The sequence below is a fragment of the Schistocerca gregaria genome, chromosome X, assembly GCF_023897955.1.
Source record: "Schistocerca gregaria isolate iqSchGreg1 chromosome X, iqSchGreg1.2, whole genome shotgun sequence".
In the NCBI taxonomy this organism is placed as follows: Eukaryota; Metazoa; Arthropoda; class Insecta; order Orthoptera; family Acrididae; genus Schistocerca; species Schistocerca gregaria.
In genome coordinates, this window is record NC_064931.1 from 814453248 (window position 1) to 814697040 (window position 243793).

A 243793-nucleotide genomic window follows, 5' to 3' on the forward strand; every position below is an offset into this window, starting at 1 on the left:
GTAACCGTGATAGCGTTACGGAGATGTTTAGCAAACTCAAGTGGCAGACTCTGCAAGAGAGACGCTCTGCATCACGGTGCAGCTTGCTCGCCAGGTTTCGAGAGGATGCGTTTCTGGATGAGGTATCGAATATATTGCTTCCCCCTACTTATTTATACCTCCAGAGGAGATCACGAATGTAAAATTAGAGAGATTCGAGCGCGCACGGAGGCTTTCAGACAGTCGTTCTTCCCGCGAACCATATACGACTGGAACAGAAAAGGGAGGTCATGACAGTGGCACGTAAAGTGCCCTCCGCCACATACCGTTGGGTGGCTTGCGGAGTATAAGTGTAGAAGTTGATGTTCCCACACTGCCCGCTACAGAGGCTGCCAAGTTCCAGGCGGCCACTGGTCATTTCATCAGCGATGTTAGGGTGTTCGAGACTCGTTATGAGACACTGACGTTGCCCACACATGCGGGCACTATTGGAATGGTAAACGTGCAAAATGGGGCCTGCGGATGATGCATCACCTTAGTGCTTCAGAGAAGGACACCCTCACCGGTAAACTGATTGAGGAGGTGGTGCCTCATTCCCTTCTGCCTCCGATTCCTGTTGGACGTATCGCGCAGCCACGACATCACATTCGCATCTATCTGTTCTACACGAGATATCTGTTGGATGATGTCGTGTAAATAGTTTCGCGTAGTCAGCGTGTACACAACTTTCTCACTAGATCGCGCCCCGCTAAGCACAACAGCACAGGCCCAGCACTCGTCTGTCTCCACACTACGAGATGGCGCTGCCATAGAGACAGACCAAATTCTGCTTAAGCTGATCCGCGTATTAATATGTAACGCAGCCAATGAGATTGCTGCTAATGTAGAACCTTTTCTCCTCGCGGATCACACTCGCACAGTGAGACATGAACGTGCGAGGTATTATAACGAGTGTACAGACCTCCGATTGGTCAGTCTGCATTTGTCTGCACCAGTCTGTACCAGTCTGCATTAGTCTGTACCAGTCTATAGTCAAGTTTCAGTCTGTGCCTAATAAGATTACCATATTCCTGTACATAGCCATGAAGATAAATGTATAGACACTTTTGTCAAGTATCAGAGATATATGTGAGAATAAGATGAACGTATTAATACCAAAGAAACTTCAGATTGTCAATTGTAAATAGCATCCAGAACCAAGTTAAGTAATTGCTATTATTTTAATAAATGTGTGTGAAAATTAATCTAGTTCTGTTTAAAGTTGGTCACCGTCAATCTGCTACTCTAAGCGTGCAACTGACATTTCTATCGTCTGACCTAACGGCAGAAGATAAACACGCCCTGATAAGACCACGAGACATATTGCTGACACTCGCCTACTTCGTTAGAGCGACAAGTCAAATAATATGATGGGTTGTGTACTGAAGGTCTTACAGTACGGACACCACAGATGTCCTACCGACCGCATGGGCGCCCAGAACCAAGGACCTCTACCGCTACTTTCAACGGACACCACCTGCTAATGTGATTGAACTCTGACATCCGACGGTTGGCTCGAAGCAGGTGTGGAGTAACATACACTCACCTTTCCTTACCACCGCGGTAAGGGAACTGTGATATGTGATAACGACTGAAAACTTCCACACCCTACAACTTTTATACACTATAAATCTTGCCGAGGACGCTCTCTGCCTCAGATACGCCGCTGTCGACACCGACGTGCACCGTTTCGTTTGTGATACGGCTGCCGAGTGTTGGCTCCTCACACGTCACATGTTGGTATTGTTGCTGCGACGGACCCCTCAGTCCGTGGAGCCCACCGAAGTGATCCATCACGACGCCACTTACTTCCATGCTACTCGACATAATGCCATGGTATGAGTTAAAAGTGCGGCATTGTCATATATTTTTAGTGAGGGCGCTGCACAATTGGTAGATTTTCGGTACTATTTAACAAGCATCTACCCTGTTTTATGGTGCAAGGCGTCATATGGCTCGCTCTTTGCTAATTACTTGAGGTCGTTGTTTGCGCACCCTCCAGAGGATTGGGGTGTATAGTTGCGGCGGCGCAGTCCCTTCTGTCCCTTTATGACGTACCTGCACCTACTTATGAACATTGTCTCAGCAGATCATCAGTAGGGAAGCCGAGTGAAACCTACTGTACTTCGACGTGAACCAGGCTGCAATTAAAGTCACTAATCTACGTTTCGGGAGAAAGTTTTCACACGAAATGAAAGGTTGGAAATTTTGTCCTTAATTAATATATTCTGAAACTTAGTTGAACAAGTATCCGTGCCAAGCCCGTGCTAGTCTCAACACAGTCACTCACGATCCCTTTCACTCAGGTTAGCAAGCTTATGGTGTTGCATTTACAGAAAACGTAATAGCTACAAAAATACGGATTGTTTTTGATTGAGAATGCTCGAAAAGTATTAAGTCTGTCGGTACCTAATGTAGTCACAGTTTTTAGCCACCGACCTGCTCAATACGCCACGCGGAATTTATGTCTTTTTTCGTCACAAAATTCACTTAAAAATCCGAAATTTCTACACATCCATCGGAATAATTATGCCGTCACTTTACAACACTTCCGATGTATGAAACACTGCTACATCCGGAAACTTAACGTTTCCATGGGAACTACTACTACACACGTCCGAACTGTTTCATGGGTAGGCTCCAACTCCTCTCTAGAACACCAAGTCTTCTCTACCAGCAGAGAAAGGCGCGCGAAGAATATTGCTTTACCATTGGTCAGTTTACTCAACAGCCAATAGCAAAACAACATTCTCCCGCGTCAGTCCGCACTTTTCATCAATAACCAATCGCAAAATAGCAAACCTAACGACTGCACTTTTTACCGACGTAATTATGTAACATGCTGAAGTTTTGTTTGGCCGGCCGCGGTGGCCTCGCGGTTCTAGGCGCGCAGTCCGGAACCGTGCGACTGCTATTGTCGCAGGTTCGAATCCTGCCTCGGGCATGCATGTGTGTGATGTCCTTAGGTTAGTGAGGTTTAAGTAGTTCTAAGTTCTAGGGAACTAATGACCACAGCAGTTGAGTCCCATAGTGCTCAGAGCCATTTGAACCATTTTTTGAGTTTTGTTTATGCATAAAGTTAGTTAAAAAATGTTTCAAATGGCTCTGAGCCTATGGGACTTAACTTATGAGGTCATCAATCCCCTAGAACTTAGATCTACTGAAACCTAACTAACCTAAGAACATCACACACATCCATGCCCGGGGCAGGATTCGAACCTGCAACCGTAGCGGTCGCGCGGTTCCAAACTGTAGCGCCTTTTTTTTTTAATCTCATTTTGTTCGATATCGTTCGTTGACTTTGTTCGTTACGGACGTCCGATGACACTTGTTCTGGTTGTTCGTTGATCCGTTCACTCAGTTTTTTTTTAATTACAGAAGGTAGTTAAACCTTCTGACCGAACACGCTGAGCTACCGTGTCGGCTATCGCCTAGAACCGCTCGGCCACCCCGACATGCATAAAGTTAGTTACTATTGTTATTTATACCTGAATTAACTTTCCCTTTACCATAAACTTACTTTACAAATCTATTCTACAAAAATCTCTTTTGTCCACATCCATAGTACTTCGAAATGTTCCCACGCTAAATCCCACTACATAACTCGTTAAACAATTATCTTCATACTAACCTTAAACCACACTCACGCACCATTCATACTGCTAAAACACATTTATAACATTTTACATACAGAAAAAGACATAATAATACTTTATGAAAATACTAGAACAGTTTATGAAAAACATTCTATTACTTTAGTGCACTCTAGTGGGCACAATCGAAACTGAATCACAGTCTCCTATCCAATGCTGTCCTCTATCGGCTGATACATAAACTACGTGCGCGTCCAGTCTCGCGTCACCATCTGTCACAATCCAGCTTTGAGACACATCTCCCACTTAACCGCCTCCAAGGCAGGATCGGTATACGGCACTACGCCTCATAGAGATTGAAAGTATAGCACAGGATGGATTTACGGGAGTCAGCGACGGTAATTATAGCGTGTTTAACCCTCGATAAACGAGAAGACGGCCTGGATACCCAACTGTGTGGCTGCTACGGACACGCCTCAGAAGAAGAAGACAAAAAAGATAAAATTAAACAAAAAATAAAAACCATTGCATTCTCTTCTTTCCTCCTTTCTAATTAAAAAAAATATATTTTTGCTCGTGGCCGGAGCACGAAGTGGTGGCAACAATCCGTCCTAGTTAGTTTTTTTGGGTGAAAGTGGTAGGTTGCATTAGACACCGGTTTTGTTTGTAGGTTAGATAGGTGGGGCAGAATGGGTGTTAGGAGCCAACGCCTAAAGTGGAAGAGTTATAGAGGGGAAAATAAGGGCCGTAATGCGCGTGGCGAAAAAAATAAATAAAAAAATAAAAAAGCTGTAAGCCGCCCTTCATCTGATTTGCAATGTCTCGCGGTCGAAACCGTTCGTTGCCTAAATTTGTACAGCGCCTTTCGTCTGAATGCTCCCGTCCTGAGTGTACTGGTAGAACAGCTCCAGTGTAGTTTACTTTATGACACACCGGAAATGACAGTTTCATCCAATAACATTTTTGTGAAAGATTTTTCGGTAGACTGTCTGCCTTGGAACGCCACATGGGCTACAGCTCCCCACGGTCGATTTGCTGGCATCCGGTAGCGATTTCCGCGCCACCGCAGCGCCCCCTTGCCCTTCGCTCTGGATAGTATAAAATGTTTTCCTGCTGTTGCATGATGCTCTACAAAAAATGTCTACGATTTTCATTTAACGCTCGATAGCAATGGAGGTAGGCGATCCGTTTTAATATGATGAATACTGCATTACACTTTTGCAAGACATGAATATCGCTCAAAATTAATTTTATAGTTTGTGATCTAGCTAGAAAACCACACTTCATTATTAATGTTATCAGTGACGCTTTATATCTCGTTTCTTTTCCTTTTGAAAGCGGTTATTCAAGCAATTTTTTGGTCAGGAATTCTTTTGTTTTCGTCAAGCCACAGTGAGTAACCGTGGTGTAATGCGTTTTACTGTCGTCCTGTGGTTTCTTACGGTAAATGTATGAGATAAACTGCGTGAATACCTTGCATCTATAGTCTATAGCAACGCAGGTACACCCCACAATTTGAGGCTCACGTAAGGATTCATGAAGAACTTAACGCTGATCGAAAGTGATGTTGCCGGCCGGGGTGACCGAGCGATTGTAGGCGCAACAGTCTGGAACCGCGCGACGCTACGGTCGCAGGTTCGAATCCTGCCTCGGGCATGGATATGTGTGATGTCCTTAGGTTAGTTAGGTTTAAGTAGTTCTAAGTTCTAGGGGACTGATGACCTTAGAAGTTAAGTCCCATAGTGCTTAGAGCCATTTGAACCATTTGAAAGTGATGTTGAGGTATTGACTTAGAGTTAGGCTAAACAAACCACCAATTTTTGAAGTTACCCTGAGTGGAAAGCAGTTTCTAACGACGGTGTTAACAAATTATTTACAGGGATTCCTAACTGCTATTACAAAGATTTAGCACGGAACTATGTTCACTTCACAGCTACTCCCCTGACGTATGGGTCCTATGTGACGAACAAACTCAAATTCTTATTGTTGACGGTCGAGTGGAAGCTCTTCAGAGACTTTTGTATAGTGAATAAGTTTCGTATATGCAAAGCACATACCTATGAGCATTAACTCATCTTACGAAGTCTAGCTTGTGAAAAGACTTGATGTGTAAAGGTTATGTTCAGATATCGTTAAAGAATTTCGTCTAGGGATCTGCAGTTTCATTACATAAAACGGAAAATAAGAAACTAAAATACAATGGCCCCTAGTGCGCATGTATCGCAAGACATGCGCGGAAAGACTTTTTTAGGGCCTTCTTCCTCCGACCCGCCTTGCTCTCGCCATGTGTGCCTTCTGGGCTCGACTTCATTGCCTTTAAAAACAATGAGAAATCTGAAGTTAAAAGAAAAATTGTTTTTTTCTGCATCAGAATAATAGTACTCCTCTTCTACTGCCAGTTTTTCCTTGGTTGCATAGGTAAAACTTAAAAATTCTTGAGAAGGTGTGACGCCGGAAATGCATCTCCTCCTATTTCCTTCTATTCTACTATACAATTTTTCCTTATTTTGTTACTTGAAGACGTTTCTCTGTCTTTATATTTTGTAATTGTTTTACAATATATATATATATATAATTTTGTTACTTGAAGACGTTTCTGTGTCTTTATATTTTGTAATTGTTTTACAATATATATATATATATATATATATATATATATATATATATATATATCGATGTATAATTGGTTTGTTTCGTAAATATTATTTGTACTTTTACGCTGGGTCTTGCCTAGGGAAAACTATGCTATCAACGATTACATCGATAGTCAGTGTCGTCCTAACCGCCGTCTGCTTCACGTCTGCTGTGCAGCGAGCTACCTTAATTTAAGTATTAACTGTATTTTTCTTACTTGTCACTTCTTCTTCCGTGTGTTTTTGCTTTTAGGAAGCTTTAATTGTCGAATGCTACTAATGGTGTTCCATAGATCTCGTGTTTGTTTTGAATACAGTCGGAGAGAGTCCCTTTAGTTAACCATAGTGCCAGTAGTGCTAGTGTTTGTTTTCAATATAGTCCAGAGACAGGTAGTGCTGTTTTCATTGTTTTCTACAAGGAGTGGCTAGCAATTACAGTTTAGTCAATAATTAGTCGCCTTTAGTGAATTAGCAGTCTAGTTAAAAGTTGATTAACTCTCTTCAGTAAATTGATTCCTTAGGATGGATAGGATGTGTGACTGCTGTGTACGGACGCAGGAGGAGCTGGCCACTCTTCGCGAACAGCTGAGGGTGTTGATGGCCGCAGTCAGCCGTCTTCAGGCTGCTGCCTCGGAGTGTAGCAGCAGTGGGGAGTCTGGTGCGTCGCAAGGTACACCCCAGGTGTTACATGCTTCACCCACTGTCCCTGCTGTCGAGACATCTTCGTGGGTACCGGGCGCGGTTGGGCCACCCTCTCCCGAAGGGGAGTGGCGGGTTCAGCGGCGTTCACGGCACACGAGGCGGAAGGTCAATGTGGAGGCTGGCCGTGTGGCATCGCCCGCTCTGCCTGTGAGTGGACATGTGGCTGCTCCTTCAGCAAGGTCCGAGCAGGCACACGGGGGGAGAGGTTTATTAGTTATTGGGAGCTCCAACGTTAGGCGGGTGATGGAGGCCCTTAGGGAAATAGCGGAAAGGTCGGGGACGAAGGCCAGTGTTCACTCTGTCTGCTTGCCGGGGGGTCTCATCCGAGATGTGGAGGAAGCCCTACCGACGGCGATAGAGAGCACTGGGTGCACCCGACTGCAAATTGTTGCTCATGTCGGCACCAATGACTCCTGCCGTCTGGGTTCAGAGGTCATCCTCAGTTCGTACAGGCGGTTGGCGGAATTGGTGAAGGCGGAAAGCCTCGCTCGCGGGGTGGAATATGTGCTAACTATTTGTAATATCGTTCCCAGAACCGATCGCGGTCCTCTGGTTTGGAGCCGAGTGGAAGGCTCAAAGCAGAGGCTCAGACGATTCTGCGGAGAGCTGGGGTGCAAATTTCTCGATCTCCGCTATCGGGTGGAAAAATGTAGGGTCCCCCTGAATAGGTCAGGCGTGCACTACACGCCGGAAGCGGCTACAAGGGTAGCGGAGTACGTGTGGAGTGCACATGGGGTTTTTTTAGGTTAGAGAATTCCCTCCCTAGGCCCGACAAGACGCCTCCTGAGACGCGGCAAGGTAGGAGTAGGCAAAATGCAACAGGGAATAACAGTATTAATGTGCTAATAGTAAACTGCTGGAGCGTCTATAGAAAGGTCCCAGAACTGCTCTAATTAATAAACGGTCACAACGCCCACTAGGGACAGAAAGTTGGGTGAAACCAGACGTAAACAGTAATGAAATCCTAAACTCAGATTGGAATGTATACTGCAGAGACAGGCTGGACAGTGTAGGGGGAGGCGTGTTTATAGCGATAAGAAGTGCAATAGCATCGAAGGAAATTGACGGAGATCCGAAATGTGAAACGATTTGGGTGAAGGTCACGGTTGAAGCACGCTCAGACATGGTAATTGGATGTCTCTATAGGCCCCCGTGCTCAGCAGCTGTTGTGGCTGAGCACCTGAAGAATAATTTGGAAAATATTTCGAGTAGATTTCCCCACCATGTTATAGTTCTGGGTGGAGATTTTAATTTGCCGGATATAGACTGGGAGACTCAAACGTTCATAACGGGTGGCAGGGACAAAGAATCCAGTAAAAATTTTTTAAGTGCTTTATCTGAAAACTACCCTGAGCAGTTAAACAGAGAACCGACTCGTGGCGATAACATATTACACCTTCTGGTGACAAACAGACCCAAACTATTTGAAACAGTTAATGCAGAACAGGGAATCAGCGATCATAAAGTGGTTACTGCATCGATGATTTCAGCCGTAAATAGAAATATTAAAAAAGGTAGGAAGATTTTTCTGTTTAGCAAAAGTAACAAAAAGCAGATTACAGAGTACCTGACGGCTCAACACAAAAGTTTTGTCTCAAGTACAGATAGTGTTGAGGATCAGTGGACAAAGTTCAAAACCATCGTACAATATGCGTTAGATGAGTATGTGCCAAGCAAGATCGTAAGAGATGGAAAAGAGCCACCGTGGTACAATAACCGAGTTAGAAAACTGCTGCGGAAGCAAAGGGAACTTCACAGCAAACATAAACATAGCCAAAGCCTTGCAGACAAACAAAAATTACGCGAAGCGAAATGTAGTGAGAGGAGGGCTATGCGAGAGGCGTTCAATGAATTCAAAAGTAAAGTTCTATGTACTGACTTGGCAGAAAATCTTAAGAAATTTTGGTCTTATGTCAAAGCGGTAGGTGCATCAAAACAAAATGTCCAGAAACTCTGTGACCAAAATGGTACTGAAACAGAGGATGACAGACTAAAGGCCGAAATACTAAATGTCTTTTTCCAAAGCTGTTTCACAGAGGAAGACTGCACTGTAGTTCCTTCTCTAGTCTGTCGCACAGATGATAAAATGGTAGATATCGAAATAGACGACAGAGGGATAGAGAAACAATTAAAATCGCTTAAAAGAGGAAAGGCCGCTGGACCTGATGGGATACCAGTTCGATTTTACACAGAGTACACGAAGGAACTTGCCCCCCCCCCCCCCTATTTTCTTGCAGCGGTGTACCGTAGGTCTCTAGAAGAGCGCAGCGTTCCGAAGGATTGGAAAAGGGCACAGGTCATCCCCGTTTTCAAGAAGGGACGTCGAACAGATGTGCAGAACTATAGACCTATATCTCTAACGTCGATCAGTTGTAGAATTTTGGAACACGTATTATGTTCGAGTATAAGGACTTTTCTGGAGACTAGAAATCTAGTCTGTAGGAATCAGAATGGGTCTCGTCCACGAGACTCAGAGGGCCATAGACACAGGTTCACAGGTAGACGCCTTGTTTCTTGACTTCCGCAAGGCGTTCGATACAGTTCCCCACAGTCGTTTAATGAACAAAGTAAGAGCATATGGACTATCAGACCAATTGTGTGATTGGATTGAGGAGTTCCTAGATAACAGAACGCAGCATGTCTTTCTCAATGGAGAGAAGTCTTCCGAAGTAAGAGTGATTTCAGGCGTGCCGCAGGAGAGTGTCATAGAACCGTTGCTATTCACAATATACATAAATGACCTGGTGGATGACATCGGAAGTTCACTGAGGGTTTTTGCAGATGATGCTGTGGTGTATCGAGAGGTTGTAACAATGGAAAATTGTACTGAAATGCAGGAGGATCTGCAGCGAATTGACACATGGTGCAGGGAATGGCAATTGAATCTCAATGTAGACAAGTGTAATATGGTGCGAATACATAGAAAGATAGTTCACTTAACATTTAGCTACAAAATAGCAGGTCAGCAACTGGAAGCAGTTAATTCCATAAATTGTCTGGGAGTACGCATTAGGAGTGATTTAAAATGGAATGATCATATAAAGTTGATCGTCGGTAAAGCAGATGCCAGACTGAGATTCATTGGAAGAATCCTAAGGAAATGCAATCAGAAAACAAAGGAAGTAGGTTACTGTACGCTTGTACGCCCACTGCTTGACTACTCCTCAGCAGTGTGGGATCCGTACCAGATAGGGTTGATAGAAGAGATAGAGAAGATCCAACGGAGAGCAGCGCGCTTCGTTACAGGATCATTTAGTAATCGCGAAAGCGTTACGGAGATGATAGATAAACTCCAGTGGAAGACTCTGCAGGAGAGACGCTCAGTAGCTCGGTACAGGCTTTTGTTAAAGTTTCGAGAACATACCTTCACCGAAGAGTCAAGCAGTATATTGCTCCCTCCTATGTATATCTCGCGAAGAGACCATGAGGATAAAATCAGATTAGAGTCCACACAGAATCATACCGACAATCCTTCTTTCCACGAACAATACGAGACTGGAATAGAAGGGAGAACCGATAGAGGTACTCAGGGTACCCTTCGCCACACACCATCAGTTGGCTTGCGGAGTATGGATGTAGATGTAGATGTAGATAGGTTGTGTGGAGAACCACAGTGTTTAGGATCTTGGGTAGTGTTAACTCTGCCGTGGAGCGAGGGCAGAGAAGTCTGGCTGGAGTAGGGCGGTGGAGCAGGTGTGTTGAGTGACGCTCCCGTGAGTTGCCGCGCTTTCGGGGTTTGGCAGCATGTAATTGTGCTCAACGTGCTATGATAGTTTCTGGCACAGTGTCGTAGACGGGAAACATTAGCTGCATATCAAGAGTCCCTTTCGCCTGGTGACTGTGTCGAGAGGGAGGTGCGTCAACATCCAGCTTCTGCAACAGCGACGGCCGACAATAAGTGATTGTCGCCACTTCCTTGATCGACGACTTCAAACCTTCAATCAACCAACAATGAAGACTGAAAGCACGTTAAGACTTAGAACTGTATGGCAGACTCAGCTTTTCAAACTGTTCCATTTGCATCACTAAAATACAGCAACTTAGCATGAACTATTGTTGCTCATTGTCCCAATGGCATTACCAAGCAGGGTCCCTTCCTTTTCCGAAATGAACCCGAGTGTCGTTGAAATTCAAACGCTAGCATTAAAGTAATATCATTCCATTTCACTGCTTTAATTTCAAAGGTCAGTTAAAGTATTCATAGCTGGCTACAATAAACAAACAGAACTATATTTAGATTAGAGAAGCACAAATTAAGAGTGCGAGTTTTGATACCCTATTTTAGCTTACCTGTGACTGCAGCTCAGCTTGCTACGCACTATATTTTACTATTTTTAATTGTTCAAATCAATTAATTCAAGTTCAAAGTTAAATCTCTTATTTCTAAATTGCGTAGATCAAGTTGCTTTTGAGATGATTGTTGAGGTAGTCCAAGACTAACCTTATTTTATTTAATTTCGTAGTGCTTCAGAAACAAAGTTCACTATTAATTTCAGTCACTAAAGCAGCTTTCAATTTTTCTGTTTTATTAATTCTTTTGCTAAATTATGTCAGAGTGTAGCGAAATTTATGACTTTTGACGAATATTCAGTTTTCACGTAACACATGTCAACCTTCAGTTGCCACGCTTTTAGTACTAATTATATGTGCATTTACCTTTCTTTTTCAGTTATTATATTAGTTGTCGATAGGACTGGCGACGGTAATTTTCCGCAAATCTCAAATATCTAATTAACTCTAGTTAATTGTTAACGTACCGATCGCACATTTACTTTCTTTATTAACTTAACCCCTTTTCAAAATTAATTTTGCATTTTTCCTTTCATTTATATGTAAACCTTCTTCCGTCTTTACCGACAGATTAACTTCGGTGACGATTGCTTTCTCCCAAATTTCCATTAGGTACATGCGGTTTAATTTTTCACTGTCATTAATGTCGATAAGTGAGGGGGAGGTTACAAAGGCACTGGAATTTCTTTCCTTCAGAAATGATCTTCCACCGTTATTGAAAAATAAATATTACTCTTTAATCTGACATTAGCATGGTAAAATGAAATTCAGTCAAATTTACTTCTTTAATTTGTAGAAAAAGTTCTCTTTTCTCTATCATTATAACGATAAGCTGAAATGAAATCCATCACGAGAACTGAAACTAAAAATTTCTTCTTCATAATTTATTTTTGTATTTATGTATTGTCCTACTCCTTCTGAGTACTCTCTTCAAGTTTCATTTATAAAATCTTTGCAGTAGCTACTTGACGCTTGTATGGGAGATAACGTATCAGAGTTACGTTGAGGCCTTCACGGCCACCAGAAACCCACCACGGTGCTTCGATCCCATCAGATGCCCCCCTACTTGTTGCAATCACCTCTACACTACTTCGCAGTAAAAATGTGGAGCTACATGTTTCTTATCCGACGCCCGTCTTTTGAAAAAGGATGTTCAGCATAGTCCCAAATTGTGCTTTATGAATTTTCAATGGACAGGCTCTATGAACTCTTTTCGGTGGACATCCGGTATTCCTCCAAGCTGTCATCACTTTCTTGTTAATGATACAGTTGACAAAAGTCCCGTGAAGGCGCACAATGGCGTTATTTTTCATGTATTGACATGCTACTTGATCACAAACCAACAATTCAGATAATACTGCATATTTACTACCAGTTCTTTTAATGAAAGCTACTTTTCTTTTGATCTCCTTCCAGATAACTAGATAAATTTCGCATGTGAATTTGCAGTTTTGACATAAGTTATGTTGCGTAAACCAACTGAATGTAGTCTGTCATTCCTATTTATAACGTTATTTAGCATTCTGTATCAGGAATCCTTTATTTCGCTTCACAAGAAATTTGTGAAAAGTTTTTCCAGACTACCTTCGAATTTTGTCTTGAAATTGATGTTCTACTTTGTATCGTTTCATATCCTGCATCATAGCTTACACGATCGAACGACTGTTTGCGTCTGACTGGTTTCTTTGCTTGACTCGGATGGAACTTAGTTCGATGCAAAATTGCTTTACATGTTTTGATGTAGAACTGATCGATGCAACATTTGTTGGTGGATTGAGGCTCTGTCGCTTTCAGCAATGTTGCGCTGACAGGCTCCGGGTGCTTTTCAGTGAACTCTAAACTTATCTTTAAATACAAAGCTGTTGTTTTTTGTGAATATCTATGAGACCTAGGCCTCCATCACCCATCTTTCGTGTTAAAACACGGGAAATGACACGGAATATGTGCGATTGTCATATATAACTACGTAGTTAAGTCATAATCGATTTCGCTATCCCTTTGGGGATTGGCAAGCATTGTCCTAAATACACTCCTGGAAATGGAAAAAAGAACACATTGACACCTGTGTGTCAGACCCACCATACTTGCTCCGGACACCGCGAGAGGGCTGTACAAACAATGATCACATGCACGGCACAGCGGACACACCAGGAACCGCGGTGTTGGCCGTCGAATGGCGCTAGCTGCGCAGCATTTGTGCACCGCCGCCGTCAGTGTCAGCCAGTTTGCCGTGGCATACGGAGCTCCATCGCAGTCTTTAACACTGGTAGCATGCCGCGACAGCGTGGACGTGAACCGTATGTGCAGTTGACGGACTTTGAGCGAGGGCGTATAATGGGCATGCGGGAGGCCGGGTGGACGTACCGCCGAATTGCTCAACACGTGGGGCGTGAGGTCTCCACACTACATCGATGTTGTCGCCAGTGGTCGGCGGAAGGTGCAGGTGCCCGTCGACCTGCGACCGGACCGCAGCAACGCACGGATGCACGCCAAGATTGTAGGATCCTACGCAGTGCCGTAGGGAACCGCACCCCACTTCCCAGCAAATTAGGGACACTGTTGCTCATGGGGTATCGGCGAGGACCATTCGCAACCGTCTCCATGAAGCTGGGCTACGGTCCCGCACACCGTTAGGCCGTCTTCCGCTCACGCCCCAACATCGTGCAGCCCGCCTCCAGTGGTGTCGCGACAGGCGTGAATGGAGGGACGAATGGAGACGTGTCGTCTTCAGCGATGAGAGTCGCTTCTGCCTTGGTGCCAATGATGGTCGTATGCGTGCTTGGCGCCGTGCAGGTGAGCGCCACAATCAGGACTGCATACGACTGAGGCACACAGGGCCAACACCCGGCATCATGGTGTGGGTAGCGATCTCCTACACTGGCCGTACACCTCTGGTGATCGTCGAGGGGACACTGAATAGTGCACAGTACATCCAAACCGTCATCGAACCCATCGTTCTACCATGCCTAGACCGGCAAGGGAACTTGCTGTTCCAACAGGACAATGCACGTCCTCATGTATCCCGTGCCACCCAACGTGCTCTAGAAGGTGTAAGTCAACTACCCTGGCCAGCAAGATCTCCGGATCTGTCCCCCATTGAGCATGTTTGGGACTGGATGAAGCGTCGTCTCACGCGGTCTGCACGTCCAGCACGAACGCTGGTCCAACTGAGGCGCCAGGTGGAAATGGCATGGCAAGCCGTTCCACAGGACTACATCCAGCGTCTCTACGATCGTCTCTGTGATCTCCACCAATCATCGCCATGCGGTGTGAGCTAACAAAAACCTTACGAACAGTTGCTGCGTGGCTTTTTTCTTTCCTTAGCAACATTCTACTGTATGTCTATTTAGATAAAAGTGACACATGGAAGTTGACCACTGTCTTTTATGTTTTCCTAAAAAAAAAAAAAACGCCATCTTCCTCTAAACTGACATGGATCTGCGTTAAACAATGATGCAAAGTGGATGGAGTGATCGGTTGAGAGGGGTTGTAGCGAGATATGATTTAATGGTAGACTGATGATGCATACTAGGGAAGGGGAGATGTTGCTGCATGACATTTATCCTGCATTTAACCATTTTTTCCGTTGTTCTTTCACAGTGTATCAGTTGCGTGGTATAACCTGCGATCGACTAGTATACAACTGCGTGCTCTGTACTAATGAGTTAGAACACTGTTTACCTGCAATCATTAACAGCAAACGTCTTCATATAACAGTCCGTGGGCTTCCAACATATGTGTGGTGATAAAACATATCCATCATTGGAAAACCTGTTTCGGCCCCCTCGGCTAGACGAATGTATGCGATTTATGCCATTTCTCTATCACATCTTGAACATACACTCCTGGAAATGGAAAAAAGAACACATTGAAACCGGTGTGTCAGACCCACCATACTTGCTCCGGACACTGCGAGAGGGCTGTACAAGCAATGATCACACGCACGGCACAGCGGACACACCAGGAACCGCGGTGTTGGCCGTCGAATGGCGCTAGCTGCGCAGCATTTGTGCACCGCCGCCGTCAGTGTCAGCCAGTTTGCCGTCGCATACGGAGCTTCATCGGAGTCTTTAACACTGGTAGCATGCCGCGACAGCGTGGACGTGAATCGTATGTGCAGTTGACGGACTTTGAGAGAGGGCGTATAGTGGGCATGCGGAGACCGGGTGGACGTAGCGCCGAATTGCTCAACACGTGGGGCGTGAGGTCTCCACAGTACATCGATGTTGTCGCCAGTGGTCGGCGGAAGGTGCACGTGCCCGTCGACCTGCGACCGGACCGCAGCAACGCACGGATGCACGCCAAGATCGTAGGATCCTACGCAGTGCTGTAGGGGACCGCACCGCCACTTCCCAGCAAATTAGGGACACTGTTGCTCCTGGGTTATCGGCGAGGACCATTCGCAACCGTCTCCATGAAGCTGGGCTACGGTCCCGCACACCGTTAGGCACACAGGGCCAATACCCGGCATCATAGTGTGGGGAGCGATCTCCTACACTGGCCGTACACCTCTGGTGATCGTCGAGGGGACACTGAATAGTGCACGGTACATCCAAACCGTCATCGAACCCATCGTTCTACCATTCCTAGACCGGCAAGGGAACTTGCTGTTCCAACAGGACAATGCACGTCCGCATGTATCCCGTGCCACCCAACGTGCTCTAGAAGGTGTAAGTCAACTACCCTGGCCAGCAAGATCTCCGGATCTGTCCCCCATTGAGCATGTTTGGGACTGGATGAAGCGTCGTCTCACGCGGTCTGCACGTCCAGCACGAACGCTGGTCCAACTGAGGCGCCAGGTGGAAATGGCATGGCAAGCCGTTCCACAGGACTACATCCAACATCTCTACGATCGTCTCCATGGGAGAATAGCAGCCTGCATTGCTGCGAAAGGTGGATATACATTGTACTAGTGCCGACATTGTGCATGCTCTGTTGCCTGTGTCTATGTGCCTGTGGTTCTGTCAGTGTGATCATGTGATGTATCTGACCCCAGGAATGTGTCAATAAAGTTTCCCCTTCCTGGGACAATGAATTCACGGTGTTCTTATTTCAATTTCCAGGAGTGTAAAAAGCCTTTGCTAGGATAGTAATATTAACCAACTGAACTTACAACAAAACGTTTATGTCTCTGCATCTGTTTTCTCTTGCTGCGGATCTAATATTACGCAACATTGTCTTCTAATTTACGCCATTCATTTTAAGCGGGGAGCTAAGGAAGACGATATCTAGGGTCTGTATTGCTTCGCAATTTTGTTTCGCTTTGTTTTATCCAGTTTAATTTCACCATTGCGAAACCTCGTAAGCTTATCAAAGAAGTTTTGGTCTCGCTGAGCGCGGCTCCTGAGGCCTATCACACCTAAGACGTCAGCATAGGCACTTCTAGCTTTTTAATACCCAAAGCGGTGCTGCCTTTCAAGTATCTTCTTATCAATTATTCTAACCTATCACAAACTGCAACATCGTCAGTGGGCTTCCTTATGTGATCCTTCTTTGAATGTTGATTTGTTTTGTACACTGGCCATTAATAACTATTTTCTTCGCCATCCCTTTCACCATGTTTCCAATTACCTGCAGGAATCTATTTGAAAAATCCATTTTAATCAAATGGTTCAAATGGCCTGAGCACTATGGAACTTAACTTCTGAGGTCATCAGTCCCCTAGAACTCAGAACTACTTAAACCTAACTAACCTAAGGACATCACACACATCCATGCCAGAGGCATGATTCGATCCCGCGACTGTAGCGGTCGCGCGGTTCCAGACTGTAGCGCCTAGAATCTCTCGGTCACCCAGGCCGGCCCATTTTAATCATTATTTTGAACAGGTATTTATGACTCATATAGCCAAACGCTTTTGCGAAATCGACAAAAAACTAGAACTCCTTTTAGCTTTATCGCAGAAATAATTCCGGTAACGTCTCCGTACTCGCTTACGGTTGCGACGATACTGCGACCTGGTAGGCAGGTTTGGTGGTTACTAATTATGCGCCTCAGAACTGTCGCTACACGTAATTTGGTGGCACGGGCTATCAGCTTCTAGTCGCTTATGAGCAGGCATTCTGGGCCTCTTGTATTGATATGTCTGATACCCTTTAAATTATTTGGGAATTGGCTCGCCATTTAATACTTCATTTACAATATATGTGAATTTACAGCCGATAATGTGCCAAAATTTTCTACAAAATTCTTCAGATAAACCATCCGGACAAGGTGTTTTCTTCGAAGCCGTATCAACTACCATTTACAATAGATCCTTACTACCGAAACGCGTCACGAGATCCGTGTTTTTTTTTTTCTGGTGAGACGCTCTCATTTATCCCTTCAAGCATTTCGTCCAAAGAGTGTTCATAGTAAGCAGTTTCAAATGGTTCAAATGGGTCTGAGCACTATGGGACTTAACATCCGAGGTCATCAGTCCCCCAGAACTTAGAACTACTTAAACCTAACTAACTTAAAGACTTCACACTCATCCATGCCCGAGGCAGGATTCGAACCTGCGACCGTAGCGGTCGCGCGGTTCCAGACTGAAGTGCCTAGAACCGCTCGGCCACAACGGCCAGATCCGTAAGCAGTTTCACTGTGCATTTTGGAGAAGAACTGATCCAACCAATTTGATGTTTCAACCCACTGATTATGTCGCATTGATCTTCCAGCCAAATAATGTTTCGAAACGCCATTTTGTCGGTGAAGGATTTCCTCTTGTTCCTTGCGAGCGTTAGCAGTTGGTATATTGATGTGTCGTTCTTGGTTTAGATCGTATTGTTAGACCATCAAACTGTTTCGTTTTAAATTTATTAGTTTCGCTTTGCTCTTTTTGATTTCCATTTTGACCGCAATGGAAACTGTAGGTTGTTTGTAGCGCTTCCTAAGACACTTATAGAAAAATTCTATGGTGTTTTTTTTGCCAAACAAGACGTCTCTTTCCCGCACTTTATCACTGTAGACCTTAACTTCTTCTTTGCAATCAATTTCCACCATTCGATATCAGATTTATACTTGGGACGTGCTCTAAAACACTTTCCTCAAATAATTTGTTCGCACTCTTGTAACTCGTCATTCAGCTTCCAGTGATCACGCGCCAGTACGTTTTCTGGTTGGCTAGTGCAATATAACATTTCACTGCACAATAATTTGCAAAGCTAGCTGGGATTACTTCAGCAGAAGAAACACTTCGTTACTTATTGCGTGCTATATATATTCTGTCCAGAGCGCTTGCTCACACGTTGGTAAATAACTTGAACTTGACAGTAGATGGATATATTACTTTCCAGACATCATTCATTTGCAGGTTTTTAAGTAAGTCAGAGAGTTCACGAGAAAAACTGTAATTGGGTTTCTGGCCCTTGTGAAAGGTGTGCGCATATAATTTTACAGGTAATTTTCTTAAATTAAATTTTCACTCTCCAGCGGAGTGTTCACTGCTGTGAAACATTCTGACAGATTAAAACTGTGGGCTGGACATGGTCGCGAACTCGAGACATTCGCCTTGGGCGAGCAAGGCTCTGCCGACCTTTTCTTTCAGATCATGCATCATACCAAATATTATTTTTTTTACATAACAGAGGAGGCAAAAAATAAATGATGTGTAATTAGCATCAATAACAAATAAAACATAAATGGAATTAAAGAAAACGCTCTCCTGCCAGAACAAACAAAATGACATCCACGTCCCGCGAACTTGTGGGTAGACGCACTCTGAATGCCAAGGCAGTGAGGCATGTTCCAGGCACCTCTTCGCGAAAAACATTCCATTTTGCCGGTACATTGGACCGAGTCCTGGTATTACACAATCACACTGAAATCACCTTCTCATACAGTACCTGGGACACCCCAGCTGCAGGGTGGATGGAAGAAGGCTCTACACTAAGAGCGGGCATACTACTGACGGTATCGCGGATGGTGCACGAGAAGAGAAAAGCGATCTTTCAAGAACGTCCAAAAATCAAGAACACTCTTATCACCTTCATGGAACAAATAAGAGATCGAGAGGCCTTTTATGTAGATTACAGCGTTGGTCTTCGTACGTGGGAAATAAGTCTCATCTGGGAACAGAAGTGATTTCGGTGTAATGGCATGGGGAGCCGTACGTAGAAGAAATGCAAGTATCTTCTGAATCAGCTGCCACACCTCTGCATAAGAACCACACATCAGTCGATGTTCGTCCGTATCAAGCGTGTGACAGCGAGGGCACAGAGGCGAATCAGTCATTTTTATGGCACGTGGACGAAGTTGTGTCATGTATTTTCTATTAACGACCAGATACCAGGTCGCATGAGCTCTCGTGTCGAGGGGGGCATGGTGCACAGAACGTCAAACCACTTTCCATGCGATCCTAGGAAATCGGCTTTCCACAACAATTCGAGTATGATTTCTCGTCATTAGGCGGTAAACACCGCGAGCCGTAGGGTTCCTAGTACTAGGCAAGTCGGCATGGACATAACTGTATTGGATGGAGAAGGTCCTGAAATGTGAGAGAGAAAGAATAATGGGGTACTGCAATGGGCGTCACTCGAGAGGGAGGGGCCAGTTCGTCAATCAGGCTTCCCGATAATCCGGTTCGCCGGCGGGTCCACGATTTAACCATCGTACTTACATAAAGGGCAGCTGCTCTCGCTTGGACGTTGACAAGACCGAGGCCGCTATCTCGAGGAGGTCAGCATGTAGTAGAGACTTTTACGATAAGACCCGCCCTTACAAAGTAACCGAACGCCGCCTACAGTCCGTGTGCCATTACCTTTGGTATCGTTAAAATCTGTTATGATGGGGTAGCCGAGACTACACGACTGTTAACAAAGTCCACCCGTTGTATCATGTCCAATGCACTCAGGAGGTTGCCACGAACGTTCGTGCAAATAGCTTGAAGCAAGCGTTTATGGTTAAATGAGATCGTGCGCTGTATATCACGCGTAGAGGTGATCTCCCAACATTTGAGCTTGTCCACTAATGGCAATTGAGCCACACTACCTGCTGGAAGACCTCTACCTACGAACATAGCACTGGATTTAGTCACGCTCACGGCTACCCACAGCAGTCCCGTACTGGTTGACCCATGCCAGTGTCTCTCGCATTCATCCTCCGATAGAACCAAGAACACCACGTCATCTGCATAGGCGTGGCAGAGGAAAGCATGCCCCTTCATTGTTATCCCTGTCAACCGGCTCCTCAAACCGTGTAACAGTGGCTCACGGGCGATGGCGAAAAGGAGGCATGGTGACGGACCGCACGATATTGATAGGGCCCGCCTCACGGCCACTGACCAGCACTTGCGACGTACACCTCGGAGGAGGCGCAAGACGATGTGTATTAATCTGTGGTGGATGGCCATCCGTCGGAGTACGTTTTCTAGAAAGGCATGACTCACTCTATCAAAGGCGTGGTCGAAGTCCACTGACACTAAGACACCGCGACTGCGGCAGGTCGTGGCCAGGGCTATGACGTCACGGAAATAGCTGAGTGCCGTCTGAATGTTAGTGTCACCACCAGAGCACGTTTGATCCAGAGTAATGACTTCGGGGATGAGGCGCCGAAGTCGAGCGCAAGAATCCTGGTAAAAAACTTGCCAGCCGCGGTGGTCTCGCGGTTCTAGTCGCTCAGTCCGGAACCGCGCGACTGCTACGGTCGCAGGTTCGAATCCTGCCTCGGGCATGGATGTGTGTGATGTCCTTAGGTTAGTTAGGTTTAAGTAGTTCTAAGTTCTAGAGGATTGATGACCACAGATGTTAAGTCCCATAGTGCTCAGAGCCATTTGAACCATTTTGTAAAAAGTCACAATTTAACATGGTCAACGCCCGATAATGTCCAATTCCCCGATCTCCCGATGGCTTGGGGATCAGGATAAGCAAGCCTTCTACGAATTCTGGTGGGAGGGGAAGGTCAGGGTTCATCAGTTCATACATCGCAGTCAGGGGGAAACTGTCGGGACCTAGGGCTTTGTTCGCCTCACCTTTACGAAGAGCATCAGCGACATCATCAGCCATAATTGTCGCTGTGAGAATCTCCGCAGCAGCCCCGTCAAGGGTACCTGTCAAGGAATGGAGGACATCAGTCGTTAAAGTCCTGTTCTGGTCCTCTGCTGTATAGAACTGTTTGTAGTGATCCACAAAGGCGTTTACGATATCATTCTGGGACGTCAACTGGCGACCATCTGGCATGTCGAGGGCACTGACCAGCTTTCTCCGACACGGCTGCTTCTCTCGGATAATATGATGCCTGTACGGGGGTTCTTCTAGTACACAATCGTGACATATTAAGCGTACTGTTGTGCCTTCAAGGCAGTGACGCATAAGAGAAATTATCGTCGCCTTCATCCGTTGAATTTCAACCTGTCGTTGAACAGAGGGGTCATGGTTGGAGAATTCACTAAGTACTGTGAAACAGGTTTCCATGGTGTGTCGTTGTCACAACATTTTGTCGCGAGCGTAATTCATCATCGAACGACGTAAAGCAGGTTTGGTGCCGTCGAGCCAGCACCAGGGTGTTCAAGAATACCCTGGAAGTTGTCTCTCATACTTGTTCCACGTCGTCTCTGCGACCTGCCTGCATTCCGGATCCTTGAGATGGGCGATATTCAGCTTCCATAGGCCTCGACCGCCCCACACCTTTTGCCTCTGGAGCGAAACAATGCACACGTAGACGATATGGTTGGAGAAGGCGGTAGGCCTTTATTCAGGGTCAAGCGTGGCAGTTACGATTCCTAGGGAAAATTAGACACTGTCAAGAAGACTTGCCGAATGGCTGGTGATATACGTCTATCCAGGTCGATCACCATGCACGTGGTCCCAAGTATCGGGGAGGTTCAATTCATGCACAAGCAGCTTGCGTTCCTGGCATGTAGTGAAATTTGGATATTGGTCCTCCTGGATGATACAGAAATGAAGTCGCCGCCAAGAATAATACGGTCGTAGGGGCCCACAAAAAACCGTTCCCGTCGCTTGGCCGTGCCCGAGGGAGCGTAAACATTGATGATTCGGACACCGTGGAAAGTCACAGCGAGACCCCTAGCCGATGGTAGGTAAATTATATCGTCTATCTCAATGCCTTCCTTTAAAAGATAGCCGTTTCATTGCTATTGTGAGCACACGGCGTGAGATAAGAAATATAGCCATAGAAATTGGGAAACATCGCTAGGCAAACTTCCTGCAGAAGGACAACATCGACGTCTGTCGCCCTCAGTATTCCACGGAGCAAGTGTAGTTTGACAGGGGTGCCAATGGTGTTGACACTGATGGAACCAATCCTGTAAGCTTGTCGCGGAGTTGGGACTACTGGGACGCTCATGCAGGCACGAAGAACAGCAGCGAACAGGAACGTTGTCCCAGCAGGCTGCACATCCCTATCCAGTAACCCTGTCGATTAGTACTCGTGGGTTTGAGCAGCAGCATTCGTTGCATTCACAACGGTGGGTGTTTCGACGTCTACATCGTGAGACCACTCAAAGGTGCGTGGAGGTGTGCGTCCAGTGGAGTACCTGTAGAGTCCGAAGGCGGCGTCACATCGGCGGTGGAAGAGTGGTGCTGGCTCAGCTGCTGTTCAACGTCCATAGATACAGCGCATGGCGCATGCGAAGATGGTTGTACCTCAGACGGGGGCATGCTTGTGCTTCCACCACGGAATCGTCCATCGGGGAACATCTTGAGAGTTGTGATCCTCATCGCCTTGAGACTGCGTCCTGCAAGTGTCAGAAGGGGCGTCTCTTCGGCGACCGATGCTTGCGCACGTGGCCTTCAGTGTCCGAAGACGCCTGGGGATACGGATGGTCAGGCACAAAAATATCGTTAAGCACAACCATGGAGTCGAGGTCCATCCGCTGCACTAGAGATTGCTCACCACTGCATATGACGGTGGGAGGAGGCATGGGCGTCGGTCCGTCCGCATATGGGCGGAATGCAGTTCAGATACACGGATCGTCCTCAGTCCAAGTTCCGCATGATCCACAGTTAGGTCACCGATGTGTCCATCAGAGTGACGGAACATAAGACCACTTCGAGTTGCACTTAGAATTTTGTCACATATGACTTCGTTAACCAACTTCACGTATACCACACTGCTCACTATAAACAGGTGGATGCCAACAAGATCGTTGCAATCAATCTTGACTTCATTTCTGATAAACTGTTCAAGTGGTTTTGGTCGGGCATATTCAGGTGAAAACCTAATCTTCATTTTCGATTTTCTGTCGGCATAAGCGATTCTCTTTCGACGGAAATATAGCGCGCTAAGAAGGCAGAATCACGTAAACAATTCCGCGAGCAAGCTGCACTGCGAGGTCGTAAACAATACGTCCGTGCCACTAGCGTGCCGAAAGGCGACTGCGAACCGAATGAGCTACCCAAGCACGACTCACAACCCCTCCTCACAACTTTACTTCTTTACTCCTACATTCCACAGTTTACAGAATCTCTCCTGCGAAACTTGCAAGTGTAACAGTCCTGGGGGAGAGGATACATGGCTTAGGCACAGCCTTAGGGATGCATCCAGAATGAAATTTTCACTCTGCATCGGAGTCTCGGTCCCGCACACATTTTTAATCGGCCAGGAAGATTCATTTCAGGTAATTTTCTTCTTTTGGATATCTTAGGACGCGCATCTAATATTTGCATCGTTTAGGCATGCTCTCGCAGCCTCATCAGAGACGCTACGCTGCCAGCAGACTAGTTAGGTTATCTTTGCTCTGTGAAAATGCGAGGGTGTGAAATGCTGGTTGCAAGGAGAAGAAATACGAAATCGTGGCGTGAGCTTGTACAGGATGGACGTAGAACATGGTGCTCTTGGGAACTATTTTATTGTTCTGATGGAAGAGATGATTATTACAAGAGGAATATTATCATTATAGCCTGAATGAGATGGATTTACTAATAAAGATAATATTTTAAGAAGATTGGAATTTAAGGTAACAAATTTTACATTACTGTGGCTACATTTAGCTAAACATTATGGTTCAACACCGACATTCAAAGGCGGCAGCAGTGGTCTCGCGGTTCTAGGCGCGCAGTCCGGAACCGTGCGACTGCTACGTTCGCAGGTTCGAATCGTGCCTCGGGCATGGATGTGTGTGATGTCGTTAGGTTAGTTAGGTTTAAGTAGTTCTAAGATCTAGGGGACTGATGACCACAGCAGTTGAGTGCCATAGCGCTGAGAGCCATTTTTTTCGACATTCAAATCAGGAATTTCTTTTTATTCTTATAAAGTTTTGTCACAGTCAATGTTAATGGATTTGAAATGACGAAAAAATTTCATTATTAGTATGAGGACTTTTGTGTTAGAATAAAATTTAATATTGAGTTACATTTTTGTGTGTCTCCAGTGTTGATCTTATGTAATTGTAATTTGTAATGAAATATTTTCTTATTGCCTCCTAAGCCTTCAATGGTGAAATTATGCAAATGGAATAGCGTCAAAAAATTTTATGAGATGAGTTTTTTGAGTAGTTTCCTGAAAAGAATTTTTGTCTACAGAGTACCTCAGATTATCCTACGTCATTATTTAGCTCCCATTTAGCTGAGGAACATTCTTTTTTATGAGAGATACTTTTTACGAGAACCGTGTTTCCGTTGTATGTATTTAAGAGATCACAATGCACTATTGTGATTGTCTGTAGTTAGTAGCAGCTCAGAAATTGAGATGTGCCTTTTCATCTTTTTCTAAGAGAGCAGGTGCACGGCGTTTTCCATTGCGACGCAGGCAACCCAAATACAGGAGATACGAGTTTTAATTTTCACAGGCTGAATTAACGGCGCCGAGTTTATTTTTTCTCAGTAATTCTCATTAAACTTTAAAGTTTTTGTTTTTTGTTCTTAACAGATATTGTTGTTTCAGACAGGGCACATTTCATTTACATTCTCGCAGCCGTTTTTAGTTCTTAAATGTAAACATGAAGTTAGCTTATGCTAATATATCTTTTCTACGATTGGAATGCTTTGGTATGCAGCATCTTACATTCATAAAAAGCCTATACATTCAGAAAAAGAGAGTCCAGAAGTAAAGCAAACAAGGGCAAAGTCACATAATCTTCTTTATCTTTTTCTAGGCGCGCAGTCCGGAACCGTGCGACTGCTACGGTCGCAGGTTCGAATCCTGCCTCGGGCATGGATGTGTGTGATGTCCTTAGGTTAGTTAGGTTTAAGTAGTTCTAAGTTCTAGGGGACTAATGACCACAGCAGTTGAGTCCCATAGTGCTCAGAGCCATTTGAACCATTTTTTTTTCTTTATCTTTCTTATTTGTTACGATAACTTTCAGATGGCACTAAGTGCATAGTTCCAATCACCACGTGTTATTATGTGTTCGATGTCATCATTTAGGAGGTGCAAAACCTCTTGTTTAAGAAACACAGCTTTTCGTATTTATAATTACTACCAGGTGGAGCACAAATATTAATAAAAGTCAAATGAATCGTCTTAAAACTAACCCCTCCCCGACTCTAAATATTTTACATTGACGACTGGTATGCATCTCTCACCATAAACTCTGTCCTGCATTAATTTCCGGTCGCCGTATTTAAAATCTTTTAATTGTTTCCTGTATTACTTTCCATGTTTAATAACTGTTGAAGTAGCCTTGTCAAGTGCTAATTCTATTTTATTTAATGGGGTTCGTTTATAAACGTTAACTGTTATGAAGTCACGGTTTTCCAGTTTGGTTAGAGTTTTCCCTGTTTGTTCCCTTTATATTTACTTATTGTTGATCTTTTTAACTTTTAAATTGCATTACCACCACCCTGTCAAAGATGCCATTTACTGTGTGTTTGTGCCTCAACCTAGATGTGTAACATCTTTCCCAATATTGTTTACAAACATTGTAACTTCCTTGGCGACTATAGTAAGTTAAAGTCTGATAATGGCCCTGCAAGGCGGAAACCGGTTAACGCAATAAATCGATGCTATAAAACATAAGTAATATAGTGCTTTTCATTTATTATAATGTTTTCCTCCCAAGAGTCAACTAAAGAATCACTTGACATTAAAATCTCTTGACACCCTAGAACGCCAAGATCCTTTTGATTGAGTCGTTGTAGCAGCGCCATATCTGCGTCTGATTCATATAAAAATTCCTTCAACGCACTTAAGTCCACCGGAGATTGCGTTCAATTGATAGTTAATATTGTTATACTATACGTTTGATCCAAAGGTGAAGAGGATCAAAGGGATAAATGATTCCAGTATCCATGAAAATATCCATCAAATTGTAACGGGTGCTTCAAGTTTATCATCAGGAAGTGAACAGTGAGCTGACATTCTCACCACCGAGTCAGACAGGCAGAACTGGAATCGTTTCTGAATTACCTTCAGATGGTCATCTTCTCCTCCGACGTCTTCTGACACCATTGCACTCGCCGTAATCTGCATTGGAGCTCGGTCTCTTTCAGTGTCATTTGCCCAGTCCATGATGTGATCTACCTCTTGACATTTAATTTTCCTCGTCACCCGTTTTGCTGGAGCCACGTTTTGTGAGACTGCCCCGTCGTTTTTTTTTCTTCCTCCTGTAACAGTAGCAGCACCAGAAGCATTGAAATTGACTGTAATCCTAGTGTGTTTTTAAATTTTGTTTTTGCCGCAATCATCTGTTATGGAACTCTGTTTTTTCTCGCTTTTTTAAAGCTCGTTTTGGGCGTCAACTTTTCTGCCGCAGGATGGGCTAAAGCCCCACAAATCTCAGTTGTTCTAATGTTGTTGTCAATGAGGGGTAGATTTTCTCGCGACTTCAAATTGACTTCATAGGCGGGGTTGTTACCTATAACCCATCAAAATATCAACTCTGTCTGATTATTAATTACAGAGAAATTTACAATTTATCTAAAACAAAGTTGAGCTGTTTTAACCCACAAAATAGGGTAAAGACCCACACGGCTGGCCTTTGCCCTATTTGAGGTAAAAACAGATAAAAATGGATGACTACATCATAAAAACAGTTGAAATAACCTTTTGTATCATTTTTGTATTGTAGCCAAGTTACCCAACACAATATTGATCAGAAATTTCTCGTAAATTTTAACTATGCTTAAAAATACTCGTACAAAATAATACTTCCTTTTCCTTGAAAGGAGGGTTAGTAGTGTAACCTGAAAGATTTCCACCAATGGAACTACGCCATCCACGTACCAAATAAATAAGTGCACTTTAATAGGTCCTCTGGTTCTTCCTTGAAGTCCCAGGCTCGTGTTCTTCTTCTTTGAATACTACCTCGTCAAATAATAAGTCCATATCTATATCTGTGCTTCTGTCGTGATGGGAGAAGTCTAAATCTGACTCTGAAGCATAATCAGCTGGTTGTTTGATCTGTTTTCTTCATTTTTCCGCACTGATGTAAGCAAATTTAGGTTACGTCGTTTTGTTTTTATATCATACACTTTTCTTTCTTTGGGAAATGTTTCATTTTCAGTATCAAGCTTTTGTTTTCGTATGCATCCTTCATAGACTCGTTCTTTATTGGGTGTCGAAGTTAGAAGCACAGATTTCAATGCTTTGCCAGAAAGTTTCACCTAAATCTTCGGGTGAGATAACCTCACGCAGAGTGTGTTGAATGACATCTTTTGCGCTGGTTATCACTGAATAATTGTCGTACATTGTTGGCGCTGCGGGAATTTACCCCACAATACCTGCGGGGATTTGTCCCATTTCGCCATTTTCTGACAAATGCGCAATTGTTGATTTTATATTGCAACTGGAACAAATATTTCCATGCGAAAGTGAAGCTTAAATGCAGTTATGTCAACTAGTAAACTAGTAATTCCATGATTTTTTTTCCAAACTCTACAATTATTCAGTATTCAAGTAAAACATCAGAAAAGTGACGTATAAGTAGTGAAAAACAGATTTACCTCATTTGCTCACCCCTGGAGCTATCTGCTGGGACGAACATTCGTGGGCCAATAAGTTACAATAAGAAAAATCTGTGACCTGGCGGTCAGCTCCTGAATCGATGGCACCCAGTTCAAAAACTCTACCGTGTGGAGTAGTGCAGTAGCCGTGTGGTTAGAGGCGCCATGTCATTGACTACGCGGCCCCTCCCGCCGGAGGTTCGAGTCCTCCCTCGGGCAAGGGTGTGTGTTGTTCTTAGCATAAGTTAGTTTAAGTAATGTGTAAGTCTAGGGACCGATGACATCAGCAGCTTAGTCCCTTAGGAATTCACACACCTTTGAACATTTTTTCAAAAACTCGGTGTAAGTTTTTACTCCGCAACTACCCAACGTTTTTTCTTCTTGTGTTATAATTTCGCATCCGAATCTTCAGACAACCCAGATTTATAGTCTACAATTGTGGCTGCCCCTTTAGACTTCTCTGCAATAGTTGGTCCCTGAGATTGGCAATTACTGCATCAGAGGCACCATCCGAAGTCGTTTATGTACGAGCCTCCACAAATGGGACATCCTAAGTGACTTTCGGAAGTGGGAGCTGTTTTTCGGCTTGCACTACGGATGGAACGGGTGTCGCATCTGTAAAGGTTCCCGTAAACGAGCAAACGTGTATGTCAAACGAGCCCTTGTCTATCCGCGGATTTGTCAAACAAGCTCGTAAACGTACAAACAAAGTTTGTCAGTTTAACCTCGAAGTAGACACTGTTTTTGTTCGTGAATATTTTGACAGTAGTGAGAGTGGCTACCAAATGCAGTCCTGGAACTGACTCTGGTTGTCTGTTTAAAGAAGATGTTGGAAACATGACACCGGTCCAGCGAATGGCTCAAAATGGGAGACAGATTTACCTATGAAAATCTGCTAAAGGAAATATTACTCTCAGAACCCAATGATTACAAGTATATTCGAATGGACAATGAAACTTTTAAAAACTTGTTAAGGTCCTCGTAAAAGATGAAACTAGTCCGTCAAATTCGATCTTATCTAGTCCCGAATGTGTCCAATAAGTCTGTACACGAACCGAGGAGGATTGTCAGTTTTGTTCAAAATGGTTCAAATGGCTCTGAGCAGTATGGGACTTAACATCTATGGTCATCAGTCCCCTGGAACTTAGAACTAATTAAACCTAACTAACCTAAGGACAGCACACAACACCCAGTCATCACGAGGCAGAGAAAATCCCCAACCGCGCCGGGAATCGAACCCGGGACCCCGGGCGTGGGAAGCGAGAACGCTTCCTCACGACCACGAGCTGCGGACATCAGTTTTGTCTTACATATGAAGCAGACTCTTTCGGGCATTATACAGGGTGGTCCATTGATAGTGAACGGGCCAAATATCTCACGAAATAAGCGTCAAACGAAAAAACTGCCAAGAACGAAACTTGTCTAGTTTGAAGGAGGGAACCAGATGGCGCTGTGGTTGGGCCGCTAGATGGCGCTACCATAGGTAAACGGATATCAACAGCGTTTTCTTAAAATAGGAACCAGCATTTTTCATTACATATTCGTGTAGTAAGTAAAGAAAGATTAATGTTTTAGTCGGGTCACTTTTTTCGCTTTGTGATAGATGGCGCTGTAATAGTCACAAACACATGGCTCACAATTTTCGACGAACAGTTGGTAACAGGTAGGTTTTTTAAATTAGAATACGGAACGTAGGTAAGTTTAAACATTTTATTTCGGTTGCTCCAATGTGATACATGTACCATTGTAAACTTATCATTTCTGAGAACACATGCTGTTACAGCGTGATTACCCGTAAATACCACATTAATGCAATAAGTGCTCAAAATGATGTCCGTCAACCTCAATGCATTTGACAATACGTGTAACGACATTCCTCTCAGTAGTTTGCCTTCCGTAATGTTCGCACATGCATTGACAATGCGCTGACGCATGTTGTCAGGCGTTGTCGGTGGATCACGATAGCAAATATCCTTCAACTTTCCCCACAGAAAAAAATCCGGGGACGTCACATCCGGTGAAGGTGCGGGCCATGGTATGGTGCTTCGACGACAAATCCACCTGTCATGAAATATGCTATTCAATACCGCTTCAACCGCACGCGAGCTATGTGCCGGACATCCATCATGTTGGAAGCACATCGCCATTCTGCTATGCAGTGAAACATCTTGTAGTAACATTGGTAGAACATTACGTAGGAAATCAGCATACATTGCACCATTTAGATTGCCACCGATAGAATGGGGGCCAATTATCCTTCCTCCCATAATTCCGCACCATACATTAACCCGCCAAGGTCGTTGATGTTCCACTTGTCGCAGCCACCGTGGATTTTCCGTTGCCCAATAGTGCATATAATGCCGGTTTATGTTACCGCTTTTGGTGAATGACGCTTCGTCGCTAAATAGAACGCGTGCAATAAATCTGTCATCGTCCCGTAATTTCTCTTGCGCCCACTGGCAGAACTGTACACGACGTTCAGAGTCGTCGCCACACAATTCCTGGTGCATAGAAATATGGTACGGGTGCAATCGATGTTTATGTAGCATTCTCAACTGCGACGTTTTTGAGATTCGCGATTCTCGCGCAGTTTGTCTGCTACTGATGTTCGGATTAGCTGCGACAGCAGATAAAACACTTACTTGGGCATCATCATTTGTTGCAGGTCGTGGTTGACGTTTCACATGTGGCTGAACACTTTCTGTTTCCTTAAATAACGTAACTATCCGGCTAACGGTCCGGACACTTGGATGATGTCGTCCAGGATACCGAGCAGGATACATAACACACGCCCGTTGGGCATTTTGATCACAATAGCCATACATCAACACGATATCGACCTTTTCCGCAATTGGTAAACGTTCCATTTTAACACGGGTAACGTAGCAGGAAACAAATACCGTCCTCACTGGCGGAATGTTACTTGACACCACGTACTTATACGTTTGTGACTATTACAGCGCCATCAGTCACAAAGAGAAGAAAGTGGTCCAACTAAAACATTCATATTTTTTTAGGTACTACACGAATATGTAATAAAAAAAAGGGGTTCCTATTTTTAAAAAACGCAGTTGATATCTGTTTGACCTATGGCAGCGCCACGTAGCGGGCCGACCATAGCGCCATCTGGTTTCCCCCTTCAAGCTAGACAAGTTTCGTTCTTTGTAGTTTTTTTTCGTATGACGCTTATTTCGTGAGATATTTGGCCCGGTCACGATCAGTGAACCACCCTGTATATTATTGCACTTGTGGGAATGGCTACAAATGCAGATAAGGCATTTTTAAGATTGATTCTGTCACTTTGAAGAAGAAAACAAGACACTGGTCCTGGGAATGATTTAACATGAGAGCAGAGTATACACAAAAACCTGTTAATGGAAATTTACACTCATAACCTGATGATCATATCAAATTTCTGCGGATGAAGAGTGAAACTTTTAATGACTTGTTTAGAGTTACTCCGCCGTCAACTTACAAAGAAGGTATATGTATGCGAACGTTTATTCTCTTCTACTTGCTCCTCTAATAACAGTTCATTAAAATGCCACAATGTAGGAACATACGGACCACATCTTCTGTGGGAGGACGAAAATTTCCATTTCTTTTATTTCATTGCACCCCCGATTTTGTGCCATGCTAAAATAGCGATTTTGTTCATGACCTATTCCTGGCTGGTAAAAGATGTGATACCTCTACAATTCTGGTAATTGTCGCTGCTATTTTGTTTTTATCCTTGATAGTAGTTCTCATAGTTGTGGGAATCTACGATACTGAGAGATAAATTGTAATAAAACAATTTTTCACTAAATATATGCGGCGAATCATCGACACAAGCAACGTCCGCTATCTTGTCAAACTTACCGTGAATCAAAATTTCTCGCAAAAAACGTCAAATACGCTCTATGTTTGACAAGCACGTCAAACAGCACCGTACATGGTCAAATATGTGGCAAACATAGTTTTCGACAAAACGTTTGCCCGTTTACGGGGCTTTTAAACAGGCCTCTCTGCTTGCATCGACTGGTCAGCTAGCGGCGAGACGAAAATGTAACTGCAGTCAACTCTTGGCATGTGACGGCCGCTGCCGATCTACTTGCGATGGCAGTTTCGTGTGTCGGGATTCTTGCACTGCAGCCGTTCAGACCACGGCTGAGTACCTCGGCAGCACGGTTACGGTGTGAGCGGTTAGGTGGGCCGCTTCGTCTCCGGGCGGCAATGGGCCACGCCGTGCACTCGGCACGTACGTGCTCCACAAAGTCGCAAACACCGCGCTTTATCAGCTGGCTGTCACGGATCACACGTGTTCTGTAGCCAGTCACAGCGATGAGAAACAGCTTGTGCTTAGTGAATTTAATTAAACCTTACGATTACAGTTAAGCCCAAGCAGTGGAAAACCGCTACCCCAATTCTTCTCAAAAACTGAAAACACACATCCACATGGACTAAACAACCAGGTAATATACTACTGGCCATTAAAAGTGCTACACCAAAGAGAAATGAGGATGATAACCGGGTATTCATTGGACAAATATATTATACTAGAACTGACATGTGACTAGATTTTCACGCAATTTGGGTGCATAGATCCTGAGAAATCAATACCCAGGATCACCACCTCTGGCCGTAATAACGGCCTTGATACGCCTCGGCATTGAATCAAACAGAGCTTGGATGGCGTGTACAGGTACATCTGCCCATGCAGCTTCAACACGATACCACAGTTCATCAAGAGTAGTGACTGGCGTATTGTGACGAGCCAGTTGCCCCGCTACCAGTGACCAGACGTTTTCAATTGGTGAGATATTTGGAGAATGTGCTGGCCAGGGCAGCAGTCGAACATTTTTTGTATCCAGAAAGGCCCGTACATGACCTGCAATATGCGGTCGTGCATTATCCTGTTGAAATGTAGGGCTTCGTAGGGATCGAATGAAGGGTAGAGCCACGGGTCGTAACACATCTGAAATGTGACGTCCACTGTTCAAAGTGCTGTCAATGCGAAGAAGAGGTGACCGAGACGTGTAACCAATGGCACCCCATACCATCACGCCGGGTGGTATACGAATACACGCTTCCAGTGTGGTTCACCGCGATGTCGCCAAACACGGATGCGACCATCATGATGCTGTAAACAGAACCTGGATTCATCCGATAAAATGACGTTTTGTCATTCGTGGACCCAGGTTCGATGTTGAGTACACCATCGCAGGCGCTCCTGTCTGTGATGCAGCGGCAAGGGTAACCGCAGCCATCGTCTCCGAGCTGATAGTCCATGCTGCTGCAAACGTCGTCGAACTATTCGTGCAGATGGTCGTTGTCTTAGAAACGTCCCGATCTGTTGACTCAGGGATTGGGACGTGGCTGCACGAGCCGTTACAACCATGCGGATAAGATGCCTGTCATCTCGACTTCTAATGATACGAGGCCGTTGGAATCCCGCACGGCGTTCCGTATTACCCTTCTGAACCCACCGATTCCAAATTCTGCTAACAGTCATTGGATCTCGACCAACGCGAGCAGCAATGTCGCAATACGATAAACCGCAATCGCGATAGGCTACAATCCGACCTTTATCAAAGTCGGAAACGTGATGGTACGCATTTCTCCTCCTTACATGAGGCATAAAAACAACGTTTCACCAGGCAACGCCGGTCAACTGCCGTTTGTATATAAGAAATCGGTTGGAAACTTTCCTCATGTCAGCACGTTGTAGGTGTGGTCACCTGCGCCAACCTTGTGTGAATGCTCTGAAAAGCTAATCATTTGCATATCATAGCATCTTCTTCCTGTCGGCCAAATTTCGCGTCTGTACCACGTCATCTTCGTGGTGTAACAATTTTAATGGCCAGTAGTGTATGTTCACGACTAACTGACTCAGTACGGAAAACCATCCATGCACGCGACCCTTTTACTTCTCTAATGTTCCCTTCCATTAGTGCGAACTTCAAGATACCTCCACAGTTTTCTGTAATTCAGTCATACAAGTAATTATCCGTTAATTTGATATAAGCTACAGCGGCAGTCTGGGACACTAGAATACCAATGATATGGCTTAAGGAGATTTCCACAGTTTAAGTGGCAAAGTGATGAATTTTGACCTACGTAGGATTACAACATTCACTACTGAACGATAACTTGATAGTGTCTCGTATCCTTCTTCAAAAACGATACACAGAAAGATCAGTCATTATCCTCCAGACGGCACTAAGTATCAGAAATCAAACAAAATACAACACTCACAGTATACAGCTAGAAACTGCAACTAGCGACGTAAGCAAGCTTGCCTCGCGAGGAACAGCCACAGAGAGCTCCGCTGAGCGACTACTCGCCACAACAGCTCGAGGCAGACTGAAGCTAAGAAGGCAGCAGCTCTCTCTCATTGTGGTCTCACAGTGCAACGTTGAAGATAAGAACTGTTGTTACGTATGGGAAGTGCGGCATTCAGGGAGCCCAAAATTTAAATTTTCTCTCTCATTGTCTCATCTTACATGTGGATTAATGCAGCGTTAAGTCATCGAAGTGGGAACGGGAATGCCAAGTGAATTTAGCGGGCAGATTCAGGACCACAGACGAAAGTAAATGCAGTATTAGAGTGTTACCAAATATTTGAAATTACATTACCAATTCTTATCCGTGCTATGTAGCGAAGTGTTTGTCATGCTCGTATTACAGGGGCACTCAGAGGAAAAGCACGAGGGCGTTTGGTTTTTATGCAACATTATCTGCTACGGTCGCAGCTCCGAATCATGCCTCGGGCATGGATGTGTGTGATGTCCTTAGGTTAGTTAGGTTTAAGTAGTTCTAAGTTCTAGGGGACTGATAACCTCAGAAGTTAAGTCCCATAGTGCTTAGAGCCATTTTGAACCAGCATTATCTCCTGATACTTTCTAATGTCTATTTAAGGCATTCAATTAGATTTAGTCAAGAATTCCTCATTTTTTTACTTTCCAGTGTGGAAGGGCTGTCTCTTCTCTCTCCACCACACTATAGTATATACACTACTGGCCATCAGAGCATTCACACAAGGTTGGCGCCGGTGGCGACACCTACAAAAGCTGACATGAGGGAAGTTTCCAACCGATTTCTTATACACAAACAGCAGTTGACCGGTGTTGCCTGGTGAAACGTTGTTGTGATGCCTCGTGTAAGGAGGAGAAATGCGTACCATCACGTTTCCGACCTTGATAAAGGTCGGATTGTAGCCTATCGCGATTGCGGTTTATCGTATCGCGACATTGCTGCTCGCGTTGGTCGATATCCAATGACTGTTAGCAGAATATGGAATCGTTGGGTTCAGGAGGGTAATACGGAAACGCCGTGCTGGATTCCAACGCCCTCGTATCACTAGCAGGCATCTTATCCGCATTGCTGTAACGGATCGTGCAGCCAGGTCTCGATCCCTGAGTCAACAGATGAATCCAGGTTCTGTTTACAGCATCATGATGGTCGCATCCGTGTTTGGCGACATCGCGGTGAACCACATTGGAAGCGTGTATTCGTCATCGCCATACTGGCGTATCACCCTGCGTGATGGTATGGGGTGCCATTGATTACACGTCTCGGCCACTTCTTGTTCGCATTGACGGCACTTTGAACAGTGGACGTTACATTTCAGATGTGTTACGACCTGTGGCTCTACCCTTCATTCGATCCCTGCGAAACCGTACATTTCAACAGGATAATGCACGACCGCATGTTGCAGGTCCTGTACGGGCCTTTCTGGAAACAGAAAATGTTCGACTGCTGCCCTGACCAGCACATTCTCCAAATATCTCACCAATTGGAAACGTCTGGTCAATGGTGGCCGAGCATCTGGCTCGTCACAATACGCCAGTCACTACTGTTGATGAACTGTGGTATCGTGTTGAAGCTGCATGGGCAAGCTGTACCTGTACACGCCATCGAAGCTCTGTTTTACGCAATGCCCAGGCGTATCAAGTACGTTATTGCGGCCAGAGATGGGTGTTCTGGGTACTGATTTCTCAGGATCTATGCATCCAAACTGCGTGAAAATGTAATCACATTTCAGTTGTTGGTTCGTTGATTTGGGGGGGGGGGGGGGGAGGAGACCAAACTGCGAGGTCATCGGTCTCGTTGGATTAGGGAAGGATGAGGAAAGAAGTCGGCCGTGCCCTTTCAAAGGAACCATCCCGACATTTGCCTGAAGCGATTTAGGGTAATCACGGAAAACCTAAATCAGGATGGCCGGACGCGGGATTGAACCGTCGTCCTCCCGAATGCGAGTCCAGTGTGTTAACCACATGTCAGTTGTAGTATAATATATTTGTCCAATGAATACCCGTTTATCATCTGCATTTCTTCTTGGTGTAGCAATTTTAATGGCCAGTAGTGTATGTAAATACGTTACAGTGACCTACACGCAACAGATACGCTGAAGACACAACTTTCACATACCACGAGGAGACGGGCCATTCAGTGTGGGAAAAACTTCCATATTAGGCTTCTAAAACTACCCCTCCGGGTCTGCCCGTCAACAATGTTATAGATCTCTTTGTTTCTTCGGATTACAATGTCATGTACAAAAGATTCACCATAAACTGTTGGCACTCAGCAGTGGCATCTGCAGCTTAACCTGTGTAGGTCAGTGACCGAGGCTAGATACTACAATTCTGGCAACGCATAGATTTCGACAGAAACGACAGTGCTGGGTTCGTTAGCGGAGCTAACTTCAACTAACCAGAAGTTTGAGAACATATCTAAGACAAGGAAAACTATTGCCGTGCGCTTCCGCCAAGTACATGGTAAGTACGAAGAGGATACTTAATGAGTCCCAATATTCACAAGCCCCAAGTAATGCAAGAGAGGACCCACTATGAGATGGAGTTACTAACTATGTTTCAATCTAATGTAACACATCAGCTTGCTGTAGCAGAACTTCCTGCAGAGTTTTCAACTGTGGCTGCTACGCTATACATTCGCACTGCACGCACGAGATAGTACAAAGTGGAATTCTAGATCAAACTACGAATAAGCTTTGCATAGCGTGGCACAAGTTGCTGAAGATGGCCAATACTATTTCGTCTAATGACGCAGCTGCGCGAGTGGCGTGTACAGCTACGAGACACTCACTCAAAAAACTGCTCAAATGTGTGTAAAGTCCTAAGAGACCAAACTGCTGAGGGCATCGGTCCCTAGTCTTACACACTACTTAAACTGACTTCTGCTAAGGACAACACACACACCCATGCCCGAGGGAGGACACGAACCTCCGGCAGGAGGGGCCCCGCAGTTCGTGAGACACTCACTCAGACTCACACTGTTGTGTATAGAGGGTGAAGTTTCAGTATTCGCGAGGATGATGCGCTTCATTTACTAAAAATCTTAATGTCGTATCTCTTTGTTGGCTGAGATATCGCACTGAGTGAGTTCCACCACCTTCCGGACAAGGTGTTCCACTAAGCAAATTGGCCCCTTTCGTTGAGGATATGTGCGTATATATTTGTGAAGTGCAGGTGCGTGTTATGCATGCGTGTATAGTGTAATGTTACGTTTGTGTTGAGTGATGATGGTGATGAGAGAAGGGTGAGAGTGAAACCTGGTGCCGACATATGGTCCACTCCTCTCGAATAGCACCAATGGGGCCCTCCAACGTCCCATTCGACGGACGGATCACCATCTATACTGTCACATGCCCTCACTTCATGAAACACTGCCGAGATGTTAGGAATTTAGCCCATTTCTTTCTTAGAGTTGCGTACACACGACACGAAGTTTTCAGTATTTTTTTTTATTCATGAAGTGTTAGACTAACTGTGAAATATAAAAAAAACACGACAGTTAATGCTTTTTAACACATAGATTATGAGTTTTGTGTAATAAGTTATTTCTGACTGTATTTAGTGAAGAAGAACATCGTATTGCGTGTCGTAACACTGGAAAGAAATGGGTTAATCGAGGACATTGTTGCGAAGACTGGTGATTTGGAACTTTGCCCTACCACATCCCCTTATCTTGGCAGCCAAATACTGGCAGTGAAAAATTCCTCCACCGCATGGATTCGACCTGGTTTACCTGCAAGAGGAGCGCCGCCACACAGGCGTGTGTAAGCGACCTCGTCTACGGAGGAGCGTGCTACCTGTGCTTCTCGCTACACTTCGCTCGACGATGTGACGTAGTGTAGCTAGCGACCGTGTTTCCTTAACCATGTGATAGGGCCATGCGCCTGTGACCGCACACAGGGCGTTGCTCAACAACATGAAGGCGACTCAGGGGCCGGATTTTGTGGCCGAGCGGTTCTAGGCGTTTCAGTCCGGAACCGCGCTGCTGCTGCGGTCGCAGGTTCGAATCCTGCCCCGGGCATGGATGTATGTGATGTCTTTAGGTTAGTTAGATTTAAGTAGTTCTAAGTCTAGGGGACTGATGACCTCAGATGTTAAGTCACATAGTGCGACTCGGGAAATTGTCTGAGCGGTGCTGAGTCGCAGGGAAAGACAGTGATGGTGAACGAGTACCGCTCACGTGGATTCTTTACGTAGATGTAGCGCTCTAGTTCAAACCATTCAGAGATGTACTCAGTGCTAGTATCACAGAAGTTCGTCGTAATATTGTTAAGCTGATCATAGTTACTAGGAAAAGCGTAGAGACGACGTAATTCATTTCAGTGATCTTCAAAGTAGGAGAGGCTGGTGATAAAGCGTCTATATTATGTTATCGAGAAGGGTCTCCCGTTCTGGTCCCCGATCAAGTTCACAAATGCGAGTCAAGAAATGTATCATAGTCAACTTTGTAGTGCAAATATCCAAACGATGTTAGAAGTAAAATTTGTAATGTAGGTGGCAGATTTATTATGTTTGACACTTGTTAAGCCTATTTCTGCTTAAACTGCAATATGTAGCGTATTGTACATTATAAGCAGAGAGTTGTAAATAAATCTAAAGTGACTAACTAAGTATGAGTAAAAGATAAAGTCCGTTTCACTAACCTGTGACCGAGCCATGGGACTGCCTGCAGATGGAGAACAAGCCTTTTCACACTGCAACAGCCCACTGGCCGTCTTTTTACCCTCGAGAATGTTCTCCCGTAGTCATTGTATTGCCGGTTGAATGGATCAATGGACTCCTGGTGAGATGAGAACTCACTTAAGCGAAAATCAGTTTTAGTGAACCACATTTTTAAATCGGACCAAAAAAGTATAAAATGATTTCCCAAAGCCTTATACAGATTCCAGGCCCTATACAGTTAGCCTTAAGAATGTGTGATTGAAAATTGTTGATAGTTATGAACATATTTGTAAGATTTAAAATTAAGCCAGCCGCGGTGGTCTCGCGGTTCAAGGCGCGCAGTCCGGAGCCGTACGACTGCTACGGTCGCAGGTTCGAATCCTGCCTCAGGCATGGATGTGTGTGATGTCCTTAGGTTAGTTAGGTTTAAGTAGTTCTAAGTTCCAGGGGACTAATGAGCACAGCAGTTGAGTCCCATAGTGCTCAGAGCCATTGAGCCATTTAAAATTAAAAACCTTGTGCATATACAAGAGAAAATACGAAGTGCGTTCAATAAGCAATGGGTCGCATTTTTTTTTTTTTTAAAGCAGGTCGGTTTTCTTCAGGAATCCAGTACACCATATTATTTCTCACTCTTTTGACTACAAAACCATATTTTTGGACATAGCCTTCATTCAATGCGACTGCGTTACGCCACCTTACTGGGGGGGGGGGGGGGGGGTCTGTATGCAACCATGGTACGACTCTACTGGTCGACGCCGGAGACAACGTCTTGCTGCATCGATAGCCTTCTCATCATCCATGCACTCCTTTCCGAGGAAAGCACCCTTCATTGGTGCAAACAGATAGAAGGCGGAAGGTTCTAGATCAGATCTGTAGGGCGGATGAGGAAGAACAGTTCAGTGAAGTTTTTTAGCTCCTTTCGGGTGCGCAGACTTGTGTGAGGCCTTGCGTTGTCATGGAGAAGAGGAAGTTCGTTTGCATTTTTGTGGCGGCAAAGTCGTTTCTTCAGTTTCCTGAGCCGGCCGGGGTGGCCAAGCGGTTCTAGGCGCTATAATCTGGAACCGCCCGACCGGCACGGTAACAGGTTCGAATCCTGCCTCGGGCATGGATGTGTGTGATGTCCTTAGGTTAATTAGGTTTAAGTAGTTCTAAGTTGTAGGGGACTGATGACCTCAGAAGTTAATTCCCATAGTGCTCAGAGCCATTTTAACCATCAGTTTCCTGAGAGTACCACAATACACTTCAGAGCTGATCGTTGCACCATGAAGGAGGGCGTAAAAACAGAATATCTCTTTCAGAATCACTGAAGACTATCGCCAAGAATTTACCGGCTGAGGGTATGGCTTTGAATTTTTTCTTCAGTGGAGAGGCGGTGTGGACCACTCCATGGATTGCCATTTTGTTTCGGTTCGAAGTAAAGAACCCATGTTCATCGCCTTGTGGGGCGGCGGGTGAAAAATAAATACTTATATTTTCTATTATTAGTATTACCGTTCTCAACACAGGCTCTCTAACTACAATGTTGGCAACCAGAAAATGATTAGCAAAAACGTGATGCCTGTAATTAGAGTTCACTGTGCCCACTCTGATGGAGAATTTAAGTTATTGATTATTGAAGTTCATTACTCTGAGGATTTAGGATGATGTCTGGGATTCATAAAAAATTCAGTTTACTGTAACAATTTTCACTATATTCTGAAAACGATAAAACGTGAAAATTCCAGACAAATGATTACCCATATCAGCTATTGTACTATCAGAGCTGTTCGGAGTGTATTACGCGGATCGTATTATCCCTAGATAGCGAAACTGTTCAATAACTGTCATCGATGTAAATGTTCAAAGTGAATGTTCGCCAAAATCTAATGTTAATACTAATCGAACGCCACGCTATTAATGGCAGAAAGTCTGTCCTGCGGCGACAAGTGAAAATACGACATACGCAAACATGAATAAATCACTGGAGTAGTTCTATAATTAACACTTTACCCCAATGCGAACTCATTGTTACGTGCATACCGAGTTACGTAATACGGCATCCAAGGCTGTTAATGGCAACTGCACAAACGCGACGCGGCTTCCGACAGGGAGTGCGCGCTGATACGAATTGAGAAGAGAACTCGGGCCGTACTCTAGCTCGCACGCTCTTATTTATGTAGCCGACAAAAGTTGCCTTACTGACTAGCCGCTGGGGCTAGCAGAACAGCACTTCAAGTTATTAAATAATTAAATGGTTCAAATGGCTCTGAGCACTATGGGACTTAATTTCTGTCATCAGTCCCCTAGAACTTAGAACTACTAAAACCTAACTAACCTAAGGACATCACACACAACCATGCTCGAGGCAGGGTTCGAACCTGCGACCGTAGCAGTCGCGCGGTTCCGGACTTAAGCGCCTAGAACCTCTCGGTCACAGCGGCCGGCTATTAAATAATTAAATAATAAATTAAGGCTAATGAAGCGCTCGATTTAATTGTGCAATCAGCACACAGGTAAGTATCTACAATAAAATTGTGGCTAGGTTAAATACTTTTGGCGAGAGAATTATTGTAGTTGAACTGCACGCAATAGATGAGCTCTGAACTTGCTCTTTGGAGAGACGCTACAGCTATAGTTTTATAGCTACCTTTTTGAAACTTATCACATCTTTGTGTATACCGTATCTCCATTCTACCTAAATCTAAACATCAAATGGTTCAAATGGCTCTGAGCACTATGGGACTTAACTTCTTTGGTCATCAGTCCCCTAGAACTTAGAACTACTTAAACCTAACTAACCTAAGGACATCACACACATCCATGCCCGAGGCAGGATTCGAACCTGCGACCGTAGCGGTCACGCGGTTCCAGACTGTAGCGCCTAGAACCACTCGGCGATTCCTAGCCTTATCTAATCACTTACTTAATCTATCTTGCTTCTGAACTTTTAGGACACAAAAACATAAAACCATGAATTTCAACCAAAATATTACTTTGTAAGATCCAGCGTAGTTTCCATTAAATCACAATGAAAAAGGAATCCGAATATAAATTTTGAAGTTTCTAGCTCCTTCCTGTTGCGCCAATGATTTTTACGTAAAACGTCCAAATTTCGAAAACTATTAAAGTTACTAAACTGAAACTTAACACATTATTATTTTAGCATCACTCCTGACATGCTATTAACTTTTCAGATTATTTACTCTATTTTAAGGTATTGCACAAAATTCTTCACGTCATAGCTAGTTACTGCGGACTAGGCTGGCACACAATGAAAAGCATATGAATTTATATGGCGTGAGTAGGCTGCTTCCCTACAGCCTGTGTCGACAAAAAATTGTCAAATTGTCACAATCAGCCTCGTAACTTGCAAATAATTTCGCACAGACGGTCCTTCGTTGTTCTTTATGACCTTCTGTTACGAGACGAAGAACTCCGCAGGCAAACACTTGTGAGTACCCCATCTGGCAGACGAGTGTGTTTGCACTACCAACAGATACGTCTAGTTGTTCAGCGTGGCTTTAGACTGTGATCCGTCGATCACCTCGAATGAGTGTCTGCACGTTCCAGCATTTCAGGAGTCACAGTTGTGTGCGGCCGGCAGCAGATGTGAGGAGGTTGCGTGACCTTGTTGACAGATGCCTCGCCCAACGACTCACTGTGCTTTTGCTCACTGCCAGGTGAGCACCTATGAATGTCTGCGATGACATGGTTTTCCGACAAAAGAAGTTCAGTGACAGACCTTTGCTGAAACGCACCTGCGTTACAGACGCCAATTTGAAGGCTACCTATAGTGCCGCCACCTATGGGAACTCCAGGGAACTGTAGGGGATGTAGCGTGATTATTTCACCATGACATACAACAAATTCCGCATATTTTCAGTCGAAACTGGTCCAGAAAAAAAGCGTTATATTACATATTGAACGTCCCTCACAATAAGGAGGTGAACTATTCACACATCAATTATGTATTGTATGTGGCAAACGTTTTTCGTTTTAAATCTTACAAGTATTTTTATAGCTGTTAAAATTCACACTCAACAATTTTTATAACTATCCGTATGGGATTAGGAATCTGCATGGGCTCGAAGAAATTATTATATACTTTTTAGTCCTATTTATAAACGTGGTTTATTTGAAACTGGTTTTTATGTAAATAATTTTCTGCCTTATCGTCTTGTGTGTGACAAATTCTTCTATTGATTCCAAATATTTTGATAAGATTACAATAGAGACATTCTGGTTCATCTCAGTTTCTCTTCACCTGAGTCAATCAATATTTTAGTTCTATCTACATATATCTCACGCAAAGACCGTGAAAGGTAAATATTAGAAAGATTCGAGCTCACTCGTTGGCTTACCAGCAACTGTTCTTCCCGCGAATCACTAGCGACTGGATTAGGAAAATGGGAAAAAGGCAGTGATACAAAGAGTACCATACACCACACACCAGATAAGAAAGCTAATTAAGATTACATTGTCATCCACTTGTGAGCTATGGTGAAAGCTCGGAAGTCTCTGGGTCATCGGGAAGTTAATTTAAAATCAGTTGCCAAATCTGTACCGAATTGAAAAACAGACAAACAAGAGAGCTTCTGTACGTGCTATGACGCAGTCTGCTAAGCACAGCCATCTTGCAGAAACCCCAGTTGGACAGAAGATGCTCTGCGTTATGTTTCGTCACCCCGTCTTTTCACCCCCACGGCTTTTTTCTTACAGGTAGTTCTGCTTACACCTACACTATTGCATTATCATCCAGTTCTGAGCTATGTTTAAAAATTCAGGTCTTTACCACATCGGTTGGTAGGGTATATTCTGAGGCATCAAGGGATCACCAATTTAGTATTGGAGGGCAGTGTGGAGGGTAAAAATCGTAGAGGGAGACCAAGAGATGAATACACTAAACAGATTCAGAAGGATGTAGTTTGCAGTAGGTACTGGGAGATGAAGAAGCGTGGACAGGATAGAGTAGCGTGGAGAGCTGCATCAAACTAGTCTCTGGACTGAAGACCACAACAACAAACAACCTCATCGGGAAGTTAGTTTAAAATTAATTGCAATACTTGTACCGAAGATGCAGAAAGACAAGAAAGCAACCTATTAAAAACGTGCTTAAAATCGTAGCCCCTATCTGCAACTTAATTGGGGAGTCGAGTAGCCCACCAACTAGACCACTACGGGCACAACTAAGTATAATCCACGGAAGCAATTGAATGGACGTCATACATGTTGCAATGATGTGTGACCGGTATAATGAGTTTGGACGTTCTATTGCGCAAATTATGTAACATGCACATTCAGGTATTTTTTACAGTTTGCAAATGAATGGATATCTCACAAATCTATACAGTATTTTCCGGAAGGAATTTGTACAGTTTTGAATATATGAAACCTCGAAAAACAGCGCATTTACATTAATGAAATCACATATACAGCATGATGGCGTTCTCTTCTCTGGATGCAGATGCATGACCGAGTAAGTCTTTCCACCACTGCAAAATGTTTCAAAGGATGGATAGATTTCTTGAGGTTCTGTATGATTTACATTGCTATTTATTACTGCGCTTCATATTGCTAAAACGTGAGTTTTATTACAAGTTATTTAATCTAGATTGGTTTATCCAACGAATGGTGAAGCAAAATCTGTGGCACAATCCTTCAACTGGGTATTGGCCTGGCTGTATGTACACAGCACTAGAAGGGGGCAGGTACCCAGCACAGCTCCCCAGCTACCTTTTGCGTCTGGGAAAGTTGCCCTGCATTCATTTGATAACATGCTCAGCCGACCTGGGGTGCCCTGGGAGGACTGGAACGTGGGCAGGGCCTAATTCTCTACCCGCTAGATCACTGCTTATTTCACACTACAGAAACTGCTAAGCGCCAGTGAAAAGAAGTGAGTGTATCATCATCTGCCATTTTCGGGCGTAAATACAAGTAAAAGGTAATAATCACGTCTGGGTTATCAGCCCGAAATACCAGTCATACTCAAGTTGCTTCTGGAAATACTGATAATCCTTTGTGTTTTGTTGCCGTCATCAATCGATGAAGTGAATATCTCACTAGAATACGCCGCTCTGTTATATTTAAACCATTTTGTTAGAGCTCATACTCACCTTTCTCCTCCGAATTTTGTTGATACCCATTTTTATAGACTGAAATTATCGTCATAATGACTCAGGGCCCGCACAGAAATATTTAGACTTTCATTTTTCCTACATGATATTCTATAGCAGAACTGTCAATAAATAGTCTGAAAGAATATGGACCTTTCGCCAAGCACTAGGATGTGAATTTCAGAATACTCATGTATATGCAGAAGCCGACATTTTCGATTTTATATACTCACAGAGCAGTTTGTCTCAGTGGCTATGTGGGTAAGTGTTGAGCTACTCACTCATAGGTCTGGGGCTCGAATTTTCGTCAATCCCATGATTGTCATCTGTCACCTATCAATTCTTTCACATATGGCGATATTTAATATGTGGAAAATTACGAGGTGCATAACTTGACTGGGCAATAATTTCAAATTAGGAGAAAGACCAGGACACACCATCTCCAATACGATCCTGGCTAATAAAACACCACGGTTGTTAAACGGACCTTAAGGTTGACAACAACATTGCTTTTTAACACTTTTTATTGGGTCGCTTTCTTGTCTGTCTGTGTCGCTGTTTATTCGGTACAAATTTTTCAGTTTGTTTTAAACTAACTTCCTGATGAACTGGGTACTTGAAATTTTGAACTTAACTCAGAACTGAATGGCAGTGCAATACTGTTACCTCCTGGGATAGTATCCCTGGCGCACACTAAAATTCCTCCGAAGTTCTACCTTTCCAGCTCCTGGAAGCCAAACCACCTGTGCCAGTGACCGTAGACTGCCAGCTAGGAGGCAATGGTGAGCCAGTTGTGGTAAACATGGAGGCTATCACAGCATGGGGGAATGACCGAGAGCCCAAGTCTCCCAGTGAAACATAATAACATCACAGAAGCCGAGAGATACCGTCATACTAGTGACCAAGCAGAGTTTCGTTAGGAAGGCTAGGGACAATGCAACAATAAGTACTCAGTTGTCGAGCCAGCAGAAAAGAGACTCTGAAAGGTGAAGTTGCGAAAGTCTAAAGTCACTAGGGGAGCTGAGTGCGAGAGAAAACCAGGACACATGATGTCATAGACATCCTCACCACCACAGGGCACATGGGAAGCCCCAACATAAATACCCCACTGTTCAGTCTGATTGCTGAGTGCTGATTACTGACAACTCAGTGGTGTCTCAGCCCTTGTGTCAGCTGTCCCATATGTGGGACCACGAGTCTGGCTGGAAGCGTGCTGCAGCTGCTAGTCGCACTGCCAGCTTCTGATGCGGTCGTGAAGGCCGCCATCACCCTGCAGACTTGCTGGAGGCTTGACATGCGTCGCCTGGATGCTGTCCATCATCTGCCTTCGAGAAGGGGGGCCACTACACCTGCTCATCCCATTCGTGAGACCAATACCAACACTGCTGTCTCCTGTGTCTAGAATGGGGGCTGAGAGCTAACCCCTACTTGGCAGTGAATATTTGAAGTGGACCTGCGATGTATGTCCTGAATGCAAACCTTCGACGTCAATGAAGGCAGTATGGTGGCCGATACACAGAGCTGGAGGCTGCCACGTGATGTACCAGCTGGCACACGATACTTCACTGTGCTGAAAATACTGCAACTCAAGTGCACGCTGGTCCCCCATTGCTGAGGAGGCACTGCTTTGCCTGCCCAGCTCAGGCATGGCACTTTGGAAGACAATCCTGGGTTACTAGGTAACAAATGTGTTATTGTTATGACAGATTTTGAGAGAATAAAAGAAAAACTGTAATGCTGTAATACTGGCCCATCCAGATATAACGAAAACATTCTACCTAGGCTGTGATGCATTGGGTCACGATCTCAAACTTATATCAAAAGGAAAAGGAAACTGGGAAAGAAGTGATAAAAACGATTGCCTTAGGTAATCGGTATTAAGTGCTCATTAGCAAAAGCACTCCATAACTGAGAGGCATGCATTAGCAGTAGTGTATGGATTTGTAAAGCTTAGGAACTTTGTGGCTAGCAAAAATCAGAGGTTGTAACAGATCGTAAGGCAATGTCTTTTATGTTAACATGTAGAATTCGGCACAGTAGACCGAGGAGGTGGATGTTTGCTCTGTAAGAATTTGGTTTTGATATTTATTACATGCCAAGCATGCGACAAATAGTGCCGGATGCACGATGACATTTCTCTTTACGACTGGAGAACGAATCAACGCCGCCTCAGCTGAGAGAAAATGGTATTTGTCTTATAAAAGGGATTTCACATGAAGGAGTAATACGAAGAATGATAGTGAACATCAGTAGAGAGCAAATTGAAGACTAAAAGCTAGTACTAGTCAAGAGGAAATGTAACACATTACCTGGTGTATGATGGCATGTTGTACCAAAGTAACAATGCAAACGAAGAGGAATAGAGAGTATGTATCCTAGAACAAGAGTAGTATATAAATGTGAGTTCTAGCGCAGAGAGGACATGTTTTAAAAATTTTTCGATTTAAAACCAAGATTGTAGTTGTCATTTCCACCCTTGTAAAAATTTATGTATCTGCAAACGAAACTATTATTTAAGTAAGAAATAAATTTATTCAATTAAAATTTAGTATTCAAGAAACTAAAATTAAGAAAACAAATATTTTAAAATTTATGCAAATACAATAACATGAATCCAACGATCTTTATTTTGTCTTTTACATCGATAAACAAATTTTAATCCATCAATTCTTTCTAATTTATCATCATCTTCTGAAAACATTTTTCTAAAACAATGTAGAAGAGAAATTTTGTATTTGTTGTCTTGTCTAAAAGTATAAACTTTTTTCCATACTTAGTTATCAAAATCTCAGCTATTGAATTCCTTTAAGGTTTAGTTTCTCTCAGCTCTGATAATTTAGTGAATTTTAAAATTAAGGTTTTCAAAAATTAATAAGTCTGGACAAACTCTTGAAAATTCAGGTTTTCGAAACTTAAAAAGTTTGAGTAAACGTTTTAATATTTAGAAAGTCTATATTTTCTAATTGTCTATTCAGTTATGCAAGTAAAACTTTGAATAAAATTGTATGGATTTACATTTATATCGTTATTTAATTGTGTTATTCTTTTAAAATCTGTGAATGCATCCCTCCCATCTTCTTCGGGCGTCTGTGTGTGTATTGTCTTTAGTTTTAAGTTAATTTAAGTAGTAGCTAAGTCTGGGGACTGATGACCTCAGCAATTCGGTCCCTTAGGAATTCACACACATTTGAACATTTTGTAAAAGCATCATAAGCTTTTAAAATCAAAGGGATCAAGGTTCCATAATTCTTGAAGGAAGACTTTATTCCTTCCATCTTTAACTAAATATTTGTAATTAACATGATCCAAAGAAGTAGAATTTTTTCACTTAGCTTCGAAAGCAACGAAAATAAAGTAAGGCATTTCAAATTCAGCACAACTATATATAATAATTAGTAATATCTAGCTCTAAATTTCTTTTCCCATTCAATAATTCTGGTGGCTATAGTTACAAGAAAGAAATTGGAATTTTTGGATTTTTTAGTCTTGCTTGTCCTAATTCAAGCGAACATCCTGTTTCATATTTAACAACAGGAACACAAATTTCCCTACATTCTACAAGAATTTTACCTACTTTTGGAAATGTACTAATATCATTACTAGTAGTTCATCGAAGAACAGAATCTTTTTGATCTTTTCTTGAACACAAAAAAATTTCTGTTAAATCTCCTTCCCATATTATTTCTTTTTAATCATTTTAAAGCCTCAAATCATTCTAATGGATAAAGTGCTTCATTTTGTTTTGTTTCCAATTTAATCATTGTTAAGAATATGTTAATTCATTTGATAGAGATGAAATTAATCAAATAATAGTTGATTAAGAGATAAATAGATGTTCTAGTCTAGATAAAATATTGTTTCCTTTTTTAATTGTAATAACATCAAACAACTTTAACAAATAATTATCAATTAGTTTAACATTCGATTTACCATTGTATGCTGAAAAATTCGCTCCATCCATGTGAATGACATCAAAGTTCATAGAAAGTGGTGTATTACTAGTGTGAATCCTACCATACTCAATATTAATATTAATTTCTGCTTCCTTGTACGGAAGGTTGAAGTTTTTATGTTTTCTCATTAACAGGACATGAGTAAACTGATAAATCTCAGATTTGTTCAGGAGTTATTAAGGAAAAAATTCATTTTTAAAAATACTGTTCCACAAGCACTATATAAGTAGTCAAATAATCATTTTCATCAGTGAGAGTAATTATTAAATTTTGAATAGTATCAAAAATTGAAATATTTATAGAATAATGTGGTTCATAACATTGTGTGTCCTCATATTAAGCACTTGGTTTAAATGAATAAATAATAACAGTTTGGCAGTTACAATTATCTATATGTTTAACAAGCATTCCATTGGCTACATTGTAATAATTTTTTAAAAATCAAATGGAATAATTTTAGGAATCTTATTAGCAATTGCCTTTTTATTAGATCCAATAATTTGATTATTAAGTCCAAAAATTTGAGTAATTCAACCTATTTATCTGTAGATGGCTTAATATTACTTTCAATAACAACTCTGTTTAAAACTTAATCCCCTTTAATGTGTGTAGCTTAGGTTTTTTCTATTGAATAAATTTTCCAAATTTTTCATGTTATGCTGACCAACAGGAAATTCTATCCTTTTTTCGTCATTGTAAATATTATTATTATTCATTCTAATATTTCGAGTATAAAAGTTGTATAAAACCAAACAGAGAAAAATTTTTGTAAGTTTTTTTATTGAAACAGTTTATCTTTTTTCAGAAAAGATCATTTATCACAGAATTGAAATATTGTACTCATTTATATTAAAAATTAGTTAATGACAAGATTGGGATTCAACAATAAGAATGCCTAAAAAATTGAAAAATAAACAAGATTTCCTTTTACCAATGCTATTTGATGTTCAATATTAGGTCCAAGTGACTGTGGAAAATCAGCATTATTCATTGATAATTATATTCTAGATACAGAACAGTTAAACTGGAAAAAATTAATCATTCTTATAGCAAAGATCAACCTTAATATCTAGATAAAAATTGAAAATTCAATTAATGAAAAAATTGATTCTTTTATGGAAAATAAAAATGAAATTATTACATTACATAAATTTACAGGAAAGTTAGTTATAGTTTTTGCTGACTTTAATCTTGAATATCATGATATAGTTAGAGAATATTCCACTAGAGTTAGACATAAAGGAATAGACTGTATTTCCTTACATCAAACATGTTCAAAAATATCAAAACAATTAGTGAGCGATAATCTTAATTATTTAATTTAAATCAAATATATCAATAATTTGTTGGTGATTTATAACATGAGGATATTAAGGAATTATGAAGCAGATGTTGGAATAAAAATTTATTTGGTATTACAACAATAGAATTGACAACAAAAGAAATAATGACAAATGCAGAGGAAAAATCAAGAATTTCTAAACAAAAAACATTAAACATAAAAACATTAACATAAGTGTTGACCATAAAAACAGTGAATGTAAACGTCAAACATAAAAACAGTAAATGGAAGCATTAAACAAGAAAATGTCGAATATAAATGTTCAAAATCGAAACGTGCAAGAAAAAAATGTTGACCATAAAATAAAAATATTCTGGTTTTTTACCATTAATAAACAATTTCAAAACATTATGCACAAGTTGTTAGAAAGCTTAACGATATAGAAAAGTAAAGGAACATTAGCAAGGAAAGTTTAAATAATGTGAAAAAACAACCAAGAACAGAATACAAAATATTTAAAAAAGAAGCTCAGCCAGTTACTGGTGCAACTGAGGAAGATAAACAAGGTATCGGAGGTTTAGGAAGTAATGTTCTGAAAACTCTTGAAGAAAACAGAGGAGCTGAAAAACAAATGATGCCCTATAATCATTATACAGATAAATTTGGAGATACTCCAGAAATTAAATATTATAAAATTCCACAATGTGATTACACATTAAGGCAATCAAAAATACAGGAAGCATTGGAGAAATGTCACGAAGAGTGTAAGAATAAAAACAAGACAATCACTTTTAAAAAGCAGTTGGTAGTGATGATAAAAAATAAATGTAGTGAAAGAATGTTTAAGTATATTATTTATAGTGAAGATAAAGTTTTTGTATTGAGACCCAAAGGGATATCTAAATATGTTGCTAAATTATCAGTTGAATTTAGTGTAGATAAATTAATTGTTCATGGAAAGGAATATGAAGGAACTGACACACTAATGAATCTTTTAACCGGAAAACAGATTACTATGGCTGATGTGAGTAAAACATTTGAAGGTGTTGATTTACCTAATAATGCAGATATATTACATAACACAAGAGCACTGTATTCTGAGAGTAACTGAAACAAAATAAAATCGACTAAAAGGCTAAATACAGACATTAGACAAAATAATTTTTGATGACTATTCCCCAAATTTAGGAAGACAAACTATAGATTTTTTAGTTTATTCAGAATTAAGTTCATCTGAGAAAAAGAGTGAAGGCTTAGTAAAGAAAAATAATCATGCAGTTAATAATTTACGAATTGAAATGAATTTACCTAGTTATAATTGTTGTGGCCCTGGGACCAAAGTAAATGAAAGACCAGCATGTTGTAATCCAGGAACAAATAAATTTCATCAAGCATGCACACTTCATAACAGCTCAATTCATTATCATAAAGATTTAGAATCTAGATATCGAGCTTATAAAGAACTTGAGTTAGCTGCAAAAGAAAGAGTGTATGCATCTAATGCTTAAGTAGGTGAAAAATTAACTGCATCTGAAGTTAGAGGAATAATGTATAGAGAACGAAAATTAGGATTTGGATTAATTGTTGCTGAAAGTGCAATGAGAATATAAAAATATACATCATTAATTTTTTGTCTATATAAATGAATAATATTTGTATTTATTGTACTAAACTTACAAATGGCAAAATAAAACTGAGCTCAATTACAATTGAATTAAATAGTGAAGAGTTATATTGCATTGGTAAATTATGAACTGATATACAAAAAAGAAAATGAGATAAATGTTTAGGGGAAACTTAATTATTACGTTAAGTATACATATTTTGCAAAAAAATGAATATTTAAAAAACAAGAAAACATTAAGTTCGATTTTCACGTTTATTATAAGCTGCATTATCTATTGACTCACTCACTGGTGGCTCTGAAGCAATTGCAAATGCAGCTATAAACAAGAAAGAAGGTGTTGAAGAATCAGAAGAAGAAAAAATATATAATTTAACAATGGAAAATAAAGGAAGCGTTCTTGGAAAAATATGTGAAGGAAATATTTAATATATTTAATATTCCTTTATTTAATTTCAACATTGAATGATCAGTTAAACAATTAAGAATTAAATATTTTCGTTGTGTTCTTGTGATTGATGAATCACCTGATAACCCAAAAGTTCAGAATGTGGAATAGTAAATTTAGGAATATCTGATTTTTTTGGTACTCATAGATTGGACATCATAAGCATAAAGATATAAAAATGGTTTTTGATTTCTTTAGTAGTTATATACCAGAAAAAACCAGTAAATGATTTAGGAAATAATAATTTCTAATATAACACCAAAAGGAGTCAAATTTTGATCAAGCAGTGTATGGTTATTTGTCTTTGTATCTATTAAAACTATTACATTTGAAGTCTATGTTAAATGATATTTTAAATTTCATTAATGGACATTTTTGGATATATTTTACATGTAAAACAGATTAACAATTTATAAAAGATAGATGATTTTTATCATTAGTACCAAAAATTAATTTTCAATTAATTAAATGTTTGAAGATTTTCAGACAAAAAAAATTATAAAAGAAAACTAAAAGTATTCAGTCAACAATAAATCCAAAAATTCAGGAAAAATGGAGTAATAATTTTATTAAAAAAAGTCATTGCAAATATCAGAGATAAATTTTAAGGATATTCAATCATCTGCAGACTCAAAATTAGACAATGCAATTAAACAATTTAATAAAATTAAAGTAACTAGTGGTTATATCATGTTTAAAGGAGGAAGAATTGTATGTAAAAATAGACAACTGATTTAAAGATGCAATGAACAACCAATACTTACATTAAGTTGTATATACAAGTATTTTCACTCACTTTAATAATTGTCACTAAAACGGATTTGATCAGTCTAATTGAAGTAATCTAATTACTTTACAAAAAAGGAAATAGAAAAAATTTTTCATAATATTTCTCAAAAACCTATTCAACTCTATACTTAAACAATGTAAGTATTATTAAAGATGAACTTTATAATAAACAAATATTTTAATATATTTTTATGGCTGGAGGCGAACAAAATATGTACAATTTAAATAAATAATCTTAAAAATTTTGTAGTTTTTGGTACGAATATGAATAGAGATTTAACAATTAATGATTTTCATCTTTACTTGAGCGCTTTGACAAACTCTACAAAATAATTCCTAAGATCCAATTAATAAAAGTAATGCACAAATCAAATTTTCCAACTATAAGATTAATAGAGTCCGTTAAATTGTTCCAGTTGATAGAACAGTTTGATAAATTGGGTAAAACTATTTAATTATTCTTTATTCTCTATAAATGGAGAATCAAAATTATGCCTACTGTTTGTAATATAAAAAGTTTACTCAAGCACATATCACCTTATAGCATAAACCTAAACATGAAAAACAAAGAATTGAAGGTCTTAGTTCAATTTGCAAAACAAAAAAAGGAAATTTGTAGGTAATGGATAAAATATTTGTGAAGAAATTGTTAATGAATTATAGAAACCAACGAGAAAAATTTAAAAGGAAGAAGTCAAATCTCTTTTAGGAATAGATAGTTTATATCAAGCTGACTTACTGGAAAATGACTCTTGAAAATTGAAAGGAATGACAAAAATAAATAAAGGATATAAATATTTTAACCGTTATAGATATTGTTCCACAATTTGCTTGGACTATGCTAGTTAAAGGCTCAACTTGGAAAAATAATATTTATTCTTTTGAAAAAATATTCAGTCAAGAAAACAAAAAAATATACAAACAAGTAATGGCTAAGAAAATATAAAAATATTAAGTATTAATGATTATTCAACATTTAGGGAATTAAAATCTTTTGTTGTTGAACAGTTTAACAGAACATTAAAGGAAATAATCTGGAAGTAACTTCATTTTCACATAAATTATATGTTTGGTTATGTATGGTTATGTTGGTCCATGAACCATGGACCTTGCCGTTGGTGGGGAGGCTTGCGTGCCTCAGCGATACAGATGGCCGTACCGTAGGTGCAACCACAACGGAGGGGTATCTGTTGAGAGGCCAGACAAACGTGTGGTTCCTGAAGAGGGGCAGCAGCCTTTTCAGTAGTTGCAGGGGCAACAGTCTGGATGATTGACTGATCTGGCCTTGCAACATTAACCAAAACGGCGTTGCTGTGCTGGTACTGCGAACGGCTGAAAGCAAGGGGAAACTACAGCCGTAATTTTTCCCGAGGACATGCAGCTTTACTGTATGATTAAATGATGATGGCATCCTCTTGGGTAAAATATTCCGGAGGTAAAATAGTCCCCCATTCGGATCTCCGGGCGGGGACTACTCAGGAGGATGTCGTTATCAGGAGAAAGAAAACTGGCGTTCTACGGATCGGAGCGTGGAATGTCAGATCCCTTAATCGGGCAGGTAGGTTAGAAAATTTAAAAAGGGAAATGGATAGGTTAAAGTTAGATATAGTCGGAATTAGTGAAGTTCGGTGGCAGGAGGAACGAGACTTCTGGTCAGGTGATTACAGGGTTATAAACACAAAATCAAATAGGGGTAATGCAGGAGTAGGTTTAATAATGAATAGGAAAATAGGAATGCGGGTAAGCTACTACAAACAGCATAGTGAACGCATTATTGTGGCCAAGATAGATACGAAGCCCACACCTACTACAGTAGTACAAGTTTATATGCCAACTAGCTCTGCAGATGACGAAGAAATTGAAGAAATGTACGATGAAATAAAAGAAATTATTCAGATAGTGAAGGGAGACGAAAATTTAATAGTAATGGGTGACTGGAATTCGAGTGTAGGAAAAGGGAGAGAAGGAAACATAGTAGGTGAATATGGATTGGGGCTAAGAAATGAAAGAGGAAGCCGCCTAGTAGAATTTTGTACAGAGCACAACTTAGTCATAGGTAACACTTGGTTTAAGAATCATGAAAGAAGGTTGTATACGTGGAAGAACCCTGGAGATACTAAAAGGTATCAGATAGATTATATAATGGTAAGACAGAGATTTAGAAACCAGGTTTTAAATTGTAAGACATTTCCAGGGGCAGATGTGGACTCTGACCACAATCTATTGGTTATGACCTGTAGATTAAAACTGAAGAAACTGCAAAAATGTGGGAAATTAAGGAGATGGGACCTGGATAAACTGAAAGAACCAGAGGTTGTACAGAGTTTCAGGGAGAGCATAAGGGAACAATTGACAGGAATAGGGGAAAGAAATACAGTAGAAGAAGAATGGGTAGCTCTGAGGGATGAAGTAGTGAAGGCAGCAGAGGATAAAGTAGGTAAAAAGATGAGGGCTGCTAGAAATCCTTGGGTAACAGAAGAAATATTGAATTTAATTGATGAAAGGAGAAAATATAAAAATGCAGTAAATGAAGCAGGCAAAAAGGAATACAAACGTCTCAAAAATGAGATCGAGAGGAAGTGCAAAATGGCTAAACAGGGATGGCTAGAGGATAAATGTAAGGATGTAGAGGCTTATCTCACTAGGGGTAAGATAGATACTGCCTACAGGAAAATTAAAGAGACCTTTGGAGAGAAGAGAACCACGTGTATGAATATCAAGAGCTCAGATGGCAACCCAGTTCTAAGCAAAGAAGGGAAGGCAGAAAGGTGGAAGGAGTATATAGAAGGTTTATACAAGGGTGATGTACTTGAGGACAATATTATGGAAATGGAAGAGGATGTAGATGAAGACGAAATGGGTGATACGATATTGCGTGAAGAGTTTGACAGAGCACTGAAAGACCTGAGTCGGAACAAGGCCCCCGGAGTAGACAACATTCCATTAGAACTACTGACGGCCTTGGGAGAGCCAGTCATGACAAAACTCTACCAGCTGGTGAGCAAGATGTATGAGACAGGCCAAATACCCTCAGACTTCAAGAAGAATATAATAATTCCAATCCCAAAGAAAGCAGGTGCTGACAGATGTGAAAATTACCGAACTATCAGTTTAATAAGTCACAGCTGCAAAATACTAACGCGAATTCTTTACAGACGAATGGAAAAACTGATAGATGCGGACCTCGGGGAGGATCAGTTTGGATTCCGTCGAAATGTTGGAACACGTGAGGCAATACTGACCTTACGACTTATCTTAGAAGAAAGATTAAGAAAAGGCAAACCTACGTTTCTAGCATTTGTAGACTTAGAGAAAGCTTTTGACAATGTTGACTGGAATACTCTTTTTCAAATTCTAAAGGTGGCAGGGGTAAAATACAGGGAGCGAAAGGCTATTTACAATTTGTACAGAAACCAGATGGCAGTCATAAGAGTCGAGGGGCATGAAAGGGAAGCAGTGGTTGGGAAAGGAGTGAGACAGGGTTGTAGCCTCTCCCCGATGTTATTCAATCTGTATATTGAGCAAGCAGTAAAGGAAACAAAAGAAAAATTTGGAGTAGGTATTAAAATTCATGGAGACGAAGTAAAAACTTTGAGGTTCGCCGATGACATTGTAATTCTGTCAGAGACGGCAAAGGACTTGGAAGAGCAGTTGAACGGAATGGACAGTGTCTTGAAAGGAGGATATAAGATGAACATTAACAAAAGCAAAACGAGGATAATGGAATGTAGTCCAATTAAATCGGGTGATGCTGAGGGAATTAGATTAGGAAATGAGACACTTAAAGTAGTAAAGGAGTTTTGCTATTTGGGGAGCAAAATAACTGATGATGGTCGAAGTAGAGAGGATATAAAATGTAGACTGGCAATGGCAAGGAAAGCGTTTCTGAAAAAGAGAAATTTGTTAACATCGAATATAGATTTAAGTGTCAGGAAGTTATTTCTGAAAATATTTGTTTGGAGTGTAGCCATGTATGGAAGTGAAACATGGACGATAACTAGTTTGGACAAGAAGAGAATAGAAGCTTTTGAAATGTGGTGCTACAGAAGAATACTGAAGATAAGGTGGATAGATCACGTAACTAATGAGGAGGTATTGAATAGGATTGGGGAGAAGAGAAGTTTGTGGCACAACTTGACTAGAAGAAGGGATCGGTTGGTAGGACATGTTTTGAGGCATCAAGGGATCACAAATTTAGCATTGGAGGGCAGTGTGGAGGGTAAAAATCGTAGAGGGAGACCGAGAGATGAGTACACTAAGCAGATTCAGAAGGATGTAGGTTGCAGTAGGTACTGGGAGATGAAGAAGCTTGCACAGGATAGAGTAGCATGGAGAGCTGCATCAAACCAGTCTCAGGACTGAAGACCACAACAACAACAACAACAACAATGTAGTTTCTAAACTAGTTTGTGAATATACCAACAAAAAACAGTCAACAATATGTTATAAAACAAAAACTTAAACAATGGTAATGTAAAAGATGTATTGAAATATACCAAATATACCAACAAAAAACAGTCAACAATATGTTATAAAACAAAAATTTAAACAATGGTAATGTAAAAGATGTAATGAAAACTGTCTATGTAACAAATACGTTAGTTACTAATTGAAAATATAAAATTGGTGATAAAGTAATAATAAGAAAATCAAAAGGAATTGTCGGACGAGATGAAACTGAACATGTTATTCATTCAAATCCAATCACATATAAATTGATAGATTTAAATGATGAAATGACAGGAACTAATGAGGAGGTATTTAATAGAGTTGGGGTGAAGAGGAGTTTGAGGCACAACTTGACTAGAAGAAGGGATCGGTTGGTAGGACATATTATGAGGTATCAAGGGATCACCAATTTAGTACTGGGGGGGGGGGGGGGGGAGGCAGCATAGAGAGTAAAAATTGTAGAGGTAGACCAAGACATGAATACACTAAGCAGATTCAGAAGGATGTAAGCTGCAGTACTGGGAGATGAAAGGGCTTGCACAGGATAGAGTAGCATGGAGAGCTGATTCAAACCAGTATCAAGACTGAAGACCACAACATCAACAACGAAAGGAACGTTTTATCAACAAGAATTGCTAATATGAATTTTCCAGATGTTTATCATGTTTCAAAACTTTTAAAATCGACAGATAATTAAGTATATTTTAAGAGGTTAGATTATGGAAATTCAAACAACAGTTAAGTAATTCAAAGTGATGTAATTTATAAAAATCTTACTAAAATTTTTGTATGTAAATGGAGTTAGTTATCGGAAATTTAAACATGTTTTGTATTGAATATATTTTCCTTATGTTTATTGTATTATTGCAGAAGATACATCATATTTTGATATTGAAATAAATGTTAATAAAAGTGACTTAATAAAGGAATCAATTGAAAATTTTAAATGTAAATCAATGGAAATGTATGGTTTTCATGAGTAATTTTATTACATGTATATAAAAGTCATTATGAAAGATTTGAAATAACTTCGATAGTGGTAATTCTTACAATTACTTTCGTTTGTTGACATAAATTAACTGAATTTGGTAAACAATAAGTTCTTACAAATGTTCACAATTTGGATGTCTGTTTTTAAAATTATCTATTTCTTTGTGGCTTTTTTTAAACAGTATGTGAATAATGTAGTAATGATAAAATTAATCATACAACCTTCGAATAGTAATAGTAGGTCATAAGTTTCGATAACTATTTTGCAATGACATGTGGTAATAAACTATGCATTTGCTCATTTCTTTCATGTAAAATGGTATTGTTAATATTATTCCAATCTATTAAATGACTTACTTGAACTTCAAAGAGCTGCTTTATTTTAATTTTTGTTTAATATTCTCTTATTTTCTTACTGAAAGTAACACAAGAGGTGTAACACTTTTTTAAATTCTTTTGCTTCCTTATTTATTTTAATACTAAACAGTATGATACAGTTTCATTAATAAACATTGTATGCTTTTTGTTATCAGTTAAACTCAAATTGGAGGGTCTTAAATTATTTACAGTTGTTTTGTCAACTCCCTCTATATGTTTAAAAGCTTTCGCTATTTTTTATAAGTGAAAATTGTACAAAAATTAGAAATCCTAAATGAATTAATAAGTGTGATTATACCAACTGAAAAAAGAAAATGGTTTCCATTATCAAAATCATATAGATAGAGTTTAACAGAGAGTTCAAACTTGTGTGGAAAATTTGTTTATAGAATGTATTTGATAACACATAAAAACCTGTCATATCATGAGAAAAAAATAAAAACTGGTTAATTTTTATTTCATTAATCATTTTTGATTAATCTTCTATAGAAGTGTTTACAACTGTTGTAATGAACAGAGCAACATATGTAGAAAAAACTTTAGACTTCTTCCAAACCAACCACATAACAGAGATACATAAAGATCCAACAGCCAGATTTCAAAAAGAGATTAAACACATCTCAAACAACATCAACTTTCTACTCACCATCCAAGAAGCAAGAAATATTGTAACAATGAGCCCACAAGCACCTTGCCTTCGGTCACAACCCAAGATACACAAAAATGGGACCCCCATAAGACCTATAGTGAACTGCAGGAACAGCCTAACATTCAAACTCAACAAAGTGCTCTTCAAAATTCTCAAAGAAGCATACACATTCAATAATGAGAGAACACTTAAAAACACAACATAATTCACACAACATGTCAAAGACATAGAAGTACCTGACGGAGCCACACTTGCCTCATTTGACATACAAAACCTTTATTCCTCTGTGCCAATAGATCCCACACTACAGATAATCAATGCCAACCTACAAAAACATAAAAAAAATCCCTTCAACTCACATTACTGAGCTAATGGACCTGCTCGAATTCACACTTTCACACAACTACTTTAAATTCAACCATAAAATCTACATAGAAACAGATGGCCTGGCAATGGGCTCGAATCTTTCTGGGTTGCTAGCTGAAATATTTATAAGTAACTTAGAAGACAAAATCCTGAATTCTGATCACCACCTCCTCAAAAATATCATCTACTACTACAGATATGTGGATGACACCATCATTTTAATCAAAGGCACTAAAGATGACATCAGTGAGTTGAACCAGTTATTCAACAGCTCCCATGAAAACATAAAATTCACAGTTGAACACCAAACAGATGACAGTATAAATTTCTTAGACCTTACAGTTAGAATAAGGAATAACAGACATGAATTTGAAATTTACCGGAAGCCTACCACAACACATACTACAATCCACAACTCCTCCTGTCACCCCACAGCCCACAAAATAGCAGCATTCCGGTACATGATCAATAGAGCTATCCAACTACCACTCTCTGAAGACAAAAGTGATCAAGAAATTCAAATAATAAAACAAACATTTATTGCAAATGGTTATAACAGCTCCATAATAGACACCCTAAAACACTCAATAATGGCAAAGAAATCACAACATAAAAACAAAAAGAAAATATCATCTTCCACACAATCCCCTTTCTAGGTAAGATTTCCTATCAGATAGCCAATGTCTTCAAACGAAAAGGCATAAGCATATCCTTCACAACAGACAACAGGATCGGACAGAAATTACCCCACAACATCAGCACACAAAACCCTCTGCATCACACAGGCGTATACAAAATTAAATGTTTAGACTGTGACTGCTTCTACATAGGCCAGACAGGGAGATCATTTGAGATTAGGTTCAAAGAACACATGGCAGCACTAAAAAACAAAAAATACCACACATCAGTTATTGCCACCCACCTGCATGAAACAAAACACCATGTTAACAACACAAGTATCAGCATCCTACACATCCAACGAAAAGGCAGAAAACTAGACATCCTTGAAACACTCCAAATATACAAACATCAAACTAAACAACCTGAATGCATCTTAAATGACAAAAATGACAATATTTACAGTAGTATCATCTCCGTTTTCAACAACTGCCTGCGTCATTAAAAATTGCTAAGCACACACACACACACAGACCCTAAGATTTACCACTAATATTTATTTATGTTACCATAACAGCCCTGAGTGTACAAGAGATTGACTTCATTTACAGATATATAATAACACCAACAGCTTGTACCCCTTGTCAGCTTGAAACTATGTATACAACTGCTGATACAAATGCACATCCATGTGCACTTTTTAAGCATTTACCAATGTATTACTACAACCTTTAGACAGTTAATACATGCAACAGATATAATCTTAAGATCCTTTGCCTTGTAAAGTTTGCTGTCATACAATCTCTCTCTCCACCCTCTCCCTCCCTCTCATGTTCTCTTTATATTCCTTCGCCCTCTGCCTCCAGCCTTTCATATCTACCTATGGACGACTATAGGAATTGTCAATTGTGTATTATTTTATTTTATTTTATCATTGTAGCCAATATGATTATGGTACTTAAAGTTTCTAACACCTCACCTGATTGTATAAATGAGTATGAACTTTATGCTATTTTAAGCTGTCAAAATCGTATTTACATACTGCCTGAAGTATTTACTCCAACAAATGTATTCAACACCTCCAAATCCTTCAAAAAAGTTTTCTGTAATAATGTTGTTAGGACGTATATTCTCTGGACTTTCTGAGAACGTTTTCTCTTTTGCTGTACGATCCATGCACCTAATAGATTACGACACCATATTTGTTTATACAATATGATAGTGTTCATGTGATGTGTTACGACTGTGAAAGGATCCTGTGACCACTGGAGGTACTTTATCTTACTTAATTTATGTTTACTGCTAGATACAAGTTCAATTTTTGTCAAAACACACCAAGTTCTGAAATACTGTTTTGTTTTCTCCACTAGACAGTGTCACAACTTCCTCCAAAGAAATCGTAACACAACACAAACACACAAATGCCATATTAACTGATGTATATCCACCTGATGATGGAGGTTTAAACCTTCGAAACGCGTCGTGGAAACAAATAAACAGTGACTGGTAACAGTAAACTTATTGTTTCGTTTAATGTCAATAACAGTCACGGTAAAGCCTAACCCAAAAATGTTCGCATTTAAAGTTAGGTAATTATGGTTATCAGCCCCCGACTTCTGAGTTCTGTTTGCCACTTTGTCGACCCTGCTTCTAACAAGTACAAATAATGACTGTTTGGTTTACTGCAGAGCATAAACAGCGTAGACGCACTTTTCGCTAAACCTCTGCTTTTCTGGCACGACTTCTTTCCTACATTCTGCAGCAGGTTCAAATGGCTCTGAGCACTATGGGACTTAACTTCTGAGGTCATCAGTCCCCTAGAACTTATAGAACTACTTAAACCTAACTAAACTAAGGACATCACACACATCCATGCCCGAGGCAGGATTCGATCCTGTGACCGTAGCGGTCGCGCGGTGCCAGACTGTAGCGCCTAGAACCACTCGACCACCCCGGCCGGCTCTGCAGCAGAACTGTGGGAGTGGAATAAGGAAAACACACACAATCTTGGAACGATAGGCACCTGTTTGGCAGGGCAAATTGTGATTGATCTAGCTCAGCAGTGTAGAAAATTCAGCATAGATAGTGAGCCATTTTGTTGTCTGTTGTGTGCCACCAACAGCATTTTGTGCACTTTTAATTGTTTAAATTTTTTAGGGGTTTCCACACCATGGGGTATTCATGAAGACTGTAACACTCAAAATTATAGTCCTTACACATTAATGGTGTTTGAATATGGATTTCGCTGATCTGGTGGCAGCAGTGTTGTGTTGATGTTAAAGGTCTGCGGACAGGGTGTAACATGGCTTCCTTATTTCTCTAGTCTTAATTTGTGCACCACTGATACTATCAGAAATGTTCCAGATTAATTGGTTTGTGGATTTGGGGGAGGGGACTAAACAGTGAGGTCATCAGTCCCATCGGAGTAGGGAAGGATAGGGAAGGAAGTTAGCTGTGTCTTTTCAAAGCAACAATCCTGGCATTTGACTGATGTGATTTAGGGAAATCACGGAAAACCTAAATAAGGATGGCCGGACGCGGGTTTGAACCATCGCCCTCCCGAAAGCGAGGCTAGTGTATTAACCACTGCGCCAGATCGCCCGGTAGGCTATAGATTAATTTTGCAGTCATTAATTGTCTATGTTGTTCAGGCACTAATTGAGTATGTCCAGGTCATGATTACTTGTGTCGAATGCATGAACGTGGGACATTGTCATTGTGGCCAAAGAACTCAGCTGACTTGCATTATTTTCAACGTCCTTTTCCAGACTGGTGAGGTGGATAGTCTGCAAGTTCTCTGTTTCCTGGTTGCCGTTCACATCCTCTTCTCCTTTTTCTACTTCCTTATTATATTTTGTAGGTCCTCAAGATCGGCTGTTGCGAAAACTATTTTCAAAAGTCGTCTGCCGCGTCCAAACACCCCATTTTTGGTCGGTCGAGAGGGACTGACTTCATACTCTGATGTAGCCATGCCTGTGATACGCTTCCTGAGTATAGCTAAACCTTGTTTGGCTATTTACCATGAGATGCAATTCGCCAAGCGTGTCTTCCAACCTCTGAATTTCGTTCTCTAGAGCGCAAATATTGCAGTCTAATGTTAGAGTCCACTGGTGATTTCAAAGTCAGTTTGTCGGATCGGACCTAGATCTAGACGAAGGGCGGGGGGGGGGGGGGGGGGGGGCAAATCGGACCGGGGTATTTGCCCCTGCCGGTAATTTCAGGGGGGGGGGGCAAATTCATATTACTGAAGAAGAAAAACATTGTTTCGCGCCTAGCTTCCTTCGCACGTTTGTGTGTAGATAGTTCGTATGATTCAACATTTTAACACATTCTTTAAGTTGACATCTGAAGGAACCATAAGTAGATTTTTGAATGAAAGTAAAGTGTACGTAATGTCTCTGCCAGGGAAATCTTCGTCGCATCTAGGAATAAAAAACTTTACCGCAGACAAAAGGGGACGGGGTAGTGCGAGCTGAGCCAAACAAAGCCGAACGGCTGAATGCCAATCGCTGTTTGTTTATGTGGTTGATTGGTTGTGCGAATGATATGCGTTTTTATAATTACTAGCGAAATCCATAGATTCAGATTACCACAGTGGAAATAAATGACTAACATGAATAACAGGTAACATTATTTTCTCGGTGTATCCAAGAAAAAGAAATTTTGACAGAAAATTTTTGCCAGACAGTTGCACTACTGAGGGCCAGTTTTACAGTCCCCAGTTAGCAGCCGCTTAATTCTGTTCTCGGAACAGCGGGAAAAACCCGTTGTACGAACACGTAATAACGCATAACCAGAGAATAAACGAGGCATAACTGAACCAGCGATTCTGGCAGGATTGGCGGAGTGAACAACAGAGGAAGTTTTGACAATGGCAGGAATGATTACAGAATTGGTGACGACAAGATTGTTTGCTACAAGAAGGGAGGAGAGGAAACGGGGACATCACACAAATTATATGGAAGAATATGACGATTCCAAATATAGACTCCTGGAAATGGAAAAAAGAACACATTGACACTGGTGTGTCAGACCCACCATACTTGCTCCGGACACTGCGAGAGGGCTGTACAAGCAATGATCACACGCACGGCACAGAAGACACACCAGGAACCGCAGTGTTGGCCGTCGAATGGCGCTAGCTGCGCAGCATTTGGGCACCGCCGCCGTCAGTGTCAGCCAGTTTGCCGTGGCATACGGAGCTCCATCGCAGTCTTTAACACTGGTAGCATGCCGCGACAGCGTGGACGTGAATCGTATGAGCAGTTGACGGACTTTGAGCGAGGGCGTATACTGGGCATGTGGGAGGCCGGGTGGACGTACCGCCGAATTGCTCAATACGTGGGGCGTGAGGTCTCCACAGTACATCGATGTTGTCGCCAGTGGTCGGCGGAAGGTGCACGTGCCCGTCGACCTGGGACCGGACCGCAGCGACGCACGGATGCACGCCAAGACCGTAGGATCCTGCGCAGTGCCGTAGGGGACCGCACCGCCACTTCCCAGCAAATTAGGGACACTGTTGCTCGTGGGGTATCGGCGAGGACCATTCGCAACCGTCTCCATGAAGCTGGGCTACGGTCCCGCACACCGTTAGGCCGTCTTCCGCTCACGCCCCAACATCGTGCAGCTTGCCTCCAGTGGTGTCGCGACAGGCGTGAATGGAGGGACGAATAGAGACGTGTCGTCTTCAGCGATGAGAGTCGCTTCTGCCTTGGTGCCAATGATTTTCGTATGCGTGTTTGGCGCCGTGCAGGTGAGCGCCACAATCAGGACTGCATGCGACCGAGGCACATGGGGCCAACACCTGGCATCATGGTGTGGGGAGCGATCTCCTACACTGGCCGTACACCTCTGGTGATCGTCGAGGGGACACTGAATAGTGCACGGTACATCCAGACCGTCATCGAACCCATCGTTCTACCACTCATAGACCGGCAAGGGAACTTGCTGTTCCAACAGGACAATGCACGTCCGCATGTATCCCGTGCCACCCAACGTGCTCTAGAATGTGTAAGTCAACTACCCTGGCCAGCAAGATCTCCGTATCTGTCCCCCATTGAGCATGTTTGGGACTGGATGGAGCGTCGTCTCACGCGGTCTGCACGTCCAGCACGAACGCTGGTCCAACTGAGGCGCCAGGTGGAAATGGCATGGCAAGCCGTTCCACAGGACTACATCCAGCATCTCTACGATCGTCTCCATGGGAGAATAGCAGCCTGCATTGCTGCGAAAGGTGGATATACACTGTACTAGTGCCGACATTGTGCATGCTCTGTTGCCTGTGTCTATGTGACTGTGGTTCTGTCAATGTGATCATGTGATGTATCTGACCCCAGGAATGTGTCAATAAAGTTTCCCCTTCCTGGGACAATGAATTCACGGTGTTCTTATTTCAGTTTCCAGGAGTGTATATTAAAATTTTCTACTACTACTACTTTTCAAGCTCATGCTTGAGAAACTGGAGCATATGAATGAAATTTCAAACTATTTCTTATCAAAAAACTTTTTGCTTTTATTAGGCCTAATAGGCATCTGGCATTGTTACTTCGTAAATTATGTATTCTGTCGTGTTATTTATGTAAATGAGGTACATAAGAATAACCATTTCTGCCAGATCACTCACTTTTATTTGGAATGTGTTACAAATGCTACTATATTGGAAAGGCTTACTTTACTTTATCTGTTAGAAAGTGACAAAGTAGACGTAATCAAATCGATGAACCACATCAGGCTTGGATACTATTCGTACTATCAGCTTTTTCAGTATTAGACAGCGACATTTTGATTTTTTTATGTAGCAAAACGTTTGACGAACTTTGATGAGGCAACAGATTCTTTTGCAGAGAGGAAAGCACGCTGTGTAAAGCTGTAGCAAGATGTGAGAGAAAAAATGCTAGGACCTAAGAACTGAAGAAATGTGTACTAGCTTATTTGTCTCATCGCTTTACAGCTTTCATGTTTCCTATATTTAATTTTATGTCACACAAAAGAGAAAATTATTAGCTAATAAAGAATAAAGAGTTCTTATTCCCCCGAACACAAAAAAATCACACCCTGTATTAAGTGTGAGCATTTATCCTTTTTTAAGGGAGCAGACAGACTGGAAGCGGGAGAGGCACCAAAGGACATTTTAAATTCCACTGTCATGCATATAGGTTTGATAGCTTCCATTATAAAACATGCGCGTTTGAATTCCACAGAGCGAAATACAGTGACGCGCGATAGAAGAATGCTGTGTGAATGAAAACGTGTGGCACTAGTCTTTGGCACATTCAAAACCAAATACCTTGTCTTACATTTCCTCAAACCTATATGTTTCATATATCAAACTCTTCAGAAACATGTGCTCTACAAACTGAATATATTTTTGAAAAATCGTTTTTTTTTTTTACATTTTTGAGATCCTATCTCAAACAGGCTTGTAGTCTCTCCCCGATGTTATTCAATCTGTATATTGAGCAAGCAGTAAAGGAAACAAAAGAAAAATTTGGAGTAGGTATCAAAATCCATGGATAAGAAATAAAAACTTTGAGGTTCACCGATGACATCGTAATTCTGTCAGAGACAGCAAAGGACTTGGAAGAGCAGTTGAATGGAATGGATAGTGTCTTGAAAGGAGGATATAAGATGAACATCAACAAAAGCAAAACGAGGATAATGGAATGTAGTCGAATTAAGTCGGGTGGTGCTGAGGGAATTAGATTAGGAAATGAGACACTTAAAGAAGTAAAGGAGTTTTGCTATTTAGGGAGCAAAATAACTGATGATGGTCGAAGTACAAAGGATATAAAATGTAGACGCAATGGCAAGGAATGTGTTCCTGAAGAAGAGAAATTTGTTAACATCGAGTATAGATTTAAGTGTCAGGAAGTCGCTTCTGAAAGTATTTGTATGGAGTGTAGCCATGTATGGAAGTGAAACATGGACGATAAATAGTTTGGACAAGAAGAGAATAGAAGCTTTAGAAATGTAGTGCTACTGAAGAATGCTGAAGATTAGATGGGTAGATCACATAACTAATGAGGAAGTATTGAATAGGATTGGGGAGAAGAGAAGTTTGTGGCAGAACTTGACCAGAAGAAGGGATCGGTTGGTAGGACATGTTCTGAGCCATCAAGGGATCACCAATTTAGTATTGGAGGGCAGCGTGGAGGGTAAAAATCGTAGAGGGAGACCAAGAGATGACTACACTAAGGAGATTTAGAAGGGTGTAGGTTGCCGTAGGTACTGGGAGATGATGGAGCTTGCACAGCATAGAGTAGCATGGAGAGCTGCATCACACCAGTCTCAGGACTGAAGACCACAACAACAACAACAACAACAACAATCTCAAACACTCGAGGGGTAGGGGGAGAGCCACTATCACGTTTTCGCCCCAGCTCAGAAATATCGTAGATCCGGGACTATGTAGAGCGGCCGAGGGGTTCTAGGCGCTACAGTCAGGAACCGCTCGACCGCTACGTTCGCAGGTTCGAATCCTGCCTCAGGCATGGATGTGTGTGGCGTCCTTAGGGTAGTTAGGTTTAAGTAGTTCTAAGTTCTAGGGGACTGATGACCTCAGAAGTTAAGTCCCATAGTGCTCAGAGCCATTTGAACCATTGACTATGTCGTACAAACAAGACATCGCCTGATTACAGAATGTACCTTAAGGACTTTCGTCACCCTGCAAAAACATAGTAGACTCATGACGAGGCTTTTCGTGTTCTTTTCCCTTTCATCTCGAGCCCGATGCTTTGTGCTAGAACAGCTTCTTCTCAAAAATGGCTCTGAGCACTATGGCACTTAACATCTATGGTCATCAGTCCCCTAGAACTTAGAACTACTTAAACCTAACTAACCTAAGGACATCACACAACACTCAGTCATCACGAGGCAGAGAAAATCCCTGACCCCGCAGGGAATCTAACCCGGGAACCCGGGCGTGCGAAGGGAGACCGCTACCGCACGACCACGAGCTGCGGACATGCTTCTTCTCATTGTGGGGTACAATCATATGCCCTCAAGGAACAGGAAATCCTGCAGTAAATAGATTGCTCGTGCCCTATGTGTGTAGTAACTGTTGTGGTAAAGACATCCAACAACCGTACCACAACAAATGTCAAAATTTAATAATGATTGTGGTGTTGCTCACGATGCTAAATACTGCATTTTCGGGAAACAACAAAGTTATTATGCGGCAGGTGTCATTAGAGCACAGTTAATAAAGTAATTTCATGTAATAATGAATAAACTAGGCACTTATCTTTTCGTGTTTACCACGTTGGTCTCGTTGTAAAATCATGTCTCAATAGTCGAAAATATAGGTGGCGATGATTCCAAGTTCGGATGCAAAGAGGCCTAGGTTTTATTCTGCTATATTCAAAACTTTTGTAGATGTGTTCACAAATCATTCTTGAAGATTAGACCTCTGAAAGTTAGCACAATGGTGATGTAAAAAAGTAATTAGCACTCATAATTTAAGTATACTTGTTTTTTATTGATTTTGTTGCAGTATCACGTAACGCACAAAAAATCACTTCAAAATACAAAACATACTTGAAAACATCTTCCTCACTATTAAAGTTCACATTTTATAAACTGACTACAATATGCGTCTTTCCAACATGACGTCCATGGCTTGACTTTCTCAATGTCCGACTCTAACTAACTAACAATCGCTTACTCGCCCAAAAAAAAATCAGTTTTACAAGTACGACAAAGATCATAGTGACAAAAGAAAGAATACACACAAGAATAATATCATTGCAATACAAACATATCGATGAATCAAAGTACTTCTACATTAATGAAATCAAATCTGAATGGTGTCTCAAAAATATGTCAACTAATTTACAGAAAAACAGTAGACTATTACTGGTATCGAGAGGTTCAGGTGAGGTGCCATAATGGTTACGTAATTTAGGTACCATTACATACAGAACTGCCTCGCTCTCTTTGTGTAATCTTTCCCTTCTTTCCTTTTTTCCCAAAATCATTCCTCTTCTCTTTTGGGAAGCCTGTCAAAGGTGGAGGCAGCACCTCTACTGTTTCCTTAAAAGGATAAATTCGACTGACGTAAGCTATCGCGCGGCGAGTTGGAAGCTGTAGCGTAATGTTAACAGGTGAAATCATTTCTGTCACTTGTGAGGGGACCTGGTATCATGTCACAAACTTCTTAGTCGTGATCAAAAGTATCCGACACTCCCAGAAACATACGTTTTTCATATTAGGTGCACTGTGCTGTACTCAGGTATTCCATACCATCGACCTCAGTAGTCATTAGAGCAGAATGGGACGCCCTGCGGAAGTCACGGACTTCGGACGTGGTCACGTGATTGGGTGTCAGTTGTGTCATACTTCTGCACGTGAGATTTCCACACTCCTAAACATTCCTAGGTCCATTGTTTCCGATGTGATAGTGAAGTGGAAACGTGAAAGAACATGTACAGCAAAAAAGCCTACAGGCCGACCTCGTCTGTTGACTGACAGAGAGCGCCGACACTGATGTTTTAAACACTTTCTTGCCTCCCACTGTTGAAGAGCAATTCGGGGATGACGACTGCATCTTTCAACACGATCCAGCACCTGTGCGTAATGCACGGCCTGTGGCATAGTGGTTACATGACAGGAACGTCCCTGTAACGGATTGGCCTGCACAGAGTCCTGACCTGAATCCTACAGAACGCCTTCGGGGTGTTTTGGAACGCCGACTTCGTGCCAGGCCTCACCGACCGACATCTATACCTCTCTTCAGTGGAGCGCTCCGTGAAAAATCGGCTGCCATTCCGCAAGCTTCCAGCACCTGTTTTACCGTACTTCTGTGAGAGTAGGAACTGACATCAAAGCTAAGAGTGGACCAATACCATATTGAAATCCAGCATTACCGATGGAGGGCGCCACGAACATGTAAGTCATTTTCAGCCAGGCTTCCGGATACTTTTGATCACATAGTGTACTTTTTGCTACGTACAAATTGGTCGTAATAACCCACTGACCTATGTGTTACTTAGGTAATACTGCTTTCTTATTATGTCAGTCTTTTTTCCTCGTTGACAAACAGTTTTTAACCTTTTATGGAAATTTTGTACTGTCAAAATAACTCTTCATGGGGGAAACTTACAAAACTCAGAAGGAGACGGCTTTTACTGACAAAAATCAACCATGTATGGTGACACCACAACATTCTGAGGGATTTTCTAATTATATTTTCATGTGACAAATGCAAATAGAGCATCCCGGTTATTATGCTGTGAGATAACGTAATAGCTTAACATCTTTGCAGTTGTTTGATGCATCCATGGATCCTCTGTATTAGACTGTTTGCATGTGGATCTAAGTCACTGGTCCAAAGTTTCTTAATCCTAGATGACATACCAAGAGTGGGGAAGGGGGGATACCTTATGCCCACAATTTTAAAATATTGTAATCTAATCATGTATTTCATATTTTGAAAAAATATTTATTGTTTTTAATGACTTCTTATACCACATTCCGCAACTGTTTTTGATTTGTCAGTTAAACATAGCCCATAAATTTATGTCTTAGTAGTAAATGTGACTTTTTACAACAAATGTTATATCCATTTTTTCAGGTTCAGGATCCTTCTTACAGATCCACATATCTTTATAAAGTATATTGTGAATAAACCTTGACGATAACTAACGAAATTAGTATTTTAATTTTTTTTTACTATGGTCATGAAATACCCCTCCGCCCTGTGTACGCATTACTATAATGCATTGGTAATGTTGTGATTACGTTAAAAGATATTTGCAGGTTCAGGATCTTTCCTATACACCAGTGCGTATTTATAAATTTTATTTATTTATTTAATCATATGGCTAGGGCCCCCCATCGGGCAGGCCGTTCGCCAGGTGCTGGTCTTTCAATTTGACGCCACTTCGGCGACCTGCAGTCGATGAGGATGATAGGTTGATGATGAGGACAGCACAACACCCAGTCCCTGAGCGGGGAAAATTCCCCGACCCACCCGGGAATCGAACCCGGGCCCAGAGGATTGACAATCAGTCACACTGACTATTGAGCTACCGGGGACAGACGTATTTATAAATGATGTTATTAGTAAAAGTTAATAACAATTAAGGAATTTTTTTCGTTTTTTGTGGTGGTTATAAAAACCTTGTTACTGAAATTATGTTGCTGTTGATAGAGTTAATGCCCAATAACTAGCATAACTGTTTCATTAAATCAACAAAATTTGCTCCTTGTTCAGCTATCATTGTTGCAGGCATTCCAAATTTTCCCCATTGCATTTGCTGGTGGTTAGACCTGCTGGTTTGTTATGGCTATCATAGACACAAATTGCGAAAAATTAGCGATTATTGTCAATACGTAACGGTTTCCTGCTGGTATTTGCACAAATAGCCCAAAAATATCCGTACCGATCATATGAAATGGTTTTTCTGCCTTGTGTAATAGTAACACAATCATTTAATGATGCATGCCCCTTTGTGTACATGCAATGCAATTCTTGATGCACTGATTAACATTTTGTCTACGTGTTATCCATCATACATTTTGCACTACCCTGCATTCCATTTTTCTGCTATAAGGATGTGCCACTGAAATTTAATTGTGGACCTGCTTCAATATATCATTTCGTAAGTTGTCTGGCATTATGATGCATAGCCCACATCTCGTCTTCCTGTACAACACTGTATCCTCTGTGCTGAATTACAATTGTCTATAAAACTACTGACAATCTGGGTCATTGGTTTCTGTTTCCTCCTGTTCATTATTTTCTATGCTAGCACATTTCATGGCACATATTTTGCAACTCAGACCTTTTGCATTTGTGTGTGATCTTCCTGGATGATGCATTACTTCGAAGTCAAACTCACTAAGACGCAATGTTCACATAGTTAACCTACTAGTTGTATCTTTAAGCCCCATTTCCCATTTGAGTGCTGCATAGTCAGCTATCACTTTTAAAAAATTTGAAAATTTGTGGTACGTTCTGTGGGACCAAACTGCTGAGGTCATCGGTCCCTAAGCTTACACACTACTTAATCTAACTTAAACTAACCGGCACTAAGGACAACACACACCTCCATACTCGAGAGAGGACTAGACCTCCGATGGAACTGCGAACTGTGACAAGGCGCCTCAGACCACGTGGCAACTCCACGGGGCAGTTACTTTGAAACTTATTCTGTATTTATGATATTGGAAATAATTTATTCTGAATATTTATCCCAGCATTTATTCCTTAGTTATTTAATGACTGTATACTACCTTATTAAGCTGTATGTATGCATACTACATGAGATGTACCTGTCCATGTATTTCCTTACTAAAGACACAACCTAAGGCAAAGTAGCTGGAGTCACGTGACAGTATAAACTGTTTCTGGCAAATCTCCTTACTGTAGTGGGTGTCATAAAAGTTTTGGTTATATTAACAAGTCGTGTATCGGTGCAGACCCTATGTTGGTCGATAACATGGTCGAAACAACACGCTTCTTTTAAAATGAAATACCACTTTTCCAGGCTAAGTGTTACCTGTGCTGCACATAGATAATCAAAAACTTTTTGTGAACACATTATATGTTCCTGGATAGTCGATAATTACACATCATGTACTTCATACGACTACATCTAGAACTCTTAACATCCACATTACCTTCTTCTCCCATGGCTTGGTGACCATAACTATATCATCTAGCACCATAACGATTTCTACTGTTTCATTTCATCTGAACTCTTCACAACCTCTCTGGCTGTAGCCACCATAAAAAAACGTCAAGTGACCTGAGCTATGCTTTCTGCAAAATGGCTTTGGATGCATCATCATCTTCCATGAGCTCATATGTATTGACATCACTTTTGTCAATACAATCAATAAAACACACTATGGTTCCCCATGTTTTTGAAACAGTTTTAAGTCGATCACGGTAGTATCTGGACGTATTTTTTCTCCTATATCTGTCTACCAACCCTTCCTTGAAGTCATAAAATGACGTTGCTTCCCTCAACTTTTAGTTGCTCATAAAATATGTCCTAGCATCCACTACTAGTTTTAGCTGCTTACTTACTACCAATCCAGGTATACAGTATACCTGAAGTAAAAACGAAAAGAAAGAAGAAAGTGTAAATAAGCAATCATACGAGCCCTAACAAAACTCTGACTTCAGCACTTACTCGTATTGCTGCATAGGACGCCCCTGCTGTAGAACTTCCATCTTTCTGGCTGCCCGTCTTCATCCACAGCATTCGTTCTGACACCAACTCTAATTGGGTAGATGTAGTAGTCACTCCATGAAAATAATTCTAACAGTGTGTGTAGAATGACTTAGTGTAAGCTAGGATTCTCTGCTGAGGAAGGATGTGCTGTGTAACTGAAGACGGATCGATGATGGTTACAATTGCTTCTTTATTGAGGCTTGTTTACAATTGCTAGTTGGCGGCATGGGAATATCACAGCATTTCTCCAATGCAACGGCTTCCAGCTGCTGACTGCGCGTTCTGCTGCTGGTGCTACTGTTGATGCTGCCAAGACACCAGGTTCCCATATTTCCCAACCATAGTAAGTGTGGCTGACAGTGGCGGCTACGAGGACGTCAGGCTGTGTTATGCTCAAGGTTCTGGAGTGCAGTGGTCTTATGTAGTGAATGCAGAGATGGCTGGACCCTAACATCATATTATCTGGATGGCGGCAAAGTGGAGGGCTGTCCAGGCGCCCAGGTGCTTAGACATCAGGCTGCGGTTTGGGTCTCACTGGCGATAGAGATGTCTGTAACATTGGTGTGGCACACAACTGCTCAGCTGCCAAGCTGTTTGATACTGACGAGCTGGCTGAGCCACTTTTAAATACTGCTTCTCTGTGTTGATTTCATGGCAACAGCAGTGTTGGTATACCATGACCATTAGTCCGGAACGTGGCGTAGACGGAGCTGTCGTTATTGGGCTCCAATACTCTCTGGAGGCTGGCCCGGCATCGACACATGTGCTCTATCATCGTAGACACAGTTGCGAGGCTACTGACCATGCAGTCCACTGGCCAGGGCCCAAGTCGGCTTTAGCCTGATTCTGTCATGCCTCTTCACTGCTCGTGCGAAGTTTCGTTTATCACTTTACCATTTACACTGAATATTTTAGATGCTTGACTGCTTCACTTATAGTTTGGTTGTTTTCATTAATAACAAAGTTCTCACATTCCCCAACTAATTCCATTGCTATTAATGGCCGTGACCTTAAACTTGATTATTAGGGTTATTTGGAAGTTAAAGTGAGTTTTTTTTTAAAAATGGGAACCCTAATATTTGATTTAAGATTTTAAAAGAGCGGCAAATTTTACGTATGAAATGATACATTATTCAAGGTCATGGCATGGTTCAATGAAGGTCGAATAAGCAAATATGTTTTTAGTTCTAGTAAGGATTAACTTATAATGGAGGAGGAATACAGCAGAATACAATGTTAGATACAAATTGGAAGCGGCATCCCGAGGAATCAGAGCCGAAGGAACTCACTCAACGACGTATAAATCAATGATCTACGTTTTATTTATGTTTGTTTCTTCTGCCAAATATCAAAACTACATTGATATGTTGTGGTGTATTAATTTTGCCAATAAACTCGTTGATGAAAACTTCAATTCAAATCTCTCTTCCCTCTTTCCAAATCCGACGCCACAAATAAGGGTTTCCATGAAACAAAACTCAACCAAGTGACATTCCATAATTTCGTTTAAGACCAAGGTCTTTGCTAATGACACGTGACCCCTTATGCCCATTCCAGTTCGTATTGTATTTTAATGTATCCCTCCTCTATTCAGACTTAATCCCTACTAAAACTAAAAACGTACTTGCTTATTCGACCTTCATTGAGCCTTCCCACGACCTTGAATTGTAATGTATCATTTTAAACATAAAATTTGCCTTTCTTGTCGAATCTTAAATCAAATATTTGAGTTCCGATCTCAAAAATATCACTCCAACCTACAAATAACCTCGAAAATCACGATAAAGGTCGTGATCATCAGTAGCAATGCGTGACCCTCGTTGTCACCTACAACTTTTATCTAAAACATTTTGATGTGTCTCAGCTCAGTCCCAACATATTCTCCATTATGGGTTGAGACAGTCCACCCTATATACCAACCGTGCACAGGCAGGGTGACGACTCCAGTGAGCGACCAAATGGTGTAAAGTGCCCTGAAGATTACCCCACCGCAGGTTGAAGCCGGTTGGCGGTACAATAAATAATGCGATTAGTACTGTCATTTTGAATAATTGATTATAAGTAAATTAATCGCTGTTTATCTTCATACAACTATGCTGTCTAAAAATTTATAAATCGCTGAAGCCTCAAATGGACCTAGAGCAAGGATAGTACCAAGGATGGTTCAGAAACGGAAGGTCATGCAGTGAACAGATCTGGTGCATGAGAGCAATATTAACAACAAGATAGTCTGGGGACACCAATTACATTCGTCAATTTCAAGAAGACCTACAACTCCCTAGACAGAGAAACAGTCTTCAATACACGGAGGAATTGAAGGTTTGCAACAAAATCAGAAAGCTAATTCAGGAGATATTCACAAATAAAACTTCCAAAGTGGAGTTTCTGGGAAAAATCTCGAATAGGAGATATCTCGGAACTATTCGAAATAAAGACAGGAGTGAGGCAGGGAGGTGGCCTGTCACCCATTCTATATTACTCGCTTTTGGAGAAAGTAATCAGGACATGGGACAAAAGGAGACAGTGGGGTGAAGCTGGGGAGACACAATGATAGAACTGTCAACATAAAACGTCTGGCCTTTACCGATGATCTAGCCTTCATAACAAATAACATAAAGGAAGCAAAGGAAGCTCTAGAGACACTACGCGAAATTTCAGGCACAACAGGACTACAAAACTCATATGAAAAAACGAAATACATGGACACCAAAACCACAGAAAGACACCCACTGGTTACAAAGTATAGAAAGACAACACAAGTAGAAAGTTTCAGATAACTGGTAGAGATTGTACAGAAAACAGGACTAAACGCCACATCCAATGAAGGAAGAAGGAATACAAAACTACAAAGTCATATCCCCCCCCCCCCCGAGGGAAAAACGATTGTCTGAACGCCTCAGTACGAGCTGTTATTTCCCTTGTCTTTGAATGATGATCATTATGCGATTTGAAAGTTGGTGGTAATAATATATGCTCTACATCCTCGGTGAAGATTGGATTTCGGAATTTAGTGAGCAGCCCCTTCTGTTTAGCGCAAGTGTGTCCCACTTCAAACTTTCTATGAGATTTGTAACGCTCTCGCAATGGCTAAATGTACCAGTCACGAATCTTGCCGCTCTTCTTTCGACCTTATAAATTTCTTGAATCAGACCCAACTGGTAAGGGTCCCATACAGACGAACAATACTCTAAGACTGGACGAACTAACGTATTGTAAGCTGTTTCCTTTGTTGAAGGACTGCATCGCTTCAGGATTCTACCAATAAACCGCAATCTAGAGTCCGCCTTACCCGTTACTTGTGTAATCTGATCATTCCATTTGAGATCATTTCGAATAGTCACACCCAGATACTTGACTGATGTTACCGCTTCCATTACATGGAACCATTACAACAAAAGAAGTATTTCCACCAATTCCAAATGAAGACACTACAATACAGTAGTCTTAACAGAGGCCTTGTGAGCCTCAGAAACAACAGTAATTAAGGTACGATCGAAAATCAAGGAGATGGAAAAACAAGAGAGGAAAATACTGAGAAAAATCTACGGGCTAGTTCAGAAAGAGGCGATCTGGATAAAGAGACCGATAAAGGAACTGTACAGACATACAGAGGCTATTACAAACAACATCAGAAAAGAAGGTCAAAGTTCTATGGCCAGATACATAGGATGAACGAAAATAGATTGCCCAACAAAATTTTTAACATTGTGACAACTAATACAGAGAAAACGAACTTGGTAAAGGTAACCATGGAAGAACTCAAGAACCTGAACATCTGCACAGACGACATGACACACAGGGAAAAATAAAGAGAAAAAAAAAACAACAGAAAACAGAAATTTCAGCAAATGTCCAAAGAGAAGAAAATAGGTAAGAAGTGGACCGAAGAGGAGAAGAGGAAACGCAGTGAATATATGAGAGGTTTTGGGAAGAAAAAAAGAAAGAGACAGAGAAAATGCCATGAAAATTGATTGTGCTTTTGCGCTCACTTTAAGAGGGAATTAACGTTAGGCAGCACGTGTACGCTAGACCCATGCCCCACAGTCATCTCCATCCTGTCCCTAGACCCTAATTTCACTCACCTTCATCCATATCCTCTTCCCCACAGTCTGTCCTTCCCCTCTTCTGTCACCTCATTCGAATCTACTGTCGCTCTCCTATCCAGTGCACCCTCTGCCTCTCTCTATTGCATCCCTATCCTTTACACCTCTTGCTTTTCTCTTAACCTTCATCCACCCTCACCCATCCACCCATTTTTGAGTTAGTGCGCACAGTCATACACATAGCACGGTTGGTGGATATAAGGTTTGTAACGTAGCAAATAATTACGGGTTGTTAGCTTGCGTTGAAAGCCTAGAACCGGCAGGAGAGCTGATCTTTCTTCTCACTCTCGCACAGCTGACGCTGGCTATAGGGTCCGAAGAGCTGTGTACTTGCGCAGTGCTGCGCGCAACACGTTATTCATACTCTGTATGAATCTTAAGAAGTTCTATTAAATATTAATCGATCTTTTCCATACTTAGAATATCAAATTATATTGAGAATACAGCCATACTGTTAGTATTTCAAATCCATAACTTCCATACTTTCGGAGATATAAATTTTTACCTAAAAATTGGTAATCATCCTGGCATTGTGAAACAGAGTTATGGACTATGATGTATTCATTGATAATATCAACCAAGAGAATAGTTTAATATAGTCTAATTTTTCAGAATTTTCTTTAATTTCATTACCACAGATTTCTGATGTAATTAAAAGTACTTTAGAAAATATTATTTCATCGTAGTTTGGTTGTGTGAGTGTTTTACAGAGACTGAGAGACTGAAAGGAGGACAAAATTATATAAATGTATGAGTGAGGAAGTTGTTGTGCAACAGGGGAATTTTTGACGTGTGTCCAAGTCAGCTTGATTTTGTAAAAGACAGCCATAAGGGTAGTTGAGTATTAAATTTATTAGTAATTTATTTTGTGAAAGAAATCGTATTTTGTCTCCGTTAAATTTTATTTAGTTTCGGAATTACGACAGTTCTAGTCTAATTTACTTGTGGTAGTCAGATTGGCTGACATGAGAAATACCGCGAGTGTAGAAGTGCTAGAGATCGTCTCATTGGCTGCTTATCATATTAGCCAATAGGAATTCAGCATTTCCCATGCGTTTGAGTAGGGCTCTGTGCCTTAGCTTAATGAGTCGAGAGATTTGCTTGGGAACCGTCTTCTGATAAACACCTATGTTAATCCGCACTTATCAGATTTGCACCAAAATGCAGAAATTCACGCGTTTCACTGGTTCTCGTGTCGTTGACGAAAAGCGATTACGGTGTTGAGTATTTTGTGAAAGTTTGACCTTTATGAGCGATTTAATTTACGAGATATTCGTCGAAAAACACGGTTTGGGATGTTTCATGCAGGTAACGAGACATTATGGCGAGCACTTCTTTACAACAAGCCGACTGAATCTGTTAACTCGCAAGTAGTCTTGGGTCAGTGACTACGACCTTCAAAATATCAGGTCAGACTAAATATCCACAGACTGATTTCGGTTGTGAATTTCTAGCGGAGACAGTCAGCAACATTGCGTAACTGATGCCGGGATATTACACTGGTGTCAAAATTAAAGCAAGAAATCGCTATTTCCCCGTCATGCGTCTAATTCAGGATATTATCGTACAAACTGTCAACAGATGTTTTCTCCGATCGTGTTCTGCTCGGAAGATGGCATCCCAGTCAACGGACATCCACGCCAATGACGATGTCAGGGCACCTATCAAATGTGCCTGGTAGTCCCACATCCTGGAAGCGGGACAGTCGCCAACTGATGTGACCTGATTAGGATCTTTCTGTTGTTTCTCGGATGTGGCGGCAGTTTATAGAGACCGAAACTATACCCCGAGGATCAGAGCACTGCCGACCACGCGTGACATCAGAAATAGAGGACCGTTGTTTGACTGTAAGCGAACGACAGTACCGCGTAGTACTGCACAGGCTGCAGCAGAATGGCCTTTATTGTTGAGACCTGCTGTACGTGCACCTCTGATGAGTCTTCGCAAAAGGGAACATTTAGATTGGATTGTTGTGGGGGAGGAGACCAGACAGCGAGGTCATCGGTCTCATTGGATTAGGGAAGGACGGGGAGGGAAGTAGAGTGTAGTCGTCAACATGCCACCTGGACGGATGAAAAGTGGGCCAGCGTTCTTTTCACAGATGAATCCCGGTTTCGTCTGGAGAGTTATTCTCGAGGGATTCACATCTGGAGGTAACGTGGAACATAATTTTGGGATTCAAACATTGTGGAAAGATGCCAGTTTTGAGAAGAATCCGTTATGATATGGGCGGGGATTATTGTGAGCACTCTAACACCTTTTTATAGAATTGTATGGGTGTATCGGCAAGGTTTACCTGCTGTCATGTATCGTGGCGATATCTTGGGGCCTCAAGTACGTTTGTTGCACGGTGCTGCGGGCCTATGCAGTGCAGTGGGCCCAGACTTCATATTGATTTGCGACAATGCTCGACAAGTGGTTGATGTTTTCTTGGAAACAGAATGAATCCCATGGAGGATGTCTGGGATGCACCAGGGAGACGGATTGCATCGCGTGAGCATCCACCAACCACTATCCAAGACTTGCGAGCAGCTGTGCAGGAAGAATATGCGTTATTTCCTGAGAATGAGATGGATGACGCCATCCACAGCATGTCCGTTCGTTGGCCTGTTTTGCACATCCCATACTGAGCATATTAACCAGTTGTAAGAACGTGTCTGCAAATCCGTTAAGTTGGAAGAAAACGAAGAACATTGTTTTCCACCGTTATGCGTGTAGCACTTGTTTACGTTTTGTGTTCTTTCCATTGGTCTCCCACAAGTCCAACCCCTCGTCCAAATCGTGGGAGATGGGAAACGGCATGAAGTAGGGGATCGCCTGAAAGAGCGAGGTATAGTGGGGACTGCATGTGCCCCGGGACCGCTACAGTAGCTGTGAAGGTCCTACAGGAACCCTGGAAAGTGACGGCTAAGGGGGCTCTGGTGAAGTTACGTTAGGCCCAGCAAGCCAGTAGTCGATTATGATTTCTGCTTTCAAAAATAAAATGGGCCTCGGAAAGGACGGATTTACCGACGACAAACTGGCTATAAACAAGGACTAAGATTTCGAACATTAAATATACAAACATTGACTGGAAAGTTGGAGGAGATGGTAGACATGATGGAAAGAAGGGCCGGCCAGAGTGGCCGTGCGGTTCTAGGCGCTACAGTTTGGAACCGAGCGACCGCTACGGTTACAGGTTCGAATCCTGCATGGATGTGTGTGATGTCCTTAGGTTAGTTAGGTTTAATTAATGCTAAGTTCTAGGCGACTGATGACTTCAGAAGTTAAGTTGCATAGTGCTCAGAGCCATTTGAACCATTTTTTGGAAAGAAGGAAGTTACACCTATTGGGGTTAGCTGAAACGAGATGGAAACGAGAAGGAAGGAGGGAACTGAGGTAAGGCTACCGATTTTATTGGAGTGGAAATGAGGAGGGAAGGAGAAATTGAGCCGGAATAGTAGTAATAGATGGATTAAAAGAAGAAGTGAAGAGAATAAGTGATAGGATGATGAAGGCCAAAACATCACACAAGGGGACGACCATAGAGGTAATGTATGCGACGCAGGAGGGTTGCATTTCTGAGGAAAAGCAAGAATTGGAAGAGTAAATGCAGAAGCAGATGGGTAGGAAGAATATGATAGTAATGGGGGATTTAAACGCACACGTTGGAAGAGAAAGACAAGGCTGCGAAAGTGTGCTTGGACCAGAGGGTTGGGGCTGCCGAAATGAGGAAGGTGAAAGTGTGATGTTGTCAGTCATACGACCACACCGCCGCCTGAGAGATCGATCCACCGGATGCGATTCTCTCGATAAACGGAACAGAAGAACGGCTGTGTTAACCAAAGAGTCCACAGCAAGTCGCAGTACTTAGGCTATCCGCGAGGCGCCGTTAGGCCACTTCATGTGCAGCAGGAGAGTAGTGCAGTTGTGCCAGTCTACAGCTCGTAGCCGCGCTCAGTGGTCAGCCAGCGCCTGTGTTAGTCATCGTCTCCAGCTCAGTCATTGCTGCCATCAAGTCTTTATAGCTCCGTTACAAGTTAGTCTTCAAATTCACCGGATTCGACATTCAAGATCACGGGCGATTAATTCGTCGCTGCAAGATTTGTGACTTGTAAATTATGTCATTCTACAGACGCTTAGTCTAGTCGCGTCTTCTGTAATTGTCAATCAACTGATCATGGACTACAGCAAAGTTAAGTAATAAATACTTTCTTATTTTGTACTCCTGCTAATTTATTGTGTTTTCCTGTGGTAGTTACCAAGCAGTCTTGGTGTAGTAGAACACACGTTTCCACCTCCTTGGCTACCTCATATTTGCCACCTCATGTTGATGGACTCGATTATGGTGGAAGATCGAGAGCCATCGGAAAGACTATTGGAATTCTGTCAAAGGAATGACTAGCTGGTTGAGAACTCTTGATTCAGGAAAAGGGAGAGCCACAAGATTACCTGGTACAGTCAAGACTTAAAGAGAAAGTCGATAGTTGACTACTTCCTGTACGATACTGAGTTGAATAGGAACAGCACTGACATTAAGGTAATACCATCACTGGCCTTGGATAGCGGCCACCGTTTGCAGGTAATGAACTTGGGAGGGACTAAGGGTAATAAAGGGACAGAAAACCAGGAAAGGCGTATAAGGATATGGAAGTTGAGGGAGGAAGGAAGCACGCTACTGTACCTACAAGTAGTGAAGGAAAGCATCCCAAAGCATGAATGAAAAACGGTATAAGAGGAATGGGGTAGATTCAAGGGAACATTAGTATGTGCAGTGAAAGACTATGTGAGGACAAGCAACAAAAAGAGATGGTGGAATGATAGAACAAAGGATATAGGACAGAAGAAGAATAGAGTATGGTTCCAGAAGAGAGCAGTAGAGACAAGAGAAGAGTATCAGGCAAGAAAGAAAGAAGCAAAAAGAGTGGTGGCGGAGGAAAGGAGAAAGTGGACGCAACAGTGGACCAGAATGATGGAGGAGGAGAATAAAGGTTCAAAAAGTTGTTATATGGGATGATTAAAAGTAAGAGAAAATATGGTACGACTGATTATGCTCGAATGGTGAACAAAAGTGGACAAGATGTAGAGAATAAGGAGGAAGTCAAGAATATGTGGAAGGAGTACTTTGAAGAACTCCTGAACCCGAATGGAGGCCTGGATGAGGAGGAACAAGCCGAGGAGGAAAAAAGAGGAGTAGCAGCAAATAGAAAAAGACCTTACATTGGGAGAAGTGGAAGAGACATTGGGCAAGATGAAGGGAGGCTAGTCACCAGGTCTGGATGAGCTAAGTGTAGAGATGGTGAGAGCAGCAGAAGAGATGGAGACACAATGGCTATATCGAGTAATGAAAATTGTGTGGGGACAGAAGATGCTGTCAGAAGACTGGAAGAAGGGGACTGGCCAGTGTAGCCGAGCGGTTCTAGGCGCTTCAGTCTGGAACCGCGCGACCGCTACGGTCGCAGGTTCGAATCCTGCCTCGGGTATGGATGTGTGTGATGTCCTTAAGTTAGTTACGTTTAAGTAGTTATAAGTTCTAGGGGACTGATGACCTTAGATGTTAAGTCCCATAGTACTCAGAGCCATTTGAACCATTTGGAAGAAGGGAATAATTGTCCCGATCTTAAAGAAGGGAAACAGAAAAGAGTGCAAGAACTATTGGGGGGTAACGCTGATGAGTCTATGTGCGAAGATTTTAGAGAAAACTTTGGAAGCACGAATTCGCGCAGAATTAGAAGGAAGAATGAGAGAAGAGCAACATGGCTTCAGAACAGGAAGCTCCACGGTGGATCTTATTTTTGTTGTAAGACACCACTTTGAATATGGAATAGGTGTACTAATGACCTTCCTGGAGATTGAAAAAGCATATGATAGTACACGTAGAAGCGAAGTGTGGAAAGCCCTGGAGATCAGAGGAGTAGAAAAACAGATTTTTTGGAGAATAAGGGAAATGTACCGTGGAAGTGTGAGCTGTGTGAAAGTGGGAGAAGAGAGATCAGCTTGGATGGAACAGAAGAATGGCTTCAGGCAGGGAAGAGCACTTCCACTATTACTCTTCATTGTAGTGATGAATGATATAATGAGTACCGTAGCACAAATCATTGGTGAAAGGAAGATGAAAGGTATGGTGTTTTGCAGCTGATCTAATGATTTGGGGGAATAATGAGGAGGAAGTACAAGAGCAGTTGGACGTATGGAAACGAAGAGTACAAGAGTATGGGATTAAATTTAGCATAAGTAAGAGTGAGATGATTATCACAACAAGAAAACAGGATAGAGGAACAACTGGAATAACAATTGATGGGGGACGATGAGGAGAGTGGAGAGTTTCAAGTACCTAGGAAGCTTGATACAGGAAGATGGGAAAAACAACAGAGAAATAAACAAGCGGAGGAGAAAAGTAGAAGCATTTCGGAAGAGTGTCAGAAGCCCGATATGGGGCAAGGATGTACCCCATATCAGTAAAAAGGTTATATACCGATCATACTATGTACCGATCCCGACATATGCATCAGAAGCTTGGGTTATGGAGGGAAGAGAGAAAAGCAAAGTACAAGCCAGTGAGATGAAATTCTTGAGAAACAGTATTGGAGTGACAAAGATAGACAGGATAAGAAATGAGAGGATCAGAGAGTAAATGAAGGTGGAACCACTACAGGAGCAGATAGAGAAATCAAGTCTGAGATGGTATGGAGATGTTACGAGAATGGAGGAGATGAGGATACCCAGGAGGATACACGAGATGAAGCTGGAAAGAAAGAGACCAATAGGAAGTCCGTCAGACAGATGGCTGAAAGGAGTAGAGGAATTCGTCCAGAAGAAAGGAGAAGAGTGGACCAAGGTGAAGACGGAGAGAGGATGACAAGACAGAAGACGATAGAGAGGCCTATGCTCCAAACAGACCCGGCCAGAGGCCGGAAACTGTCCAAGATTATGATGATGACATTGGTTCTACTTTACTATTACCTCTTTATACTGTTTTTTGGCAAAATAAATGCAGCGTTGCAAAATTTCCGTTTGTTGCTTTAATTTTGGTCACCAGTGTCAATACGGGCCTGATAGTCATTTTCGTTGTTTTGAACACAATAAACCAACTTCAAGGACATCTTGACATTTTGTGAAACGACTCACGCTAGTATCTCGAATGTTCAATAATTTAACAAACTTTCAGCTACTGCCCATGGACTGGAGTTATGTGGCCTTCGCGTCGTAGGTATTTAGTCAAATTTTCGTTAACGCTGCTTTCGTCAGCCAAACCAGTATCTATTATGGCAGAGTGAAGAGGTAGAAAGCCTGAAACGTATCCAGATAGGTGTAATGATTGTTTAAAGGATAGTGAGAGGCCAACCCGCCTCGCCGCAGGCTGCTAACAATATGTTGCTAATATACTGTATAAGAAAAATCTTTGGTTACTTTTTGGAACTGGTCATCTATTGTGACCGGTAATACGGATGTTTCTCCCATATTTAAAAATATTTAGTGATTGCATATGCATTCTCATAAAAAATATAAAAGCACTGAAATGCTGAATTTTATTTGTTTCAACACTTTCCTGCATGAGTGACTGACGTGATTCTCTGTGTTCTGTGTATTTTCCTTCTCTCTCTCTCTCTATCCCCTTCTCTCTCTCTACCTCCTTCCTTCACTCCCGTCTCCCTCCCCCCCCCCCCCCCACAAACACATTAATTCATACACCTAACAACAGTTCAACAGTTGACTTAGTTCCTTATTCATTTGGGTGACTTTTGTTATATAAATCACGTGCATGTTTCATATCAGTTGAAATATTTTAAATGGAAATAAATTCCAATACTTACTTAACATTTTAATACGATAATCGAGTAAGGAATAAATTATTATTTTCAATTTTATAAGAAATTCACTGTGTCTAAAATAATTATGGATGTTTTCATTAGGTATTATATTTATCTTGTTCCCAGCGAAATGCATCTGTGGTATTTTGTTAATGCTTACTAAAGAAACATCAGTCATTATAATAGTGGTATGGCACAAAGCAGACGTGTAAAATAATACCCAGAATTTCGAGAAATTATATTTTATTCACCGATACATAAAAATAAGCTTACAGTTTGAGGTGCACTGATATATAAACTAGGGCCTTTTGCTTCCTAACGCTCCTTTAGGGGGAAAAATCCAGTACTTCTGCGACTGGCCAAATGTAGAAACATCCACTAAAGTCTCTGGAAGCATCTTGTTCAAGGATTCTGGTAGAAATGATATCAGAAGCGAAGTAATAAGCATAATGGTTCCAAGTATTCCAAACATGTACCGAGATTCAATTTCTGCTCCCTGAGAAAGAAAAACTGAAGTTACGTTATGTTATGTTAAGATATAGTTCTGCAAGACTTATACTCGAAAGGATCAAACAAGAGATTGTAACATATACGCTGAAGCGCCAAAGAAACCTGTATAGGCATGCGTATTCAAATACAGACATATGTAAACAGGCAGAGTACGGCGCAGCGGTCGGCAGCTTCTATATTAGAAAACAAGTGTCTGGCGCAGTTGTTAGATCGGTTACAGCTGCTACAATGGCAAGTTATCAAGATTTAATTGAGTTTGAACGTGGCGTTCAGTCGGCGCACGAGCAATGGGACACAGTATCTCCGAGGTAGCGAAAGTTGCGATGAAGTGGAGATTTTCCCGTACGACCATTTCACGAGTATACCGTGAATATCACGAATCCAGTAAAACATCAAATCTCCGACATCGCTGCAGCCGGAAATAGATCCTGCAAGAACGGGACCGACGTCGACTGAAGAGAATCGTTCAACGTGACGCAAGTGCAACCCGTCCGCAAATTGCTCCAGACTTCAATGCTGGGACATTAACAAGTGTCATCATTCGAACCATTCAACGAAACATCATCGACGTGGGCTTTCGGAGCCGAATGCCAATTCGTGTACGCTTGATGACTGCACGACACAACGCCTTAGGCCTCGCCTGGGCCCGTCAACACCGACGTCGGGTTGATGACTGGAAAAATATTGCCTGGTAGCATGAGTCTCGTTTTAAATTGTATCGAAAGGATGAACGTGTACGGGTATCGAGACAACCTCATGAATACATGGACCCTGTGCGTCAGCAGGGGACGGTTCAAGCTGGTGGAGGCTCTGTAATGGTGTGGAATGTGTGCAGTTGGAGTAATATGGGACCCATGACACGTCTAGATACGACTTTGACATGTGACACGTACGTAAGGATCCTGTCTGATCGCCTGCATCCATTCATCTTCATTGTGCATTCCGATGGACTTGGGCAATCTAGCATGACAACGCGACATCCCACACGTCCAGAATTGATACAGAGTGACTCCATGAACACTCTTCTGAGTTTAAACACATCCGCTGGACACCAAACTCCCCAGGCATGGACATTATTGAGCATATCTGGGATACCTTGCAACGTGCTGTTCAGAAGAGATCTCCACCCCATCGTACTCTTATGGATTTATGGAGAGCTTTAGAGGATTCATGGTGTCAGTTCCCTCCAGCACAACTTCAGATGTTAGTCGAGACCCTGCCACTTCGTGTTGTGGCACTGCTACGTGCAGTTGTAGCGTAGCAGTTGTAGCAGTTTCTTTGGCTCTTCAGTGTACATATAATGAGAAAATAAAATAAAAATACAGTTATTTTTAACTTAAAAGCGTAGTTAACAAAAAAAGCTACTAATTTTTGGACACTTCTGATAGAAGCTTCTGGATTTATACGTATGGTGCGTAAACATGTGACCACTATATTTCTAATACCGTACATGAAGATTTTATTATTAATTTCCCATATGGCAGTCTGTCTAGGCAAATGTGGTATATTATAGATTACATTGTGATCTATGATTATAAAGAGCTACTACAACTCTTGTCCACTAGAGCCACTAATAGTCACAACAGTTCAATAGATCCTGTTATAATGTATAAAATGCAGTAAAATTTTGCAAAATAATCAGTTTTGTAGAATTAATAATATGTCAGCCAAATACAAAATACTCTCTCATATTTATTTAGTCGTACTAAGCAAAATAAGTACAGCAACTTACTGAAAAAACGCCTATGTACTTACAGTTGGTATTATCTATGGCAAGACAAGCATTGAAGATGGCAAATACAACAATTGTCAGTTTCTTGTACTGTGAACATGCACATCACATTTCATGTGAAGTATCTCCTGATTTGCTGTAGCATATACATTAATAAGGGCTATGGGCTGTCGTTATTTTGAGACATTTAAAGTATAAAACTAAAAAGATACAGTACAAAACACAGTTTATTTATATTTCTGTGGGAGATAATTCGTTCCAGCTATACTAACCATCATCAGACGAAAATTGCGGACCACTGTGAAACCCAAACCAGGAGCCACTGTGCAATTCTATACGATGTCTGTCACCAGCAGTCAGTAATTTTACTAGTTTCAGTAATTTTTCATACTGGAGTGAATATAAACCACACTCAAATATAAGCTGCACCCTTTATTTTGGAAGAGGGATGGAGGTGGGTGTGGAAGACAGAAACTCAGTGTAGAAAATTTTACATCACTGTACCCACTTACATTTGCATGACTACTCTACAGTTCACACTGAAGTACGTGGCGAAGGGTTCATCAAATCACCGTCAGACTACTTTTGCAGTTTTATTCTCGATCAGCAAGTAAGAAAAACGAACACTTAAATCTTCCTTTTACTGATTACTACTTTATTATAGTTTAAGTGTGTTGCAGTGCTTATTAGTTTACTGTAATAGTAGCGCCATAGGTAACAAATGTGAATGTTACCGAAGGTTGATTGGTATGGGAGAAAGATTTAGGATTGTAGGTTGTGTTTCACTGGGGACAATGAAGCGGGGAAGTAAAAAAAAGTGTAAGATGAGCCATTTTCATGGAGTTCTGGATTATGCAGTCGAGACAAGGAACTCGCAGAACAGGGGACAAAGATTTGTGTCCTCCAAGCAGGAACAGAACTGGCATATTTTGAATTAGATACGTTAAACGGTGAAACAGATAGTATGAGCTGGGAGTAGGAGACAAGTAATGGGCAGAAAGAGAAAACCTCATAAATCACACTTCAAATTCCGATTAGCAATCAGCTTGACTTGTTACCTGAATCACAGGAAGAGCCTCAACCACTGTCTGAGCTTAATAGGGAGCAGCAGATTCGTAGGAATGACTAAGGTTAGGTCGGTAGAAGAGTCACGTAGAAAAAAAAGAGTTTTCATACTAGGGAGCAGTCATGCAGTGGTGTGGGCCGATTGCTACAAGAAAAACTAAACGTAGAATACCATGTCACAAGCATTGTGAAACCTAGCGCCAAACTCAGCCAGGTGACAGAGAACATAGGAGCCTCGTGCAGAGATTTTGATGGCAAGGGTAAGGTATTTACAATAGGAGGACCAGGAAACAGCCTGGTAACAACAACAATATAGCATTAAAGGTGGCCTGGAGGAAATACGATGGTTGTCCATAAAGTAAGTTCCAATCTGTCGTGAAATGGACACCACAGTGAAAAATTCGATGAAGCTTTGCACAGATGTGTTGGGTAGTGTCTCTAGTATGACCATTAATCGCATCAAGATGCTTTCTTCAGTTGTGAGCGCACTGTGAGCGAGTAAAGGTGTCTAGAACAGCAATGTCTTCCGCCAAGTAGGAGGGGTCGCTGAGAGGCTTCGCCTTAATGGATGCAGCCCACCTAACACCACTGTTACGCACTTCCTTCTTCATGGCAATTCTCAGCCGCACTCTGCAGGGGCAGTGAAGACACTCCTGCAGCATTTTCGATGGGAAGTGTCCGATCACCCACAACACAGCCCTAATTGGCTCGTCCTGAGTATCATCTCTGTTCACATGAAACGCTGGATAAGAAGACAACACTTGGGAGCAGGCTACGCACTACAGACCAGTGTAAAGAATTATCGGAAAGCACAGGCGGCTGTCTTCTATGACGATGGTGTTGGAAATTTTGTTTAACGCTCCAAAATATGTCTAAGCCGGAGCGGCGACTATGTAGAGAAATATCTGGAAAGTGTGGCTAACTCTTGCAAATAAACAAATAAAATGTTTGTGATTTTCACTGTGGTTTCCATTTAGCGACCGACCAGAACAACCCTCGTAGAAGCAGCAACAGCACACACTCGTGGGAGGGGGTTCTTCAGGGTTTGCAGTGGTATGACCAGCCCTGAGTTAACATTGCTGTTAGCCGTGTGAACAAAGAGCTAAGCAAATTGCATTAGACTGAAACAGAGTCTCAAAAGTATGCTGTGCCTGTAACTGTGATTGAGAGATGGGGATGCATGGTCTGCACCTGAACAGCACGGTGAAGGAAAGATTAGCTGAGCCTCTTGCAGGAAATATAAGAGAGGCCACAAGCACACAAGATAAAATCCCTGTGATTGCTGGAATTAAAGAGGCACATTTTTAGAATAGAGTCAGGTTAGAGATAGAGAATCGAAAGCAGTGCTAGACATGTAACAGTTTGCGGAAAAATGAAATCGATTTGTTTCATTAGAACATTAAATGGTTGAAAAGTAAGATAAATGAGTTTATTGTATGCTTGGAAGACGTCGAAAATTCTGAAGCGATAGATGTTCTGTGCCTCTCTGAACACCATGAAACCACAGGGATGGAGTAGTTAAATATCAGGGTTTTATAGTCTTGCGTCATTGTGGTGTAATCATGGAAAAAAAGGAGCGTTGCACCATATGTAAAAGTTAGAACGAAGTCAATCATATTGAAACAAATAGTTTTCGTATTGATCAGAACCTAGAAGCAAGTGCTTGTGATTTGCTATTGCAGAATACTACTCTGATAATTGTAACAGTTTACAGATTCCTTCTAGCAAACTTTCAGCCATTTATGAGAAATCTAGATGCTTTATTGAGCTACACAAGTTGCAAGTACTTTCAACAATCACTTTCTAAATGTAGCAGCAAATACAGGAGTAAACGGTTTGGTTGAAGAAGCAAGAGAATATATTAAAAATTTCAGTCCACAAACTATTAAAGTAGCACCAACATCCGTCACCGAAATTAATACAATCATAAAAATTCTAAAAAAAAAAGCAATAGCTCATATGAGGTTGATGAAATTTAAAACAGAATTATGAAAAGTTGTTGCAACTTAATAAGTAATGTTTTTGTGATATATGCAATACATCACTGGCGAAGAGAATTTTTGAATACAGGATAAATTATGCAATTATTAAACTAATTCTAAACATTTTTCGTCCAGTTCCCTTACTGACTTATTTTTCCAAAATATCCGAAAATGTAACGTACTCAAGAGTAGTCCGACACTTAAGTGGAAACGATTTACTTAGCACATCACACTTTGGATTCCAGAAGGGTTGCTCTACTGAGAATGCTACTTATACATTAACTCATCAAACAGTACAAACCTTAAATTATAATATATTGTCAGTTGGCATTTTATGGGCTCTTCCAAAGGTGTTTGACTGTGCAGATCACCATACTCTCTTAGAAAACTCAAGTTTTATGGAGTTGATGGCTTTACACACAGTGGGACTGAATCATGCTTAACAAACAGAATGCCGCTACGGTCGCAGGTTCGAATCCTGCCTCGGGCGTGGATGAGTGTGATCTCCTTAGGTTAAGTAGGTTTAATTAGTTCTAAGTTCTAGGCGACTGATGACCTCAGGAGTTAAGTCGCATAGTGCTCAGAGCCATTTGAACCATTTTAACAAACAAAATGCAAAAAAGTAATGCTGAATAATTCAGACAATGTTAGAGAGGTAGAAAATGTAAGTGACTAGGAGGAAAAAAAATTACAAGGAGACTTCCACAGAATTCAGCTTTAGGTCCACTCCTATTCCTAATACATTTGAATGACCTTCTACATAACATTCAACAAGCAAAAATTGTTCCTTTTGCAGACGATTCTAACGTTATGATGTATCCCATTAGAGAGAAAGGAACAGTAGAGTTGGCCTATAATATTTTCCAAAGAATTATTAAGCGGTTCTCTGAAAATGGACTCTCCCTAAATTTTGAAGAAAAACACACTACATTCTGTTCTGTATAACAAACAGAGTCATAGCAACAACTGATGTAGTAACATGATCAGGAGGAAGTGAATAGGGTACAACGCTCCAAATTTTTGAATATATGCAACGAGGAAAACGTGAACTTGAAGAAGCATATTTATGATCTTCTAAAACAATTAAGTTCAGCTACTTTTGCTCTTCATACACTTGCTAATCTTGGAAACAAACCTATCAACCTCATCACATACGTTGCATATTTCAACCCAACAATGTCGTGCAGAATAAGTTTCTGTGGTAACTCATCACTTAGAAAGAAAGTATTGATTGCACAGAGAAGAACTGTAAGAATAATATGTGGTGTTCACCCACGGGCGTCGTAAAGGTACCTTTCCAAGCAGCTAGGCATTTTAACTGTGCCGTCACTATATATACATTCGCTAATGAAATTCGTGATGAATAAACCATAACAGTAGAACAGTGATGTCAATACTTGCAACATTAGAGGGAACAATGACCTTTATTATCCATTGTTTAAGCTGACTGTGGCTCATAAATGAGTTCAATATGTAGTAACAAAAAATTTTTGGTCATTTGCCCCATAACATAAAATGACTGACATGTGGCAAAGCAAGTTTTAAATGTAATTTAAAATCATTTCTGTTGCAAAACCTCTTCTACTGATGAATTTCTGCTTAAAAACTAACAGTTATTGGAAAGGTTATATGAGATTAATTCGGGATTTTTTTTCAATATAATTTTTTTTTTGCAGCATGCAATTCTATTGAAAAAAAATTCAGAGTTAACCTCGTACTACCTTTCCAATAACTAAGTTTTTAAGCAGAAATGAGAAAGAAAACTGGCGGTCTACAGATCGGAGCTTGGAATGTCAGATCCCTTAATAGGGCAAATAGGTTAGAAAATTTAAAAAGGGAAATGGATAGGTTAAAGTTAGATATAATGGGAATTAGTGAAGTTCGGTGGCAGGAGGAGCAAGACTTTTGGTCAGGTGAATACAGGGTTATAAATACAAAATCAAATAGGGGTAATGCAGGCATAGGTTTAATAATGAATAAATAAAATAGGAGTAGAGGTAAGCTACTACATACAGCATAGTGAACGCATTATTGTGGGCAAGATAGACACGAAGCCCACGCATACTACAGTAGTACCAGTTTATATGCCAACTAGCTCTGCAGATGACGAAGAAATTGATGAAATGTATGATGAGATAAAAGAAATTATTCAAGTAGTGAAGGGAGACGAAAATTTAATAGTCATGGGTGACTGGAATTCAAGAGTAGGAAAAGGAAGAGAAGGCAACAAAGTAGGTGAATATGGATTAGGGCTAAGAAATGAAAGAGGAAGCCGCCTGGTAGAATTTTGCGCAGAGCAAAATTTAATCATAGCTAACACTTGGTTTAAGAATCATGAAAGAAGTTGTATACGTGGAAGAACCCTGGAGATACTAAAAGGTATCACATAGATTATATAACGGTAAGAAAGAGATTTAGGAACCAGGTTTTAAATTGTAAGATATTTCCAGGCGCAGATGTGGAATCTATTGGTTATGAACTGTAGATTAAAACTGAAGAAACTGCAAAAAGGTGGGAATTTAAGGAGATGGGACCTGGATAAACTGAAAGAACCAGAGGTTGTACAGAGTTTCAGGGAGAGCATAAGGGAACAATTGACAGGAATGGGGGAAAGACATACAGTAGAAGAAGAATGGGTAGCTTTGAGGGATGAAATATTGAAGGCAGCAGAGGATCAAATAGGTAAAAAAGACGAGGGCTAGTAGAAACCCTTGGGTAACAGAAGAAATACTGAATTTAATTGATGAAACGAGAGAATATAAAAATGCAGTAATTAAAGCAGGCAAAAAGGAATACAAACGTCTCAAAAAAGAGATCGAGAGGAAGTGCAAAATGGCTAAGCAGGGATGGCTAGAGGACAAATGTAAGGAAGCAGAGTCTTATCTCACTAGGAGTAAGATAGATACTGCCTACAGGAAAATTAAAGAAAACTTTGGAGAAAGGAGAACCACTTGCATGAATATCAAGAGCTTTGATGGAAACCCAATTCTAAGCAAAGAAGGGAAAGCAGAAAGGTGGAACGAGTATATAGAGGGTCTATACAAGGGCGACGTACTTGAGGACAATATTGTGGAAATGGAAGAGGATATACAATCCCGGAAATTAAAATAAGAACACGGTGAATTCATTGTCCCAGGAAGGGGAAACTTTATTGACACATTCCTGGGGTCAGATACATCACATGATCACACTGACAGAACCACAGGCACATAGACACAGGCAACAGAGCATGCACAATGTCGGAACTAGTACAGTGTATATCCACCTTTCGCAGCAATGCAGGCTGCTATTCTCCCATGGAGACGATCGTAGAGATGCTGGATGTAGTCCTGTGGAACGGCTTGCCATGCCATTTCCACCTGGCGCCTCAGTTGGACCAGCGTTCGTGCTGGACGTGCAGACCGCGTGAAACGACGCTTCATCCAGTCCCAAACATGCTCAATGGGGGACAGATCCGGAGATGTTGCTGGCCAGGGTAGTTGACTTACACCTTCTAGAGCACGTTGGGTGGCACGGGATACATGCGGACGTGCATTGTCCTGTTGGAACAGCAAGTTCCCTTGCCGGTCTAGGAATGGTAGAACGATAGGTTCGATGACGGTTTGGATGTACCGTGCACTATTCAGTGTCCCCTCGACGATCACCAGAGGTGTACGGCCAGTGTAGGTGATCGCTCTCCACACCATGATGCCGGGTGTTGGCCCTGTGTTCCCGCGGTCGTATGCAGTCCTGATTGTGGCGCTCACTTGCACGGCGCCAAACACGCATACGACCATCATTGGCACCAAGGCAGAAGCGACTCTCATCGCTGAAGACGACACGTCTCCATTCGTCCCTTCACTCACGCCTGTCGCGACACCACTGGAGGCGGGCTGCACGATGTTGGGGCGTGAGCGGAAGACGGCCTAACGGTGTGCGGGACCGTAGCCCAGCTTGATGGAGACGGTTGCGAATGGTCCTCGCTGATAACCCAGGAGCAACAGTGTCCCTAATTTGCTGGGAAGTGGCGGTGCGGTCCCCTACGGCACTGCGTAGGATCCTACGGTCTTGGCGTACATCCGTGCGTCGCTGCGGTCCGGTCCCAGGTCGACGGGCACGTGCACCTTCCGCCGACCACTGGCGACAACATCGATGCACTGTGGAGACTTCACGCCCCACGTGTTGAGCAATTCAGCGATACGTCCACCCGGCCTCCCGCATGCCCACTATACGCCCTCGCTTAAAGTCCGTCAACTGGACATACGGTTCACGTCCACGCTGTCGCGGCATGCTACCAGTGTTAAAGACTGCGATGGAGCTCCGTATGCCACGGCAAACTGGCTGACACTGACGGCGGCGGTGCACAAATGCTGCGCAGCTAGCGCCATTCGACGGCCAACACCGCGGTCCCTGGTGTGTCCGCTGTGCCGTGCGTGTGATCATTGCTTGTACAGCCCTCTCGCAGTGTCCGGAGCAAGTATGGTGGGTCTGACACACCGGTGTCAATGTGTTCTTTTTTCCATTTCCAGGAGTGTAGATGAAGATGAAATGGGAGATACGATACTGCTTGAAGAGTTTGACAGAGCACTGAAAGACTTGAGTCGAAACAAGGCCCCGGGAGTAGAACTACTGACGGCCTCGGGAGAGCCAGTCCTGACAAAACTCTACCATCTGGTGAGCAAGATGTATGAGACAGGCGAAATACCCTCAGACTTCAAGAAGAATATAATAATTCAAATCCCAAAGAAAACAGGTGTTGACAGATGTGAAAATTACCGAACTATCAGTTTAATAAGTCACAGCTGCAAAATACTAACGCGAATTATTTACAGACGAATGGAAAAACTGATAGAAGCCGACCTCGGGGAAGATCAGTTTGGATTCCGCAGAAATATTGGAACATGTGAGGTAATACTGTCTCAACGACTTATCTTAGAAGAAAGATTAAAGGAAGGCAAACCTACGTTTCTAGCATTTGTAGACTTAGAGAAAGCTTCTGACAATGTTGGTTGGAATACTCTCTTTCAAGTTCTGAAGGTCGCAGGAGTAAAATACAGGGAGCGAAGGCTATTTACAATTTGTACAGAAACCAGATGGCAGTTAAGAGTCAAGGGGTATGAAAGGGAAGCAGTGGTTGGGAAGGGAGTGAGACAGGGTTGTAGCCTATCCCCGATGTTATTCAATCTGTATATTGAGCAAGCAGTAAAGAAAACAAAAAGAAATTCCAGGGAGAAGAAATAAAAACTTTGAGGTTCGCCGATAACATTGTAATTCTGTCAGAGACAGCAAAGGACTTGGAAGAGCAGTTGAACGGAATCTACAGTGTCTTGAAAGGAGAGTATAAGATCAACATAAACAAAAGCAAAACGAGGATAATGGTATGTGGTCGAATTAAGTCGGGCCATGCTGAGGGAGTTAGATTAGGAAATGAGACACTTAAAGTAGTAAAGGAGTTTTGCTATTTGGGGAGCAAAATAACTGATGATGGTCGAAGTAGAGAGGATATAAAATGTAGACTGGCAATGGCAAGGAAAGCGTTTCTGAAGAAGAAAAATTTGTTAACATCGAGTATAGATTTAAATGTCAGGAAGTTGTACCTGAAAGTATTTGTATGGAGTGTAGCCATGTATGGAAGTGAAACGTGGACGATACATAGTTTGGACAAGAAGAGAACAGAAGCTTTCGAAATGTGGTGCTACAGAAGAATGCTGAAGATTAGATGGGTAGATCACATAACTAATGAGGAGGTATTGAATAGAATTGGGGACAAGAGGAGCTTGTGGCACAACTTGACTAGAAGAAGGGATCGGTTGGTAGGACATGTTCTGAGACATCAAGGGATCCCCAATTTAGTATTGGAGGGCAGCGTGGAGGGTAAAAATCGTAGAGGGAGACCAGGAGATGAATACACTAAGCAGATTCATAAGGATGTAGGCTGCAGTAGGTACTGGGAGATGAAGAAGCTTGCACAGGGTAGAGTAGCATGGAGAGCTGCATCAAATCAGTCCCAGGACTGAAGACCACAACAACAACAACAACAGAATTTGTTTATTTGATATAATTAGACGTTGTTGTATTTTGCATACAATTTGACATCCAATCTACTTTACTATGTAATTACTGTTCAAACTTAGGCACTCGACTTAGTGTTATCTACTCAAAAAATCTTTCAGTTTCTGGAATAAGTGACAGTCACTTGGGAGCTGAGTCCAGGTTGTATGGCGGATGTTGAAAAATTTGCCACTGAAACCGCTGTCCTGTATCACTCCCGCTGCATGCGAACGTGCATTATCATGGAGGTGGATGACTGCACTGGTTAGCATTCCGCGCTGCTTGTTATTAATGGCGAGGCGAAGTCGTTGAAACGTCTAACAGTAAGCCGCTACAGTCTACTAATTTTGAAACGGTTATCTACTTGGAATTTGTGTTTCACTCCTTGTTTTGAGTCCGTCAGTCATCGCTGAGGGCTGAACCGAGCAATATTCTTTGTGAACATTCGTCCCCCGTTAAACAAGATATACCACGTTCGAACCGACACCTCGTTCGTCACGTTTCCGTAAACCTCAGTTAACTATCTATAAACTTCGATGGGTCGGACTTTTTGCGCGTTTAAAAAGAGGATAACACTGCGCACTTCACACTTGGCGGGATCGTTATTTTTGTCAGACATTTTAAAGTCGCACAGCTAAGCAGTAATCAACCGTGCCGTACTGGATCTCAGCAGCCGCCAAGCTCAACCGGATGATTACCAAGTCCAGTGGTCGGTCAGGGGGCTGCGGTCACGTGTCAACACAAAACGTTCTTTACGTTCCGAATGATCGTAATATAATGTCTTAAGAATAGTTGCATGAATAGGGCTAAAAATTATGTGTTCATTATCGTTAACACTAATCGTGTTTTGACATCTTGAAGACTGACACGTTCATTTCGATAAAAGAAAGTTCAAATGATCTACGGAACATGTTACTGATGAGCTTTCTGTGGGAGGTCTAATGCCTCTTATTTTATTACATTGGTCATTCTTCATATTTAGGTGGGCGTCAAAAAAAAATTTCTCATTCGTAACAGAAAGTTGCTCAATGAAATTTCGGGGGAAGGTCTCGTCGCAGCGTAAAACCACTCGGTTTTAATGATAACGACTTCAGCTCGAGTATCATAATCGTGACTCTCTCTTCTCTATCTCGCGATAATACAAAACAAGTTGCCCTCCTTTAAACTTTTTCGGTGTCCTCCATCAGTCGTATCTGGTAATGATCCCATATCGCACCGGTGTACTCCAGATGAGGACGGAAAAGCGTAGTACGAGGTGCATTCAAGTTCTAAGGCCTCCGATTTTTTTCTCCGGACTGGAAAGAGATTGAAACATGCGCATTGTTTTAAAATGAGGCCGCGTTCGTTGTCAATACGTCCCAGAGATGGCAGCACTGTACGGCAGATGGAATTTTACCGCCAGCGGCGAGAATGAGAACTGTTTTAAATACTTAAAATGGCGACATTTTCCTTACTTGAACAGCGTGCAATCAATCGTTTTCTGAATTTGTGTGGTGTGAAACCAATTGAAATACATCGACAGTTGAAGGAGACATGTGGTGATGGAGTTATGGATGTGTCGAAAGTGCGTTCGTGGGTGCGACAGTCTAATTAAAGCAGAACATCGTGTGACAACAAACCAAAACAACCTCGGGCTCGCACAAGCCGGTCTGACGACATGATCGAGAAAGCAAAGAGAATTGTTTTGGGGGATCGCCAAAATGACTTTAACAGATCGCCTCCCGATTTGGCATTTCTGTGGGTTCTGTGCACACAATCCTGCATGACGACCTGAAAATGCGAAAAGTGTCATCCAGGTGGGTGCCACGAATGCTGACGGACGATCACACGGCTACCCGTGTGGCATGTTGCCAAGCAATGTTGACGCACAACGACAGCATGAATGAGACTTTCTTTCCGTCGGTTGTGACAATGGATGAGACATGGATGCCATTTTTCAATCCAGAAACAAAGCGCCAGTCATCTCAATGGAAGCACACAGATTCATCACCACCAAAAATATTTCGGGTAACCGCCAGTACTGAAAAAATGATGGTGTCCATGTTCTGGAACAGCGAGGGCGTAATCCTTACCCATTGCGTTCCAAAGGGCACTACAGTAACAGGTGCATCCTACTGAAATGTTTTGAAGAACAAATTCCTTCCTGCACTGCAACAAAAACGTCCTGGAAGGGCTGCGCGTGTGCTGTTTCACCAAGACAACGCACCCGCACATCGAGCTAATGTTACACAACAGTTTCTTCGTGATAACAACTTTGAAGTGATTCCTCATGCTCCCTACTCACCTGACCTGGCTCCTAGTAACTTTTGGCTTTTTCCAACAATGAAAGACACTCTTCGTGGCCGCACATTCACCAGCCATGCCGCTATTGCCTCAGCGATTTTCAGTGGTCAAAACAGAAACCTAAAGAAGCCTTCGCCGCTGCCACGGAATCATGGCGTCAGCGTTGTGAAAAATGTGTACGTCTGCACGGCAATTACTTCGAGAAGTAACGCCAGTTTCATCGGTTTCGGGTGAGTAGTTAATTAGAAAAAAATCGGAGACCTTAGAACTTGAATGAACCTCGTATAGGTAGTCTCTTAAGTAGACTTGTTGCATCTTCTAAGTGTTCTGCCAATAAAACACAGTCTTTGGTTCGCCTTTCCGATAACTTTTCAATGTGATCGTTTTAATTTAACCCCTTTCTACATGGTATTCTCCTTTTAGGGAAAAATGTATGTATTGGCTTTTGAGGTTACCATACTGAGGTGATGAAAGTCATGGGATACCTCTTAATATTGTGTCGGACCTCCTACTGCCAATCGTAGGGATGAAAACTTGACCTGGCATGGACTCGACAGGTCGTTGAAAGGCACCTGCAGAAATATTGAGCCACGCTATGTCTAAAGCCGTCCGTAAGTTCTTCTGGACAGCCCACACCTCCGCACCCACCCTGCAACACAGGTGGCCCCGTCTCTGATCATACGTCGAGCTCTCCGCAGACTAACACGTGTTCTCAAACTTAGAACTTTTTCTCACCTGTCGCCCCCGCGCCGGCTCCAGTCGACCTTCCGCTATCATTCTCGGCACATCTCGGTGCCTCATCCACGTCGGTCTTCTATGACCCGTCATCCAAACACGCCCTCAACGTGTTGAGCCTCCGCAACCGCAATCGACACATCACCGTGTCTCACCCACATCAGCCTTCCGCGTCGCGACGGATCGCGCTCAACCAGCGTCACCTTCACGCTGCCTCCCGAACAGCCGTTGTTGCCAAATCCCTTGGATGCACACTCTCCTGGAATACTACAGCAACAACAGTTCGATTAAGGCAGTGCCCCGACGAACTCAACTCAACCTGTTCTTCCGAACATTCTACAACGTTTACCGACGGTGCTCACGACAGAGCAACAACCTGGTTCATAACTGTGGACGAAGTGTTCGACCATTACAAACTCGACGAGTCAACCAGGTTTCTGTGCCTCATCACCCACATGCACGACCAGGAGGACTCGATTACTGGCCTGGTCGACGCCCCGGACTCAGCTACCCGGTACACTCTAGCCAAAAACACAGTTCTACATCGGCTTGCTCGCTCAACTCAGACAGCAATGCGGCAAGTACTCCACGTCGAGCAACTAGGCAACGACAAACCTTCCCAGTTTTGGAGACGGCTATGTGTCCTGGTCAGCGCTGATCTATTCTCTGACGCAGCTCTCCTCGCCATCTGGTCAGATAAACTATCTCCTCACATGTGCTTTGCTCTGGCTCAGAGGTCTCCCAAACCTGTCGAGCAATGAATGACAATTGGTGACAAGCTACACGATGCATCACTGCTCTATTTCGCCAGCCACTGTCTACCTGACAAGTCTCAGGTTCAGGCTCATCGCCCTGTGGCCGGGGCCGCACTGTGCCGACCGTTCCGCTCGCTGTGGGAAGCAGTAAACAAGCTACTGGGACGTCACTGGCTCCGCCCACGGCCACGCCCCCTCCTGCAACCCAACCTGCTGCGGTCACCGAACCTCGCCCACCGCCACTGACAGCGAACTTTCTGCAGGAAATGCAGCCTCACTACTCGTACTGTTACTTCCACACACAGTTTGGTGAGGCGGCACGGAACTGCAGACCACCCTGCTACTTCCCAAACGCCAATCGCAGGTAGGTCGAGGTGTCGCCTCCTGCGCACAACATGACAGGCGCCCCCCCCCCCCCCCCCCCAGTGCTCCATTCTGTCCGGGAACGACTGGATAATTGCGGACGACTTTACAGTAGAGACATTTCGTCGGGATACCTTTCCCTAGTGGACACAGGCGCCGATGTTTCGCTAATGCCTACGTACCTAGCATCGTCGAACATCTGCCCTCGCCGTACTTCACTGCAAGCCGTGAATTCAACTAAACTACAATTTTCGGGTTCAACTTCCCACATTATCTCACTCTCCGGAAACTGCAAACTCGAGTGGACTTTTTTAGTGTGAGAAATTGACGAACCTATACTAGGCATTGACTTCCCGTGACACCACAAACTTTCACTGGAACTAGTGTGACCTGCTGTGTTTCATCATCTGTCGAAGACTCACTTCCCCTGTGCTCCGTCAAGCAAACCCCCTGTGACGTGTCGGTCCGGGCTCTTCACGTCCGTACATGCTCGTCTCTGTCGACGACATTACGAGAAACTGCGCACAAGTGCCTTCTCGAGCTCAAACACGTCGCTCGCCTGCTGGAGGAAAACTGTGAGCTCTCCCTCCAGCTCCACGAAACACAGCTCCAGCCCTCCGATGCAGCAAAGCAATTACAGACACTACAGCACGGACAAAGCAAGGTCAGTAGGTGCGACGAATCTGTTTGCAGTCCCAGCAATCGAGCCTTTGTATGTTTACCTCCCGCTACCCCTCGCAGCTGTGCTACCGAGACTGCCATTACGTGTACTGACAGTTCCGCAGGGTCACACCCTCCTAACATGCAGCGGTTGAAGCTTGACCGGACACGAGTGCACGTGCGCGACGAGCGTCACGTGTTCCTGAACTGACGGCTCCTACCCCACCCCTAGAGGAAGGGACCTCAAACTATGCAACTTCGGTTCCTGCGCGCCGCTGTGCGACCGCCACTGACAACGCAAACAATGTACTCGCTCCAGGCGTTTCGCCTGCGACCGTGCTGCCACAGGCCACGCCCTCGGACAATGGACTCACTAACGGCTCACGAGCTCTACCGAGCTCACCCGACCACGGCCCCACTGCTTTGGGCCGGCGGCCTTCTTGTCGCGTTGACTCCTAGGACACTTTGCTACCTCGGCTCCTGCCGGATCCGCCGAGTGGCTCCGAAACCACGACTTCACCTCGCCTGCCCCGCCCGCCACACATTCTAAACAAGCCACCTCCCGCACCGCCGGCAACATTTCCTTTGTCACCAATGACACGGTTCACAAGCTTAGCCTCACGCCAGGTCCCCCTTCTCCAGTAAACCGTGTCGACTTTGGCCCGAGCACCTCTCCGACCTTAAAAATCAGATTTCTGAACTACTAAGTTCTGGCGTCATTGGACCCTGTGCCAGTAGCTGGTCTACGCCCATACATATGACACCCAAGAAAGACGGGTCCTAGTGCATGTGCGGAGACTACCGTTGACTTACCGCACGATCAATTATGGACATCTACCCCATACTCGACATTGCTGACTTTACCAGTTCCCTCGCAGGTGCAACCACATTCTCTGTCATTGACTGCAAATGGGCATACCACCAGATTTCCATGGCACCAAAAGACATCGAGAAGATAGCAATCACCACCCCGATTGGGTTATTTCAATTTAGATTCATGCCCTTCGGTCTGAAAAACGCAACCCAGACCTGCCAACACTTCATCAACGAAGTGTTATTCGACCTAAAATTCTGCTTTGCATATCTTGATGACATTCTTGTGTTCAGCTTCGCCTCTGCAGTTCTTCTTGCGCAAGCTCACCAATGCAAAATGGAAATATTTCGTGTTTGACAGCGAGTTGCTCGCGGTCTATGAAGCGATTAAGCATTTAACACTAATGTTGAGGGACGCCCTTTCTATGTTTTAATGGACCACAGACCCCTGGCTGCGACCATACAAACCTGCCAGCTGACCCGCCTCCTTGCCGCTTCAGATACATTGACTTCATATCTCAGTTCACCACCAATGTCAGACAGATAAAGGGTACTGACAATATAGTTGCTGATTTCCTTTTGAAGCAAAGCAAGCGCTGTATCATGTATAAGATACAGAGGCGAGCGAGTGCACGGGACTTACCCTAGTTCACTGCTAGTAGCGTCACGTCATCGTAACGCGCCTGCATATAGTATTGCACCACATTTAACATAAAAGTAAAAATTAAGATTTGTGTGTAAAACTTTGTTAAAGTATAGTTCTATGTAATAATGTTTCAGGTAACAAATCTTAATGTTATAAAATTAGTAGTTTACGTAAAATTCACGTTTTGAAAGAAAAATAGGAGGCGCGAAATAATAGAGCTACAATATTGAAAATTGGTAGGATGCTTCAGTTCACCCTAATAATAATAATGGAAATACCACAATCAGTTACCTCTTCTAGTTTTTTTAGTAATTTAGTAAAAACTACTTTTGTGAGTAAAATGTACATAAGCATTATAGATTAAGTACTTTAAATTTTAATGATAAAACAAATTCTTTAAGACCAATGATCAGATAGGACAATTAACAAAGCTACACCAAGTTTTAGTCTTGTAGCATAATTAACAGCTGATACAAGTCTTGATAAAGCTATGGTTCAGAGGTAACAATCTACCGTTAGTTCCATTGTAAAAATTCTAGAGAGTAAAGTTTTAATTTTAGCGGGCTGAGATTTTCTACGTGCTTCTGTACTGCTCAGATGTATGTATACAAAAATTGAGAAGTTTGTAAAGCTATTATTAAATGTGATATTTAAGATTATGTGCCTGAGATAGCGATCATTTGGAGGCTGCAGGCATCTGCATAGGAACGGAAAGAACAGATGCTCTCTTGGCGGTACGCGCCGGAGCTATATAAAAAGAGCGGCAGAGGCAGTAGGAAGCTCACTCCGCATTAGACCAACGCCTAGTCCACGCGAGCTTAACGTCCGATCGCGCCTCGCCTCGGGTGACGTCATAGCGGGCTGTGACATGCGCGTACTTAGCAATGTAAACGGACATTGAAAATCGCGAGGACTGTACACCGTCCTGGATCGTTTAGACTTCGGTAACAAACTGTTATTGTGCCGTCCGTGTGAAGTATAATTCCGCGTGGCAAGTGGTGACTAACTCCACTTTTAAGGCGAGCATTAATCTTTTTTTTTTTTTTTTAACATTATTGCGAACTATTAATAGAGCACCGTTAGTTAGAGTAATGAACTATTCGGGAGGAACTTGCTGTAGAAGTCGCCTCTGAACTACTAAACGATTGGCTGAATTAACAATATTTAATGTCTTTAGCATTTTCAGAAGTTTCGAGTAATTTGTGTGAGCCTTTAAGATAATAAAATCTTGTTTGGAACTTTAAATTTTATTGAAGCAGCCCTAATCCCGTGAAGAGCTATGGATATTTTTCGTTTAGCTGGGCTGTACAGGAATGTGGCCGTGCAGACTGGGAACTAAGGTCAGTAAGTTTCCCTTCGCTTTCTGACTGGCCACCAAATTAGTTGCCAGGCTCGCGTGATTTAAGGTGGCAATGTTCAACTTTCATTCAACATTAAACAACGACTTCTTCGCCGTCCCACATATGTTGCATCGGCAATAGTCTGTTACGTGAAATGAACATTCAAACAACTCATTCGACAACTTCTTCGCCGCCCCACATATGGTGCATCGGCCGGGAAAACTGAATTAAAAGCAAATAAAAGTGCTCGATGTGTGAAAGCGATTGGTATAAATTAACGAACTCGGTAGGCAATAACAGGACACTGAATTGAACTAGTGTGGGAACAGTGTTACCAGTAAAGGCGGGTGTAGTGTATAAACAATAAGTGTCTACCGCTGTACGTTGGTTAGTGACGATGGTGAGGAAGGCGACGATGCTGGATCGCGGCTGCCGACGGCGCTGAGACTAAAGGAAGACGGTGCGTCATCGCGGAGCTGCGCTGATCTGCGAGACAGCTGCCGGCTGCGCGGAGCGGTCAACGGTGACTTGCTGCCCCCCCCCCTGGAGCTATTTCAGTAGGCGATTCCTGTGGCGGTACTCGACGCTACAGCTGCTGCTGCTGCCTTCAATACGTCGCGACGCGTCGCATCACGATTGCTGGTACACCGCGACGACATCATTCGTCGAAACCAAGCATTTAAGTTAAGTCAAAGACTTTTAAAATATTTATTAACTGCTGCTAACAAACTAAAAGATATGGAAAGTAGTGTACATTTCAGAAGGGAACCGGTCTCTGACCAAGAATCCTCAGGATCAGGAATTGAGTTTAATGAGGATGGTTCCATTAATCCCTCAAATATTGAACTAGAACGTAATTTGTCACCAGTAAATTATGACTTTAATTTAAATGAGAGTGCAGGGATGCAATCAATAAGTGAAATAGAAGTCAAAAGGGAGCCAGTAGAGTTGCTAACTTTGTCAGGTAGTGAAACTGAGCTCAATATATCTCCAGCTCAGTCAAGTCAAGAGATACAAAGTATCAAGGTAGAAGCTCCGGATTGGATGCAAATACTGTTTGCCAAACTCGAATCAAACCAAAATAAAATTGAGGCTAAAATTGAGGATAGTAATAAAGAACTAAAAGAAGAACTGCAATCAAAATGGAATAGTTTGAATTATAAGATAGATGCTATTCATCATGACATTCAAGTAAAAGTAGGGCAACAGTTAACTAAAATGCATAGTACTTTCAAATGTGAAATAGATCAAATTCAAAAAAATTATCAAGAGGCAGATGAACTTTTGGAAGAGAGGTTGTCCGAAAGATTGAGCAACGAGTCCAAACTTTGCTCTGACAAAGTTAAAGAGGTACAAATTAAAGTAGATACTTGTCAGAAAAACATTGAGAAAGTAAAAGAAACCTGTACCGAAATTCGTGGTGCAGTGGAACAAAGATGTTCTGCCAGGATAGAAGCAGTAGAGTCACAAGTAGAGGAATTAAATACTAACATTGCTAACCTAGAAAATAGAGTAACCTCTGTTAATTCTAGTCATTCTACTGTACAGCATGTGACTTCAGTTGACGCCGCTTTTATAGGGTGTCGACAGTTTTTGCGCTTTGATCCTGATAAGTACATTCACCCTCTTGAATTTTGGAATGACTTTGAGGATGTTCTCCCCAACACTTGGTCAGAAAGAGAAAAAATTTCATTTATAAGAAGTCATTTGTCAGGTGATGCTTTGCGATGGTCAGCGGATGTAATGATCAAATGTAAAACTTTATCTGAATTTAAGTCTGCATTTCTCAACGAATACTGGTCACATAACAAACAAAATGATGTGTTAAGGGAATTCTGGAGTGGTAAGAAGTTTTTCCCAGGGCGTGAATCAGTAAAGGATTTCGCTAGGAAGTGGGTTTCAAGACTGTCACATTTGACAGAAAAGATGAAGCCAGATATGATCATTATGGGTTTAGAAGGTAAGCTGCCGTGGTACTGGCGGAAGAGGATCATTTCCGCCTCTAGAGATAATATAGACAAATTTATTGAATATCTGGAAAGAGTGGAAAGAGTAGCTGCTGCGGAGGAGCAGGTGCAGCAGAATAACAAATCTTCTAACAATCACGTACAAAATAATGGAAACGTGAACGTTAGAAATATGGAATTTAGGCACACCAAAACAAACTATCGAAACCAAAGCCGTGGCAGAGGAAGAGGGGGTAGATACTCACCACGCTTTCGTAACAACTACTATGACGAAAGTGGAGAAGTAAATACTATGCCATTAAGACAAGAAGGGAGTCATGATGCTACTATATCTAGTGGTGTCACAGATGAACACAACAGGCCGCGTGTGGGAAACTAAATCCCGTCTATGAGGAAACTGGCGCTCACCAGGCGGTAACAGTAACACAGCCAGTAACGGAAACACAGACAATCAGCCAACATACACAGACAGACAACATGGATGACGAAATAAATACAGATAATACCAGTGATGTGTTAAGCCACTCTCACAAAATAGTGGATAGTATTTTGGATACACTAGAAAAATGGGTCAAGGAAGAACAGGAACTCAAGGTAGATAATGGGGAAGAAATAGATAATGGGTTTGAGTCTAATGGGAATAATGATGAAGTAAAAGCTTACATCTTCGATGAAAATGGCAATCTAAAAGCTGAAGTAGAAGTAGCAGAAGTAGAATCAGTACTGCAAAACTTTAGAGAGGAGGAAATGATGAATGAAGGGGGTAGAAATAGTAACGAGGTGAAAGAATCTAGTAGCTGTGTAAACGTGCCACAAATGGTTGAAGGTGACGACATTCTTATGAACAGCAATATTGCGCAGGGACGCAGTTGCTCAGAGGTAGAGGATAGTTTGGCTGATGTGCAGCAAACAAAAGTAGAAAAAGTCGTCAGATGCTTCGATTTAAAGTTAGTGGACAGATTAGAGAAAGCAGCTAAGATTATAGAGCATGATGAGCCCCAGGATGTAAATGTAAATGTAATTGCAACTGATCAGAATTACTTTAGCTGGAAGAACATAGAACGAGATTTATTAGACGAGGTGTGTGAGCAACCTGTTCAATGTAAAATAACTCACCCTGTTATCAAAGTAAACATATCAGGAGTCACTGTGCGTTGTCTGCTTGACAGTGGCAGTGAAGCAAGTGCTTTATCACAAACATTTTTTGACACCATACCCAATAAAGAGAAGTTAACAGTTATGAAAGTAAGTGGCTTAAAGATTATAGGTGCTACTGGAAAAGTCTCTAGACCAGTTCAACACGAAGCTTTGATACCCATTGGTATAAATGACGTAGTAATAGATCATCCTTGTTTGATTGTGCTAGGCTTAAGTGTTGATATGTTGATTGGTACTGATTTCTTATCAAAGTACCAGGGAAAGATCAATTTTGATCAGAACAACTTAATTTTAACTTTACCTGACTCTAAAGTGATAAGAGAGTCTTTTATAGGAAGTCATATAGGCGGTAGTAATGAAACTTGGGAACTGCCTATTAGAGTAATAAAGAATAAAGGATACTTGCAGGAAAATTTGGTTTTCAGTGAGAATGAGGAAAGTGCTAAGGTTGAAGAGAGACACATCCTAAAGGAATTTAAAATTAACAGTAATTAACTACTGTAGGGAGTCTGCCACTCTTTGGCGGATACACGGTTTGGCGTACCGTGCAGTCCCAGCTGGGTGAAACTTTATTTCCTTTTCAAGTTTCATTCCCTTCTTCTGGTCTATCATAACAGGTAAGAATCACATATGTCTTCATGTTGTATATATGCTATTAGGTTTTAAGTATTCTTAGTAAGGATCTACCTAGTGAATGGCAAAACAAAAGTCTGAGTACCAATAAGAGGCAAACATGGCTAAAATAAATAAATTAAAATATTTCATGTAATTGTAAAGGGTTAGAAACTACAACTAAGAGAGACACTTTGCAGTATACGAAGTACGGTATGAATATGAATAATCCATGAGATTATGCAGAAGGTAGTATGTTGCTAGAAATAAGGTTGTCTGAAGGAAAACAGCGTAAGAAGGTAATGCTCATAGAGGCAAGCAATGGCGTTTTAGAATTAAATAAATGGAGATGTGTGGAAGTGGTGTGAGGATCGCACCAAATATATAGAAACAGGACGTCAATAGGCTGACAAAAGGAAAAGGGAGAAAGAAGTGGAGAAATGAAGTATTTTGAATCTGGAAGAAAAGGGAGAAAATGAATAAGGTGAAGAAGTGAAGTAAGTAAATTGAAGTAAATGATGTAGGATTAAAGAATAATTCCCTCACGTCTCGTGAAATGGTGAAAAACGCTAAATCTTGCTTGAGGCAAATAAATAGTTAAACAGACAACAGAAACACACAAATATTGGAAAATGCAGAAATTTGGAATCGGTATACTGAAAATAACTAATTTCTTTAGTAATTCATACAATAAAGCAAAGTGCTGGTCAGCAAATGACTTCTTTGATGAACTAATCCATACGATAATTAAGCCAGAGTACATTAAAACTAAAAGGTTACTCAATTTTCTAAGTTGAAGCAAGATCTTAATATATTAATTTGCTAAAAGAATTTTCACTATTTAGGAACCTAAAAGATTATTTATGAAAGAAGAAAGTAGGAGCTATTGTATCAGATACGACTTAGTGCTAAATGTCTTTCTGACAACTTCACAATTAGTAAAATAGTGCCAGAATATAAACTATAAAATGTACTTTGTCCTACCTTAGATATAAGTTGAAAACAGAAACTTAGACTGTATTGTCTGTTTCTCAGGGACATGCAGGCTGCATGAATGACTGACAACAAGCGGTAGGGAGATTGGAAGTAGAGACGCAAACCACAGTGAATACAATTTCCTCCCACAATTTTGTCAATCAGTGAAATTAAATGAGTGTTACAATAGGACACCCACCACAGTGCCGAGTATTATAGTAAAAGAAAAATGTGAGTGCATTGCAGTGATAAAAGTCGTGTGTATTTTCCTTTTCAGGAAGAGGCTGATTTAAAAAAAAAAAAAATAACTATTTTGTAACCATTGAAAAATTTATATTTCCATGTAAATGTATGTAAATAATTTGTGAATGTCTTCTGTACTAGGTTTTCTATGTGTATATGAGTATGGTTATTTTGTGTATGTAGTAATAAGGAATTTCCTAAGAAGAAGCAACTTAAGTTGAAAGAGGTATACTAAAGTAATCCATCGCTTGTTTGTTCTTTTAGAAATTTAATTTTGTTCAAAAATAGATTTTCACGAAAATTAAAAAGGGGGTGATGAAGCAAAGCAAGCGCTGTATCATGTATAAGATACAGAGGCGAGCGAGTGCACGGGACTTACCCTAGTTCACTGCTAGTAGCGTCACGTCATCATAACGCGCCTGCATATAGTATTGCACCACATTTAACATAAAAGTAAAAATCAAGATTTGTGTGTAAAACTTTGTTAAAGTATAGTTCTATGTAATAATGTTTCAGGTAACAAATCTTAATGTTATAAAATTAGTAGTTTACGTAAAATTCACGTTTTGAAAGAAAAATAGGAGGCGCGAAATAATAGAGCTACAATATTGAAAATTGGTAGGATGCTTCAGTTCACCCTAATAATAATAATGGAAATACCACAATCAGTTACCTCTTCTAGTTTTTTTAGTAATTTAGTAAAAACTACTTTTGTGAGTAAAATGTACATAAGCATTATAGATTAAGTACTTTAAATTTTAATGATAAAACAAATTCTTTAAGACCAATGATCAGATAGGACAATTAACAAAGCTACACCAAGTTTTAGTCTTGTAGCATAATTAACAGCTGATACAAGTCTTGATAAAGCTATGGTTCAGAGGTAACAATCTACCGTTAGTTCCATTGTAAAAATTCTAGAGAGTAAAGTTTTAATTTTAGCGGGCTGAGATTTTCTACGTGCTTCTGTACTGCTCAGATGTATGTATACAAAAATTGAGAAGTTTGTAAAGCTATTATTAAATGTGATATTTAAGATTATGTGCCTGAGATAGCGATCATTTGGAGGCTGCAGGCATCTGCATAGGAACGGAAAGAACAGATGCTCTCTTGGCGGTACGCGCCGGAGCTATATAAAAAGAGCGGCAGAGGCAGTAGGAAGCTCACTCCGCATTAGACCAACGCCTAGTCCACGCGAGCTTAACGTCCGATCGCGCCTCGCCTCGGGTGACGTCATAGCGGGCTGTGACATGCGCGTACTTAGCAATGTAAACGGACATTGAAAATCGCGAGGACTGTACACCGTCCTGGATCGTTTAGACTTCGGTAACAAACTGTTATTGTGCCGTCCGTGTGAAGTATAATTCCGCGTGGCAAGTGGTGACTAACTCCACTTTTAAGGCGAGCATTAATCTTTTTTTTTTTTTTTAACATTATTGCGAACTATTAATAGAGCACCGTTAGTTAGAGTAATGAACTATTCGGGAGGAACTTGCTGTAGAAGTCGCCTCTGAACTATTAAACGATTGGCTGAATTAACAATATTTAATGTCTTTAGCATTTTCAGAAGTTTCGAGTAATTTGTGTGAGCCTTTAAGATAATAAAATCTTGTTTTGAACTTTAAATTTTATTGAAGCAGCCCTAATCCCGTGAAGAACTATGGATATTTTTCGTTTAGCTGGGCTGTACAGGAATGTGGCCGTGCAGACTGGGAACTAAGGTCAGTAAGTTTCCCTTCGCTTTCTGACTGGCCACCAAATTAGTTGCCAGGCTCGCGTGATTTAAGGTGGCAATGTTCAACTTTCATTCAACATTAAACAACGACTTCTTCGCCGTCCCACATATGTTGCATCGGCAATAGTCTGTTACGTGAAATGAACATTCAAACAACTCATTCGACAACTTCTTCGCCGCCCCACACTTTCATGAGTAAACACCGTCCATTTTCCGTTAGACCTCTCTGAACTGCCTAATCTCCAACCCGCCGACGAGGAAACAAAACCTGATTTCAGACTACTTGTTCACTACAATTCGTCAGCACCACCTTCCCTGCAATTTCTGGTGAGATCTGGTGCGACGACAGTACGGGCACGTTACGCCCCCTCATCCTAACCACGCCCCGTCGAGCCATCTTCAACGCATTGCATAATTTAGCCCACCCTAGTGTTCGTGTTTCCGCCCGCCTCGTAGTGGAGCACTTTGTGTGGAGAAATGTCAACAAGGACTGACAGCAATGGGCACACTCCTGTGTCGCGTGCCGACACTGCAAAGTACACAAGCACACTTCACACCCCCTCCCCCCCCCCCTCCTCTCAGCGCCTTTTCGATCCCTCCTGGACGTTTCCAGCATATTCATTTTGACATTGTCAGCCCTCTCTCCCCCTCTAACGGCTTTCGTGATGTTCTCTCGTCTATCGACCAAACAACTCACTGGGTCGAGGCTGTCCCCCTCCCCAATATTACGGCAGAAACTGTTGCTCGAGCTTTCGTCGAGTCATGGGTATCGCTTTTCGGATGTCCAGCTATCATCACGACTGACCAGGGCACACAATTTGAGTCAGTCCTGTTCAACGAGATCTGTAACACTTGTGGCACCTGGCGCATCCATACCAAAGCATATCACCCACAAAGTAAGGGGCTAGTAGAGCGCTGGCACCGCACTTTCAAGGCGGCTCTTCGATGCCACGACTCTCTATGAACGGAGGCCCTTCCCCTTGTGCTACTCGGCATTCGTGCGATGTATAAGGAAGACCTGAAAGGCACAATAGTCGAATTCGTATACGGCCAGAACATTGTCCTCCATGGCGAACTTGTGAGCTCTTCTGCTTCTCTCTCTCAGTCTGAGTATCTTCCTTTGTGGATCACGTCACACACCACTTGATCAACCTCCATATCCCTCCGTGCGCCAGACATTCCCGCCCTAAGTTTCACATCCCGAAATCTCTGGAAAATTGCGAGTACGTCATGACACTGTAGGTGCTCCTCTCCAACCTCCATATACCAGCCCATACTGAGGTCTCTGGCGCTCAGCCAAAACCTATGAAATCCAGATGAATGATTCAGCTGTTACAGTCTCTCTCAACAGACTTAAGCTGACTCATGTTCAGCTTTATTCTACCCCCCTTCAGGCCACGACCACACTACTCACTGTCGTAACTCACGACGCTTCGATCACTCCCTCCACATTGGACTTACACACCCGATCGAGTGTCTTCAAGCTCCAATCGTCGAGCTCTCCTCTGACCTCACCCTCTACTCCGGACTCACACACTCCGTCAAGTGACCACATGCTCCCCACGTTTAGCTTACCTACGATCACGCCCTCGCCACCAGGCCCTTCACCGGTCCCTTCGACCTCTCCACCATTGCCTGCTTCTCCCTGTCGAGGTTTCTCACGCCCCCCCCCCCCTCCCCCATCTTGAACGTGCCCTCGCTCGAGGTGTTTGAGCCTGGTCCCCTGGACATAATCCACGAAATCTCAATAATACTGCGTGATGATACACTGTTCATCGTGTGTTTCTCTTCATCCAGTGCTCATGACGCAACCTCCGACATTCCCTGCCACCTGGTGAAATGTGTTCCCCTCTCGCCCGACGTCGACCTGGACGTGCTTCGTGTGTTCGCCATGCCCACCGGAGACATCGTCGTCGTTGCTCCATTCCACCTGCAAACCGCTAGCCGACCTGTCACAGCACGACCAGCACGCCCAGTACGGCGCCCGGCTCGCTTCAACGACTTCCAGGTTCGGTAGCTGAACCTTCCTTCAAGAGAGCTACCCACACAGCTCCCCGACGACGGTTCTCATGGACCACCCCTAACGACGCCTTAGTGACATCAGCCCCCCCCCCCTCCCGGCCTCTCAAGAGTACTCCGTACTGGGGGGAGGGGGGACTATGTGGCGCCGATGAGGTCGACAGCAGGATTGATATGCCTTCGTCTTTGGACTCATGGCATCGTCTTTGGACTCTGGACATTCTCTTTGGACTGTTCCGCGAAGTTCAATTCTTTGTGAGCCTAGCATGTGTTTAGGTGCATAAATGAACTACTGCTAAGTGGATGTTGTTTGGTTTAACCAACATGAACAATACCCCCACCACCCTCATATACTGGTGACAGCTGATCAGAACAAAACCCTTTGTTGCCAGTATACCACAGCACTGTATATGAAGTTTGCGTAAGTAAGAAGTAACTTTACAGAACACAGCAAAAATGTCCATAATTGTAGTATAAGAAAGAAAATGAAACTCCATATTACAAGGTGCACTCAATTTCTAAGGCCTCCGAATTTTTTTCTAATTAACTACTCACCCGAAATCGATGAAACTGGCGTTACTTCTCAACGTAATCGCCATGCAGACGTACACATTTTTCACAATGCTGACGCCATGATTCCGTGGCAGCGGCGAAAGCTTCTTTAGGAGTCTGTTTTGACCACTGAAAAAACGCTGAGGCTATAGCAGCATGGCTGGTGAATGTGTGGCCACGGAGAGTATCTTTCATTGTTGGAAAAAGCCAAAAGTCACTTAGAGCCAGGTCAGGTGAGTAGGGAGCGTGAGGAATCACTGCAAAGTTGTTATCACGAAGAAACTGTTGTGTAACATTAGCTCGATGTGCGGGTGCGTTGTCATGGTGAAACAGCACACGCGCAGGAACGAATTTGTTCTTCAAAACATTTTCGTAGGATGCCCAGAACATGGACACCATCATTTTATCTGCACTGGCGGTTATCCGAAATTTTTTTGGTGGCAGTGAATCTGTGTGCTTCCATTGAGCTGACTGACGCTTTGTTTCTGGATTGAAAAATGGCATCCACGTCTCATCCATTGTCACAACCGACGAAAAGAAAGTCCCATTCATGCTGCCATTGCGTGTCAACATTGTTTGGCAACATGCTACACGGGCAGCCATGTGGTCGTCCGTCAACATTCACGGTACCCACCTGGATGACACTTTTCGCATTTTCAGGTCGTCATGCAGGATTGTGTGCACAGAACCCACAGAAATGCCGACTCTGGAGGCGATCTGTTCAACTGTCATTCGGCGATCCCCCAAAACAATTCTCTCCACTTTCTCGATCATGTCGTCAGACCGGCTTGTGCGAGCCCGAGGTTGTTTCGGATTGTTGTCACACGATGTTCTGCCTTCATTAAACTGTCGCACCCATGAAAGCACTTTCGACACATCCATAACTCCATCACCACATGTCTCATTCAACTGTGGATGGATTTCAATTGGTTTCACACCACGCAAATTCAGAAAACGAATGCTTGCACGCTGTTCAAGTAAGGAAAACGTCGCGATTTTTAGTATTTAAAACAGTTCTCATTCTCGCCTCTGGCGGTAAAATTCCATCTGCCGTACTGTGCTGCCATCTCTGGGACGTATTGACAATGAACGCGGCCTCATTTTAAAACAATGCACATGTTTCAATCTCTTTCCAGTCTGGAGAAAAAAAATCGGAGGCCTTAGAACTTGAATGCACCTCGTACAAAATGTTTTGTGTTTATAGCAGATGCAACTATGCCAACTGTGTGCTTTACTTTGAGAGAGAGAGAGAGAGAGAGAGAGAGAGAGAGAGAGATGTGATGGGATAGAAATTTGAAGCTGTTATATCCTTGTAGTAGGTTTTAATCTGCAACTATGGCAGGCAATCAGGTAATTTTTTGTGTATATGTGTGTGAGACATGAATCTAAAATAACATTGGAATAAATAATACTTATGTAAAATTGTGTTTTATGAACTCTCATCACATCACATCGTGTCATCAACCATTACATTGTACTATCACTTGTTGATTACCAAAATGTATGTTTCATGCATCACCATATGCATTTGTTGTGGAAGTATGGTTCATAGGACAAATAAATAAATTAACAACAGTTAATGAAATTGAGCCATGTTACTGAACATGTTCTAGCATTATTGTTGACTTGTTAAGTAATCTGAATCATTATCAGAGCACGTTTTCATTCTTGGAAAAGGAAGTTGAAATGTATTGAACAGTTACTATGCCAGAATTGGTTTCCTGAGAAAGGCAGCAGAATGCACTGAATTAAGACACTAGTGAAATACTGTTCTGATCTACTGGTATTCCTGGTATCTATTTACTTGCGATATTTTCTCACCACACTACTCATTGTACTCATGCCTGCAGAAACCTCACTTTTTCTCTAGTCTGTCAGATAATATGTTAAAAAAAATGGTTGCTGATCGATTGATTTGGAGGGAGTTGGAGGAAGGGGTCGCAACGGTGAGGTCATCAGTCCCATCGGATTAGGGAAGGATGGGGAAGGAAGTCAGCCAAAGGAACCATCCTGGAAATTGCCTGAAGCGATTTTGGGAAATCACAGAAAACCTAAATCAGGATGGCCAGACACAGGTTTCAACCGTCATCCGTCCAAATGCGATTCCATTGTCCTAACCAGTGCGCCACCTTACTCAGTTAGAAAAACAGAAAATTTCAGAAGTAATAAAGTGAAAGTAAGCATTTTTGTTTTGTGGGTAGAAATGTTAATCAAAAACTCACTGACAAATTTCATTAATGATAAAGTAAATATATTCTGTAAACTTAAACAACCTACAGCCTACCTGATGGTGTGGCATAATGTGCTTTGTGTACCACTGTCACCTCCCTCCTTTCTAGTTACAGTCAGAAGTGGTCCACACAAATAACAGTTACTAGTAAGCTTCCGTGAAACCATGAGTCTCTAATTTTATCTTCATTGTCTTTTTGCGAGATGTATGTAGGAGAAAGCAATATATTGGTTAACTCATCTAGGAATGTATGCTCTCAGAATGTTAACAGTAAACCACACCCCTGCCTGTCACTGCCATAGGCTAAGCATCTCCATGACACTTTTACAATTATTAAATAAACCTGCAATAAAACACACTTCCCTTCTTGGGATCTGTAATCCCAGACTGATGGGTAATATTAAAGTTTTGACTGAGAGAGGGTTTTGTAAGCTACCTTATTTGTGGATGGACTACACTTCTTGAGGATTCTTCAAGTGAATCAGCCTGGTATTTGCCTTACCTGTGATTAGTTGTATGTGGTTGATAGTCAGTTACTTAGTCACATGTTCCATTAATCAATCTCATGGTAACCATTATGTTGTAGAGTGTGTCAAGTGCATAAGAAATGCACACATAAATTGAAATCTTTCTTCTTCTTTTTTTTTCAAAAAAAAGAAAAAGCTTAAAATTTTTGTTACCTACACCATTCCCTTAAATGGCACAAAATGCATATATCATACCTGCAGATTTATTTAGTCCTTTTCAGGAACTCATCTATGGTATAGAAGGAGTTGTCAAGGAGATATGATTTCAATCTTCTAATGGGGGCTTGTACATTGCTGTTAATATCAACACTACATTATCTAGCTGTAGTTCACATGCACAAACTTCAAAGTGCTGATCGACCTAAAATTAACTTACTTCTGCAGTTATGTATTTACATCCTTGTTTTGTGTAAATGGCAACTCCTCCTTTATCCACTCTAGATTTGCAAGAGTAAGATACTAAATTATACCTACCTATGCTGACACTTTTCACCCCCACAGTTACATGGTGTTCAGACAGATAAAGCATATCAATCTCATTATTATTTTTGAGATCATCTGAACAAACTACAGCTCATCTACTTTATTTTTTATTCTTCTGATATTTTGATAAAGTAAGTTGATAATTAGCTTTATCCCTATTTACTGTACATGAAGCTTCTTATATTCTATTTTTCTTAATTTTTGTCTGCCAGGACTTTGGATTTAACTTATAAAACCTGTCTGTCTGGTCTCATTAACCACAGAGAGCATCCAAAGTTCCACTTCATCATTGTGTATGCATATTCCAAGATATATCATGATGACACAGCTTCCAGGGTTTGCGGTTTAATGATGTAGTCATACACTAATAGTCATTCAGCCTATTTATGCACACTATGTTAGACTTGTTGACTGTCAATTGCCAATCCCAGCACCAAGTGTGAATCCTTTGCAGGTCTCCCTGCATTTTGCTACAATTGTGTAGGATTGAAGCTTCACTGTATACAACAGCACCATCATTGAACAGCTGCATAGTACTTCTCATTATCCATTAGGTCATTTACGCACTGTAAAAAGTAAAGATCCTATAACACTTACTTGGGATATGCCAAATGTTTCTTTTATGTTTGATATTTCCTCCCATTAGAATGACATATTGTGTTCCATTCACTAGAAACTCTTCAGTCCAGTCACACAGCATATCTGATATTCGGTACACTCATATATTTTTCATTACATAGCAAAGTCAAATTGTATTGAATATCATCAGGAAATCAAGAAAACTGCCATCAACCTGTTTTCCATTATCTACTGCTTTCAGGATCTTATGGATGAACAGAATGAGCTGTCTTTCATATGATCTTTGTTTTCAGAATCAATGTTGATTCCTGCAAAAGAGATTTCTGGACTTAAAAATTCTGCAATAGCCAGGCATCAGAAATATAGGCCTATAGTTTTGTCCATCTACTTGGCAAACCTTATTGTAATTTGGAATCATCTGCACTTTTTGCCAGTCACTAGGAAGACTTTGATCATTCAGCAACCTAGAGTACACAACAGCTCGAAAAGGAGCAAGTTTGTGATGCCGATGTAATCGAAATCAACATCGATATGCATTCACCTTTGGACTCTAAGCATTATCATTAGCTGTTCTGCCATGTTCAAGTCAGTTCTTTGTGACCCTTGTATGTGTTGAGGTTAATAAATGAACTATTGCTAAATGGGTGTGATTATTGGTGCAACCAACCCGGTAATCCTCCTCACTGGTGACCCCAAGTTGTAACGTCTTCCAGTTTCTCCATTTTACTGTGTCCGCAAAATCTGCGTCAGTTATTTTCACGTGTATTACATCGACACAGCATTTGAACAATGACTTCAGCCCAGGGCCAAACACCGGAATTTGCGATCGACATGCATCATGTTGTGGGTGATGTACCCCCACCACGACTGCAACACGATGCCTCTCACTTGATGATTCCACCAATTCGCTGGACGTTTTCGAGCCTGCAACAATAAGTGAGGTTAGGAGTGCACATGACTCTGGCTATCAAATGCCTTTATTCCCACCACATGTGCCCTTCCTCATCGACTGTGCAGTTACCTCTTATGGATATCTGTGCAGTGCGGGACCAATACCGATTTCTGCAAATGCTTCGGCAAACAATCTACTACTGCCAGGACAACGATTTGCCATGCCGCAATCTGTGCAGTACCAAGTGAATACCTGCCACATGGCTGGAACTGCTTCTTTCACAGGTCTTACTCCTCAGCATCCGACCACGCCCTCACCTCCCTCGATTCAGCATCAGCACTTTCCTTCCTACCTCAATACCTTGACCTGCAACAGGAACAACAACTTGTTATCTGTGCCTGACATCCACTGCCGTCCCATTGCTTTGCCTCAGTGTTTGGTGCCACGGCATTCACATTATCTGCACACCGCTTTGTGTGGAGTGACTATGAACAGTGAACATTCACACATTCCGTCCCACATTCAACATCATTTCCCACACTGTGCTTCTGGACAGCCCACACCTCCACAGCCTTCCTGCAACACAGGTGGCTCCAGCTTTCCGCAGACTAACACACGTGTTGAGCTTCCGCAACCGCAATCGACACATTACGGTGTCTTACCCACGTCGGCCTTCCGCGTGCCGATGGATCGCACTCAACCACAACGTGTCACCTTCACGCTGCCACCCCAACAGCTGTCGTTGCCACATCCTCTGGATTCACACTCTCCTGGAATACTACAGCAACAACAGCTCGATTCAGGCAGTGCCCCGACTAACTCTACTCAACCTGTTCTTCTGAACATTCTACAATGCTTACCGACGCTGCCGCCATTTAATCCCGACAGAGCAACAACCTGGTTCACAATTTTGGACGAAGTGTTCGACCATTACAAACTTGACGAATCAACCAGGTTTTTGTGCCTCATCACCCACCTGCATGACCAGGAGGACTCGATTACTGACCTGGTCGATGCCCCGGACTCAGCTACCCGGTACACTCTAGCCAAAAAGACAGTTCTATGTCAGCTTGCACACTCAGCTGAGGCAGCAATGCGGCAAGCGCTCCACGTCGAGCAACTAGGCAATGACAAACCTTCCCAGCTCTGGAGACGGCTACGTGCCCTGGTGAGCGACGATCTACCCTCTGACGCAGCTCTCCTCGCCATCTGGACAGATAAACTATCTCCTCACATCCGCTTTGCTCTGGCTCAAAGGTTTCCAGAACCTGTCGAGCAAAGAATGACAATTGCTACACGATGCATCAGTGCTCTATTTCGCCAGCCACTGCCTACCTGACATGTCTCAGGTTTCGGCGCATCGCCCTGCGTCCAGACGCAGCCGGAGCTGTACTGTGTCGACTGTTCCACTCGCCCTGGGAAGCAGTAAAGAAGCAACAGGGACGTCACTGGCTCCGCCCACGGTCACATCCCTGCTGCAACCGGACCTCCTGTGGCCACCGAACCTCGGCCACCCCACTGACAACAAACCCTCCAGGAAATGCAACCACACTACCTGTACCATTACTTCCACACTCGGTTTGGTGGGGCGACACGGAACTGCAGACCACACTGATACTTCCCAAACGCCAATCGCAGGTAGGTCCAGGTGCCGTCTCTTGTGCAAAACATGACAGGCACTCTCCAGTGATCCATTCTGTCTGGGAACGACCAGTTAATTGCGGACAACTTTACAGTAAAGACATTTCGTCGGGATACCTTTTCGTAGTGGACACAGGTGCCAATGTTTCTCTGCTGCCTACATCCTTAGCGTTGTCGAACATCCGCCCTCATCATACTTCACTGCAAGCCATGAATTCAACTATACTACAATGCTTGGGTTCAACTTCCAAAGTCGTCTCACTCTCCACAAACTGCAAGCTAGAGTGGACATTTTTAGTGTGAGAAATTGACGAATCAATACTAGGCATTGACTTCTTGTGACACCACAAACTTTCACCAGACCTAGTGCGAAACACCTTGTTTCACCATCCGTCCAAGACCGATTTTCGCTTTGCTCCGTCGAGCAAACCCCCCCCCCCTTCCTGTGACACATTGGTCTGGACTCATCTCATCCATACATGCTCATCTCTGTCGACGACGTTACAAGAAACCATGCACAAGAAGTACCTTGTCGAGCTTGAACACGTCACTCGCCTACTCAAGGAAAACTTCAAGGTCTCCCTCCAGCTCCATGAAAAAAGCTCCAGCTCTCCAATGCAGCAAAGTAATTACAGACACTATAGCAAGGTCAGTAAGTGTGCCAAATCTGCTTGCAATCCGAGCAATCGAGCCTCTGCGTGTTTAAGTCCCGCTACCTCTCGCAACTGTGCTATCAAGACTGCCATTACATGTACTGTCAGTTCCGCAGGGCCACATCCTCCTAACACGGCAGCATTTGACACTTGGCCTTACACAAGTGCGCATGCGCGACGAGTGTGCGTCACGTGTTCCCGAACTGACGGCTCCTACCCCGCCCCTCGCGGACAGGACCTCAAACTATGCAACTTCGGCTCTTGCGAGCCGCCGTGTGACTGCCACTGACAACACAAACAGTGCCCTCGCACCACGTGTTTCGCACGCGACCGTGCTGCCAGAGGCTGCGCCCTCAGACAATGGACTCATTAACAGCTCACAAGCTCTACCAAACTCACCCGACCACGGTGTCACTGCTTCGGGCCGGCGGCCATCTTGTCGCGTTGACTCCTGGTACACTTCGCCGCCTCGGCTCCCGTCGAATTGGCTGAGTGCCTCCGAACACTACTACCATGCCTCGCCTGCCCCGCCCGCCACACATTGTAAGCAAACCGCCTCCCGTGCCGCTGGCAACATTTCCGTCATCACCAATGCCATGGTTCACAAGCTTTGTCTCACGCCAGGTCCCCCAATCTCCAGTAAACCACGTCGTCTTTGTTCTGATCACCTCTCCAACCTTAAAAATCAGATTTCTGAACTACTAAGCTCCGCTGTCATTGAAGCCTCTGCCAGTAGCTGGTCTACTCCCATACATATGACACCCAAAAAAGTTCGTTCCTGGCGCATGTGCGGTGACTACCGTCGACTAAACGCACAAACAATTATGGACGCTTACCCCATACGTAACATTACTGACTTTACCAGTTCCCTCACAGGTTCGACTGTGTTCTCTGTCACTGATTGCAAACGGGCCTACCACCAGATCCCCATGGCACCTGAAGACATCGAGAAGACAGCAATCACCACCCCGATTGGGTTATTTCAATTTTGATTCATGCCCCTCAGTCTGTGAAACGCATACCAGACCTGGCAACGCTTCATCAACGAAGTGCTCTTCGACCTAAAATTCTGCTTTGCATATCTGGATGACATTCTTGTGTTCAGCTCCTCCATGGAGGACAACATTCGACATGTGCAAACTGTTATGGACACTCTCGCGGCAGCAGGCATCGAGACCATCCAGGGCAAATTGCAGCTACATCAACCCGCTGTCACTTTTCTTCGTTTTTGGGTCTCTGCCGACGGCATTTCACCGCCCCCTGGGAAAGTACAAACAATACTAAACCTACCCAGACCTTCGTCATTCAAAGAGCTCTGGCGCTTTCTGGGGACGGTTAATTATTATTGCCGACATCTACCTCAGGCTGTGGAGATTCAAGCTCCACTGACGAACACCTTGGCAGGCACCAACACTTCTGGATCTCAGCCCATTCCGTGGACCCCTGCTATGACTGACTCTTTGACTGCTCTCAAAAATCTTCTTGCCAAGGCCTGCACCTTCGCGCATCCTCATCCCAATGCGCAGCTTTTCATCACCACAGACGCGAGCAATACTGCCATCGGCACTATCCTTAGCCAGACAATCGACGGCCAAACTTTGACTGCGGGTCTTCTCCGGCAAACTCACCAATGCACAATGGAAATATTCCACGTTTGACAGGGAGTTGCCAAAGGTCTACGAAGCGATTAAGCATTTTAACACAGATCTTGAGGGATGCCCTTTCTATATTTTAATGGACCACAAACCCCTGGCTGTGGCCATTAAAACCCGCCAGCTGACCTGCCTCATCGCTGCTTCAGACACATGGACTTCATATCCAAGTTCAGCATTGATGTCAGCCACATAAAGGGTGCTTACAATATAGTTGCTGATTTCCTTTCATGAGTCGACGCCGTGGATTCGCTGCTAGACCTCTCTGAACTGCCTAACCTCCAACCTGTCGACAAGTAAACACAAAACCTGATTTCAGACTACTTCTTCACTACACTTTGTCCATACCACCTTCCTTGGCATTTCTGGTGAGATCTGGTGCGACGACAGTATGGGCACATTACGCCCCCTTATCCCAACCACGCTTCGTCGAGCTGTCTTCAATGCATTGCATAATTTAGCCCACCCCGGTGTTCGTACAACCACCCACTTCATAGGACTGCAAGCAATGTGCACGCTCTTGCGTCGCGTGCCAAGTCTGCAATGTACACAAGCACACTTCACCCCACCTCGGTGACTTTTCGATCCCTCCTGGGAGTTTCCAGCATATTCATATTGACATTGTCGGCTCTGTCTCCCCCTCTAACCGGTCTCGTTATGTTCTCTCGTCTATCGACTGAACAACTCGCTGGATCAAGGCTGTTTCCCTCCCCAATATTATGGCAGAAACTGATGCTCGAGTTTTCGTCGAGTCATGGATATCGCGTTTCGGATGTCCAGCTATTATTTCGACTGACCAGGGCAGACAATTTGAGTCGGCCCCATTCAAAGAGATTTGTAACATTTGCTGCATCTGGCGCATCCATACCACAGCATATCACCTGCAAAGTAACGGGCTAGTCGAGTGCTGGCACCGCACTTTCAAGGTGGCTCTTCGATGCCACGACTCTCTATGGACAGAGGCCCTTCCCCTTGCGCTACTCGGCATTCGTGCGATCTCTAAGGAAGACCTCAAAGGTACAATAGCCGAGTTCGTATACGGCCAGAACATTGCTCTCCCTGTCGAACTTGTGAGCCCTTACGCTTCCATCCCTCAGTCTGACTTACCTTCCTTTGTGGACCGCGTCAGACGCCACTTCATCAACCTCCATATCCCTCCGCGCGCCAGCCACTACCGCCCTAAGGTTCATGTCTCGAAATCTCTGAACAACTGCGAGTATGTCATGCTCCGAGATGACACTGTCGGTGCTCCCCTCCAACCTCCATATAGCGGCCCATACCGAGTTCTCCGGCACTCAGACAACACCCATGTCACCCAGATGAAAGATTCAGCTGCTACAGTCTCTCTCAACAGACATAAGCCAACTCATGTCAAGCCTTCTTGTACCCCTCTTTAGGCCACGACCACCCCACTCACTGTTGTGGCTCATGCCGCTCTGACCACTCCCTCCACGTCGGACTTACACACTCGATTGAGTGACTTCCAGATCCAAACATCTGAGCTCTCCTCTGACCTCGCCTTCCACTCCAGTCTCACGCACTTCGTCGAGTGACCACATGCTCCACATATCCGAGCCATTTGTGCCTGTCCCCCTGGACATAATCCATGACATCTCAATAATATTGCGCGATTATACACTGTTCGTTGCGTGTTTCTTTTCATCCAGTGCTCATGGCACAATCACACAACCTGGTGAAATGTGTTCCCCTCCCACCCGACGTCGACCTGGACATGCTTCGTGTGTTCACCACACCCACTAGAGACATCGTCGTTGTCGCTCCGTGCCACCCACAAACCGCCAGCCTACATGTCGCCGCACAACCAGCATGCCCAGTATGATGCCCAGCCTGCTTCAACCACTACCAGGTTCGGTGGCCGAACCTTCCTTCACGACATCTACCCACACTGCTCCCTGACAATGCTGTCAAGCTGAATGTGGTCTGGCTCCCACGGACCACCCCTGCCGACGCCTTAGTAGTCACCTCCACCCCGGCCACTCAAGAGTACTCCGTGTGATTATTAGTGCAACCTACCCGGTAATCCTCCTCACGTTCTTTTGCATACTTTGTATAGAATTATACTGGTATTCCATCAGGTCTAGGGGCCTTTCCTCTATTCACTGATTTCAATTGCTTTCTGTCCCATAATAACTTATTTTGGTATATCATTTTGACATTTGTGGGACAGTTTAAAGGAGGAACTATAGTGTAATCATCCTCAGTGAAATGGTTTTTGAAAATGATGTCTTCAGTTTTTGCCCTCTGTCATCCTCCCTTTAGTTACCATTATGGTCACAGAATATCTGGACAGATGGCTTTGAGCTATTTACTGGTTTAACCCACTACCAAAACTTCTTATGATTTTTTGTCACGTCAGAAGACAGAAATTTACTTTAGAATTCTTTGAAAGTTCATGCATGGCTTCCCTTCTGCTTCATTCAGTTTTTTTTATACACGAGGCTTTGACTGTGTTTGCATTTATTGTGAAGGTATCTTTGTTTCTTAGCAACTTTCTAACATGGTTGTCCCAAAGAGTCAGCCAGTTCAGGTTCTAAAAAATACCTGTTGGTATGGGCCCCACACACCTGAGCAATATTCTAGTTTTTCACAAGTGTTTTGCAAGCAGACTCCTTTGTAGGCTGTTTTTTTCAGTATTCTATCCTAGCTGTTTTAAATGTGACAGAGACCATGTGATCATTATATTTAATATCCCTACAGACTGTTACAAACAGGTTGATATATGAGTTAACTGATTGCAGTTTCAACTCATTGACATACTGTCATAGGATACTACATTTTTACAATTTTCATATCTGCTTGTTTAAAGAAATTTTCCAATTTTTGCAAAACTTTGTAAATTTATCAAGATCAGACCAGAAATTTGTGCAGTTGTTTTCAACTTGTACTTCATTATGGTAACTGCATCCTCTGCATAAAGTCTGAAGTTACTATTAATATTATATGCTAGATCATTAATACACAACATGAACAGCATGGATCTCAGCATGCATAACTGGGGCACACATGAAGTTACATATACATCTGTAACTTGCTGTCTGTTCGAGGTAGTATGCTAATTCTCCCTAAGAAGAAATCCTAATCCTAACTCCAACCATAAATTTCATTTGATAATCCATGTGGCTATACTGTCGTTAGTAATAATCATATTGGTGTGGTACTGAGTTGAATGCCTTCGATAACTCAGGAAATACTGCATTTACATGATTACCTTAATCCGTGGCTTTCAGGATGTCATGAAAGAAAAGCACAAGTCAGGTTTTGCATGACTGATGCTTTTTCAATCTTTGCTGGTTGTCAGAGAGGAGATCATTCTACTTGAAACTTTCTCATTTACAGTGTATTTCTTACTGTATCAAGCTTCCCTGTCCATTTTTTTTTGCTGCAAACTGTGAGTCAATAATTCTCAGTAGTAGATGTGCATTAAAATATGAAGTTGTGGTTGTGTTAATTAATAAATTTATTTCCAAAAGATATATATTTCTTGTTGATGCCAGATGCTAAACAATAGCACTTACACCATATTTGTTCAGAGTTTGTGAATGTATGAATATGGTTGAAGATTCAGTAATTAATTTTGCTTGCTCATCATTCTCCTCATGTTAACATAGGTCAGGATAATTCAGATAGTTTTCATGGGAGGTACACACCACATAAGTTCCCAACATAGTCCATGCAAATGGACTTCCACTAACTTAAAATTACGAGCAACTGGCATACAGCTAACTTCTCCTGACTTGTGTCAATTTATAATCTCATCCTTTAGCAGGAATGCATTATGTCATGATTTTTAGTGATTTGAAAGATGGTGCTACAGTAATTAACAATACAAAAGAGAGAAGTTATAAAGCTGATAATAATACTGTACTTTTACATTCAGTAAAACTTCTCCAGTGTCTATGAGAGCTGCCATTTGTAATTTATTTGACAAAAGTTTAAACTTTGAATAGTTACTGTAAAATCAAAATATATTAAATATAAAAACATCACTATATTTGGAAAGTTTTTGGCTTCAGAATTTTGAAGTATTTCAAGGTATGAAAATGGTTTGTATCTTGAGCTCATAAATTAATTAATAAATACCTTTCAAACCAGACCTTTAAACTAAGATATTCGCTTTCCAAAAATCATGAACAAATGGTCTACAAAGGTAACTTGGTTATTTGTTTTCAGATTCCAGTTATGACACACATTATTTTGTCTGGCAATGACATTATATCATCTTCAAATTGTGATATCTCCTGAATTAGTTTTAACTTTAAGTGAAAACAACTTTACCATAATGTTCCTAGTTGGGTATAGTGTATTTGTAATAAAAAATATGAAATCTTTTACCAACTGAGAAAGTAGATAAATTTGTGTAAACTTGTGGTGCAGCCACAATTCTATATTTGTGATAACGATATAATGAGAGTTGTCTGTAGCATGTTAATTGGTTTGGGTTAAACATGTTTCACTTCATATCAAGAAATCTTGTTGTGCTTGAGCTCAGAATATGCTATAAGATTCTACAAGAGATGGATGTTAGTAATATTAAACAATAGTTTTGGAGGTCATTTCTACTATGTTTCTTGTAAATGAGTATGATCAGGGCTTTCTTCCAGCTACTGGATGGTGTTTTTGTTTGAGGGCTGTATTACAGTCAAAACTTAGATAAAAATTCTACATAGAATATGTCTTGCGATTTAATCAGGCACTGGGGTGTAATTCTTGCAATTCTATCTGCTTGTTAACACCATTGATACTAATATCTGTCCCTCTCATCTTTGTAGTGGTGTGAGAATTAAAATTTGAGAGTGCTCCTGTATCTTACATTGTACCAAAACATTTGAGTTTGGCGTTCTGCTTTTGTTTTGATATCTGTATTTTCACTTCCTAAGTCTACCATGGGTGTCTGGACATTAATTTTGGTGCCACATACAGACATTACATATGACCAGAATTCATTTAGGTATTTTGGTTGCTTTCTCAATAAGATTTTGCCATTGTAGTAGACTACACCAATGCTTATTAATGACAGTTCTGTCATATGGGGTATCCTATGGGGTATCAAACAAAATTTGTGTCTGGATTGAAGATATCTTGGTAAGGAAAATGTAGCATGCTTTATTGCATTGAGAGTCATTGATAGATGTGAGTTTTGCATAAGAAATCAAAATGGTGCAAAAATTGGCAACTCTCTTGACTAGCATTCTGGAGTGGGCAGATGTGTGAGAGGTGTGCTTGCTTGTGTGTGTGAATGGTGTGTGTTTCTCTTTTATGATGAAGGCTGTGATCGAAAGCTTTGTGTAAGTATCTTTTAATTGTGCCTGCCTGCATTTTATGTGTTATTTTTATGGTATGTAGCAATCTATCTCTTCCTACATCATTGATATTCCTACCTGGAGATTCCATTGTTTGAATCACTGATAGATGTAGATGTAATTTCTGGTGTGTCATAGGGCAGTATGTTGGAACCCTTGCTGTGCATGTTATACATTAATGGCTCAATAGAAAATATTAATAATAACCTAAGACATTTTGCAGGTGATGCACTTATTTGCAGTGAAGTATTATCTGAAAAGAGCCATACAAATATGAGTTCTGCATGAGGGTTCAAAGTGGTGCAAAGACTGGCAACGTATTTGAAATATTCTGAAATGTAAAATTGTAGGGTTAATTGGAAGCTTTTGATATTACATTCAAAAGAAACTACCAGTACCAGATGTTGTCTTTGATCTAAGAGGTAATGATGTTATAAAATGAGATGTTATATGAGTGCAAACAGATTGAGAACAGAATGCAAAAAATTTTTGTTTTGCATTGATATTATTTTTTGGAACGCATTTTGCGGTGACAGTCTGAGCTGCAATGTAGCCTCTGGTCTAGATTACATTCATATGTGACAATTTATTTGTGAGCTGATGAGATAGTCTCAAACAATTCTATTATGCCTATTTGTACACCTCTTAAAACAAAACAAAAACATAGTCTCCTATGACTACAATTTCAAAGAGTCATAACTGAAACAATCAACTCATTCAAATGACTGGTTGTGACAGTTTGTAGAGATATGAAATAGAATGATCACATAGACTCAGTTGTAGCTAAAGGATGTGCCAGACTTTGCATTTTCTCAGTATCCTCCCAATGTACCAGTCACTCTCTAAAGGAAATTACTTGCAAAACACCATCCTGGAATACTGTTTGAGGAGATATTGAATGCATATGGAGGTGGATGGCACTAATGTTCACTGGTTTGTTTTATCCATGGGATAGTGTAACGGAGATGGTGAAAAACATGGTGTGTCAAACACCTGAAGATGGATACTAACTGTCCTCTGGAATCATATGCACACAGTGTTATTAGTCACACTAGCAACAAATCGAGAAATATACTACATTCCTTTATGTGCTGCTCCTATAGGGACCATAACGACAATAATAAACAAATTAAAGTGTGCAAAAAGGAGTTTAAGCACTCACTCTTATGGCATTCTATACACAAATGGAATGAGAAGAAACCCTATAAACTGGAAAATTTGGAAATACCCTTCACCATGCACTTCTCACTGGTCTGCTGACTGTAAATGTAAATTTAGGTGTTGATGATTTCATGCATTCTCCTTCTGACAGCTAATGGGTTATCATTTAGTATCTTTCTATTTAAAGCTCTATCCTTTGTTTTAGGACTATTGTGCAATAGTCACAGTTTAGAATTGTCTTTAGAGAGATTTTGCTACATGGAATGTCCCCATCATGAACTGTTCCACTAAAATGATATATGCATATCCAGTGCTTGGTGAACTATTTTTCTAAATTTGAGCCACATTTCTTGTACATGCTCATGCACAGAGGAACAGATTTTGATTTCTTCCTTTAGATATGATTCTACTTCCTCTTTATCTACTTTACTGAAAATGTATACCTAACCTTTGTGTTACAGCTGCCTCATTGACACCAATATCAATGTCAGTGCAGTCATCCTCAAAGAGGACAGGTCTATTTGGTGTCATTAAATCAAATATATTTCTATCTACATGTACATCCATACTCCACAAGCCACCTGATGGTGTGTGGCAGAGGGTACTTTGAGTACCTTTATTGGTTCTCCCTTCTATGAGTTGGTTTCAAAGCTAACTGTTCTATGTAGTTTCCAATGAAAACTTTTACTGTTTCAAGTCTGCTAGGAAGACCCAAGTACTCAGGAGCTTCAGAAAGTAAGTTACACATGCCCTTTAACACCAAGGCAATTGCACAACAAGAGTAGCACACTGTCAGACAAGAGTACATGTCACAGGTTTCCTGCAGACTCAGTTTTGTCGCAATATGCATAACAGGTGCATCACAGTATGCAGATGAAATGGGGTGACAAATGGAAACTTACTCCAAAGGTGACATATACAGGACAGTATGATTCTTGAGGGCAAAAGTCTAAATTACACATAGATTCACTGTGAAATTCTGTCAATTTGAGGTCCAAATGAAATGTCCACCCACCTGTAACAAAATGGTACCAAGAACTTGACTGAAGTCACACAGACATGGATAATGCTGATTGGGAAGGAAGGTATTTGACATTGACCACAAATGACAATATCTTTACAATCGAGGAACTGATCCACAGCAATTGGAGGGAAAAGAAATTTTCCAATGATGACATTCACACAGTGGTTATCAAATGACTCCATGACCTAGGATGGAATTTTGGTCATCAAGGAACTGAATGATTGGTAGAAGGTTCTCAAGTTTGTTTAGAGACCTGATGACAATGTTGAAAAAACCTGTCACGTATTTGTATTGCTTTGAAGTGTAGTGCAGTATTCAATTAATGTTACTTGGCTTGCCATAATGATGTGTAATTTACTTTTTGAATTTCTCTCATGTATGTTTCTGCCTACTACTGATACTGAGGATTTGCCCAATTACTCAGGCTTGCAGCTTCAGTTTCTGTTTTGTATTTTACTTTTTTGTCTACGACAATGAATACATTACTTACATTTTCTAATAGCTTTTTTTATATACATTCATTTAGATCTGTAGGAAACCACACTGCTGCAAATTTTGGGTTCTCAACAGCTTTCTGTACCTATTATGTCAACATCACAACTTTTTAGAAGCAGTTCAAAGTTTAGCACTTTAATCAGAGTTTCTGAGATGATTGATCACTAGGGTTTTACTAGTCTCATCTGCTGACGGGCATTACTTTGATCCTAACACTGATATTTCGCAGTCTCTAACAGGTATCATTATCTCAATTGGATTTGCCTAATGATGAATTTAAGAGGATCCTACATTTCTCAACCCTGTAGTACAGCTAAAGGAAATCTTGCCTTTGTCACACAATCTTTAGTCTTCAGTTCAGACCTTCCATTCGATTCTGTAACTAGGATGCCATGATCATTTCTGGGGACAACTCAGCAGATTGTGAGCTTCATTGAAATTTTGTGAGGAAAGCTGATCTTCCTAACCTTTGCTGCCAGTCACTGGAATGAAACAAGTATGACATCAGAGCCCAGACGAGAGGCATCATTGATGTCAATGTGCGCAACAGTCCACAGCTGGTGTCACCATGCTCTCTCAGTGTCTGCCTGGACAGCCTCTTCAATACCTTCATTGTGGATGCTAGACACACACGCTGTGTAATCATAGTGATCCTTTTCATCTGTTGCACACACTTCCATTATTCAATGGAGGCAATAAACAGCTTTTGAAGGGGAAAATACACTGTAACATGTTAGGACAGTTATAATATGTTCAAACACAATCTTATGCCACAAGAGGCAACTTAACATGGTTTATGTTTACACCACACTCTTGAACTATCAAGCATTTCCTCATAACAAGCTGGCTGTTGAGCGTAAAATAGAGTAATATTTCACTAACCTTCTTATTACAAACTTTTAGATACTTACCACAAAAGCAATGTATGGAGCTACACAAATAACAGCATTCAAAAGCATATATTCCATAGCCACACTTGTTTGTCTGACACATGTAGGATGTATCTCCAGGCTCTGTAAGTTTGTGAATGAGATTGATGCTTGAGCACAGAACTGCACTGCCAGAGTACTAGCAGTTACCATCCATTGTGGTGAAGATGCTGTAATGAACAGTATTAAAAACTTTTGTCTCTTTTGCTACTGTTCTTTACACAAATCAATAAAACTTTTTTTAATAGTTGACATGCGATAAAAATGATGTTAAACACTCTAATAACTACAAAGTATGTATAAAGGTATAAATTTCTTAGTCATTAGAATGACTTGTTCAAACATTTGATAAATAAGATTCAATTTATACTGTACCAGTGATTAAGCAGATGATAAGGTATAACAAAATAGCTGCAGTTAGCACTGTAAACGAATGTGAACATCGTCTTCCAAATTTGTTGCCAGCATAATGTGACATACTTATGGCTGGTATATGAAGAGCTGCCTGCCCAATGAAGGGAACAAAAGGATTTCCTCCAAATGCCTTGGTACTCAACAGCAGAGTAAGTGTAATAAGTCCTGAAGCTGCCCTGCAGTAAAAGAATGTCACATAGATGTTTCTGGTATGTCAACTATGTAAATGATCATGTAGCCATGTTTATATACTAAACATGGCAATATTGAGTAAGCTAACTATCTGTATGTTATAACATCATACTGTGAAAAGTGACCAACAGAATGTGCAACAAAGTAACTAACTAGGTAAAAAATCAATATTAATCAGTTTGTCAGTTTATGGGGGCAAAATATTTTAGCTGGTTAGGAGTTACTATGAGAGGTGAGATAGTGTATAACAAAACCAAAAATAATAGCTAATAAGAAGAAGTTCTGCCATTTGCCTCACAGAATTTCATGAATTTCTGCAGATTTAACTTTTAAGTTTTTCCCATCATTGATAAGGAGAGAATACTTTTGGAGTATATGGACAGGTGTTAGTGTACAATGGACACAATAATACAGCAACTGTCCCTGTTGGCATAATTAGATGAGCTAATAATTTTGGCAGCATGGTTCTTTGTGGTATGTTGTTCCAGTTTAACACTGAGACATGACTGTACTCACAAGAACTTTACTCTGCTTCAGCAGTGGCTATGTTAGAGCCCTACATGATGACCCTTGTTCAGTCACAGAATCAAATTAATATTCATTCATAAAATTCCGTTTTCATCATGATAAAGAACATGCTATGTACAAGGGGATGTGATTCTTATGCAGTCTGCAGCATAACAATCTGATTCCAGTCCAAGATGCCAAAGTTGGTGGTCATGTGCACATGACGTGTGTTTGCTTGTGTGAATGAATGGTGTGTTAATCTTTCTTTTTATGATTAAGGCTATGGCTGAAAGTTTATGGGTAATCTTTTAATTATGCCTGTCTGCAACTTAATGTATCATCTTTACAATAATTAGCAGTCTATTTTTTCCTATATTGTACATAATAACTTGAGAGATATTTCATCCTGTGTCAAATGATGTCATATTATAAGAAACTTTAATGTGAAATCTCCACCAACTACTACAAGCTAGCAATGTCCGTCTTATATTGCACTATTTATATATTCATATCCACTAAAGGCACTTTTATTAAAAAAAAATTAATGCAATATAACTATACAAATTTTCTTTCCTTTCATTCCCTTTATAGTTTTCAATGAAAGTAATGAATTAGTCACCAATTGCAAAGAGGAAAATTTGACAGGAAATGAATAATTAATATTTAGTTGATTATCTATTTTTGAAATACTTATTTTGGTTTGGGCTCATAATTTGACTGTGTAATAAAAAATTCTAAAACAAATCAACAATGCATACGCTGCAGGAAGGCTTTTCATTAACAGGTTCCTAATGATGAAAAACAACTTCATGGAAATCTTTATATGCTCTTACTGAAACAGTTATTTAAGAGGTGTTTCTACTCACTTATGCTCTGTAAGTCTTTGAGTACAGAAGGTAAAAGCTTAACTTAAAAAGACCCTTACCAATAGTGTTTTTTAAATCCTTTAAATCATTTAAGACTGATTATGCCTTTCAGCGTTCAGTCTGGAGCATAGCCCCCTTACAAAATTCCTCCACGATCCCCTATTCAGTGCTAACATTGGTACCTCTTCTGGTGTTAAACCTATTACTTCAAAATCGTTCTTAACCGAATCCAGGTACCTTCTCCTTTGTCTGCCCCGACTCCTCCTACCCTCTACTGCTGAACCAATGAGTCTCTTGGGTAACCTTGTTTCTCCCATGCGTGTAACATGACCCCACCATCTAAGCCTGTTCGTCCTGACTGCTACATCTATAGAGTTCATTCCCAGTTTTTCTTTGATTTCCTCATTGTGGAAACCTTCCTGCCATTGTTCCCATCTACTAGTACCTGCAATCATCCTAGTTACTTTCATATCCGTAACTTCAACCTTGTTGATAAGGTAACCTGAATCCACCCAGCTTTCACTCCCATACAACAAAGTTGATCGAAAGATTGAATGGTGCACAGATAACTTAGTCTTGGATACTGTCTTCCGTCTTGCAGAAGAGAGTAGATTGTAGCTGAGCACTCACTGCATTAGCTTTGCTACACCTTGCTTCCAGTTCTTTCACTATGTTCACTATTTCATCCAGATCAAAAAATTTTGCAAATGAAAAATGTCCCACTCCGTACAAAGTGAGAAATTCTTTTTTTTCTAACGATTATTAAATATTAAGTAATGATCATTTCTCTGATTATACTAAAATATTAATAAAAATACAATGATGAGCCAACATTATTATGACCACCCACTTAATAGTATGTTGGTCCATGTTAGGAGTGCAATCCAGTAGCACAAATTCAATTAGTCCTTGTTATGTTTCCAAAAGTATGTGGTACCAAATTTATATGCACAAGCCACACAGTTCCCATAAATTATTGGCCAGTGGTTTGTAGATGCAGAGCTGGTGCCAAATAGCATCCCAGACATTTTCCATTGGGTTCAGATGAGGCATGTATGGTGGGCAGGTCACCAATGTCAGTTCATTATCATGCTCCTAAAAACTGTAGCAAGATTCTGGTCTTGTGACATGGACAGTTATCCTGCTGGAAAATGCCACCTGTGTCAGGGAGAAACATCAACCAAAAATGTTCACATGTTCCACAGCTGTCATTGGTTTCTTCAGTTACTACCATGGGAGCCATGGTGAATGCCCCACATCGCACAATACTAGAGAAACCAGCTGCCATCTGTGGTGCAGCTCATATTCTGAGTAGCTCTTTTCCTGGATGACAGCATGTCAGGACACAACCACTGGCCTGGTGTAATAAGAAATTTTATTTGTTTCACCAGGTGATGCATTTTATTGATCCACAGTCCTCTTTTGTTGATCCTGTGACTACTACACTCATGACTGATGTTGTAGTCAGGTCAGCATGGGAACATGTAGAGAATGTCTGCTGTGGAACCTCATGTTCAATAATGTGCACTGAACAATGCACTCTGATGCACTTGTGAATGCACCAACATTGTACTCTTTCATCAGACCTGCCACAGATTGTCATCTACCATGGTTTACACAATGAGTAAGCATCTGATTATCATATTCTGTCATGAGGTGTGGACATCTTACACCTTGTTACCTACTCATGATTTTGCCAACCTTGAACCACTTTCCATAGATGCAGATGACAGTAGCAAATGAAGAGCTCATCAGCTTTGCCATCTCTAAGATACTTATTCACAGTTGCTGAGCCATAATAATCTGCATCTCATCAAAGTCCCTTATGTCACTGGATTTCTCCAAAAAATAATGATACAGTATCTACACAAACTGAAATGTAATCTTTAGTTCATTACATACTTTTAAAAATGAAGTTTGCAATTTGACAAAAAACAGAAGCATTCCAGCTTTTGAACATTTGCAATTCAGTTTGATGTTCAATAAATCACTGCAATTTTTAAAATTATTAGCAGTAACCCTCATACCAGAACTAGAAAAATCTTCTATAGAATCTAAAACCAGGAAGATGGAAAAACTGGGCCATCACATTCCAACAACGAGGTAGACCACACTGAATCAACAAAAATAGAATCAGATGCAGTATTAACAGCATTATTAAAACAAGCATTGTCATCATCATCCCAGTCAACAGCAGAACCACAACCACCATTGGCAACAGTAGCAGAGCCACAGTCACCAATGACAGCAGCATACCCAGAATCATTATCGTCAGAAACACAGGCAACAAGAAAAGAATCAAAACCAAAAATGGAAAATGCAACATCAACACTGGTGGAAGTAATAGGAGCCACTCATCCCCTTAACAAGACAAGAACTTCAACACCATGCCATCTGAAGGACCAGTCAGCATTGCAAAACTCATCTAACTGTTGTATACTGAGGAAGAAGAAAGCAGCAGTTCCGTCCCATCTCCATGCTTTTTTGCTGAAGGGCTATAGGAAAACCACAGTAAGATAAGTACAAGTGTAATGTTCTTACATATTAATGTGCAGTCTCTTAAGAACAAACTTCATGAGCTTCAATATGGGCTGGAAAACTCAAACTGCACTGTGATTAGAATAAATGAACACTGGCTTAGCAATGAGGAAATAAAGTTAAGTGTACCATGAATTGTCAACCAGCTACTGTGGAACAGGTATTAAACATGGTGGTGTATCAGTGTATGTTAAAATAGTATGATCATAATCTATGAAGTTATAGATGTAAGTGGACTCTGCATAGAAGCAAAATTTGAAGCTGCAGCCATAATGTTGCCAAAACAGGAAATTATAATAGCTTTAGTATACTGCCACCCAAAACATAATGAAGACCTGTTTGTGGAGCTTCTTTAGAAACTGATACTCTTGTTACTCAAATTAAAAGATCACAGAAAACTAATATTTGGTGACATCAATACAGACATTAGGTTCAAGAATGAAAAGGTTGATCACTTGCTAAATACGGTAAGATTCCTTCAGCTGTGTAAATGACAAACCCACAAGGCAGGAAGCATGTCTAGAAAACATAAGTTGTAATTTTAATCTAAACAAAATAGAATTCAGCCTAGGCATTTCAGATCATGAGGGACTATGGCTCAGGCAAACTTTTAACAGTAAAGCAACTGAAGCTTCCATGGACTGTAGAACAATTATAAGACCAATTAACAAATCAAAGTTAAACAAGTTGATAAGTAAATTGAATTTTTAAAAAATGGGATAAAATAATAACCACTGCAGGTGCAAATGAATCTACCCACAAATTTATAGAACTGAAGCATGTTGTGCTAAACACTGCAAGAAAATATCAAAGCAAAATTGTTACACCAAACCACAAAATCTAAAAAGCTGGTACACTCCACATCTACGCAGAGTAAAAATCATGATGCTCCTCTATCATAATAGGTCCAAGCACAATAATGCTGTCAAGGAAATGTGTATGAAAGTGAAAAAGATTTACGGGTCTGAAATCAAGGCAGCTAAGTGCAAAGCAAATGATACATATATACTGAACTTAGTGAATGCAAAGCTGTGTGGGAAATTATTAAAACAGAAACTAACTGTGATAAATTATACTAGACACTAATTCCACCTGATTTTCTAAATGCACATTTTGTCAGTTCTCAATCAGATAAAAGCATAATGGAGAATGCAAGTAAGGCAGAGGCACTGTTTCCAGAAATGAACAGTAAGCAGACAGACAGATTTCACTGGATTTGTGGAACTGAAAAGATGGTCAATGCATCAATAGCTAAGCTCTGTAATTCTAGAGTAGAGGATTACTATTGTCTCTCAAATTATTTTATTAAATATATCACAAATCAAACTGTAACACCACTGACTAACATAATCAACAAAATTTTAAGGAAGGCATTTATCCTGAATGTTTAAAAAGACAGGAGATATAGCATATCCAGATAACTATCAACCAATACTACCACTTATACCATAATATCAAAAATAATAGAATACTGCATGCATAAACAGATCAGTCAATATTTTGAACATGATATACTCACCTCCTCACAGTATGGTTTCAGAGGCAGCCGTTCTACAGTCAAAGCAGTTGAGAGCATGGTAGTAAAAATATACAATTTTTTTAAAATAAAGGTATTACCTGTGCAACACTGTTGGACCTCTGGAAAGCTTTTGACATGGTCTCCCATAGCATTCTCATAAAAAAGCTTTACCACTACAGAGTGAGAGACAATGCTCTATGCCTAATGCAGTCATACCTGGACAGTAGTCAACAGTTAGTTAAGGTAAATAATCAAATGTCAGAATGTCTCCCAGTTGTAAAGGGCATACCTCAAGGATCAGTTTTTTGACCTTTCCTTTTCATTATTTATATAAATGATTTGCCTGCAGTTGTACCATGTGATGCAGTGCTATATGCTGATGACACAACACTCATCATATGTGATACCAATCTTGAAAATGTGCGACACAGCATGGCAGTGTCAATGGAGAGGTGCACTACTTGGTTTGAGGCAAATGTACTGCAGAAGAATGATTGTAAAACTGAAGCTAATATATTCAATCTGAATGCTCCATCATGATAACAAAACAGTAAAATTATTAGGATTTCATATAGATAAAAAACTCAGCTGGGATACCCACTCATATATGTGGCAAAATGTGCCATACATTTGCTCTACAAGCTGAGGAGCAGTGTCAACAAAGAACTTCTATTATATCCATATTTTGCATTCTTCCACTTGCACCTGAGTTGTGGAATACTATTATGGTGCAATTTAATAGGTTCAAAATTAGTGTTTAAATGGCTAAAGAAAGCTATAAGGTGCATAGCAAGACTTAGCCCATATGAATCATTTTGAGATTATTGTAAGGAACTAATTATAATGACAGTGCATGACCTGTATATTTACGACTGCCTTGTCTTCGTTAACAAGAATCTAAGTAAATTTGACTTAAGGAGAACAGTTCTTGATGATAACATAGTTAGGGGACATACAATTAATATGCCATATGCTAGGCTTAAAAAGACACATAACAGTTACAAATATCTGGTCCTGTCTACTTCAATAGAGTACCTGAAAATGCCTGCACATTGCTGGTAAATAAATTTAAAACAAGTGTTTCAAGGCAGATGAAAAGTAAAGTAATTTACTCTGCTCAAAAACAAATGACCCACTTTCCTTATGAGAATGAACCGTAAATTAACTGCAAGCTATACATATGCCACATTGTCTAACTATTTTATTACTGTTTCATTTATTAATTGTTAATTATCTGTTTGATTATTTAATTGTCATTCACTGAAATATGTAGTTAATTTACCTTGTAATTGATCTGTTAAGAAACTTCTTGTTGTTATTCACATTTGCACAATTGTGTATTGAATCCATCTTCAATTATTATATTGTAGTGAACAACATTTGTCATGTTGAAGTTTATATTATTATTATTGTTATTATTACTGTGTTAACACTGACAATGCCAATTGCATGTAAATATGTTTAATGGTGGAATAAAACATTTGTATTTTTATTTACTAATTTATTTATTTATTTATTATTATTATTATAGATGATTTTAAAAATATATGAAACATGAAATAATGTTATGCTAGGCTTCAATAATCCTCTTCAAGGTGGTACTTGATAAATGGAAATTTCTTACAGTTATATATTACACATACTCTGATCAGCCAAAATATTATGACCACTGACCTACTATTGATATAAACCCATCCAGGTGACAGCAGAATGACCTGATGAGGAATGACTGCTAATCAGACACACACACAGTGCATGTAGTTTCAGTGAGCGTGCTGTCCATGTTTAGAATGGGTAAGGCACATTATCTGTCTGAGTTTGACCAAGGACAAATTGTGATGTTCTAGAGGGTTGGCACAAGCAGTCAACTACACAATAAGTCAACTGTTCGATGTGTCTCAATCACATGGTGAAACCGGGATTGAACCATGTCCAGTCGTCATGGGGGTTGGGCCGCTAACCTTCATTACAGATTTTGGAAATCATAGGCTGGGCAGGCTGGTAAAACAGGGCAGGCAGTGAATTGTGGCAGAACTAACATCAGATTTTAATGCTGGACAGAGTACAAGTATGTCTGAACATGCAGTGCACTGCACACACCTAATGACAGGCCTCCGCAGCAGACAACCCATGCAAATGCCACTGTTAACACCATGACATTGGCAACTATGACTGAAATGGGCATGTGATCACTGGTACAGTGGTAGAGCATTACATGGTCTGATGTATCCCAATACCTTCGTCATAATGTCAATTGGAGGGCGTGAATCTATCATCTTCCAGGGGAATAGCTCCTTGACACCTGTACTGCAGGACAGAGACAAGCCAGCAGTGGTTCCATTATTCTCTGGGGAACATTCATGTGGGCACCCTGTGGGCCCAATGGAGCTTGTGCAAGGCACCATGATACCCAAGGAGTAATGTACACTGGTTGCAGTCCACGTACATCCCTTCATGATGATCATGCTTTCCGACAGGAGTGACACTTTCAACAAGATAATGTGCCATGCACAAAGCCAGGAGTGTGATGGAGTGATTCAAGTAATGCACTGGTGAGTTACAATTGATGTGCTGCCCCCCGAACTTGCCAGATCTGAACCTGATCGAACACACTTGGGATACGACTGAACATAGCATCAGGGCTCATTGTTCCCTTCAGCAGAATTTATTGGAATTAGGGAACTTATGTGTGCAGATGTAATGCCAACTCCTTCTAGCAACCTACCAAGGCCTCACTGCTTCCATGTCATGATGCATTCCCACTGCTATCCAAGCTGAAGGTGGACATACCAGCTGTTACATAGGTGGTCATCAATGTATGTGTGATCAGTGTATGTTTGCTGTACCTATTTCTTTGTGCATGATTCTTTTTACTTTCATTTAATTGTTTGATGTTAGAGATGTGTATTAAAATTACTTACATTCTCAAAATTTGCTTTCAACAGTTATGCCAAACAGCCATTCATTGTGTTTTATCATCATCGTCACTTACTAATTACACAAGAAGACACCATAAACATTGTCTGAAAAATCATTTGTTCTTCAAATTTGAACAAGTTTCTTAAGAACTTGTTCATGAGCTTTCATTCAAGGACACACACAGACATGCATAGCCAGCACATATGAATGACATAATCATCCATGTCATGGGGTGGATTCTTACCCATGACCTCTGGAAAAACATCTTAGTATATTGGCTCACTTGGCCTCCGTTGGTCAGAGCCACACCACAGCTATACCCTTTAATGGAAATGTGTTTGCTTCCGCCCCAGACATCAGCATTTGTTGAAATTTTTGATGACATTGAATTATGCTATCATGGTGTTAAGTGACATATGTATCTCTTTCAGTTTTCGATTACCCAATGACTTTTCATGTTTTCCCATGATGATTTCATGTGGGAGATTACTAGTTTTCATGTCTGTTGGTTGTTTTTGTTTTGCACTAGTTGCCTACCTAAAATTTCCATTAAAAATGAGTTAGTGAGCAATATTATTTGCAGACATGTAAATGTGCTCAGGAACTATCTTGAAGAAGTTATTACACCCTTTCAGTAGAGTACTGGCTTTATGACTGTTTTTGGACATGCTGAACACTTCTAGGGCTGAGCTCAAACAATGAGCACTTTGTTATTTTGCAAATTTACACATATAACAGCAGTCTGTTCTAGAAATTTCTCCTTGTTGATTCTCATATAAATTTTATGATGTTCTAGATTAATATGAAACCACTAGGCAATAAATCAAGAAAAAGGTACACTAGCTGTGAGAATTGCTTTGAAAATAGGGCCCATGCTCCACTAGGTGAATTGTTGTTCCTATTTCCATCCCTCTCTACTGCAAATTAAACTACTTATTAATGAGAAGATTTTTGCATTTATGTTTCATAAACATTGTGGATAGACATTACTCCTCATTCTTCTGGTTTTTATAGACTAATTGACAGTTTTACTTAATAACAAAATATTAAAAACTCTATTGTTAGGATGTTGTGTTCTTTTTTACACACTATGTTTTAATTTTTTTATGCCTTCACAATGCATTTTCTGTAATGGCACATTGTTTTGCTGCTCAGTTCACTTAAATTACTTGAAAGTTTACATTACTTGTATCTTACAGAATTTCTCTGTGGATGTCCACATTTTACAATCAATGCATTTCTCTGCTTTTGGTGTAGTATCAATAACAGTGTTCACAAGAAATACATTTTTAAGCCTTTAAATATCAAAAGATGAGGTAAGATGTAATGCTTAGATTACAATCACTTTAGATGGTCAAAAAAATGAATCACATCTGGTGGATGAGGATTTCAATTTATAGTGTGCTTAAGAAAGAAAACCAATAATAACTGTTACAACCACTGATGTATTATATGTGATTTTTCAGCTTGTAGTTAGTGAATCTGAGAGTTATTAGTGTCCAAGGTCTAGCCCCTAAGCCTGGTTATAGAAATGAGAGTAAATAAGTCATTGGCCAATACTTTTCATATTTTGGTGTTGGGTCAACTTTGTGATGCATCTTTGACACACGAGCTGTACTCCTCACTTGCAAGCCTGATCATGGCAACATCAGCTGTGCAACCACATCAGTTGTGGCTAGTATAACTGACATCATCAGATTACATGTTTGGCAACTCTTCATCAAGTTACCTCCTGGATTGGCATCGAATTATTGTGCTAAATTCGTTTACTGTTTCCTTGTCAGCTCCATGAAATAATCTGAGTGATTTTTCACAAAAGGTGCAACATCAGGTTATCAAATTTGTAGTTTTGAGTCTAAGAATGTTGTTCCACAGAGAAAATACAACTACTCTTGTTTTTATGTTGCAAGTTATTTATATTAGCCACCAGTATGTCAATGACAGACCAGGGAGCACAGCAATGGCTTGCTATCACAGCGATAATGTTATTTCTTTAAACTGCAAGGGTAAAAATGGGCAATGAAATCTTAAGGAAACTTCTGCATTATAAGTCTTCCCATAACCTTGATTCAGTATGTTATAGATTTGAAGGTGAAAACCTTATGAAATTCCTGAAGTGCACACTTTTCCTGCCTTGGCCAACAAAATTGAAAATTTTTTATTAATAAATAATTTAATTAAATACTGTGTGATGCTAAACAGCTTATTAAGAAGTAGACAACTTACTTTTGTCTGCAGCAGACTGAGACTTTGCCATGCAAGTGATAAACAGTGGTTCCAGACAAACACCCTACCTTAAACTTCCAGCATGTGAATTGAATGTAAATTATGTTCCTGAACATAATCTTATTTTGTGTTACGTAAGTATCATTTCCCATTTAGGCTAAATCATCTGACAGAGAGATATAGTTGAAATGATTAATGGCAGATAATTGAAGTTGTTTGTCATGTTTTGAACTCTGGTAGGCTATTGTAAAGGTAGAATGTCACATTTGAGATGGGTCACATAAATAAAACATAAAGGAATGACAAATGGCTATCTAGACTAGCAGCCCCACTGTTGGAATTACCATGGAAGAACTTAACAAAGTATTTAGGAATTCAAAAAAGTGCTAAATGATAGTTTTAGGTGATGTGAGAATTGAACAGATTAAACCTTCAGGCCCAAAGGAAGTTCATTACATCTATTAGTTGATTTGTGCGTGAGCAATTAACATTTGAGCCCAGATGCACATATAGGAATTTACAGCTGTTTGCTTTCATTATCCCTATACATTGTTTAAGCATGAGTGCTGTGAATTGCCAGTTACAAGTATTGGCATCTGGGATTTACTTATAGTGACCATTAGTCCTTGAGAATGGAAATACATCTTGATTCTAATACATCATTAGTTTCTGAAAATTCCACATCCTCACAGTCTTTACCATAGAAGAAAGCTCAGATATCATCAGTATTAGTGTTAGTTAAAGGGAGAAACAATGCCATTAACGTAAGCTAAAAAAAGAAATGGGCCAAGAATTGAGCCTTATGATATTCCTTCTATCACTGTTTCACTTCTAGATTTGAAAGCTAAAATCTTATCATCATTTTAATATTAAGTTCAGTACACTGCTCCTGATACGTTGTTAGGAGGGCCTAAAAGTTTAACTGGCACATCATTTATATTGTACAGCCACAGTTTTTTAAGATAAGCCCATAGTTTCCAGAGCCAATAGCTTTCTTCAAGTCTAGAAATATACCAGAAGTGTGCTTACAAATTTCTATATTACTGTATACTTCATGGAAGAAATTAGTAATAGTAGTAGCCACACTTAAGTCTTTCCTGAATACATGCTGTGATTAAGTAAGCATTTTGTGTCTTCAGAAGAAGGCTGTGAGTTTGGACAGTTTAATTGTTTCAAATATTTTACTGTAGGTGGGTATTTGTGATATTAGTCTCCCTTACTTCCCTTCTTATGGACTGGCAGAGTTACACTTATTTTTAAGGCCTTTGGTTATGTATTTTCACTAATAATACAATTAATGTGATGTATCATGGTATTTTTACCTGTCTTATACATATTTCATACAAGGTGGTTAATTTTGTCATGGCTGGCTCTTCCAAGGGTGATATCAGTTATGAACAAATTATGTCTATCCCAGGAGTTTTGTTTTGGCTTAGGTCTCTCAGTTCTCTGTCAAATTATTACCACAGCATCATTTCTCTCATCTCAACTTCGTCTAATTCCTCTTCTCTGCCAATAACATTTCACTCAGCTTTGTTTTTCTTATTCAGACGTGCAATATATTTCTTCTAGTTTTCAGCTTTTCCTTCTTTGTTTAGTGCTGGTTTGCCATATGAGCTCTTGATATTCATATAACTGCTTTTCTTTTCTTCCAGAGGTCTTTTTAATTTTCATATTGGTGGTATATATCTTCCCCATTTTTATGTGTATCTACAGCCTTGCATCTGTTCTCTAACATTCTTGGTTGAACATTTTGCTCTTTCTGTCATTCTCATGTTTACATGTCTGTATTCCCTTTTGCCTGCTTCATTTGGTGCAGTTTTATATTTTCTTCTGTTGTCAATTAAATTAAATACCTTCTGTGGTATACGGAGATTTCTACTAGACTTTTCCTTTTTATCTACATTACCCTCAACTACTTTGCCTATTTCATGTCTCAAAGCTACTCATTCATTTTACACTACTGGCCATTAAAGTTGCTACATGAAGAAGAAATGCAGATGATAAACAGATATTCATTGGACAAATATATTATACTAGAACTGACATGTGATTACATTTTCACGCAATTTGGGTGCATAGATCCTGAGAAATCATTACCCAGAACAATCACCTCTGGCTGTAATAACGACCTTGATATGCCTGGGCATTGAGTCAAACAGAGATTGGATGGTGTGTACAGGTACAGCTGCCCATGCAGCTTCAACTCGATACCACATTTCATGAAGCGTAGTGACTAGCGTATTGTGACGAGCCAGTTGCTCGGCCACCATTGACCAGTCGTTTACAATTGGTGAGAGATCTGGAGGATGTACTGGCCAGGGCAGCAGTTGAACATTTTCTGTATCCAGAAAGGCCCATACAGCACCTGCAACATGCGGTCATGCATTCTCCTCCTGAAATGTAGGGTTTTGCAGGGATCAAATGAAGGGTGGAGTCATGGGCCATAACACATCTGAAATGTAAAGTCCACTGTTCAAAGTGCCATCAATGCGAACAAGAGGTGACCGAGGTGTGTAAAGTCCACTGTTCAAAGTGCCATCAATGGGAACAAGACGTGACCGAGGTGTGTAACCAATGGCACCCCATACCGTCACACCGAGTGATATGCCAGTATGGCAATGATGAATACATGCTTCCAATGTGCATTCACCGTGATGTCACCAAACATGGATGCGACCATCATGATGCTGTAAACAGATTCATCCGAAAAAATGACGTTTTGCCATTCGTGCACCCAGGTTCATCATTGAGTACACAATCGCAGGCTCTCCTGCCTGTGATGCAGCATCGAGGGTAACCGCAGCCATGGTCTCTGAGCTGATACTCCATGCTGCTGCAAACATCATCAAACTGTTCGTGCAGATGGTTGTTGTCTTGCAAACATCCCCATCTGTTCACTCAGGGATCGAGACGTGGCTGCAGGATCCGTTACAGCCATGCAGATAAGATGCCTGTCATCTCGACTGCTAGTGATACTGGGCTGTTGGGATCCAGCACGGCGTTCCATATTACCTTCCTGAATCCACTGATTCTATATTCTGCTAACAGTCATTGGATCACGAGCAATGCGAGCAGCAATGTCACGATACGATAGACAGCAATTGCAGCAATTGCAGCAATTGTGATAGGCTACAATGTGAATTTTATCAAAGTCAGAAACATGATGGTATGCATTTCTCCTCCTTACACATGGCATCACAACAATGTTTCACCAGGCCGGTCAACTGCTGTTTGTGTATGAGAAATCGGTTGGAAACTTTCCTCATATCAGCACATTGTAGGTGTCGCCACTGGCATCAACCTTATGTGAATGCTCTGAAAAGCTAATCATTTGCATATCACAGCATTTTCTTCCTGTCAGTTACATTTTGCATCTGTACCACGTCATCTTCATGGTGTAGCAATTTTAATGGCCAGTAGTGTATATTGCATTCCTTTCGCCTGTTTCAGTCCAGTTTGTCTGATGCTCCCTCTGATACTCTCAAAAACCTCTGGTTACTTCAGATTAACCTTAATTTCCTACATATTTGCAATGTCTTCACGTTCAGTCTGCAGTTTACAAGCAATAAATTGTAGCCAGGGTCCACCTCTGCCAATGGAAATATTTTACAATTTAAAATCTGATTCTGTAATCCCTGTCTTACCATACTATAATTAATCTGAAATATTCCAGTGTCTTTTCTTTCCTGATTCTTAAATCACACATTAGAAATGATTAAATTTTGCTATGTGCTAAACTTTATCAAGTGGCTTCCTCTGCCATTCCTTTTTCACAGTCAGTGTTCTCCTGCTACTTGTACTTCTGTTCCTTTTACTACTACTGAATTGCAGTCATCCATCACAATTAAATTTTTGTCTCCCTTAACTATATGAATAATTTTCTTCATGTCATAATACATTCTTTCAGTCTCTTAGTCATCAGCAGAGCTAGTTGGCATATCAACTTGTACTACTATTATGGGTGTTGGATTCATGTCTGTCCTGGCTTTTGTAATGTGTTCATTACAATGTTCACATTTGCTTACATGCATTTCTATTTTCTTTTTCATTAACAGGCATACTCCTGCATTTTTTGTAATTATTGTATAACCATTTACTGACCTTACTTAAAGTCCTGTACTTTCTGCCACTGCTTTTTACTAATTCCCACTACAGCTGACTTCAACCTATCCATTTCCCTTTCCAGATTCTCTAACTTACCTACCCTGTTATTGGATTTAATATTCTCCACTCCAGCCTGTTGAATGCCAGTTTTGTTTCTCCTGATGATGACATGCTCATGAGTAACACCACCTGTTCTGAATGGGGAGTAACTTTACTTATGGAATATTTCACCCAAGAGGATGCCATCATCATTACAATATAGCAGAGATGCATGTCATCATGAAAAAGAAAGAAAAGCTGTAGTTTCCCTGGATTTCAGCTATTCACCGTACCAACACAGCAAGGCCATGTTGGATTTTGGTACAAGGCCAGATCAGTCAATCATCCGTGTTGTTGCCACTGAAGCTAATGAGTAAGCTGCTTGCCCTCTTCAGGAACCACATGCTAGGCTGGCCTCACCACTGATACCTGTCCATTGTAGTTTCATCTACAATACAGTTATTACTGTTTAGGCATACAAGCCTGGAACCTTGGCGAGGTCCACCCATAGTTCACAGGGTGGGCAGACCCTGCTCTAGTACATACAATCTGTCAAATATGTACATTTCACTACATGTTTTGACACAAAGTGAATGTATTATTCTTAGATCCTAGATTAGTTGCCATTTTTCTTATTCCATTTTTAACACCATATCATTTCACAAGAATAAAGATATTACATTCACTGTTTCATTGATTATGTTTCATTTTGTCAATGTCTTACACTGTTATTCACTATATGAAAGTGTGTAGGATTACTTTTTTGAAGATGTGTGGTTAAATTGTTTTCTACAAAGCAAATAAGATAAGATTTTGAAAGATATATGGTTCAAGAATTTGCTATGAAGCTTTCATAGAAGCAGTTAATTGATTTTAGTATGTTATCCATCCCCAGCAACTGTAATTTTATATAATGAAATAAAAATCAACCAGTTGCTCAAAAGAAATTTAATTTCTTCACCAATTTCAGGCAGATAGTACCCTAAACCAGTAAAGAAATTAAATTTCCTGAATGCAACTGGTTATCATTTTCCATTAATGTTTTTCTTGTGCAGTATTTTGCGTGGTTGGAAAAACTTGTATAACCAGCAAACAATTCTATCTTTATGTGTATGTGTAAAAGAACTGGTTGATCATTAGTTTAGAAATAAAAATGAATGGTTTGATGATTTAATGTCAAGGAATTCTCTGCTTGATATTTTCTCTTTTTTTTCTGATAGTGTTACACCTGTACATGCTTTGGTCATAGCTTAGAGATCTTGCACATAACACATGGAAAAATAAATTCTGATGGAAAATTCATAATTTCAGGATCAGTATATATCTCTGCAACTACCTACAGTACTTTAGTTTTTTGAAGAAAAGTACTGTACCAGTACATCAATTAATATAACAATTTGATTGATCTCTTAATGGGCCGAATGGCAGGGGCCAGCTAATAATTAATTTTAGTTCTTTCTCAAGCACCACTGGTTTTGTAGGTACATACACAGCCTTGTGAACTGTAGTTATAACCCACCTACTTCAATCCATCCCATGGAAATCTGTCAATCACAAAGTTAATATATTCAGGCTCTAACAATAAATTTATCTGTGTACAATGCACAATCTTTAAACATTTCTTTTATGCTTTACTATTTTTGCAGCAATTTAAGATACATATCCTGTTATAATTTTAAGAATTCCATTTGTATATTCCCATTTATATATTAAAAAGTTAGGAAATTACAGATCAAATAACCACAGTTCAACATACCGGCTCCAAATGAGAAGCAATGTATTTTTTAATAGAATTTTATTCAAAAATATAGTCTTCAAACTAAGTTTTCCTGTTGTTTGTTTAGACAAATTCTTCAGTTTGATGAGAGTCTCATCTGGCAATACCCTACCATTTGTCGATGCAACTTCCTGAAGCACTTTAAGAGCCCTTTCTGGATGCCCCTTGGCAACACACCAACGAGGAGACTCAGGTAGATACCTATAAAAAATTACTTTATATTATTTTTGGATTCATTGGGGTACAAGTATGTATTAATCATTACATGGAACTAGAAATGCCATAAATGTTCTGATAATCAGTTAAATCAATGAAATAAGCATTTATGAAAAGCATTTAACAAAAGAGTGTGCTAATATATGTTCATTAGTTGTTTTTCCAATTATCAATGTCTAGTATCATATGCAATGTTATTATGGCTCAGAATTACTTTAATGCCATATATTTTGTCAAAAAGAAACAGTTTTTTTTATAAGAAACAACACAAAGCATAGAGCTGCATTAACTAGTGAATACCAGATATTAAGTGCTGTTAACTGTTAAACAGATGAGATTACCAGTATCAATCATAAAGTATTATTGAAGCAGCAGTTTTTATGCTTTAGCTCCTGATTTTTCACTTTTGCTCTTTCAATACATCCCTTACAAAAATAGCATAATTAAATTTCACAACTGATGCACAAAATCTTGCTATCTTTTGATGACAATTTTTAGCTTACAGACTGGATGCAGCACAAAGTGATTAACACCCATTAAGGCTGATGATGATGCTGGACAGAAAATACCCCAACTGTAGTTGAACAGGCCAGATTTCTGTGTAGTGTCTACATGTATAATAACAACTCATTGGGGAGGGAATGGTGAAAATTGTTAATGTGTAAGTACTGAACTCCTCTTTCCTCTCTCTTTCATCACAGTATTTCTAATTCTAACAGCCATTTCTCAGTTTAATGCTTATTATGAGATAAATTTTATCACAGTAATTTGTATTATTTAACGAAAAACTACCCCAGTTGCCATTAAGACCTCCGTTGAGTCCACTACTCGTTTGGACTTTCGTATTAGGCTACTTTCAAGTGGAAAAGATGAAGGAACAAAGCTTACAGATGTATAATTTCAGTATCCAGAGAAACTAATAAAAGAAACTTGTCTTTTAATACTACCAGCTTTTAATCTTACCTGATAAAAAATAGAGGAATGGCACACAAAACTGCTGCTACCAGCATAAAGTAAACCCAGTTTCTCAAAATCCAAGCTATCAGTATTATACTAATAGTTCCCATGGCAAAACAGAGAGACAACCTAAAATTATTGGCTGATCGATGCCTGATGCCACACAACTCTATTCCTGAAATGAAAAATCAGAAGACATAAATGGTGAGTGAAACAAAATATTTAAAGCTAAACAAAATATTTATGGAGTAGACCTGCCAGTAGCTAAAATAATGTTATTGTGTAATTAAATTACATACTCAAACATATTTCACAATAATGTAGTTGAGTGTTCTTTGTTATTTTATCTAACTGTTTACATATTTTTAAAACTTCATTGTATCAGGACTTGACTTTCTAATGTAGGTTCACACTGCTTTAAGTGCTGCCATCATCTGATTTACTTTCAACTTAGTGTCCATTACAAACAGTAAACAACCAGTTGTGCTCCAGTTGTTGAGCAGTAAGCAGCTATGTGCAGCAGCAGCATATAATGTCAATACTGCATTTAATTACTAACTTTTTTATGTACCCAGCTGGGGCCTACATGATGTCGTGAGCATGTTCAGAAATGTTCCTAACACAGCTGGTGGGATAACTTGTGCCACTGTGTCTGTCTGTGACAGTCTGATAAACTGTGTCTGATTGGTAGCAAAATGGGTTACTCTTGCTACCAAAATTGCACAGAAGGTCAGCACCACTCATTACATATTGTTCATGTACATGAGGATCATTGTTGGTACCAACAGCACTGTACAGAAAAGTGTCACTTTTGTATTTCACAGAAAATGTAGATTTTTCCAGATGATTTGGAGAACTGCACTCAAAGTTCACCAGAACTGTAATTGTGTGATGGCTCTATTTTTGGCACATAAGTCATGAGATAAAGTATGCAGAGTAATCCACAGTAGATTCTGATATTCATTGTGGCATCACCAATGTGGGAAGGATCCACGTGGGAATACTTGTACTGGAACAATGTAGGGAATAATTGCATTTAATGTGAAATTTATTGCTTGTATCACAATACTTGAACTGCTAGCCTAAGAGCTCTGCCCCATTGTCAAAAGAGTTTGCTAAGGCAATCAGTGCTGAGTCACTACAAGGGAATCCCTATGGAAGCAGAAAATTGTTTCATAATATAGTTCCTATAATTTCGAGTCCAGCAGGACTGCCCATACATGCGTAAGAGTACAAGGGGTGGAGAGCTAGTCTGAACAGCATGTTGCAAGGCATCCCAGATATGCTCAATAATGCTCATGTCTGGGGAGTTTGGCAGCCAGTGGAAATGCTTAAATCAGAAGAGTGTTCATGGAGAAATTATGTAGCAATTCTGGATGTGACGTCATAACCGCCTGACTGCGTGTGAGATCGCTCTCTAAGTTTTCATATATTTTTACGTTTCAGATACATATTTCAACGATTTTTGTGGTAATATTTACTATATAAGTGACTTATTAGTGGTTTCTTCATTCACCTCCACCTTTCTTGTGTTGTGACCTGATATTTGTGAGTGTTTTGTATCGAGCAACTTAACCCCTTACCTGTGTTTACATTCCGCGCTGACCAGTTGCAGCTGTAGCGGCGCATCAAATGCTAAGTAATAATTAATTATTTGTGTATAGTGGTTTATTTAGGAACTTTAGTAGTCTTCAACTGGTGTTATTTGTGTTTTATGATGAAATAATTTCAGAAGAAATTTTTAGGAACTGTTTTCAGTTTTGTTGCTGTGTCATTAGACGTCTGACTTTCTTTTTATGTTAGTCTTTTGTTATATTCTCATTTGCTGTTGATTAATACTGTTAACAATAGTAGTTACTTCCCTTGTAGAGTAAATTTGTGATTATTGTAGTCAGTTTTTTCACATCTTCTTATTGTACTAGCGGAACTTAGATAAAGTAGTTTTCTTGTTTCAATAACTGTAAAATTTTACCATGAGTGAGAAGTGTGGGCTTTGCTGTAGATTCGTGAGTAGTGGACTGGTGTGTGAGACTTGTTTGAAGTATTTTCACTGGGGGGAATGCAGTGGGGAAGCCAGTGGGCATTCTGGTGAGATCCTCTCCTGGAACTGAAGGTTGTGTAGCAAGAGTAAGTTGATAGAGGAGCAGGAGCGTAAGATCTGTGACCTTCAGGTGCAGTTGAAAAATGCACAGGAGGAGCTAGATAGGATGAGGAGGGAGAAGGGGGTGGGGGAATGGGAGCTGACTGTTGCCAAGAGATCTGCTAGGAGAAGGAGATTTTCAGATAGTTTTACTATTGGTGTTTGCAATAGATATGACCAACTGTCAGAGTCTAGTGGAGAGGAATCTCTAGTAGTTGTAGATGTAGGAAGTATGCAGCAGACCTCAGCAGTTATGGTGGCTAGGACAGTTGAAAAGCCTAAGAGAAAGAAGAAGGTTCTGCTGTTAGGTAGTTCTCATGGTAGAGGTGTAGGCCAGCAGTTGCAGAAAGTGTTGGGGAGTGAGTACCAGGTTACCAGCATTGTGAAGCCTAATGCAGGATTGGCTCAGGTGACAGTTAACATAGGGGGGTTATGTAGGGGTTTTACTAAAGAGGATCAGGTAGTGATTGTGGGTGGGGCTGGTAATAGTATTGATAGGGATGGGGAGTATGACATAGATGGTGACATGGAAAAGATAGCCACTCAGACTGGCAACATGAATGTGCATTTCGTGGAACTGTTTCAGCGTCACGATCGGTCTCATCTTAATCCAGCCGTCAAGCGTAATAACAAGACTTTGGGGTGCGTTGATGACAGTAGGCATGAGTCACATTTCAGTGGTGCCAGCAGAGTCTATCAGCAGGAAGGGTTTCACTAGACATGGCCTGCACCTCAACAGGTATGGAAAGGGGAGGTAGGCAAAGCTTATAGGTGACAGCATAGGTGAGGGTGGTGGGATCACTCATGGGAAAATTCCTGTACTAGTGGGTGTTAGAGCTGCACCTTTTTTAGATTGAAGTCAGCTGATACGTATTCCTGCTTAAGGGAAGTATCTCTAACAAAGAAACCACTTTCGACAAAGCTTAGGTATCCGAGTAAAGAGGGAATTAGTATGTTTCATCAAAATATACAAGGTATTAGAGATAAAGTTAGTGAACTGCTTATAGACGTTGACTCTGAAACTATTGGTATATCTGAACACTTCTTAAATAAGGAGATAACTCAGATGCTTCCTTTACCAGGATACAGGTTGGCTGGCAGCTTTTCTAGGAGCTCTTTGCGGTGTGTGGGAGTAGCCATGTATGTGAAAAATGGTATCCCATTTGAGTCAATTGATGTTTTGAAGTACTGTTGTTGTTTATAGATCCCCAGACTTTGATTTCACAACATTTTTGCTAAAGCTAGAGGAGGTTCTTGGTTCACTTTACAGGAAATAGAAAAAGTTAGTTATATGTGGTGACATCAATATTAATTGTATACGAGATTGTGCAAGGAAAAGAATGCTGGTAGACCTCCTTAATTCATATAATCTTATGCAAACCATATTCTTTCCAACAAAAGTGCAAGGGAGCAGTAGAACAACCATAGACAACATTTTTGTTCATTCCTCATTACTAGAAGGGCATTCTGTTAGCAAAAATGTGAATGGCCTTTCAGATCATGATGCACAAGTTTTAACTCTAAAAGATTTTTGTGCTGCAACACATGTTAAATATAGTTATGAACTTTTTAGGAAAGCTGATCCAGTTGCTGTAGAGACCTTTGTAAACCTTATCAAGGAACAAGAGTGGGAAGATGTTTATAGTGTTATTACAGTAGACAATAAATATAATGCTTCCCTCAAGACTTTTCTCGTGCTCTTTGAAAGTTGCTTTTCGTTAGAATGTTCAAAACAGGGTATTCGCATAAACAGGCAGCCTAGGTTGCTGACTAGAGGGTTAAGAATATTCCATAGAACAAAATGGCAATTATATCAAAACGTTAGAAACAGTCAAAATCTAAATGCAGCAACCCATTACAAACAGTATTGTAAGGTGTTTAAAAAAAGTTATTAGGAAGGGAAAAAGTATGTGGTATGCAGATAGAATAGCTAAGTCTCAGGATCAAATTAAAACCATATGGCCAGTCATAAAGGAAGTGGCTGGTCTGCAGACAGGTCGAGGATATAGAATCAGTGCATAGTGGGAATGTCTGTGTTACTGATAAGTCGCATATATGTACAGTATTTAATAATCACTTTCTGAATATAGCAGGTGAACTAAATAGAAACCTAGTCCCAACAGGGAATCATATAGTGCTCGTAGAAAAAAGTGTTCCGAGACTGTTACCTGAAATGCTACTCCATGATACTGACAAGAGGGAGATTGAGTTAATAATTAAATCACTAAAGACCAAGAACTGTCATGGATACGATGGGGTATCTAGCAGAATACTGAAGTATTGTTCTATGTATGTTAGCCCATTACTTAGCCATATCTGTAACTTTTCCTGACCGATTAAAGTACTCGGTAGTAAAGCCACTGTATAAAAAGGGAGACAGGGATAATGCTGACAATTATAGACCTATTTCTATGCCATCGGTGTTTGCTAAAGTTAATGAGAAGGTTGTATATACAAGGTTACTGGAGCATTTAAATTCACATAATTTGCTGTCAAATGTACAGTTTGGTTTTAGAAATGGCTTAACAACTGAAAATGCTATATTCTCTGTTCTCTGTGAGGTTTTGGGCGGATTAAATAAAAGGACTGCGAACGCTGGGTGTTTTCTTTGATTTAACGCAGGCTTTTGACTGTATTTACCACAAAATATTACTGCAGAAGTTGGACCATTATGGAGTAAGGGAAGTAGCTTACATTTGGTTTGCCTCTTACTTTAAGAACAGAAAGCAGAAGGTAATTCTTCGCAATATTGAGAGTGGTAGTGATGTTCAGTCCTAATGGGGCACTGTTAAGTGGGGCATTCCCCAAGGGTCGGTGCTGGGGCCACTGCTGTTTCTTATTTATATAAATGATATGCCTTCCAGTATTACAGGTGATTCAAAGATATTTCTGTTTGCTGATGACACCAGCTTGGTAGTGAAGTATCTTGTGTGTAATATTGAAACATTATCCAATAATGTAGTTCATGAAATAAGTTCGTGGCTTGTGGAAAATAATTTGATGCTAAATCACAGTAAGACTCAGTTTTTGCAGTTTATAACTCACAATTAAACAAGAACTGATATTTTGATCAGACAGAATGGGCATATTATAAGCGAGATGGAACAGTTCAAGTTCCTAGTCGTTCAGATAGATATTAAGCTGTTGTGGAGAGCCCATGTTCAGGATCTTGTTCAGAAACTAAATGCTGCTTTATTTACTATTAGAACAGTATCTGAAATAAGTGACAGTTCAACACAAAAAGTAGTCTTCTTCGCATATTTTCATATGTTTGTGTCATATGGTATTATTTTTTGGGGTAAGTCTTCTGATCCAAAAAGGGTATTTCTGGCTCAAAAACGGGCTGTTTGAGCTATATGTGGGGTTAGTTCAAGAACCTCTTGTCGACCCCTATTCAATAGTCTGGGAATTCTGACATTGCCCTCACAGTATATATTTTCTTTAATGTCGTTTGTTTTTAGCAATATTAGCTTATTCCCAAAAGTTTGCAGTTTTCACTCAGTTAATACTAGGCAAAAATCAAATCTGCCTGTAGAATGCACTTCCTTGACTCTTGTGCAGAAAGGAGTGCACTATTCTGCTGCATCCATTTTCAATAAGCTACCACAAGAACTCAAAAATCTTAGCAGTAGCCCAAAAGCTTTTAAGTCTAAACTAAAGAGTTTCCTCATGGCTCACTCAACCTATTCTGTTGAGGAGCTCCTGGAAGAGCTGAAAAATTAAGCAAATTCAAGTGTTACATTGTTGATTTTCTTTATTTAAACTTACTAATCGTCACCTGAATACATTTCTTGTGTTTCATTTTATCTGTTTCTACTATCATGTTATAATTTCATGTATTGACTCTACATCTACATCTACATCTACATCTACATCTACATCTACATCCATACTCCGCAAGCCAACTGCCGGTGTGTGGCGGAGGGTACCCTGAGTACTTGTTTCATGACCATGGAGACTTCTCCTTAATTTGGCCCCATGGAACAATAAATAAATAAATAGATGTTTAGGGTGTTGCATTTTCTTGCTGGAATTGCCCATGTCCATTGTAATGCACAATGAGCACAAATGGATGCTTATGTATGTGTCACTTGTCAGAGTCGTAACTAGACGTATCAGGGATCCCATATCACTCCAACCATTACAGAGCCTTCACAGCCTGAACAGCCCCTGCTGACATGCAGGGTCCATGGATTCACGAGGTTGTCTCTATTCCAGTACACAGCCATCCACTTGATAAAATCTGAAATGAGACTCATCTGACCAAGCAACATGTTTTCAGTCATCAACAGTCCAATGCTGGTGTTGACGGGCTCAGGCAAGGCGTAAAGCTTTGTGTTGTCCAGTCATCAAGGGTACACGAGTGGGTCTTTGGCTCCAAAATCCCATATTGATGTTTCATTGAATGGTTTGCACGCTGACACTTGTTGCACTGAAATCTGCAGCACTTTGCAGAAGGGTTGCACTTCAGTCACATTGAATTCTCCTCAGGTGTTGTTGATTTTGTTCTTACAGGTTCTTTTTCTGGAGAGATTTGATGTTTTACCATACTCCTGATATTCACAGCACACTTATGAAATGGCCATATGGGAAAATTCCCACTTCATCACTATTTCGGATATTCTCTGTGCCACAACTTGTGGATTGACTATAACACCACATTCAAACTCAATTAAATCTTGATAACCTGCCATTATAGCAGCAGTAACCGATCTAACAACTGTGGCAGACACTTTTTGTTTTATATAGGCATTTCCGGCCATAGTGTTGGATTCTACCTGTTTACATATCTCTATATTTGAAAATGCATGCCTATACCAGTTTATTTGGCTCTTGAGAGTATAATACCAGATTCTGATTTTATTCTATGACCAGTTCTGCAGAACAGTGCTTCAATCAGTCTTTGCTCAGCAGTCAAAATGTGGTCAACTCCATGTCATTAGTAATTGTTCAGCTGGTAATAGTCATCCAACAAACTGATCATTTATGTCTTATTTGTTTCGTAACTATTATCCAGTTTGTTAATAATGCTAAAATTTTGTGAAAAATTAACATTTACACATGTGAGAAATGATTGCTTCATTAAATATGACCCAGTACACGCCATAACTTTACAGTGACTACACACATGCATTCTGCCAACCTCTGAATACAAAATTCATGCTTCAGTTATTAAATAACACCAGAGATATAAAATCCATCCGTGCTCAACATTATTTAATAACTTGCAAATTCCAATATTATTGCTGAAAGCATTTGTGTAATAATATAGCAATTGTAATAGAAAATAATGGTTTTGTTAATATGCCAGCAAAGTTTTCTTCAGTATCTGCCTTTGAAACTGCAGTTTGACCAGCACTGACTAATTTATGAACAAAGAAATACCTTTTATGAATATGTTTTGCTGTTCCATGAAACTCAACATTCTGAACAAGCCAGGTGGAAACCTTATTGTCAATCTGTAAATTTGATGTTTCTTTCAACTGGTCTAATTCTGTACAAATTATTGATCCAGACAATTTCTTGAGCAGCTTCACTAACAGCCACAACCTCAGCTCCAGTTGTGGATGTGGCAATAGAAGAATGCCATTCACTGCTCCAGAAAATAGGAAACCCAGATAGCAACTGAGAACAACTGCTGTAGCGTGCCGTGCAGCGACATCACTACTATGCTCAACATCATAATAACATTCTAAAAGCACCTTTTTAGAACCATTTTTCTAAAATTCACATAGTTTGTTATGCCTCCCAGGTAATGAAGAATCCTTTTAACTCTAACTACAGCACAATCTATTGGATTTTCAAGAATTCTTGATACAACACTAACAGCATATGCAAGACCAGGGTGTGTTCCACACATCAGAAACATTAGTGCTCCAACAGCCTGATTGTATGGAAATTAAGAATTATGAGGACTTTGTTCTGTGTCATTATCCTTTATAACAAGAGTAGATACATCCTTAAGGTTACTTGTGTTGGGGCAGCCTAACATCTTCTCTGTGTAATGAATTTGAGTTACATATAGAGGTCCATCTTCTTGTCAGTCAGTTTCCAGATCTAAGAAAAATGATGCAGGAATATAAGTAATTTTGAACACTGTAGTTGATATTAATTTACTCTGTGGTTATTTATCTTGTGCCACAAAAACAGAGAATAGATTCTTTTGAATCTGTGGCACACACCACACATCTGCCCTAGTAATTTTGTACCATTTTACTGAAGCTGCAGTATTCATTGCATCTTTTCTGATTGGTTCAATTATCAGTACATCACTGATATCTGTTGTTACAATGTTTTTGTTGAAAAAGGCTATAAACTCTGTTTATATCTGTGTTAGCTAGGTTTGGAGGTTTGTCATCAGCTGCTCACTTTCTGCACACTTTAATTGTGTGGCTCTTGGAACACAAAAGAAATGCCTGGCATGATGCAAACAGCAGTTCTAAGCACTACACATTAAATAAAATGCAGAGCTATTGGGCAGAAAGTTTTTGATGGTGAAACTGCTTGTGGAAAATGTGCTGTTGGCTGTGAACATTGGGTCATCCTATTTCCCACTGTCACTCTTGTTACTGTTGTGTACGTTATGCTTTTGTGTCTTCTTAGACTGTATGTTATGATTTTTCTTTGATTTAATGACACGTTGTACATGTTTCATAAAGAGATGGACATTTTTCCTTTGCATGTTATTTTATAAGAAAAGCCAGATACCTGAAAATGAATAATGCTTTTCATTTTACGATAACAGAACAGAGCTGCCACCAGAACTGTGTATAAGTAACAAAATAAACTGACGAAACAACTTTTCTTAAATAACCATTAATTAAATGAAAAGTTAGCGCTATGCAAACTGCACAGTGCTCCACTCCTCACCGATCCCCAATTCCTTAGATCCTTCCCTCATTCAATCTTTCATTGTCGCCACGGGGACACTGTACGTGTTGTACCCCGTGTCTCCGTCTATTCCCCCCACCCCCACCCCCCCCATCACCTCATGAAGTGATCACTGCATACTCCCACCGGTGTGACACAGTGATTACATTTTTCCATCCAAACGGGCTCGAACCATGGCCCCACCCCGCCCAGTTCCCCCTTCGGACGAAGACAGCGTGATACCTGCACCCTCCCCCCACAACAGCCAGAACCTCACGCTCTGCACTGCAGGGGGGAGTGTGGGGGGGTAGGGGGTGCTCTGTGGCAAGACTGACATGCCATAACATCTCTGGCACGCAAAAACTCTTTGGGCCAAGGCGGCCATTACATTCTGTTTATGTGATACCTTTCGATGTGTAATGACATATGTCTGAAGTGTGACAATAAAAATGTGCTCATTGTTTTAACAAGTGGATCAATGGGTTGTTATTTATAAGGATAAGGACCCAAACAGCCACAAATCTCTACAACTGAATTAAACAGTCAGAGTTTTATCTCAAATAAAATAGAACTTATTATACTAGAATGCTATAGAACTGAGTATGATCATGAGACACTCAAAAACACATTTTCACCACCTACAACATTGATGTGAAAAATATAAGCACATTATTCTTTGAAAGCAATTTGCTTTTCTCACAAATTTGGAGTTTGTTGTGCTAACATCATGTGATGCATGATAGCAACCACAGATTCCGACTGAGAATTGTGAGTGACATTTCAAGCTACAAAGAAAATTTGTTTCCATGTGGATAAAAACAGCTTTTGGATTCCTGTTAAACTTATGTGTTGAGCTTCTTCTTGAATTTAAAATTTGTTAAATTGTTTATGTAATTTACTTCCAGTTTCTGATATGCAAAAAATTGGGCACAGATTTCTCTATAATGTACTTAAAGAATAATGCAGAAAACTTGTTGGAGTGGAAATTTTGATTCCCTACACTCGTCCACTCTATCACTTTTTCTGAGTACCCTGAATTTTGAAAATATCCAAAGCACATCCTTTAACAACTGTTTCTCACAAAGCACATCCTTTAACAACTGTTTCCCTATACTAAAAATAGTGGAATATTTCTCAGAAACCCAGCGATGAAAGACAGTTATCTGTACATGCTATGGCAACAGTAGTATGAATAATGATTAGAAACTTTTTAACAAGTAATGTAAAAGTGATTACTAAGGTTACCATGCAAGCCATGGCTTGTTTGGAGGGATTTCAGGAGTACATTATCACTGGTTCTTGGGATATTGCAATCCTTTACTTTCATGTTTGGTTTCATTGTCTGTTCATGGTGCCATTCCCATGACTTAGGTACCAGAATCAGAATAAGCTGCAGGTCGGGAATAGTTTGTAGTGGATAGGGACTGCTACTGAAATGTTCTTTTCAAGCAGTGCCTGTAATTTTTAGTGGAAAGCTTGGGAAAGATGTCACATGTTGTTCCAGAGGTTGTAGGGAGAGCTGTGATTGCAGACTTGGCTCACTCTCTGTTCCCAGTTGCCAGCCCAAATGTGTATGTCTCTCTCACTTTCCTAATTCGTTCTTCAGACTTTGGTCCATTTCATTTCAGCTTCAATGGCTCCTCCAAATTGACTAGTTACATGTTCGACTTCCCCAGATGCACGTCTTGTATCTCATGCATGGAAATATACTGTTTACATTCATTTCTCAAATATTCTGTTCTCATTATACTATAAACTTATTGGATACCCTATTCCTCAGCCATTCTGGCACCTGTACATTACTATGGGTAAAAGACAAGGCAGATATTTATCTGCTCTGCCCACGTAGAAATAACTTGAGCTGCCACTACCCATAACCACTCATTATCTCATCTCAAAACGCCTCCCTGTCATCTCAGTTGATTTGCTGGCAGACCAGCCATTTGAGTTTGAGCGAAACAGTGACATTAACAAATGCAATATTACAAGGAAATATTACCAGCTCTACCCTCTAGAAACCTAATTTTGACACATAAAGGAATCAAACACATAGATACAGAACTATTTGACAGTATTCTCACAGCAAAAAAATGTCAGCCAGACAACAGTAGTGTTTACAAACACATATTAAAATAGTTTCTTCAGTACAACTTCTTCTAATGCTGCAGAGGAATTCTTACATAAAAAGAAAAAAACGAGTTGTGACTTATAAGCCTGTAAATGACCAATGTGTAGGAACATAAAATTATTATTTAAAAATATATGCAAATGCAGGGTGTATCAAAAAGTATCAACTAACTTATATAAAGTCATAACTATTATGTTATTTGCTGGAAAGAGCAAACTCTTGAGTTTTACATGGCTCTTGCTAGGTAGCAGCAGTGTGTGCCACTTCAGTTCTAGTAAAAATTGTGTTGGGACAACAGAAAGCATTTTGTGTTCTACGTTTTGTACAGTGCAAGTCACTAATAACTGTTCAGCATGACTTTTGTATTAGGTACGGTGTGGATCCTCCTACAGCACCCAGCATTAGATGATGGCATGAACAATTCCAAGAAACTGGTTTTTTGAGTAAAGGCAAAACACTGAGCCATCCCTGAGTGTCTGACACAGGCGTTGGAATGCATCCACCGTACTTTCACAAGGACTCTGCAGAAATCTGTTTGTTGTGCAGCTCAACAGCCCAATATTGCCCGGCATATGTGTGGTGTGTATTGTGCTGATGTTCACACATGAAACCATAGAAAATTCAGCTACTGCAAGCTCTTCATAAAAGTGACAAACAATAATGTGTGGAGTTCAGTAATTTCACTCTTGGCAAGATTCAGAATGACAGTTTTCTTCCACAACATTCTATTTAAATGGAAAGGTGAACCATCATAATGTGAGAACATGGGGTATGGAACAACTACATGAAGTTGTACAACATGAGAGAGACTCTCCAAAATTTAATGTGTTTTGTGCAGTTTCATGGAAAAAGGTGTGTGGCCCATTTTCTTTGCCAAGAACACTGTTACGGGAAGCACATATCTCAATATGGTTGAAAACTTTCTTTTCCCACAGTTGGAGACTGTTTTGAACAATTTCATTTACCAACAGGATGGAGCACTACCACACTGGCATCTGGAAGCATGTGAATTTTTAAATCAAAGAATTGCTGAATGATGGATCAGTCACACTGGACCAAATGACTCAGTCTTACATTACCGGCCTGCAAGGTCACCAGACCTGACTATATGTGATCATTTCTTGTGGGGGCTTATAAAAGACTCTGTTTATGTGCCTCCATTACCAACAACAATGACTGAACTAAGGCATTACATAATGGCAGCTGTGGAAGTTGTAGCTCAAGACATGCTTGCTGCAGTGTGGGAACAATTTGAATACAGCATTGACATATGCCATGCATGTCAAGGGGGCATATTGAATATCTATAAGAAGGTATGAAAAAAACTTTTTGAGTTTCCTTTTCATCAAAAACAAAATTCATTGTATGTTTACTAGTTTCATAAATATAGACATGCAAAACCAGATCATTCATTTTAATACACCCTGTACTGTTCATTTCAGACATTATTGTTTGCTGTTAATATGATCTTAACTAACTAAATTAAACCTATCCACCACTTCTTTAACTTGTTGCTGGTGGGTGCTTCCACAACATACCATGCAACATACTGAATATAGACCTCTCTGTTTCCCCCATCTCCTTCCACATTCAGGGGAGGGGGGGGGGGGATGTTTCTGATTTCTGATATGATACCATTTAAAGGGCAGTTTAAATGTTCAGACTAATAATTGCTTTAGAATTTAGAATTATCATGGGCATTGCAAACATGCAATAGATCTCACATGACAAACAAGCAAACACAGTGCACATTGCTTAGGAGAGGGGCTGGTGGATTAGATTTCCATCATATCAGTCTGCATGGTTCTGGATTTGCAAGCTATAGTCAGCCTAGGAAATTTTGTGAATTGTGATTTATTAGTCTCGTAACATACACTTACAAATCACGTGATCATGACACAGCAGACATGTCAAAAAATACAAACTAGAGTCTAATATTAATTTTTTAAACTATATTTAGTCTATGTAGCAGTATCTATATACACTCCTGGAAATGGAAAAAAGAACACATTGACACCGGTGTGTCAGACCCACCATACTTGCTCCGGACACTGCGAGAGGGCTGTACAAGCAATGATTACATGCACGGCACAGCAGACACACCAGGAACCGCGGTGTTGGCCATCGAATGGCGCTAGCTGTGCAGCATTTGTGCACCCCCGCCGTCAGTGTCAGCCAGTTTGCCGTGGCATACGGAGCTCCATCGCAGTCGTTAACACTGGTAGCATGCCGCGACAGCGTGGACATGAACCGTATGTCCAGTTGACGGACTTTGAGCGAGGGCGTATAGTGGGCATGCGGGAGGCCGGGTGGACGTACCGCCGAATTGCTCAACACGTGGGGCGCGAGGTCTCCACAGTACATCGATGTTGTCGCCAGTGGTCGGCGGAAGGTGCACGTGCCCGTCGACCTGGGACCGGACCGCAGCGACGCACGGATGCACGCCAAGACCGTAGGACCCTACGCAGTGCCGTAGGGGACCACACCGCCACTTCCAAGCAAATTAGGGACACTGTTGCTCCTGGGGTATCGGCGAGGACCATTCGCAACCATCTCCATGAAGCTGGGCTACGGTCCCGCACACCATTAGGCCGTCTTCCGCTCACGCCCCAACATCGTGCAGCCCGCCTCCAGTGGTGTCGCAACAGGCGTGAATGGAGGGACGAATGGAGACGTGTCGTCTTCAGCGATGAGAGTCGCTTCTGCCTTGGTGCCAGTGATGGTCGTATGCGTGTTTGGCGCCGTGCAGGTGAGCGCCACAATCAGGACTGCATACGACCGAGGCACACAGGGCCATCACCCGGCATCATGGTGTGGGGAGCGATCCCCTTACTGGCCATACACCTCTGGTGATCGTCGAGGGGACACTGAATAGTGCACGGTACATCCAAACCGTCATCGAACCCATCGTTCTACCATTCCTAGACCAGCAAGGGAACTTGCTGTTCCAACAGGACAATGCATGTCCGCATGTATCCCGTGCCACCCAACGGGCTCTAGAAGGTGTAAGTCAACTACCCTGGCTAGCAAGATCTCCGGATCTGTCCCCCATTGAGCATGTTTGGGACTGGATGAAGCATCGTCTCACGCGGTCTGCGCGTCCAGCACGAACACTGGTCCAACTGAGGCGCCAGGTGGAAATGGCATGGCAAGCCGTTCCACAGGACTACATCCAGCATCTCTACGATCGTCTCCATGGGAGAATAGCAGCCTGCATTGCTGCGAAAGGTGGATATACACTGTACTTGTGCCAACATTGTGCATGCTCTGTTGCCTGTGTCTATGTGCCTGTGGTTCTGTCAGTGTGATCATGTGATGTATCTGACCCCAGGAATGTGTCAATAAAGTTTCCCCTTCCTGGGACTTTGAATTCACGGTGTTCTTATTTCAATTTCCAGGAGTGTATATATATATTTTTATTTTCCAGCATAGGTAAATATCTTTTCTGATAATGGACAATTTGTTTTTTTCACAATATAATGCTAATTTGTGGTTGGATTCTGCTCAAATTGTCACTTCAGCTTCCATGAACTCTTCTACTGGGTAATAACATTTGTGTATAAGAATTTCATGTAACTTCTTTTTTAGTATCCCTAGTTCCATATTTAGAACGTTTTTGTCTTTAAGTTTGTTATAGACTTCCATGCCCATACATTGTGGGGTCTAAGCACATAATTTCAATCTATGGGCAGGCAGCATAAAATTATCTTTATTCCTTGTACTGTATGGATAACCAAATTGGTTTTTAATGAACAATTTCGGTTTGTTGTGTAAAAATATCATTAGCTCATATATGTATAGGGAGGGGACAGTTTTTAGTTTCTGTAACAATGTACAACATGATTCTCTTTGCTGTGCAGTGCACATATTTCTGATAATTTTGTTCTGGAGCTTCAGTAGTCGAGATATATTATTGGAGCTCCCTCAGAAAATAATAAAGCAACTTAAATATGCTACTTTATGAGTGGACATGTTAGTAGCACTTGATAATATATGCATGGCATATGTGAAGCTGCCCAGTTTGCTGCACAGGTACTCAATATGTCTGTTCCAGTTTAAATTCTTATCGAGGTGTAGACCTAGAAATTTGGCAGAATGTACTTCAGTTAATTCTTCACTTTTATGATTTACGCTAATTTCCTGGTTCTGAACTGAATCAAATTTGTTTTTGATATGTTAAGCTTCAGACCATTTAACTGGAACCATGACTTTAGCCTGTCTAATGTACCAGTGACTCTATCAGGAACTGTTTCTGTTTCTTCACTTTCTATCAAGACAGACACATCATCAGCAAACAGAACGGATGGTGAATTTATGTTTAATGGTAAGTCATTGACTTACAAGAGATGCAGTACACTAAATGGACCTGCACAAACTGACTATAGAGAGCAAACTGAACAACTCGATACATTTGAGCATGAGTTAGTTAGTTAGTTATGTGTTCCATTGATCAATAGCATGGAAAAACCCTTATGATGTGGAACGTGTCAAATGCACAAGAAATGTGCACAGGAAACAAGGTCTTTTTTTTTCATTACAGTGTTATACCTAAATATTTCAATTATCTATCCCATTTCCTTAACTGGCACAAAATGCATATATTACATCTCCAGGTTTATTTACTTATATTCAAGAATTGATCCATGAGTAAAGTCTCTACCAAGGAGGATAGCCAATAATCATGAACAACAGTATAACATATTGACAGAAATATTTGCAGTACAGGTAGTAATAATTTCTTACTCACCTATAGCAAGGACTGATTCCGCAGCAGGCATTGAAGCTGCTGAAGCTATTGCTGATGCTGTGACAAAGAGTGGAAAAATGGAAGCTGTAAATGGCTGCATTCCTCGAAATATGATTGCCAAACACATACAGAAAATGTATTGCTTTCTTCTTCCAAACCTACAAAATATAATGTGCTGTGTAAGCTTATTATGTAACACACTAAGTAAATGCATGATGAAGTTTAATACCAGTAGACAACTATTGTCAAAAATTACAATCAAAGAACGTAAGAAGACAAGTGTTTCTGTGTATATCAAGAGATGAAAAATGTAGGTGAGGCAGCAATAGATGAGCTCTATCTATAACAACAATAATAATGAAAAAGACTACAACATTAAAATTAGCTCTAGCAGGTTTATATGATAATTATTCTAATAATAATAATAATAGTAATAATAACAATTTATCCAATTCAAATAATCCTATACAATATATACAGTAATTCAGTTTTAGGACTTACTTATATATTCATTCACAGAAAATTTCCACTGTATGAATGTTGTCTTTCCACATGCATACAATATATAATTACGAAACAATATGAACTGCTACTTATCATGTAGAGGAGCAGAAGCTAGGTGCATTTAAAAATAGACTAAGCTGTTAGAAAAAGTGTGTTATCAAATTTAGAAAAAAATCATATTTTCGTATAGGCACAACACATAAGCAGATGGCTGCTGTCATCTCTAGATGCTGAGGTTCAACTGTATATTGTTGTCCTGGGTTATACACAATGTTTACAGTATTCATAACAGAAATATGTAACATGAGAAACAAAAACATGAATAGAAATGCTGAAATGAAAAATGGTGCACAAAACTGCATGGGTTAAACATGTTGTCCATTTTATGATTAGAGGGTATAATTAACAAATAACATATGCTCCATTCTCATTACAGAACAATAACATCTCCTGTAGCTGCTTTGTTAATGATGATAATTAATATGAATTTGGAACATCAACCATTTATGTGGCATCTGCTTTATAACTGAGTAACAACTTCTATTCCCCTCCCCTTTCCTCACAAGAATCATGGACCTTACCAGTTGGTGGGGTGGCTTGCTTGCCTCAGCCATTCAGACAGCCATACCATAGGTGCACCCTCAATGAAGGGATATTTGCTGAGAGGCCAGATAAATGTGTGGTCCCTGAAGAGGGGCACCAGCCTTTTCAATAGTTGCAGGGCAACAATCTGGATAATTGGCTGACCTGGCCTTATAACATCCACCAAAATGAACTTTTTGTGCTGGTGCTGTGAAAGCAAGGGGAAACTACAGTGATAATTTTTCCCAAGAGCATGCTTCTCAACTGTATGGTTCAATGATGATGGCATCCTCTTGGGTCAAATATTCCAGAGGTAAAATAGTCCCCTATTCAGATCTCTGGGTGGGGACTACTCAGGAGGATGTTATCATCAGGAGAAACAAAACTGACATTCTATATATCAGAGCATGGGATGTTAGATCCCTTAATTGAGCAGTTAGATTACAGAAATTAAAAAGGGAAATGGATAGGTTGAGTTAGATACAGTGGGAATTAGTAACGTTTGGTGGCAGTAGCAACAGGATTTCTGGTTGGGCGATTACAGAGCTATAAATACAAAATTAAATAGGAGTAGTGCAGGAGTGGGTTTAATAATGAATAAGAAAATAGCAGTGTGGGTAAACTACTACAAACAGCTAGTGAACACATTATCATAGCCAAGGTAAACACAAATTCCACACCCATCACTATAATAGAGGTTATGTCCCATCTAGCTGCACACAAGATGAAGAGATTGAAGAAATGTGATATGAGATTTAAAAAAATATATTCATATAGTTAAGGGAGATGAAAATTTAATCATGATGAGGGACTGAAATTTGATAACAGGAAAAGAAAGAGAAGAAAAATAGTAGATGAATATAGATGGGGGGAAAGGAATGAAAAGGAAGCCACCTGGTAGAATTTTGCAGAGCATAATTTAATCACTGCTAACTCTTGGTTTAATAATCAGAAAAGAAGGTTGTATACATATAACAGGCCTAGAGACTCTGATCACAATTTATTGGTTATGAACACTACATTAAAAGTGAAAAAAGGTAGGAAATTAAGGAGATGGGACCTGGATAAGTGGCAAGAACTAGAGGTTTCTGAGAGTTTCAGAGGAAGCATTGGGCAGAAGTTGACTGAAACAAGGGGAAGGACTACAGCAGAAGATAAATGATTATTTTTGAGAGATGAAATAGCAAAAGCAGCAGAGGATCACATAGGTAAAAAGACAAGGCCTAGTAGAAACAGTTGGATAACACAAGAGAAACTGATACTGAATTTAACTGATGAAAGGAGGAAATTTAAAATACAGTAAATTAAGTAGGTGAAACTTAATTGAAATGTATAAAAAATGAATCTAAAAACAAAGATGATGTAACTTACCAAATGAAAGCGTTGGTATGTTGATAGACACACAAATAAACACAAACACACACACAAAATTAAAGCTTTCACAACCCACAGTTGCTTCATCAGGAAAGAGGGAAGGAGAGAGAAAGACAAAAGGATGTGGGTTTTAAGGGAGAGGGTAAGGAGTCATTCCAATCCCGGGAGTGGAAATACTTACCTTAGGGGGAAAAAAGGACAGGTATACACTTGCACACACACACACACACACACACACACACACACACACACACGTATCCAACTGCACATATACAGACACAAGCAGAAATTTGTAAAGGCAAAGAGTTTGGCAGAGATGTCAGTCGAGGCGGAAGTACACAGGCAAAGATATTGTTGAATGACAGGTGAGGTATAAGTGGTGGCAACTTGAAATTAGAGGAGGTTGAGGCCTGGTGGACAACAGGAAGAGAGGATATACTGAAGGGCAAGTTCCCATCTCCGGAGTTCTGATAGGTTGGTGTTAATGGGAAGTATCCAGATAACCTGGATGGTGTAACACTGTGCCAAGATGTGCTGGCCGTGCACCAAGGCGTGTTTAGCCACAGGGTGATCCTCATTAACAACAAACACTGTCTGCCTGTGTCCATTCATGTGAATGGACAGTTTGTTGCTGGTCATTCCCACATAGAAAGCTTCACAGTGTAGGCAGGTCAGTTGGTAAATCACGTGGGTGCTTTCACACGTGGCTCTGCCTTTGATCTTGTATACCATCTGTGTTACAGGACTGGAGTGGGTGGTGGTGGGAGGGTGCATGGGACAGGTTTTACACCGGGGGCGGTTACAAGGGTAGGAACCAGAGGGTAGGGAAGGTGGTTTGGGGATTTCATAGGGATTAACCAAGAGGTTACGAAGGTTAGGTGGATGGCGGAAAGACACGCTTGGTGGAGTGGGGAGGATTTCATGAAGGATGGATCTCATTTCAGGGCAGGATTTGAGGAAGTCATTCAGAGTCTGATCCAGTCCTGGAAAGTATCCTTTCACAAGTGGGGCACTTTTGGGGTTCTACTGTAGGAGGTTCTGGGTTTGATGGGATGAAAAAGTGACTCTAGTTATTTGCTTCTGTACCAGGTTGGGAGGGTAGCTGTGGGATGCATAAGCTGTTTTCAGGTTGTTGGTGTAATGGTTCAGGGATTCCGAACTGGAGCAGATTTGTTTGCCATGAAGACCTAGGCTGTAGGGAAGGGACCGTTTGATATGGAGTGGGTAGCAGCTGTCATAATGAAAGTACTGTTGCTTGTCGGTGGGTTTGATGTGGACGGATGTGTGACATCTGCAAAGAGTGCAAAGAGTGTCATCTGCAAAGAGTATCAATTCACTCTGTACATTACAAGGTAAATCATTTATGCATATAAGGAAAAGGAGGGAGTCCTAGAATACTACCCTATGGCACCCCATGTTCTATATCTTGTAGTTCTGATAGCTGTTTCCCTTGATTGTGTGACACTTCCACTGCTTGTTTTCTGTTCTGCAGATGTGACTTTATGATAGCAAGAGCAGTTCCTCTAATTCCATAGTGGTGTAGCTTCATTATTAATATGTGGTGCTTCACAAGATCAAAAGCTTTAGATAAGTTACAAAAGACTCCAACCAGGATTTGGTCTTTATCTAGGCCTGCAGAGATTATATTAATAAGTTGAAATGCAGCTGACACTGTAGATTTTTCCTACTGGAATCCAAACTGTCTACCATTTATGGTAGTGTTTTTATCAAAAATGCCATTAACCTAACAAATATTATTCTTTCTAGGATCTTTGACAAAATGAGAAGGAGGCTACCTGGTCTGTAATTATCTGGGCACATGTGATCACCTTTTTTGTACAGTGGTAGTACTCCGGCAATCTTCATTCTATCTGGCAAGATTCCTTTTTCAAGACATGAGTTGACTAAGTGACAGAGGGGTTTAGCAATCTCCCTAGTAGTTAATTCAAGATTTTATTTGACAGGCCATTTATGTCTGTGGATGCTTTATTTTTTAGTTTCTCTAATATTTTTCTTATGTCTTGTTCAGTTGCCTGATACAGGTAACATGAGTTACTGGGTGGCCTTTGTTTATTCTCAACTAGTTTTTGGGCTTGCACAGAATCACTATTGTTACCCTGTGTAAGTTGTTGGCAGATGCTGGTAAAATATTGATGGAAAGTGTTGCTAATGATTATTGGATCTTCTGTTACAACATTATTGATTTTTAGGCTTAAGCTTTTATTGTTATTTCCTGATGATTTTTCTGTTTCTCTGTTTATTATATTCCAAGTGCTTCTGACTTTGTTGGGAGCTTGTGTAATAACATTTCCATTATACAGTTCTTTTGTATCTATCAAAGTTTTATTGTAAATATTTTTATAGGCTCTATAGTATTCAACAAAATGAATAGGCCTATCTGGAGCTTTCCAAATTGGATGAAGAAGTTTCAACTTTTTACAGGATACTAATAGACCTTTTGTTAGCCATGGCAGATTTCCTTCCTTTTTGTTTATTGGTTTAGTTTTGGTTGGCAAACACTCTTCAATGATTTTTAAATAGATATCTAGGAACCCCCCCCCCCCCATGAACCATGGACCTTGCCGTTGGTGGGGAGGCTTGCGTGCCTCAGCGATACAGATGGCCGTACCGTAGGTGCAACCACAACGAAGGGGTATCTGTTGAGAGGCCAGACAAACGTGTGGTTCCTGATGAGGGGCAGCAGCCTTTTCAGTAGTTGCAGGGGCAACAGTCTGGATGATTGACTGATCTGGCCTTGCAACATTAACCAAAACGGCCTTGCTGTGCTGGTACTGCGAACGGCTGAAAGCAAGGGGAAACTACAGCCGTAATTTTTCCCGAGGACATGCAGCTTTACTGTATGATTAAATGATGATGGCATCCTCTTGGGTAAAATATTCCGGAGGTAACATAGTCCCCCATTCGGATCTCCGGGCGGGGACTACTCAGGAGGATGTCGTTATCAGGAGAAAGAAAACTGACGTTCTAAGGATCGGAGCATGGAATGTCAGATCCCTTAATCGGGCAGGTAGGTTAGAAAATTTAAAAAGGGAAATGGATAGGTTAAAGTTAGATATAGTGGGAATTAGTGAAGTTCGGTGGCAGGAGGAACAAGACTTCTGGTCAGGTGACTACAGGTTTATAAACACAAAATCAAATAGGGGTAGTGCAGGAGTAGGTTTAATAATGAATAGGAAAATAGGAATGCGGGTAAGCTACTACAAACAGCATAGTGAACGCATTATTGTGGCCAAGATAGATACGAAGCCCACACCTACTACAGTAGTACAAGTTTATATGCCAACTAGCTCTGCAGATGACGAAGAAATTGAAGAAATATACGATGAAATAAAAGAAATTATTCAGATAGTGAAGGGAGACGAAAATTTAATAGTAATGGGTGACTGGAATTCGAGTGTAGGAAAAGGGAGAGAAGGAAACATAGTAGGTGAATATGGATTGGGGCTAAGAAATGAAAGAGGAAGCCGCCTAGTAGAATTTTGCACAGAGTACAACTTAATCATAGGTAACACTTGGTTTAAGAATCATGAAAGAAGGTTGTATACGTGGAAGAACCCTGGAGATACTAAAAGGTATCAGATAGATTATATAATGGTAAGACAGAGATTTAGGAACCAGGTTTTAAGTTGTAAGACATTTCCAGGGGCAGATGTGGACTCTGACCACAATCTATTGGTTATGACCTGTAGATTAAAACTGAATAAACTGCAAAAATGTGGGAAATTAAGGAGATGGGATCTGGATAAACTGAAAGAACCAGAGGTTGTACAGAGTTTCAGGGAGAGCATAAGGGAACAATTGATAGGAATAGGGGAAAGAAATACAGTAGAAGAAGAATGGGTAGCTCTGAGGGATGAAGTAGTGAAGGCAGCAGAGGATAAAGTAGGTAAAAAGACGAGGGCTGCTAGAAATCCTTGGGTAACAGAAGAAATATTGAATTTAATTGATGAAAGGAGAAAATATAAAAATGCAGTAAATGAAGCAGGCAAAAAGAAATACAAACGTCTCAAAAATGAGATCGACAGGAAGTGCAAAATGGCTAAACAGGGATGGCTAGAGGACAAATGTAAGGATGTAGAAGCTTATCTCACTAGGGGTAAGATAGATACTGCCTACAGGAAAATTAAAGAGACCTTTGGAGAGAAGAGAACCACGTGTATGAATATCAAGAGCTCAGATGGCAACCCAGTTCTAAGCAAAGAAGGGAAGGCAGAAAGGTGGAAGGAGTATATAGAAGGTTTATACAAGGGCGATGTACTTGAGGACAATATTATGGAAATGGAAGAGGATGTAGATGAAGAGGAAATGGGAGATACGATACTGCGTGAAGAGTTTGACAGAGCACTGAAAGACCTGAGTCGAAACAAGGCCCCCGGAGTAGACAACATTCCATTAGAACTACTGACGGCCTTGGGAGAGCCAGTCATGACAAAACTCTACCAGCTGGTGAGCAAGATGTATGAGACAGGCGAAATACCCTCAGACTTCAAGAAGAATATAATAATTCCAATCCCAAAGAAAGCAGGTGCTGACAGATGTGAAAATTACCGAACTATCAGTTTAATAAGTCACAGCTGCAAAATACTAACGTGAATTCTTTACAGACGAATGGAAAAACTGGTAGATGCGGACCTCGGGGACGATCAGTTTGGATTCCGTCGAAATGTTGGAACACGTGAGGCAATACTGACCTTACGACTTATCTTAGAAGAAAGATTAAGAAAAGGCAAACCTACGTTTCTAGCATTTGTAGACTTAGAGAAAGCTTTTGACAATGTCGACTGGAATACTCTTTTTCAAATTCTAAAGGTGGCAGGGGTAAAATACAGGGAGCAAAAGGCTATTTACAATTTGTACAGAAACCAGATGGCAGTCATAAGAGTCGAGGGGCATGAAAGGGAAGCAGTGGTTGGGAAAGGAGTGAGACAGGCTTGTAGCCTCTCCCTGATGTTATTCAATCTGTATATTGAGCAAGCAGTAAAGGAAACAAAAGAAAAATTTGGAGTAGGTATTAAAATTCATGGAGACGAAGTAAAAACTTTGAGGTTCGCCGATGACATTGTAATTCTGTCAGAGACGGCAAAGGACTTGGAAGAGCAGTTGAACGGAATGGACAGTGTCTTGAAAGGAGGATATAAGATGAACATCAACAAAAGCAAAACGAGGATAATGGAATGCAGTCAAATTAAATCGGGTGATGCTGAGGGAATTAGATTAGGAAATGAGACACTTAAAGTAGTAAAGGAGTTTTGCTATTTAGGAAGTAAAATAACTGATGATGGTCGAAGTATAGAGGATATAAAATGTAGACTGGCAATGGCAAGGAAAGCGTTTCTGAAGAAGAGAAATTTGTTAACATCAAATATAGATTTATGTATCAGGAAGTCGTTTCTGAAAATATTTGTTTGGAGTGTAGCCATGTATGGAAGTGAAACATGGACGATAACTAGTTTGGACAGGAAGAGAATAGAAGCTTTCGAAATGTGGTGCTACAGAAGAATACTGAAGATAAGGTGAATAGATCACGTAACTAATGAGGAGGTATTGAATAGGATTGGGGAGAAGAGAAGTTTGTGGCACAACTTGACTAGAAGAAGGGATCGGTTGGTAGGACATGTTTTGAGGCATCAAGGGATCACAAATTTAGCATTGGAGGGCAGTGTGGAGGGTAAAAATCGTAGAGGGAGACCGAGTGATGAGTACACTAAGCAGATTCAGAAGGATGTAGGTTGCAGTAGGTACTGGGAGATGAAGCAGCTTGCACAGGATAGAGTAGCATGGAGAGCTGCATCAAACCAGTCTCAGGACTGAAGACAACAACAACAACAACAACATCTAGGAAACTGTCATATTTATCATTAACACTTGTAGATGGGTAGATCAAATGACAAACGAGGAGGTAATGAATTGAACTGATGAGCAAAGAAATTTGTGACACAACTTGACCAGAAGGAGGGATCAATTCATAGCACACATTCTGGTACATCAGTGGATCACGGATTTAATATTGGAGGGAAGTGTGGATGCATAAACATTGTAGAAAGAGCCCAAGAGGTGAATACAGTAGGCAGATCCAGAAGGATGTAAGTTGCAGTAGTTATTCAGAGATGAAGAGGCTTTCACATGATAGACTAGCATGGAGAACTGCATCAAACCAGTCTTAAGACTGAAGATTACTTCCATTTAAAAAAAAAAACATTTTAAGAATTTTTAAAGCCAAAAAAATTTATTTTATATATTTAGCATTCTTTGAGTTTGTCATACAGTTTTAATCCTTGGTAAAAAGATAGTGGACTTTAATTTAATTTTATTATCGGCAGTTGAGGGTTTCAATTAATTATCATTTATTCTAGAGAAGCTGCATGGTCATCAATGGTATCTGTTCTTTCGAGAACAGTTACTATCTTCATATATAGTTAAAGGCTACCCAGCCATTGACCTTTATCTTTGCGAATGCACACAGGTTGCCTGAACTCTTACAAGAATTGTCACCTTAGCTGGTGCGAGTAATGAGTGGATGGGCAAAAATCTAGTAGGTACATTATGTATATAGATTGTGGACAGTTGGGAATGTGGGTCCCATGGGAAGCATGCAAGGGATAAGTCCCTGTAGTTGCACTATTCATCTGTGTCCTCGGTGGCTCAGATGGATAGAACGTCTGCGATGTAAGCAGGAGATTCTGGATTCGTGTCCCGGTCAAAGCACACATTTTCATCTGTCCCCCTCAATGTATATTATAAGACCTGTTGGCAGCTGAGGGTTTCAATTAACTATCATTTATTCTAGAGAAGCTCCACGGTCATCAGTGGAATCTGTTCTTTCGAGAAAATTTACTATCTTCATATACTTCTATGTGCTAGTTTTGCTTTGTAGTGCTTTGCTGCCTCATACAGTGTATCTCTTTTCAGCTACACCTCAATATTTTTGCCATTTCTCCACCAAGCCCAAATGGAGAGTTTCTCATGTCATATTGTGTACCCTTCTAATACGAAGGGTGTTCAGTAAATAATGCAGCACTTTTTTTCTAAAACCATGTTAGTTTTATTCAGGATTCCAATACACCATATTTTTTGCCACTCTTCTGGTTATGAAACCCTATTTTTCAACATAATCTCCATTCAATATGATGGACCTGATGTGCACAGAAAGGAGTGGGTAACAGTTGCCTCACCACTACACCCCACATCTCATCAGTCCACTAGCCTTCAAAGCCTGGCCTGTGCAGTCAAGCTGCAGAACCTCAAGCCCCCTGTCATCAGCTGTGACCCCTAACTTTTCCTATTATACATTTTGTAACTTACACTCATACATCAAAAATTTCAGATTGTTCAATACTCATCTTCCCACATATGGTCAGTCCCTTATCTGAGCAACCTATCTTTGCAAGGGAGCATCTGATGCAAATTATAAACATTGTAAGTACTACTCCTGCAGAATTAGGAAGAGCTGTACAGAAGGCTACCAGTTTTGGGGAATTTGGGAGTGCTTTATTAGTGATTTTGAATTATTACATTTTCTTTTTTCCATGTCTGTAGTTGTCATGAGTTCATAGGACCAATCCAATGACTAGCATACTGTAACCAGCATATTTTGCATGCCAAGAGTTGGTCTTATTGATCAGAGACAGCTGGGGACCCTCACTTTATGAATGTCAACTACAGCAACTAATGAATAGTGTGGGAAGATGGTCATGTGAGGTTCTGGAGGATGTGAGCACTGTGTTTGTTTCAGAACTCTTTCTATACCCTCAGCCTCCAACCTGACAACAAAAACTTTTCTTCATGCTCATAGTTTTCCGGACTTTGGTCTACCATAACTTAGTCATGATGACCCCTCCAAGCAGTTGGTGGTCTGTTCAACTTCCCCTGCTGTGCCCTTGTATCCTACATATTGAATTATTTGGTGGTTTTTGGTGATTTTCCAAGCTAATTATTATTTTATCATTTCAAGCTACCAAATGCTCACCCTCTCATCCTGTCCTGCACCTGTCTTGCATAGCATGCTTCAAGGCAAAGATATATGTTGGTTCCTGTGCTGCTAAAATAATAATTCTCAAAGATGGCCAGAATCTCTTCTTCTGATTCATCAAATAAATATATAAAACTTAGAACTCATGTGTATAGCTTACATATATACATTTGGAAGCATAAAATATAATTGGGTCTTCTATACATTTATTTTTTTAATACTCAAGCAAGATAAGATGGATAGTTTTTATGAGGCACTCAGTGATGTAGTTATTAGAGTAAAGGACAAGGACGGTGTTCTGCTCATGGGTGATTTTAACGCCAGGATTGGAAATTAAACAGAAGGGTACGGAAAGGTTATGGCTAAATTTGGAGAGGATATGGATGCCAACAGTAACAGGAAAAAACTCTTGGATTTCTGTGCCAGTATGGGCTTAGTAATCACAAACTCTTTTTTTAAACATAAGAACATTCACCGGTATACTTGGGAAGGCAAGGGAGCCAGATCTGTAATTGACTATATAATAACAGATCAGGAATTCAGGAAGGCTGTGAGGGACACATGTGTATTCAGGGGATTCTTTGATGACACTGATCATTATTTAATCTGCAGTGAAATGAGGATTGTGAGACTGAAAGTGCAGGAGGTCATCTCAGAAAGGTACCAGTTAGTTGAAAGTAGTCAATTACAGTCATTGGAAAAGGAATGGACAAGGCACAGGGACACAGTACTAGAAGTGGCTAAAGAATGTCTTGGAACAGTAGTGTGTAAAAGTAGGAATGAAGCAAACAGCTTGGTGGAAAGACACAGTCAAGGCAGCCTGTAAAAGGAAAAAGAAGGCGTATCAAATATGGCTACATACTAGAACTCAGGTAGACAGAGAAAATTATGTTGAAGAAAGAAACAAAGCCAAACAGATAATTGCAGCATCCAAGAAGAAATCTCGGGAAGACTTTGGAAACAGGTTGGAGACTATGGGTCAAGCTGCTGGAAAACCATTCTGGAGTGTAATTAGCAGTCTTCGAAAGGGATGTAAAAAGGAAATGACAAGTATTTTGGACAGGTCAGGAAAACTGCTGGTGAATCCTGTGGATGCCTTTGGCAGATGGATGGAATATTTTGAAGAGTTGCTCAATGTAGGTGAAAATACGATTAGTAATGTTTCAGATTTCGAGGTAGAATGGGATAGGAATGATGATGGAAATAGGGTCACATTTGAAGAAGTGGAGAAAATGGTCAATAGATTGCAGTGCAATAAAGCAGCTGGGGTGGATGAAATTAAGTCGGAACTCATCAAATACAGTGGAATGTCAGGTCTTAAATGGCTACACAGGATAATTGAAATGGCCTGGGGGTTGGGACAGGTTCCATCAGACTGGACAAAAGCAGTAATCACACCAATCTTAAAACATGGAAACAGAGAAGATTGTAACAACTACAGAGGTATCTCTTTAATCAGCGTTGTGGGTAAAATCTTCTCAGGTATTGTTGAAAGGAAAGTTCGAGTATTAGTTGAGGACCATTTGGCTGAAAATCAGTGTGGGTTTAAGACTCTTAGAGGTTGTCAGGACCAGATCCTTAGCTTACGGCAAATAATGGAGATGTGTTATGAGTGGAACAGGGAACTGTATCTATGCTTTATAGATCTAGAAAAGGCATATGACCGGGTTCCTAGGAGGAAGGTATTGTCTGTTCTATGAGATTATGGAATAGGAGGCAAACTTTTGCAAGCAATTAAAGGTCTTTACATGGATAGTCAGGCAGCAGTTAGAGTTGACGGTAAATTGAGTTCATGGTTCAGAGTAGTTTCAGGGGTAAGACAAGGCTGCAACCTGTCTCCACTGTTGTTCATATTATTTATGGATCATATGTTGAAAACAATAGACTGGCTGAGTGATATTAAGATGTGTGAACACAAAATAAGCAGTCTTGCATATGCGGATGACTTAGTTGTGATGGCAGATTCGATTGAAAGTTTGCAAAGTAATATTTCAGAGCTAGATCAGAAATGTAAGGACTATGGTATGAAGATTAGCATCTCCAAAACGAAAGTAATGTCAGTGGGAAAGAAATATAAACGGATTGAGTGCCAAATAGGAGGAACAAAGTTAGAACAGGTGTACGGTTTCAAGTACTTAGGATGCATATTCTCACGGGATGGCAACATAGTCAAAGAACTGGAAGCAAGGTGTAGCAAAGCTAATGCAGTGAGCGCTCAGCTACGATCTACTCTCTTCTGCAAGAAGGAAGTCAGTACCAAGATTAAGTTATCTGTGCACTGTTCAATCTTTCGGCCAACTTTGTTGTATGGGAGCGAAAGCTGGGTGGATTCAGGTTACCTTATCAACAAGGTTGAGGTTACAGACATGAAAGTAGCTAGGATGATTGCAGGTACTAGTAGATGGAAACAATGGCAGGGGGGTGTCCACAATGAGGAAATCAAAGAAAAACTGGGAATGAACTCTATAGATGTAGCAGTCAGGACGAACAGGCCTAGATGGTGGGGTCATGTTAGATGCATGGGAGAAGCAAGGTTACCCAAGAGACTCATGAGTTCAGTAGTAGAGGGTAGGAGGAGTTGGGGCAGACCAAGGAAAAGGTACCTGGATTCGGTTAAGAATGATTTTGAAGTAATAGGCTTAACATCAGAAGAGGCACCAGTGTTAGCACTGAATAGGGTACCATGAGGAATCTTATAAGGGGGCTATGGTCCAGACTGAACGCTGAAAGGCATAATCAGTCTTAAATGATGATGATGATGATGATGATGATGATGATACTCAAGGGCTGTGTCACAATCTATGTTTTTCAATCATCTTAAAATATGTTGCCAAATATACATAAAGTTGGGTCACTAAACAGTGAACACAGGAGGTGCTGAGCACATAATAAAGTTTCTATGTGCCTGCCAATTGTCCACAACCTCCTTTGGTTAGTGAACTAAACTCAGACACAGTATGTGTTGTAAATGCGACTGGCATGGTCACAGGGTAGCAATGACGGAAAGCACGGTGGGACCCACAGAGAGGCCCGCAAACAACAACATGACGGGAGAGGATGGACACGACCAATGAAGGACAGAATGAATACAACAAGATTGAACAATGGAGTCACAAGGAAACAAACACGTACACTCATACACAGAACAAGGAAGTATGGTGTCTAACACGAGGCGATGTGTCAACTGTGGGCGCCGCTATTGGCCGCTGGAACAACATGTTCCACTGTGGTGCCCTCACACTCAAAGCGGGCCAGGAGGCATGCACCACCACAGCTTATGGCGCAATGGTGCAGAGACCTCTACGGGTCTTCGACGTCCATGATGTCTGGCGCGGATTCAAATTCCACAGTGCACGGTACCAGATCCCTCCCCCCTGCAACTTCCCTGTAGGGGTGGAAACACCCCGGACGGTGCTGAGGTGGGCAACAGTGGGAAGAGGAACTGGGCATATCAACCACAATTGGCGGGGAGGAAGGGACACCCGAGGTATCCATGACAGCCGATCCAGAGTCCAGGGTGGGGGAGGGAGCCGCCAATCCACCCAGAGGTGGAGAGGGCTGGCGTCAGGCCCATGGGGAGATGGCAACCTGGGACTGGGACAGTGACTCAAGGACCACATCCGTACCCGAAGGAGGTCGGGAAAGAGGCGGCAGCTCGGGTCCTGTGGCAGCACGAGGGCAGAGCTGATTATGATGGCGGCGCTCCAACCCTTTCGACATCTGCACCGACGTCACACGCTGCCCGTGCGCCACAAAGACTGTGGCAGGTGTCCAACCTGCCTTGCGCTCGTACTTGCGGGCCCACACAGCTGTGTCAGGTGCATACCGCTGTGAGTGCTGGGAGTGGGGGCGGGAGGAGGATGGCATCAGCAAATAGAGCAGAGTCCATGGCTGTCATCCATGAAGGAGCTTTGCCGGACTGCGTCCGTCAATTGGCGTAGTGCGATAGGTGCTAAAAAACAGGGTGAGGGCCAACGTGGTTGGAGATCCGTTGACCGCCTTAGACAGCTGGTGTTTAAAAGAGCGGACAAGCCTCTCCGCTGCGCCATTGGATGAAGGGTGGAAAGGGGGGCTACGGATATGTTTGATACCATTAGCCTGACATAAGTCATGGAAGGAGGACACCGTGAATTGAGGCCCATTATCGAAGACCAACGTGTGTGACAGGCCCTGAATGGCGAGAACCTTGGTCAGGGCGATGAGTGTAGCCTCTGTGGTGGTGGATACCATGTGGACAACATATATGCATTTGCAGTAGGCATCAACGATGAGTAACCACATGGACCCCAAAAACGGGGCCGCAAAATCGATATGGGTGAAACCCCAGGGCCGTTGAAGCACAGGCCAGGGTGCAAACAACTGAGGGGGGCTTGCCTGGTGACACGCACAGACAGTGCATCCACGGACCAGGCACTCAATATTGCCATCAATGCGGGGCCAATACATATCCCGGCGAGCCAAAACTTTCATACGGGACATACCACAGTGCCCGCAGTGTAACAAACTGATCACCCAAAGCCGCAATTCTGAAGGGATGACCATCCAATGAGCATCCGACTCTGTGGCCAACAGAAGGACATCATCGACCATGGAGAGCCTGTGGGACAGGTGGCGCCAGGGGCTGAAATCGGACTTCATCCGACAAGTAACATAGGACCGCCACCCATGGAACACTTAGTTGAGAAGCTGCCGCAAGACAGGGTTGCGGCGGGTAGCCACAGCAACGTGAGCAGCCATAAGAGGCAGACTGTCAAGTGCATTCTGGCGGGCGGAATAAAGGTGAAAGCAGAGGACCTCCTATTGGTCAAAGGCAGGATTGAGACCTGCTGTGAGACGTGACAAAATGTCCACATTAGCATGGTGGGCGGTGGGCTTATACCGGATGGTGTAAGCGTAATTACGTAAAAACAATGCCCAGCCCTGGAGATGTTGAGCCATCCGCTCAGGAAGATGAGAGTGGGGTCTGAAAAGTATAACCAAGGGTTTATGGTCCGTCAGGAGGGTGACCTTTGCCCCAAAGAGATAGGTGTGAAATTTTTGAATGGTGCACACGATCGCCAGGACCTCCTTTTCAATCTGGGTGTAGTTCCGTTGTGGTGGGGTCAATGTCATAGAGGCATAAGCGATGGGCTGTTCAAGCTATTGGCATCCTGGTGCATGAGGACGGCCCCAATGCTGTATGCCAACGCATTAGCTGCCACAACCAAGGGGCAGTCTGGAGAGAAGAGAGTAAGGGAAGGGGCAGACTTCAGAATTACGTTTAAACGGAGAAATGCATGGTCACTGGCAGGAGTCCAAACAAAAGGTATCCCTTTACGATGCAGGTGATTGGAGGGTTGAGCAACAGAGGCAGCCTGGGGCAAGAAATTTAAGTAATAAGTAATCTTGCCCAAAAACACCTGCTGTTCAAATAAGTCCTTGGGACAAGGAAGGGCCTCAATGGCCGCGACATTACGACACGAAGGGCGAATGCCATCTTTGCTAAGCCAGTGGCCTAAGTATGCCACTTCCGGTTGAAAAAAACACTTGTCCAACCCGACAGCATAGACCAGTAGACTGCAGAGCGTGAAATGAGGTGCTGAGGTTTTGCAAATGTTCCTGGCGGGAACGCCCGGTGACCAAGATGTCATCCAGATAATTCACACATGCAGGGATAGGCTGTGTAAGCTGCTCCAGGAACCTCTGGAAAATGGCCGGCGCCGAAGAGACACCAAAGGGAAGGCGTTTGTACTTATACAATCCGAAAGGCGTGTTGATAACCATGATGTTCTGAGATTCGGCACCCAAGGGCAACTGGTTGTATGCCTGAACCAGGTCGATCTTGGAAATATACTCTCCCCCGGCAAGCTTGGCAAGAAGGTCCTTCTGTTGGGGAATGGGGTAAGTGTCAACGAGGGACTGAGCATTGACTGTAGTGCTGAAGTCCCCACACAACCGAAGGGACCCATTGGGTTTCGATATGACCACCAGTGGTGTCGCCCATGCTCAGCAAGTTACAGGTTCCAGCACGCCAGCAGCCTGGAGCCGATCAAGTTCCTTCTTGACCGTTGGCCGCAAGGCCACCGAAAGGGGCCGGGCCCAGAAGAAACAAGGCTGTGCATCCGGCCGTAGGGTGATGTGTGCCTGAAAGCCAGAAGCTCATCCGAGATCTGGTGCAAACAATGACGCAAAAGCGGAGCACAGATCGTCCAAGTCCTGAAAGAGAACAGCCGTGGAAACGACCTTAACTTCGTCGTAAATTGAAAATCCAAACAGTTGAAATGCATGCAGGCCAAAAATATTCGAAGCCTATGGATGGTCGATGACAAATAGGATAAGGAGCTGGGGAACACACTTGTACATCGCCTGGACGACGAACTGCCCATGAAGGGGAATGGAACCGTCTCCGTAGGCGACCGAACGGCGAGAGGGAGGTGACAACACAGGAGAGCCCAGCCGAGTATATGTAGCCTTATTAATCAGGGAGACAGTGGCCCCAGTGTCGACCTGAAAACTGACATCCTCTGTGAAAATGATGCTGATGGGTCATCCTGTGGGACGACCAATTGCAGAGCATAGACGGTATCTTGAGGCCCAGGAGGGGCAGGACTGGATCGATTCGAGCGACTACAACAAACCGATTGGATGCGGCCCTCCTTGTTACAGAGCATGCCCGTCTTCCAGCGGTGGGGACAATCAGCCCGTGAATGGGCAGTAAAGCACTGTGGGCAAGATGGAAGTGGGCCGCGCGACCGGCGAAGAGGGGCAACCGGAGGTGCCGACGCCATAGAGACGTCGGAACATGCAGAGTCCCGACGGCACTGGCCTCTGTCGGCCGGGCCATGTTGACGTCGCGAGAGCAGGGGTTGTTGAGTTTCAACACCGCAGTATGGACCTCAGGGTCGGGAGGCAGCTGAAACACCACATCTCGAATCAGGGAGTCTGCATACGAAGCCTTACACTGCTGATTGGTGCAGGTAAAATCGCATCGATGGCTGAGACCCTGCAAGTCCGTGACCCAGGAACGATACGATTGACCAGGCTGTTTATGGTACTGGTGGAACTCCAGCCGAGAGGCAACTACATGGTAGCGTTGGGAATAATACTTTGTCAGCAAAAGGCAGATCTCCTGGAAAGAGAGAGCCACAGGATCGGACAATGGTGCCAACTTGTGGAGAAGAAAGAGTGTGTCTGGAGAGGCCCAAGACAAAAACAACGACTGCTGCAAGGAGTCGTCTGTGACTTGACAAGCCATGAAATAATGTTTCAGCCGATGTAAGTAGGTTTCCCAGTCCTCTTTAGCATCATTAAAGGGTGAAAACAATGGTGGACACAGGAAAGCATCGGACACCTGAGGCCTCTGTAGCTGTTGCAGTAATGCATCCAGGGCACCGACTTTGTCCGTTAGCAACTGCAGTGACTTTTGTAACATGTCTAACTGGAGCTGCTGCTGCTGCATGAGCTGCTGCTGTTGCTCCAGCAGACAGACCAACTTTGCCTCCATACCAACAATGACCACTGTTTACCTCGTTGCCAAAATATTGTAACTGCGACTGGGATGGTCATGGGGTAGCAATAACGGAAAGCATGGTGGGACCCACGGAGAGGCCCGTGAACAACAACACGACGGGAGAGGATGGACACGACCAATGAAGGACAGAACAAATACAACAAGATCGAACAATGGAGTCACAAGGAAACGAACACGTCCACTCGTACACAGAACAAGGAAGTAAACTGTCTAACGCAAGGTGAGGTGTCAACCAACACACGCGAGATTAGACAGACTGGCTGAGCGAGAGGCAGGCGCTTAAGTATGCTATAGGGGGCGCCGCTGTTGGCCGCTGGAACCACATGTTCCACTGTGGTGCCCTCACACTAAAAGCAGGCCAGGCGGGACAAAATAAAACTGGCCAAGAAAACATCTGCAATAATGCTGATGTTGGACTGACAATTGTTAATGAATGTCACAGTTCTGTAATTTTAGATAACCTGACAGGATGAACCATTCCTCACCTGAGAACATGAAAAACTGAGGATCCAAAGATCTTGTTTCCACCTCACTGAGAAATCACTGATAGTACTCAACATTCACAAATTCATCTGGATGCTTTAACTCATGCACGGCAGTAAATTTGTAAGGATACAGATGAAGGTCTTTTTTGATAATGTTTTCACAGAGCAACCTCTTAATTCCCAATTGCACAGATAAACAACATTGAAACTTGATAGGATGGTTGGTTGGTTGGTTTGGGCAAGGAGACCAGACAGCATGGTCATCTGTCTCATCAGATTAGGGAAGGATGGGGAAGGAAGTTTGCTGTGCCCTTTCAGAGGAACCATCCCGGCATTTGCCTAGAGTCATTTAGGGAAATCACGGAAAACCTAAATCAGGATGGCGGAATGCGGGATTGAACCGTCGTCCTTCCAAATGCGAGTCCAGTGTCTAACCACTGTGCCACCTCGCTCGGTAAACTTGATAGGACTTCAGTTGAGAAATATTTCTGAGGCTCAGAGTTTCTTTCAGATAGTTGCGGTTTTTATTTGCTGCAGAGCCTCTTTCATGGATTTTGGCCACTAAGTTTTCCATTGAAGACTTTGCTTGAGATTTTGCCAAAAGTCTCCCAGTCTTAAACTCTTGCTAAATACTTCAAAACATGTTTTTCATGAAGTGTGCTTCACATAACACTCAACAATGAAAATGCATCTGGATCGCGATGAATGTCAAAGCATTGCTTCTGGCATGGGTAGGGGCAATGGCTCCATATTGAATCTGCCTGGTGGATCCATGATCAAAGTTGTTGTGCTAGTCACCCTGAATGTAGTTTTTAGATGGTTGCACACATCCCAATAGTAGAATACTGGGCTGATACCAAAGTCCCATCCCAGTTACACTACTTGCAGACATTGCAAAAACTTTACTCACTTTCACATACATGAACACTACATGCAAACAGTTGGGTTACACATATTCCATCCTGAGGGCAGGAGGGTTATGGGGTGGGAATGGCAACACCAAAAGGAAAGGCACCTGGCAACACTTTAAACCAACAACGCCAAGTCTATTAATAACACTACCAACCACGCACCGATGCAGTGCAACAACACAGCAAGGAGGAGATAATGATCAACAATGATCACATGTTGTTTTATTGTGAGCACTATTTTGTGTTGGGACACCTAATATATCTGTTCCTCTCACTCACTCAAATGTAATTACAAAGAAAAATGCTCAGGGCAGAGCATGCAGGATATATGCTTGCATAGACATTTGACAGCAATGGATTGGAACATTTAAATATGGTTTTTCAGCATTTTCTGTATTGGGTAGTTCTCCACATAAACACTATATATCAGTGCTGGGCCAGTTTTAATCATCCTATCATAGACATTCCTTCAGTGTCTAAAGCTAACTTAAGATTAATAAACATCATACTTTATCAATAAAGCTAAGATTGTTGCAGATTAAAGACAACATGAGAGGAAAATATTTTTGAATTTAACTCTTAACTAATAGCTGCTGCCCAACTGTCTACTTATTTTGCAATAATAAATAGAAGACTTCTAAGAAATAAAGTGGATTTTCAGTTAAAATTGTTTCTACAGCTACATCTGCATTACTGCTCAGCAATTCACACTTCAGTGGATGGTAGAATGTTCTTACAACCATCTTCAGACTACTTCTTGTTCTTTCAGCTCTTGAATAGCACATGGGAAAAATGAACACCTAAATTTTTCAGTGTGAGTTCTGATTTTTCTTATTTTCGCTGTGTTTTCTCTTATTTTTCCTATGTTGATTGGAGTAAACAAAATTTTATTGAATTTGGAGGAGAAAGATAGTAATTAAAATGCTGTGAAAAGATCTAGCTACAACAAAAAAATGTTTGTTTCAATGATTGTCACACCAACTCATGTGTCACATCTGGGACACTCTCTGCCTTATTCATCGTAATACAAAATAAGATACTCTTCTTTGATTTTTTTTAAATATCCTCCATCAGTCCTATCTGGTAAGAATCCCATTTCATACAGACATAGTCCAGAAGAAGGTGGCCAACCATAGTATAGGTAGTCTCTTTAGTACACTTGTTGCATCTTCTAATATTCTGCTAAAAACTCAGTCCAATTTCACCACAACATTTTCTATGTTATGGTACCAGTTTAATTTAACCATAACTGTAATTCCTAGGTATTTAATTGAATCAAAAACCTTAAAATTTGAGTGATTTATTGTGTAACCAAAATTTAACAGATTTTTTGTTTAGTACCCATATAGAGGACCTTACAATTTCATTGTTTAGGGTCAGCTGCCTTTTAATTGTATCATACAGATACCTTGTCTAAACCAGTTCACAATTTGATCTTCTGATCACTTTACTAGATGGTAAATAATAGTATCATCTGAGTGGACTGCTCAGATGGTCTCCTAAATCCTTTACATAGATTAAGAACTTCAGGGGGCCTATGAGGCTTTCTTGTGGAACCCTAGATATCACTGCTGTTTCACCATATGACTTCTCTTAATTACTATCAATCATGACCTTTCAGACAGTAACTCATAAATCCAGTCACTGAACTGATATGACAGTCCATAGGCACACAACTGAAATAGAAGAAACATCCCATGACAAATGTTGCCTAAAGCCTTCTGAAAATCTAGAAATTTGGAATCAATTGGAGGTCTGCTGCCAATAACACTCATTACTTCATATGGATAAAGAGCCAGCTGTGTTTCATGAGAATGATATTTTCCTGCATCTGCACTGGTTAGGTGCCAATAGATCATTTTCTTTGAGGCACTGGTATTTCATAATGTTTGAACACTTTCTACATCCCAAAATTGTACAGCAAATTGACTTCAATGAGATTGGGATGTAATTCAGTGGATTACTTGTACTTCATTTCTTGTGTACTGGTGTGACCCGCGCAACTTCACTGTCACCATGGCTTTTTGTCATGGGAGCCAAGGTTTACTATTACAAAAAATGGAACTATTTCATCAGCATACCCTAAAAGGAACCTAACTTGTGTACAATATGAACCCAGAAGACTTGCTTTCACTGAGTGACAAGTTGCTTTGTTTCATTGATGTTGTCTTTTTCGAAATTACTCATGTTGACAGCTGTTCTCAATTCAAATTCTTGAATATTTACTGCATCTTCTCTGGTGAAGGGATTTTGGAGAACTGTGTATAGTAACTTTGCTTTTGTGTCATTGCCTTTGGTGAAGGTAGTGATTGAGTCTTGCCACTGGTATTCTATACATGACATTTTATTTTTTTTAAAAATAAAACGGAAGTCTGTGATGATTCTGGATATCCATTGGCTAACTTCAAGACAATATGTAATGTGTCACCACATATATGGTTCATTACATGGGGGAGGGGGGGGTCTTGATTTTTGTCTGGTATTATGCTGGTGTGTGTTGCACTGATTTGGTAAAGCAAATTCTTAGACAAGAAGTGGGTGCCAGATCTGTTAATCACAGCAATAATTGACTGACCCCACATTAGCAGTTAGTGCCCTCAATTACTGTCTCAAACATAGCACAGCATAACACATCATGAGAAACTGCTAGACTATAAGGGAGCACATCTATACTCAAAAATTCACACAAGGGCATTATTCATGTATCCAGCAAGATCTGAGGAACTGCCTAATATTATAAAGGGGTTACCTAATAAGTATTTGCTGGATAATGATGAGATAACAGATGTGATAATCAAATCAAGTGCAATCATTATTGTAGAATTACTAACAGACTTTTTAAGCTCATCATTCAAAGATGGTGTATTTTCAAATAGTTTAAAAATGCAAAAGTAGCACATTGCACAAGAAGGGTACCAAATATGGCATTAATAATTACAGACCAATATCAGTTTTGAGAGATTTCAGCAAAATTATGGAAAAAATGTTCCTTATTGAAAGTGGCTCCAGTATATACAAATGGTAAAAGAATGGACTCACAAAATTATACAAAAGTATCCCAAACTTCAGTTTACTGCTGAATTCTTGAACATATTCTCAGTCTGAATATATTAAACTTTCTTGAAACTGAGAAGCTTATATCCCAGAATCAGCATGGTTTTAGAAATCATCTCTCATGCAAACCTCAGCTTGGCAAATGATATTCTGAAAATTATGGATGAAGGTCAAGAGGCAGATCCCATATTTCTATATTTCCAGAAAGCATTTGACAAGGTGTCTCAGTGCAGGCTGTTAATGAAGGTATGAGCATATGGAATAAGTTCACAGATATATGAATGGCTCGAAGACTTCTTAAGTAATAGAACCCAGTATGCTGTTCTCGGCAACAAGTGTTCATCAGAGGCAAGGGTATCATCGGGACGCCCCAGAAAAGTGTGATAGGACCGCTGATGTTTTCTATACACATAAATGATTTGACTGACAGGGTGGACAGCAATCTGTGGTTATTCACTAATGAAGCTGTGGTACACAAGATGACTTAGAAAACATTTCTAGTTGTGTGATGAATGGCAGCTAGCTCAAAATGTGGAAAAATGTAAGTTAATGGGGATGAGTAGAAAGAACAAACCTGTGATGTTCAGATACAGTATTACTAGTGTCCTGCTTCACAGTCAAGTTGTTTAAATATCTTTGCATAACGTTGCAAAGCAATATGCATTGGAAGAAGCATGACAGAACTGTGGTAGGGAAGGAAAATGGTCGACTTTAGTTTATTGGAACAATTTTAGGAAAGAGTGGTTCACCTGTTAAGGAGACTGCATGTAGGACATTGGTGCAACACCTATTCTTGGGTGCTGCTCAAGTGTTTGGGATCTATACCAGGTCGAATTGAAGGAAGACATCAAAACAGTTCAGAGGCAGGCTGCTAAATTTGTTACCTGTAGGTTCAAACATCTTGTAAATATTACAGAGATGTTTCAGGTACTCAAATGGGAATCCCTGGAGGGAAGGTGATTCTCTTTTGAAGAAACACTATTGAGAAAATTTAGATAACTGGCAATTTGAAACTGACTGTCACACAATTCTGCTACTGCTAAAGTACGTCTACATCTACATGGATACTCTGCAAATCACATTTAAATGCCTGGCAGAGGGTTCATCAAACCACCTTCACATATCTCTATTATTCCAATCTCGTATTGTGAGCGAGAAGAATGAACAACTATATCTTTTGGTACGGCCTCTGATTTCCCTTATTTTATCTTTGTGATCATTCCTCCCTATGTAAGTCAGCGTCAAGAAAATATTTTTGCATTTGGAGGAGAAAGTTTGTGATTGGAATTTAGTGAGAAGATTCTGTCGCAACGAAAAACACCTTTCTTTTAATGATGTCCATCCCAAATCCTGTATCATTTCTGTGACACACTCTCCCATATTTAACGATAATACAAAACATGCTGCCTTTCTTTGAACTTTTTCGATGTACTCAGTCAGTCTATCTGGTAAGGATTCCACACCACGCAACAGTATTCTAAAAGAGGATGGACAAGTGTAGTGTAGGCAGTTTCCTCAGTAGGTCTATTACATTCTCTAAGTGTCCTGCCAATGAAACGCAGTCTTTGGTTAGCCTTCCCCACAACATTTTCTATGTGTCCTTTCCAATTTAAATTGTTCATAATTGTAATTCTTAGGTATTTAGTTGAATTTACGGCTTTTAGATTAGAATGGTATATTGTGTAACCGAAGTTTAACGTGTGCTTTTCAGCACTCATGTGGATGACCTAACACTTTTTGTTATTTAAGGTCAACTGCCACTTTTCGCACCATTTTGATATTTCTTCTAAATCGTTCTGCAGTTTCTTTTGATCTTCTGAGGACTTTATTAGTCACTAAATGGCAATGTCGTCTGTAAACAACCAAAGACAGCTGCTCAAATTGTCTGCAAAATCATTTATATAGATAAGGAACAGCAAAGGGTGTATAACACTACCTTGGGGAACATTGTGTGTAAGGATTACAAAGGTAAGATACGAGAAATTAGAGCTCATACAGCATGGTATAGAAAGTCATTTTTCTCTTGCTCTATTTGTGAGAGTAACATGAAAGGAAATGCTTAGTGCTGGTAAAGGGTGCCCTCCACCATACACCATACAGTGGCTTCCAGGGTATCTGTTTAGATGTAGATGATTAATAACTTCCTAAGTATAGAGATGTCAATAATCACATTTGGACAGAGCTGGAAATATAAAAACTAAATCAACAGATATAGCCTTGTTAAATGAAATATTAACAGCTGAAGTGAACAATGATGTAATAAAACTGATTTACTGACCTGTCTCCAAAATAGAAAAATGCCACTGCAAAAAATGTTGAGAACAAGAGGGCCATTGAAATTGCTGTATGTACATATACTGCTTTATCACACACCCAGTTTTCTTGAGATGCAGCAGTGAGGGAGAACCAAGAGTCATCATATTCCCAGCCATACATGCATGGGATAGTCTCGTTCTTTTCTCCTGGACTCTTGTACATGAGACATGCACTGTAGGTCTTTCCATTCCTAATGAACAGAAAAAATAAGTTGTATAAGAAAATATAAATATTTATTAATTGTTACATTTTGTATGCTCTGAATTTAACAATATCAAACAGATATATTAACTGGATTCCTGAAAGAAAAAAGGAACAGAATGTCACAAACTATTGTATCTGTGTTCATGGGGGCTAAACTTATGTTGTATGAGTATTAACAGAAGAGGGTAAACTACAATGAAAAAGAAAGATAAAACTCTGGTTGTTAAATTGACTGTGTGGCAAAATAAAAGGTTTCAGTTTACCAAACAACTATGGCTCTTCACACACAAAACATTTTCAAAGTTACTCCTGCTTCCAAAAGTATTAACAAAGAATTATTAAATTTAGTACAGTTTTTAATGTAGAGCTGATTTTAAGTCTGCTTTCCACTCATTGGTGTTATTGTAGATGCAGAGTTGAAAATTGTGAGATATAACTAGTGTAAACATGGGGTCATAGGCCTATAGGTAAAGTACAGGATAATTAATAAAATGACATTTCCAAGTGGCTACGGGATATAACTTTTATTACCAGCAAACCTGTTCACATTAAATGAAGCAATGAACTGCAATAAATGCACTTTAGTAGTGAGCTTGTCACCTGTTTCTCCACCCAGAGAACAGAATGTTTTAGTCATTGGAATACTTCCATAAGGATATAATAATATCTATGTCCTGTATATCACTGTGAAGCATATGGAACAGGGTATTTCCAGTTTATTACATATCTGGGTTTCTCCCCACTCCATTTTTTTATGGAATGCTGAAAGAATGATTGATTACATGCTCTCTATGGGCTATAATTTGTCTAACATTGTCCCTGCAATCTCTGCAGGAGGAAGTATGAGAGTATGTAGCATATTTCTAGAATCCTCACTTAATATTTGTCCTTGGAACGTTGCAAGCAGACCATCTATATCTACACCTACATCTGTTCCTAGAGTCATCATTTAAAATTGGTTCTCGGAATTTGTGTCTATCTCCTAGATTCTGCCAGTTCAGTTCATTCAGTATCTCTGAGACTTTTCCACAGGGGGGGGGGGGGGGGGGGGGGGGACACCATGTGACCATTCCTGCTGCCCTTCCCTGCATACATTCGTACCCCACCTACCCACCCCCCCCCCCCCCCCCCCCCCCCAAACCCCAACTCCCCAATTACTCCTATTTGATATGGACTAGATTAGAGATTAGATTAGATTAATACTTGTTCCATAAATCATGAATACGACACTTTGTAATGGTGTGGAACGTGTCAGGCTAATAAAAGCTGTCTGTACTAGATATTACATTACACAAAATATTGCATGACACAAATGTTTAAGTTTTTTCTTTTTTTTCTTTTTTTCCTTCAATTTATATCTAAAAATTCAGCCAGTGAGTAGAAGGAGTTGTCATCTAGAAATTCTTTTAATTTATTTTTAAATGTGGTCCCACATACTTAAGCAACGTTCTAGTACTGGCCACACAAGTGATTTGCAAACAATCTCCTTTGAAGACAATTTGCACTTCCCCAGTATTCTACCAATAAACCAAAGTCTATCACCTGCTTTACTCACAACTGAGCCTATGTGATCATTTCATTCCTTATGCCTACTAACTGTTACACCCAGGTATTTGTATGGGTTAGTTGATTCCAACAGTGACTCATTGATGTTATAGTGATAGGATACTACATTTTCTCATTTTGTGACATGCACAGTTTTACATTTATGAACAATTAAACCAAGTAGTCAATCTTTGAACCAGTTTGAAACCTTATCAAAATCTGACTGAATATTTATGCAGCTTCTTTCAAACATTACTTCATCACAGACAACTGCATTATCTACAAAAAGTTTGAAGTTACTATTCATATTATCTGCAAGGCTAATTATACAGGGTGTTATAAAAAGGTATGGACAAACTTTCAGGAAACATTCCTCACACACAAAGAAAGAAAATATGTTATGTGGACATGTGTCTGGAAATGCTTACTTTCCATGTTAGAGCTCATTTTATTACTCCTCTTCAAATCACATTAATCATGGAATGGAAACACACAGCAGCAGAATGTACCAGAATGACTTCAAACACTCTATTACAGGAAATGTTCAAAATGTCCTCCGTTAGTGAGGATACATGAGTCAACCCTCCATCTCATGGAATTCCTGATGCACTGATGCAGCCCTGGAGAATTGCGTATTGTATCACAGCCGTCCACAATACGAGCACGAAGAGTCTCTACATTTGGTACCGGGGTTGCGTAGACAAGAGCTTTCAAATGCCCCCATAAATGAAAGTCAAGAGGGTTGAGGTCAGGAGAGCGTGGAAGCCATGGAATTGGTCCGCCTCTACCAATCCATCGGTCACCGAATCTGTTGTTGAGAAGCGTACAAACACTTCGACTGAAATGTGCTGGAGCTCCATCGTGCATGAACCAAATGTTGTGTCGTACTTGTAAAGGCACATGTTCTAGCAGCACAGGTAAAGTATCCCATATGAAATCATGATAACGTGCTCCATTGACTGTAGGTGGAAGAACATGCGGCCCAAACTGTAATTTTCACAATTAATTGTTGGTTGATTTAAGTTTCCACCAATGATTATAGTATGGTTGGGGAACTGAGGTTTTCTTTAAAGTTTTTGGTTACATCCGGAGATGAGTCTGGTGTGTGATAGAAGGATCTAGTTATTATTTTGTGTCCACCCCTGACACTGAGTCTTGCCCAAACAGTCTTACCTGCAGCTTCAGTTTCTATCAGGTGGATTTGAGTTTCTTGTCTATAGCTACAAACACTCCACCTCCATTTCATATTTGACTGTCCTTTTGATATACACTCAAATTTTCCCGCAAAATCTCACTGCTATTAATTTCAGCTTTCAAACAGCTTTCTGTACCTAGAATTATGCAAGGTTCACTGCATTTTAGGAATGCTTCAAACTCTGGCACTTTGTTGCAAATGCTTCAGCAGTTAACCATTAGGATTTTACTACTCTCACCTGTGGGAGGCATTTCTTTGAATCTTACACCAGTACGTCTAGGTTTCCTATAGCTATTGTTATCTGGATTGTAAACAGAGACACCTAATGTAAAAAACCTGACTCATTTACAGGGACCCTACAGTTGTAATAGCATCTTCAACATGTTGAATGAAGCCCCCAGGCATACACACTGAGTTCACATGATTTCCTTCCCTGTCCCATGCTATCATTTCCTTAAGGGGTAATGCTGATGATTAATAGTCCCATACCATTTTGCATTTGCCTCCTTCTGAAATGGACAAAACAGGTGAAATGAGTCCCATTGGCTCAGTTTCAGTGAAAGAGACCACCTCAAACTTGTTGTTTAGGGGGATTAATACAACAACCTGAGTCTTACCTGGTACAGTGCAATATAGATGGCATCAGTCCTTCTAAGTTATCAATATGAGAAATTTCATTCAAACCTGTAACCATTTATGCTGGTCTTATTGATGTATGTCCAGTACACTGTAACACTGTACCATATTAAGTCATATTTGATGTGAATCAGACACAGACTTGAGCAATATTCTCCGATGCAGAAAACGTGTGACAGTTCACGGTGCCCTTATTTACATGTATTCAGTATACCCTGTTAGCCTTATTTGGTATCAATCAGTTACATATCAATAGAATGAAGGCTTTCACAGCAGGTGTTGTCATCACTTAACACTTCTGAGCTGAGATGCCGTGGTCCATACATAGAACTCTCCCCTGACGTTTTGCCTTCAACTGCCGAAGGCATCCTCCGAGAACAATCGGCAAACTGCAACGAGAGCGTGAGTGAGTGCTGTATATATAAGCTTATATATATGGTGCTCACTCGCACTCTTGTTGCAGTTCATCGATTGTCCTCAGAGGCTCGCTAATATAGTAGTCATAGGATAAAAAGATTTTTTTTCACATGCACTTTTTCAAATTTATGAAAATTAAAGAAAATTAATGATATTTTCACAACTTTGGAATGTTATCAAGATTTGACTTGTGAAGTTGCAAGTATAACTTTCCCTACTTTACTCTCTGATATTTATAAGGTACTCTGTATTTGGCTCACAGTGCAGAAGTGTTTTGATTATAATAGCAAGTGTTCTGGATGTCATCTGTGCCCAACACAGCTATTTGATGTCACATTGATTGTACAATTATTAATGACTAATAAAAACTGTTTTTATAATAACCATTATATCATTAAATCGTGTTAGACAACAGGAAATAAATACAGACAGTTCAAATTTGGCATAAACATTTATTCTCATATACAAAACACTTTCATTTGATTTATTCTTTTTTCTTTACAATTTTGAATAAGTTATTTCAGTAACAACCAGTGATTGCAAATTTTAGTGAATTCTATGAACATGTACTAATTTTTAGTTTGGAGCTTAACCTTGAAAATTTGCTATATTGAAGAGCCAAGAAATTAATTATCTGCTGTGCATTCTGACTCCTGTAACATAAATATTTTAACCACAATCCTCATATGAAGGAACCTGTCAGAGCACAAAGGCCTACATGTCAAGTCTTTAAAAATTATTTGACATTTATCTTGTAGCATAGGGTGATACTTGTTATTGGTCTTCATCCTTTTTGGTATAAATATATATGATCACTATTAAGTGCCAAATGATAAGGCAACAATGAGTTTTGATGCTCAATAGGGTTACTGACTACTAGGGGCAACTGCAGGATGTAGCTGTTACCTACTCTGTCCACGACCACAAATGAAATCTGGCCTTGTGGACCACTAAGGAAGGAGTTGTGCATGCCAGTTGATGCAGTCTCAACATTTCATGCTCTACATCAGGTGAGATAGAACTTCTATAAATTTTTGGTGTTACTTGTGCAGCACTTAGAGTTTCAGTGTGAACCTCTTATTGGCTGCCTACCATAATCTTACAAAGTGCAAACTTTGGTAATCTCTGTTTCTACAACTGTCTCAATATTTGCTGATCCCATGTTCAACATAGACATCCTCAAAAAGTTCAGGTCTATTGGTTGCCATTTAATCTATTTCCATCATGAATGGCCTTCAAAACTATTTCTTCTAGGAAAGTTTTATACAGGGCATTTAGTATTGTTTCACAAGAGGTATTGTTATGATCAAAATTTATAAAACTGTAATAATCACAATCGATTGTTGGATGATTGAAGTGTACCTCCAGTTATGAAATTATGACTGTGGATGACACATACAAGTGAGCTGAGATTTCCTCAAAGGTTTTTGGTTGCATCAAGGGATTAGTGTTGGTTGATAAATGGAAGAAATTATAAGTTATCCTCACCCATGACACTGAGTCTTGGCCAAACAATCCTGAATGCATCTTCAGTTTCTACCTCATAGGATGTGAGTATTTTGTGTAGTGCAATGAATACAACAGATGTAGTTCCCATTAGCGCATTCTATTGATGTATGCTTAGATTTACTCCAAAAATATTTCTGCAGTTTAGTTTGTGTTTTAGGCAGCTTTTTGTACCTAGTAGTATGTGAGGTCCACTATTGTTTAGGAGCTCTTGAAGCTCTTGCACTTTGTTGTGAATAACCAGCAGTTTATCACCACGATTTTAATACCCTTACTTGTAGGGGGTATTTCTTCACATCTTTCACTAATATTTCCTGTGCTATTCTCTCAAGAGATACTGGAAGAGCCTCTTCAACATACTGAGTGAGACATCCACACATACACACTGAGTGCACAAGGTGATCTTTCCTAGCCCTTGATGCTGTTTCTCTAAGGGTTACAATTATTTAATGTCAATAATTAACTACCTCTACCTTTCTGCACTTCTACATCTACATCTACATCTACATGACTACTCTGCAATTCACATTTAAGTGCTTGGCAGAGGGTTCACCGAACCACAATCATACTATCTCTCTACTATTCAACTCCCGAACAGCGAGCGGGAAAAACGAACACCTAAACCTTTCTGCTCGAGCTCTGATTTCTCTTATTTTATTTTGATGATCATTCCTATCTATGTAGGTTGGGCTCAACAAAATATTTTCGCATTCGGAAGAGAAAGTTGGTGACTGAAATTTCGTAAAAAGATCTCGCCGCGACGAAAAACGTCTATGCTGTAATGACTTCCATCCCAACTCGTGTATCATATCTGCCACACTCTCGCCCCTATTACGTAATAATACAAAATGAGCTGCCCTTTTTTGCACCCTTTCGATGTCCTCCGTCAATCCCACCTGGTAAGGATCCCACACCGCGCAGCAATATTCTAACAGAGGACGAACGAGTGTAGTGTAAGCTGTCTCTTTAGTGGACTTGTTGCATCTTCTAAGTGTCCTTCCAATGAAACGCAACCTTTGGCTCGCCTTCCCGACAATATTATCTATGTGGTCCTTCCAACTGAAGTTGTTCGTAATTTTAACACCCAGGTACTTAGTTGAATTGACAGCCTTGAGAATTGTACTATTTATCGAGTAATCGAATTCCAACAGATTTCTTTTGGAACTCATGTGTATCATCTCACAGTTTTCGTTATTTAGCGTCAACTGCCACCTGCCACACCATACAGCAATCTTTTCTAAATCGCTTTGCAACTGATACTGGTCTTCGGATGACCTTACTAGACGGTAAATTACAGCATCATCTGCGAACGGTCTAAGAGAACTGCTCAGATTGTCACCCAGGTCATTTACATAGATCAGGAACAGTAGAGGTCCCAGGACGCTTCCCTGGGGAACACCTGATATCACTTCAGTTTTACTCGATGATTTGCCGTCTATTACTACGAACTGCGACCTTCCTGACAGGAAATCACGAATCCAGTCGCACTTGCTTCTCCCTGACATGGGAGACAGCAGGATTCCCAAATGGAGAAGTGTGGTTCAATGGCTCTGTTTCAGTGAAAGATAGGACCCCAAACTTTTTAGTTAGGAGGGTGGGTGTAACATCCTGTGTTCTCTCTTGCCCCTGCCGCCCCTGTACAGGTGCGCTAGACCTGCCATTGATGAGCCACTAAGTCAACTAGAAGAGAAGTAATAGAGCCTGTACCCTACATAAAAGAGATCGTGTCCACAAGAGAGGATGGTACTTGAGGTGCCTTTGGTATCTCATGTCTCTTGCTAACCCTCCAAACACGCCAATCACTTTACAGCAGGCAGGACATTTTCTGACTAGTTATGAAGAGCAGCTAACTTATCCTTTGCCCAAAAAGAGTATTCACTCTAGGGCTGCATTCTCAAATGACCATATTGTTGGCTAGACATGAAATTCTCATCTTCCTTGGTTCTTCTTTCAGTTGACAGGAGACAGATATAACTTTAGACCTGCCATTTTCTACTGACAACTACAGCCAGAGACTGAAAGTTGCACACTGAGGTCCATCCACACACCCATGAATTAATTTCATGACTACAGCCAACGAAAGTTGGGTATAGGTTCCAAGATGAGTTATGGCTTAATAAACATATATAAAATAAAATAATCACTAAGGACATGATGATACAAAACGGTAAATCTATTTTTTGAAAAATACCATTCTGATGTTTCCATTTACTTACCTGGGAATTGTCATGTTCTTCCAAGTGTCCACACTGACATTTGCCTTCTCAATTCCTGGTACAAAACACCAATGATCAGGGACTGTAATTGCTAACATTTTGCCATAGATAGTCATTGATAAAAAAGTGGCTGATAGACAGATGAAAATTATGTTATGTCGTAATTGAAACTTTCCATTACCACCTATTTGATCAATAATATCTTCAAACTTCACATTCTCAGATGCCTCTTCTGAGCTCTGTAACTTTAAAGAAACCTGCAAATAATTATTCAGTTTATGATACCATGAGCAAAATCTGAACTTATCAACATGCAAAAATAAATAAATAAAGGCAGACGTGGTAACTAGACCTCAATATAGTACTTGTCTGTAGAAATAATTTTTTATTTACTTTTTTGCAGGTACAGTGCTGGCTATTGGGAAATACCATTGACAAAACTGTAGAAAAAGAAAAGAATTGTTGGTAGCATATTGGAGAGTTGAAGTGAAATTCTGTAAAAGAGACTGTAATCAAAATATGGCAATTTGTTTCACTTAAAAGTATTTCATAGTGTTATTATTCAGTACAACAAAGTGATTATTAAGACAGGAGTATCACCAACACAGTCTCGCTAGCGGGATGAAAGCAGAGCTCACCATCTGCAGCATCGTCGATAGGACTGACTGCGGACCTTTGGTAAAGAGCCGAGTGGAGGGTCTAAATCAGAGGCTGAGATGGTTCTGTGACCATGTGGGCTGCAGATGCCTCGACTTGCGCCATAGGCTGGTGGGGTTTCGGGTTCCGCTGGATAGGTCAGGAGTCCACTACACGCAACAAGCGGCTACACGGGTAGCAGGGGTTGTGTGGCATGGGCTGGGTGGTTTTTTAGGTTAGATGGCCTCGGACAAGTACAGAAAGGGCAACAGCCTCAACTGGTGCGGGGCAAAGTCAGGACATGCGGGGACCAAGCAGCAATCGGTATTGTAATTGTAAACTGTCGAAGCTGCGTTGGTAAAGTACCGGAACTTCAAGCGCTGATAGAAAGCACCGAAACTGAAATCGTTATAGGTACGGAAAGCTGGCTGAAGCCAGAGATAAATTCTGCCGAAATTTTTACAAAGGTACAGAAGGTGTTTAGAAAGGATAGATTGCATACAACCGGTGGTGGAGTGTTCGTCGCTGTTAGTAGTAGTTTATTCTGTAGTGAAGTAGAAGTGGATAGTTCCTGTGAATTATTATGGGTGGAGGTTACACTCAACAACCGAACTAGGTTAATAATTGGTTCCTTTTACCGACCTCCCGACTCAGCAGCATTAGTGGCAGAACAACTGAGAGAAAATTTGGAATACATTTCACATAAATTTTCTCAGCATGTTATAGTCTTAGGTGGAGATTTCAATTTACCAGATATAGACTGGGACACTCAGATGTTTAGGACAGGTGGTAGGGACAGAGCATCGAGTGACATCATTATACTGAGTGCACTATCCGAAAATTACCTCGAGCAATTAAACAGAGGACCGACTCGTGGAGATAACATCTTGGACCTACTGATAACAAACAGACCCGAACTTTTTGAGTCTGTATGTGCAGAACAGGAATCAGTGATCATAAGCCCGTTGCAGCATCCCTGAATATGGAAGTTAATAGGAATATAAAAAAAGGGAGGAAGGTTTATCTGTTTAGCAAGAGTAATAGAAGGCAGATTTCAGACTACCTAACAGATCAAAACGAAAATTTCTGTTCCGACACTGACAATGTTGAGTGTTTATGGAAAAAGTTCAAGGAAATCGTAAAATGCGTTTTAGACAGGTACGTGCCGAGTAAAACTGTGAGGGACGGGAAAAACCCACCGTGGTACAACAACAAAGTTAGGAAACTACTGCCAAAGCAAAGAGAGCTTCACTCCAAGTTTAAACACAGCCAAAACCTCTCAGACAAACAGAAGCTAAACGATGTCGAAGTTAGCGTAAGGATGGCTATGCATGAAGCGTTCAGTGAATTCGAAAGTAAAATTCTATGTACCGACTTGACAGAAAATCCTAGGAAGTTCTGGTCTTAAATCAGTAAGTGGCTCGAAACAGCATATCCAGACTCTCCGGGATGATGATGGCATTGAAACAGAGGATGACACGCGTAAAGCTGAAATACTAAATTCCTTTTTCCAAAGCTGTTTCACAGAGGAAGACCGCACTGCAGTTCCTTCTCTAAATCCTCGCACAAACGGAAAAATGGCTGACATCGAAATAAGTGTCCAAGGAATAGAAAAGCAGCTGGAATCACTCAATAGAGGAAAGTCCACAGGACCTGACGGGATACCAATTCCATTCTACACAGAGTACGCGAAAGAACTTGCCCCCCTTCTAACAGCCGTGTACCGCAAGTCTATAGAGGAACGGAAGGTTCCAAATGATTGGAAAAGAGCACAGGTAGTCCCAGTCTTCAAGAAGGGTCGTCGAGCAGATGCGCAAAACTATAGACCTATATCTCTGACGTCGATCTGTTGTAGAATTTTAGAACATGTTTTTTTGCTCGAGTATCGTGTCGTTTTTGGAAACCCAGAATCTACTCTGTAGGAATCAACATGGATTCCGGAAACAGCAATCGTGTGAGACCCAACTCGCTTTATTTGTTCATGAGACCCAGAAAACATTAGATACAGGCTCCCAGGTAGATGCTATTTTTCTTGACTTCCGGAAGGCGTTCGATACAGTTTCGCACTGTCGCCTAATAAACAAAGTAAGAGCGTACGGAATATCAGACCAGCAGTGTGGCTGGATTGAAGAGTTTTTAGCAAACAGAACACAGCATGTTGTTATCAATGGAGAGACGTCTGCAGACGTTAAAGTAACCTCTGGTGTGCCACAGGGGAGTGTTATGGGACCATTGCTTTTCACAATATATATAAACGACCTAGTAGATAGTGTCGGAAGTTCCATGCGGCTTTTCGCGGATGATGCTGTAGTATACAGAGAAGTTGCAGCATTAGAAAATTGTAGCGAAATGCAGGAAGATCTGCAGCGGATAGGCACTTGGTGCAGAGAGTGGCAACTGATCCTTAACATAGACAAATGTAATGTATTGCGAATACATAGAAAGAAGGATCCTTTATTGTATGATTATATGATAGCGGAACAAACACTGGTAGCAGTTACTTCTGTAAAATATCTGGGAGTATGCGTGCGGAACGATTTGAAGTGGAATGATCATATAAAATTAATTGTTGGTAAGGCGGGTACCAGATTGAGATTCATTGGGAGAGTCCTTAGAAAATGTTGTCCATCAACAAAGGAGGTGGCTTACAAAACACTCGTTCGACCTATACTTGAGTATTGCTCATCAGTGTGGCATCCGTACCAGATCGGGTTGACTGAGGAGATAGAGAAGATTCAAAGAAGAGCGGCGCGTTTCGTCACAGGGTTATTTGGTAACCGTGATAGCGTTATGGAGATGTTTAACAAATTCAAGTGGCAAACTCTGCAAGAGTGGCAAACTTTGCATCGCGGTGTAGCTTGCTCGCCAGGTTTCGAGAGGGTGCGTTTCTGGATGAGGTATCGAATATATCGCTCCCCCCTACTTACACCTCCCGAGGAGATCACGAATGTAAAATTAGAGAGATTAGAGCTCGCACGGAGGCTTTCAGACAGTCGTTCTTCCCGCGAACCATACGAGACTGGAAGAGGAAAGAGAGGTAATGACAGTGGCACGTAAAGTGCCCTCCGCCACACACCGTTGGGAGGCTTGCGGAGTATAAATGTAGATTTAGATGTAGATCTCAGATGTATAGTCAGTAACTATGGGGTAAGTCATTAGGTATCAGGTATATTAGAGAAGTATTGACACTGGCTGTTTGGTAACTCTGAATTTTATTTTCTTTATACATTATGGTTATCCTCTTTAAAGTTGTTCCTTTCAGTTGTTACACAATGACAGAGATGCTCTTTTTAGTCTTAAAAGCAGTTCTTGAAGGGTTCTGCTGGAATATCTTTCAGCTCATCAATTATGCTCCACTGGATATTATCCAAAGCATGAAAGTGATACCCTTTCAAGAGGTTTTTGAGTGAGGGGAATAAACAGAACTTATAAGAGCTGATATCCACCGAATAGGTCAGCTGAGTAGCAAGAGGGATGTTTGTTTATTCCAAAAACTTCATTTATGGAGATTACTGTGTGGCAGTGTGCGTTATGGTAGTACAGCATCTGAGGACATGAAATACTTGATTGCACTCATGCCACACTTCACCTAAGTCTTTCTAGGAGTTCCTGATGAAGTGTGTAAGTGACAGCCTGTAATGTAAGTGACCTTAATGCCTCATGAGATGATTTCTTTTCTTGTCCAGTGGATGAACTACTAGGTGCTCAGAACAATTTTCGGTAATAAAGAAAATGTAGTTAATGTTTAAACTTCATTCAGTGTCCATTTATTTTCACTAAGCACGTCATAATGGTCAATTTGTGACTAAGAAATTCTATTATTGTTGGAAGAAATCTAACTTAAATTTGAAAGAGACAGTTTATAATATCAAAGAGGAGCAGTGACTCTGGGTTCCCCACTCCATGAATACTCACTTAGGACTGACTGAATGACTTGTGCCTGTTTCTGACTGACTTCTACAGTACCTTGGTAACCAGGTAGAGACTGACTACAAGCAACTATATAAAACATTTTTAATATTATCCATTATTGTTGTTGTAGTCTTCAGTCCTGAGACTGGTTTGATGCAGCTCTCCATGCTACTCTATCCTGTGCAAGTTGCTTCATCTCCGAGTACCTACTGCAACCTACATCCTTCTGAATCTGCTTAGTGTATTCATCTCTTGGTCTCCCTCTACGATTTTTACCCTCCACGCTGCCCTCCAATATTAAATTGGTGATCCCTTGATGCCTCAGAACATGTCCTACCAACCGATCCCTTCTTCTGGTCAAGTTGTGCCACAAACTTCTCTTCTCACCAATCCTATTCAATAATTCCTCATTAGTTATGTGATCTACCCTTCTAATCTTCAGCATTCTTCTGTAACACCACGTTTCGAAAGCTTCTATTCTCTTTTTGTCCCAACTATTTATCGTCCACTTTTCACTTCCATACATGGCTACACTCCAAACAAATACTGACACTTAAATCTATATTCGATGTTAACAAATTTCTCTTCTTCAGAAACGCTTTCCTTGCCATTGCCGGTCTACATTTTATATCCTCTCTACTTCGAACATCATCTGTTATTTTGCTCCCCAAATAGCAAAACTCCTTTACTACTTTAAGTGTCTCATTTCCTAATCTAATTCCCTCAGCATCACCCGACTTAATTCGACTACATTCCATTATCCTCGTTTTGCTTTTCTTGATGTTCATCATATATACTCCTCTCAAGACACTGTCCATTCCATTCAACTGCTCTTCCAAGTCCCTTGCTGTCTCTGACAGAATGACAATGTCATCGGCGAACCTCAAAGTTTTTATTTCTTCTCCATGGATTTTAATACCTACTCCGAAATTTTCTTTTGTTTCCTTTATTGCTTGCTCAATATACAGATTGACCAAGAGATGAATACACTAAACAGATTCAGAACAATGTGGTCTGCAGTACGTATTGGGAGATCAAGAAGCTTGCACAGGATATAGTAGCATGGAGAACTGCATCAAACCAGTCTCAGGACTGAAGACCACAGCAACAATGCTGTTTGTGGATGACCCTCGAGTTTTCCTCCGATGATGTCCAGTATGTGATAGATTGGAGAAAGATCTAGTGATCGAGCAGGCCAAGGCATCATGTCGGTACTCTGTAGAGCATGTTGGGTTGCAAAAGCGATATGTGGGCGAGCGTTATCCTGTTGGAAAACACCCACTGGAATGCTATTAACGAATAACAGCACAACAGGTCTAACCACCGACTGACGTACAAATTCTCTGTCAGGGTGCGAATGAAAACTGAGAGAGTGCTCCTGCTATCGTACGAAATCGCGCCCCACACCATAACTCCAGCTACGCCCAGTGTGTCTAAATTGATGACAGGTTTGTTGCAGATCCTCAACTGGTCTCCTTCCAATCAACATGAGGACATCACTGGCACCGAAGCAGAACCAGCTTTCGTCAGAAAACACAACAGACATGCACCTTGCCCTTCAACGAACTTTCGCTTGACACCACTGAAGTCGCAAACGGCCGTAATTCAGGGTCAGTGGAATGCATGCTACAGGATGTGTGTAGCTCAGAGCTGTCTTTGAATTTACCTGTTTTTAAGAGTTCTTTACGTCACGGTGGTGCAACGGCTGCTAGGATTGCTGCTGCAGAAGCAATACGATGGGTCACAGCTGGTCACGGTGGTCATCTGGAGCCCGGTCTTCTTATGACTGTACATTCTCGTTAGAACCGCTCCCAGCAATCATGTACATTGGCTACATTCCTGCCAAGTCTTACTGCAATATTACAGAAGAAATATCCAGCCTATAGTAGCCCTATTACACGACACCGTTCAAACTCAGTGATGTATCTTTGTCGCCTTAAAGGCGTTCTTGACCAACTTCAACTCACCATGTCCAGTCTCAAAGGTAACTAACTCTCATAACGGTTTCAGTGTGTATTTAGAGCCACTTTTATGTTTCTGGCACGAAATTTCTGGAGCAAGAGAAGGAGGAGATCAGTGTTTAACGTCCCGTCGCCAATGAGGCCATTGGAGACGGACCACGAGCTCGGTGTGGGGAGGGATGGGGAAGGAAATCACCCGCGTCTTTCAAAGGAACCATTCCGGCTTTTTCCTGAAGTGTTTTACGGAAATAATGGTAAAACATAAATCAGGATGGCCGGGTGTGGGTTTGAACCGTCGTCCTCCCGAAATTTGAATGGACACCGTCTTGCAGTTGTAGAAACACGCCTTTCAACTTTCGTTTGTGTCGCACAAGTCCTTCTTGGTGTTAGGATTTTTTTTTCTGCCAGTGTGTTATGGATTGTAAGAGAATAAAAAAGAGCTAAGTGAGACCGAGGGGATGCTTTGTCCATTTGTGCAGCAGAAAGCAGCGTGTGTAGCACTTGAAATTTATAGGACTGTCAAATCTTTGTGAACAGTGATTTATTTAGTAATTTTATATTCTTTCTGTTAAAATACTGCATTTTTGTTATGCTAGCAGCAATGTAGACTGTCGTAATGAACAATGAAACTATCTTTCCATTTGGCATTTCGTGATTGCAACACTTGCAAAAACGTGGGAGTGCCACGGGCTGCGCGTACTTTGATTTCTTGTTGCGCGTACAGCCGCTGAAAAATGCTTATTTTTACAACAACAAAAAAATGGTTCAAATGGCTCTGAGAACTATGGAACTTAACATCTGAGGTCATCAGTCCCATAGAACTTACAACTACTTAAACCTAACTAACCTAAGGACATCACACACATCCATGCCCGAGGAAGGATTCAAACCTGCGACCGTAGCGGTCGTGCGGTTCCAGACTGAAGCGCCTAGGACCTTATTTTGACATGCACATTTACGTGATTGCTCTGCTATTCACAATAAAGTGCCTGGCAGAGGGCTCAATGAACCACCTTCAAGCTCTCTCTACCGTTCCACTCTCGAACGGCGCGCGGGAAAAACGAGTAGTTAAATTTTTCTGTGCGATCCCTGATTTCTCTTATTTTATCGTGATGATCATTTCTCCCTATTTAGGTGGGTGCCAACAGAATGTTTTCGCAATAGGAGGAGACAAAAGAGAAGATTCCGTCGCAACTAAAAACGCCTTTGTTTTTTTATGCTTGCCACTCCAATTCACGTATGATGTCTGTCGCACTATCTCCACTACTTCGCGATAGTACAAAACGAGCTGCCCTTCTTTGTACTTGTTCGATGTCATCCGTCAGTCCCACCTGATGCGGATCCCACACTTCGCAGCAGTTCTCCAGAATAGGGCGAACAAGCGTGGTGTAAGCACTCTCTTTAGTAGACCTGTTGCACCTTCTAAGTGTTCTGTCAATGAATCGCAGTATTTGGTTTCCTCTACCCACAACATTATCTATGTGATCGTTCCAATTTAAGTTATTTGTAATTGTAATCCCTAAGTATTTAGTTGAAATTACAATCTTCAGATTTGTATGACTTATTATGTAATCGAAATTTAGCGGATTTCTTTTAGTACTCAGGTGAATAACTTCACAATTTTCCTTATTCAGGGTCAGTTGCCACGTTTCGCACCATACAGATATGTTATCTAAATCATTTTGCAAGTCGTTTTGGTCATCTGATGACTTTACAAAACGGTAAATGATAGCATCATCTGCAAACAATCTAAGACGGCTACAGAGATTGTCTCCCATGTCGTTAATATAGGTCAGGAACAATAGAGGGCCTATATCACTTCCTTGGGGAACGCCGGATATTACTTGTGTTTTACAGGCTTGGAGTGCGCAGTCATTGTACCTCCTCGCTTCGCCCCGTCCACTGCCTAGACGAGGCAGATGCGCCGTTCCAGACGGGCACTCACCCCGGTGCTCTTTCCCTTCTGCTGCCCCAACGAAATCGACGCTTCGTGGAGGGGGCCACGCAATTACCGTGTTTACATCTCGTCCGGGCTACTGACCTTTGTTCGCAAGGCCACCGCCTACACACCGATCAACGACCGCCCGCTTTCCGCAGCCGGTCCCACAACGCCCGTGTCTTGCCATGTGCGGTGACCCAACAAGGAACGGCATTCAACCGCACTGCCGGTCAATACGCAACAAACGACGTTCACCGCGGTCGCTATGCGCGCCCGCCTGCCATCATCAGTCAGCTGCTATGTCCACCTGTTAGTGAGTGCGTGCGTTTGTTGTGTGGCAAAGTAAAACGCCAAATATGCGTGTGTTCGTGGGTGTCTTGTTTCGAGAAAGTAGCCTCCAACTTTTATCAATTGTACTTCTTAATATTTTTAACTACAGATATCATATTTTCTGCCTGGTAGTTACCCAAAAAATGAACCTTTATCTAATTCGTTATGTAATGCTAACTACACCACTGGCCATTAAAATTGCTATACCAAGAAGAAATGCATATGATAAACGGGTAATCATTGGACAAATACAGTATATTATACTAGAACTGACACGTGATTATATTTTCACACAGTTTGGGTGCATAGATCCTGAGAAATCAATACCCAGAACAACCACCTCTGGCCGTAATAACGGCCTTGATACGCCTGGACATTGAGTCAAACAGAGCTTGGATGGCGTGTACATGTACAGCTGCCCATGTAGCTTCAACACGATACCACAGTTCAAGAGTAGTGACTGGCGAATTGTGACGAGCCAGTTGCTCAGCCACCATTGACCAGACGTTTTCAATTGGTGAGAGATCTGGAGAATGTGCTGGCCAGGGCAGCAGTCGAACATTTTCTGTATCAGGAAAGGCCCCTACAGAACCTGCAACATGCGGTCGTGCATTATCCTGCTGAAATGTAGGGCTTCGCAGGGATCGAATGAAGGTTAGAGCCACGGGTCGTAACACACCTGAAATGTAACGTCCACTGTTCAAAGTGCCGTCAATGCGAACAAGAGGTGACCGAGACGTGTAATCAATGGCATACCGTCACGTCGGGTGATACGCCAGTATGGCGATGACGAATACACGCTTCCAATGTGCGTTCACCGCAATGTCGCCAAACACGGATGCGACCATCACGATACTGTAAAGAGAACTCAGATTCATCCGAAAAAATGACGTTTTGCCATTCGTGCACCCATGTTCGTCGTTGAGTACACCATTGCGGGCGCTCCTGTCTGTGATGCAGCGTCAAGGGTAACCGCAGCCATGTTCTCCGAGCTGATAGTTCATGCTGATGCAAACGTCATAGAGCTGTTCGCGCAGATGGTTGTTGTCTTGCAAACGTCCCCATCTGTTGACTCAGGGATCGAGACGTGGGTGCACGATCCGTTACAGCTATGCGGATAAGATGCCTGTCATCTCGACTGCTATTGATACGAGGCCGTTGGGATCCAGCACGGCGTTCCGTATTACCCTCCTGAACCCACCGATTCCATATTCTGCTAACAGTCATTGGATCTCGACCTACGCGAGCAGCAATGTCGCGATACGATAAACCGCAATCGCGATAGGCTACAATCTGACCTTTATCAAAGTCGGAAACGTGATCGTAGGCATTTCTCCTCCTTACACGAGGCATCACAACAACGTTTCACCAGGCAACGCCGGTAAACTGCTGTTTGTGTATGAGAAATTGGTTGGAAATTTTCCTCATGTCAGCACGTTGTAGGTGTCGCCACCGGCGCCAACCTTGTGTGAATGCTCTGCAAAGCTAATCATTTGTATATCACAGCATCTTCTTCCTGTCGTTTAAATTTCCCGTCTGCAGCACGTCATCTTCGTGATGTAGTAATTTTAATGGCCAGTAGTATAGTTATTCTTGAACAGTTATTTGTGTTATACACATTCATGGTATATTGTTTACTCTTGAGGTAAAAATATTCTTTTTTATTTTTGCTTTAGTGCCTACAGATGTGGCAATATACAGTAATAAACTCATCTGATTTATTCTTTTATAGTTTTTTCTATTGACATAACCAGGATAATGTTTTTTCCAATTTTTTGACTTTCCGTTCATGCCCATTCAGCCATCTCAGTAATGGAAAGACGATACGACAGCATACTGAAGATGATTTTCTTGTCAGTTACGACTATACGAACGTAAGGACAGCACAACACCTACTTCTGAGTTGAGATGATCTTCGACCCTGCCGGTAATCCAACCCGCGCCTCTTTGTTCAGCGAACTAGCGCGCTGACCGCTACTGGGAAATACACAGGAAAAATTAGCTTATCACATGAGTAATGGTATTTTATCGATTACATTGAGTTATACGGATGTAAAAAGTCTTTTCAGCAACTTAATGAACCTTTTCCATGTTGCCTGTGCACATAACTTCTGAACTTCTGTAGATTTCACGTGAATATGCATTAACATTATTATGATTATGACGTGCTGTACGCTTACGCATTTCATTGCATTGCATTAAGTACTTTTTTGGTACAATTTTCATGGATATTTATAAACAAGCATTTCAGTACTTTTCTTACTCTTTAATCTAGATATTTAATCAGTTTGATTTTTTCGTATGTTCATCGACTGCTTATCATATACACCGGGTGTTTCCGTAAGGGCGTGCAAAAATTTAACATGACATAGAGGATGCTCCACTGAACGATTCGAGGTAGGGAATTTGGGGTCGGAGAACCCAGCTTAAGGAGTTAATAGGAATAAAATCACATTACTGTGTACTTTTTTATTTACATTAGTTACAGGTAGCTGCAAATACCATCACTGACACAATGAAGGCATCATTTGAAGCTGTGGCTTAAAAAATGTGCTGAAACTGATGGCTATCAACCTCAATTCAAGCCGGCCGGAGTGGCCGAGCGGTTCTAGGCGCTACGGTCTAGAATCTTGCCTCGGGCATGGATGTGTGTGATGTCCTTAGGTTAATTAGGTTTCAGTAGTTCTAAGTTCTAGAGGACTGATGACCTCAGAAGTTAACTCCCATAGTGCTCAGAGCCATTTGAATCTCAATGCAAGCATGACACCGGCGATAAAGATTGTGACGTACCCTGAAAAATACCCCTAGTATGTTTCGAACCACATCATAGACAGCTACAATTATGGCAACTAATTCCATCTGCGTATGCACTAGGATCTGATACACAAGTGACTTTAGACATCCTCACTTGAGCTCGCAGGCCATGGATTAGGACCTCCTCTTCCAGTCCAGCGACCAGGAACTACTATAGCATTGAGATGGTTGCGGACATACACACTGAAGTGAAGCGGTGCACCGTCATGTTGTACACACATCCTCTCACGAACAGCCAAGGGTACTTTCTCCATCAACTCAGGTATAGCCCTCTGCACGAATCTTAAGTAAACAAAACCTGCATCTTCACTTGCTAGTAATCAGGCTCTTCCTCTTACTTTCCTAGCAGGAAATGAAGAATTTTTATGTAAATGAACAGCAAAGAACACGTAAAATTGCCGCATGTTAGATGTAAATAAGCTGGAAAAAATTTCTGAGAGATTTCTACTTTCTTTTTCTTTCGGTTTTCAAAATGTCTTTCTCTCGTTTTTAAAAAAACTCTACTGGGGATTGTAAGGAATACTGCTATCTTTAATGCCATTACGTATCAGTATTGTAATCTTTACTTATTGCTCTTTTCTGGAATTTTCGGAGCCAAGCGCGCCTTTTTCTATGAGAGAGCGTTGTGTTGCCGTATGATAACAAAGTCCCATTGCTAGTGGTCACGCGCTGTCTTAGCACGGGCAGTGTTGAGCTTCCGTGTAGGCCTGTTGCGTGCCACTGCGCCGCGAATAAGTAATGAGCACAATTTAGCAGAAAATGGAATTAATAGGTAAAAGTGTTGCATCGGTTTGTAGAAGAAAGGTATTTCAGTTATTTCGTCGAAAAGCACCCGGGATTAGTTGAGATATTTAAAGATGATACAGTGTCGTGTTTCAGAATCAGTAATTTTCGTGGAGAAACATATTGTTATTAGAAAGTAAATGAAAAGGCTTCCGTAATCAGTTGTTACCTCTCTAATTAATGTGGAAACGCTATGTAGCTGTGGTTACTGCAGTGCGAATGTAAAACGAACATAACTGTTTAACGAGACAAAAATGCTTCAAATGGCTCTGATCACTATGGGACTTAACTTCTGAGGTCACCAGCCCCCTAGAACTTAGAACAACTTAAACCTAACTAACCTAAGGACATCACACACATCCACGCCCGAGGCAGGATTCGAAACTGCGACCTTAGCGGTCGAGCGGTTCCAGACTGTAGCGCCTAGAACCGCTCGGCCACCCCGGCCGGCTTTAACGAGACAGCATGGAAGTAAGCATTATTAGGAAAGTGTGTTACGTGTATAAGGAAAAATAAACACACGTAACTTGACTTGTATTGTTATTATTTAAAGTGACATTTTTCTTCTATAATTAGATACCTTCAATATTTACAATAGGCATATGGTCAGGCTATTTTCGTAATGAAGGATGATCTCTATGTAGTGCACCCTTAGTTGAGGTCTATAGTCGGACAGCCACAAAACAAAACAAAAATAAACGTAAAAAGACATTTAATGAAGTGAGACTGAAGAAAACGCAAAGACATAAATCGACAACTTAAGTAAGGTGGCCAGAAAGGTGGGACTGAGGATCGCCTATAACAAGACAGAGACATTAAATACCACTGCAGACTGGGAACCACCGGAAGGCACTGTGGAAATGGTGGACAAATTTAAATACCTGGGAGAATTTATGACAGGAAGAAAGAGAAGCAAGGAGGGAATAACACAGAGAATAAAGAAGATGAGGTCAGCCTCCTGCATGACGAGAGAGATATACAATAAAAATAATATATCCACAGAGGCAAAGATAAGCCATTACAAGGCAACGGTGAGGAATGCAGTATTATATGCTGCTGAGTCGATGACACTAGGAAGAAATGGGGCAGAACAACTAGAGAAAGAAGAGAGAAAAATACTGCTAAAAATACTAGGTGCCAAAAGAGGTGGAGAGAGGTAGATGCAAAGACCTAAGGAAAAATTGTACCGGAACACGAGAACAATATCCGGGGAAATCAGACTCAAAAGTGCAAGGTTTGCTGACCATGTAGTTAGGGTGAGTATGGACAGAATGACGACGGGAGTGTGGGAAACAACAGGAAGGACAAGGGGAAAGACAGGAACCAAGTGGGTTGTTGGAATTTGGGATCAAGGTCAAAGGAAAGGAAAATTGGAGGAACAAATATACACCGAGCGGTATGCCGGAGACCAATGACAGAGAAGAATACAGGAAAAGATTAGAGTGTCACCAGTGGAGCCAACAGGAGAAGCGGACACTGAAGATCTCGGAAGAAGAGCGGGAGAGAAGAAGAGAAATAATGAAGAGGTTGTGGGAGAAGAACAGGAGAATGCAGTCCACGAAGGGGCTACTTGTGGTCCTACAGAGGCCGTAACGCAAGAAGAAGAAGAAGAGTGAGGAGCTTTACAGGTCGCATCACATTGGATAGGAAAAAAGGTTTTTAACTATCATGAGGCCAAAAACGGCCTAGAAAGCCATAACGATATCGGTTTTTAATTTCCTGAGGCTAAAAACCGCAATAGATAGCAACAATGGTATCGGTTCATAATTGTTCTTAGGCAAAAAATCGCATAAAAGGCAAAATAACATCGGTTTGTAATTGTCCTGAGACTAAAAACTGCATAAAAAGCAACGGTGAAATCAGTTTTTAATTCTCATGAGACTTGCACAAGATATGTTCAGTATGCTGTCCACCATCTTCTGCCGCAAGCTGAGATCGAGAAACAGCATGTTGCACAAAAAGTCGGAGTGTCTCACGGGTCACGTTCAGAATGTGTTGCACAATGTGTGCCTTTATTTCAGCTATGTCTGTAATCGGAGCACTGAACGCAGTATCTTTAAGATTATCCTTCAGCCAGAAGTGACACAGATTAAGATCGGGTGATCTTGAAGGCCAGGCTGTAGGGAAATGACGGCTGATAATTCTAATATTTCAAAATGCCTCTGCAGCAGTTTCTTCACTGGGACTGCAGTTTGCGTAGGGGTCCCATCTTGCATAAAAATTATCATATCCACGCCTTTGAAGTGCTAGAACGACGTTGGTGGCTTCAAGTCTCTAACAGTGTTAACCAGAGACGATGCGGGTAACGTAACCCACAAGATCCATCAGCGAAAAAAAAAAAATATTGGGGTGGGGGGGCGGGGGGTGCTATGATAAACGATGCTTCCATGGTCATTCCACGAGAGCAAGAAATTCTAGGCAAAAGTTTGTGTTACTGGTTGGTCAGCATTAAGCAACTCCTGAACATGGTTAATTTTGTGTGGCTAGCAATGCAGGATGTTTCATACAATTCTCCAGACCCTTGGCAGACATCAGTCCAACGCCTTTTTCATACCCTTGAGTGAACAGAGCTTCTGCAAAGCTACTGGCTCACATTCACCATTCTTATAAAAGAGCTTTAACTGCAGCACACGATCCTGCATTGAGACAGTCGTTCCGAGTATGTCACATGCCAGCTGGGGACCACCCATGAACCCCACGTCTGTTACTAGTATATCCAGCCACTTACACTGTCATCCGGGGGTAAAATTTTCGTTAATTCTTTCCGTAACCTGAGTCGAAACAAGGCCCCCGGAGTCGACAACATTCCATTGGAACCACTGACGGCCTTGAGAGAGCCAATCCTGACAAAACTCTACCATCTGGTGAGCAAGATGTATAAGACAGGCGAAATACCCTCAGATTTCAAGAAGAATATAATAATTCCAATCCCAAAGAAAGCAGGTGTGGACAGATGTGAAAATTACCGAACTATCAGTTTAATAAGTCACAGCTGCAAAATACTAACGCGAGTTCTTTACAGACGAATGGAAAAACTAGTAGAAGCCGACCTCTGGGAAGATCAGTTTGGATTCCGTAGAAATGTTGGAACACGTGAGGCAATACTGACCCTACGACTTATCTTAGAAGAAAGATTAAGGAAAGACAAACCTACGTTTCTAGCATTTGTAGATTTAGAGAAAGCTTTTGACAATGTTGATTGGAATACTCTCTTTCAAATTCTGAAGGTGGCAGGGGTAAAATACAGGGAGCGAAAGGCTATTTACAATTTGTACAGAAACCAGATGGCTGTTATAAGAGTCGAGGGGCATGAAAGGGAAGCAGTGGTGGGGAAGGGAGTGAGACAGGGCTGCAGTCTATCCCCGATGTTATTCAATCTGTATATTGAGCAAGCAGTGAAGGAAACAAAAGAAAAATTCGGAGTAGGTATTAAAATCCATGGAGAAGAAATAAAAACTTTGAGGTTCGCCGATGACATCGTAATTCTGTCAGAGACAGCAAAGGACTTGGAAGAGCAGTTGAATGGAATGGATAGTGTCTTGAAAGTAGATTATAAGATGACCATTAACAAAAGCAAAACGAGGATAATGGAATGTAGTCGAATTAAGTCGGGTGATGCTGAGGGAATTAGATTAGGAAGTGAGACACTTAAAGTAGTAAAGGAGTTTTGCTATTTGGAGAGCAAAATAACTGATGATGGTCGAAGTAGAGAGGATATAAAATGTAGACTGGCAATGGCAAGAAAAGCGTTTTTTAAGAAGAGAAGTTTGTTAACATCGAGTATAGATTTAAGTGTCAGGAAGTCATTTCTGAAAGTATTTGTATGGAGTGTAGCCATGTATGGAAGTGAATCATGGACGATAAATAGTTTGGACAAGAAGAGAGTAGAAGCTTTCGAAATGTGGTGCTACAGAAGAATGCTGAAGATTAGATGGGTAGATCACACAACTAATGAGGAAGTATTGAATCAGATTGGGGAGAAGAGAAGTTTGTGGCACAACTTGACCAGAAGAAGGGATCGGTTGTTAGGACATGTTCTGAGGCATCAAGGGATCACCAATTTAGTACTGGAGGGCAGCGTGGAGGGTAAAAATCGTAGAGGGAGACCAAGAGATGACTACACTAAGCAGATTCAGAAGGATGTAGGTTGCAGTAGGTACTGGGAGATGAAGAAGCTTGCACAGGATAGAGTAGCATGGAGAGCTGCATCAAACCAGTTTCGGGACTGAAGACCACAACAACAACAACAACGCTTCCACCTTCTTCGATAATATTCCGTTCAATTTTGACGTCATTCTGAGTACTGGTTCGCTTTTCACAGCGTTTTGAAACTGGAACTTCAATTACAATCAGTCTGTATTCGCTAATGAAATCCACATAAATAATCCATCACAGTTTAGGAAGAATAGCAATGTAAATACCTACAAGAACAAAGGAGAAAATGACCTTCGTTACCCATTTTTAACGCTGTCAGTGGGTCAGAACAATATGTAACAACAAAAAGTTTTGATTTGTAGCAACCTGGGTTGAGTGTAAAGGTGGTGGAGTGGCGAGTGTTGAAGTGGTGGTTAGGAAAACTCGGCTATAACGTGAAACACCTTAATTCAGTCTTGCGCCACAGTGATCGAAGAGCTGCGACGCCACGGCTAGGTCCCCCCCCCCCCCCCCCCCTTCTACATACTGGCGCGTGGTCTACCGCCTGTGCTCTTATTCCATCAGCTGCAGATGGCTGGGACAGTGTACTGGAGTGTGACGTCGGTGTCCTGCTTTGCTGGCACTGTTTGCTTAAATCAACAGCATGTGTCCCAGTTGGCTCTGTGTGGCCATGAGCGAGAAGTCTCAAGGACGCAAACGTCTGCCTGGATTCTCATAGAGATCCACTGCTACCGTAGGAGAAGCTTGCTGTTGTGTTGGCAGAAGAGCCAACACCGTGTTACTAGAGGAGGCCGAAATGCACGCGTTTTAGCTCACGCAGGCTGGCGTGAGGAGGGAAGGACTATACTGACGTGAGGTCTGGAACATGACAAGGAATTAGAATTCAAAAAGCGGACGTAATTAGTTTGATACTTAACTTTAATCCATTAATGATGAACGTCGCTCTTGACTGTACATGATTCACAATATTATCAGTTCAGAATACATTCTTGAATAATATGGCGCCTTGCTTGGTCGTAGCAAATGACGTAGCTGAAGGCTATGCTAAACTGTCGTCTCTGCAAATGAGAGCGTATGTAGACAGTGAACCATCGCTAGCAAAGTCGGCTGTACAACTGGGGCGAGTGCTAGGGAGTCTCTCTAGACTAGACATGCCGTGTGGCGGCGCTCGGTCTGCAATCACTGATAGTGGTGACACGCGGGTCCGACGAATACTAGCGGACCGCGGCCGATTTAAAGGCTACCACCTAGCAAGTGTGGTGTCTGGTGGTGACACCACACTTGCACTAGTGCGAGTGGTTGGCAGTAGTAGTACCCTGGGCGTGAACCTCTGCCCTCCAAGGCAGAAGCTCGTTTGCTACCGTGCTGCTCCAAGTCTACGGGTGAGGACGTAACCCTGGTGGAGATGGCTGCCCAGACTGGCGTCAGCTGCTCGCTGGCCCATAACGTGGTGGAGGGTTGCGCGGTCCTGGTGTCGTGGAAGAGCTGCCACACCGCATATAAATGTACAAGATTCTAAGGTTATTTACAGTGATTAATGGTACGTTTGTTGTGCTGATACGTTGCCACCAGACAGGTACAGATCAACATTTTTGTGGCCCAATGATGTGGAAATTCTCCTCAGGTTGGATAGCAGTTACACCGCTTTGCGGCAACGTCGCCAAAACTGCGTGGATTGGCATGGCCGCTTTGTGGGAGGTCAGGAGGCTCGTTCATGAAATCTCATACCAGCGCCTCTGTGCCTTTCTGCTCGTCTCACAGACTGCTGCTATGGAGCTCCTTTTCTCACAGCAACGCCCAAATGTAGCTAGGGTGTTACATTCCTCCTCTCTTTTGGAACACCTAAACCTTGGGTCTGAACCCGTGACTGGTGTGCAACAAAAGGTTTCAGATGCATAGTTGCGAAATACACCATTTACTGTTTACATTCAGCAGCTCGAGCTACAAAGCTCAGAGGCATCATATTCGGTGTACAACTATTAGCCCATCGGCTCAACCATCCTTCCTTACAGTTCTCCTTTAAGATACCACATAAGCATTAACTCCACCAAAAAAACATTTAACAACAATTTACATAAATATTCACTCATCATAACCCAACGTCGTCTCATACTATAGGCACAAATGCTTATCCCAACATTACTCGCCGGCCGAAGTGGCCGTGCGGTTCTGGCGCTGCAGTCTGGAGCCGCGAGACCGCTACGGTCGCAGGTTCGAATCCTGCCTCGGGCATGGATGTGTGTGATGTCTTTAGATTAGTTATGTTTAACTAATTCTAGGTTCTAGGGGACTAATGACCTCAGAAGTTGAGTCCCATAGTGCCCAGAGTAATTTACTACTACAAATTTGTCATCATTTGCGGAATAAACCCAGTATGTCACATCGGCAATTCTGACCTTGTGCCCTACCTAAACACAACAGAAAATCGCATGTACTGGTGTGCTCGTATGCACCACCAGATTGGTCAGATTATAACCCTCTCCCTTTGACGGTAGTGGGTTCGGTTAGTGACATCGCCGTGTGACCATCACGATCCTCTGAGATGAGCAACACCTCTTTTGTTACAACTTCGGCAGATTTTCCCAAGATTCCCCACCTTACTAGGTATGGGTGTGTAGTGAAACACTTGTACCAGACTAGCTCAGTGCTCGGAAATCGAACTAATATGCACAATCACGCTAGATACATTTTAATCTCCACCGTTGTTATGTGGTAATACAGTGATAAGTTTGATCCGTCTGAACTGGCGACGAGTTCTCATTCCAGTGATAACTCCTTCTGCATTTTCCGCAGGTCTAACAAGAACTGATCCGGTATTAACAGAGCTGGACTTAGCTTCCTGTACACAGCATGTAAAACTGCTTGCTGCAACTGTGTCAGCGTCATCTGAGCATTCCACATGCTATCAGCTAAATACAGTATCAATCTCGCTACTGCCATTCTTGTATCTAAAGTAGCCACCCAGGCCTGTATAGTTTCCAGGTTCCAGCTTACAGAATTTACCATCATCTTCACAAGTTGCATTATCTCTGTTGCTAGTCTCTGCAGTACACACGTACTATTCAATACGCCTTGTGATGTCCTTAGGTTACTTAGGTTTACTTAGTTCTAAGTCTAGGGGACTGATGACCTCAGATGTTAAGTCTCATAGTGCTTAGAGCCATTTGAACCATTTTTTTAACCATTTTTTTTTTGCCACCATCATCCGGAGTTCCAAAAACCGTTTTCATTGTTTTTCTCCCTGCATCCAACTAACATCTTTATGTCGCCACATTGTGTGTGGTACCACTTCTTATAACTCCTGCGTCTGCTCTTGCAATTGTTCATATGATAGGTCAAACTTACTGGAGTCACAACCCATTTTTAAACACATCTTTCCCGTCCATCTTCCACCATAATTCCACGAACCCAACCTTTAATCGTCTCACCTTGTAACGCATTTTCCAGGTGTTCACGGTGAGATAAAATGCCTATCGATGGATTGTGAGTAATACATCATCCTGTCTCGTGAAAAGTACTCGAGTTTCCATTGGTACTACATGCTACATCCTCACTCCATTCCTCTTGAAGAGGTGGAACACAGTCAAGACAAAGACTCCACTCATCTCTACCTCGACCTGTGGCAACCTGGGAACAGGGAATTCACATCACTCTCTTCCCGTCCTTATAAGATCTGCCGTCTTTTAGACACGCAAGGAACACACAACCGTAAAATACCTTACTTACATGCAAGTTAACACAGAAGTATAACACCACAAATAATATGAGACAAAACTCATTTCCGCTGTTCTCATAAATCATCCGATATATAATCACTTACGTGCATTAATTCCTAAATAACATTCTATCCAACTTAGCTGTATGTATCGTAACACAAAATTTAAACTATTCTCTCCTACTTTCTTTTCTTACTCAATGTGGAATCTAGCATGCAGGTCGAGCAAGGTTTCTGCACTTCCCCTTGTTCTTACTGTCGATAGCTTTTATCCTCACCTGATGATAATACTTGCACCAACGCATCAGGAGCACCTTGAAACGGCTTCAGGCGCCCAGCCTGAACAATCGTTGTAAACGTCGGTAATGAGTCTGACATTAACCAGCCACATTGCTTAAGTCGCCTGATGTAGTCAGTGATATCTAGTTACAAATTTCTTGATGTTACCTTTCATGATGTAAGGGCTGACCGACTTTATTCCCCAGTAGTCTGCTCAGACGATTTCCTAACTACTCGTGGCATTCCAGGGCTCTGGTGTTAACTCCCTGAATGCGCATGTTTACCTTCATGTTTCAGCATTTCTCTTACTCGACCTCTTCTTTCTTGATGCTTTGTTCAGCCATGGTTTCACTCGTTCTGCCAACATTGTCGAATAGTGGCGACGATCTTATTGAAATATTGAACGGTTCGCCAATTACTCCAGCCGACTTCTTTAAGTCTATCTACACGTTCTCTCTCAAATGTTAACATCTGTGTATATTGTACACGTGGCAGTCTGTGAGGCCTAGTTACTGTACAACCGTGTACATGGAATGATGTTCGCAAGACCTTATGCCTTGGCATTGACATGTTCCCTGTTTACTACCCTTGCCAGCCGTGTGGCGAAACTACGCTGCAGCGTCACACATTCCCCAATCGGCCTCCAAAGTTTACCATTTTGTATTTTTTGTCGATACCTGTATGAATATCAGTTTGTAAGCAATTTGCATAACTCCTTCATGGGGTGTCATTTTTTGCATTGCAGTGTATTTCCAGTTATATTTACGGTTTCTTTAATACGAATAGCTGCGGTGGTCTAGCGGTTCTAGGCGTTCAATCCGGATCCGCGCGACTGCTACGATCGCAGGTTCAAATCCTGCCTCGGGCATGGATGTGTGTGATGTGCTTAGGTTAGTTAGGTTTAAGTAGTTCAAAGTTCTAGGGGCCTGATGACCACAGATGTTAAGTCCTATAGTGCTCAGAGCCATTTGAACCATTTAATACGAATATTTATCTAAAGATTAGTGATGGCAGAAGAAACTAGGTTACTGTTATCAGGAAGACATGTATTTTTTATTTGGTTAGTCAGTTTATGTGTATTCTTTATTGTGAACTTATTTTCATGCGTATAGAAATTGTTGAGTAAATAATTGAGTTTTTTGCATAGAAAATAGACGGGGTTCTCAATACTATTGGCATTAGGATGGATGGGTAGAGTCTTTATATGGAGTTTTGGATATTCTTGTATTGTAGGGGCTCTGGGTTTGATAATATATATTCTTTTACTTCTTTATCTGTGAGGAAATAATCGCAATTTGTAAGGACTTTCTTGATTTATGCATCAAATTTGTAGTGTCATGTTTTAACTTAGTTATAGTCTTCTTTTCAAAAATCTCGTGAATTGTTACCACGTTTTGTTTGCTCCAAAAAAATGATGTTAGACACTTATCAATGAATTTTGTTTTTGTGTACAATGGGAAGTTGTGCAATATCTAGAGTTTTTTTATTAACTAGATTGTTAATCATACTACTTTGTAGTTTGGAAGGTAGATTAAATTTTAATCCATTGTTCAGAAAATTCAGCTCTGCTTCTATGAATTGAATATGCTTCAATTTCTCAACATATATAAAAATATGAAATTATTGGAGTGTACTTGTTCATGTTTGTAAGTTCCTTTCATTTGAGTATGACTGTGAAATTGTTTATTCTCTTTATATGTGTCTCTCTAATTTCATTTCTCACAAGATGTACATAATCGTTAACTAATGTGACTATTAAATCACATGGCACTGGAGGGAATGTTTTCCCTATTTGTAGATGTGCCAGATACAATTGACAGGTGAGACACAAATTGCATTTAAATTTGGCATGAATCTTATATTTGATCAACATAATTTCAATGCACTTTTTTTTTCTTCTTGGCAACTTCTCTTACAGGTTTAATAATCGTATTCACCAAGTTTGGGATTCAGTTTAGCTTGAGTTATTGTTTGTGAACTCTGATGATTTCAATAGTTGGCTAAATTTCAAAGAACACATAAGAAATCTAATGACTACAATAAAAATGCCTTCCTACTACATCTCCTAATCAACAAATATACATTAAAAAGCATTGACGGAAAGCTCCTAATTTTGCCTTATGCCAAGAAAGACAGACAGGTGAATGTCTTAGAAGAAATTGAAATTTCCAGGCATTTAAAAATTCAACCTGATACACTTCTTAATGAGTAAACAGAACTTCAGAGCAAAAAATTCCTCTGTAACTTCAGTTATGTCATACTAATGATCAATCATAAATCATCTATAGAGTAAAATGAAAGTTAAAATGTAATCTCACCTCAGCATGTATTTTAATATTTATTTTTATTTCATTCTATTTTTTCCATACAGTTTATTTCCTGCAGTTTTTGTAACTTTCCTCAACTACACATACACATATGCAGTCATAGTATTTTAAATTATTCTTCCATTTACTTCACACTTAGCTTTAATGTATGATCAGTATAATACCCTTGTAATTGTCAAGCCTAGTTGTCCATCTGTCGAACCAACAGGACAGCTTTTGAGATCCAAAATGAATAGAAAACAGAAATTTAAAAATTGGCGATTTCAATACGTAACTCATATTTTATATTGCAGGAAAGCTTATTTAAAAAATTTACATTCACATCATTACACTTCTGTTTGTGGAGGTAATACAATATATTTTATTTTATACAGAACAGCAAAATCACTTGAGAATGGCCTAAAGGCTTGAAACTAGTTGTGAACAAATAAACCTAATGCAGCAGAAGTTGAAAGTGCCACTTTCTTTTAATCGAAAAAAATGATCAATAATAGTCAACATAAATCGATTCCCTGATCGAATCTGGTTAAACGGTCCAAGGACGTCTAAACCACTCGTTTTCAAAGATTCTATCACTTATGGTACCGTTAGCAAATGTATTAACTTACGGCTCGTACCTATACCTTGAACACATTATATATAAGCTATCATGTATTGATCCACATCTTCTTCCCATGGTTCTCACCATAGCGTTCTGCTACTCTCCTGTTCATTATTCTACAACTCCCATGTCCCGATAATACACTCCTGGAAATGGAAAAAAGAACACATTGACACCGGTGTGTCAGACCCACCATACTTGCTCCGGACACTGCGAGAGGGCTGTACAAGCAATGATCACACGCACGGCACAGCGGACACACCAGGAACCGCGGTGTTGGCCGTCGAATGGCGCTAGCTGCGCAGCATTTGTGCACCGCCGCCGTCAGTGTCAGTCAGTTTGTCGTGGCATACGGAGCTCCATCGCAGTCTTTAACACTGGTAGCATGCCGCGACAGCGTGGACGTGAACCGTATGTGCAGTTGACGGACTTTGAGCGAGGGCATATAGTGGGCATGCGGGAGGCCGGGTGGACGTACCGCCGAATTGGTCAACACGTGGGGCGTGAGGTCTCCACAGTACATCGATGTTGTCGCCAGTGGTCGGCGGAAGGTGCACGTGCCCGTCGACCTGGGACCGGACCGTAGCGACGCACGGATGCACGCCAAGACCGTAGGATCCTACGCAGTGCCGTAGGGGACCGCACCGCCACTTACCAGCAAATTAGGGACACTGTTGCTCCTGGGGTATCGGCGAGGACCATTCGCAACCGTCTCCATGAAGCTGGGCTACGGTCCCGCACACCGTTAGGCCGTCTTCCGCTCACGCCCCAACATCGTGCAGCCCGCCTCCAGTGGTGTCGCGACAGGCGTGAATGGAGACGTGTCATCTTCAGCGATGACAGTCGCTTCTGCCTTGGTGCCAGTGATGGTCGTATGCGTGTTTGGCGCCGTGCAGGTGAGCGCCACAATCAGGACTGCATACGACCGAGGCACACAGGGCCAACACCCGGCATCATGGTGTGGGGAGCGATCTCCTACACTGGCCGTACACCTCTGGTGTTCGTCGAGGGGACAACGTCCGCATGTATCCTGTGCCACCCAACGTGCTCTAGAAGGTGTAAGTCAACTACACTGGCCAGCAAGATCTCCGGATCTGTCCCCCATTGAGCATGTTTGGGACTGGATGAAGCGTCGTCTCACATGGTCTGCACGTCCAGCACGAACGCTGGTCCAACTGAGGCGCCAGGTGGAAATGGAATGGCAAGCCGTTCCACAGGACTACATCCAGCATCTCTACGATTGTCTCCATGGGAGAATAGCAGCCTGCATTGCTGCGAAAGGTGGATATACACTGTACTAGTGCCGACATTGTGCATGCTCTGTTACCTGTGTCTATGTGCCTGTGGTTATGTCAGTGTGATCATGTGATGTATCTGACCCCAGGAATGTGTCAATAAAGTTTCCCCTTCCTGGGACAATGAATTCACGGTGTTCTTATTTCAATTTGCAGGAGTGTACATGATCGCGCTCTTCTTTTAGAAACTTTGTTAACACTGTTACTTCCTGCAGTCCCAACTTTGTCTTATACAACATCCTATCACACGCAGCGACATGGAGTTGTGATGTGTACACTTTATATTCTGTGTCAGCACTTCGCGCTGCTTGCCATTGTGCTAGGTCATAACCCAGTGTCTGTATCATCGCTATCTTTATGCGTAAACTACAATCATACTCATAAGTTAAGGATAATGCTGATACATGGTGAAACAACGCTCTGGTGGGCGGTTTGCGGGTTTAAATCACCTCGGGGTATGACCATGCGGTGCATTTGACCTGCGGTCGTCGCACGGTGGCGCTGGCAGCAGTCCACATACGCAGAGGTGTGTTGGTGCATGTCAGAGTACGGTGCAGCGAGTAAGAGTGCAGACATTTTCAGACGTGCTAATGGTGACTGTGTTTTGAAAATGGTTCAAAGAACACATATTGATGACATTATGAAAGGTAGAATACTAGGGCGACTGGAGGCTGGTCAAACACAGCAGGTCGTAGCATGGGCCCTCCGTGTGCCACAAAGTGTGATCTCACGAATATGGCAACGATTCCAGCAGACAGTAAACATGTTCAGGTGCTACAGTACGGGACGTCCACAGTGTACAACACCACAAGAAGACCGGTATATCACCATCAGTGCCCGCAGACGGCTATGGAGTACTGCAGGTAGCCTTGCTCAGGACCTTACCGCAGCCACTAAAACAATTGTCTCTAGACATACAGTCTACAGACGACTGAACAGACGTGGTTTATTCGCCCGGAGACCTGCAAGGTGCATTCCACTGACCCCTGGTCACAGGATAGTCCGTAAAGCCGGATACCAAGAAATGGTGCATGGTCATTGGAACAGTGGTCCAAGATTATGTTCATGGATGAGTCCAGGTATAGTCTGAACAGAGATTCTCGCCGGGGTTTCATCTGGCGTGAGCCAGGAACCAGATACCAACCCCTTAATGTCCTTGAATGGGACCTGTATGGAGGTCATGGTTTGATGGTGTGGAGTGGGATTATGACTGGTGTACGTACACCCCTGCATGTCTTTGACAGAGGAACTGTAAGTATCGGGACGTCATTTTGCACCAGAACCGATCGCAGTCCTCTGGTTTGGAGCCGAGTGGAAGGCTTAAACCAGAGGCTCAGGCGATTCTGTGGAGAGCTGGGGTGCAAATTTCTCGACCTCCGCTATCGGGTGGAGAAATGTAGGGTCCCCCTGAATAGGTCAGGCGTGCACTACACCCCGGAAGCGTCTACAAGGGTAGCGGAGTACGTGTGGAGTGCACATGGGGGTTTTTTAGGTTAGAGAATTCTCTCCCTAGGCCTGACAAGACGCCTCCTGAGACGCGGCAAGGTAGGAGTAGGCAAAATGCAACAGGGAATAACATTATTAATGTGCTAATAGTAAACTGCAGGAGCGTCTATAGAAAGGTCCCAGAACTGCTCTCATTAATAAACGGTCACAACGCCCATAAAGTACTAGGGACAGAAAGTTGGCTGAAATCAGACGTAAACAGTAATGAAATCCTAAACTCAGATTGGAATGTATATCGCAGAGACAGGCTGGACAGTGAAGGGGGAGGCGTGTTTATAGCGATAAGAAGTGCAATAGTATCGAAGGAAATTGACAGAGATCCGAATTGTGAAATGATTTGGGTGAAGGTCACGGTTAAAGCAGGCTCAGACAAGGTAATTGGATGTCTCTATAGGCCCCCGGGCTCAGCAGCTGATGTGGCTCAGCACCTGAGAATAATTTGGAAAATATTTCGAGTAAATTTCCCCACCATGTTATAGTTCTGGGTGGAGATTTTAATTTGCCGGATATAGACTGGGAGACTGAAACGTTCATAACGGGTGGCAGGGACAAAGAATCCAGTGAAATATTTTTAAGTGCTTTATCTGAAAACTACCTTGAGCAGTCAAACAGAGAACCGACTCGTGGCGATAACATATTAGACCTTCGGGTGACAAACAGACCCGAACTATTTGAATCAGTTAATGCAGAACAGGGAATCAGTCATCATAAAGCGGTTACTGCATCGATGATTTCAGCCGTAAATAGAAATATTAAAAAAGGTAGGAAGATTTTTCTGTTTAGCAAAAGTGACAAAAAGCAGATTACAAAGTACCTGTTGGCTCAACATAAAAGTTTTGTCTCAAGTACAGATAGTGTTGAGGATCAGTGGACAAAGTTCAAAACCATCGTACAATATGCGTTAGATGAGTATGTGCCAAGCAAGATAGTAAGAGATGGAAAAGAGCCACCGTGGTACAACAACCGAGTTAGAAAACTGCTGCGGAAGCAAAGGGAACTTCACAGCAAACATAAACATAGCCAAAGCCTTGCAGACAAACAAAAATTACGCGAAGCGAAATATAGTGTGAGGAGGGCTATGCGAGAGGCGTTCAATGAATTCGAAAGTAAAGTTCTATGTACTGACTTGGCAGAAAATCCTAAGAAATTTTGGTCTTATGTCAAAGCGGTAGGTGGATCAAAACAAAATGTCCAGACACTCTGTGACCAAAATGGTACTGAAACAGAGGATGACAGACTAAAGGCCGAAATACTAAATGTCTTCTTCCAAAGCTGTTTCACAGAGGAAGACTGCACTGTACTTCCTTCTCTAGATTGTCGCACAGTTGACAAAATGGTAGATATCGAAATAGACGACAGAGGGATAGAGAAACAATTAAAATCGCTCAAAAGAGGAAAGGCCGCTGGTCCTGATGGGATACCAGTTCGATTTTACACAGAGTACGCGAAGGAACTTGCCCCCCTTCTTGCAGCGGTGTACCGTAGGTCTCTAGAAGAGCGAAGCGTTCCTAAGGATTGGAAAAGGGCACAGGTCATCCCCGTTTTCAAGAAGGGACGTCGAACAGATGTGCAGGACTATAGACATATATCTCTAACGTCGATCAGTTGTAGACTTTTGGAACACGTATTATGTTCGAGTATAATGTTTTATCTGGAGACTAGAAATCTACTCTGTAGGAATCAGCATGGGTTTAGAAAAAGACGATCGTGTGAAACCCAGATCGCGCTATTCGTCCACGAGACTCAGAGGGCCATAGACACGGGTTCACAGGTAGATGCCGTGTTTCTTGATTTCCGCAAGGGGTTCGATAGAGTTCCCCACAGTCATTTAATGAACAAAGTAAGATCATATGGACTATCAGACCAATTGTGTGATTGGATTGAGGAGTTCCTAGATAACAGAACGCAGCATGTCATTCTCAATGGAGAGAAGTCTTCCGAAGTGAGAGTGATTTCAGGTGTGCCGCAGGGGAGTGTCATAGGACCGTTGCTATTCACAATATACATAAATGACCTTGTGGATGACATCGGAGGTTCACTGAGGCTTTTTGTAGATGATGCTGTGGTGTATCGAGAGTTTGTAACAATGGAAAATTGTACTGAAATGCAGGAGGATCTGCAGCGAATTGACGCATGGTGCAGGGAATTGAATCTCAATGTAGACAAGTGTAATGTGCTGCGAATACATAGAAAGACAGTTCCCTTATCAATTAGCTACAAAATAGCAGGTCAGTAACTGGAAGCAGTTAATTACATAAATTATCTGGGTGTATGCATTAGGAGTGATTTACAGGATCATTTGGTAATCGCGAAAGCGTTACGGAGATGATAGATAAACTCCAGTGGAAGACCCTGCAGCAGAGACGCTCAGTAGCTCGGTACGGGCTTTTGTTAAAGTTTCGAGAACATACCTTCACCGAAGAGTCAAGCAGTATATTGCTCCCTCCTACGTATATCTCGCGAAGAGACCATGTGGATAAAATCAGAGAGATTAGAGCCCACACAGAAGCATACTGACAATCCTTCTTTCCACGAACAATACGAGACTGGAATAGAAGGGAGAACCGATAGAGGTACTCAGGGTACCCTCCGCCACACACCGTAGGTGGCTTGTGGAGTATGGATGTAGATGTAGATGTAGATGTATGTCCCCACCTTTTCATGGGTGCAGTGTGTCCCACCTTCCTCCTGATGGATGATAACGCACGGCCTCACAGAGCTGTCATCGTGGAGGAGTACCTTGAAACAGAAGATATCAGGCTAATGGAGTGGCCTGCATGTTCTCCAGACCTAAATCCCATCGAGCACGTCTGGGATGCTCTCGGTCAACGTGTCGCTGCAGGTCTTCAAACACCTAGGACACTTCAGGAGCTCCAACAGGCACTGGTGCAAGAATGGGAGGCTATACCCCAGCAGCTGCTCGACCACCTGATTCAGAGTATGCCAACCCGTTGTGCGGCCTGTGTACGTGTGCATGGTGATCATATCCCATATTGATGTCGGGGTACATGAGCAGGAAACAGTGGCGTTTTGTAGCACGTCTTTCGGGACGGTTTTCGCAACTTATCATCAATACCGTGGACTTACAGATCTGTGTCGTGTGTGTTCCTTATGTGCGTATGCTATTAGCTCCAGTTTTGTGTGGTGGCACGTTGTGTGGCACCACATTCTGCAATTATCCTTAATTTATGAGCATGAATGTATTTGCGTTTCTGTTTCTTGTCAGGCATGTGTAAGACTTCATACTCAAACTCGCTCAATCTCAGTGCCCATCTAGTAATTCTACTTGAAGGGTCTTTAAGTCCCAACAACCACTTAAGAGCTTCATTGTCGGTCACTTCTTTAATCTTCTTTCCATACAAATAACATCAGAAAAACGTGATCCCTTATATCGCACAAAGTATAACATTTTCTGTTGTGGAGTAATTTATCTCCACTCTGTTCAGTTGCCTAAAGGCAGATGCTACTGGATGCGCCTCTCTATTTACTATGCGACTAAGAAGACAGTCCAAAGCATGACTAGAAGCATCACACGACAAGACTAGTTCTTATGGTAGACCAGAAGATCTCGTACTGTACTTTATGTTACCCCACTTCTATACTCCTTCACCCACTCAAACTTCATGTCCTCTTTTAACAGTTATGTAACTTGTCCCACCAAATCTGCAAATCCTTTTATGGATTTTCTGTAATAACTCGCTAAACCCAAGAAAGAATGTAGTTCCCGAGTAATACTAGGAACTGGAAATTCCTGTGCTGCATTTACCCATCTTGGATCAATTTTAACTTTTTAACTGCTAATGAGAAGCCCTAATTACGCCACTTCTTCTAAAGCAAAGTGATATTTTTCCATGTTCCTCGTTAAATGGGTGCTTGTAACTAAAAACCTCTTGCAAAGGTTGTGTATGTTCCACCATATCCTTCATAAAAACAGTAATATCATCTAGGTATACCATGTACTGGTGGGGTTTCGATCTCTTCAGTACTCCATCTAGAAAATTCTGAAAGGTTGTCAGAGCATTCTTCAACCCAAACGCTATCCTACGATTTTTATAGTGGCCCCTGGAATAAAGAAAGCTGCTTTCAGATGGTCTTTGGCGGTAACCTCTATCTGATGGCACCCACTCCTTAGATACTAGTACAGCAGTACTTGCGTTGCCCTAAGTTGTCAGTAGTCTAGGTAATACTTGGTACTGGATATGCATCAGTTATAGATTTACTGTTAAAATGTCTATAGACACAGCATAATCTATATCTCTTAGTAGTATCTGATGACTTTGTTGATCAAAGAATTGTTTCAACACTGACTGCAAATCTTGTGATATGTGACAATGTTTATGATGTGCCGGTGGCTCATTTCCTGTAGAGATATGCTGTTCTGCTGCATATGTCGATGGAAAAGGCCCTTTAGGAAAATCAAATCCTCGAACTCAAACAGTAATTTCACAATTTCCAATCTATCTGTAGATTTATGATGCTCAACGTTTTACAAAATGCAGCTTTATTAGTGATTTGAATATTGTGCTGGGGCACATTGACTGAGTCCCATCTCCATCATCCATCATATTCAAATTATGTACCAACAGTCCTTTAGCCAGCTCTACTCCGTAGGCTCCAAAATTATTCTAATTCATGGGTACAACTTTCCTGCCCAACCTCTCCTGTACGTGTACAATGCTTCGCCTTAAAAAACAACGTGGTGTGTCTGATACATCATTTGCTGTAAGTGGTTACACCAGGCACAATGCATTAACAGGCCACTCCAGTTCCACATTTACCCAGATCAACTTTCCGGTACCTTTCAGCACAATAACATGCATATCAATCCTTAGTGTTGTTGACTGTATTTCAAGTGGTTAAAAACTTAAGACTGATGCACCTTGCAACAGTACTTCACTAGCGTCAGCCTACCCTAGCTGGACTGTTCTCCTTCTAAGTAAACTAAACTAAGATCAGTTTTGGTATGCTGTGTTATCAGAAAGACAAACCTTAATATCACACAGCAGTCTTTACTTACCTGGAGCACAACTTCTATGTATTGCTTAAAACGCTGTACTCCAACCTGAACCCATAGAATTCACATCACTGTTTCCAAGTCCGCATAAGTTATAGCATGGAGGGCTCAATCGCCACTGACCGATGAGACCCATACTTACTACCGACACATGCACGCTGTGTCTAATAAAAACTTTCTTCCCTGCACTACTTCCATGATACTAGATTCAATTTCTGCATTCCACACTTCTTGCACCGAAATTTACCAGGAAACCTGTGCGGTAGACCAGCGGTTCCTTCTTGCATTGAAGACCTGCTTATTTGTCCCTTGCTTCTCTCATGGTTCCTACAATTGTATTGGTGGTGTCCCACCACATGACATCTACTACACTGAGATTGGAAATATTGACTTTGCACAAGTCCCATCCTACCACACCTGTAGCACCTCACGTTAGAGGAAACCACTCTTCTCTTACCCCACATGCCTGTTGCTACATCAGTTTCTTCAAAACCTGTAGCTAATCTGATCACAGGGCACAACTCCTTTTTGGCACCCATTCTCAGCATTCTTGATATTCAAGGGTACAAGCCTTTCAAAAATGTCTCAGTTGCCCTCTGTTTCGTTTCCTGCAATATGATTTTATTTGCCTCGTCTGCCTACCCTAATTCATATGCTATCACATTCACCTTACGTATCCTGCCTGCCAAATTCTCTATTGACTCATTACATTTCTTCGACAGACTACTCAATCGTTCGTGAAGAACCTCACTTTGCTTCTTGTACCTTTGTAGTGGGTTTTGTTTCAGTTCATCAAATGTTTGCACAGCTGTTAGCCTCTCTGTACATCTAACTTACGTTTTGCCTTCCCCTACGAACCGTAACTTGGACACCTGCCATAACTGATTCTGCGACCATTCCCCACTTCTGGCTATTAATTGCAAATCATCCAAAAACGGCATTATGTCGTCAGTCAACTTTCTAGAGAGAGGTGTGGTCAAGCTGACGGTGGCTGGATCTAGTAAAGAACTAGGCTGCACATCTAATTCTAACTGTTCCTTCCTAGTTGAAAGCTTGTTAAATAAGTCCATTTTATCCACTTTCAATTGTGCTTCTTAACCAATGCTTGAACTGCCTTCCAACCAATGATATCCTGCGTCTGAGACTCCGTCATTGTGAAAGCTTCATCTTCAATACACACTAAGTAACACAGAACACACGTGCAACAGTTTGTATGTCACAATACAGCATTTACATCTTATTATCAGTCATCATGACTCTGTGCATTGAGTAGCAACATGCCTGTACTACGACAGAGTAAGTTACATTGAGCGCGTCTCACTGGTTATAAATAATCCTTCGTATTACTGTACGAGGTGCATTCAAGCTCTAAGGCCTCCGATTTTTTTCTCAGGACTGGAAAGAGATCGAAACATGAGCATTGTTTCAAAATGAGGCCGCGTTCATTGTCAATACGTCCCAGAGATGGCAGCACCATAAGGCATATGGAATTTTACCGCCAGTGGCCAGAATGAGAACTGTTTTAAATACTTAAATTTGCGACGTTCTCCTTACTTGAACAGCGTGCAATCATTCGTTTCCTGAATTTGCGTGGTGTGAAACCAATTGAAATTCATCGACAGTTGAAGGAGACATGTGGTGATGGAGTTATGGATGTGTCGAAAGTGCGTTCGTGGGTGCGACAGTCTAATGAAGGCAGAACATCGTGTGACAACAAACCGATTCAACCTCAGGCTCGCACAAGCCGGTCTAACGACATGATCGAGAAAGTGGAGAGAATTGTTTTGGGGGATCACCGAATGTCTGTTGAACAGATGGCCTCCAGAGTTGGCATTTCTGTGGGTTCTGTGCACACAGTCCTGCATGACGACCTGAAAATGCGAAAAGTGTCATCCGGGTAGGTGCCACGAATGCTGACAGACGACCACATGGCTGCCCATGTGGCATGTTGCCAAGCAATGTTGACGAGCAATGACAGCATGAATGGGACTTTCTTTTCGTCGGTTGTGACAATGGATAAGACGTGGATGCCATTTTTCAATCCAGAAACAAAGCGCCAGTCAGCTCAATGGAAGCACACAGATTCATCGCCACCAAAAAAATTTCGGGTAACCGCCAGTGCTGAAAAAATGATGGTGTCCATGTTCTGGGACAGCGAGGTCGTAATCCTTACCCATTGCGTTCCAAAGGGCACTACGGTAACAGGTGCATCCTATGAAAATTTTTTGAAGAACAAATTCCTTCCTGGACTCCAACAAAAACGCCCGGGAAGGGCTGCGCGTGTGCTGTTTCACCAAGACAACGCACCCGCACATCGAGCTATCGTTACACAACAGTTTCTTCGTGATAACAACTTTAAAGTGATTCCTCATGCTCCCTACTCACCTGACCTGGCTCCTAGTGACTTTTGGCTTTTTCCAACAATGAAAGACACTCTCCGTGGCCGTACATTCACCAGCCGTGCTGCTATTGCCTCAGCGATTTTCCAGTGGTCAAAACAGACTCCTAAAGAAGCCTTCGCTGCTGCCATGGAATGATGGCGTCAGCGTTGTGAAAAATGTGTACGTGTGCAGGTCGATTACGTCGAGAAGTAACGCCAGTTTCATCGATTTCGGGTGAGTAGTTAATTAGAATTAAAATCGGAGGCCTTAGAACTTGAATGCACCTCGTATAAGCACTACTCTCAAATTTCTGTGAATCTCCCGCTTAGACACCACATGCTCCACACAAAAAAACATGGAAAACCACCACAGTAACCAATAGTCTGCTAACTCATTCTACTGTGAGACGAAACTGCGTGCTGTGGTTGCAAATCAGTGCTGTGTGGAGGCCGATGGTCCTAGCACCAACTGCCAGACTAGGTACACTGATAACAAACTACTTTTGACACCAGTCTGTCACGACCCAATGTGAGTGGGGTCAGTACAGTATAGACATGGTGGATTGGCAAGGTGTTGAGGTAATGATGCTGGGCAGTGGTGGCTAGGAAATCTCGGCTGCAAGGTAAAGGAATTTTAATCAGTCTTGCACTACAGTGATTTAAGTGCTGTGAAACCATGAACATGATCCCCCATGTAGGCTCATGGTCTGCCGGCTGCACTGTCAGCTGCAGCAGGCTGGGGCAGTGTGCTAGACATGTGACGTCCACATCCTGCGTTACTGGCACTGTTTGCTTCAATCAGCAGATTGTGCCCCAGTTAGCACTGTGTGGCCCCGAGCAAGAAGTGCTTGCGATGTGAGCGTCTGCCTTGTAGAGGTCCACAGCTACCGCAAGAGAATCTTGCCCCAGTGCGGGTGGATGGCAATAGTGTCGCCCTGGTCGTGAACTCCTGTCCCCCAAGGCTGCAGTTTGGCTGTTGGCATAGAGACTGCAGACAGGTCACTCATTGTGCTGCTCCAGGTCCACAAGTACGGTCTGATGCAGATGACTGCCCAGACTGGCAGCAGCAGCTCGTTGACCCATACTGTGGTGTAGACTTGCTCGATACTGGTGTCGTGGAGGGTGATGCAAGACTGCACATAACTGTACTAGAATCAAAAAGTATTATAGTTGATGATTGCAAGTTTGTTGCTTCCAGGCACACGCAGATTAACGGCTACGTGGCCCAGTTGTGTGGGAAACTCCCCTCGGGTCCGTTCATAGTCGCATTGGTTTTCTTCGATATCGCCAACACTGTGCAGCTCGGTCTGGCTGCCTTGAAGTAGACTAACAGGCTCGTTCATGAAATCGCGTAGCTGCGTCTCTGTGACTCCCTGCTCCCCTCACATACTGCCTCGGGCATGGATGTTTGTGATGTCCTTAGGTTACTTAGGTTTAAGTAGTTCTAAGTTCTAGGGGACTGATGACCTCAGAAGTTAAGTCCCATAGTGCTCAGAGCCATTTCTCCTGAACGGCTCTTTCTATTCCATGAAAAGATTTTTATTTAAAAACTGGTGGCTGTAAAAAAATTGTTTTTAAAGATAGTTGCACGATTATGTATAAAACATATGTTCATCAACGGTAATCAAATCGCTTATAAACATCCTATAAACTGATTCGTTCCATATCATTTCGATTAAAGAATAGTTCATATTTTCTATGGAACACCTCGCTAATTAACTTACTAACCTGCATGTTTACTCAGGAAGAAATACTTGTACTAGGGGCACGTGGAGCAAGGCGCATATATTATGACTTGTCGTTTTACGACAGGTTGACAAGTAAATGACAATGTTCTATGTAACATGCAGCTAACTAACAAACTAAATTGCAGGTTTACTCAAGAAGAAACACTTGAGCTAGTGGCACATGGAACGATGCATAGTTATTACGTGACATGTTGTTTTATGACAAGTTGTTAAGGAGTAACAATGTTTACCACAAGCGAAATGGCAATATTAGATAAGTGTCGATTTATTAAACGAGGAAGACAATATTTGCATTACAGAAACTATTAGTGCCGCAATAAAAGGAAATAGAAGGTACAATCGTTGAAGTATTGGTTGACAATGGTACAGAATTTTCATCAGTAAATTAGAGCTACTAACAACCTTTCTAAATGAGGAAAGACAAAGCACCAGTGCCTGTCTCGGGTTTAAAGATATTTGCAGCAACAAGAAAACTGCCCCGACTCATACAGGGTTGCGTTTTGTGGTCTTTTAGGATCGACACAATGCAAACAAACGTCCAATACTTCGTCAACCCTTACCCAGCGTAAACAATTCACTTGTCACTGATTTCTTAAATGAATATGAAAGTGAATTAAAGTTTATCACAGATCAGTTAGAACTGAAATCAGAAGATCTCGCACCATCTGGTAATATCTTACATATGACAAACTATTAGACAAGAACTCTTGGGGATCAGTGGCGGATTTGCATATAGGCCCACTAGGTATTGACGTAGCAGCGGCACCTTAAGAGAGGCGGCATTTTTGCTCTGTACTCACTTTCACCTTTTATGTTTTAAATTAACTGCACTTACAGACGACAAAAATTTTAATTTTATTAAACAACGTGCTAGTTTAAATAAGCCTTAAGAACGAAATTCGACAATATAAGCTTGGAAATATACGTAGTTTGTCTCTTACACAGAAGATTACAGCAACCAGCCACTATTAATACTGCTATTTATTTAAGTAAACAGCACCGAAATGACAAGTTCATCATCAGACGGTTGTTCACATGATTTGCAAGATACACTTCACATATTGTTGAGAAAACGGTGAGGACGCAAAATCTGAATCTACAGTATTTGCAAGATTGTGTCCTGTCATTTCGGAATCCTGAGGCGAGCTGTTGCCGACCGATCTATCGATAATGCTTCGCTGTTCACTAATTGTTTCACTGCCTACACCATTATTTGCAGCCCGCTCCATTTCCCTATGCGCTATTACCAAATTACTACTTTGAACGTTAGTGAATTCATTACATGGTGACGCTAACACACTGCTTTCGTCTTCACTGTCATTTCTCAGTTTACTTTGGAGCCTAGTGTTACGTTTTTCACACGCCATTATTGTCACAATTTTTCACACGACAACACAGAAAAATACAATTTGAAGAACAAAAATAAGAGAACACATTAACATAGCACTGAAAATAATTACTAGTTAATTGCAAGCGCAGCTGCGAAATACTTGGTGCAAATCTACATGCATGCCACAACTGTTTTACTGTACAACAATGAAAGACTGCAACTACAAAGGAAATTCTCTCTATGATTACGCGCTAGCAATAAACAAAGGCTACACTAACTACACAAACTACAAGAAAAAAATCAGAAGATTCCAGTGAGGTATCCTCGCCTAAGGGTCGACATATGAAACGTCCCCTTAGAAAAATTATACACGACTGTGCTTAAACTGACACACAATATTTTAGGCGCAACGCAATCTGACTTCCAAAAATCCCTACGAAAGAATGGCCCTGACTAACATTAACCTATACGTTTCAGAAATCACTTACCTCACAAAAATCTTCGTTACTCAAGCTACTGCAATACAGCGAGCACCACTACTGCCAGCTAAATAAAAGATTCAAACTACGGAAGGCACTAACTACTGATAGGCATAGTTAGCAAATGAAAGATTTTAATAGAGAAGAAACAATGTATTTAACTCACTAGTCATAATATATATAGCAGTTCATGACACCAATTCTTACAAATTTCAAAACTCCGCCATCTCTCTCCCCACGTCCACCACTGCTGGCGGCTCACCTCCAACTGCGCAACGCTACGCGCTGTTAGCATCCAGCTGCCGCTGCCCAACACTACAATGGCAGACAACAATGCAAACCAGCCACAGACTGCACACGGCAGAGCCAGTGATTTTTATACAGAGCGCTACGTGGCGGCGGCGTTACCAATAAAAAAAACCTAAACAGCCTACTTACAATATTCGTCATTTTTCGATCTTTATTCTTCCACTGTGGCGAAAAGGAGTTTCGGAAAATGGTGGTTAATGACTCTGCTTTAGTGGCATTGTCATCAGTGGCTTTACCGTTCTAACCGCGCAGTGAAGCTATTGATTGTCTTGCCACTGGTGTGCTTTACGTATGACCAGACTCTCTTTAGCTTTTCTGCCAGATTTCGAGACAGAGTTTCGTTGTGGAAATTATTGAAAGCATCTCGCATTGAAGTACGCACTATATTTCGAACGTCTGCAAAACTTTGTCAGTATTGGGGATTTTGCGTTCTTTTAAATTTGGCATGGTTTTTTCGCTGCTTCGGCAACAGCGATCTGTCCCGTTTTGTGTAGGGATCAGTACCATCACTTATTAATTTATGTGGTACATATCTCTCAATTGCTGTCAATACTGTCTCTTTGAAATCATTCCATAACTTTTCTACGCTTACATCATAAGATGGGAAAGAGATCAGGCTGTCTTTTAAAAAGGTGTTAAGAGCATTTTATCAGTTTTTTTTTTTTTTGAATAGTTATGATTTGCGTTCCTTTTTGATGGTTGTAGGAGTTACGGTATTCAGCCTAGCAGCTACTGCCTTGTGGTCGCTAATCCCTGTATTCGTCATGATACTCACTTTTTGTCCAGGATTATTTGTTGCTCAGAGCTCAAGTATGCTTTCGCAACCATTTACGCTTCGAGTGGGCTCATGAACTAATTGTTCAAAAACTTTTCTGAGAAAGCGTTCAGTACAATTTCGGATGACGTTTTATGCTTGCCGCCGGCTTTAAACTTATAATTTTTCCAGCATAGCGAGACAAAAGTTAAAAATGAAGAAAAGCAAATTGTTCCTGATTTCGAGTCTCACAAAAAGAAATAACCTCGTTCGTGATGATCTTGCAGAATGGTGTGTCAGTCAACCAACAATCGACATCCTCTTACAATGTGGCACTAATCAAAATTGTAACGGAGATTTTTCTAATTCAGGAAGATCAATAACCAGATATTTGAACAAAAATGTATTTTACTGTAAGCTTTGAAATGGTGAATCAACTTTTCGTGTACCCTCCTGCAGTACCGGTGCTGCTTTTTGTGCGCCATGTAAATTGTTCGGAGGTAAGGCCGTGTTTGCTACTAATGGTATTGCTGATTGGAAAAATATTTCTAATATTTTCATCATGAGAATTCACTTGAACACAAAAACTCTTAGTTATCACTCTTAACAAGAAAAAATGTCACTTGGAACCATACATACCTATTTCGAGTCTTATGTTGAGACAGAAAAAATGTACTGGCACACTGTGTTGAAAAGGGTGTTTGCAATAGTTAAGAAGCTAGCAAATCGTGGACTTCCCCTACGTGGACACATTGAAAGATTCCATTCATTACATAATGGTGAATTTATGATGTTTCTAGAACTTAATAGCCGAGTTTGATCCTTATCTCGCAGAACACATTGAACGATATGAAAATCCAGGGCAGGGACATAGATGTTATCTCTCTTCAACAATCTGTGATGAAATAACAGAGCTTCTTTCTGAACGAAAAAAAAGAATTATAGTAAGTGAAGTAAAACAGGCCAAATATTTCTCTATAATAGCTGATTCTACTGCAGACATTTCACATATTGCTCAATTATCTTTCATATATATATATATATATATATATATATATATATATATATATATTGGGTGGTCCATTGATCGTAGCCGGGCCAAATATCACACGAAATAAGCGTCAAACAAATAAACTACAAACAACGAAACTTGTCTAGCTTCAAGGGGGAAACCAGATGTCGCACACGCCCGTTAGGCATTTTGATCACAATAGCCATAGGTCAACGCGATATCGCCTTTTGACCTTTTCCGCAATTGGTAAACGGTCCATTTTAACACGGGTAATGTATCACGAAGCAAATACCGTCCGAACTGGCGGAATGTTACGTGATACCACGTACTTATACGTTTGTGGCTATTACAGCGTCTTCTACCACAAAGCGAAAAAGGTGGTCCAATTAAAACATTCATATTTTTTACGTACTACATGAATATGTAACAAAAAATGGGGGTTCCTATTTTAAAAAATGCAGTTGATATCCGTTTGACCTATGGCAGCTCCATCTGGCGGGCCAACCATAGCGCCATATATATTAAGATATGTGAACGAGAATGCTGAATCTGTTGAACGGTTTCTTCTGTTATTACCAAACCCAGAACAAAAGTCTGAAAACTTAGCTGAGGCCGTGCTAAAAGTTATGTCTACAAATTCCATTGATATTACTGACTGTAGTGGCCAGTAATATGACAACGCAAGCAGTATGTCAGGAACCTAGAGTGGTTTGCAGGCACGCATTAAACAACGAAATGTGCCTTGTGCAGCACATTCTTTGAATTTAGCGGGCACTTGTGCTGCAAGCTGTTACGGGAAGCATGTTCATCTTTCAATATAATGCAAAATCTTTGTAATTTTTTCTCTGCTTCTGCACAGCGCTGGGATAAACTTTTTTCTTTCATGAAACTGGGAAGCACTATGGCAAAAGTTTATCAAAACGAAGTTGGTCAGCGAAAGAGGAAGTGTGTGTCTATATGAAAACTGGGTGGTCGTTATCAATGCCCTCACACATATGGCCAATAATACGTTTGAAAAACCACTTGTGCGTATTCCTGGCGTCTCTTGAAATGTGTAGTTGTCGCAGAAATATACGTTATCGGAGAGTACGCTCAGATTAAAAAGTGTTAATAAATAACGTAGTTCAGTTCTGTCGATAAATACGTAGAAGTTTTGCTAAATCCGTTAGAAAGAGCCGTGGTGAGAGCAGTAGCTGCAGTACACAACTGTTCAGCCCTTACATAGATTAAAGGAACTGTGTACACTTATTATGCAGCATCTAGCTACACAGACCCTAATGCATTACACGTTATCTATTAAATTATAAAACAAATTTAATTTTTCCACACTAGTCTGTAAAATTATGTAATAGCAAATCCAGTTCATCTACATCTACATGACTACTCTGCAATTCACATTTAAGTGCTTGGCAGAGGGTTCATCGAACCACAATCATACTATCTCTCTACTATTCCACTCCCGAACAGCGAGCGGGAAAAACGAACATCTAAACCTTTCTGTTCGAGCTCTGATTTCTCTTATTTTATTTTGATGATCATTCCTACCTATGTAGGTTGGGCTCAACAAAATATTTTCGCATTCGGAAGAGAAAGTTGGTGACTGAAATTTCGTAAAAAGGTCTCGCCGCGACGAAAAACGTCTATGCTGTAATGACTTCCATCCCAACTCGTGTATCATATCTGCCACACTCTCTCCCCTATAACGCGATAATACAAAACGAGCTGCCCTTTTTTGCACCCTTTCGATGTCCTCCGTCAATCCCACCTGGTAAGGATCCCACACCGCGCAGCAATATTCTAACAGAGGACGAACGAGTGTAGTGTAAGCTGTCTCTTTAGTGGACTTGTTGCATCTTCTAAGTGTCCTTCCAATGAAACGCAACCTTTGGCTCGCCTTCCCGACAATATTATCTATGTGGTCCTTCCAACTGAAGTTGTTCGTAATTTTAACACCCAGGTACTTAGTTGAATTGACAGCCTTGAGAATTGTACTATTTATCGAGTAATCGAATTCCAACGGATTTCTTTTGGAACTCATGTGGATCATCTCACACTTTTCGTTATTTAGCGTCAACTGCCACCTGACACACCATACAGCAATCTTTTCTAAATCGCTTTGCAGCTGATACTGGTCTTCGGATGACCTTACTAGACGGTAAATTACAGCATCATCTGCGAACAGTCTAAGAGAACTGCTCAGATTGTCACCCAGGTCATTTATATAGATCAGGAACAGTAGAGGTCCCAGGACGCTTCCCTGGGGAACACCTGATATCACTTCAGTTTTACTCGATGATTTGCCGTCTCTTACTACGATCTGCGACCTTCCTGACAGGAAATCACGAATCCAGTCGCACAACTGAGACGATACCCCATAGCTCCGCAGCTTGATTAGAAGTCGCTTGTGAGGAACGGTGTCAAAAGCTTTCCGGAAATCTAGAAATACGGAATCAACTTGAGATCCCCTGTCGATAGCGGCCATTACTTCGTGCGAATAGTTCTGTGTCTGTTCGTCTGTATTTAGTTATTAGTTCGTGCACCGAAATCTCTATTTCATTTTCATTTCTTACGCTTTCCTATAGACTCACGTGTCAATACCGAAAGTGGTTTATTTATCTGATACACATTTTAGTTATTAGATCTTAAACGACAGTTTAATTTTCTTTTTGAACACATCTCTGTAAAAGCACGAATTAATTTCTAATGTATGACACCTTCGCTTCAATTTTTAGATCTTAACACAACTTTTTTGTTTTCTGTTTCAACGGTTTGGTGTAAAATAACATATTAAAAGTGATCGTATAACAAAAATCCATTGCGTCCTACACGCTCTGCTGCATGTTTAGGCCATCAGAGAAATGTTATTTTCCTTGTGTTCCTTTCTGTTGTCTTTCAACAGAAAAATGTGTCAACGCAATGCTGTCGTACACCATGTACAGCTCAGGAACCATATTACACTTTCCGGCCGACTAGACCGCTGACGCGTCGTTCAGAACAACGAATAGCAAGAGTACGGAAACAGCTCACGGCGCTCCCTCCCAAAACGGCAATTGTGAAGTGATCGATTAATGGTCATTATTTAAAACATTTTTTTTTTTTTGGGGGGGGGGGGGGGCATATAATATGATGTGCCTAGAGGAGCAAAATTTTTAAATCCGTCACCGTTGGGTAGATGTATAAGAGTAATCTTTTTATATAATATAGAGATCGAAAAAGATCGAGTAGATTTTAATTAAGCAGAAGTACAGTTGCCGTACAAAGCCAAGGAAAGGATAACATAATATGTAGATATGAATTATCGAGAATTCCGAAAAAGGTGAATTCAGATGGAGTATGTATGAAAGGACCCAAGAATCGAGCCACAATATGAAACTATGGAACGTGTTAATAATGACACACCTTTCCTAAGAGGAACTATGATGTGGAAGGCCGGAAACTTTGTTTCCCATGTCACTATGAGGATGCGTTAATAGATTTCATACACCAAATTCATTGGCGTTATGCTGTGGGTACTTGTACCGAAAAAAATCCAGATGACGGTAATGTTTAACAGCTTACACAGATGGGTAAGAAAGTGTATTTCTGGCTCCGATTAATCTATAATGTACGTACCACTTAGATACCATTTCATGGGCTCATGCAAAATACTGAAGTCAAAAAATGGCTCTGAGCACTATGGGACTTAACATCTGAGGTCATCAGTCCCCGAGAACTTAGAACTACTTAAACCTAAGTAGCCTAAGGACATCACACACATCCATACCCGAGGCAGGAAATTTGAGTGTCTCGAACACCCGCGTTACCCGAACTTCAGGCTGAGTGGCTTTCATCTTTTAGGACTGCTTACACAAGCATCTGAATATCGATGAAGAGCAGAAATGCTTTGAGCACGAGTGGCTACATTCACAACCCAAAGAATTCTTCTCATAAGGTATACGTGCACTTCCGAAGTGGTGGAATACGTACGTTACACTGCATGGGGACTACAAGGAAAAATGACATATCTGTAATTTGCTCCATTATCTCACATGCATAATAAACAATTAATGTTTTCATTGGAATCACCCTTTTATTATTATTAAAATCGTATTCATTTGTACCACGTTAAAATTTGGGATGATAGCAATTTTTATTAAGAAATTGAAGAGAACGTCAGGTGGCTGTAATGACCGACGACGAGCAGTGAAAGGAGAGGTGAACACCTACCTGCTGCGACATGGTTGGACGACGAACTGCACTGGTTTGAGGACAAATTGCATTTCCACAACTAACCTTATCAGCGGCCACGGCTAGCGCGACCAAACCCGTCGGCACTATGTCATAGCTAGAGATCCGGTTTTCGTGCACTATCAAATCGTAAAACATGTACGCATTCACACAGTCTCATATCACTAACCCCTCCTAGCGCAGTGGCGAAGAAAGTCTGTCCTCTGCCTGCAATAAGGCGGATAGCGTAGTCACGGGCTTGTGTCACATTCATATCACTAAACATGCACGAAGAGGTGGCAAAACAAAAATATTCGCTGTCAGAAGTCACTTCTAAATCTATATGTATTTTCCTATAAAACAGTACACAACCAATTTCTCTAAATTTTGTTTTCACTTATGATCATTCCATTGTGTGACAGATCATTTTTGGACAAAGAAAATGACTTTCTAAGACCCAAGAAGTGACAGGTGCATACTTAAATGAAGAAATTTCGGGCAGAGTTAGATCACGATGAAAGTCTTTTGCATTTTCGCCACAATTTTTTTTTCTTCGTCAATTTCATAAACTCATACTCAAGTTTTGCTCCGATAACTTCGTTCAGCTTAATTTTTTCTGCGGCATCCACTTCTCCAATGGATGATTGGAAATATTTTTGAATCCCTTCAATAACAAAGATTCCACCAGTGGTAGATATGGGGCTTCCAACTTCGTTATTCCCGCAGACAAATGCGCAAAATTTGATTTGATGCGAATCAGGTCTTACTTCAAATCTGTTGAATGCGACTTGCGCGTCTTTAATCCAACCTGCATCAGTGGGTTCAAAAGTGTCTACCACATAAAAAAAGAGAAAGACAAAAAAACATTTACGAAGCATAAATTTAAAGCTTTTCGATAGAATGAAGCAGTCAAATGTTAACTTCAATAATTTCTAGGTAATTCGCGGTCTCTTGCTGACTTCATCGGAATTTTCACAGTAAAGATGGCTGCATTTGTCCAGGTACCCCATCTGCTTAAAATAGGTTGCAATGGTAAAGCTACATAGTACTGTAGCTCACTATCAGTTCAATGTTGAAACACTTATTGATTATTATCACATTAATGGCGTTGTGCTAGATCCACCTATTCTCACTGCGATTCTTCCGACATCTGGGACGGTGCCCCAGGTGCGGTGACTTAAAAATACTCGCGGAGGATTACATTTCGTTACAATGAGTCGAAGCTATGATGACGTCTTCTAGTGGCGAACATGTCGCCATCCATCGGAAGACGGTGAGCTCTGGAGACAGGCCCGACGGTGGCGCGCTGTCGGGCTAGTTGGAATCTCGTCTTGTACACCGACTTTGGCGGAGCGAAAAATTGCGCAACGTTGTCGCATAGTGTGGATGCTGACATGACTTGGGAAGGTCGGTGCCGTGATGCAGCTGATAGAGTTCACAGTGACGCGATGGCAGATGGCGCCAACCAACTCACGTCCCGACATTAGCCTTACGAACCACCGGGACGCCTACGAAAAACCCGCACGGTGGACGTCCATCCAGCGGCACAGATGGGTGCAGCATTGGTGCTGCTGAGGGCACAGACTGAACGCTAATCCGGGTTCGATGTCTGTCGCTGAGAGCGGCCACAGGCGCTGTGGCTGGGGCTGCGTGGGCCTGCAGGATTCAACCTCTATGGAGGTGGAGTCGTGTGTTGACCCATACGCGAAGATCAGGCTCCGGCAAAGGTTGCTGGGGTCAGCAGTCTGGGTTGCAGGCAATATTTCTGAAACATGAAAACGTACAGCAGGATCACAATAACCACAAAAACTTACTGGTTTTGGCATCGTCTGTGGGTGCCTGATTTGCAGTGAACGGCATAATGAGGTCGGCCAAACATCTGGGTGACGATGTCAGATTCTCAGTTGTGTAGCTTGTTAAAGGCTTTGTCCATCGTGCAGAATTTCTTTAGGAAGTTGGAATCGAAAGCAGCATGTCAAGATGACAAGATCTAACAAGGTGTGGTGGTGGTGACCATGTAAAAACTCAGCTGAGTCGTGAAAACGCATTGTGCAATAGGTGCCGAGAAACAACTATTACACATTTTACATCGGATGTGAATCGCAAAGTTTGGACATCTAAGCCTTGAAAGTGCGAACTAGAAGTTGAGTTTCGCCGTTTCTTGTGGAGAGAATGGTAGAATGGTGCCATTCTGGTGTGTTGAATTCCATTTT

The 243793-nt window shown here is 41.4% G+C and overlaps 1 protein-coding gene across 2 annotated transcripts; it reads right to left on the reverse strand.

Moving 5' to 3' along the window:
* Positions 1-85952: 85952 nt before the first annotated feature.
* Positions 85953-241615, reverse strand: LOC126298689 (solute carrier family 22 member 7-like). Of its 2 annotated transcripts, XM_049990127.1 has the most exons (10): positions 241581-241615; positions 198277-198340; positions 198096-198150; positions 190339-190566; positions 165651-165808; positions 149772-149940; positions 148572-148793; positions 131864-132078; positions 131471-131658; positions 85953-86222 (listed from the first exon to the last, which is right to left on the reverse strand). In XM_049990127.1, exons 1-10 carry the CDS (start codon positions 241590-241592, stop codon positions 86025-86027), a joined length of 1509 nt encoding a protein of 502 aa, XP_049846084.1. In that variant the 5' UTR covers positions 241593-241615; the 3' UTR covers positions 85953-86024. The 2 variants fall into 2 exon arrangements, with proteins under 2 accessions (XP_049846084.1, XP_049846083.1); XM_049990126.1 differs by having other exon boundaries at positions 198096-198340.
* Between the last annotated feature and the right edge of the window lie 2178 nt (positions 241616-243793).

Excerpts from the sequence above, each read along its gene's own strand:
- LOC126298689 (XM_049990126.1), bottom strand. Across the intron at positions 165,809-190,338 it reads TTTTTCTATTTTGGAGACAG|GTTTGGAAGAAGAAAGCAAT; the intron begins GTCAGTAAATCA and ends TATATTTTGTAG. Across the intron at positions 132,079-148,571 it reads TTGCTTCTCATTTGGAGCCG|GGCAGCTTCAGGACTTATTA; the intron begins GTATGTTGAACT and ends CTTTTACTGCAG.